This window comes from Patiria miniata, unplaced genomic scaffold (assembly GCF_015706575.1).
Source record: "Patiria miniata isolate m_02_andy unplaced genomic scaffold, ASM1570657v1 HiC_scaffold_20, whole genome shotgun sequence".
Taxonomy (NCBI): Eukaryota; Metazoa; Echinodermata; class Asteroidea; order Valvatida; family Asterinidae; genus Patiria; species Patiria miniata.
This window is the reverse complement of record NW_024037059.1, coordinates 17,905,993-18,176,614: the sequence shown is the minus strand read 5'-3', so window position 1 is coordinate 18,176,614 and position 270,622 is coordinate 17,905,993. Positions and strand designations below refer to the sequence as shown.

The 270,622-nt window shown below is 40.6% G+C and overlaps 9 protein-coding genes and 6 non-coding genes across 24 annotated transcripts; 10 read left to right on the top strand and 5 right to left on the bottom strand.

Moving 5' to 3' along the window:
* The first annotated feature begins 30,924 nt into the window (after window positions 1-30,924).
* LOC119727691 (glutamate receptor 4-like) lies at window positions 30,925-47,200 on the top strand. The gene is made up of 18 exons (XM_038199703.1): window positions 30,925-31,326; window positions 34,382-34,528; window positions 39,432-39,695; window positions 40,006-40,184; window positions 40,785-40,838; window positions 41,101-41,265; window positions 41,761-41,931; window positions 42,179-42,283; window positions 42,590-42,706; window positions 42,840-43,040; window positions 43,460-43,652; window positions 44,139-44,337; window positions 44,781-44,979; window positions 45,523-45,773; window positions 46,242-46,347; window positions 46,435-46,572; window positions 46,874-46,993; window positions 47,141-47,200. The coding sequence occupies exons 1-18, from the start codon at window positions 31,200-31,202 to the stop codon at window positions 47,198-47,200; spliced, it is 2,796 nt and encodes a 931-aa protein (XP_038055631.1). The 5' UTR covers window positions 30,925-31,199.
* Window positions 35,897-35,970, bottom strand: Trnag-ucc. The gene has a single exon. It is a non-coding gene; the product is annotated as a tRNA-Gly (tRNA).
* Trnag-ucc lies at window positions 36,176-36,247 on the bottom strand. The gene has a single exon. It is a non-coding gene; the product is annotated as a tRNA-Gly (tRNA).
* Window positions 39,188-39,259, top strand: Trnag-ucc. Its single transcript has one exon. It is a non-coding gene; the product is annotated as a tRNA-Gly (tRNA).
* A 559-nt stretch (window positions 47,201-47,759) lies between the features above and the next one.
* Trnag-ucc lies at window positions 47,760-47,831 on the top strand. The gene has a single exon. It is a non-coding gene; the product is annotated as a tRNA-Gly (tRNA).
* A 1,672-nt stretch (window positions 47,832-49,503) lies between these two features.
* On the top strand, window positions 49,504-57,573 carry LOC119727692 (gamma-aminobutyric acid receptor subunit alpha-6-like). The gene is made up of 9 exons (XM_038199704.1): window positions 49,504-49,658; window positions 50,677-50,777; window positions 51,741-51,808; window positions 52,054-52,274; window positions 52,535-52,617; window positions 53,138-53,269; window positions 54,625-54,857; window positions 55,352-55,558; window positions 56,038-57,573. The coding sequence occupies exons 1-9, from the start codon at window positions 49,573-49,575 to the stop codon at window positions 56,413-56,415; spliced, it is 1,509 nt and encodes a 502-aa protein (XP_038055632.1). The 5' UTR covers window positions 49,504-49,572; the 3' UTR covers window positions 56,416-57,573.
* Window positions 57,574-57,709: 136 nt separating this feature from the next.
* On the top strand, window positions 57,710-76,516 carry LOC119727689 (glutamate receptor 2-like). 2 transcript variants are annotated; one of them, XM_038199700.1, is made up of 20 exons: window positions 57,710-58,640; window positions 59,273-59,440; window positions 61,676-61,790; window positions 62,129-62,268; window positions 62,668-62,846; window positions 63,074-63,133; window positions 63,937-64,104; window positions 64,969-65,148; window positions 66,214-66,318; window positions 66,702-66,815; window positions 67,644-67,771; window positions 68,118-68,208; window positions 68,450-68,665; window positions 69,445-69,650; window positions 70,141-70,339; window positions 70,936-71,186; window positions 71,717-71,837; window positions 72,239-72,373; window positions 73,300-73,347; window positions 73,888-76,516. In XM_038199700.1, the coding sequence occupies exons 1-20, from the start codon at window positions 58,562-58,564 to the stop codon at window positions 73,891-73,893; spliced, it is 2,709 nt and encodes a 902-aa protein (XP_038055628.1). In that variant the 5' UTR covers window positions 57,710-58,561; the 3' UTR covers window positions 73,894-76,516. The 2 variants fall into 2 exon arrangements, with proteins under 2 accessions (XP_038055628.1, XP_038055627.1); XM_038199699.1 differs by having other exon boundaries at window positions 57,713-58,640; window positions 73,496-74,467.
* Window positions 70,438-70,509, bottom strand: Trnag-ucc. Its single transcript has one exon. It is a non-coding gene; the product is annotated as a tRNA-Gly (tRNA).
* Window positions 74,384-86,132, bottom strand: LOC119727690 (gamma-aminobutyric acid receptor subunit beta-like). The gene is made up of 6 exons (XM_038199701.1): window positions 85,915-86,132; window positions 83,834-83,916; window positions 83,055-83,192; window positions 80,517-80,669; window positions 79,663-79,955; window positions 74,384-79,370 (listed from the first exon to the last, which is right to left on the bottom strand). The coding sequence occupies exons 1-6, from the start codon at window positions 86,118-86,120 to the stop codon at window positions 78,948-78,950; spliced, it is 1,296 nt and encodes a 431-aa protein (XP_038055629.1). The 5' UTR covers window positions 86,121-86,132; the 3' UTR covers window positions 74,384-78,947.
* A 33,220-nt stretch (window positions 86,133-119,352) lies between these two features.
* Window positions 119,353-159,452, top strand: LOC119729370 (gamma-aminobutyric acid receptor subunit alpha-2-like). The gene is made up of 9 exons (XM_038201992.1): window positions 119,353-120,149; window positions 133,420-133,562; window positions 143,667-143,734; window positions 147,158-147,381; window positions 150,964-151,046; window positions 152,625-152,777; window positions 153,685-153,837; window positions 157,621-157,844; window positions 158,531-159,452. Exons 1-9 carry the CDS (start codon window positions 120,097-120,099, stop codon window positions 158,822-158,824), a joined length of 1,395 nt encoding a protein of 464 aa, XP_038057920.1. The 5' UTR covers window positions 119,353-120,096; the 3' UTR covers window positions 158,825-159,452.
* Window positions 159,453-161,092: 1,640 nt separating this feature from the next.
* LOC119727688 (kelch-like protein 5) lies at window positions 161,093-183,143 on the top strand. Of its 3 annotated transcripts, none has more exons than XM_038199696.1 (9): window positions 161,093-161,263; window positions 170,561-171,321; window positions 173,791-173,919; window positions 174,752-175,183; window positions 176,831-176,992; window positions 177,627-177,833; window positions 178,261-178,397; window positions 178,504-178,643; window positions 179,169-183,143. In XM_038199696.1, exons 2-9 carry the CDS (start codon window positions 171,012-171,014, stop codon window positions 179,392-179,394), a joined length of 1,743 nt encoding a protein of 580 aa, XP_038055624.1. In that variant the 5' UTR covers window positions 161,093-161,263; window positions 170,561-171,011; the 3' UTR covers window positions 179,395-183,143. The 3 variants fall into 3 exon arrangements, with proteins under 3 accessions (XP_038055624.1, XP_038055625.1, XP_038055626.1); XM_038199697.1 differs by lacking the exon at window positions 161,093-161,263 and adding an exon at window positions 166,372-166,487; XM_038199698.1 differs by lacking the exon at window positions 161,093-161,263 and adding an exon at window positions 166,531-166,549.
* Window positions 183,144-184,221: 1,078 nt separating this feature from the next.
* On the top strand, window positions 184,222-207,231 carry LOC119728331 (transient-receptor-potential-like protein). Its single transcript, XM_038200531.1, has 8 exons — window positions 184,222-185,114; window positions 198,081-199,206; window positions 199,724-200,057; window positions 200,870-201,347; window positions 201,710-201,908; window positions 202,600-202,818; window positions 203,513-203,682; window positions 204,030-207,231. Exons 2-8 carry the CDS (start codon window positions 198,124-198,126, stop codon window positions 204,628-204,630), a joined length of 3,084 nt encoding a protein of 1,027 aa, XP_038056459.1. The 5' UTR covers window positions 184,222-185,114; window positions 198,081-198,123; the 3' UTR covers window positions 204,631-207,231.
* An 848-nt stretch (window positions 207,232-208,079) lies between these two features.
* Window positions 208,080-251,230, top strand: LOC119727686 (C-Jun-amino-terminal kinase-interacting protein 4-like). Of its 7 annotated transcripts, none has more exons than XM_038199688.1 (29): window positions 208,080-208,585; window positions 211,663-211,783; window positions 212,127-212,197; window positions 220,850-220,932; window positions 225,685-225,953; window positions 226,362-226,479; window positions 229,282-229,358; window positions 230,260-230,349; window positions 231,285-231,323; window positions 232,887-232,910; window positions 234,625-234,682; window positions 235,120-235,272; window positions 235,481-235,654; window positions 236,350-236,409; window positions 236,658-236,834; window positions 237,482-237,695; window positions 238,417-238,575; window positions 239,855-240,032; window positions 240,474-240,641; window positions 241,657-241,863; window positions 243,009-243,210; window positions 244,071-244,151; window positions 244,415-244,482; window positions 245,318-245,466; window positions 245,982-246,153; window positions 246,861-246,974; window positions 247,854-248,030; window positions 248,967-249,104; window positions 250,172-251,230. In XM_038199688.1, exons 1-29 carry the CDS (start codon window positions 208,286-208,288, stop codon window positions 250,300-250,302), a joined length of 3,972 nt encoding a protein of 1,323 aa, XP_038055616.1. In that variant the 5' UTR covers window positions 208,080-208,285; the 3' UTR covers window positions 250,303-251,230. The 7 variants fall into 7 exon arrangements, with proteins under 7 accessions (XP_038055616.1, XP_038055617.1, XP_038055619.1 ...); XM_038199689.1 differs by having other exon boundaries at window positions 208,081-208,585; window positions 220,850-220,923; XM_038199691.1 differs by having other exon boundaries at window positions 208,081-208,585; window positions 230,329-230,349.
* LOC119729397 lies at window positions 219,233-219,366 on the bottom strand. Its single transcript, XR_005271243.1, has one exon. It is a non-coding gene; the product is annotated as a U11 spliceosomal RNA (small nuclear RNA).
* Window positions 251,231-255,665: 4,435 nt separating the features above from the next.
* Window positions 255,666-262,393, top strand: LOC119728525 (adenylate cyclase type 9-like). Its single transcript, XM_038200798.1, has 2 exons — window positions 255,666-255,927; window positions 260,821-262,393. The coding sequence occupies exon 2, from the start codon at window positions 260,879-260,881 to the stop codon at window positions 262,376-262,378; it is 1,500 nt and encodes a 499-aa protein (XP_038056726.1). The 5' UTR covers window positions 255,666-255,927; window positions 260,821-260,878; the 3' UTR covers window positions 262,379-262,393.
* Window positions 262,394-270,622: the final 8,229 nt, after the last annotated feature.

The following is a 270,622-nucleotide window of genomic DNA, read 5'->3' as shown; positions in this document are numbered from 1 at the left end:
AGGTATTGCCTGCCCCAGATACTTCTACCAATAGAAAGCAACGGCAAAAGATCCCACTGCAGCTAGGGGATCTTGCAGCGAGCCCCAGATTCAAATCTGGGAGATTTACAACTTTCGGCTCAGGAAATGAAGGATGTGGCAGGCTTTAAATCGAGGGTTTATTGGGATATCACGTTGGTGCGAGGTCAGTGCGATAAGCTATCCCGGAAGAATCGTGGCCTGATTTCACGTTCTGCGTTTTGTACCAATTGTATTTTGCTTGTTTATTGTACACTTAATTCCACAAGAACATTAAGTCGGGGCTTGTACATTGTATACAAGGTAATCTTTGAAGAAGCTTTCGTTGTATTACAGAACTAATATAATGTTAAAGTGGTAAAGAAAACGAAGAGAAATAATCGACTTTCTAGGTCACTAGATACCATTTTGACATTTTGATATTCCATCATGAAATAAGACCTGTGGACATTGGTCAGACACTGCAGCACTTATCGTCAGTAGACGTAAACCTCAGTCGTTATCCAGTGCGTGGAAAAGATCTAGCGTCTCGAAAAAAAGGACCGTCCGAAACCTGTCGGTAAGAAACTTCAGTTAATTGAGACGCTAAATTTTCGACAGTTCCTTCCTTCCTTTTCAGACTCCCCGGTGCCTTGAGCTTTTGCCGGCGATGATGCTCGTTGTCTATGCCATTATTTCTTGAAGTTTTTGAAGGAGTGCAGTTACGACGTGTCGAGAGCGTTGCTCGCTGTCAAAGTGGCTGTGCTGGTAACATAACCCTGCCGTATGACATCTCAATTGTCCTCCTGAAGTGTAGCATTTAAAAGAGTCTCGTCAAACGTTCGGCCGTTAACAGTTTGGAGAAGGTCCTTCGACAGTGTTATCTATTCTTGCCAAAACCTGAATTGATTGTAAAGAATTGTTTGACCTGCTTCCTTTTTAAAAAGCTCTTCCTATATGTGGGTTATATTGAGACTTTAGCTACACTTGCACATGATACTTTCCCACAACTTGGGCATAAAAGTTAACGATCTCATTTATTTATGTAATCATTATGCACTTGAACATTTTAAAGTTTGGTTTTCATCATTAGCCACCAAAAGATTGAATTCGGATATTGACACAAGAAAACATTTGAAGGGGAAAATTCCAACTTCTGGTTGCACTGAGAAGCATGGTGGCAGATGCGAAATGTGCAAGGTCGATCTTGTGCAATGCGAAATATGGACTCCGCTGATATTGAACACAAGGGGATTAATTTTTCCCCGCCTTGATGGCATCACGTGACCACCGAGCTCCCGGCTGTTTTATTTTGGTTGATACTGCGGAAGAAAAATATGTATTCAGTGGAATTGTCCCTTGCCTTGATTAGGCCGCTGAGATCAACGCCAGTGTTGGGGGTCTGAGACAGGCAGGCGCCAGACAACTCGGGCAGCCTGCGGACATACGGTCTAAGCCGGTCATAATGAGGTACGGACACGGCATAGCCTAGGCAGGGGAAGGATGGCGCGGAAGGAGAGGGGGTGTAATGGAGAAGCAATTTCCGTCCCACACGTCTCAATGTCAGCCGGCTACAGAGCTCCGGAGAAGGGGGCATCTTAAAGGGTACTTCTAGGAGGCAGAGGAGCAAAGACCAAGTTCTCAGACGCTCCAGTATGCATCTCCAACATAGGACTTTTCCTTTTTGCGCAGTTGTACCCCCTGGTTCAGTTTGTATCCCCGTGTATCTTGCTAGGCTAATACTATCCCTAAAACAAAATCTAGGCCGACGTTGTTCAGTACAAAAATTGGAAAGTCTAATCCGAACCGCTACATAACTATGACGATGAATGAGCCTCGTGTGTGATTGTCTCTTATGAATGCGAGTACGCCTATGCACGTGAGATGTCGGCAGATCTGGTGGAGACCCCAAGGTGAAGAAGGGATGAACACAGGAAAATATACGCTATTTGAAACAAGAATATGACCGTTTCTCGGAACAATAACTTGCCTCCTAGCGAGCAGTTTTCCTGGCATATATTTTTTTCCGGATACGATTTATGTAGCGGCCCTATACCTATACCACGCCCAACTCTACCGCTTATTATTCTCCCCTGGATGCATACCTGCATTACGGCAAAGCCCGTAGGTGCGCATTAACCTCCCTCCACTGCGGAACAAAATGCACATTGACTCCTCAATGAAAAAAATCATCCAAGGCGCTTTCTCGTTTAAAGAAAAAAAGAAAAAGCCACATGATATGAATTTCAAAAGCATGGCGGCGGCAGACGGAGGAAATTCCAGTTGTCATTCGGCATTAAACAAGCCTCGTATCCGATGACAATGATTTTGACTATAGGAAGGAATTAACACATTTTCCCCGCGGGACTAGTGTGATTTATAAGTGTCCAAAGCAAGCCATTCCCCCTTAGCAACTGATAATTTACAGTTTTAGTGGCAGCTTCCGGAAAGTAGATTTTTTTTAAAGCACCTTGGAGGAGACTTGAGATTTCGCCGAGTCTGCCGGTCCCTGGTGGAGCGTGATCAAGCTGTCTCCGGCAGCATGGTGTTTGATGCTCTGTACCCGAGGGCACAATCTGCCGTTTGCTGCCATTTACACTGCTGGTCAACACCTTGATCGGAACATTTCCGACATTAAAGTTTTGAGGGGAAAACAAGCAAATAATCCCTTCATCATGAGTTAGTATGTATTTAGTGTCGGTTATTATTGAAGACCCTTGTCCCCTCAGAAGTTTAACCTAGATAAGCCACTGCTCACAACGTCCCAAATTTCGCCTACCTATGACAAGAGCATTGATGCATCTACACTCTCGGCCCAAATGTGTTGCCTGCACCTTACCTCTTCACGTCAACTGAGGTCGCTTCATAATTGTCATGTAATTCCTCAAGAAGTCTTGGCACTTTTATGTGGTATTATTCACTGCAATGCCTTATTGTTATTGATCACCCCTTTCGAGCGGTAAGCGTGGAGCCAAACATTTGAGGATGCTGAAGTCAGGTAAACAGACCTCGTTCCTTCCTAGATATTAAAGGAAAAATCGACCAACCATAAACATCGATGGTCTGTAGTGGCCGCACGGCCCGGACTTTGGACTTCCGGCCACGCCAACTGGACCGTACTGAATTGCAATTTCATTTTTTGCGTCCTCGTTATCGAAAAATATCGACGGAACGTGTGGTAATATTGAGGTGGCGGGTGTGCAGCGATAAAAGTCAGGGCTGATAAAAAGTACAGTCACAGTCCAAAAGCTACATACTAAACAAAAACTATTCTTCAAATAACTTATAAAACACAAGTTTAGAGCCATAAAATCATAATATGAAAGTTTTCAATGTAACAATTAATTGTTGCCCTGTCGTCTAGATGATTGTTTCCATCTGCAAAGAGTAAATGAACAGGCCTCTTTGTGCCAGTTAGTCTGTGCCTGATACGACATGAAACCTTCAAAGACATATATAGCTCCAAGAATCTTCAAAAAGTAAATAGGCAAATTGTAGGGAATTATTTGCCCGGCGATCAATGGAAACAAGGCCGTAAAGAAGGACCTAACACTTGAAACTGTTAAAAGCTAGACTATAATGTGCATAACAAGGTTTAACAAAATAGTATGTGCAGGATCAATATAAAGTGGTATTCTCACATACCCGCTTTATAAAAACACATATTTGCTCGCACTTTCCATTGTTAGTAGGTGTTGGATCCTGTTAATGTTGAATGAAGGTCACATAGTCAGCACCTTAATAACGACGACATGATTAAAACAGTTGCACTGAACCTGTGCCGTTATTACATGGAAGTCACACATATTGATATCGATGTTTCTATCCTATACAAAGCGACATCAATATCCTGTGTAATTAATATCCACACAGCGCTGACACGTAGATCGTGTGATACTGTTACGTTAAGATGTTTCATTGTGTGTACCAGCCAGGGGTGTTGACTAGAACATACATGTAAGCGAATCGATCTATGAACATTCATTCTGCCGGATGATTTCAATGTGAAGCTTAAACATAGAAAGGTGAAGGTCACAGTTTCACAAAACTCATTTTTTTTTATCATTCAAACAAGATTTCAAGCCAAAAACACATGAACGAAGTAAAGATTTAAAGTGTGGTTCGAGCCTCCGCTCGAAATTTCTTCATAGACTTGTGTAAAAACAGCTTTTGTTTTCATGTGATGTTAGTGAAATTTTTGCCAGTCGACTACTGTCGTCGGAGGGCGCCCTTCCAAAAAGTCTCACAAATAAACGTCACATATGACTTAAAAACCAGAATTTCTGACATCCAGAAAATCCAAACAATTTCGTACAGTTTAGAACCAGCTGAGCCAAATTTAAAATGCGCATTGACTAAAATTCAAGTGCATTCACCCCAATATAACCCGCCCTCTAGTGTTCACCCCTGAGGCCATTGACTCCCGTTGCTAGGCAACGCCACGGTCGTCTGATGTCTTCCATTTCTATACTTTGACAGATCAATCGCGCACATTGATGAATTAAACCATTAAACACGCCAGACCTTTCATTTTTTTTATGGGTCGTTTCTTGCTCATGTATGCGAGACGTGATTGGATTATATGGCGCGTATGCAAACACGTAACACTGGAGACTTTATTTATTGACTTTATGTTAAATAATAAATCGATGGCTTGAACACAATAATGCATGTCACATTCATGTTAATAACTCACTTGCCCTTTAGAATAATTCACTTACAAAGGATAAGCAAATTCAATCAATCACAATACATTGAACCGCACCTAAACTGCCTCACGCACGCTTGCCCCTAGTGTAAAATATAGTTTGAAACCTACCACATTGCAACTTGAATTCTTTTTATTGCATGGAGTTTTGGATCAAATTAGGTTTAGCCAAAATAAACAAGCATCTTTATATCAACAGCAGCTATTACATATAACTTTTTTAAATCGACACCAAAATCAAACCCAAATCAATGTCAGAGTTTCACAACAACGCGAATGGTAAAACAAAGTTACATAGCGACTTATGAATTCCAAAATAATCTGGCAAATCCAGTGAGTAGTTTACAAAAATATGTACAGAAGAAAAAAAATGCCCGACATATAGGGAGGATCTATTGCTTTCACACCGAACTCTTAACTGTTAAATACCAAGCGGAATCCTGTATCTCACTCGTGAGATCTTCGTAAACATCACGAAACAAAAAATCGCGCCTTAATGACGAATTCCAATCATTTCACTCCACGAAACGCTAACGTTTATTATTTTTGAACTCTCTTTTTTTACGACCGCAATTTTATGACTTCCGCAGTCAAAGAGGAAGGGGCCATTTGAGAGTTCCGACACCTATTTAAATGAGATTGCGAAAGGGTCCTTAAGAAAAAGCCATAAACCGTAAACTGATCGGGCATACTCAGCCTACTGACATGTCAGTGGCATGACAGCTAGCCGCAGCCGGCTAAATGAAAAGAAATTGCTTGTTTATTTGTCTGGGCCCGAAAGGTAGCGAATTATTTATGTCTCACTAACAATTTAAAAAAAAGGCCGCTGGAGTGAACTTGAACATCGCTTAGTGGCTTACTCATAATCTGTGGCTTACTCATAAGACAACCATTGATTGGCTGACACGGTTCATGAATATTATTTAATTGACCTTGCCGTTTAGCTCCGAACTTGGTTGCAATTGTTTTACCTTTTAAGCCAAACTTTGTTTGCCTATAAATGTGTAATATTACTGATGTCGGGAGGGAGGCGACTGACACAATGTTGGTATATTTGAGGGAAAAAATTCTCTAAAATGTGCCTTGACATCAGAAAACCCTTTTGTAGAAAAACCTCTCTTATCTGGTAGCGCACTGTACTTATGTTACGTCAGTAAATTTTGCCGAATTTATAATTAAAGAAAAATATAATAAGCTAATGCTTCAACAATGTAAAATGAGAATGAGAATGGAAGATCGAAGGCTGGATTTTCTGAAAGGGGTGAAGATGGTATAAAGGTTTGAGACATGTTATTTTGAAAGCATACATTTATTCTTGATACGTTCCCTACTTTGTTTTTCATGTCGGCAGTGGAAAGACACCTACCATTCCGTTCCCGTTAAGTGATCCGCAAATTCCAAAGGGCAAAAGGGTTGAACATTATCACATAGACTGTCACATTGTTTGTCCATAAACACATTCAGTGCAACCCGAGCGACTATGTAAACATTAAAAGCGGAATTTGAAGATGGAAAAATGGAAAGCAAGCTTTTCAGCTTTTATGCGCTCAGGATAAAAATGCAATTTATTACGCCTGCCTATGTTCGTGACAAAACAATGCGTATTCTGATAGCACGCGGTAGGAGCTTGTGTATAAAATATCAAACATTGTCCATTAATGTCGTAAGTGAAAAATGCATGTTACTTTGTCTTGCTGATGTATCGAGCAGACAACAGGACGCGACGCCAAAATGCATAAAAGAACCAGCGCTGAAAATGTATATAAAAGAGTGGCTATATCAATTTGGACGCCGATTCATCGCGTGAAGTGTCTGTTGGACGCTGGGGGACTTTTGTGCACAGTCACCAGTTTCTCAAATTATCTGTTACTATGGACAACACCATTAAAATAACCTCACACTCGCATGACAGAATGTTTTTCCCATTCTTGGATCAAAAATGGCGTCCAAACTCGGTACTCCTCATGACGCAACTCTCTTAACGGCTCTGAAAGGAACGATTGTGACGCATAAGGTTCCGAGAACCTTAACTTTTCACAATGCGATTTGTATTTGATGACTTCCGCCGACATGTGTTGCGGTTTTAATTGCGTCACTAGTCAGAACTATAAAGTGTTCGTCACATTTTCACGGTCAAGAGCTGTTTCTCGTGTCTTTTTCCACCGCCAAAAGTGACCACTCCGTTCCGCCATACACGCACCTGACAGCTGACCGCCTTTAATTCACTTTGATAACTGGCGCTTCACGCCCAACCAAAACACACCAAATCGAATGGCGAAATATCTAATCTATAACGGGGCCTTATCACTAACTGTACGTCCTTGCAATGGTATATAAACATTTGCCGCGCCACAGTGCATCTTCGCCCGCTAAGACAGGCATGCGAAGCACGGAAAATCAATGTCACAAGCCCGTCATCAGCGAAAGTGAGCGCGGTCGCCAAGCCGATGTTCCGGGTTTCGTTTTCATTACCGTCCACGCGATGTTATGTTTTCAAGTGCTTCTCTGACGCTAGGTTAAGTGGGCCGATCAGCTCGCTTCGCGCGTTTAGTGTCCCGGCGCGGAGTGATATTTACCATTGATTGCATAAGACATATGACCGGAAACCGGAATTCGAAAGTCGCCAGAATATTTATTTGAGATGGATTTAGGGCAATTTCGAATTTTCAACCACCATTAAATCATCTCGAATTTAAAGTAGTTTGCGGAGTAATACGGAAGAAACGTTCACAAAGTGTTCAAAGTTATTTTTAAGGGACCGTCTCATAGGAGCTTCATTGGATATAGCTTATCTCTTAAGCTACTGTGATATACACAATTACATTCATTTAATACGTAATGTTGTGCAGTTAGCATTTATCACTCCAATTCCTCTTTACCCCCAACAAAATATTTTTAAATGGTGATTGTATTCGTGTTTATTGAATTGACATACACACTTTCTCAAACTGTTTAAGACGATCTGTTGTTAATTATCCCATATTTGTGGTGAAAGCATTTTTCAAGACATAATTTGGTATCAATAAAAATCCGTGATCTCTGTCGAGATTCTGAAATGTTCTGAGTTATGGCCCGTATACCGTGAGCGAGCTAACTTTGCGCTAGGTCTGCCCTTCCTCTTCTCACATTTCCGTTTCTCCACGGTCGCACGAGATGTGTGCGTACATCCTATCAAGGCTGGTCAGGGCTCCGGTGAAGGCACATCAGATAAACTCAATGTCAGTGCTGCTTTTCTAAACAGTTACCGCTATCGAGAAACGAAATCAAAGCCGCCATGAAAATAAAAAGATTAAATCTCACAAACACCCTCCCGTATTTTTTCTTTTCGTAACACACAATGACGACAGGGATACGAAAGTGCTGCATCGGTACCCTTTTGTGCGGGAATGTTTTTGGTGGGAGTAAAATTACACTCTGTGAAATGCTAGCCGCCGAATTCGTTTGCAAAAGCAATTTCAATGGATTGGCTGAATTCTTGGCGCAGACGAGACGAGTAGCCTTTTGAACCTTCCACGATTCGATTATATTCATTTCCTCAAAAAATTGTACGAGAAACGCAGACTTTATTGATATGGCTGAAATTTCAGACGAGAGAGTAAAATAATTTCTCGTCCAATATGAAAACCCAAACCCTTGGAGAATCGAAAGGAAAAAGAAAGAAAGAAGCACTCTTCCTCGACCACTCACCCTATTCGTTTGCAAACGGAATAAGTATCGGAAATAGAAGTATATCAGTATTCGAAATTACAAGCAGTCTGTTCGCATATAAAGGGCCCATGCAATGTAGGCCGAATGTTTATAATGCAATCCTTGAGAATGCACCTTTGTGTCCCATTTAACCACATTTTCAATTTTTGTTTTGTCATTTTCAAGGATATTTTAGTGCCTTTTTGCTTTTTATATGTAATGCAAATTTCCATATTCATGAGCAAAAGTGTGATGTCATTTCAGGCAGAAACCTGTATGTTACAGCTATTTCAGCACAAAAGGTTGCCAGAATTTTTGATATTTTGCTGTGGTGAATTTTCTTTTCTTTGGTGATTCGTTGTATTGTCAGTACATGGCAGTAAGCCAATGAGCAAACTTTTCACACAAACGTTTTCAATGAGCCAATTTTTGGGTTCACATTTTTGAACAGAAAACCCCTAAACTAAACAGTGTCTTCCTGAAACGACATCACAGCAACAGCGCATGCACTACGTTGTCCGGAAAAGCATAATTTTGTTAACTGTTTAAAGAAGTGCACTTTTCAAGAAAATAAACCAAAAAGGGATGTCCAATAGTTTTCATACATTTCAAAGGAGTAGATAGTTGCACAAAATGTGTTCCCAAGAAAAATTCCTTTCGTGAACCCTTTAAATCCATACACCTTATAACCCTAACTTTAAATCACCTTGGCAACTGTGATTATTAAAAGAAACCAAGAACACCTTTAATGTTTGTCTCATTTCAAACTGTAATAGAAAAAAGTTATCTGGTCCAATGTATTATGGTTTATTGTTTGGGTATTGTTCCATTTTATCATTTCTCACTCATGCATATCATAGAGTTTGTGATTGACAAATTTGCTGCCAATGTTAAGTTACCCACTAAATCTATATCGAACTGTGCATTTCGCCGGCTGATGTTATTTCGTTTGTCACTGCGGACCTAAAACAAGCAGACAAGAGGCTGTATAGTCTGCCAAAACAAACCGTATTCGTTTACTTTGCTGGAGTAAGGTTTGCAAACTGTAGCTTCCCTGTTTTCGCGCGCTTTTGGTGCGTAAGCGTATTGGGGCACTGACATTTTGTCCCCCCCAAAAAGAGAGGTAGGCCTAGTTTCCGGCTGGTTTCGTGCGCATTTTACCCTTGCTGCTGCTTGTATAAATTGTATGGGTACGATTATGCGGGTTTTTTTTCCATCCTTGACTATCTGTGTTTCTGTTGTAAATGCACTAAAAAAGATACTGCAAAGGCGATAGGTGGCATGACGTACAATGACTCACGTTTGCAATAATTAACCAAACAAAAAGGTGCAGTCCGTTACAATATTCCAAAATATAATTATCCACCTACGTGAAATGTATTGAATCGGATAACAATAGGCCTAGTCTTTAAGACAAAAATAAAAATGTTCACTTTTCTACATAGGTCTCCAAAATGTCTCATGAGCTGTAACTCTTCAGGTAAAAATATTCTCATAAATCGGCCGAAGGAAAGAATCGACTTGGTGCAAGCTTTAATAATCTTGCACAAAGAAATCTGTTACCGTAACACGATACACGGCACGCGATCGCTGATCAAGCCCACGCTGTGCCCTGCCCTAGTTCATATACCGCGCCAGTCTGAGGGATAGGAACGCCCCTCCCTGGGCAGTCCCAGGGTTATCGGGAGGACTGTCCACGCAGGCGGCCTCCGGGTAACCGATCCTTGATCATGGCTTTGAGGATGCCTGGTACGCATGGTGGAATAGCGGTACCCTTGTAGCTGCTTGGCCAGGGAAGAATCAAAGATTGTTTGGTGGGCCTGCATAGGATACGTTTGTCGTGCGAGAAATGATAAAACTGCCACGTCAGAACGGGAATGATATTACGTACTTTGCTGTCCAGTCTTTGTCGACTTGATTAATGGTTGATTGTGAATAGTAGACCTACTGGAATTCACATCTTGATTTTTTTTTAGGAAATACGGTATTTCAAAAAAATACGAGGATACGTGAGCGCTTGACTAGACACCATAGTGAATTTGTAAATCACTAATACGAACCTTTTATCGCATCTATGAAGGAACCAAAGCTTAGCAGCGTGGGCGTACTGCGACTCTATTAAATGCATATTTAGTGGAACCCAAATTGGACGAAGCAGCTTAAATGACATGGAAGACTGAGAAGGCATGCAACGCTAGGCAACAGGGTTGGTGTGGTGCTTTATCATTATTTTGGTCGGTACCGACAGCCCGCGCTCCATGAAAGCTCAACTAATTTGTTAAGCGATCAATAAAAGTTTCTCCGCAAAAAAGTCCATAAGGAAACATTCTTAGCGTTCATGAAATTGCACATCCGTTGTGCTGCGCCGAGCATTTTATCCAACTTATTGCCGGAAGCTGCATACTAAAGTAGACGAGGTCCTTTCTGTACGAACCAAGCAGCCGGCTCCTTCTACTCAGAGAATATTTTCTCATTACCGCGGATGATACCTCAGGGAACGCAAACTCCGCAAATAAGGAGTACACTCATCAGTGCCATGTTATGTGAAGGAAGCCCAGCACCGCCGGACAAATGCTATTATACACCCACTTGAACAGGACCGCCCTATGGGAATACTTTCAATAAACCAGTTCCCTTTCCTCTCTTTTTTTCCCCTCCAGAAATCCAGGAGGAGACGACGAACTAGTGGATTTGTTTTGTAGCTACATGGTTGTTTGTACATTCACCGCGAAGCTCGCCCGCGGAGGTTTCCCTTCGAATTCGAAAAATTCCGCCGGACGCAATCTGAAAAATAATTTCAGGATGTTTACCCCCAAATGGATTTGGAAAAATGGAAAACTGAGACCAAGTCTTGTTTGTGTAGCCTGAAGCGAACGTCATGTTCGGGCGGGGGAAAATTGAAAAATGAAACTGTAATCTTTAGTTTTAAGCAAGCTTCCAAAGCATTTAACTAAACCAATTCTGTTTATATCGCAACTCTGTCATCAGTGTTTTGACTGATCTGCTCTACCAAATCAATTTATGATGTGTTATTACCGTACTTGTCTAGACAATCTAGCCACTACGCTATTATAAAAGGCTCTCAAAAGCTACAACAGTCCAGACGTAGGATCAAACAATATTGCATTAGGGCTAAATTTACTGGAGGGTCCTTCTCCGACCGAGGGAGATGGCAGATCGATATCCATCACTCATAATACAACGTAGACCGAGACGATTCGCATTTTATTTTCAACCAAAAGCCTTACAGGCATTTCTTCATACTCGTGTCCACGAGCAAGATGCTTTACTTCATTTTAAAACCGAATTAAATATAAAATTATACAATTAAATTAATCCCGCTTGCATTTCGCTTTGGCTGTCGTGTCTCGCAGGTCATTTTAAAATAATGTAACATTTGAATTTTGAAATCGGCCAAATTAAAATGAGGATTAAGTCGAAATGTGATAGATCCTTTTATATGGCCAACCCATTGTTTACAAAACGATGAATATTGCCAATGGCTGAAATCCTTCCAATGGCTGAAATCCTTCCAACGACGCAAGCAGACCTTATTTAAACTCTTCGCACATATCCAACCAATTAGGATAATACTTAAATTTGTCCTTTAAGAACCACTTAAAATTGTTGCTGTTGTAAGGTCCCCTCCGTAGGAAAAGCAAACACTGTCATACCTCATTAGTATACAAACAAGCTCTCTATCTGAAATGTCTCATTTTTGAAAAGTTTAATGTTTTTATGTCTCGACGTATCCGCGTCGATGTTCTTTAAGTGGCCCATTAATCATAGGTTTACCTGGCGGTAGTGAGAAAGCTGGACAGGTGCTAATTAATCAAAACATTGGAGTCAAAGTCCTAATAGTATACCAGCGTGTAGAAGGCATGATGTTGTATCGGGAATTATTACGTGATTAACAAGACAAGGCAACCCTAGCGAAGCTGGTAAAAGAGTGCACAAAATTATATTGTGGTCTACTGGTCTGCACAATGAACAGCACTCTTGGCCCATTCATAGGCGTTACAGGGTAATCCTATATGATAGCACTGCCCGGCTCACAATTGACAATCAGCCAGCCAGCCAGCCAGTCAGCCAGCCAGATAGGAACAAGATGTGCACTTGGTTGGACTTCTGGGACCAACACAGAACCTCAATTTCAATGATATTGTTTAGGTTTAAAATGCAATAAGAGAATGCTCAAGAATAAAAGTTTGTCAAGCAGTATTCCGTTAGCCGTTGAATTATATACGGTATTGGGGAGTCAGGATGGCGAAGCGGTACTTTCCTCGCCTTCCACCGCTGTGACCCGGGTTCGAATCCCGCCCGGGCCAATATGTGGATTGGGTTTTCAGCCCCTACCTGATTCCGTGGGTTTTCCTCAGAATATTCCTCTGGGCTTTTCCTCTCACCTCATTGTCTTCTCTCTACAGGTTTCTTCAGGCTTTCGAACTACAATGCCTAAGGAACTTTTGAGGTTTCATTACCAGAAAGAAATAAAAGAAAAAAATTCACATGATGGCAGCCCTGAACATCTGCCAGGAAGAGACATTTTATAAAAGCGAGGAATTAGTCAAGGCAGCCGATCCATCCACTCCCTCCTGAACCAACTTACTCCTGAATGGTCAGAGGCAATCACGTTAGAGTGTCTTGCCTGATGCCCACAACGGCGGCGACCACGACGAACCTCAACCCAAGTAGCTGCAATCTGAACAGGATTTCCCTCCGCCCAAGTGCATCCCCGCTTATTTGTTTCTGCCCAATCACGCACACAGGCAGCAATTTTGTTCCCAGGGATGAAAACTGGCAAGTCGTAATCAGTTCAACAAAGAAGCTCTCGGTCTCGTTTCGTCTACGAGATTGTGTAGAAGGCCACAAGACAGAATCAGGGAGGACACCTTTTTGCGCAGTGCGGTGAATGACACACCAAAGAATTTCGTCTTATGCGAATCTGTCCTTAGCAAGGATTTCCGTCGGGGGAATTAGTCTTTCAATATACAATGCCGAGCTTTCCTTTAGGATTCCTGAGCTATACAAAAGAAAACCCATGGCTCTTGGGTCAATGCAACGGCGTGTACATTATATGCAACCTTTTTGCAAATGCACATTATCTTACAAGTTTCACTTTATATTGGTCCAATATTTCCCAGGTTGCTCACCTCGTTGAGATGACAATGCCACCACCTTTATCTTTGTATCTTCGTTTTCAGTCTTCTTTCCTTTAAGAGGAATTACAGACTGAAATCCCCGAAAATGTTATGTTTTGGTAAAACTTGGATTGTTTACTTATCTTATGTCAAAGGTCTTGAAAGGAAACCAACCTAATGTCTTACTGTTCCCGAGAAACTGAGCCACGACACAAAAAAACACATGGTTGTTTATTTCGGACGCGGTGAACATTCTGTGGCATGCGCATAGGCGTACGTCCTTCCAGCCGTGTCCATTCAATGTACAGTCCTCGTTGTATGTGTGTGTGACAAAAAATACACACAACACCAATACACAAAATGCGATGCACTGGTGACATGTGCGGCACGATTCACGACTAGCACCCAACAGCTCTCGATTTTATGAGAGTCATAAATTTGACTCGCGAAATTCGTTCTCACACGAAGAGCACGAAAATGCCCAGTTTTTATAGGATGGTTGTGCAGATGTTTAAAACCTACTTTTAAATGTTCTTTCCAATTAACATCGTTTCGTTTAAAACGCGTTTTGTAGCCCAATTGGGCGCGTCCGGACATAATATCCCTTAAGCCTTTAATCCTGAGTGACGTCTATTCATATATACATGCAGCCTTTTTAGGGTAAAACTGCCATAAATATTTTCAAAGGCAAATCTACCACCTTTTGTGTCTCCCATTAATATTCAAAACATATTTGCCTCAAATATAAAGATTTCCCCCTTACAACATCGCAAGAAGTTGACAACACGTATTCCTTACAAATACGCAGCATCAGCAAATATTTGCAACCCCGCATGTGTGTGTACACTGTCGTTCCGGTAAGGCGGTAGGTATATGACATACGATATAGATTGCGTACAGTGAATAGGGGGAACCAAACGCTATTTGCACTCGTTTCTTTACGGAGATACCTGGCAATAAATCGCACTGACACTGAACAGTTGCAATGACATTTGAGGCATCGATCAGGCTAATTAAGGTGGGGGAAACTCGACTGCCGTCAAAACCATCTCAACCTTTTCAAAATGTTATGGACAACTCTACATGTGGTAAAATCTTGAATTTTTTGTATGCTGAATTGAACGTAATAACTCTTTTCTAGCACGACGAATGTTTAATACTAAAACAAACTTTGTATGTTACAATTAACGTCACGTCTAGGCTACTTCTTTCAAGTTTCATGCTGTCTTTTGTTATGCAAATTCAAGTTCACGAACTTTTGAAATTAGTTGCAAATGTAGATGTGTTCCAAAAAAAGAAGAGATGTTATAGCCAAAGGCTGTAATATCGTTGCTTTCCGTTTCGCTTAGCAAAACGACAAGATCCTAAAACGAACCCTAAAGGTGAGGTGATTGAATCCAGCCGCCACCACGCCATCCGTTGAACCAATCAGCATAGCGATGTCGGTCAGGGAAAATCCACCCACCAATCAACGGGCGCGTTTGAAAGCCCGCGAGAGCGCGAGGCGCGCTGACGACAACGTGCAGGTGCTGGCACGCGCTAAGTATAGCGTCCGTTTTGGCATATTTATAGCGCGAACTTGTCAGCTTAAAGTCCCCGTGAGGAGAACAAGGTCTCCCTAAAGGTTGTCGTTTAAGATTCCAGCCCTGCCAAAGGGTTCATCTTCCGAAATTCATTCGACAGGTTAACGTTGTTTATGAAGGAAAAGGATTCTTCGTGGAGCTTATACCGCGAGATTCCTACACGTATTTTATCCTGCATCAAAGATGAGGCATTCGACAATGTCACAAAACGAAGGTCCGTCAACTTCTGGCGCTAGTTTCTCTTTTATTTTGATTGTTACATGAACAGGTGCTGCCGTGTGGTCTTTTGGTAAAAGATATCATCGTTGCTTAATGAATTTCTTCAAATAAATTCTCAGATGTAGGCTTTATGTTGACAATTTACAATTGCTCGTTGTGCTGCTTTCTATATCTTGGATCTCACCATATTTAATTCAGCAATGAAATTTGCCTACTTTCCACCTTCTGTAATGACGTTTGGTATATTGCAACCAATGCACCACCATTCCCACTTTAGTTTCAAGTTGATATCACATACACTGAGGGTTCTTTTTCCAATCAAAATGAAATCATTCATTCTGTTGCACCGTGCGGAGAAGTACCAGTACTTGGCACTGCGAGTACTACCCAGCCATACCAAAGTCCGCCCTACTGTAAACTGCCAACGGTAGCCCTAACACGGCAGGTCAATATCTCAGAGCAAAACACTCGAGAAAAAAACCCTCTCGAATTCCCCAACCGCATAATCATAAACGATCCGGGGGTTGATCCCCGAGCAGAATTAACCATGCATATGGTGTTGGACAGTATATTAGGTCCTTGTAATGAAGATTGTCTTTCGAGCTAGAGTTGGAACGCATAGGGGCAATACAACGGCCGGATTCTACCTCCCATCCACACAATTCTTCTTGAAATTAAAGCGAGCGCCGCGTGTCATTTTCACCTGCCTCGTAATCACATCAATTGCCCCAGCGCTGTATGTAATAAAAACACGCGTGCGCTGTCAGCAACACGCGTATCAACTTTCTGGCCAAACACAAACGGGCACGGCCGCGCTGCTCCACGCCCGACATCCTTTTCAACCTCATTCCCTGCCCCCCCCCCCCCCCCGTTTTCTGTTTTTCGTATCGCTTTTCTTAAGTGCACGAACTCTCTGTTTGCTCCGACTTTGTGGCTGATGTTCAAGATATCCTTAAACACGAGCTGTCTGCGTCTGTACGTTTAACGATGCTGATGTGCATATGAAGCAAATTAGGCCAACGTCTCCAAAATGCAACTCAGCCTTGCGCTGAAGATTCTGTCCCTATTGTCCAATTTCTTTGCCGTCGCTGAAGAGGCAGCTACGGAATTTGTTTTTCAGTATTTTTCAGAAGATGTAATTAAATTTCTCGTCATGTGTTTTTAAATTTTTTTATTCAAGGCCAGCCCTTCAGATCCATCATAACAGTGATTTTCAAATTATAACATAGCCTGCGTTTTTATGTGCACGGTGCGTGCCATTTGAAATGATTCCTTACAGGCATGCATCGAATTTACTTGGAGGGTAGGGACATTTTAGATGAAGCCTGTGACAGAACGTGAATATCTTACATTTTTCCGAGTTACTTCTGAGTTATGTTTTGCGATGAAGGTTTTAACTTTCAAGATATTTACTGAGCCTCAAGGAATATGCTCATGTTGAGGTGGGCATTGTTTTGGAACATTCATTAACCACGCCCCAAAACGCGGAATTGCATGAGGCATATTCCGTGTCTGCTTTAATTTGAACATCTATGAGGCTATCATGCTTCTTTCTATCAATGCATCGACGTTTAACAACGTGACCATTGGTCTCAGACGACAATTATTGACGATCTTCCCCTAGAATAATAAGTCGGCGCGGTGAGAATGATCAATTTACGTGACCCATGACGTTTAAGTGAGAAGAGACAACCTAATTTGTTGGGAGTTTGTTTTTTGTTCTGAACGATACGGTGCTTTCCATGTTGCTTATTTATATCTAGATTTTCCTCAAACAGCTTTAGCATAATTTATCCTGGAAATTACATCTTCGACACTGTAATTATTTTCATTGCGGATATCACGTATTTATAGCTTTTTACATTTTGGTTATGGTGAACTATTTTTCACGGTACCAATGCGTTAATCGGCATTGTGCGCGTGCATTTTATCTATCGATGTCATTTTTGTAAATGTCTAATTTCGGTTGTCAATGACTGCACGAGCTCACTTTTTTGGGGGGTGGGGGGGATCATAATCGACTCAATGACTGGTGTATTATTTTACGTTATCTACTGTGTGTAGCCTATAATGCGCACTTTTAAACTTCAAATCAGTTATCATTATCAGAATCCAACACACAAATCTCAATCTCAGCACACGTGAGGCATTTCAACACACGAGCAGTCGTCTGGATGTTTACTTTAACATTTACAGCACAAATTAGCGCTTTACTTCATTTACTCTTCAGTTTTACTCTAATTCTGACAAAAAGACATTGGTAACGTAAATGCTTATCGTTTGGTATGCTTAACCTCTAGCGCTTCCGTCTTAAGGTAAAATTGTTCTCTACTGTAGTTGGATCTTATTTTTCAATGTGCTACTTTCTCTTTTAATATGGAAAAACAACAAACAAACAAACTGCACTTGACGTCACAGCCCTATTGGCTTGTCAACGTTTCGCGCGCGGAAACAAATACCTCTCTACAGATCCATCTCTGAAAGACGTAGAGCATGCAGCTAGACGTTTGAAGGAGACACTAACATGCAATTTTCTGTTCACTATACGCAATGGGTATCTTCCGCGCTGCAGGCAGAGAAATTTGCTGATCAGCTTTTCCTTGCAGATGTCAATCTGTCATAAATGTAGGAGTTGTGCCTGTGACAGATTACTTTACAACTACCCTGTACAATAATCTTAACTTTTTTTTTCTATCTTGGAAGCTAAAAGTGACATGCTGTCTTCTTATGGCGGCCTTCGATGTGTCATTGTAGAGGAAAGGACGGCGGAAATTGCACCTCTTGGGGAAGATTGGCTCCGGGGGAAAAATTTAGAAATGACAGATTTCTACATCCGACAGAGTGTTATTCTGGGTCTCTCCCGTGCGGTCTCCTAATTGCCGTCATTCGTCTTGAGTGGCAGGCTATGCCTGTAAAATATGTACAGTTGTGTCGAGGTGAAACTCTTTACAGAGCACAGGTAGTGTACCATGAGAAGATGTTATAGGTTCGCGTTTATATTAAGGCAATAGATGTGTGCTTGGGATGTTTTAAACACTCTGCTTAAGACCGGTTGGAGTCTGGATGCTGATAATCGGCGAAGGTAATTATCAGCATCCAGAATATTTCCATCGATTTTGTTCAACAATTTCACTTCATGTTTTTCAAAACACCCCTCTAACTATACAATGGAGTGTCTAGCTCCCGAGTAAGTCGTAAACATCTCCTGTTATGGAGATTGGCGCGCGCGTCGCGAGTACTGCGCGATGTCGCGCAGAATGCAGCTGTGGCGGTCCGTTGTGAATTTAGGACTATGAAATACTGACTCACTCGTTGTATTGCGCACGCCTACGTGAGGTTTGTGAAAGTTCAACCAATAATTCGTAAAAGGCACTGGATTTCATAGGGGTCGAAATTTCATGTGACACTGGAAAAGTGTTTAAGACCAGCCAGCCGGTCTTGATCATCCGTTTAAGACTGGCCACGTGACGGGCTCTAGGAATGGGTAAACTGTCTAAGGTATTTATGAATAATGAATCTGAATCGGATATGAATGTTGCTGTTTCACTCCTCCAGTGTTGTAATCGAGTGTATACTCAAGAACGAGCATAGATAAACCTGGGTACGAGTATATCCCTGGGAATGTACAACCAGTAGGCATATATACATTCTGATATTTTGCGTACACAGGCCTATAAATTTGCTACCGACACATTGTGGCACTATATATATTGCCAAAGACGATCAGCAAACCCCTTTTACGAACTTGTTTATAATGTGTGATAGTAATGGAACATGATCGCCATTAATGATCACTGAGCACATATTCTGCGAGGCTTCTGAACACCTTCATGGTATTCTCAATGCAATAACAATTAGTGTTGTAATCGAGCCTATGATTATTCAAATTACAGCCAGAATGTTGAGGAAATTGTCTCGTGATCTAATTTTTGAAAATTGAAAGTGGCTGGTTGAGCTTCCAAACCAAAGTTTACCTGTGTATCGTTGTAGTACATGACCAGCTGATGTCCCTTGATGAAATTCTGCTTGTTGACATGCTCAATGGCCATACACGCTGCCTCCAGATCAATCTTGCCGTTTCTGGAGAAGGAGGTCCCCGATAAGGGGAACAATCCCCCAACGAAGATAATTCTGGACGAGCCATGGCCGATATAATCCCCGTTGGAATCTCTTCTGATCGAGGGAACTCCGCAGTACGTGGAGCGTCCGTCCAAGCCACGTAATGGGCTGCTTGTCTTGCAGCAATCGGTGGTATCTCCACGGGTATACAGAGGGTCTGATATTTCTCCAAGCGAAATCAAGACATTGGTGAGCGTCAAGAGTACAGTATATACGGAAATGTAAATCCAGTAGCCTCTTGTTCGAGGCATTTTAAACTTTGAAAGTCCTTATGTCCACTTGAGTTGGCAGTCCAGGCATTCGTGCCGGTGACCGGGGTCGACACGGACCAAAGCGCCTGATCCGATTAATACTGTGGCGACCAAATCACGGCGGGCGTACCTCCACGCGCCGGAACAGTAAACGCGCACGTCACGGGTGCACCATCAAAGAGCGATACTGTCACTCACTGTACCGTGTCACTCGTCGACAGAACACCTCGGCAATGCGCTAGCCTGACAGATGAATAATGTAGCTCCTTTCCTCCGGCCTATATCGCTGGCAGGAGGACTCTTCAACCGGCTGTCACCGAACTCATCAATTGCACCTGCTATCTACTGTAGACGAACTCAATGGCAACCCATGCGCGGACACGGCGCCTGGTTTGGCTGAGTTCCCGTATCTCTTTTCTGTTAGCTCCTGGGTATGGGAAACAGTGGTAGCTTGGCTTTCTTAGGGAGAAAACAATTTTTTTTTAGCCTCTTGAAGAGAAGACGAAGCTAAGATTACTGTGCAGCGCGACTTGTGTGACATTTAATTTGACGATTGAACTGGAATTGAAAGCAGAGATGTTTAGTCCTCGCTCCACACGTCGAAAAAAAACCTCTCTGACTCGTTGCCTTCAAAACCTGCCAGTTCAAAACTCGTCTGGACGCTGGTCCTTTCAGAACTGATATGTACTGAGGGGAAAACTCCCTGAATAGCGCGTCGATTTCTTGAGCCTGTCAACTCGCTACACTTGCAGCTGTACACTTGCTAGAAAGTGCAGCAGCCTTTTTTTCACTGCTTGAAGTGTTGGCTCTTTTTAATCCAGCGGGGCTGTGTCGCGCCGCCGTAGTGTACCTTCCCATTGACGATAAACCACGTCTCTAACCTCCCCCGACCTCCCTGCGATTACTTCACTGTCTCTCTCTGTCCAGCTCACTCCGTACTGTTCCCGCCAAGCCGACAATCGCACACGCACAATGAACACACCACGCCAGTGGACCGTATGCAACCTATTATAAATATATAGCGAGAGCAGTACGGTAAAAAAAAATCTATAAAATATGCACACGCACGCTGCGCACACGCCATAGACGTGAACATTGGAAGGTACGGGAATGCCTGTGGGTAATTGGTTGCAACCGAGTCAATCACTAACATTAGTTGGAGGTGTGGAGAGTCTTTTTATATTTTACAGTGACTAATCATCTTCTCGTTAATGTTTGACAACATGAGAATGTAATGCGTTAACTTGTTAATGGCCTCATTTTGTACATATTTTGATCTATATAACAGCACAGTGGAGGCGTGTTTTGCGTACCTGCATTTTTCTGTTATGCCGGAGAAAAAAATTATCGTAAAAATCCAGGCGTTATAATAGCAAACCTATTTTAAATTTAGTGCCGTGCCCTAAATAATTATCTTTGTAGGCATCTATTGTTTGCTGTTCGGAAACTGTCAGTCATTCATTAAGAATTGAATTGGTTATTTTCATTCCTTTGTGTGTTATCATGTTGATGTATCGCACTTTCACGATAGTACACGAGTGACAAGTAAAATTATCCCGTACTGTGACGTCAGCTGGATAAAATAGCAAACCAGTAATTCTAATTGCAAGTTGTTTTGGTGGCAATCAATTAACATCAAACGACAGTATCTTTAGTAGGTCAGTAGAACTGATAACGTTTCTCAGTACCTGGGTAACGAGTTAAAAACTCCAAAGCAGCATCTTTTTCAATTTAAACGATGATTTTGATCAGAATGTTTTCGAGGTTGTGTGAATTAAATATAAAAGTTTGATGAGTTGAACAAAAACTATGTAGGGAAAGATTACCGGAAAGTGTGTCAAGCCTTAAATGTATCAAAAATAAATGTTCAACCAAACACTCTCCCACAAATGGACAACTCATTTAAAAAAAAAATCGTATAATTTTCTCGTACCTGCTGTCAATCGCATTTCCGATCAAAAAGTCCGATAAAGCCTTTTATCCACCGTACCGGCTACGAAAATGGCACGAGCAACACTGCTCGCGGGCAACTACGGGTATACAGTACGCGAACACTACCGGTCCACCGCGCTGGAACCGCGCACCGGCCAACAGCTGAGTAAATTTTCCCCCGGAGTCGAGTCAGGAACACCCTGGTCAACAAGAGAAAACACGGAGAGAAAAAAAAAGAGAGGAATAAGACAGAACTGTTTGCGCCCGTTGCAGCCGTAGAATGTCCCTTAACGTCGCTGCAGCCCCCGATCCTGTGCATAATGACATTAAACTTGAGTTGCCGTAACATTTTGCGACGTGAATGCCCGGGTTTACTCGATGTGGGCCGGCATTTGCTTTCAATAAATTCCGCTCCGCTCTCGTAAGTAAGGGGATCCGTGGGGTTTCATATTCAGTTACATGCAAGGAATGATTCTGGTATTTATTCCGTTCGGTGTGTCGTGCTTTTCAAATATTCATTGATGAAAATTCACGTATGAATGTTATTACCCCCTAAAGTATTACCCCTGATCGACGGGCCATTAAAATAATTCTTGAAACTTGGTGGGTAACATGAATGTGTTCAATAATATGGAACGAAGTTTGACAAACATTTTGAGTGACCCATCCACAGCAACAACCTCGGTCTTAACCGAACTCAAAGCTAAAGGTGGAGATAGAAATATTACGGTAGAGTTCAATACCTACTCAAGAACAGCTCATTTGAGTAACTTTTTTTTTACGAATCGGACCAAACTAACAATGTCAGCCGCATGAATGACTACATTGAGAATATTTTCCAAATGAAAAATAGAAAATGATGATACCTTGGATGGAACTAGTCATGCAAAATGACAAACAATCTCTACCGGAACTTGGTTTTTTTTTTTTAACTTATCAAGGAGCAAGTCCAAGAGCGCTATGTTCCAAGTCACTGTCCCTGCCTTGGTTACGGCCTTCACTACTTCTTCGAAATGATTACTCGGCGGTCATTTTTATTTTGTTTCGCGCCACCAGCCTGCACGTGCGACAGCATTTAAAGGTCATTGCCTAATGACTTGTTTGTTACGCGCGCACGAGCACAGAGCAATGGAAAATTAACCACCGGTGCAGAACAATGGAAACACAATGGGAGATCGATATTGCCTGCAAACACCCAAGGTTCAAGCTTAACATGCAAGGTTTTTTTCTTTATCTGTGCATCCGTCGTAGACAGCACATAATTCAGGCCTTGATGATAATTTAGCATATTGTGTGGCTGTTTTGTTTTAATGCAAATTATGGCAAACAATAACATAATAATACAATTCAAAGCACGGATCAGAGGAACACAGTAATTGGGGGAAGGAAAGGCAAGAACAGAGGCAGTGGACATGACAAGGAACAAGGAATATTATTACAAAAATACGCCGCTCTTTCGAAAATAAAAGAGAATTGATCCTCTGCATATGCGCCATCTTGGTGGTACGTGCTTGTGTATATATCATGGATACCTATGGATAGTCCTTTTGAGCATGCATTGTTACGGAACTTAACATTTCGAAACCATCTCACGTTATGGCTGCTGATGTAAAAGGTCCATGATCGCACTGCAATACGCGATAGGTCTCACTGCTATTTCAAAAAGGAACCAATGACAAAGAATAAAACTGCTGCAAACTTGAAACTTACAAATAAAAAAGTAGAGGGCGTTTTTGGTTGGATACCGGCAGGAAATTTGTCTTAGGCCTTTTTTCTTTTTTTTATTAAAAAAAAAGTATTCGGTAAAAGCATTAAGGCCCTGATGTAGTACATAAAATAATCATGTACATATGAGTTATCAATTCGACTCCATCAATCCGAATATATCTTCTTTCATCCGCAATAAGTTCCAATCTTAAATTACGTCTTTCCTCCTGTAAACCCATGTAATTCCATCCCTAAGTAATAATTGTCCGGTCTGAGTGAACCCTTATCCAGGAACCAAATAATCTCATGCACCATAAGGCTGTCCCTGAGCTACTCTGGTGAGGCCGTGAGCGGTTGATGACCCCTACCTGCTCAAGCTCTATCCGTTCTATTAGATTAGAACGACCGAAGGTCTCACAATCATTGGTATAAAACAAAATCAGAATTGTAAATGCCCGGGCTCAATTAAGTCGAAAGCAAAGGTGATAATGCGATGCGGCATCCTCTTGAAAAAAAAAATGGCTAAAATATTTACTTATTCAGGGCCGGAATCTGACCATTTAGTGCATGCGTAGCTTGACGGTAACCTGAGGCACCATGTAGGGCTCAAAAAACATCTATTCAATTCATAATTCTCTGGAAAACAGACGAACAACACAAACTGAAGACAAGACCGGAAATCGGCGTTATCAGAACAACGCTATGGATTTCACAGGGATACGAAAAAGCAACCAAAAGGTAGTGAGCGTTCGACCACGACCATTCGATTCTCAACTTTTATTATGTCAATTTCATTTTTAATCTTGTTCCCTCATTAATCTTGGCTTCTGTTTTGATTCATTTTACGAATTAAGTTTTTTCATTTTATCAAATCTATTGTTGTTTATTGTAAATCAATTTGCATTTAAACAAAAATTAGATCCATGTACATGTACTAGGGCTAACAGGTGGTATTGTTCGGAAGAAAATATCGAATATCAGATCAAGAACCAAATAGGCTTTAAAAATAAAGGATATTAATTTTATGTAATCCATTATAAAATGAAGACGCAATCAGGTCGACAGTAAACCATACAATAAAAAAAAACACGATAGAATCGTCAAATATCGGTGATAATGATAAGGACGAGCTTTTTGCATGTGATGTATGTCTTTGTAACGTTCGTTTCTTTATATTTGATTTAGACAATTTAACCATCTCCATTCCCGTGCCAACGCTGAAAACATATGCTCAAAAGTGTTTTCAAAATGTTGTTCACCGTATTCAGACAATTCAGCCATCAGATCAAACAAAGGCATCGCTGATGCGTTATTGTGAACTGTATGACCTATCAAATTGTCTCTCACGCCAAAATCCGTTTCCAACCAATGGCTTGGCCAAGTATTTGTCTTTCATCAGTTCCGAAGCATTCAGCGGTCATCGACCGTTTAACCATCAGTTAATTGGCCGGTAATATTCGCCACCTCACCCTCACTCGACCTTCACTGCGGATCAGTGCTTCCGTTTCGCTTCTCCTGGTTGAGTTCTCTCCTAGATCAGACCAGTCGTAATCTTATTTAGAAAAATTAATCGTGTTACTTGGAGAAGAGGATGACAGAGACTGCATGCCTTTACACAGACCAAATATTATGCATATCCTTCGTGTCCAGTACTAGGATTTTTCTACGACCTTTATTAAATTACCTCACAATGACAAGGAAATTTACTTTATTCATTTTGAACGCCTTTTCCCAAGTTGGGGGAGGAATACACGAAAGTTAGAATGACAATTTCTTTTGATTAGCCGACCTTCAAGGTGAAAGGAAGGGCAAAAAGCATGGAGACATTGTCCAATGTCGGTGCAAAAGCTCGGATCTGAAAGTTTTCTATTTTTGTTTTTAAATCTATAAATGGATTTCTTTCTTTTTTTCACGAGTGATTTTCTGACAAAATACGAGCTGAGATATTTTCATCTTGAAACCCGCTATGGCAATGCATCAATTTAATTGTGAAGTTAATAAAATATTCCCCCTTTTATACAGTACGCAAGCTTTTCTCGTTCGATACTAGTTTTCTCATTCGATATAGAGAACAACCAACATTTCTTAAATTTTGCAACAGGCTCTCACTAGACGCATTTCACATGCATGTTTGACCTAGCCCTAATAACATTCATGCACAATAGATCGATTAATCGAGACGGAAAATAGGGCAATTTTAATGTTTGACACAGAAACACTCGCTAGGCCTTCGACCATGTTTTATTGATCAGTCCCGCGCCAAATTGACATAACCTTGAAAAATTATCGGTCTCAAGCATTCTTAATGAAATGTTCTTCGATAGTAAACATGTGAAGAAACACCTGTTTTTAGACAGTGAGTGTTACTGGAACAGATGATTCAACATGATCTGACTGGATTTTCCATTCACATGTCGCAAATTGAAAGGAATAATTTGTCCTGTTTGTACACTTCAAAACTGAGTGATTGTCATCATATAGGCCTAGACTTTCATAATGAAAGAACCGTTGAATATCCGTATACTTCTTCATGATCCTTATGAGCTTTGCTAGTGGGACACATACATGTAAGTACTGTGTTATCGGGCATTTACGTTTTCTTGTTAAAATTATTGTAATAACATTTTTTTTAAGAGGGCGCTCTAAACGAGCAGCAGTACTTGTTCTTACATCGTTTCACTCTGGGACAAATGTGCAACTAGAGGGCGCACTTTGCATATTTGGGATGGTCAGAACCTCTTGTACAGGGAATGGAATCCTTCCCGCCAAAACCCAGTATCTGAGAGACCATTGTTGGCCAAGGCAACGTATTTGAAGGCATAATAGGATCATTTGCAATTATCTCAAAATAATTAATCTAGCGAATTAATAACAAAAAGCTTATTTGGATTAAAGATCGTACTGGTACACCCCGTGAAAATTATTCCGTCTGGTTTGCTGTCACTTTATAGAGGGAAATCAAAACAAACAAAAAATAGGTGAATTCCATTGAAACTGAAGAGTTATATTTAAAACGAAATCGTGGTTTTTCTTGTCGTTTTTGCAAAGGTTGTGTAAGCTTTTTCACCGTTTTCCCGAAAGGCACAATATCCACTGAGCTGAATCTTCAAAAGATTAGGTTTTGACCATTCTTCTTTGGATTTAATTTGAGCGGTATTATTATTGAAAACGAATTGAAATGCATGAAACGCAATCTTATATGCCTTTAAATATATTCTGAGGATGGTGGAAATCGTACTTTTTTTACAAATAATTCTCACTATCTGTTCTTTTTAACCAACGCGACTTCAGAAGAGATTTTTATCTGCAAATTTCGTTTTTTGTATCTATTCCATCATGCAACATTATTATGATATGAACTCTTGTAGTCCTGAATCCTTCAATTTTGATACGAATTTGTTCATACACCCTAGGCCTATAGGAGGTTAGTGAAGGTAATCTTTAGGAAATCAGACTCCTCCTGAGTTCCTTCTTATTCCCAACTCTCTGAGTTAGAATTTATGGCGCAGTAAATTTCATCACCACAGATGCTCCTTATGTCACGTGGCATTCCTTACAAATTCAGCGGATTTTCTTTTTTCTTTCAATTGGACATCAGATGCGCATTTGTGATGTACAAGATTCCATATTACCGTCAAGGTCTTAGAACAAAATCTTAACATGATTATGGTACTACATGGAATAGGTTATATAACATTTTTATTGTGCATAACTGCATATTGATTGGAATGGAAAACTTGGCCGGAGATGTAATACATAATTCCAAAGGAATCGAGTAGCGTAAATATATCGGATTCACCATTTGTTTATTCTGTAATTGTCATCCACCACCTGCTTATACAATGCAAACCACAATACAAGCGCCGAGGTAATGAAATACCTAATATTTATTAGTCTTCCAGCCTATGTACAGAGAGAGAGAATGCTAAAGCGACATAAAGCAGCTCGTTTATTAATAGATTCGCAGTCAATTAAATTTCACCGGCGTGTCCTTATTATTATTTTTTTATCTCGGCTTCGAGACACGTGTCTGACAACAAAACACCAATATTAACATCCCACCGCCCTATTGTGGCCTCATCATCATTACGACATAATTAAAACACAACCAAGCGAAGGTAATCTTTTTTTCTTCTTTTTACATTGCTATGGTGTTGATATTAAAGGTTTTGTTTTTTTACGAGGATGCGCGGTCCGTAAGCCGGACCGGGACAATAGCTTGTCGACCTTGGCACAGACACGGCGCAGAGATGGGTCGGTGCGCGCTACGCCAATTCTTCTGCCCCCGTGTCTTTTGTCTTAGTAGATAGATATAAACAGCAGTGGGTCCCTGCAGATACTGGAGAAGCTCATCAGTTCGAGACTTCTCTGGGGAACGGTGTGGATCGGAGGTTTGTAGGATTTCCTGTGTATTTCGACATTTCAGGTAAGGTTTCGCGATGTAACTTCCTTCATTAATTAGGTTTCCTGGAATTACGCGGAAATAGACTCCAAATTTTGCTGTTTATTTTGGAATTTTCGAGAAGTAGGTTCATGTACGAGAATGTTTTAGCTTGTTAGTTTAATCTGTCTATTTATTTAGCACCTGTTCGCATGGGAAGAGGACTTATAAATTTAAAAAAAGGACGGACATTAAGAGGAATTAAACACTAACATTTTCCATGTTGTATTGATGACTACCTTAAACTCAATTAGAAAGTCGACATGTATTCAGTTTTTTTTACATTAAAACAGCATCAATAAATTGACAAATTATCTGAACATTCTTGTGCTTTGTCTTAGTAACATTCAAAACATCATTTTGACATCATTTTTCAAAAGTTTTACATGATAAAATTTCAATGATTCGTAAAATAACGCAGCAGTTCTGATACCCGGCATCCATGACAGCGCGGTCGTCATTCAAGTCAGATCCGGTGACTATCGATTGCGGGTAACATTTCGATTCCCCGCCCGCGATGCCTAAACCGCCCAACATAGCTTGTATCGAATCCTGTACAATGAACACGCAACGTTACGGGCGGCGAATTGAATGTTATCTCCGTCAATTCTAAAAACGAGAATACAAGTCTACTTTGTGTATCGATTCAAAAGCGCTTGGAAACGCCCAAATGAGCATTTTTGTAGACACTGCTATCGTACGTTGAAGATAGCACAATGCGCGATGCGATGTACCTTGATAACGCTGTGTGCTGTTGTCCGCTTATGTGCACGTAGCGCGTGCACGCCGTGCAACCCGATAAATGGACGGGTTTGTAGGCAGTGCAACCGGCCGGAACTGTGTACTAAAGTTACGGCGGTGGCGCCGGTGCACCGGGTACAGATTAGGGTGAAACTGCGGTTCACCGCCGGAATGCTCCGGCGGGGGAACAGCGGTAAGAAATGCACGTGTCACGAAAAATACCGCCCGGTTGAGGGAGAACGCTGTTTTGAGGCTTTTTGTACAAGGAAACGCTGTTACACAGGGTCTGTGTGGCTCCTGTGTTGAGTGGGTGGTACTTTTGGTAGCTTTTGGGTTCCCAGAGGGGTAGCACTTTCGAACTAATAGAGCTGTAAAGTTGGGGAATGGACTTGGAAATAAATTTCGTTGATGTTTGTGGCTTTTTTTGGGGGGGGGGGGGGGCGGGACATCCGTGAGTCTGCATTACAGATAGGCAGTATTAGACGAGAAGTAGGTAAAAGATGTTGGGGAGAGGGGTACGACCGGGTAGGGGGGATGGGGAGGTCAATGGTCTTCTGTTGATCTGTTGCAAATTAGAAGCACTAAATAGGATAGGTGGAGAACTTTGGCTCACAGAGCAAGATCTTTCTAAGTGCAAAGTTTTGTTTTTTCCCCTTAATGTCAGTTTCTTGGAAATCGCGAAGCTGTTGTTCTGCGTTTCCATAAAACAACCTATTATATATAAAGTGGCAGGCCCACAAGGAGGAGGGTCGTTGGAACAGATGGAAGAGGCCAGCTCACATCTTTAAGAGTGCTCAGTCTGCGGGTTTCGTTCTCTGCGAACATTCACGACAATCTATGTTGTTCGTTGTCGACGAAACCTGAAAATTGTGCATATCAAACTGCAAATGTCTGGGAAAGAAATTCTCTTCAAGGCAATGGACATGTTTCATCACTAGAGGGCGTCACCAACATTCGCTGAATTGGCGAGGCCTATGTGCATGCGTAATATTAATAGTGCGTCACAATCATAATATTATAATATCACAATCATAATATTAATAAAACTTAGTTAGACACGACATTTACTGCTTTAAGGTTGTGGATTGTGTTATCAAATGGGCTGCGTCACGTGACCTGTAATTTAACGATATGTTACGCGATGCGTACACTTATTTTCACGTATCACACGCGCAGCATTTTGCTAACAGTTTTGAGAGCAACTATCGTGTTAAAGTTCTATTATATCTCTGTGGTCACTGTTTGGTTGACCACGTAGTGCCACCCACCGTTGTTTTCGGTAGTTACAATAAATAGTTCGTGGGCACAATCACGTTATATTTTATAATAAGTTAGTAACTCATTTTTTCGGTTTAAATTAGCAATTAAAATTTCAATTTGTCATCTGTTCAAATTGTTCATGATTTCTTTTAGAGCACACTGTATAGCACACTGTATAGAAACATACTGTATAGAAACAGATAACGGGTCGTACATTGTTTTGTTTGGTTCCAGAGAAATAACCTAAAACGTTTTTGCATGATATTGTTGTAACAAGTGGATATTCCACAAAGCTTGCACAGCTACATCCTTTTTCTCCGGGGAAAACAGTTTCATGAAATTTGTTCCTTATCCTTTCAAGGAAAAACCTAGATCGATCAAGATCTTGCTAACAGCGAATGCATCACCTAGTAGCCGGGGGCGATCAAGCCGAACGGCCGGTCGCTCCCCGCTCCCGCCACGGTGCGAGGAGCGGGAAAGACCACGGAGAAAAAAAATAGACGAAGAGAGAAAAGTTTGCATGATTTCACCATGGCGTTGCGCCATCACAGGTGTGAGACATACGAGTCCTTCAGGTGGAAACGAGTGCTGGGTGGTAGTGTGTGAACTCACTTTATCAATGACAGCTAGCTAATCGATTATTTTTTTAAAATCGAAAACGCCTCGAAATCGACATATTATTTAATCGATTTTACTAGTACAAGTTCAAGGTGTTTTTGTAGTTAAGGATGGCAAAGTGTGTTTCAAATAAAGGATTTATGTAACCTTTAGCAATGCCTACTTCAAGCAAAACATCAAAATCAATGAATAGAGCGATTTTTAATACATTTCTTGCAATTTTAGGTAAAAAGTAGTATTTTGAATAATTGTTTTGCACATTAAAGTAAAGAGTTATGTTATTATATTTTGGAAAAGCAATTAAAGTCAATGCAGACATTTTGTTCCATCTTGACAATTGTTAAACTTTAGTTTTGAAGTTATTAGTTTTCTCGACAAACACGGGTATCGATTTTTTTTTTTGATACTGGCATCGACTCTCACCAGCTTCTTTTCCTCGACCAACTTGGCGAGCTTCTTGACGGAGTTATAACACCAAGTCTCGGGGGACGCTGCCGGATAATAACGAATCGGGCTGGCGGACCGTGAGCTCTCTTATCAGCGCGCCGAGCGTTCTCTGGCGTCTCCACGGCCATCTTTCTTGCGCCTTATTTTGCAATTCACGGGGCGAGTCTAAAACGAGCGCGATGTGAACGGAATACGGACGGGAGAAGCTCGGGGCCAGTTCAGCGCGAGGCACACAGTGGTCTTAAAAACCCGTGACTTTTAACGAAAAGATCAGGGGTTGTAAGCCCCTAGTCTCAAATTGAAAGCCTTTTTGCCGCTTGTGGAAACAGGACAGTTTTAGTGACTGGGATGGGGCCGAGTGGCGGTCTTGGCGCGGGACGACTGTCTTCATTCGTCGGTGTGGTTTGTCTGTTCGGATACTGGCAGGCGATTTGTTTGTTCACGTGCTGCGATGCTGTGCCACAAATCCCAATAGGTAACGTATCATCTTTACTCTTCAATTGTGACTATTTCTGACTTTCGACTTTTGTTTTAACAGTAACTGACATTGAACAAGTCACTGCTGTTAATACGTCGATGTCTCTATGATTAATACACTTCTGGTCTTATCGTTGCCATTTTTGGGGGTATTTTATTGGAAAAAAAATATGTAAATAAATGAATTTTCGTCTTGTTTTGCTGTATTGAATTTTTGACGCAATGATGGAAACCTTATGCATCATCTGCCAACTTCCATACAAAAGTGTGTATAATTATAAATGCACAACTTACACGTTACATTATAATGGTGCGTAATGTGTTGCAAGCATCGAGGCAACCATAAAAGAAACATTTAGATTCCTATGCATTTACTCTCATCCTCTGTGAATCTTTGTCTAACCCTGGTTTTTTTTTTTTATATATATATATAATACAGGGAAGAGGGCCACATAGTAAATTCTGTTTTATATTATTCATACTGAAGTCATTACATGACCAATTTAGTTCACATTTAGTATGTAAACTTGCTGAGTTCGTCGCTCAAAAAGATTCACGGATTCCTTTTTTTCATTTTTTTGAATTGTACGGCTTCCCCACCTGAGCAAGGACCCCCGTCCTTGGTTTAACATGTTCTTATTTTCAAGTGGACAATTAATGAATGTCTCGGTTAAGTCAAGGTCATTTTAATGAGATAAATATAAAGGCAATACGAAACACGGGACCTATCTAGTCCAGGGAATCATATGTGATATACATGTTGTAAGACGCGCTTACATTATAGTGGCGGTGTCACCGTGCAATATTTGTTGCATGTCGACTCTGCCTCAATCTCTAGCGACCAAGATACATTAATCAACATTGACCATGAGATTCGCTAAAATACACCGACACAATTTGCATATCTGCTGGATATTCAATGCCTAACATTTTAATGCAACCACAAATAGGTCAACATTCTGAATTGTGGGAGAAGCCGGAGCTGTGACATTTGAAATATGCAGTGTTTAAAACATAATACTGGCTACAACTCAGAACAGAAATTTCAGATAACATGAACAAAAAAAATGAAAACTAGGGTTGTTCGTGCGAGAGTGTCTACCCTTCATCAAGATTCTCAACATTAAGGATAATTTGCAAAAAGACACAATTCAAGCAGCGTTGAATATTATCCTTTGAACTTAAAAAAACTCGAAAATAATGCTTCAGGAAAAAATAGGAACAATGTGTTGGCTGGGAGTCGAATCTGGGTCAATTGCTTGGAAGGCAACCATTAAACGGCTGCACCGCCAACGCAATACGCAGTTTAAATACTCCCTTTGTCATAGACCAACTCTTCAGCAAATGCCTAATTAATTCAGGCTTAAAATGCCAACGACCGGGATAAGGGCGCTCAGTTCTGCCACGTTCGAGGAGTGTATGAAAGGTGTCGGACCAGCATATCCTTCAAGACTTGTCATTTCACGGACCCACTCATACCCTCCGGAAACCACCTCCAAGAGAGGAAATTGTGTAAGTTCACATCCATAAATCACAAGACAGTCCGCTTCAAAGCCGCCATCAATTTCGCATCTCACGTCACTGCCAATGAAAAATGAATGGCTGCCTTATTATTCTTTAATTGTTTCCATTAATTAGAAGCCATGCATAATTTAAGACGGCCTTATATGCCAATTCCTTCACTTCAGCGTGTTACACACGCGTGAATGCATGAAGGAGGAACTTTACTTCTCCAAACGTGAATGCGAATCCTTTATAAGGGCTAGAAGAGTGCCTATTATGTGTGTTATAGCTATGGTATCATGTGTTGATATTATGTTAGCGGAGTATTATCTGGAGGCCCGTATAGGTCTGAATCCGTGAGGAGAATGCGCTCTTCTTACACGGGGTAGGACCTCCATTAGGCTTCGTCTTAAATAATGGATGAGTGGAGGCGTCGATCCGGGGCGAAGAGCCACACAGTCGCATTGGCGGTGACTTCTCGCGTTCCTTAAAGGGACAGAGTTGATGCCTGACCTGTGATGTCATATGTAAAAAGGATTGATATAGAATCTTATTTTGATGAGCTGCTAAAAAAAAAACTGATCAATTTTGGTGTACATAAATCTGGTTTGTAAATGTTGGGATACAATTTTCGTATTTGTTGTCCAGTAAATTTTAACGATATCAAGCTTGTAATAAAAATACCAAGAGCAATCACAATCAATAGACCATCGTTTGCTCACAGTACAACTGGTATTTCTGAAATCTCAATATGGTGGATATTACACGATTAACTGTACACGATTAACTGTACATGTATAAACGAGTTTACCATATTTGTCGTGGGAATGTGGTTAATGACATCAAGATAAGTCAAAAACAAGAATGCAATTAAATTACATTGTGCACTGTAACATCTCCAGCGGCCCTTGCAAAATACCAAATCTGATATCATATTAAAAAAAAATTCGAGCAATTCCTCTTAAACAAATACGCATAAGTCTTGTTGGCTATTTATTTTGTTATACTTTAATTTATGAGCTCCAATAATTTTTTGCTTATTTCATGCTAATATAATTAACGACATGTACGTACTCCTCATTCACCTTATAATGTAATCAATTTTCTCTTGTTTAGTTCAACGTTGAGTCTTCGTCACTAGGTACTTTTAGCTACTGATCAGATGTGTTTTTCTTGACTTTGTTTTTGATTTTGTGTTGTCATCATTTTTACCTACATATTATTGAAATTTATTTTTTTGTTTGCCTTCCATGCCCATTGTTTTGTTACTTACATGTTGTTGTGTTTATAATCCAGTTGTTTGTGTTTATAATCATGTTAATCTCGGGGTCCATACCCACAAGCTTAGCTTTTTTATGGATTCCGCATCTCTATAAATTATATTATTATCTGCTCATTACCTTGTAATCATGTAAATTAAGAGATGAAATAAAGTCAAGTTCAACATGAGGAAATGAGAGAACAAATGGACCAAGAGCGTTTCTGAAGAGGAAAAAAAGTCTTTTGAAATTGGGATAAATTAAACTCTAAAATATCCTTCTCTTCTGCAGGCTCCATCTTTTCTGCGAACCCAAACGCCTCGGTCTTCGGTTTCAGGCGAGCCACCATCAACCAAAATGTACACAACAAATCCTTCCAGTTCATGGGCTTCGAGAAGTCCGTCAGCAGCGCCAATTGCTTTGAAATGGGCCAGAAAAGTGAGTTATATTGTTCCTTTTACTTGCCTGTATAAGAATCACTGCTTCAATAATGGAATGCTTAAGTATTATTACCATTTGATTTCAATACCAATGCAAGTTGCCACTCGTAATTGAATGTACCGGTACCTTGGTATGACACTTATTCCACTGCGTGCCAGTATGTCACCCACTGACTCACTGGCACGGCATTTTGCTGTGCAGGCTTTAAAATAGTGTTAATAATTGCGAATGAAGTAATCCGTTAACTTTCTTGGATGTTAGGATATTCCAAATGTGTATTGTACAGCGTGTGATAAGGGTGGCTTCTTTTGGTCGGGAAAAATAGGTAATATTTTTCTGAAAAAAAAGAATGGCTCGAAGTAGTTATTAAAATGTTAAAATCCGGGAGGGTATTAGTAGAGATTGTAATTTTGTGAGGTACCGGTCCTTCAAAAAACAAGTGGCAAAATGACGCCGGGAGGTAAGTTGCCCCCCCCCCCCCCCCCGCTTGATACGCCACTTTCTTTATTTTAGGAAAAGAAATAGTAAAACACCATGTAGTAGTTGGAGAGCCTCTCGACAAGCTTATTTTTTGCTTTTTAGGCAATCCCTCAGGCCTGCATATGGTTCAATTTAATGTCGAATGTGTTTTAATGTGTTCGTTTGATAGTTTCGTGTATAGTAACCTTTTGTAGTCATCCTTTTGATATTCGTTGTCGTGTCTAGCAATTTTTATGTAATTGAATTTTAAAATTGTCTTATATTTTTATATTTCAATTGTCTCGTGCCTGAGAAATTATTTAATAAATAATAAATAAATAAATAAATAAATGTACGTACGACATTATAATGAGCAGTATTTGAAGTTTCACTGTGCACCCTTTGCGTTCCTTTCGCTCCTTGTAATTCCAAAGTTCGTCTCATGCAAGGCCATTATTTACCCGATGTCCCCGTGGATTGTTCGCGAGGACCATCATCACTTTTTATCAACCCCCCAAGCTCCTATCAAATATTGATGGTCTAATTATTCCGCGACGAGTTTCTGCCGAGCCATGCAGGGCCTGCCTGGAAACCCCCAATGCACTGGGGCATTTGTAAGGGCTGAACATTCTTGATTGAACTCCTTCAAGACACTTCGTGCACTGCTAAAGACTATCTCCCTTAATTATCTCAGCTCGTATTTTGACTTAAGTCATTTTTAAGAAGGGGTGTTTAGCAAGGTGAGAAAACTCAATTACGCAAATCAATTAAGCGATTCCACTTGACGCGTCGTTGCAAATTTTTTTTTGAATTTTTTTTTGCTTTTATTATTGGATGATGAACGAAATAAAATCCCACATCTATTAAGATCAATGTCTTATTTCATTCGAGAAGATAAAAATGCAATGCGTTGGCCGGGAGTCGAACCCGGGTCAATTGCTTGGAAGGCAACTATTCTAACCACTATATACCACCAACGCTTGAAACTTCTTATGCCTATGTTTTTTACATTCATTTCCTATACGAATAAAAACAATTGCAAGAGATGGAGTTGATCACCCCTTCCCTAAAAGGTTGTTTAATCCTTTGGTTATTACAATTTGTGAAGTAGGTGCAATATTATTTTGTTGGAAGTAACTGTAAAAAGAAATTGAAAGTGGTATAAAAATATTCTTTTCGAAAAATTGCGTTGGCCGGGAGTCGAACCCGGGTCAATTGTTTGGAAGGCAACTATTCTAACCACTATACCACCAACGCTTTGCTATTAGATCAGCCTGAGTAAAACTCATACCTAAGCGCTACCTTGTAAAATAAATCTACGAACTTCAGTTGTATGACTATATAGCGTTCTTTAGTCTCGTACCAGTTGTTGTTCATTAAATAATTTTTTTATTAATTAATTGATTAATATTATGTATCCAGCAAGGCATCGTGAATTCAGTAGTAACAACAAGGCCAAAAGACATTCAAGGAAGAAAGTAAAGAAAAATCATTTAAAGGTGAAAGCAGGATTCTACAAAGGATCTTTTAAATCGAATTGCATTCTATTTCATGCGCATACGCAATATAATCCTGAATCGTCATGCATGACATTTCTATAGCTTGTATAAATCCTCTGGAATTATGTACGTTACTGAAACAAGTTATGATCTGTGTCTATACCTAAATTTCTCCATTCAACCCATGTGCACATTATGCTCTAGCGGTCATCAATAACTATGACAAAATATCCTGCCTGTGGACACAAGAAAGCGAATTGTGAACCTTTTTTTTTACGAAAGCTCACCAAGCTGGAGATTATCTTGCTTCCCTTTTATCTTAATCTTTCACAATTCAAACGAAATGTGAACAGAAATACCTTCTATAGTAGAAGTTACCGGTACTTCTTCCATTCTTTTCTATTTCGTCGAATTTGTAGCCCACACGTTTGAGTGACCTAGGCCTTGGGTCTGTGCGATGTCCATAAAATAAAGATTTGAAACAGGCTAAATGTATAAGCTACCAATGACAGATTCTGAATGGTTATTCCAAGTGGTAATAGGGGCTGTTTCGATGACCGTGTAGGGGTGAATTGCCACGGCTGTTAGGCGGCAGTGTTCCGACCAGCACGCGCCGAGGCATCCCACCTGCATCCTTGATCTGCGTGGCGATCAGGGAGTGCATGCTGTGGATGATGAGGTCCCTCGCTGTAACCCCCAAAGGGGGAGGCAGTGGGCGTTGATTTGGGGGCGTAGAGTGAAATGGAACCCAAGGAAAACAAAAGAAATGGACTGCGTCTTGCAGGTTTATGTTAAAGTATGATGGTTTGGTGGATTGGATACTTCAAATTATACATATTGAGGTCGACGTTGTTTTCAACTTTTCACGGATTAATTCGGATATATCTCAGTTATACAACGCAATTTCGAACAGGTAGTGTATTATATTACAAAATGTGTAAATTGAAGTGTGTATATATATAACTTGTATGCTCAACAAATTATTCTACTTTATAGGATGCTAAAAGGATAATTTGGCAAAATGTAATGTCGACAATAATTGCTCTGTTAATTGATAAGCTTGTGGTCAATGAAGTAAACATTTTTTCAAAGAGATAAGGTACGACACTGTGACTGCTCAAAGCCTTATTGTAATACATGTACACTGATCAGACTGTGTTATTTCGTTGTATCTCTAAAACTACTTTTATTTTTAGTGCACGAGTTAATGCCAAGAATCGAATATCCCATTCAAATTAGTCAGTGTGAATAAAGCGAAACAGATAATTTTCCTCGATATCCAAACGGGAAAGCATCACAGTATTTCGAAAATGAAAGCCAAAGGTCAAATATTTGTGGAGGCGTCTCCAGCCTGATTTGAATATTATACGGCAGCGGCAATGGCAATGAATACGGGCAGACTGCATGGTGAATGAGTCATGACGACGTGTTTGGAGACCATCAGTCTCATAGCCAACGAGCCGTTCGGGTGTCAAGCCTGCGCATCATCCCTCATCAACGCGCGTATAATGTGTCGACTTGATGCATTGTTATTAGTAATATCGTAGCCATCGGAGGTAATATCGGTTATTCGAGCACGACAAGGCGAGCTGGTAAAGCTGGTCCGATGTGCACATTACTCTATACGACTGTTTCACAAATGCTTTCCATGCATCTGGTTTGCACAGTAAGCCGGTGTCGTATGAAATTTGGACTCCAATGGAATCAGGTCCCTTTACCTTGTATGCATTCTAACCTCACATTTTAAATTGTCACTTGCCTAATTATCTTTACTTCAGGCATGCGCAATACAACCAAAGAGTCCAAATTTCACACTCCGCAAGCTTTAGCCCATTCATTGGCATTACGGGGTGATCCCCTACGATGAACGTTTTTTTTGTGATCCGTAACTTGAAAAGTACGTGAGTGATTTGAATAATTCTTGTACTAAAAAAAAGCTTATGAATTGGGCTTTCATGTCCCAGATTTTGAAATTGCTACATGCAGAACTTCACTAAAACAATGGTCCCGACATTTGGGTTTAGTTTTTTTTACTCACCCTGTATAGTGATTCAGAAGGGGTGTTGCCACGCCCACTACATTCATCCAAACGCTCTTAACATGAACGTGTATTAAAAAACTAGCGGTGAATAGTAACGTTACCTTGAACTGTGTGTAATGCTCGTTGCGCGGAATTACCAAAGGCATGAATAAACTGCAAGCTATTTCGGCTCAAGTTGTAGCAGTCTGCTCGAGTTGGGATACTCTCCAGCATGTAATATTTCTGTCAACACGTTTTTATCGCATGAGATATAGCATGCCTATCTGTATTCTATATCTGACATTTGCAAATGACAATTGCCCGACAATATGTCCATGAATATTCGTCATTTCGCATGTCATTTGTTATTATACATTGCGCCCATCGCTGAAGCGAATCTTGCAAGTGTGACAAATAAATATTCATTTGCCATATGCGGTATGTATGCGGTATGTATTTGCTGTGCTTAACTGTTCGTAGATGTTGTTTGAATATGAGCGAGTGCAGTGTCATAATTCTTATTTTACGTTACTAAAATATTCCAAAGACACAGTCAGATGAGAGATTGTGAAGCTAAATATGTATCAATTATTTATAATGTTATATGAACTGGAATTTGTTATTCTGGTTACTTTATTACAAGCCAAAAATGCATTTACACAGAAATTTTAAAACGAGGCGTTGGTGGTATAGTGGTTAGAATAGTTGCTTTCCAAGCAATTGACCCGGGTTCGACTCCCAGCCAACGCATTTGTTCTTTTGCATGCTCAAGAATTTTTTGTTTTTCCAAACAACTTCAATGTTTAATCTTGTTAGATTCCTTGCCTGTCGATGTTCCGTATCAAGGTCAGTATCTTTTATTGTTTGGACGACTACAAGTTCCAAAATTCCGGCTTTTTTTCCTTCTCTCACGCATGCGCAGTATGTGATCTGTTCACCAACGGCGTGCTTCTGATTGGTGCGGACGTGGAGCCGCCATTGATCACCACAACAGCGTCCTACAGCAGCACCTTCCACATGCCCATCATTATCCCGTCTCAATCCAAGCGGGACTTGGGGTTCAAGACCACCGATGCCAACACGAAGTACCTGGTATCCCTGATGCCATCGCTGGTACCCGTCCTATTCGATATCATACAGTTCCATCAGTGGAATCGATTTGCATTTATTTACGACACTGATAAAGGTAATTGCTTCTACAGCCCCACTTGAGGGCGCCTTTGACATCTAATTTCGTTGACCTCTCAATAGATATATTGTTACCAATCATACATGTTACCCAGGTCAATATTTCATGTGCGCACGGAATATACTTGTATTGGTCGTGACATTTTATTTATCAACGATGCTTCGCGAAATCTACGTCTCCATTAAAAAAAAATTGATGAAAGAGATTACCACGCCTAGTAAAGGGCATTGGGGACGAACAGAAGAAAACAACAGAATTACAACAAACTTTAATTATTCTTTTATTTTAATTTTCCACTTTTCGACAGGGCTACTTCGTCTCCATGCGCTAATGGAGATGTTGTCCTTCCGTAAATTTGACGTCGCTTTCCGTAAAGTTAACGGCAGTGAGTCCATGATTCAAAACCTCAGGGAGTTTAGAGACACGGACCGCCACCGAATCATTTGCGATACTAACGTGCAGAATACAAGGCTACTAATGGAGCAGGTGGGTTGCGTTAAATTGGGATTGATTGGGTTGAGGTGGGTTGGATTGGGCTGGGTTTGATTGGGTTGGTTGGGTTGGGTTGGGTTGGGTTGGGTTGGGTTGGGTTGAGTTGAGTTGAGTTGGGTGGGTTGGGTTGGGTTGGGTTTAGGTTGCTTGGGTTGGGATGGGTTAGGTTGGGTTGGGCTAGGTTAGGTTAGGCTAGGTAGGGATGGGTTGGGTTGGGTTATGTTATGTTATGTTGGATTGGGTTGGGTTGGGTTGGGTTATGTTGGGTTGGGTTTGATCGGGTTGGGTTGGCTTGGCTTGGGTCGGGTTAGGATGGGTTTGGTTTTAGTTGGGTTGGGATGGGTCGGGTCAAATTGAGTTGTGATGGTTGGGTTGGGATGAGTTAGTTTGGGTTGGATCAGGTTGGGTTGGTTTGGGTTGTGATGGGTTGGGTTGGGATGAGTTAGTTTGGGTTGAGTCAGGTTGGGTTTGTTTGGGTTGGGTCAGGTTGGGCTGGGTTGGGTTGGGTTGGGGTTCACTTGGGTTTCATTGGGCGTGTTTAATGTTTTGGTATTCACAAATAATTGTTTCTCATTCTTTCTTCTGTTTTTGCAGATACCACTTCTTGGCATGTTGACGTCATCATATCACTATATATTCCTTGATCTCGTAAGTAAAAGTGTCTGCATTTACATAGCCGTACTGCGTAGTTCTTGAAGAAAAAAGACCGAATTTTACTATGTGGTATCTCAATGTCTTTTTAACCGAAAAAAAAAACACTGTGTAGCTGCAGGCTGGATAAAACATATTCCCTGTTAAGTCTGTAGAAATGTAGGAAAGCAAGCCCTAGACTGAACCAACAAGAGTTAATTTGAGAGAGTGATTTAACTAAGTAGCCCCGCGAGGTTTTTTTTTCGTTTCCCTGTATCAGGACATTGATAAGGTCAATCTGGAGAAGTTTCAGCTTGGCGGCATGAACATCACTGGATTCAGCATCATCAACGAGACGTCTAGAAGATTCCAGCTGCTGAAGACGGGCCTCGAAATACTCCGAGAGCAGAATAGATCCGTGGTCAGCAAGATGGAGTTCGTCAGTGTGAGTATCGCTCGGTCCTTCCCCCTCCCCTATTATCTCCTTGTAAAGCAGAGACGGATCCAATTTCATGGTAGCTGAAAAATTGCTCAACAAATTCACATGCTCAGCATAAATAAGCTGCAAACCAGTGACAAACAATTAGACATCGCTAGAAAGTTTAGTTGGTGACTTGTGCTAAGCCAACATTACATAATTATTTTTTTAGCAAGTTCCGTGCTTGACAGCTCAGTGAAATTGCCCCCTAATATCTCAAGTATCTTGGATCGGTACTGTTCTCGTCTGCATCTAAATGCTATTGGCGCATTCGCCCTAGACTACGTTCATCACTCGCACAACATTCTTTTCTTTCTACTACACTCTTACGCCTTGGCATGAGAGATATTTAAAAGGCTCGAAGAGAAACTGGTTAACCATCAAGGTGACTTGTGTCATCACTTCAGAAACTCCTTAGCCGCCATCTTTGATGCCGATTACCCTACCAATCTTTTTTTACAGTACAGGTCAGCCTTGATGATGGACCTAGTTGACGTCATGGCCAGGACGGTGAAGATACTGATCAGGGAGAACAAACTGGTACAGTTTGAGAAACGAGGCCAGCGAAGCTGTGATGACGACCGCTTCAGACCCTGGGGCTTCGACAAGAATGTCCTGAAATTTCTCAAAACGGTATGAGAAGACGGAAGACGTTGATGGATTGATAAACAGTGAGGCCCAATCGAAACATTGATAAGAAGCGGTTAGAATTCGCAGAACTGATGCTTTTACCAGGAGCTACTAATAAAAAAACTTGGTATATTTATGTATACTTACAAAAAAAAACTAGCTGATCCAATTTTTATAGAAGATTTTATATCAAATATCTATGTGCTTTAAAGATTTGTGTGCTTATCAGCCCAATAAATTTGACTTTCAGGTGTCCTTCAATGGTGCCACAGGGCCTATATCCTTCGACAGTTTCGGTGAACGGTCCAACTACGTAGTGCGAATACTCAGTCTCTTCTCCGACGGAATGCGAGAGGTAACCGGAAAACTTTCGAAAATTTGACTATAAATTGTGATGGTCAAACTCGAATAAAGCTGTCAGCGTTTTGTCAACATGCTAAAAAGTCCATGTTGTTACTTTCTTATTCGTGATCGGGTCGATCACCATTCAATAGTAGGATATAACGCAACGTCACTTGACTTATAACTTGTGCATGACTGTCCCATGGTTTTTACGCAGTTCTTTTTTAGTGTAGCTAACCTCGAGACAATCTCACAAAAATCCAAATATCTTTTGATTTTTTTTCCAAGATAACACGGGTTTTTGCATCATTGTTGTCAGGTTGGCACTTGGCGCTCGGAGGCCAAGACTCGGCTGAAGTTCAACGCGGGCACCTTCGGCGATGGAACCGGCCGGGCAGACTTCAACAATAAAACCATCATTGTCACATCAATTCTCGTAAGTCAAAGAAAGTCAGACACCACATCTGTCTGACTTAGACGACAGTACAAAACAGTATTTTTGTTTTAATTTCAAATGTATTTGCTTTGTCTGCGGTGAGTCATCTTTCCTTCTGTCTTTGCTTCAACAGGAGCAGCCTTACCTAATGCGAAAGGAGCCCCGCCATCTCTACTCCGGTAACGATCGCTTCCAGGGCTACGCCATCGACCTCCTTGAGGAAATCGTCCAGAAGTTCCCCTTCAAGTACAAGATCCAGCTGGTCAGGGACAACACGTACGGCATCCCCGTCAACGGCACGTGGAACGGCATGGTGGGAGAGCTGGTCAGAGGAGTAAGTGAAGATCTCGGAGAAATCCAGGGGGAAATTGTGGATTGTATCGCTAGGTTGTGGTTTAACGTTTGTCCATTTGGCGCGTCATTCGTACAAAAAGTCGGGAATTATATACAAACTTGGTTTTTCAATTCGTTGTAAAATTGAATCAAGAAACATGATACCACTGTACTGGAGCAATAATGTTGTTGACATCAGCTCCATCCCTTTGGGTATTTATCCTCTAGTAATCCGATGTAGACCCAGTTTTGTCTTTTTGGAATCCCTAAAGCTTTCCACATTAATTTTTTGCCTACTTATTGCTACCTAAGAAACATGTTGATTGTAGTTTGACGACAAAGACAACTCCTTACGTTCACCTATTTTCTCTTGGCTTTTTCGATTCTACCGTACTTCCGTCTTCTTCATCCCCGCCAAAGGAGGCAGACATTGCCGTGGCACCCCTGACCATTATATCGGATCGGGAGAGAGTAATAGACTTCACCAAGCCCTTCATGAGCCTGGGTATCAGCATCATGATCAAGAAACCACAGACCACCAAGCCTGACGTCTTCTCCTTCATGCATCCCCTGTCCTATGAGATCTGGATGTGCATCGTGCTCGCCTACGCAGGTATCTTAACAAGCACTCATAATTTTAATGTAGGATTCAGAATGCAATATCTGGTACTTTTTGGAATTAAATTATCAGATTATGTTATTCTTCATTTGTGATATGGCAGTGAGACAGATTGTTCCTCAGAGAAACTCAATGCTTGAATTCACGTGTCGAAGAACAGAGACAAGCAATTTTAGGGTAATATTCATGTATATCCAAAGATGACTGAATCAGGTAGTCACTGCAGAAATAATAATAAAACCGCCTGTTTTTTAGTTCCCACTGGGCACAAATGGGGTGAAATGCAAAGAAAGTTACTCTACGTCACAACTATTGAAAAAAAAATGAACAAAAGAATTCATTGGAGCTGGGATGTGAACCTGTGACCTCCGTAGTGGGAGTCTAGCAACAAAGCTCTGGATAGCCTTAGATAGTTTCCTCAGGTATATTTGATGAAACCGAAAAAAACTCAAATGTATCTGCTGTGTTCATAATGTGTAGGCGTTAGCGTGGTACTGTTTCTGGTCAGTCGCTTCAGCCCCAAGGAGTGGTACCCAGTCGAGTATACCCGGGTACCCACAGACGAACCTAATGGCGCCATCCCGCCCAAGGAACAGACGACCAACGATTTCGGAATCACCAACAGCCTGTGGTTCTCCTTCGGCGCCCTGATGCAGCAAGGATGCGATATCTCACCCAGGTTTGGAGAATGTTTACATTTTTATTTATTCATTTTGGTAAAAAAACGGCAGTGAAGATTATGAATGATTTTCAATTTCAAAATGTGTATCCCTGCAACTTAGACGCAGCAAGCCACTTGGTAGATTGTGAAACTTAATACAGTGGCGCACCCGGGGGGGGGGGGCAGGGGGCTTGAGCCCCCCCAAGAGGTTGTCATTTTTTTTTGTCCCACGATTTTACCTTGATGATACGTATGTGGCCTATTTTCGAGTAGAATAATAGGGGTGTAAGTGGCGCCACCAACGTCAAAATAGTCCCCTCCCCCCCCCAAACCCCCCAAAATTTTGGGCAACATTTTTTGAGCACCCCCCCCCCCCCAACCAAATCCTGGGTGCGCCACTGACTTGCTATGTTTATAGACTATAACCTTTTAGGTCTTACCAAAAATTCCTAATCCTTCAGGTCCCTGTCTGGCCGGATCGTGGGCGGAGTATGGTGGTTCTTCACCCTGATCATCATCTCCTCCTACACGGCCAACCTGGCTGCCTTCTTGACGGTAGAGCGTATGGTGACCGACATCCAGTCCGCTGAAGACCTGGTGGCCAGTAAGGATGTATCGTACGGGATGGTGGCAGCTGGCTCTACAGAGGAGTTCTTTAGGGTGAGATGAATTCATGGTAACAACACTCAGTAAACAAAGACGAGATATCTAGGAGCACATCATAAAATTGGAATGGACAATGAATTAAAGATGCATGTAAAAGACGCTTGTAATACGGTTCTAGACGATTATGATATATTTCGTTTAAGAGGTAGGAGACAAGCTCAATCTTTAGAATGTTATAATAAAACTCGAAGATTCGAATATAAGTTAATTGAGACGAGAACATTACAACTGTCTAACATATAACTAAAATTGAAGCATAGCGGTTTTTTACACAAGGCATATCTGGGCTTTAACAGCAAGAAACATTATTGAATAATAAAGACTGCTGACGGATTGTCGCCCAATTAGCTTAGCGTAAATTAGTAGATAACAAGTAGTTACCTGGTAACATGCTTTTTATTATCAAAATATTCCTTGGGGTTAACAAAGTACTGTGATTATAAGCTTGATCACAAACTTGCTTCAGCTCCAAATACAGCAATCGTTATCCTCTTTATTATTGGAATCCATACTATCCTTCTTTCATTGTTCCCAAAGCAATCGAAAATCCCTCTGTACATGGACATGTGGAACTACATGAACAGCACCGAGCGGGCAGTGCTGATGACGACCAACGACCAAGGCCTGGAGAGACTGCGCCACATGAATGGCAAGTTTGCCTTCCTGATGGAGTCCACGATGAACGAGTACTTCAGCCAGCAGAAGCCGTGCGATACCTTGAAGGTGGGCCAGAACCTGGACTCCAAGAGCTACGGCATCGGTGTCTCGCGAAATCTCACGAGATTCAGGTAATCTAGTTTTTCCACTGCAAACGAATAACAATGTTGCATTCCATTTCTATGTCACTTTGAGGTAGTTTAGGCTCATCTTGGGTTTATAGTAAGTGGTTGGGATGTTGGTTTGAACTCCACTAGACGAAGCACGGGTATTTATGTCCTTGAGCTATAGACATATTGCTTCGATTGCTTAGACTTCCTTAGCAAATAAAACGATTGTTATTTGTATTTTGTAAATTTTAGATTCCCCAACGATTGCTGCAAATAAAACCCTAAAAGGCCACTCTCCAAACATCAATATGCCCAAACATTTAAAGTTAGAAGGAGTAACGTACGAAACACTTAACGAAATGCGTCATTTGCCTTACTATGACACCATGCGCCTAACTCTGCTAAGTTAAATATTACCAACATTATAAACCAACCCTCTTTTATCCCACGTTTTTAATCATCCTCCTTCTTTCCAATTGCCTGTTTCAGCGATGAGCTGACCCTCGCAATCCTGCAGCTAAGGGAGGAGGGGGTGCTAGACGCCCTCAAGAAACGATGGTGGTTCGACAAGGGCCAGTGCCACGAAGCTGACGCGGTATGTACTCCCCCATAAAAAATAGAGTTTGACTCCACCGAAGACTTTCTCAGAACTATTGAAATTTTCTGACCATTTTATTTTCAGGATTCTGGCTCTAATGCTCTGAGCCTGAGTAACGTGGCCGGCGTGTTCTACATCCTTGTCGGGGGTCTAGCCTTGGCCCTCATGTCGGCTATTATGGAGTTTTACTGGAAGTCGAGATCACAGTCCCGTAAACAAAAGGTACAGAAACTAAATTAACATGAAAAAGTAAATTTGATATCTTGATACTTATCTTTGTAAATATCAGACGTACTATTTGTCTATGGCGGATATGATTTGGTTTGTATTCTTTGGAATGGTCATTCTGAACTTTTGAGGTTTTTTTAGCTCCCTCTTCGAACAGCCATACTGTGTCTGGCTTTACAGTGAGCACTTTAATAGAACCAATGGTTCTACTTAACGTTTCAGTCATATTGTTCTGGTCGTCAACAATAGATACATTCTTACCATTATTTTGTCTCTTTCTTTATACTCCGCACAGACGAGCCTAGCTGCGGCGATGCGGGCCAAGGTACGCCTGTCTGTGACGGGCGAGAATGCCGACCTTGCTAGGCAGCTACACCCCAAGGCAAACGCATCCGTACCCAGCACTGACACAGAGGCAAGACAAATCGGCTCTCAATTTTCTTGAAGTGAAATCATTAACCAGTAAACATCACCTGAAAAAATTCACTCGTCCCTTTGTAAACTGTGTTAATTAAGGGAAATAGATACGAAATAATTTTGAATTTCATTCTGGTAATTTCAGACAACGCCAGTGGACAAGCCAAAAGTCGAACCAAAGGACGGTAGCCAGACGGAGGTGTAGAAGCCAAGATGGCAGCCCCCTGTTTCTCTGGGAGAATGTATATAGAGTCTCGCATTTCAATGTCTTTGTCAAACTCAACAAAAATCAAAACTGCACAAAGTGAAGCTGATTCTAAACAAGTGAAATAAATGCACGGTTCATTGTAACGACGAGATTCATTTAAATGCACATTTTTCTATTTTGTGAATACATTGTTAGAATAAATTGTAAATGCATGTATAATAAAGGTCATTGTCAGGAAGTCTGTCTTTATGCAATTAACTGTTCATGCAATATACATTAGTTACAACAGTTTATATGCAATACAATTGCCCGGAAATTGAATGCAGAGCGTACAAAAATTATAACGATTTATGTAAAAAATTTGAAGCACATTATGTTGTATGACTTTAAGTCTAACACGCTTACTTTAAGGTTCACCTATTTTAGTTATTTCTTGTTAGTTTATGATCCAAATAATTTAGCAAAATTTCTGGTTGAAAAAAAAAAATTCATCCAGTGAATGCAAGAAAACGGTATGAATTTCAGTTCATAAACACCATGCACCAGCGTCTATAGAGCGTTGGTGGTATAGGGGTTAGAATAGTTGCCTTCCAAGCAATTGACCCGGGTTCGACTCCCGGCCAACGCACAATGTTTTGTCATATTTGAGGACAATTTGTTACTTCTATGAATTCTCAAAAACAAAATAAATACTTGGGATATAAGCAATTTGCTTTCTAGAAGGGTTTCGTACGATATGAGAAAATGTATAATGGGATTTTTGAAAAGTGCATTTTGGGGATTTTTTTGTCTTGTGTTTTTTGTTTATTTTTGTGATCGATAAAGAACATTGATAATGAATAGAGAAAACTAACGTTTACTTTTAACATTTCGGGTGATGAAAAGTCAAGTTTCGTGTTTTAATGTAAAGAGTGTGTGCATATCGATATCCGTGTTCTGATAATCTTTGAAATTTGTCATGAAATTCCCGTATGGTATTGGGAGCCGTGTTGTATTCAATTTTTCTGTATGTGAAGGTACAGTCGAATCCGGACTCGCGGAGGCCCCCTTCCATGGCGAAAGCATCTTGCAAGCTATTGGTCAAATAATCCGCCATGAGGTGGTTGCTTCGCACAATAGCTAGCACAGTGCTTTTTCCATTAAAGGGGGCCCGAGTTGGTCTGTAAACAGCCGTCGGTTGTGCATATTTAGATGTGGTAAATCATTGTAAATATTCTGAAGCTATTCCCTGATCTAAACCAATCAAATCGCAGTATTCGACATGCTTTGGAGTGTATCAATCTATAATGTGTAAAGAAAACAAATATCAAGAGGTTTAAAAAGTAGATGTTGAACCAAAAGTTGGAGAAAATAGGATAAAACCTCAATTCAAGTTGAGAGAGATGTTGCTCCCTATTTTTCCCTATTTCACAATTTTGCAAACGTGCTTGTGTTTCGTCTCTTCTGAATTGTCTGAAAACAGTCGATGTAAAGTGTATGTCAACAATAATTTATGATCGTTGTATAGTGCATTTTTGTTTTCTGTAATTACATTTCTTTAATAATTAATTTAATTTGTAACAAAAGTTGTAACTGAGCATAACCTGCAGGTTTCCCTTTGCCAGGAAATACAGATTTCCAGCTGGCAAAGTTCCTTCCAAAATAGTTCTCCCCCCCCCTTCCCCGTGGAAAACCTTTTACTAATCTTGCGAAACATTGAAAATAAAGTTCGCAATTCCGTGTGTTCATTTTCCGCAAAGAATTGGCTATGTTTTATTGGTTAGTAAGAGTGTTTGCTTTTTAATTGCGCTCCTTTCATGGCCCTTTTTCTCATTGTCAATTCAACCACGGGATTAAAACAAAAAAGTCAATTAATTTCCTCTTCATCTCTTCTCTACATAGGGTCACATTTTGATGGGCAACCCTTTCTACGACGCGCGCTCGGCAGGCGTCGGGCATTTTGCGTTTAGATTTTTCGCAAGTGGTGTTAATAATGTTCGTAAGGCTATATGAAAAATGGCTGAAATATTCCGGGAGACGTACTTAGAAATTGCTTTCATCACACACGAAATTCAGATATAAGAAATTCCTAGGCGACATGCTTGACTACACGTGGAAAAATTTGCAGTGTCTTTTACTTTCAAGCATAAGACATACGAACAAAGTTCTTGCGTGATTACAAGAATGTTTCTTCGATTTCCTTTGTGACTTGAGATCAATAATTCGAATAGCTGGGATGTAGCGAAGACAGAATACATTCCTTCAATTCTAATATGTCCATTGTTGGAATGCTTTTTATTATCGATTTGCTCAAAGGCCTTGCCTTACAGCACACACGTTTAGCTTCCTACATAACAGTGTCAGTGAAGAATGTACTCGGGTGTGTCAAAATGGCGCGCTTTCTCTTCACTCTTGCTTTCGTCATCTGTCCTTGTGTGTTTTCCCTGTTTGCTTCAGTCATCCAAGCTGACGAAAGGTAAGACTAATTCTCCTAAAAGTCCAATAAAGTGGCATTACTCAGTCTCAACTTTACCCTTTGAAAAAATTACAGTGGTACGGCTTTCACCTTTTTATTGGTTCAAGTTAAACGCATCCCGTTACACTAGAGGCCCGTATTATCCAATAGGCACAGTAAGCACTGTGCCTTGGGCCTACGCAAAAAAATGAGGGCCTACGAAACATACCACTGTATGCCAACTGGCTTTTAGAGCTACCAGTTTGGACTGGCTTGCTTAGTACAGCTTAGGCGAGCCCTCAAATTAGAATCCCTCCCCAGACCGTTCGGGGTTGAGCCCGCCCAGTATGTTGAAGGGATTGGGATCTTGCATGGAACCGATCGGCCTGGATTAACTCCACCAGGCTTCTGCACCATGGCTCTGGCTCATCACAAAGGAACCAATTTGCGACGCGCTAATCCTCCAGTAGGCAACAATGGCTGTGATGAGCTTCATAGAAGTTGCCGCTGGTAATCCGAGCGGGCCGAATAATCCTCCAACAATGGCCAGACTTCAATTTATGTTGCCTATTGTGAAACCCTGAGTCACCAGTTTGGACCGATTGGGGCGTCACGCTTCAGTGACCGGGTGGCTTCTGGCTTCGTACCGATTGGGGTGAAAGAAATTAGCATACCGGACCCGGTACCCGAACGGTCTGTTATCTGATGGCTCGCCTTAGCATCAACATGAAATTTGTGTTTGTGCCTAGTGCAGAATAGGGCCCACGGAACACTCTGGTGCCTAGGGCCTATACGGAACACTAAATCCGGCACTGATCATTGGGTGAAGATGTCTTATTTGTTACGTAGGCTTTCCACACGATGCCAAATATAAGCGGTAGGACTACTGAGCACTAAAGCGAAAGTTTATCAAAAGAAATGCTGCAGCTTCCGTCAATACCAATGAAAACCGCTGCATACGTTTATCATCTTGGTGCTCTTGATGCATTGATTATGTTTCAAATTTAAACAACTCGTTTAAATAATATTTGTTTCTCAGTGCCAATGAGTTGACTGCATCGAGAAGGGCGGAGAATGTCTCTGCTCTTCTGGACGGTCTGTTGGAAGGCTACGATAAGAGGCTACGACCAAACTTTGGAGGTGAGACAACATAATATCAATAATTATCGGTTATTAATTCAACGTAGATTTCGAGTTGAAAGAAAACTCCTCTAGCCTACGTTCTAGCTAAGACGATTTATTGTTAATTGCAGTTTTGTCGGCATATGGGATTAAATAAGGCAAAAATATCGTGTTAATAATTAATAATTATGAGACAAGTGTAAAAGGAGTTAAATTCTAAAGTCCATGAACAGTAAATATGACCATTGTTCCTTGACATGCGCTTTTCCCGCGTTAGCACTTTTTGTCTTGTTCCCTGAAGTAACGACTGCATTAAAGTACTTATTTTGTTTATGAACGGAATCGTTACCAGACTATCAATTTAGATTGGCACCACGTGGACATGATGTATATATAGACTTCAGGAGTTCAGCTTCAGTCTACTAACAAGTTTTTATCGATTATACGGAACCCAAAAGAATCGATTCTATCCCACCCGGCAGAGGGATAAAACATGGCACAGAATAAAGACATATCGATCTTTCTCGGTACGAGTACCAATTTACCCTGAGGGCAGTATTTGCTCGAATGATAACCGAATCGATCTTCTCTCACTAATGAACGTATACAGTCAATGCATTGAGACTTAACGGTACATGAGAAAAAAAAAGTATAGAACGCCGTCCTCACTCCCCCCCCCCCCCCCCATCCGCCGACAAAAAATCCCTGGTGAACTTTGCATACAAAGTTTACATGTGTATGGAAAAACCAAAACAAATGTATCACGGTTGTATATTGTGCTTGTTTAACAAATAATTTGCTTTGTGCCTTTCTCCAAACGTTTAAAATATTTCCTTTGCATAATGCACTTTCAGTTGCGCTATGCAACACACATTCGAAAGATGTTTCATTAAAATAGGAAAATGACCACGCAACAACTTTTTGAATGACCACTTAATTACAGTATTATAATGTAATATGTTTAATTTTTAATATCTACAGGTCCTTCGGTTCCTGTAAATATCAGTATGTACGTCTACAGCGTCGGCCCAGTGACTGAGTCACAAATGGTAACTGCTTCTGTAATTTCTCTTTATATCTCGGAATGTTAATTTTCTCATTTAGCTGGCTGCTTAATTGAATAATCAGCAATGACACACATTACAAGATGCGGTTTGAAGCTTCAGTCCCCCCCCCCCTTAGTCACAGGAGGTCCCTATACGTGCTCTTAATATTTACATAGAAACATCTAAGAGGATTTGTTTAAAAAGAGCCAAGAACAACTTGTTAATTTTAAATTTCTTTTCTACTGCAGCAATACACAATAGACATGTACTTCCGCCAGCAGTGGATTGATGAGCGCCTGCGTTTCACGGGTGACGTCACCGTGCTGTCGCTCAATTCGGAGATGGTGGATCGACTCTGGGTACCAGACACGTACTTTGTCAATGAGAAGTCGGCCAAGTTCCATACCATCCTGTACAAGAACACGCTCATCCGAATCGAACAGAACGGGAACATACTGTACAGCACTAGGTGAGATTGCTAACGATAGAGGGCGTTTACAGATTGTCCTCAATAAATTGTTTTGGTCGGTATTACACCTTTAAAAGTCTAAGCTTAAACATAATGCAATATCTGGTGAGCAGTTTTTAAATAGAATTCGTGTTGACATTGTAGACACTCAAAACAAGAGCTGGGCTGATCTTCTGTTTTAATCGTTTAACATGGGTTACCATACGTGAGTCGATATGTGTTTTAGGCCTAAACTTACAATGAAAATTTTGTTTTCCTAGGTTGACTGTTACGGCCAGCTGTTACATGGATCTAGCCTTCTTTCCAATGGACAAGCAACGGTGTTCACTCACCATGGAAAGCTGTAAGTAAAAAAAAAACCTTTATTTTGGAAGTACCTATAATTCAATTCGAAAGAATGAAAGAAAAATGTTTGTGTTCTCAACATTCTTAACAATAAAATGTTTGGGAAAAACCGCCGAAAAACTTTGTGTATTGAAGGAGATTGTTAACTTTAATTAAATACAAAAATTAAATATTGGGATAGTTTTTCTTATTGTATCAACATTTAAACTTTCTTCAATCATTTGGATTCAAGTCTGTTTATACCCCCAAATGGCGTCGTTAATATATGTACAGCGCCCTCTTTCGTTAAGAAATAGCCTATTTGACATCACCGAATCTTCATCAACAGAAGATTGTCATTATCACCGTCAGCATCATGTCACCATCAAAAATCAATGCCTAAACATCCTCCCATCCTTTCCACCTCATATCACACTCATGGTTACCTCATCTCCATCTTCATCAAAACCCCATCCTCCTCAGCATCAAAACCACATCATCCACATCACACACGTTGTTGTCCTCTCTTCTCCCCACAGATGCATATAGCGACAATCAGGTCCACTACTATTGGATCCCATCCGGACCTATCTACGTCGACGAGGCCGTCACCCTGCCTCAGTTCCAATTCTTAGGAAGCAGTCAGCGGGCCAACACGGCGCAGTACTACGGTAATCACCCCTGACCATAGAGTCTGATTCGAATAAGTTATTACATAGGCCTACATGTATGTTCCGTGAGTCATTTGTGGATTCGACCTTTTTCTAACATCTGCCTTGATTAGGATTTCCGATTAAAAGAACCTCGCTATGATGACACAATGTTAAAAAAAAAAATCCTTCAACACAAATTAATACAAACCTAAATGAGGTCAAAAACAGGAGCCTGTTTAAGAGTTTCAAGTATTTGCAAGTACGATTAATCCTGGCAGAATATATCTTTTCTTTTCTATTGCCATAAACAAGTTTACACTGAACCAGATTTCCCGTCATCACCACGAAATGAACACAATTTTAAATGGAATCTAGGATAGAACAGATACATATTATTCAATGATTTTAGAAGCACGGCACGTCTACACTTGAGGGCGTCTCAGGCGCAGAGCATCAGGCGGTGGGATCGAGCCTCGGCCCCCCACGGGCTGACGCTGTGGTGTCCGCTTCACAAAGGTCCCTCGCTGTATTAATTATACATGCGGTGCATTGGAGAAATGACGCCACGATGTGGCAAAATCGTAAAGTGAATCAATTTATAATAGCGCCAGTGGACGCTATTAATTACAATTCATGCCCAACCGGATAATGCATTAGGATGCGGGTATAAAAATGAGAATCTTTTGGTCAACATTATGGTTAAGTTATTCAGTTTTTTTCAGTACAAAAATGAATGCTTGAAATTTTTAAAAGTATGCCCCAAATCGTACGCCTCAAGCTGTATACTCGTTCGCAGTTCAAATCAAACGGGCTGATTATAGTTACGAGAAAAAAAGGGTTACACGATTTCATAAAACGCGCACGCACGTGCAAGTGTCTACCCCCAAAAAAATGCCGCGTAGGCCGGCATGTTAAATAAAATATCCGATTTCGAATTTAGTTTTAATACCCTTTACATTTTAATATAAAAACGACCCGTCTAAGATACGGAGTTTTGAATTCATTTTAAAAAATTCCCTGTCAAGAGAAAAAGGCCGAAAAGACCATGATTATTTTGGAGACAAAACTTTCAAGCCGCCATCATGTTAAGGTATGATTTCTCTAAACTTGTCAATCAGTTTAAAACCTATATATACCGAGTACCCGGTACTTATTAGTTCGTTTTACTACTGAAATATTTTTTTAGAGAGTTTGTGTGCATGGTTCTGAAAAGACCTGGTTAACTCGACGTTTCGAGCAGTATACTTTGTCATCTTCATTGGTTTGTCCTCCGAGGATTGAGCCTGCAATGATCTTGAAAAAAAATCACATTTCTTGACATGACGCCACAAACTAATTGTAATCCATGTAATCCCTCCCTTCGTCCCTCGCAGTCGGGAACTATTCCCAGCTGATAGCGGACTTCTACCTGGGCCGTGAGATCTCGTACTACCTGATCAATGTCTACCTACCGGCTACCCTGATTGTCATCGTCTCCTGGGTGTCATTCTGGATCCCTCGTTCCTCCACGCCGGCCCGTACGGCTCTGGGTATCACCACGGTGCTGACTATGACCACGCTGATTGGTAATGCTGGCTCCTCTCTGCCTAAGCTATCCTACATCAAGGTGAGTAGTCGTTGGAGATCCCTAAACGAAACTCTGGATCCATTGAAAGTCTTATCGTTGATTTCATCAAGCAGCTGTATCAATTCATGGGATGTTGTCATAGAATAATAAGTGTCAAAAGATAAGTTTCATAGAATAAAGAGAAACTAAAAAGTTGAAGATAACAACAAGTGATTGTACTTTTTGGGCACCTTGATTCACAAGTGGTACGTTTTCACCCACAAGACCACAAAATGTTGTTTATAAATTAAGATTGTATATTTCAAATGAACCAGTCTCCCGATGACATCTTGGTCTTGTTCCCCGAATCAGTGACGGATAAACATATTTGCTTATGTCTCAGGTACCACGAGGTTTTTTGCTTCAACATACACGTTTGGGGATTTAATTTTCCATTATGTTCTTAATATAATTATAGCATGTCGATCCGCAACCATTCAGTTCTTCCTCTTTTGATTTGTTCACGGTCGGATTTCTATGCATTTTCTTCGCAGGCCATAGATCTCTACCTCGAAATGTGCTACTTTTTCGTCTTTGCGGCCCTGCTGGAGTTCGCCCTGGTCAGCTACTACGAGAAGCCGTCTTTCAAGGAGGCGCGTCAACGGATGAAGGAGAGGGCAGAAAACGGCAACTCGCCGGCGTCCAAGAGCTCCGGCTCACCCAGTAGTGTCTACAGCGTCGATAAAAGGAGGGATGAGATTGTGAGTATAAAAAATACACAAATAAACAAACAAACAATAACAAGCAAAACAAACAACAAAGCAATGATTGCAACTATTTTTAGAAGGTAGTTTAAGACATGCATATAGCGCCCTCACTGTATGAGGACAGGTCTGTACTCCTCTTCAATACGCATGAGTAGACCTTTTGCACTTCATTGTAACTGAATTTAAATAGCAAAAATTTATCCTCAGTGAGGGCGCTGTTTGCAAGGGGACAGTTATTTCTTACACAATTATGATACCAATATGTCCCTAATCCCATGTGTTTTGACTTGCGAAGTTTTAAATTAATTTTGTGACGGGTTCCTTTTGTGTCAGTTTGGAATTTCAAAGTTAAATTTTTAAGATTTGATACAACCAGTAGTTGGTTATGGTCAACAAAGCAAGCCACTGTTCGGGGAAAAGGTCTCTGATTTAAGTATGAAGACATTGTACCTGATACCAACTTTTCGTCTCAGGAGATAACCTTCGTCAACGAGAACGCCTTGAAGGAAGCCAACCTATCCCGTGCCGAGATGATCAACCGAGGCGGCGCCAGGCGCTGCTCCTACATCCGTGCCGCCGAGCGCGGCTCACCTCCCGCCAAGCCCAGCTCCAAGTCACCCTCCACGCCCTGGAGAGACCAACATGATATGACCAAATGCGAGGAGATGTGCGGACCAAACTGCGCCGATTTCGGTGAGGTCGGCATAGATCCGGGCAAAGTGGACATGAACTCCCGGAGGTTTTTCCCGTTGGTTTTTGTCTTGCTGAAGATCATCTACTGGGCTTACTACGTGACAGTTACAAGCGGTGGTTTAGAGGATTTGATCGCTGAGGTCGAACAGTCATCATAGCCCAAACTGGTTTTTAAATTTGGACTTACATTTTGCCGGAGCCGTAAAAACATTTGCAAAACAACGAATTCATTTTCTCCATTAATCAGGCAAACATTTTTACTCGTTTTTGTTCTGCATAATAAGTGACTCGAATCAGGAAAACAAGTCACGTAGACCGACTCCAGCTTAATGAGAGAGTCTGCTTTATTATGATTCCGAAAATTTGGTGCGAAGCTTTGTAGCAAAGGTGTGGTGAAAAGATAACCGAGTGCTGATATTTCGAATATAACTCTGTTTCCAAAGAGCAAAACAAGTAACTCATTGCCATTAAATTACATAAATCACCTTAATGTTCTCACTCACAAAAAAACAGTCAGCCGGTAACCCATGACATTTTTTGTTAATCTCTGTGTGAAGTCTTTGTCTTTTGACAGCACACACAGTGGCGGCGCTGTTTATAAGTCGCATACTAAATTTGTCTAGCGCCTACTTTCAACATACATTAAAAAAATGTAATCGTACCAGTTTGTATAATAACTAATGTTACTAATATTTCTTCTTCTTGTGTGAGTTTAAATTTTTTTATAATTAGAGTATAGATAAGCAATCAGTTTCTCAGGAAGTAGGAAAATTGAATTAGTATTTTTTGTATATAATTTGACCACATTTGAAGTCATGATTTGAGCAATGCAATAAGACATTTCGATCTTTATTGTATAGGATGAGATGCGAGTGAGATAGGAAGTATTATTATATTTTAACGATATAAGGAGTATTATAACATTTTAATTTTTGTGATTTTTATGATTAGGCTAATTAAATGGGTAGTAAATGCGAATAATATGCATATTGCTTCGGCGTCTGCATTTTGATTGCCTTTAGGTAATGCTCATTATCAGTGTCAGTGAACCGTATCGGCGCTAATGGAAGACACGGGCATGCGCTTCACACCTTTGCCTTATTTTTTTTCTCGCGCTTTTCTGCCAGCGATCGCTCCCGCCACGCGAGATTAATTTCCCGCCAAAAGATCGTCTGTCACTTATGCAAATCTGAATCCTTGTGTGAATGTAATGGTTTATTTGTCCCATTTTCGCTCTGTGATTGCGTTGTTGAATTTTTCAGTAAAGAAGATTTGTAAGTCACCGAGTCGTTAAATGAGCTTTCGAATACAGTTTTGAAGAGGGTCGCTTTTGGAAATTTATTTCTAATTCATATTACATGTCGCTGAATTCTCTTACGATTATAAACGCTTGATGATAAAACTTATTAAGAAAATATCCACATGGTTGAAACATTTCCCCAGCTTTCAAAACAATTTAAATATTCTCATCAAAATTCACTTGCTTGTGAACATGATACTTCGATGTATGTGGTAAACAGCATTATAGGCAAGACTATGAGGAAGACAGGCACCAATATTGGGAGCATAATCATCTCATCTTTTCTCGGGATATTATCAAATTAAGGAAAGTCAGAGATTTTCCTCAACGTAAAAGAGGACTAGCTTTGATTCTTCGAAGTTTTAGGTCGGCAATTCGGCCTTATTTGTCAAGAAATTACTATCTTGTGGCTGGCTTTTTGACTTTAGTCATCACCACTTCGAACTGTTTTTCCAAAATTTGGATTTTTTCTTTACAACCATCCCTTTTAGCTGCGTGATAGTCTGAACTCCCACAGGGATCCAGGTCCAATTCCGACTACGGAGCAGCGCACATCCATAACATCGCTCATCGCGTGCAGGGCGAAGGCGTTCAGGCTTGCTACATCATCGGCGTCTACAGTATCCGCTGCGCATTACTGACCAAATTACCATCTGAATAATATATGAGATGAAACCTCTCTGCCTTTCCCCTCTCTCGTTCTGTCCCATCGTGATTTGCAGACATCAAATACCAAACCTCGTGGGCCAGGCAGCGATGGTGCTTTCTCATAACCCGTAGCAGGTTGCTTAGATGATGCGGCGCGGGTCATCTGACACCAATCTTCAAAACCCCGCCAAAAGATGCTACTTCCTGGATCCATAATTTGAATTCTCGTCAATAAAACCTCAACTTCCATGTACATCCAGCTCAAAAGCTTCCTTTTGAAAAAGACCTAACGGCAGTTTGATAAGGAATCACGTAACTTTATTCGTCTACGGTAGACAGCAAGGAAGGCACTCGCTATGCGTGGAGTAATGCTACTGGTACTGCCTATTGCGGTGATATTTTCGACATGCAAGGCGGTGGAGTTTTACAGTATTGGTGAGTGAATTCACTTTAAGAACCGTTCTATTGATTTATGTTTGTTTTGGGTGGTTATTTTGAAAGTAACACATGTTTACCATGTCCAGATCTTCAGAGTCACATTGGGTTTTATTGTATTATCCGACCTGATAAAAGGCACGGCTATAGTGGGTTGAAAAAGACCACGAACTACGTTAATTTGTTAGTGAATATTTCATTATGCAGTAATTCGTGGTTATTTAAAACGATTCTGATAACAATGTTATACGTTTTACTTTATTAGTCATATAAAGAGTGGTACACAGTTTATTCACGGTCAGACGAAAAATAAATATACGTTCTGAACACAAAATTGTTCGTTAACTTACCTGTAAACGTAGTTAGGTTTAATTTTGTTGTTGTTTTATTCTTAATAGTGACTATATTCTTCATATGCGACCACAATTTCCGCCACTTAGGAAAAACCCATAAATTTGACACAATTTTAAAACATAAATCCATGTACAATATTATTTTTTTTTTAAGATACACAGTTCTGTACTGTCATCCCCCGCTCTCAGTTTTGAAGCACATGAACTCCATGTAATCTACACAAAACCTCAGCTACAAGCTAAATTCTTGTTTTATGTTGGGTTTTTCTTCTTACCTAGGTGGTATTTTCGGTGACGGGCCTCCACCTAACCCAGAACGCATGATCTTCGTCCAGTCCGCCATACGCAACAATATCCGCAGCAACTCGTCGGCGTTCCGTCCGTTCCACGCCGCAGCCCGTCTACAGCACACCAAGCTAGCGAACAATGCTGCCGTACTCCGGAAAAGTAGGTCCTCTCCTGAAAAAAAACCCCACCAATTATTAATTATAGAAATATTGTGCAACATCAACTCATTATGGCAAAGTTACACGAGGCAGTTTTCACAGGCAGTTGGAAGGCAACGAAGTACACTTGAAATTAACCTCTTAGGAAAAAAAACCAAAGTAAACTCTGTCTTTGACATTTGTGAAAATACTGATAATATTACAGGGATGAAAATTTAACCTGTCATTATTTTTTACGGACATTTTTTCAAAATAATTTTTCTAATAAATTGCCTACCATGACAAGGTCCTACGAATTTAAGAATACTGTGCTGTCATTACTTTGGTAGAGGTGTCAATTTAATTAGACCCACTAAGGTATTCAATTTATTTCCCCTGCTTTGCAGGTTGAGCGGGCAAAATACACAAGTGTAGTGTTGGTTCTAACACCCTGCTCCGGCACGACGCGTTGCCCTGTGCATGCATGTGTAATGTACGGACTTAAAGGGTGGATGATATTGGCAATACCTGGGTTGTAAAGAGTAGCCAGGGTCAAGATAAGTGAAGATAGACAGAATAATTGGAAATCTGTTCCAATTTTCGATCTGGTTGAGTATTCAATAAATGAACTTGTTTTCAAAAATTACCAGATTATTTATTATAATTAAAAAAAAACTTAAATATTTTTTCAAATCTATACTACACTGCTGGAATTCAGATGAACATTGTAAAGTCCATTGTATGTACACACTTTATGGCAGCATTTCTTCGTTTACGTGGGTGGTCAATTTACGTAGGTTCCGCTCCGGAGAACAATGTACCAGAGCCACACTTGTAAACACTAAAGGAGCTGTTGTTTTGAAACAGAATGATGGTTGAACGAAAATCGTATTCGCTCGATTTTGATTCGCTCGATTTGGGGTTTCAAAACTTTTTATCACACATTAATTGTTATTTTGTAATGAGTCTCACTGTATTACACAATCTGGTGTTAATCTGATGACCCCCATAAAGTATTTTTAAAAACGACACAATGTCACATCCTCACAAAAATTGCAAACGCAAACGTCAGATTCACAGCAGACTAAATAAATTGAGGGCGATGAAAACAATAACTGTTTTAATTACAAGAATTAATTGTCTACTTGGGAGGGTATTTCCCCCATGTAATTATTATGATACTGAAGCTCTAGTCAGCCGTGTGATGGTACAGCCTCCATTGACCTATAGCCTGGGGAAATCTAACTTTGACACCTGCATCGCAAGGCTCATCATGCAGCCCCCGGGTGAGGTGACGGCACATCTCAGCTCTGGGACACGCTGGCATCAATTACCCTCGCTATATCCACACAGCTCTATGCTCTAACCCCCAGTCATCCCTGACACGTCTGCAAGCATCTCGGAATTGTACTCAGGGACCCGAACTTTTTTCTACATAAGTGGCATCTAAGTATAGTCTTACTTGGTCCTCCCCCCCCCCCGAGCGACGTCACTTCATGGTTTATACAGCGTTTCCGCAATTTGGACACTTTACTGAGACGTACACTGGTACATTCAATAAGCAAATTCAAATGCTAATGCTGTTTTAACAAGTGAAAAATAATAGGCAATGAACCGCATGTGTCTTTGTGAAAACAATCATCGGTAATGGCTATGAGGCAATAACCAAATATACACAGTCTGGAAAAGAGGTTATGAACAGCACAAGTACAAGTACAGCACCTGCGGCCAGTGTTTTCGGAGCTGCTTATCGGAGACTGGTGCCGTGCTGGCCCTACGCACATGCTTAATCGAAACAATCAGGGAACCTAGTCACAAGCAAGGGAAATTATGTGATATCCTGGCTGGCAACCCATTTGCTGCTAAGCAAATATTCTCTCCAAGCATTTTTTTTTGGTTTGCCAAGTTCCTGGGTGATATTGTCAATTGACACGTGATCGGGAATTGACAGGGTTTTTTTTGTATTCACGCGAGAGTCTGCTGCCCTTTTCTTATAGAATTTTAGACAATTTTCCTTAGTTTAAACAAAAGTGTTTTTATTATATGATGCAAGTATCGATACTTTGCACCCTAAGGAGTCGTCAATTTAATTGGGAATCGGAGTGCTGAAACTGGAGGAGGCAAATTATGAAGTCGGGACAGATTTTCCAAAAGATAGCTTTTCTTTTATGCGACTAAAATTGGTAAGTTTTTACAAGGTTTTGCCCCATGGCGTTATCCTGGCATAACTGAAACGTTCTTGATGCTTCTTGTTCAGTGTGCGTGCTGCTGGCCTACAATGTCTCTCTCATTGTGGGCGTGGCTGACTTTGACGTCGTCAACATGGTTGCCACGACCAGCCAGAAGATACAACTCCCATTCATTACTCCAAGGTAGGCATTACCGTCCCCTCCCCCCCCCCGAAATATAACACATTTTCATGATAGGTAAGGTCAATCACATTAGCTTGGAAACCTAAAAGGAAGATCTTTGCCCAGACCATAGTCAATAATTTAAATTCATGTAGCAAAAAAGCAAGTTCATTTTTTAACACATCTTCCTTTAATCTATTAAACGTCTTTTGTTAATTTGAGCAAAATGACTCACCTTTTCAGTTTTAAAGTTGTACAAATTTCAAGTACCTGTTGTCTAGCATCAAAACTGACATAGCTCCGACGGTCAGTGGTGTAAAATCATAAAACCGACATCCTTCCCAACCTCTTGCTGACAGTTTTGCCCTGAAGGAGTCCTTCCCAGACATGGAGTTCGACTACGTGGTGTCCCTCCGGCCGTCCCTGGTCCAGCCCCTGCTAGATATGCTTGAGTATAACCGCTGGAAGCAGTTTGCCTACATCTACGACGGCAAACGAGGTTGGATAATTATGGGCCATCTCAAACCATTAAAATGTTTCTTCAAGTTTCAATGTCTCCACTAATAATTTCTTATTTACATATTAGAAAATTTACAATGCGAGTAAATGTTATCAAAGTCTTTGCCTGAAACCAATGTCGTTATTAACACCCCTTTTCCCTGCCCATGCGCAGGCACTTAAGTTAAGAGTTGAGTAACAATTTCCCCTTTTTAAGGGTCAAATACCAGTTGTGTTTTACAAGTAATTATCAAACAGTGTATAAATGTATCTGATCGAAACCATGGCGTCAGACATCTTTGACTCTTTATCAATTGCACTTTCTCTCAGTCTACAGATAAATCTCTCCTTTTTCACTGCGTTTAATTGCTCCGGAACTTATGTTGCATGTTGTTTTCAGGCATGAGACGAGCAGACACCTTTATGCAGATTTTCTCGCGCTATGACTATGACGTCATCTTCAAGCATCTACTGACGGAGGAGCCCATCACTGAAACCTTAAAGAACATGAGAGACAGTGGAAGACATCACATCATCTTCGATCTGTCCTTAGATGCATCGGAAAATGCACTAAGAAAGGTTTGACGGCTTTCCCTCAGAAGTTATTTTTCAACCAATAATCTTGTTATAACTTGAGTTCATCAAAACTCTTCGCTATTTTTTTTTCTTCCAACAATTCTGCTTTCAATATATTTTCATTTTTTTTTCAAAGCATGGTCCTAAACTAAGGTATTTTTTCAATGTAAAATGTCATAGATGGTATATTAAAAAAATAATAATAATATACATTTTGTTTTGTCCAACAGCTGCAGGCGAATGACTTGGGAATGGTGACGGCGTCATATCACTATATATTCATGGACTTGGTAAGTATGTATTTGCTGTTTCATTTTGCATGGACAACACAAGACGTTTTTAGATAATTTTGAGGATATAAATTGTCCACTCGAATTAAACAGAAATATTTTCAGTAACATCACATATAAGTTTCAATTACATATGAAAATTAATATTACTTCACGTTTAATAGCACTTTTTTTCATGTGCACTTTGTGAGTACATCTAAAGTAAAGATGTGCATGTGCATTTCTCCCCCACCAAACCCTTAAAATCATGCTTAACTGCCCAAGAGATGCCGAAGATGTATGCATGAGGGGGAAAAAGAGCAGAATATTGCAACACAGTTAAAAGTATCACACATTAATGCAGCTGGCCAGTTCATCGCATGGATGCCGTATACATTCCTGAGACATCGGCGACTGTTTTTATGCTTGGTGTGCTGTGCCCGGAATATTTAAGAAGATTTCCCCGGTTATAAAGCGCAAGCCGATTATGGTGCGACGCGGTGTGACGGGCCTCTGGGGAGTAACATGAGGGTGATTGAAGTCGCAGCATCTCCTGGAACTGCAATGTCAACACGGGATGGTTTTAATCATTATCATTATTATATGCTGGAGGGCAAAGGCTCCGATCCTACATAAGTAATTAGCCAGTAACAATTAGACTCGTTGTTTAAGATAATCAAGACGCAGTTGAATCTCTTTTAACAAAAATTGATATTTCGCTGAACCCAAAAGTTGCCCCAAGTTCTGTTTAAATCCATTTTCAAACTGGTGATATTAACATATTTCTATACTGCTATAAATATTTGATTTGAATTATTTCAAAGGACATCGGAGAGATTGACATGAATCAGTTCCAGCTAGGGGGCCTCAATCTCACTGGTTTCCGACTCCTGGACAAGGACAGCGACGCCTACCAAGACTTCATCCTGGACTGGCGTTCGTACGTCAAGAACTCTTCATACATTGAGGTGGACACCAATTACTTCCACCTGGTAAGTCTTTCAATTTTGTTTTCCCTTATCTCTGAAATTCAAGGTTGACAGATTGTACCATGGAAGCAAATGAAAATCTCAACTAAACATTAGTTTATGAATATTAAAACGAAGAACTTCTCATGCAACACAAAAAAACCGAAATATTTTGATCCACTTTTAATAGCCAGATAGGAAAGTTACGCTTTCAGAGAACAATACATGGACCGAATTCCAATAGCTTGCAAAAATCAGCAACAACAGTTATAACTTCAATATTTGGTTTTGCCCTTCACCGACGTATTTTTCTAAACACTGTATACTCAGTGTTGTCCCAAGTGATTGTGAGAAAAAAAATCACTTGGTTGGAACTCGAACCCACGACCTCATGCTTACTAGTGCAGACGTCTTACCACTCGACCACCGAGCTTGCGGCTGGCTGGTTCAAATCTGATGTAGCAGCGGGTTACCGAAACCAAACTATTCAAGATGGAATTTGCGTCGGGGTGATGTAAACTCAATATTGGGTTTTGCCCTTCACCGGTGGTCGAGTGGTAAGACGTCTGCACTAGTAAGCAGGAGGTCGTAAATTCGAGTCTCACCGAGGGATTTCTGGTCACAATCCCTTGGGACCGCACTGAGTATACAGTGTTTATACATATATGTTGGTGAAGGGCAAAACCCGATGTTGACGCTACATCACCCCGACGCAAAATTCATCTTGAATAACATCAATTGTGTCAATCTAAATGATCTTTCACATTGAAGATTAGCTGTAATGTCAATCGGTAACTTTTAAGTGTACCGCCTGAAAGCTTAAGAGTTTTATCAAATTGTAAGCTCAGAATTTGAATAATAACCAGAAACTGGTTTTACTCTCGACAGAGCAACCCGGCCATATCTGTGGACATGATGGACGTGGCTCTGGAGGCGCTGGATATGTTTCGGCTTGACTCGAGGGGCAGCGTCCGTAAGAAGGAACGAGCATTGAGCTGCAACCTGGGCACGTCGTACGCACCGGTGCCCAACCGCGATGGACCCAAACTCATCGAGATCATTAAGAAGGTATAGCCGTCCTGGTAACGAACATTTTATCAGTGTTAGTGACTCTCCAATATTTAATATCTAAGATTCTGTTTTTACTTGTCATAATACACTAACCTCTGATACTTATAATTTTCAGTTATGCCCTGCCGCGCCTCTGTTGAATTAATTCCATCATTTAAACAAGCATCCAGTTTCAAAATTGAATTTATAGCTGTTAAAGGGTTCATCGCTGAATTGTTCTTAGGAAGACATTTTGTGCAACTTTCTACACCTTTTAAAATGCATAAAAACTATTTGACATTTTGGCTAATGTTATTGAAAAGTGCACTTCTTTAAAACATTATTAAAAATGTCAATGCTTTTCCTGACAATTGAGGGCGCTGTTACTGTTATGTCATTTCAGGACAGTGTTTAGTTTAGGGGTTTTCTTTTCAAATTGTGAACCCAAAATTTGCTCATTGAAAACAGTTGTGAGAACGGTTTGCTCAATGGCCTTTTACTGACATGTATTGACACAACATTGAATCACCAAAGACAAGAAAATTTACAACAGCAAAATATCCAAAATTCTAGCAAATTTTTGTGCTAAAATAGCTGTAGCATTGAGGTTTCTGCCCGGAATGACATCACAGTTTGGCTACTGAATATGGAAATTTTCATTAGCACTAGAACAAAAAAAGGCAAAATGGCAAAACGAAAATTGAAAATACAATGTAATGTTAAATGGGACACAACGCGTAAGGTGCATTTTCAAGGATTGCATTAAAACATAACATTGCTAGGATGGGCCCTTTAAATCACAATATTATTGCCAGTACATATTATATTTTCACATAAAGCTTATCCATTTCACCCAATCGGTCATAACTATGATTATTTGAAATCTGGCCCGTACTGCTCTGGAGCGTGACCCTAGCAAGAAGAGGCGATATTCCTTTAAGATTGCAATTGCTGCTTTCGTCTATTCTCTTGAATAATGTATGAAGCCCTGACAGACGAGAAGTTTAGAAAAATTGCGAAGACAGAGCCGTTCCTTGCAATCATTATTAATCGTAGGATATTTATTTATTTTCTACCATGTAGGTGAAACTCCAGGGATTGACTGGAAACATCGAGTTCGACAGCCGGGGTGATCGCACCAACTACTCGGTGCAAATCCTTGGTTTGAGACAAACGGGTCTTGAGAAGGTGAGTGCTATTTTCTCCTCGCAAAAAAAAGAGTTAATAAGGAGTTTGAAAAAAAATATCATGAATACCATACATGAAATCTTTAATTAATGTAGCTTGTCACTACAAGTCTGAATTTTCATGGATTTTGCAATATTATGTAGAGGCACTTTCTATACATTTTCAACTATGCATCAATTCATGGATTTTGCAATATTATGCAGAGGCATTTTCTATACATTTTCAACTATGCATCAATCAATGATGCATGCAGTGCGACTTGAACAAAGTCTAGACACGAGTTGCTACTCTAACATGCATTTTAATCAGACTTCAATTATATTGTCGTTCATTTATTAATGCGCTTCGACATTTTACCCAACGACTGTTTCGTGTCCAAACAGGTCGGTACATGGAACGGTCAGAACGAGAATCGGCTCACCTTTGATACATTTACTGAGGACGAGTCTCCTGCTGACGCGATGAGTGGTCGCATTTACACTGTCACGTCCATTCTGGTGAGAAATTCGCCCAAAAAGGCAGAAAAATATTCTTGATTGAATCTGCCATATAAACCGTATGGCTTCCTTGACTCTGGATTATCTTTCCATTTGACTAATTGTTGCCTCATGTTAAGCCTTCTCACTAGTGTTGAAATCTTACTTCATGAATACATGTAGTTACGATATTCGTTGCACATGGAGCACAAACGCACTATTTTGTATTGTGCTCCACTCGCGTTCGTAGGATTATTACACCGAAATGTATTGATAGGACCAATCCCAAAAAAAGTTGTGCAAGCAGATATCCTTTAATTTCTCAAAAACTACTTAACATGAGTATTTCATCTTGATGGAGCATATTAATATACTCTTGGGTATAATTAGTGAAAATGACATTGAAGAACGTTCATGCAAACCAGAGATCTAACGGATTGTAAAAAGTCTATGGGTTTTACACCCATTCCAATGGGATTTACACAGTGATATTAGTGCATCAGATTGTCATGGGCCTTTTTACTCTCATGTAAATTAAGTTGTAAATCCCATCCATTGGTATGGGTGAAAAACACATAGCCATTTATAATCTGTTAGATCTCTGGTTTACATGAACGTATTTCTTGGCATTTTTACTGAATCTACACAAGTCAGAGTAAAATTAATATGCTCCATCAAGATGAAATACTCATGTTAAGTAGTTTTGAGAAATTAAAGGATATCTGCTTGCAGAACTTTTTGAGGACACCTTGTCATGTACACATTTTACGGCTCCGAATATGTCTTCTGTGATCCACAAGTGATACCATCAATGGAGACTTTCAAAGTATATCTATCTTTATTCAACAGAGCCCACCATTCTTGATGCTTAAGAAAGACGCAGATCAGCGTAGAGGCATCGACAAGTACGAGGGTTACTGCGTGGATTTACTGGAGGAGATAGTCAAAGTCTACAAAAGCAAACACTCCATCTTCAGGTATAGCTGGATTCTGTTTGTCGGTTGGTCGGTCTGTCATGCTATATGTGATAGGTGCGTTACTTCAAACACTTGTAAAAACTGGCAAGTTTGCTAGCTGGTTCTCCTCAAGCTGGCTCCCTGCTTTGCTGTTCAGTTAGATATAATGGTTGTTTGGTTGGTAACCTGTCTGGCAAGAGTGTATACTTTATCAACCCAACGCCATATATTCACATTTCCAAGTGTTTCAAATTATCTGTGGATATTCATTTTTAAAAATATGTTCTTTGGCCTTAAAATCGTTTTGATTGCTTGTGGGTTTTTTTGTCACAATGATTACCAAAGTATTAGTTTTTTCTCATTTCAGGTACAAAATTAAGCTGGTTGCTGACGGCGAGTATGGCGCACAGATGGAGAACGGTAAATGGAACGGGATGATCGGCGAACTCATTTACGGCGTGAGTGGATACTTTTGGCCTCCTACATTCCCCTCCTCGTTTCATTTCTGCGATTTTCATATGAAACCAATTAAGTTTATTTTACCTAGCTTCTTATGACGTCTTGATGCTCCATTTACAGAAATCGGGCTCAGCTGTTGCTATCTTTGACCACACACGACGGACGGAGCCATGTGGAGCCAGAATTATCTAAACCTAAAATTATAAGTCTCTGTAAAGCTCATGATGTTCTCATTTCCAGAAAGCGGACATAGCTGTGGCTCCTCTGACCATCAACGTGCAGCGTGAGCGGATGGTAGGTTTCACTAAACCCTTCATGAGCCTCGGGGTCAGCATCATGATCAAGAAGCCTCAAGACAACCAGCCTGGCGTCTTCACCTTCATGCAGCCCCTGGCTCCCGAGATCTGGATGAGTATTGTCTTCGCCTGCATCATTGTCAGCGTGGTGCTTTTCCAGGTTGGGATCAGTGATGAGTCCTCGTGTTTTTTGTTTCAAATATAAGGGTTTCACAATAGTGCACCACCATGCGTTGCCTCGACTAGATGGGATTCACAACATAGAGCGCCACCAAGAATTTCCCAAAGGCCACTTACTTTTCAATTGATAACGACATTATCCCACAAATTTTGTTGTGTGGATAATCTTTCCCCCTTTCGTTATTTGTGCCCAGTATCACACAAACACGGCAAGGCATCGAGAAAAAAGCACTTGCTCTCAGACATAAAGACTTATCACCTGGTGCAAAAAATCGTTTTGCAACATATAGATGATGTCATTGATGTGACGTTTGTTTACAAAATGGATTTTGTGGTCACGTGATGCAAGCGGTTCTCTATCTTCTGCACTTCATTTATATCTCTTGAAATATGAATGGTTTAAAAGTGCTGGTATGCTGTTTAATATGGGCCAAATAACATGCAAAGGGTGCTAGTTTGGTTGGACGGCGGTTGCCTAGCTATCCGCATGACGTCATCGGGGGATGGTATAATACGAAACGGGTGTCAAGTTTTTCCCATGATGCAGTACGTGTATAGCGTTTTACGACGTCGTCGGCAACTGCTCTGCATTATTATTTGCTAGTGTGGCAAAACCCGGTTAAGCAGAAAACAATGTTTCAGCATATTTGTTCAACTATAATTTCAATTTTCGAACTAATGAGAAGTAAAAGAATCACCTGAAAATATCTGAAATGAAGACATTTTTTTCACAGCACTTCCCCTTTTGTTCAATATCAGGTGAGCCGCTTCAGTCCCAAGGAGTGGCATCCCGTGGAGCACCCTCCCCCTACGCCGTCCGGTACGGGGGAGTTCAATCTCAACAAACCCGGGGAGAGGTTCGTCACGGAGGACCGCGAAGAGACGGAGAATGACTTCGGCATCTTCAACAGTTTGTGGTTCACCGTTGGGGCGCTCATGCAGCAGGGTTGCGAGCTGTGCCCGAGGTTTGTAAAACACGCCACCGACCGTTGATTATGGTAGACTTGAATCCTGAAAAATAGGAACAGAAAGAGAAAAGTCGGTGTTGGAGAAGTCGGTGTTGAAGCAGAATTCGCTTTTACCTGTCGTATCAAGCAAGTCTTTAATAAGACAAGTCATTCCATGCGCATACCTAGCGACCTGCGGTACAGTGTGGCGAGGTTTCGTACAAAGTCATGTCCGCGTGCTTCGGCTTTCATGGAAGGCTAACTTGTTTTAGATAAATCAGAAATTCCCAAATTACGATCGTTTTCTGATAGTTGTTACGTTGGGCATACGTCTGGCCTATTTATACACGCCTCTTTGGATATGGTGAACACAATAATAGGTCACTATGTTGTTTCGGTAAAATGTTATGTTCACCAGATTTTCAAAAACCAAATAGCGCCTCTATAGTTTCAACGAGAAAAATGGATGATACTTCACTGATTATTTTGCGGCTCCCTCCCCCTGCAGGTCCTTCGCAGGGCGAGTCACCGGCAGTGTCTGGTGGTTCTTCACCCTCATCCTTGTCTCATCCTACACAGCCAACCTGGCTGCCTTCCTGACAGCTAAGCGTATGGTCATGCCCATATCATCGGCTGCTGATCTGGTGGATCAGACGACTATTACTTATGGTATCTTGAAGTCGGGATCCACGGAGACGTTCCTCAAGGTTTGGAAAACAGTAAACTTCTTGTTTAAAGATTTTCTTCGTGCCCCCCCCCCCCCCAGTATGTATCGATAAAAGAACCAACCATGAAAAAAAATATTTGCGTTGGCCGGGAGTCGAACCCGGGTCAATTGCTTGGAAGGCAACTATTCTAACCACTATACCACCAACGCATTGTTATTGGAGCTTCGATGTCATCCCATACAAAGTATTAAAAAGAGGGTAATGTTGTTCCTGGGCGGAGAATTCTTTGTAACCAAAGGCATTTCAAGAATGCTACAGTAACCATTTGTAATCAGATCACTCAGACAGGAACAATTGCTTGCCATTTTTATTCTCTCTGGCTTACTATTATCAAGGACTTTTAGCAAGGCTCGTGATTCCGTTGGAAAGAATGGACTTAAGAACCTCCATTGCATACTGTATAAAACTCAAACAACGAGGTGTTCGAAGACGAGGCGGAATTAAGCAGCGGATCATCAAGGGAATTTCGAGGAGACATTCGGCTTAAACATTGGATGACTGGGTAGTTCAACCCCCCAACAGAAACAAACGCCACTTTGTTTATTTCCATTTTTATATTTCTTTGATATTCCTAGACGTCTACGGTGCCAGTCTACCGTCACATGTGGGAGTTCATGGCCAACTCGGAGGACTCGCCTTTCGCCAACACCACCGAGGAGGGCGTGGAGCGGGTGCGTAAGTCCAACGGCAAGTTCGCCTTCCTCCTAGAATCGGCCATGAACGATTACTACAGCCAGCAACCGCCCTGTAACACCGTGAGAGTGGGGAACCTGCTGGACTCCAAGAGCTACGGGATAGGGGTCAATAAGCAGCTGGTGGATGTCAGGTAGGCGGGGGGGGGGGGGGGGGGGGGGGGTGGAAGGGGTATGGAGGATCTCTGACCCCTTTCGCAGAGCGCCCTCAGCGAGGAGATATTGTTACTTACATTTTCTTGACAGTGGAAGTACGAGTGTCTATACTCATGCGCATTACAGAGGATCAAAGGCCTGCCCGCTAGCGAGGGCGTTCTTTGCAAGGGGTCTGTTGGTTGGAGATTTTAACAAAATCGGTACCAAATTGGTTTAATCAGATTGAGGAGATAAAGTGATTGTGTTAACAGAAATATTTTCTAGAAAAATTCAAAATTAAATAATTTGAGTTGTTGAAACTGCAGAAGAGTTGGAAGTTATAATTTATTGTTGGTGATGTTAGTTTGATTGCCTTTTTCCCTCCTCTGTGAATCTAATAAAAATATAAGTATTAGATGAATGGACAACATTATTAAGTTATGAAAAACACAACATTTTAATAATAAAAACTATATTCCGAAATGAGCATGATGTAGATGACAAGTTTGCTTTTTCGTTTTCTTTAAAGGGAGCTCGTAACGTTGGCAATTTTGGAGCTTCAAGAACAAGCCATCTTGACCAGGCTGGAGAAGAAATGGTGGACATCCAACAACGAATCCTGCAGAATTCCAAATATTCCTGATCACATGGTATGAACTAAGATAATTTGCTGGACCTGCTAGTCCAGGCGTCGACTCTTGGTGGCGCTCGTCGTTTTACCCCGTTCTTTAGCGCCGCCGATAGCGAAGTGTACATTTGTTGAGCCAGAGTTATGTCACCTTAAATATCATCATTTCTGGATCAAGGACCCTATGACAAAGGTAGATAGCAGAATTGTAGAAGCTTGCGTATAAACATTAACCCCTATTGAATACAAGTGTAAATTTAGGCAAGGTTATAATGACATAAGACCTACATGTAAGATATGTTCCGTATGTCAAGTGTTTTGTCAACAAAAATGACATGCAGGTTTCGTCGTGACCTTTGACCCAAGTTCTGTTGATGTGTGGTCGATATTGACCACAACATGATTTTTCATTTCTGATATTAGTCGAAGACTAGTGCTCTGAACTTGGTGACCTTGGCAGGGATCTTCTACATTCTCCTGGGCGGTCTAGCCGTGGCACTCCTGGTAGCTGGTGGCAATCTCTTCTGGAGATCCAGACATGAGATCATCGCAGCTAAGGTGTGTTGGATTGTCTCCACAGCCAAATAGTAACCAATTTCTCTTTCACATAAACTGGAAGTGTAAAGTATTGTGGGAATAACCACTTACCCTGCATGACCAAGGCTCGTACATTCCATGTGCATGCAATAAATTAATACCCAGGTAGAGTCACTGGTAACAATTTAGTGGGAACTCCAAGAAATAAGATGTCCCAGCACCCATAGGGGCAGTTTGTACAAGTGAACTGAGGTACAGTTGCCCAAGTTGGAGGAATAAATTTTTTTTCTGGCTGGCTGGTTGGTTGCAAGGATACCTTTTTGAAATTCGCACTGCATCATTGGAATGGATGACAAACAAGCAATGCAGTTTATGCACAAACCTATGGGGGTATGGGACCAGTCAAGCTTTAAAATATTTTTTCTTCATTATTTTTCCAGGATTAAGTTCCAGGACCTGTGAATGCATATGATTTTAGAAATATAATTTGCAAAATTCAGATTTTCAACTCAAGAAATAAAGATAAGAACTATTTTTTAAATTGATTTCATGTACCAGTCATTGGGCCTTATGTGATTGGTTAGTGTTGGGGGTGACAGCCTGAAGGCCCTGTGTGATTGGTCAGTGTTGGGGGTGTGAGCTTGACATCTCTAAAATAAAAAAAGGGATTCCCCGAAATGTTCTTCATTCAAATAGGATTTTACCGGTGCAAAAATGTGTGGAAATGACCATTACAAAAAAAAGATCATAAATGAGAACGAAAAAATGAAAGTAACTGGTACTCGGCCCTATAGGTTTGTGCACATATTGCCTGGTTTGTTTGACATTCAATCCCAAGATGCATTGCGAATATCAAAAAAGGTTTATAGCCGGGGGTCGGGTAAGAACAGTACAATAAAGTTGGCAACCATTTCTTTGCTAATTTTTCTTTATGATTCTAATTACAGAGTCGATACATCGAAAAACACAAGGCCCGTTCTCCTGAAAACAAAAAGGTATTTTTTTTTGCTAAAGGTGCTTGCTTTTCATTAAAATTAAATGTTTTTTGGGGGGTCTTCTAATCAAGTGCAATAGCCAGTTTCTTTGGAGTTCAGTTTAAATTCCTGCTTTGCTTGTGTTTGTTGTTTGGTTTTTGCTTTGCAGAAATTGCCCGCAAACCCTGAGGCTCAGACTAAGGGAAACGGCAGTCACACGCCTGTGTGATGGCGCCCTCATCGGCTGAATGAAAACAAAATAGAATTTTATCCAGAGGGAACAAGAGTTCACAGGCTTCCCCTGAGGTCTGCTGTGGCAAGATGTCCACAAAATAATATGCCCACATCCTCGTTATAATTGTGGTAAAATTGACATGACGAATAAAGTTGTTGTCTTATGTTTTTGAAGAGTTTGTGTCACTTTCCTTGCTGTTCAGTGTGTATCAAGACTAGTGTTGCATTACATTTACAATGGTGGTAGTATTTTCAGCCATTCTGAGCGCATCCAATGTCGAAATAAGTGTAAACTGCTGTGTTTTTGTTTAATTATTCTTTTCTCAGAATTGAAGATGGCGACATATGTCTTGCACTTTGTTCCAAGCGACTTTCTGATTGGAAACAACAGATGGCGCTATTAACTGTGTTACGAGGATGACGACATTAATTGGTTAGATGGTTTAGAAACAGCGTCACGATGCTTGGTGTTCAAACAACACCAGGTTTGAAATGATACGATTAACAATGACTTCCATGTCTGAAGACTAAAACATTGGTATCAAGTGAGGAAACCCTACCCAAAAAAGTGTAAACATTTCAATGTGTAAATTTGTCTGCCCTTCCCAGGCCGGAGGGGGCGAAAAATTCCATATACATGTAACTTTAATATTTTTAATGTAATTGACTGCTACACGGTATACGTTGTCACTATCATGTAACGTGGACCGTAACATGGTACAAAAGGTATCTGATTAATTATATTGTGATTTTAAATATTTCCATGTGTAAATTACGCAGTGTACGCCACTTATATGTATTTCTTATTCACATTTACTGTTTATTAATTGCAACGTTAATAAGTTAGACATCTTTGATGACATATAGATTGACAATATTGTCGGGACCATTTTAACTGGTTTAGAAATGCACGTATAATGTGTATGCTAAGTCCCGAAAATAAAGTGAGATTTGTGTGCGTTTTTGTTTACATTATAAACAATTTTGAAGTACGATTTTAACGTACCGCTCTGTTGGTACCGATGGTTGGTACCCATGTTTTGGTAAAGAGCCGACCTTGTAAGGTTCGTGTACACGTGCAGCAAATTCCCTTCACTCTTGGGGTGAGTTTCACGCCAACATTTTCTTGGAGTGTGGTATAGTTTTATGTCTGATATGCAATATTATATTAATGTTACATGATTAGCACAACTTCGTCTCCTATATAACCACGCAATGAATTACATTTGAACCAGTATAACTTGTGCTTTAATTTTTATATGTACCAGATTTTGCTTGTATGGAAGTAAGTAAAGAAATATCTTTATGCGGCAGCATAAATATCGCATCTGGAGCTTTGCAGATTGGGGGGGGGGGGGATGGGAATGGTGACCCCCACACTCTATTTCAAACCGTTTGCTATGAAGTCTTTCAAGTGTTTCCTAGTATAGTGTTACCTTGGTTAGCCTAAACTATAGCTGGTCTCAGATCGCCAATAAACTCTTGATTGATTCAGAATGGCTATTCACTGGTAGTCGTTTCGTGCATCCGGGATACACTATGGCGTTAGCAGGTAATCCTATACAATAGCACTGCTCGGCTGACAATCGACAGTCAGTGGGGCACAAAGAGCACTACACAGAAGCAGCAAAAACAAATTTCAGACATGTCTTTTAGAGGCCATTAAAGAATTGTTTTAAACCTTGAGCAAAATACATAATTATCGTACATAATCTGCTGTGAGCCAAATTAGGCGTAATAAAAATTTCATCCTGAAGAACACGTACATTTGAATCAGATACATGTCAAGTCTGTTTGGTCCAAATTACTGATCCAAACTGTTTGAAATAAAGACACACCGGACCACCATTTTGTACAAAATTTGTTAACCTTTATTGTAAAATAATGCTCATTCTTCCCCAACCATTTGTATGTAATTGTTAGCGTGAAGGTGTGTCTGTTGGTCTCGGCAGTTTCAGTTGGTCTGTTCGTCAGTTCGCTTTTAGTACGTCGGTTTGTTCGTCGGGAGTTCCGTCTGGCTGTCCGTGCTAATATGCATTCTGTCGTCTGTTGTGTTGCATGGTCCACGTTTTCTCCATTACGGATTTTCCAGATTCATAATTTATTCCAAATTGATCTAAGCTTTGAAAAATTTAAAGTTGTGGAACTTCGGCATTAGAAACACTGACAAGAACAAAATTCTGATCAATGCTCTGTCGGTTTTTGAGAATCGATTGTCAGGGTTGTTGATAGTCGAATATTGTACAAATTGTGCAGTTATAAACGGCCAATAACAAAAATATTTAAGTAAGTAAAGGTAGATAAAAATATCAGTATGATACGTAACTTCGAGATTTGTTATGTAGCTTTAATGATTGAGAGAATTAAATCACCTCGTCATAATTATAGAGTCAGGAATCACATCATCCGCCTGTCCGTCCTTCAGCCTGTCAAACTGTGTATGTCTGTTTCTATCTCTGTCCGTCGGTCTGTTATTCCATCAGCGTATTCGAAATGAACAATATCTCTATCGAATACAATCGTGGTGCTTTGTCGGTATGTCCGTCCGTCACCATGTCGGTTTACAGACGGTTGCATCCAGCGTTCAAATTAGGCAAAAAAGATACATGAATTGGCTTCTCAAACGAAAAACGGTTGGTTAGGGTAAATGTTTTTAGGATAAGGTTCAAGACCTAATTTGAACGCTGAGTAGCTGTGTCTGATGGATGTCTGAATTATTGAATTTTTTTATTATAATATAAAATCAAGATATAAAAAAAACTTTTATTCACAATAATATGTTTGGTTATGAATGTTTGCTCGAAAAAAATGGCGAGAAATCCCATGTTATCCGTAAAATCCTCTGGCTCATTTGTTGATCAACATTTTTTTTTAAATGCGGTCCTGTTATTCATCGCGTGTGAAAGTAATCAACGACTGTTTATTGTAATAAATGCAAATCGTATGAATACAGAGATTGTATTGAGCTATTGCTTATTTTTTTGTTTGTGTATGTTTGGGCTTTTTTGCCTTTTTTTCGAGCATGAAAAACTTACAACTTCCCTCTAGTTTATCTCAGAAGAAAATGTAAGTCTGTTGTTTACTTATTTAACAATTGTCAAAAAAGGGTGGATCTACTTGGAAAATATGCGGGGTAAATCGGGAGATTGGTTCTAGTAATCGAACACAGCTACTGTAAGCTTACAATTGATCTTTTCTTACACAATTTTTCTTTGATTTGTTATAAATCGAGTAATTATTTGTCAATTGCATGAAAAATAAAACATCCATGAGATTTGTAGCTACACATGTACACATTTTCACAAAAACATTTGTTATTCAAGCGTTTGTTGATGCATATCCCGGCCTGCCAATTATGAAAATGACAATTGCATTTATATTTTTTACAGTAATTTCTGTCACTTTTTTTCAATGTAAAATGACACGTCCCTCAATTTTTGGAAGATCGTTCAAATAATCTTCTACACGTTGAATCAAAGCCCTCTACAAGGCATAAAATGTCCGTAAGTCATCGACTAGACGTTTAACAAGAATAATACTTATTACAGTTTGAAACTGAAAAAAAGCAAACTCATTGAAGCAAAGCAAGATTACCCGTTTGGCGGAGTCATTAAAAATTAAATACTTCAACTTAAATACAGTTTAAAACAATATTGGATCGACCTTTTCAAGTTTGAAATGACCATTTTATTTTCGAAGGACGGATTTTGTTTGAAAATAAAAAATAAAGTAATATTGATGTCAGATTTGGAAACCTGAACGCAATACCGGGAATCTTGATTTATAACGATGATACTCTTTAAATTGGACATTCGAGAGAAACCATTCAAGCTTTCTAAAATGGTGTTGGAAAAGAAACAGTTTGAATATGTTGAGAACATCCTACTCCCTAATACTGCTTGTCTAACGAAAAAGGAATAAAACTGCTTATAATACAAAATTAGTGTTGATTAACATCTACCGGTGTCTGCACATTACAAACGTCAGTTCAACAGATAATACTATGTTAAAATATGAATTATGTTGAATAAATGTCCTCTTGTCATTGTCTGTACATAAAAAACGCGAAAGGGACACGATAAGAAAAATTATGTTTTTAGTTGCATAACTCTTAAAAAGAAGACCAACTTGAAATTGAGAACTTTGAATCCCAGAGTAGAATATCATACTTTTTATATATTCACTCATTTGATTCACTGTTATTTAAGTTAGTTTGTTTTAAAATTTGTTTAAAGAAAAACTGTTTGCGAAACTTGATAAGAAGTGAGACCCGAATTTTTTTTTACGATATGGAACTGAAGAAAATATAAAAATCATGCTTTTTTCTAAGTAATGCACAGGTATAAAAAAGTTCATGCCCTAATTTTCAATGCTCTAAAGACAGGTCTCAACTCCAAGATTGTGCCTTTGTTAATTCAAAACGTACAATTCCAAGTTTTTAATATGAATACTTTTGTGAAAACGTTTTCTGATAAGTTAAATATTTGACTATAACTTTGTTTTGGTAAATATTATTATTTGTTGCCATTATTTCTATTTACAATTTTTCACCATTATTTTCTTTGTATTGCGAGAATAATCGAAATTGCATTTAGACAGGCAAAAGTTTGTAGCAACCTTTCTACATCTTTTGATAGTCAAAATCTTAAAACAGGACATTGTATAGATATTTGCAAACCTAGGTTAGTAACTGTTCGCCTTGTGCTGTCGACACACAAAAAAATATCAGACACACTTTTAGAAGACAATTTACCAATTCGATTACTTTTGTAGTAGTGCAGTTTTTAAGGAAGTTGTAGTATTAGCACTTTGGCCGCCATTTTGTTTCCATTGTCTCATGCGAGTCCGAACAACTTTAAAGGAAACAAAATGGCGCAATGCTGCTTCCATACTATGTATCCACTCACATCGTACTTGAGGTGAAAATTAACCACTTATTTGATTGTATAGTTGTCAGTTGCGGTTTCTTGTCAGCACGCCCTCTCTCGACACCATGGAAAAGCAACTGAAACTCACTCATTGGAGCTTAATTGAAGATACGGTTTTGAAGAAAATGTTTTGTGAAATAAAAAAGGGGCACCACGATGTCCTCCACAGTCTTTCTCAAATCATGTTGAAACCATCTGTAGTTTCAAAGTATCTTTTTTTGTACCAAGCCCTCTTGGCATGGTGTTGATGTTCTCTCTCTCTTCAAAACACTAAAGCACCATGCATATTTGATGCGACCACCAAGCAATCCATTCGTCTGTTACCCAGACGCCACGTTCGCTCTAAAATTCTGTATGCACACAGTCAAACTCTCTCCTGATCTTAACATCAGGTGCTGTCCTGACGGTCAGTGGAAGAAAAAAAATAATGAAATGAAGCAAAGCCTTCACTGCTCATCATCACTCAGTCCACGTCTGATTGTTTTTCCACTGTTGTTGCCACAACAGATACACACTCCAGTAGACAATGTTGAAAATGATGAAAAGACTAGGGAACAGGATGCGGGCGTAGGTGTCAACAATGTTCACGTTGCGGACCGCGGGCAGACGGACGCGCATCGTCCGTCGCCGGAAGGTCGAGTTCCGTGCCCTGCCCGAGCTCCCCGGGCCGAACCAGGGAGGGGTGTGCCGGTAGTTAGTGCCGCTGGACCGCCGGCGAACCTTGCCGCCAGTGCAGGAGGGTTTCCGCACCACATGACCATCGCCTTCCAATCCGTTCAGCCTGTTCATGGGGATCTCCTCTGTCACCATGGCTTCGGTCTCATCGCCGTTGTCCGGGGCCCGCTGTGACAATCGTTGACCGATATTTGTATTGTACTGCATCTGTTGGTATATACAAAGACCATAGATTACTTGCTCAAAAACCAACGAGTTTGTAATACAGTGCCTAATAGTAATGAATTATCTGTTTAGGCCTGATCAGGCCAACTATAGTATTGGCGTCATGATCACAACCTCTTCACCACAATTTTTGGTAAATAATTGGTGCATCATCTTTGCAAATCAGGAATCATCTTCAGAGACCATTCCATGAAATCTTAAACCATACCGTATCACTACACTATCATATACCATATCCAAAAGTTGGAGAAGAAATTATTTTGCCTACACGTACCTTAACCTGCTGGTAGGTACCGTCTCGGAACCTCCTGGTCCGGAGAGTTGAGTTGTTGCCGTTGTCGCCGTCCACGTTATTGTTAGCCGTGACGCTCTTGAGGGCCTCCCGCGCCTTACGCTTGTGGTGCGACCAGTAGTTGAAGTTGACTATGGCGTACTCCAGCAGAGCCGAGAAGACGAAGCCGAAGCAGGTGACCACGTAGATGTCGATGGACTTGATGTAGGAGATCCTGGGCAGGGACTGGCGGACACTCGTACTGATCGTTGTCATAGTGAGCACCGTCGTGATGCCTGTGAAGTAGGTGAAGATAAGTGATGAAAGAGTTACCTACAGTAACACAGCGTAATTAACGTCGAGTTAATGACTTTGGTTCTTATAATAGCTATATATATGGTGTATCTGTACACTGCTCTCGAGTGTGTTATCCACCATGTATAGCCTTATGTCGTAATGAAGGCAGATGACAAGTGTCCATAGCCATGTGGATACCGGACACAGTGTCTTTAATATGAAAAGTGCATGAATCGATAATTTGGTGTGCACTAGAAGGTATACTTGGTTTTTCTTTCAGATTCTAACCCTAACCAGGAGAACAAACCTGATTTATTCTGAGATGTAGGCCTATATGACAATTTGGGCGTCTTGCATTCATTTGTGTCAGGCTTGGTTAATGTTCTGTCAAAAGTTCTCACAAGTCCTCACAAGTTCTCACATCATCAAGTCACAAGTCGAAGCTCCCCCGCTTATTGTTCATCCTCTTCTCCTAGTGACTGGTCTCGTGAAAGGATTTGTGATTTTCTTGTGACCGAGACTTGTAATGGAGACTCGACTGCACTTGTTAATATTTTTACCTAGAGCGACCCTGGCGGATGTGGCCTCGTGGTTGATCCAGAAGGACACCCAGGAGAGAATGGTCAGTAGGATGGAAGGGAGATAAGTCTGGAGGACGAAGTAGCCGATGTTTCTCTTCAGCAGGAAGCTCATGGAGAGTCTGGGATACGACCCTGCCGGACAGGGGAAAAAAGAATGAACATTTTGATTTACATCACCGAAGAGTATACATGTAGAAGACATCCGCGTACACAGACCTTAAAATGCTATCAGAAGTCGCTGTATGTTGGTTGTGATCTCTTTAAAAGAATCCACCCTGTCTCTTCATCTCTGAAAATTTCCTTGGGAATTTATGACCTACATGTCAAAGACCACAATGTTGTGACTTCATGACCTTAATGTCATCCCGGAAATGATCTGAAATATGCCATAGCCCGTTAAGATCTAAATTTCCTGAGCTGGTACGACCTGTTATGTCATACCCCTGACCGAAACATTACAACATGACACTGTATATGATCTGAATGTGCTGACCTGGTATGATGTGATACCGTAATGTCAAAACCCGTGAACCAAAGGTCTACAGCGTCCTTTGATACACAATTTCAGTTTGGAGGTCCCCTGGGTCGGAATCTTAATACCAATTTTGATCATCACACCACGATCGTCAGTCAATGCAATGACCCAGATTCAGGGCTCAAATATCAATATCTAATACATATACTTTGACTTCAGGCTGCAATCAATGGAAGTGACCTTTCAATTGATCACGACAAGTAACCAGACTTAATATTTCCATTTTCGAACCCATTTTTGGAATCCTAAATTTCACCCCATGGTGGAAACCACGAATGAAGCCTCAGGTTTTTTTTCTTGATTTTTTTTCTTGAACCTTTTCTTCACTTAACAATGACCAGGTGAGTAATGCATGCTTTTGCATTTGCATTTTTCGCCGGTTACAGGCCAAACAAAAATAAAACACAAAAATATAATTTCCATTAATCAGGTCACCATGACGTGGCCGAGTTTACCGACGTCGTACGTATTAACAACCCCGTTCGTCTTCCCTGACGAGTAAAACACGTCGCCTCAGGGTCGAGGTTTAAAAAGCACGTAGCCTAGAAATGCGAATTTAACACCGGAAAAAAAATCCCGACGACCGATCGAGTAAGGAAATGCCTTCAAACCTTTTCAGAGCTCTGAAACCTACCGGGTCTTTACCGAATCCGACCCCGAGTGCCCGCCAAATAAGACGTCCATTAACCCATCAAAATAATTACAAGTGGACACACAAAGCCCGCCACAAATACATCAATATCTCTGTCTTTAAAAACTCTATCCCCTGTAGTTCTTCTGCGATGAAAATAGGACTCAGGCAGTGCGCAGGTTCCGCTAACACCTGCTTTTTTAAGTAGGGAAGGATTCGAAAATACGGCATGCTGATCCCCACACCCCTGGCGGGCTTCTTTCTTTTTTCATTTATTCGATTGTGGATATCTTCGGCTTTTTTCTGGTCTCTTTTTTTTTGGATAGGTGTACCATAAAATTCTGTCTCAGAGGAATCTGGGCTTTGGGGCCATAGTTTGTAATTTTATATATCTTGCCGTTTATGGGCTCACTTCGGATCACTTCGAATTTTGACAGCAAAACAGGTCAGGCTTGCGAGTTGTGATTCTATCACGCGCGCTGCGGTAGTCGGCTTACTCAGTCAAAAATTCAATTACCCAACCCTACGCATGTTCCTTTGGATGACACGCTTGGGATGTAGAAATGTTTGCGCGGCACCGGTCAGATCTTCAGAGTGTTTCACACAAATTGTTAATCCAGGTAACCAGTTTTGGGATCAATAAGGTTACATTGATCAGATCATCCTTTTATGTTTGCTTCGGGGGAAACGGAGGTAGTCTAGTTTAGAGTGAGCAGTCTGGAGTTTCAAACTGGCCTTTCTGGAAAAGCCTGTTACTGTGTGTTGCTAGGGCCTGTTGTCTACATGAAGCCCACTCGTTGACTGTTTAATACTGACAAATCATTGTCAAGACATTGGCTATCTAAGGTTATTAGTTGCATACATCTTCGAAACATTTTCTTTAAGTGAACAAAATCGAAGAATCGAAAAGGAGCATGCCATTTAAAAAAAAAAATCTATCTCGTATTTCTGTCCGTCAGTTTGTGTTTGTCGCTTGATTTGAAAGTGCTATCACACTTTAAGCCACAGCCTCGTCTTTGCGATGAGGCCGTTGTTTGTCGGTTTGTCCAACCAGTTGATAAGTCGTGGTCTGCCGGTTGGCTTCGGTTGTTCTTTTTGTCTGTTTGTCAAGGTTATTGTCTTGTTCCTGCACCGGCCGGTTAGAGTCACCCGCCCGTCAGTTGTTCTGTCCTATTAACCGGCGAGTCTTGAAAAGAGGTTATGTCGGCGCAGCTAGATGTGCAGTTCCGAGTCAGAGATACATGTATATCTAAAGGGAGGTTTGTCTTGTTAGTCTGTTTCAAGTCAGCTGCGCCAAAGGAATCAGTGGTATGGTCACCTCCGGATTTTGAACTCCCGGCGGTGAACGTACCCGTGGAGAAGTTCTGTAGCCGGGATATCAGCTTCCACTCCGTGATGGTGAACTGGGCGATTTTGATGTTTTCCATGCCGACAACCGATTTCCCGCCAAACTGCCAGGAGTAGGATATTTCAGACAGGGTGTATCCGTCTGCAAGTGGAAGTGAAAACATTTAAATTGAAATCTTAGAAGAGCCGGTATAAGCTGGCTTGAACTGGTGTCATCCGGTTCAAATCGCCGGTTCTAAACTCCGGTTCCTGCATATTGGTAAAGGCCTACATGAAAGAATCAGACATCTTTCACTGATTCGGGAATTAGGGTAGATGTTAAGCGGTGGCACATCTGATATCTTTTTTGGATTGTATGTATTTCTTAAAAGATTTGGCTATTCCAGCGTTTCGAGCAGGGTTCTCTGTTTTACGCCAGGCTCAAGAACTTATTCACAATCAGATGATTTTGAAACCGGTATTTAATACCAAAAAAATGAGATGAGTTGTTGCGGTTTTCAAATTGTACTGTATTGTATTATTATTTCCAGACATCATTGCGTTTCATATTTGGGAATTCTGGCATTCATTTTGATTCCATGAAAACCACCTTACTTAGTGCAGAGTGTGTATAGTCAACCTCGTATCCAAGAAGCCACGCAATAAGAACAACGCCTTAAGACGACTAAAGCTGAGCCTTTTGGAAAACAGTGCTATCCAAATACTGGATAATTTATGCAAGTACCCAGGAACAACATAGCCGAGAGAATCTGAAGCTGAAACAGATGACCCCGATGTACTTACAACTTTCCACTTCTAAGGTGCAGTTCTGTTGATCCATCGGGTAGTGCCGCAGGTCCATCATGCAAGATGCCACTGTGGTAATCCTTCATTGGGGAAGAGGAAAAACAAACAAACAAACGGCTTAAGCATGATGAAAATATCGTGCGCGTCAAATGCGTCACTAGTTTTTAAGTCGGTTGCGGATTAGTGCGCGGGATGATGACCGGCCGAATTGTGGAAAAGGCCGGTAGCTGTTTGTTCTCTGACCATTGCTTTCAAATCGCCCAACCAATCACTAATTGGGTATGACTTGACGGGTTGCTACGTGTAACTGCGTCACTTTGCAGGCAACTGCGTCAATTTACGGTACATTAGATTCCATTCCGCAGCGTTGTTTTTTTTCCCTTGATTATTCTCCTGTTATGAATTGGGGTTCGTTAATGTTGTGCCAAACGTGTTCTTCATGCCAAACGTGTACTTCATGCTTAATTGCCGTTCATCCCAACTAAACTAGTCATGTTTGGCATTTTAATGTATTTTTAACAGTGTTAAGTTTGTAAAAAATGCTCCTTGCCAATAGCGCCCTCTGCCGTCAGTTAAATCGTTTTAGATTCTCATAACTTTTTATGTCATGCATGGGTATAGCAAGACAGTCTATGTTTATGTGGATATAGTTTTTGAGGAGACAAATAAACCCTTTTTATACAAGCTCTGTCGCGATGGCCGGGAATTGATTAGACTACACCCAAGTCTTCAATTCCACGCGTAAGTTCTGGCTTCGGTTACGTATAGGTGGCTGGTTCAAAGTCTATACTTTGCACTTCACTTTGCGACTGAGATTTATTTTCAACATCCAGTGGTAAATCGTGTGGTAAACCTTGAACGTCATCACTAAATAGTGCACACCACAAACTAGATTTTCATTCGCGATGACACCTGCTTTTCTATGGCATCATGTGCCAGTCATTTTCACTTCACCTGAACTCAAAGGATGCTTTCAGACGGTGTTTCCTGATATCGCATCGTGCGTGCATGCTGATGTATCATCTCATGCAGCAGCATAATAGCCAAGCATCGACTAGATTGCGTCTATGGGTAGGTTTCCTGTCTCCCTATTTGTGTCTGGTTCTGCCCCCTTCTGTTGGCAATCTCTCCCGGAGGCTGGGGCTTTAGTCCTCCCGTCTTCCGTGCCTGTCAGATCAGGCACCTGCCCCGGGAGGAGATGTCTTGTCTCCGCTCCTACAAGCGGAAGACTTCTCCCAAGACCCCGTGCACGCTTTCGGTCCACTAACCACCCATAGTCCCTCCGTGTTTATTCATCATACCTTTCCCATGGTCTAAGCTTTGTTGCCGTTGTACCACACAAGCCCCAGTTTTGTCGATAATTCAGCAAGGCTAATCAGCGATTGGAATAAGGTTTTCTAAGCCCCCTCCCATTTCTCGACCCGCTGCTGATCTTCGTGACTTCTGGTTTGTCGAAGCTATCGGGGAGCAGCTGTACTTTTTGCCATATGCTTCGTGTTTTTTGGAGAGCGTGGTGTTTGTGTGTGTACATTGCAGTCTGCGGGTCAATATTTGAGATTTGTTGTGGGGAGTGACCCGTGTAAGTATGCACTCGCGCCGAAAGATATCAGACCTTAATGAAACTTCCGACCAATGATTGCATTAGGCCTTGAGTAGGTCAGGCTGAAGGAGGCCGCGTTTACGGGGTCAGTTAGCCATCTTTCTCAATTCTATTGGGATGTCTGAGGTTCGGGTCTCGCCGGCCCTACAGCGTATGATTTTGAGTTCTTCATTTGATAATTTAAGGCACAATTTTAGTCCGACATTTTAGAGATTGAGACTGTCATTCCTTACAGATCTGATATTGTCAAATTGTTAGTTTATATTTTTCTTCCTTGCAGGCATGATTATTTCATCGTTTTTAAAGGAATTATGCGGACCTTCAATTTCGAGTGTAATCTGGAACCATCTTAATTCTTTTCTCGAAATATTCTAACATTGAAAAGGGAACAAAGTTTAGTGAAAAATTTGGAATAAAAGTTACAAAATGTATGTCAACACCAAAGAATTTAAGCAATTTATTATTTTTCCGTCCCCACCTCATGCCGTAAATCACGCTGCCATCGCAGTGTAGCTGCAGAAGTCTATTTTTAACGGTGACGTCATGCACGAAGGAGTTTTTGTCATTGGCCAGGTAGGTATCCGGCACCCAGATGACGTCAGCCAGCCTGCCGTCCAATGAGAGATTGCCTAGCCGGCTGTCGTACCGTAGCCGCTCGTCTTTCCAGTGTTGGCGCAGGTACATGGATATTGTGTAGTCCTGCACGCATCAGTAAAATAAGAACAACAAAAGATCTGTTTAAACTATTTCAAATTGAAATTGAAGACCTTTAAACTACTTACCAATAATTGAAGAACCTAAATATAAACAGGAAAAGTTAGATTGTCTGATCTTTTCTTAAATAAAAAGTGGGGATTACAACAGAATTTGTGTGTAAGGTTTGATGAATAAATCGTATTATTATAAACTTGTAAAGGACCTGAACAAGACATTGCAAAACTTCAAAAGGCCTTCGCCTTTCAATATCTGCTCCGTTTGTAGATCTAAGACACATGTGAATTTCTGCTAATTGAGATTTATGAAGCCGTAATGCCGGACGTTCCAAGCATGCATTGGCTCCCACAGCGGCAACACGTGCCCAGCCTGATCCAATTAGAAATCCATATGAATTTGGAAATTCCTGGGCTGACATGCAGTCTTTCGCTCTAACGAGATACAGACCTTCAACCATCATGATTGGATTCTATCTCGAGTCTATTTGAATATAGTGATAATATTTTATTTCTTTTGTAGAAAAAAATATGTAACTCGCGATAAATAGAAGCACTGGATAAAAATGGCAAAAGTGTATACATCACAACCACAGCATTAAACATTCTTCAATTTTGACTTCATATTTTACGATTCATAGAATTCAAGATATACTTCAAATTGTTTATACCAAGCCACTGTACGAAAACATTACATTCATTCTCTTACGTTAATTATTGAGAAGCACACTTAAAACCTAATCTTCTACTTGTATATTCTTTTCCTATTACATGTTTTCCGTTAGAACTTCATTTCAGTAAATGAAATCTAAAACACCTTCGCAGAAAGGAATCTTGACTTTTTTGTTTTAATGCTATAGTACCGTCCTAACAAAGTCGTCCTGTCGGTTTTTATCAACCACTTAAGGCTTCTAAGCGTACTTAGTACATTTACTTCCATCCAAAGATCATATTGTTTTTGTCTACCCCATAGATCACATCTATCTTACTTCCGCGACCGCTGAGCATTTTTCTCGGTTGATCAACCTTCGGGCACTAACTGACTTTTGAGCAATCATAAAAAGGTTAAGTTGGTGACCTGGAAAATAATCCTCAAACAAGCGCATTGGTATAAATGTCCTGGTTTTATTGCATAGTATGTCCGTTGGTCATAATCGTCGTCTCACGTGCAGACTAACTGGTGTCGTCTATTGGTGTCATGCCTCAAGGTCCTAGATTGGAATTAAAGATTGTTTATTCCAAATTTCATCAAAGTTATTATTTTCTTATCATAAACTTTTGTGGAAGATGCAAAAAGCCATGGGCTGTTTTGCGTCTGTTGAGCGGAGCTTTAAATCAGTTCGGAAAGGGCAAGGTTGAGGGGGGTATTTAATTTGTCCACTCTTGGAAAATCTCCCATGCAGAAAAAATGGTTTAGGGGTATAGATTTTTTCCAGTTATAACTTTAAGTTATAACATTACATTTAGTGGCACAAACCTACGGATTACAGTTAAAGCCAAGTTTTGATTGGACCATACTCGTAGCTTTATGACAGCATGATGAGCCAATCAAAATACTCCATTTTCTGTGTTTGTTCCTGATGTAAAATATCTCTGCAAGATAACACCCAAAATCGTGTGAGATTCGTAAACTGGTTTTGTGGCTGAATACATTAATGGAGGTCCGCCCGATAGTCCAAAGGTTTCATAGTCCGAAGGTTTATTGATCTGAAGGTTCGATAGTACTCCGAACGCACACATTTCCCATAACCGGGGGTTCATTAGTCCGAAAATGAAATAAGGTTCGTTAATCCGAGTATTTGATGCGGTAGTCCGAAGGGAATAGTCCGAAGGTTCGATAATCCGAAGGTTCATTTTGTCCGAAGGTTCGGTAGTCCGAGTTTAGAATAAGGTTAATTATTCGGAAGGTTCAATAGTCTGAAGGTTCATTAATCCGAAAGCACGCTATGACAATAATCCAAAATGCTTTCAATTCGGACATTTGAACCTTATTGTCGATTCGGACCATCGAACTTCATCTTGTTTATTGGGACTATCGAGCATTCGGATTATTTAACCTTATTCTATTTTCGGACTAATGAGCCCTTCGGACTATCGAACCTTCGGACTGTCGAACGTTTGGACTACTGAACCTTCGGACTAACGAACCTTCGGACAATCGAGTGGTCACCCATTAATGTACCAAATGCCATGCAATCCCTGAAGCTAGCTGCGGTCAACGACTTCTTTAAAAAATCACTTTCTAACATAATTTATTTGATGCTCATTTATCTCTCTTTGTTACAGGATCAAATAAGATTCAGTTGTGTGCTCTGGATCTTCCACTCTAGTTCATCATGCTAGTGGGGCACAAGCTTACAATGTCAATTAAAATGACCAAGAATCTCCCCTTTTTTCCAGACATTTCAGCATCACTTGCACACATGGCATACATTATCTTGCAACATTGAACCCTCCACCTGTCAATGTGATTAATTTCGCAATTTGTCGCATAGAAAGCAGCGAGGATCTAATGAATACATTCCCAAATTAATGAAGTCCCACCTAATGCCAACCAAAAAAAAAACCACTATGTGTACGTGTTTATCTAGCAATTGAAGCACAGATTCAATTTAATTGCGCTAGGATCCCACCGTGCGCTCGGTTATCACTTTTTCTTCCCGCCTTTCTGGTCGCGTCATTGTTGGTAACCATTCGCGCGCGGGGGAAAAAAAGAGAAGACGACGAGAATATAATCCCCGACCCATTGCCTCAAATCGCCCACTAATGGGGACGTTCACGTGTAGCAAAATCCATGAAAATTCGATTTGAGGGGCCCAGTAACTCGGCCTACCTCTTGCCGTGCCAAGAAGTGTATTACAAAGAGGGGGAGAGGGAGAGAAGATCGTCCCCTCACGCCTTGCCCCAGAATTCAATTACGGGCGGGAAAGAATCACGATCTAGAAACGATATCGGACGTGACTGACATGCAAATCAACAACGATCCCCTCCGCGATCGCCGAGTCGGGAGAATACTTGGCATCACCGAGATAAATCAAATTTCCGAGGAGATTTTCTTTTTTGGGGAGTTTTTTTTGGGTGACTGTATCGAATGTGTGAAAGATGACGGATGACCGCAAGGCTCGAGAAAATATTGTTGAATGTATTGGCTTAGCAGTGTGTTAGGTTTGTAATGACTGGAGAATATGAATTCATCACTACAGATCTGGTTTCGGATGAGTCGGTACAAGTATCATTGTAACATGACAGACGTCATAATCGGCTGGTTACACCTGTTCAACATGAACTCAAAACCCAATTTCTCTTCTATTCTATTTCTTCGAGGTAGCATTTTAGTCTTTCTCTCGCATGATGTGACTTTGTTCTCCAAAATGTACTCCTGTTGTCTGTTGATAGGTTAGGGTACAAAAGGATGATGCTTCACCTTATACCTAAAGGTTGTCGTAAATTTGTTCTAGTATTGATCCATGTACATTATTATACACAATTACATAATTCATTGCATTTTGCTCTGTATAATAAGTTTACACGACATTGTAACATTACTGTGGAAATGGCAACATTGAAATAAATGTTTATACTACTTCTCTAAACTGTAATTCTCAAGACATAATATCTCCCAGCTGGCAACTGGAGACACGACACTGTTCGTTCAACTATTCAAATGAGGACATTAGGCTCCATCATCGTTCCTTTAAGGGCGCGATATTGTGTCCATCTTAAGTCTGTGGACAAAGCATTATGACTTGGTTTCCCTTTCGAGGGCATGGTATTGTCCTCTCATCTATATATCAGAAGACATGACACTGTTCTTTGAACTATCCACGTGAGGACATAGCATTCTTCTGAGGAAATGGAATTACTCGGTCGATTGTTAAACAATCTTCTTAGGCTATGACATTGGCACTTTATATCTCTCATGCTCTCCCTGTTATTCTGAAAATTGTTTGCTGAAAGTTGCATTTCATATTTATGGAGTCCACTGACTATACTTAAAACCAAACCCTTGTGAGGACTTAAATGAATGCAGGGTCCAAACTGATTGAACCACGTGCGTCCATAATCACAACTACACGAGTACAATTACTCTTAAAACCCTCAGAGAGCCACCCGTCATAATACAATTCTAAATCAAGTAGTGAACGCCAATTTCAATCTCTAAACTTTCTGCTTGGATCATCTACAATTTAAAGTTCAAAGCGTAGATATACGTCGTTGATATAACTATTTAGTCACGAGTATTGCATGGAAAACCCTGGTGAATGCAATGCATTTAGCTCCAAATACCGCAGTTAATTTACGCATTACAGGTATTACTGTGATTACAAAGTAGTACAAAGTATAACTGAATTTCCGACTTTAATTTAAATTGATGTTTAAACGTCCTTCTCAACCAAATATTGTTCGAGTACGCTTCCGAGAATATATATCCCCGAGGAATAACCAGCTTTGGAATCGGAACACTGACCTAGCTGATTCCAATAAAAGTAATTGACCCCTGGAGGATGTGGATGGTTTATCTCTTGCTTCCATCGCCGGGAATTTTTGCTCCATTGCCGAGAGGAAAACAACACATATCTTGGGTGGGAGTCTCATCCACTTAATGATTCTGCTACCGATGTCTTGATCCGAGTTGTGCGTAAGAGCCCACAGCAGGACCGGGGAGGAACTTCTTCCCCCGGTTTGCAATGAGCAATCAGGCGTTGTTATAGCGCTGTTCAAAGCCCTATCCCCCGTTTCTTATTTCATAAAAAATACCTGTTCGTTTTATATTAAGGCGTAGTTCTGGAGGCAGATTAATGAGAAAAGTCAAGTAAAAAAGGAAATCAATGGACTTTCGTATGAAAAATTATATGGTGTCTGAAACTTGGTGCCCGGTCCTTGGGAAAACGCGAAAAGGAACTCATGGTCGCCTCTTCTTCTGACATCAAGAAAGTGATTGGTGTCTAAAACTGTTCTTGGTATAATGAAAAAAAAGTAAAACTTCACGAATTATCGCCTGGTTCAGTTGGAATTTTACCGATGAGTTGGTTTCCTTATGGTAAAATATAAAACTATGCGGCAGTGTTTGTTTTGAAAGTACACGATAGTGTTAACTTGGTGTTAAATGTCTCTCGGCAAAATGTGAAATTTATGAAGGACAATACGGACTTGGTGCCTCTAGCATGTTTTTCTTCCGTGCAGCGCACGTTTGAACACGCTATCCTTATATACGCAAAACATAAAACAGGAGTCATATAAGACAGATCCCCATCCGACTTCGTCCTTCAATTTATATTCGATCCACGTCTCTCTTGTGTCATCTCAACGAAGTATCCCTGTCACATCCAATGACACATACACCATCTTCACTTTCACGGCTCCTTGTTTCTGTTCCGTCGGATGAGACATCGGAGGCAGCAAACCAACTACAACAACCTGCAAGCAGCTTAGCGTTGAGGTGTCAGTTTCGAACCATAAGGTGTCAAATGGTATCGCCCTGTATGTTGATATTAATACCCTGAATGGAACCACATTTCCTCATCCTGTGGACGTACCCAAAATCCAGTCCAAAATTAAACCCTTGGTGAGTGACTAAAATAAAAACGAATAAATCATCGTCATATATGGGTATAAATCTTGCGCTATCGAGGGAAAGTGAAAACCCACACCTCCGGAAAATGTCTCTTCTTTTCTCCTGTTGAGCGTGTCTCCGCTCCCGTATCCTTTTCAGGACTTCCCCGAGTACTTCATCTCGCGTTCCCAATCGTACCAGAGCTGCTGTTCTTTCCTTCTCTTGGTTGTATTCTTGGAGATATCAATAATCGAAAGAAAACACTCATCTCGCCAGTAAGGTGTCTGGTTAGCCGCATTGGAGTGCCTACGACGCGTCAGGCGCAGGGGGAATGGGTTTTATTTAGATAGCTCCTTCCCAGCAACACCTCGCTTGAACTGAGACTACTCTCAGCAGGTAAATCGGATATTATGTCTGTGCACAATAGCTGGCATAATAATGTGTAATGACGAAACTATATATGCGTTTTGTTTTTCAATAGATAGACGCTCATGCAGCCGTTTTTAACATTTCAATGAAAATGCGCCATAGAAAGTATTTAAGTTTTGTGTTTGAATTGATAGACGCTCATGCAACCGTTTTAATGTAAAGCTTATTGAAAACGCACCAGAGAGATGTACGTTCACATCCTGAATCCGAATCCAACAGCGGCTGATGCATGTATCAACGTTTATTTGCACCTTGACCTGGTTTTAAATAAGCAAATCGCATCTAGTCAGTTAAATGTTTTCAAACTGTTCACCCTTCCAAACGATACCACAAGCCCTACCAAACGAGACGTATGACCTAGACTATACAAATCACAACATTCATGACGTAATTACGGACCAAAGCCTCCCTTTTAACTTCGTGCAAGACACTTCTTTATATATTTCTGAATGTTTTCATCCCTCTGTTCCAACAATACACATAATACCAAAACCCGTGCCTGACATTCCATTTTAATGAGAAATAAAAAACAAGCATAACCTGGTCGTCTCAAATTAAAATAATGCCCATTTAATTTGACACTGCCGAAGTAAAATGTGTCAGCCACTGGATCGGTTTCGAAATGCTAGCGCGCCCTCATACGACGTGTCCTGTGCATCTCTCGCGATCTTTGGAAGTTCAAGCACATAGCGTAGCCGTGCGTTTCCGCTGGCGTAGCCGAGGGCTGGTCGTGAGAGTGTCCTTACAACATTCATGTTGGCGGCAACATGAGTGTGACTTGTAAGGGCCTCTATTAATTAATCCCTTTTCTTCTTCGGGGAGCATTATTTGCAGGAACACCGAAGCTGTGCCGCGCCGCGCCGCGCTGAGGGGCAGACTTTTTGCGACTCGACGGATCGATCCGTCTCATCTAAAGGTGTCCTCTCGAAAAGAGCATCCCAGGAGAAAAAAAGATTTACTACAAGAAGTTAAAATAAGCGTAGACAGTATCAACTTGCTTTGATGCTACTCAGATGAAACTCTGACATTAAGTCTTTTAATCCCCTGGTGGATTGTTCTCATTCTATTCAAGTTTTGGGTCTAAATTTCCTCTAGATGTTTCATCTAGATATTTTCATCTAGATACTTTTTGTTTAGATAACAAACCAATACCGATGTGTTGGGCACAAGTAACTTGAAGGAACAGATATTTGCATTGATTTAATTAACATACCAAGCCCCCCCCCCCAACCGATGTAAACCCCGCCCCGGTTAATAGGCTATAACTTTTGAATGTCACAATTACTCTGGTTGCTACGTCCTCAAGTATTAACTTTAAAAAAAAGGATATATCCATGCTCACCAAGAAAATGCAATTAAGGGCTAAGAATCAAGGTTTGTAAGATCTTTAATCCCCTTCCTTCCTCGGGAAGCATTCTTTGCAGGAACACCGAAGCTGAGGGGCAGATTTCTAGCGACTCAGTGTGATGTATTCGCACTGCTTTAAATAAGTGGTCAGTATAGGCATATAGCATCATATTTGTTTTTCCTGTATATTTTATTGAATGGGGATCCCCTTTTTGAAGGTAACAGTTTATGGGGTTTTAAATGAGTAACTTGTATTTATCTGTAGTATTCCGGTTCATCTTTATGATTTGACTTAATTTGTGTAGGTTGTCGTGTATTTTAATGGAATTTTCAATAACTTGAAGTCTTATTGTTCTTATTGTAAGGCGCATTTGATCAATTTTGCCGGGAAAATGCGCGGTAGAAATTGTTATATTATTATTATTATTATCTTACTCTATCAACTAAAAAAGCAGGGATACCCCAAAGTCCAAGTTCCCTCTCCTTCAAAAAGATGCCAAATTTTGAAATCCTGAAAAATATTTTCAACCTCATTTGGTTCCCAAGAGATGGAGCGAAGAACTCATCAAAAAGACAGTTTATGTTCAGACTTGTAAACCAAGAACCTTTGGTCTATCGGCCAAGTATGACATGCGCCTAAGATTGATGGCTACCACGTTTTAAATCAAAATATATTGACTTGCTGCCTGATAACCAAATACATGATTTCACATGACACAAAGAACGCTTTTAAAGCCTTTGACTTATGCTTGCACTTTTCGTGAAGATGATGTATTCGAACTGCTCAAACCCTCTGCCCGATCAGGTGAATTTGAAGGCCCAGTTAACTGTGACCGATCAAATAATTTCAAATTCCAAACGGACATCGTGCGTTACATACTGGTCATTCTATATTCCTAACAGTCGTTGCCTAAAGCTCAAAATATGGCATAATGTGACATTATGAATCAAGATGTGCTAAACGCTGCAAGGTCTGTCTTCCTTCTATCGCGCGAGTAGCTCGACAAATATACTTGACCTTTTTTCCAAGTGCTTCTTCCTCGCGCGCTCCCGATCTTTTAAACATCAATTTTAGGAACGAGGCATTTGGTGCAGCTACACGCACGCACTGCACGTCAGGCCTGTCCAATTTAGTCACAATCAAATCACACCCAAAAAAACCCAGTTTTGGAGTAGTGTGCTTTGTCGTGCATGCATAATCATATTTGTCAACAACACGGTGTCTTTTACTGATGTGAATGGTAAAAGTATTTTTAAACGAGTCAGCGCCACGTTGACCTATCGTGTTTCTACTGCTTTCCCCCTCAGTGCATAGATTAGCACGTGGAGAATACATGCAGTATGATCAATTCATTTCATAGAAATCGATAGTCCTTCTGAGTATACAATACCCAATCTCCTCCTTCAGTAAATTTCATCTTCTCAAAGATGAGCAACAACGTCCATATTCTGCTCATTTCTCCTTGACCTTTCCGCTATTGTAAAACCCCGGTATGTTTTTCTAGTCATCACTGGGTTGTCAATTTTGTCCATTCCTTTCTTAATTCAATCATTTTGTTGTCAGGTTTTTTTCCACTGTCACTTTTTTTTCTTTCTCCTTTCACGCTTTCAGCTCATCCGCAAGTAGCGAGTGCTATCGTGGAATGAGCTACACAATGACACGGGTGTTAATTTTTCCTTGAGGGCTTGCTTCACATGTCTGTGGAAACTACTTCGCATGCATGTCGCCTGTTCAATCCATATATTTTATTAAACTGAAATTTCTGAAATATAATAATTATTCAACTCGCCTCTGGCAAATGGTCACACATTGACTACAAGTGCCAAAACTCCCAGGGAGCGCTTGAAATAAAACCCCGAAAGACCAACTGCCCCATTCTATTCGCCAGCAACATGAAATATTCACGCCATGCATGCCTGAATGTACGCTTAGCTCATATATAAAGCCCCGAAGAATTTGCACCCAATGTGCTTCCGCATTTTTATTTTAACCGAAGAGAATAATCCATATAAATAGCCAATTTTCACAAGAACGTCCTTGGAATTTGTAGGACTTTCGCCCTAAATTGAAACAAAAATTAAATTTGAAACGAGGGTAACTATCCCATTTTGAAATATTGCCTAGCAACCTCAATACATGCGGGTCAAGAACTCCAACTCATTTACTATCGAGTTCATCAGCCAAAAAAAGGCAATAGGACTAGGTTTTCATGGGAAACGAACAAACTCAGTTTCCTACAGTTTAACAGTCAAACACGTAATTTTTTTTCTAATTTGACATCATTTTAGAAAGTAATGGCATTTGAAATATGACCTCGATCTAACAAAATTTCCATTTTGTCAACCTTCTTTCCCAATCTGAATATCCTGTAATGTTTGATTTTGTGTATACAGGGTGAGTCACAAAGAAAGAGACCGAATTAGAAAAAAAACTTTAAAAAAATATATGATTCGCTCTATTTCATGAAAATAACATGGTGATAACGGACATGTTATTGACTAGTAGCTGTAAATATTTCACTTAATTTGCAAACTCTTTTCCCACCTTATGACTACTTTAATAAAAATATAAAAAAAACACAACATTCAGCTGTCCACCACTGGCCATTTACCTTTCTACGAACTGATGAATACTCATTAAATTCCTTTTTTTTATCAACGTTTTACCCTCCTCCGTGAATGAACGAAAATTGCAAAGAAAAACAGACAAAAGTCGCCATGAATATTTCAGAAAAAAAGTGGGTTTGTTCCTCATTTTCAAGACACAAAATCTGACAGTATAAAATAATGTTTCATGCTTGACTCAAATGATTAAAATCTCATCTGTATTTGAATGCCTGTGTGTAATCTGTAATTCTCACTCAGCTCAATAGCTTCCAATTGCATTCCATGGACAGCTATAAAAAAAAAAAAAAAGTTTATTTTAGTAAAACATCCATATAACTTCTGACAGCGTGGATCAGTTTCAGCAATTCTTTTTTGTTTTGTTTTTCCAGATGTGTTGAAGAACATGCTCTTTGAAGACATACGTCATTGTGTATCAAATTTGATTGCTTTTTAAGAAAAAAACCATTAATCCATGTCACTTTCTGGTTGACTCGCCCTGTACAAGCACAAAATCCACACGTGCTCCACCCTGTCCCCGTAAAGTATCGAGTATGAACAAAACCTGTGACAATGACCGCTCGGACACAAAGGGAACCGCGTGTCACACTCGGGCAATAACCCGCCGACATTTGCGGGCAAAACACATCACCAACATAACAAAAAAAAACACATCAAAAACCACCTGTCTTTTGTGGCATTTTCCAATAGACCTTTTGTGGATCGTCCACTTCATTTATCTCTGACTTTGCTCGCCAGGGGAAATGTTCAAGAAGTCGTGAGGAAAGTCTAAGCATTTTTTTGTGAGATACGCCTTGAGGGAGCTCGCTCAAGATCTCCATTTATGAATTACACAGTTCCTTGTTATGCCACTCTCTGTAAACACGTTACATTGAATGATTCCATTTCCCAATTCTCCCAAAATCACCACAATCTTGAGTCACAAACTCAGTGCGTTTTCAGGGTATCTACGATTTCAAATTTAACTACAGATGACAATAATTTGCAAAGGTATCCACCAACTTTACGACAAATCGCGGTATTTTGCCGGCAAATGGTGGCCATGAAGTGGACTCGATAATGGCAAACGCACTCATAACTCGTTGGTACGAAAAACGATAGATGCGGGAAAATACATTTAACAGAAAGTTAACACTTCGGTCTCAATCAGTGCGAGAAATTGCCTGTTTTTACGAGACTTCATTTTGAATGTATTATTGATAAAAGTTGGAGAGTTCGGTTATAAATTGGAGAGATGTACATTCCGTTACCCTTCCGTGTCCTTCCCTTGCAAGGCACCCTCAAATGAGCCCCTAACGAGGCAAAGCCAGACAGGTGCGCCTCTCAATTTAAAATTCACAAGGTACTTGGAATTGCAAGCTCGCGAAATGGGCCACCCAACCCCTCCTTGCCTGCTACATCTAATTGCTTTTCTCAAAATGAACTCAACCAAAAAAGCTTGGTACATGAATCGCTTGGTACAATTGGTACGTGTATTGTGGTTTAAAACTGGCTTGGGTTTTCTGTACTCTTCAGATTTAGTCCTATTAGAAAAGTACACGAACAAATCAGTTTGAAGAGATAAGTTATTAGCATTTTTGATGGGAATGCAATACTTATGCAATACATATGAATCAGTGTTGAAAATTGATATGGTTTTCAATCGCTCAAAACACAATAGGCATGCTGAACGTAGAAAAATGCCTTCATAGGCTAAACCATATACAAACGTTTGTTTTCAAATCCATAATTTAGTTAAAATTTGGGGGGAAATTTCACCACTGAATTGTTTTCGTTTGAATGAGACTAATTTTGAAATGTCAAAAGTAATAATATGGAATCTGTCAGGGTTGCATTCAGAATACGCCGATTGGTTCCGAGACGGGAATTTTTATTTTTTTTTGAAAATCGATGTTAATTACATCTGCCGCCGTCTATGGAACTAGCGTGGGCAGACATTGAAAAGGAATGCATTTGGAAGTTCAGCCAAGTCGAAGAATTCGTTTAGGGTTAGATAGTCAAGAATATGTATTTATTTTCTAGCAAATCCCATGTTTTGGCTTAGAGTCTTAAACATGTCTTAACATGTCTCCACATGGATTAGCAGTGGAACAAATCATATCAACATGCCAACTATTACATGTATCGGAACTGTAAAATATCTTAAAATAACAAATAAAGCAAGAAAAAAAATCTTTGAGGTGAATGGACCCGTGAAGAAAACGGACGCTTGCCCCGCGCCGGCAGCGATGTTTTGTCCTCGCGCGCGAATGATTCTGACATGATAGATTTAGCGGAGATGAAATAATGTGACAATTGCAAGGCCGACACTCTCCTTCTTCCACCTCTCTCTACATATATCTCACGCAGTGACAAGGCGAAGAAGGGCCGACCATAGTTTCGACACGGGGGGACTAAAATACATCCAAGGTGTTTGGCTTTGATTCGTCCGGCACAAGGCCGAGTGGGACGTACGGGATATCTCTTTCCAATTTCTGCGCATTTATCGAATCACTCCGTGCGTTGTTCGTTGCGATCAGTCTAGCGTGCGTTCGCTCATTTTGACGGGGCGGCATGAAATTACGCCATGTTTTAATAAAACCGCCACAACCGCTGGGATCGATTTGGTGATTGTGCAATCACAATGTTACCCGTATCAGAGATCCCTGAGATTACTTTATTGCATTTGTCATTTGGTTTGTTTTGGTTATATTTAAGGAATGAACTGTACTCGTACGTGGGGTGGATAAGATTGATTCACATTCATGTTCGGTTGCTTTGTTTAATTCAGAAAGACTGTAACATGCATCCGCCTGTCCCGCATTGGATGCAATTATGTCCGATATTTTTTAGATTGTTGTATACAGTTCTCTAATGGAATAATATCAACTAATCAATGTAACATCAAAATGGCAACTGTGGAACGGTGATCTCCGACAATATCGAAATTCAGATTTAATTGAGGTGATTCCGTTAAACCATTTCCCCGCAAAGTCCAAGTTAACCAGCCCCGTTGTGACGCGATGTGGCAATCACCGAGGATAGTTTGGTCATAAAACGTTAGTTGTAGGGACCACAAATATAAGCAGTTACCATTAAGTTTCCATTTTAATTATTTTTTGTCACAGCTAAATGAATGTTTTTTTCAAAATGTGTCTCTTAATTAAAACATTCTTAAAATCAAACACAAAAATATCGACACCTGTTTAGAAGAGAATTATGAAAGCCCGAGCTGTATAGTAATTGCTACATGCTCTAAATTGTATTTAAATGCTCTGAGGTATACATAAAGATTAATACAAAGTAACGTCTGCATGTATGCAAATTTCAAGAACGGTGCAATATCTTCAGTATATTTCATTATAGTTGGTATATACGTGCTTCTTTAAAATTTCGATTTTCTTTTTCAAACAAAATTTGAAGGAATATTATATTCTGAAACAAAAATATTTGCTTGTTAGCTTTTGCAGGCCTTTATACAGCTTTAAAAATTGATTTTAAATGGCGCGCTCCTAGGAATTGCGCACACTATTCAGAACGAATGAGGAGCGTCCCGCTCTTAATTCAAAAGTTGAAATTAATTAAAATAGAATTAATAATTCTTCCTGCCATGTCTCATTGGAAAGCTCATAACTAATGTAATGCTAGAAAATTATCAATTTAATTTGAAAATCAATTTTTCAAAGTGTCACACCCAAAAAGCACGTATACACAAACTTTAAGTTTCAGATGGTTGTAATCACTCTTGTAAGTTGTCTAGAAAATGATGCCGCATTTCATTGAGGCGTCAATGGCTTTAATACCCTAAGCCCTCCGTACTAAACACTGCTAGACTCGTGATCCTGCTATAAGTCTCAGAACTTTTGTAACCCTTCCCGCACCCTCTTCATCGGCACTCACGTGCTCCAGCAGCACATTTTCTCTTTTTTCCCGCCGCCGTGATATGCTATTTTATCACTGATGAGAAATCTTTCTTTACCCTCTCTGATATAATTTGCGAGTCACGTCCTGCGTGCCGAGCCCCGGGGTCAGCACGGAATGATTGTACACGATGCAACGTCATTACCAGTGAATGTTAACGTCGCGGCCAATCAGTGTATCTCTCTTTATATACTGGAGATACTTTCTGGCATTACACACACACCCTTCGCCTTTTTTAGTCTGATAATTACGGCGGGCTTTTCCAACATTAAAGGTTCATTCATAGCCAAAAATAGCAGACTTTATAATCTACAGAATGTGTCTGCTTTACTGCATCTTATAACCGATACATTTAGGTGCCAAATGTATTGGAAAGTTTTTTGATTTGGCATGTACATGTGGTCAGTTCTTCCACCAAGTGTATAAACATCGCTTGCAACGAGGCGCTGCATCAAAAAGTCATACCAAACCCAAAGCTGTAAGAACAAGTTATTGACAACAGATTCATCTTTGTTATCCCATAACTGCAACTGATATATCTTAGTTTATCCTCGAAGATCGATTTCTGAGGATTATTGAAGACAGCCATGTTGGTCTTGTACCACTGGGGCATGGTACGTCTTAGGGTTCGCATCTTATAAGGAACCAGACTTCTCTAGGCACGTGATTTTTTTCAAGTGCCTGGTAGCCGGCAGTAGTTTGGTAGCGGTACACGCATACGTATATTGGAACCATTTTACCGTCCTTATGGTACACTGTGCAATGAACACAACAGCCTTTTGGGTACATGGTGCACATTATCGGACAGATCACCAGTCTAATCCTCATCCAATTTGTATGTATCCGAGCACCAGGGGCGGCAGATGTCTTGAGAAATGTCGATATTGTGTTCAGACTCTTAAAAAATCACCTACAGTCATGCCTCGCCATCGCAAGGTACTCTGGAGTCCATGCGTATTCATCACCAATGGGCCTAGCATGCCGAGCGGTCGTTTATAGCAAGAAAAAAATCAGACAAACTCGAAATCAATTACAGTTCATCTTGGCTAAAATAAAAAGGAGAGGGCCGGCACTTCAAAAATTCAACCCCCTTTGCAAACGTGTTCGTCGTCAGGGGAATAACATTACCACGCAACTGGTGCGTGGTTCCGTTGGCACGGATGACTTGGCACCGGGGAGAGCCTGTGAAGCCGACCGGCGCGGTCTCGTGGCAATGGGCAGAGAGAGAGCGCGGTCCGGGCGGTACCAGACGAAAATCCATGCCAAGGCTGATCGTGTGCATGAGATAACATGGGCTTACCTGGATGACGTCAGGATGACGTCAGAAACGGGACCAGGATAAATGTTAATCAGACCTAGATTGCCCTCAACATGGATTTGCCGGTGATATATGAGACGATTTTACACTCCGGTTCATTTCACTGAATTCCCACCTGAGCATAATTCCTGAGGTCCTTAAAATGCAGAGCGCATTTTTTTGGCCGAGTTTAACCAGAGGCTATGGTTTACCCACGCCTGAGACCGAGGCTTATGCCTAGGCGAGTGTTTACGAAATGTCAAGTCTTGAAATGGATAGGAAGAAAATATTCCGCATGAAAAAAACCCGAGTACATGAAGCGAGAAGTCTGGTAAAAATCAGCAGTTAGATGATGCACTCGTTGATACATTTATGAATAATTATTTATGCCTTACTTCTCATGACAGGCGACTGTACCTGCCCTAGACGAGATTCAACGGCGTAAATCAGACACTGATATATTCCAGCTGTCACCTCGATTCAACTGTCAAATAAGTTGGTGAAAATGGTACGCAATGTTTCTCTATACCCGACAATTGGTACGAACTTACCTCAACTGTACTTTTGGTTAATCGAGTATAAGTTTGAGCAATTTTTGGCAACGATTTGCCTATGACTATGGCAGCTCAGATTTTGAACAACGTTTCAAGCAAGATTTGTCAAGGGTGTAGAAGTATCTCTTGTCCAACTTTACAGTAAATCCTGAAAGATTGTCAAGTGATAGGAACAAACATGAAATTTAAATTGCACCGTCAAAGAACAAAAATGCTGCATTTTGGTTCCACAGGAAGATTGATTTCGAGCGGAACCAGCGACGGATCAAAGTCTCGGCCATGCATAGATGGATGAGCTCTAGGATCGTAATCCGTGGTGTCGTGGTCTCGCATGGGTGTTGATTTCATATGAGAGACAGTGCATAACATCAACTTGATTTGCTTTTCAAATCATTCGTGCAAATGAAGTCGGCGATTCAAAAGGGAACAAACTGCTAAATTGGTTTTTATAATGGTTATAACAGGACCTGACGCTTCGTTCCTCTTGGATAAAAAATTCTTCAAAGATTGAAAGATCAGACCGTCTTAAATGTGATTAATTTTAATCTTCACAGGAGTAAGCAAAGCCATGTGTTCGGTTTGCTCTGGGTAACTGGAAAACTGTCCTTCAAATGACATACAAAAATATAGATTATTGAGACCATGCTTTCTGTCTTTGCTCTTTTGTTGAGGAATGTTACCGCCCGCTGCGCCCAATTTCATGAAGGTTCAAGGTATAATGTTGTCATGTTCCCATGAAAGATGTGCACACATTCTGAATGTGTTCCGTGACCTTTATCGGGAGCTATTTGTATATTTCTGTCGCTAGCCGACACGAAGCAGTGCAGGTGACTGTCTAGGGGTCGCCGTCCTTGAATGCTGGGAACCGAATCACGCGAGAAATAGCGAGAGGCGGTGAGACTTTGTGGCTGTCTCTTCCGTAGACAAAGCAAAGGGGTTAGAGTTTGAAGTCGGGCTTCGAAATAATTATCCCCTGGTAAAGGCTCATTGTAATATAAATTGACACCTTTTACTGTGAGTTGTCATTTTAAGGGCTCAATACTTCCACAAGCATTTAGCAAAACAAAGCAGAAAAACCGAAAGACATGACAGTGTAGTTTGTGAGAAAACAGGGTAAAAAAAAAAAAAATGAGGATGTCAAGCCCATATTTTTTTTTTTGCGAAAGTGTGACCGACGGATTTCACCTTTTGAAAAAGTGAAATCTATTTGTTGGGATGAAAATAGAAATGAACGCAACCAGCGAGTTCTATACCTAAGTATTGCGAGTTCTATATGAGTGTCATACACAATACATTGAATTAGCCGGTGATTGCAGCGACGCCAAATCGCGAACCTGGAAACCTGATCGGCCATAATAATGCTGACACCAACAGTTTTGGCCCAGAGCCCTACGGCCGGCTGGCTGAGATAACACCCTGACTATTTATGCACATGACGGTATGATTATGATCCTCGAAAAATTGGCGCGAACAATCCATTCAGTTCGTTGGATGGATCTTGAATATATATATTCTATCACACACTGCACTCATCTTGTTTTATTATGGACTTGTACTTTGCTAAAACGTGTTAGTTCCCCCCCCCTCCCGCCAAAAAAAAACTGTTGACAGACTTTGCCCAGTGTTCATGAAATCGTGTTTCATTATAGAAATAATTTGCTAAAACGCAGATTCGCTTCAAAGCTTTAGATGTAAACTTCAGGTTTGGGTGAGTTTTGGCAGGTTTAGACCTCCAGGTTTTATTCATAACGTTTGTCACTTTTACGGCAAACTATAAAACAGGTTTTCAGCTGTGTATGTACCCCTTAACATCGCCCCGTGTTGCAGTAATTTGCATAATGAACTAATTTACATATATCCGTGCGCAGGCTCTAGTGTTGCGTTGCAACTTCGGTCCTACTTTTTTTTGTCAGCGCGGAGCAACACGCGAAGCGAACGGCTATCAAGCCTAATTGCAAGGAGAGGATGTTAAAGTGCTCCAAATGGGTTCCAATCTAAGGGGCGTAACTCAATTAACCTTGTGTAACTGTCAGAGTGAGACCAGCGGCCTGAGAATTAGTACTGACCGTCTGCCCATGATGACAGGGCTGGACTTGAAGACGTGAGCGTCTCAAAAGGTAGCCTTAGGTAGGTGCGAAGGTGTTGAACGCATTACAACCTCTTGCATTTGCATTCGCTTGCCTCTTGCTCATTTTAACAAGAAGGCAAAGGAGAGGTCATTGCTCTATTTTTTTTTAAATCGACTTTTCTGTTGATGATTTGGATGCAACTCTATACACGGAACTAATTAAGTTCAGTTCAATCGGTATGGGGTATTTTATTCAACTAAATCTTGTTAGCAACTGCCGCGGACGAAACTGCAATGTTACGAACGACTCATGTCGACTTATGTGCCGTGGCGCGTGGGTTCGAATCCTGACGGGGAACATGGTGCTTGTGTTCTTGGGCAAGACACTTAACTACCATTGCCTCTCTCCACCCAGGAGTATAAATGGGTACCTGTGAAGATAGAGACCAAATAAGGCTGATCTCGAATTGCTGTTGAAAAATGGTCTCATTCATGACGAACAAGAATAATAATTGTAAAGCGCTTTGAAACCTTAGGTATAAAGCGCTGTATACTTAGCGCCACATTATTATTATGAAGTATCGGCAAAAGGCTGCAGGAATCAGATCTGTGACGTCAGAGTTGGTATACAGGTTTCTATTTGCTATAAGCATGTATTTAACGCCGAACCTTGATCCCTTATACACACTGAGTTTCATCAGCTTTGTCTGCATACATTTTAAAACTAGTATCTTATTTCGGTGAATCATACAAACGATTAATCGTTCACGTGTTTTCCTTGAACCAGAAAAATAAATTACAGGACAAAAAGGTGCGTGTTCCTTTTTCAATTCTTCCCGATCGATCAGCAACTGAGATTGTGCATCTGTATCTCCGAGCCTTTGGCCACAGATATGTATCTATGATATTAAGGCTATTTTTGGCAGGTTTCGGCTGGAGATGTGACATTGAGTTTGTTGTGTTTATCAAGCGATTAACTGGCGGCATCCACTCGGCCCGTCCTTCGGGGAGATAAGCCTCTTTCTCGGTCAGGCTCCATTATTTCTTCCTCTTCCTTCCTTCCTTCCTTCCCCGGACTCGAGTTGATGAGAAATGGAGGAGGCTTGTGCTGGGGTTTTATTAATAGTGACCGCATTGGATTCGGGATTTTGGTTTTGCTTCCGTAATATGGCGAGCGTTGGACCCACAGACACAAGGGTTAAGCCCTGACCATATTTCGAGGTTTTTTTTTAATAATACGATGTGCTTACAAGCATAACATAAACCACGCTGTGGCGCATTTATAGGAGTTTGGCTGCATGACACAGTTTTAAACCACAGAAACAGGGCCGGTGGATAATGTTCGACTTTATTGCAAACAAAACTGCATCATTTACTTTTTTGTTAACTTTTCTTTATTCTGAGTGATATTCTTCGCGAGATTACAACATCAACACAGCATACACTGCTCTTTATATTTCTTTGCCACTAAGAAAGATTCTGGTAGGATCGAAATGTTAGACCCTCATTTACAGACGTCTTTTGTCTTACATAGTGAAGAAATGTAATAAAATAGTGCACATTTATTTATCAAATGCAAAGTAAGTTGTAATTCAAAATGCTAAAGCAGAAGGCTTTTAACAAATGTATTTGACAACACAGAATCCCTGGTAGATGACACGTGCTCATGTCGTGATTTAAAATGGGCGCGCAAATACAATTACCACCGAGTGACTTGCACCCCGAATTTTGAAAGTGTTGTACGTCAATGTACAACACAAACAGATATCACCTGCGCGTAATATTTATAGTAGAAATGAGCTCCAAAGAAATCGATCTTAACCTACATTCCTGCCGTGTAGAACTTCAATTTAATTGAACATAATTCTTAACGATGTTTTAAGGGTATGATGAAGTTTTTTCTTGTAAGACCCCCTTGAGATGCAATTTTTAAATGAAAAGCTAATAATTGACATGATTTTCGAAAACACGTGGCCGCTTCCTATAGACCCAATTGGCCACAAGGAGGTTTGTTGACATTGCAATTTGTTCTCGTCCGCACGCGGGCGACGCGGCAGCACATTTAAAACATGGAACTGGGGATGTTGCTGACAAGGCGGCTTGTGCCCCATACGTCCTGGGGGCAGGCGACACGCCATACCGCCACGGGATGCTTGCACCAATAGTCTATCAAAATAATTATTTCCTCTTTTTGGTAGAGTGTAGGTAAACACCTGTCCTGACGTTTTGCAGCATCCACTGCGTGCCTCCGTGGGCCCTGGCTCAGTGCGAGACCCGCCAGAAATTCGGAGCACAAACAACGAGGGGGAATTTTTAATCAACTACCCGACACCAGGACTAAGTATGAAGTGGGATTTTTTGACATGGGCTAGCGGTGTTTTCTTTTCTAGGAGTGTTTGGTGGAAATGTCTGACTGGGATTACGGGGTTTCCTTTTTGTTTCGCACGGAGGTGTAGCACGCCCTGAGAGGATTGAATGTAACTCTTGGTATGGGTCGTTCCTGTTGAGTGCAATCAGGACTATGGTTTGAATCGTTCCATCCGTCCACTTCATCGAAATGCGAAGCCCTAAGAGCAACCCTTGTGGTCTATTTAAAGATTCCTGACGCATTTTGTTAGAGATCGTATAATTAGCGGGACGCGCTAAAAACTGGGCATCACTTTATTGCGCCTCCACCGTCTATGCCTTCTGTATGTGACCAATGACGTCACGAAGCTAAGATGTTAGCTCATAAAACCCTTCATGACAGACGCCACATCGTTACCAGCAGGGTACCCATGAAAAATCGCTGGCTTCTATGACAAGCTCACGTCAGCCTCATAGAACCAAGATGGCTGACCTTTCCAAGATGGCTGACCTTTATCAAATTAAAATGTACAAGTCGTTGCACTGGTATTCAGATATTCAGTATTGCAGCTCAGAACTGTTGACTTTAGGTCTCAAGTAACAAAATAAAAAATGTGACTGTCACAAATTCAAGTCCATATATCATGGCAGCTTCCTTCCATTTTTTTGAGTAATTTTACAATCCAAAGCAAAGGAGAAGGATGCTTACAATGAGTCACGATAATAAATAACATAAAAAATCCGTGTACATTTTGGCAGCTATCATTACCTAATTTACATTTGCCCTTTAAGGAAGCAGACATGGCGCCAGTGAGCAAGCTTAAGAATATTAGCCAAACATGGTTTGCTGTCTTGGTGATGCAAGACAAAAAGTCGCGGGTATCCCTGCACGTTGAGAAGGAGGAACACATGTTGAAGTCTAATTTCTGCGTTAGAGATTAAAGTTATCTTCCCGTGCCATTTTCGAGTTTATTTTCAACCGAAAAAAATGTTTCTAAATTGCTATTTTTCTAGCAGTACCAAGTTATTAACTGTGAATGTATCATCGAGCAAAAAAACAACACCCTCAAAAAAATCAATTATGGAATTACATTTAACAAATTTATAATTTTCTGCGGCCCGACAATAATTATGTTTAAGGCATATCTCCTTTTTTTTGCGTTATGGGTACAAAAGGCAAACTTACATAAAACAGGTTTTTGGAGAGTTGAAAATATCAAAAATAGAAGTAGACCTTTCCCTGTTAAATTAACTAGTACATGCAAATTGCAAATTGAAACTTTGTTAGGGGAACAAAAATCGAATATGTTGAATTATGAAGAGCACGGACAGAGCAAATTGAAGCTAATACTGTGTGTGAGCAGAAGTTCTCAAATCAATTTTTCGGTAACAAGATGAATAAATAACGCTAAATATGAATAATATTCAGTACTAATAAAAACAAATCAATCGCAGATCATTTGTTCCTGTTCCTTGCTCTATGATTTTACAAGCGAATTTCTCGTAAATGTCATAACCTTGTACCCAGTCTCTCCACAACAACCTTGTGCTCAACCTTCGTCTGTGAAACCTCACTGTGTGGTCGATCCGCATAAATATAATATACCGGAGCGCTGGCTTTCGCGAACTTTGAACTATAAAAGGGCTATATACAATTCGACAAGTTGCAACCGAGTCGGTAAAGAAAAAAGCAATGGTAATTTGTCTGTGCGTGTATTTTACGACAGCTCCCCAATATGTCACATCAATATGTCACGTACCTTTCAAAATGATAGAATTTAGTAAATTTGATTGTGTCCGAATGAACCTTCGCGAGCTCCCGAATGGTCGAGGAGTATACGGCAATAACAGACGATAAGTGGCCTCGCCCAGGCTTACAATACACAAGAAGACATTTCTGGGAATAACAATCATTGATTTCCCTGTCCTACAATGCTTTTAAAATAGCCGTTGCATCAATAAAGAGATTGACGAGGATTCATTCAATAACGATGATGTAATAAAGTAACGATTTCAAACGACGAGGATACGGCCCGAGCTTTACGTTCAATTCCATTTTTTTATCAACTTTTTCGAAATCCTATATTACTTCTGAGGCATAAACAGGCTTGCATGAATATGTTTCCAATTCTGAGGTGAAAAAAACATTACATAAATACTAGATTTATAATAATGTATAATGCTAAAAACATGTACATTTAGAACTTCCTGAATGCACTGTTGATTCTTAATTAATCACCAGCGAAATACTGCCCTCTGCGATCTTGAATATTCATGAACCAAGCTACCTTCGGGCTATCTCATGCATATTTAAATCGTACGTGCATCTATTAAACAAAGCAAAAGGTTGAATGCCGCATCATCGCCTGAAGTAATGGCGAAATGTATGAATTTTAATTAAAAGTCATTCATAAAGGCGTTGGTGGTCTAAATGCGACAGGTGTGTGAGAACATATCTACATAACAAAGGGAAGGGTCTAGATTTACACCTAACCGGTCTAAATTTAGCAATTAAATAGATTTTTTCGTTGCGATTGAAAATTCAATTAAAAGACACAATAGAGTGCCAATTTACGGTCGCTATATGGATCCAATTTAAGTGAATCTTATATTTAATATGGCCCATAGGTATATCTAATAACAACTAGGCCTATACCATACACTTGTTGGCACAGGCGCGGTATGCCATACCAACACCTCTTCTATTGGTATGCTACCTGAGAACATGACGATATCACGTCATCGTCTCTAACGGCACTCTAACCAAGTACATGTAAGTACCACTGAATTGTGTATTCTGTGAACACTTTCCTACAAAAATGGACTTCTTAAAAATAGAATTCATTTCGGTGTCACGCCCCGTTCATAACTGCGATCTTAAGAATATCTGCCCCTTCCTAAGAAAAAGTGATATCTCTTGGTAACTAAACTTAAGGTTACATTACCGTATACCCCCATGTAGCACGACCTCCAGAGCTAGAAGAGGCGTGTCCTCTACAGGTGAGGATATCATTTCAATTACAGTAATTTCGTTTCAAACTTTTCTGTGTGGCTTTTCCGCGCAGGAATCTGTGGTTATATGTCACTACTCAAATTTTCAAATATAGGAGCATTGAAACTGAAATAAATAATATTTATTAGTATTATGAAAATATTGATATGTTTTCTTCGAAAGCACTAAAATTACATCACCGGACTTTTTTCGTTATCGTCTCGAGACGGTGCACATTTTTTGGAATGTTCTATTCGGTAAAATGCCATTCTGATAATCTGTGGGTGATCGAATATTCGAGTATTCGGGATATTTAGCACAGCCTTATGAATCAGACATGAAAACTTACCATGTTAACCTCAGAAATGCTGTTGATGGATATAACCTCAATGTCAATTCCAACGTTAATGGAAGGACCTATCATGAAAATAACATTCAATGACAATAATCATTATCATGCATTTTGATATCAGGCTTCCAAGTGGTAAATATTAAATCACTGTATTGCATACTTACGGAAATGTTCCCGGATGACTATGCAATATGTTTTATTATCGCATACACATCCAGGTATTTTGTTGTATTGATATAGTATTCTGGTTGCTCTCCGATCGATTGATTAGCAAACACGCAATTCGCTGGTTCCCGCTTAAGTCAGCCTGATATAGATACATGTATTAATAAGATTGGGTGGCTTTTTTTTTCGGTGAACACAAGAATATATTGCACTTCGACTCGTGCAATAATATTGTTATAGCTCGTGTAATATTATTCTTGTATCCCACTCAAAGCCATCAAACATTAAATAATTATTGGGTTTTTTCTACTGAGTTCCATATGTCCTACTAAAAATAACATAACGCAATGTGATCAATAAATTCCGTTCAACTTACTCCATTGATGGAATTTAATGGTCCAGTATTAGATAATAGACAACTGTTGAGTTGAACTAGCAGTTTGTTTTCATTCCATTTTTCTTTGTTAAAATAGGCAAAATCCAATGTTTTGTTTAAAAAAAACCAAAAAAATATATAATTATGAATATCTGAAACGAAGATGGTTTAAGATTGGTTTTAATAGATATTTGTCTATTTTTGTTACTTTCAAAAATATGCTTAGGCCTATATTCTTTACGAATCAGTGAATGTTTTCCCTTGGTAATCGCTTCGAGTTGTATAATTAGCAATAACCTTCATTGGAAGATTAATCAGAATATTCCCAGAATCCCTCTCTTTTGACAATAAGCCCCGCCCCCTTTTCACTTTTCTTCTTTTTTACCCAATAATTTGGTTAATATTTCGCTTACTGCTTAGGAGCACATGTGATATGTGCCTATCGTTTATCAAAAATCGAATATCGAAGTGTCGATTCTGATTTGAATCAGTAGACATTATGTAGACTACAACACTCATCACCACTGTGCATTGCATGCCAATGTATCCATGTCGTACATAATCAATTCCCGTGATAACAGAAAACGATTATTCGCCAAGTGCAAAATTGATATATAAATTGCCGCCAAATTTAATCGAATCCTGGTTCCAATTAGCATATCAATGCGCACATTTGATTCGATAATGTCAAAAGGAACGTATTAGTGAAACCAACTCGACCACTGCGGCGTGGTAACATTTCAAATACAAAGGAGGATTTGGTTCTCTTGGTATCTTTTTTTGGGGGGAGTCATTCTTGTTTCGACTTACCTCCGAAGCGAGGACGCAGCCTAATGTCGTAGCCGTCCGTCATTCGCTTGATGGCGGCCGATATATTAGCAGTCATGGCGCTCTGGTACTCCATACCACTGGGTAATGAATTGACATAAATGTATGTAGGTTACTGGTACTGAGGGGCTAGTCATGAGAACACACCACATTACACGTTGCAATGTTCAGCAAGTAAAGACGGCATATGTACATGTACGGAGGCACCGGTATTTAATAAAGCATGCAGGGCGACTTGTCGTCAGTAGATAGCAGCTAACTCTATAATGCTACACGGCCTGAAAGTGGAAAGAGAAAACAATAACTCACCTGCAATTTCCAACGTCCAAGACGTGCACAAACAGCAAAAAGATACTCCATAATTCCACGATTGCCGTCACGAGTAAATGTATGCTGAGGAAGGCCATTCTTAGAGTCTGAACATGGGTAAGGAGAACTGGCTACACCATCTCATAGTCCGAGTCTGACGATCAAATCATATAGTGGGCCTATCAGGCAAATACTACACTCACACAGTACATGTAGCCGAATGGAGATTTCAGAAGCTCACCGTATGTACGTGTGCAGCACCGTCGAGCGCGTCTCGCGTGTGTTGTGGCTAATAATGAAAGTGGGGAAAAAAGAGCGGGAGATCTGGGCGGCGCAGTGCGCATGTCCGAATGAACTTCCATCAAAACTGGTCCAGATTTGTGTATTTCTTCACCGACCGTCTCTTTTACTCGTGCACTGTCTTTGGTTGAGACGAAGTAGTGCAGAGGCGAGTGGTTCTGAGTTCTTTTTTACGTCTTTGTGGAGCACACTTGACCGAGACCGATTGGTGCTTGGGTTTCGGGGCCGGGTTTCACCCATTTTCCGAACGTTGTTGTGGTTTCATTAGCAAATATGACTCCCGCCATTAGCGTGTTTTCCGGTTGGGTTGGCGCGGTAGCGTGGCCTATTCGCAAGCTGCACGGGCGAGCATGGTACATAGCCGGTAGACGGAAACCGTACCAACTCCTGTCATTTCGGGGTTTTTTAAAAATTATTTACTCCACTGTTGCACGAGCGTTTCCGGGGAACATTTTCCGTTTAAATATCTCTGTGAATCTCTGTTGTTGTTTTAGGGCGACACGAAGACAACTTCGTGTTTTCGCGAGCGGGTGGATCGAGATTATGGTTGGTCGCGCATTAATGCATCGGTTCTCTTAAAATTGATTGTTTTTTGCAGGAAACCTTCTATAAGCCCTAATTTTTGCCATAAATGATTTTGTTTTTTTTCTGTGTCTACAAAATCCCCACCCTCATTTGTTTATAAAGCTCGCCAAAAAAGATCGTGTGGTGGTTTGGTTCGGCTTAAGTGATGTTTATTCAATTTAAAATGAAAACAGGAAAGTACGCCGAGATTTTGATTAGATCCAGGCGGGATTATGTAACCTTGACATAATCTGCAGATTTGCGTTCACCATATTTATGAAATTCTGATGCCATATGCAATTGTTTAAGTAAAATCGTTTTTTTGAATGCAAACCAGCATTGCACGTACTGCACGTAAAGATGAGCTGCAATCTTGAAAGGAAAATTTCAAGGTCTACCTTGTCTTTTACCAAAAACAGAAATTTGCACAAGATAACAGCTACGTCTGTTTGAGACTACCTGGACGTATATACGACTGAAGGATAAAGAAGGATATTGAAGAATTAGTTTGAAAAGATGTTGTTGAATTAGCGACTATCGGCGTCTATAGATATATTTTTGGGTTGTTCGGATAGATGGGATTGATGGATCAATGAAAACAATCAAAAATGCGTCAGTAATGTTGCAATCAGGACAACTCATCATCGCCGTGTGACTATCGATGGAGTCATTACAATTAAACTGAATAATTGGACAGGTTCACGGGGATGAGCTCACAGATACTTGCCAGCATTTAATAGAGGTTCGTCTCTAGGGAAGATCACGGGGCCCGTGTGTTATTTCTATCATCCGCGGACTGGTTTCTCTGTGTACCTTTCCTAATTAGGAGCAAGCCAGTGATGCCATCCTCACGCGGCTGACCGTGATTCCTGACCGGGGAATAGTTAATATATTCCCCCGTGCTCATCACAATATTTACCCGCGACTGATGACGGGGCGACCACCACTATCACCGAGCGCACCAAATCAGATTAAGGGTTATATCGAGCGTTGGTGCCCATCGCTCTCTCCAGGGGGAAACGGGCCCAGTGTTGAAATTAGTGGAACTCGACTCCCGGGTGACTTAGTTGAGTGAGGACATCTTGAACCACATCCCCGTGTTTCTTTCTTAAACTGGAGTTCCAGATTTGAAGAAAGAGATCGTGAACCTGCGAGATCCAGTCACATGCGAAACAATTTTGAAACCTAGCTTGGAACTATACCTTTAACGTTAATTAGATGGGGATTGGGGACCTCATGGGTTTTTCTGTTTTCCTGCAAGGGTAGTGGCCCCATTGAGCAAAAGTATTGCTCCATATGGTAGTACATACTCACAGAGGCTCGAAATGTTGCACTCGCATCTTAAATTTAAAGCAAAGCTTTTATGGGAGGGGTGTTCGAGTGGGGTAAACATAAATTTCGAACAGGATGCCTAATACTATACCAATATGCCTAATTGGATTATCTAAGCCTTCCTCCTTTCTGTCTTCCTCGGTACTCCCTATTCCCCACTGCGTCACAAATTGTAACCCTTAACCTTACTGTTGTATTCCGAAACCTCACTGTGGCCTAAGAGTATTCATAAATATTCACTGTAGGCATAGCGTACTGAAGTGTAGTGTACCTCACTGTGCGGTAACTTTGTGCCTCAACGTCGCGCCTCACTGTCCTTTCAAAACTTATGATGCGTCCTACTTTCCCTTACTGCCCTCATGCTGCCTCAGATGTATCGAGTGCTGTACCTCAAGATACCTTGTGATGTCTAAGTAGTTTTTGTGTCTAACTGTAAGCAAACTGTGCCTTGATGAGCCTCATCGAACCTCGCTGTGGCGTCATAGCATTCTACCTCAAAGTAACCCTATGTCCATATAAGCTAATACACCTTAGAACATATCACGACTAAGGCCTTTGCTGAAGTCATTTGACAAAAAGGACATTCACCCATTTGATCATCAACCTACAAATATAAAATTTCCTCCGCTGGGGGTATCGAGACGGCCGAGTGTCTCGTATTTCGTAATAATATTCAGTGGTTCATTGTCCGGCTCTATCACTGAGTGTCGTGACAGAAATCCATGTCCTACGTAGAGGTATGTTTATGTGGGGACAATACTTGCATCTTTGATTTAGCATTGAACAGAGATGATCCTCAATCTCACTTGAAATTCAATAAATCTGATTCCGTGAAGATCGTGTCTAGTTTATAGTGTCTAGTGTCTAGTTTACAGGTCACCTTTAGATTGTGCAATATCCAGGCACCAGACTATTTTGTAGTACCTTAGCCTCGGTTTGAAACCCCCGAACCCGCAGTATGGTATAGAAACAAGATGGTTCATGAAACTAGATACATTATCAACAAGATTCAAGGAAGCAGGTGCCTAGCTAACAGACTAAAGCAACCCTGCCCCTCTCGCTCTCAAGCTCTCTCGAGACCGGGGAAAGGAGCTTCGGAGAAGCAGAAGAAGAAAATCGAATTTTGTAGGCGCACCAAGGCCGAATAGGCTCAGCACAACCGGCCCATCGGGTGCTTTATTAAAAAGAGTTATGACATTTCTCTGTACAATCCAGCCCGTGTAACTGGGGCATCGACCACTAAAATAATGACGTTGATTAGATTAGCGGGCAGCCACTGGCGGCGATGACGTGTCGCCGGTATAAAAGAATACACTCATTCCCGGGGGTGCTTGAAGTGGAGAGGGCACGGGGCAGATGTTGAGTCCCCCTTTAAGTAGGTATGGGGATTATTAAAGGGTATCTCATGCATTGATATCTCTGCGGTTAAATTAAAATGGGTATTTATATAACCTATTTGAGAAAGTTCAAAGCGCTTTGTATTCTTATTAACCCTGCTCACTGGGCCCATAAAACATGCGCTATACCATCTTAAAGGGTATATAAAGTTCCTCTGTTCGCACAGGTACCCATTTTTACTCCTGGGTGGGGAGAAGCAAGTAGTGTCTTGTCAAAGGACACACGTCAAAATGTGCGGTCCAGACTAAGTCAAGATAAACCTTAGTGATTGCACTGCGTTCAGCAAGGGTCAGTTGATGGAGTGATGCTGCATGTTGGCCCGGTGTTAGGGGGTCCGAGTCGTGAGGCTTTGAGCGGCGCGATGGCTCGACACTAGCGGGGAATTCAAAGCCTCCCGCCCGGCCCCCTAGGCCTTAAAGGTCCCGCTGCTTGCTACGCCGTTGACGTGCAAGTCACACGGCCCTCGGAGCGCGTCACCCTGGGTTTTAAAGATTTTTTGGGTTTCCTGTCGGCCTCCTGTGATTTCAAAAAAGAATTACCGCTCGAGGTCAGGTTACCATGGCAACAGTGGAGCGGGCATCACTTAGAAATGTTCGGCAGCAAATCCGAAAAGATGTAATTTGCTATGACGTACTCAGGTGTATGGGCTACTTGACCTTATAGGGAAAAGTTTCAATTGACTATTTTTCTCAAGTATTTTCTTGTGGGTTACTTGTCTCCACAATAAAATCATAAATTAGCAGGAATATTTCAAAAGCCATGTCTTTAGGAAGGTGTCAGTAAAAACCAACGTTGACTATTTTTTTTTAAATATCAATCATTCTTTAAAAACTAAAGATTTGTTTTCGCTGTTATGGTAAAAAAAAAGAAGTCTTAGCAGATAATGTGGTAAGTGTGGTATCGGCAAACTAATAGAATAAAGGCAAATATGCATTTGTTCTCAAATAGTTAAATGAGTTATGAAGCATTACCGGTTATAGACCCACATTTGTCTTTCATCACTAGTCTCGAATAACTCTGTAAGAACGACTACAACCCATCCAAAGTGTATTTGAAAACATGCACGTTAGCGGCCTGAAAAGGGTATTTCAGGAATACTTGCTTGACGCGTGCAATATAATACAGGTGAAAAACACCTGGTGTTCCCGAGTCCCACGACCCCTCCCCCTAAAAAGAAGAATCCCCCTCCAAATAAACGCAAGCAACGCCTAGCATCCTATCCTGCAGTAGTCACCTGCGTTGATACAAAGGCCCTGCGGAGCCTCCCGATATTAAAAAAAAGCCTCCTCCTCCCGCGCACCATTGTAGATGTTTTGAAAATTGATCTTCTTGAGAAAAATCCCAACGATTATAGCCCTGCCCGACGAATATGGGTTCACGACCCCGCACTATTAGGACAGGCTATTGGTTTATCTCGTGTCCCGTAAGATGATACTCGGTAAAAACGGTCGATCAATGAAGATTCCAAACTGACCGATATTGTATATCATGTTCTTTTTTCAGGACAGTTTTTTTTTATTGAACTTCCAAACTAGGCTCTTATTTCCATGTATTTTTATAGTAAAGCACTCAAATATTTGAACTGTGAACCAAGAAAACAAATTTATAAAACTCAATAGATTTGCAACACTAAATGGATTCAATTGATTTCATTGATGTGTCGGCACCAAAACTACTAGATTATGTGCTTATTTTTATCTGTACTCTTATTGTTGCACCCAAAAGCATAATTTTACAAGGACAAACATGAAAAAAATCTACATTTTGAAGTGAAAAATAGATAAAGTATAGGCCTAAACATACTTTCCTCCCAGAGTTGTTTCTTGTTTCGTACGAAAGAGTATCATTTTAAATTTGAGCATCACTTCTGGATTTTTCTCATTACCCAAGTGACTGACCAAGTCATCTAAAGTTTCGAGAAAACACAATTATTTGCCCTGTGTTGTCATTACCAGGTAACATTATGCGAGTGTATGTCCCTGTGGCGACTTTAATGACGACAGGTGCACATGTGATGAGCTGAATTAAAATCAGCCATTTGCGGAGGGGTATAGTTTCAGTCATTCCAAAAAAAAAAACCCTCAAGAAAAATATAAGAAGAAAGGAAAGAAACCGACAATTAAATTATGTCTCCCAAGACTGGTGGAATTGCTGTACTTATAAACGCCTGCTATTAAATTATGATTGCACCAAAATGTAGCCGGATCGATGACTGTGCGAGGGTATACCTTATTGTGTATTGATCGGCAGGCACAGTGCAGGAAAGAGACGGGGGGGGAGCTGGCATTTGCCGGTTTGTAGGGGTTAGGGTCGTCCGTTGTTCTAGTTTGGTTGCGTTCTCTGCATGGGCGTCGCGAGGGGGGGGGGGCCAAGGGGGCGCTCCCTCCCCCCCCCCCCCCCCCCCCCCGTAAACGAAAAAAAAAAAAACTTTAAAAAAGGAAAAAGAGGTGCGAAGCCTTATTGCTGTTAATTTGATGGGGGGGGGCAAATTCTCCGCTGCTCACGCTCGGAAAAATGATAAATTGAGAATATTATGAAAAAGTTAAGGAAGTTTGGGGAAAAATTTACTTTGCCTCCCCCCTGGAAAAATCCTGGCGACGCCCATGTTTCTCTTCCCTCCCAAAACAACGGAACTTCGGCAGCATAAGAAAGTCCTCTAAAAATGCAGTTTCAATGGGAGTTGATATCATTTTGGATTGAATTTCATAGTTATTGGTTTCAAATATCCATAAGATGGAATTTGCGTTGGATTGATGTACATTCAATATTTGGTTTTGCCCTTTATTTTTATTAGATTTTTACAAAAATTCGATAGGCTTGTGGCCAGCTGCATATTATTGATACCAGATATTATTTTCATTAAGAATTCTCACGTTTTCATATGAAACCATATTTTTGTCTATTGTCCACGAGAATTTCATTAAGTGACTCGGAAAAAGTAGTTCATTAGTATACAAATAACGAATGTTTGTGAGTGCGATGGTAAGAATAATTTCATGAGGTGACAGATTGAATGTTCTATTCCACGAGGCGAAGCCGAGTGGAATAGAACATTCAATCTGTCACCGAATGAAATTATTCTTTCCATCGCACGAACGTAAAACATTCGTTATTTGTTTTATACAACACCTGAATAAATTCTCGTCATTTGATTGGTAAATTATAAACTACAATTTATTTTGATTTTAAAGATGTTGAACTACCCCTTCACGAAAATGTTTGAACCCAACGCTGTAGCGCTGGCTCTTTGGAACAATACGCGCTACGCTGAACGCGCACATAAGCATGCATTTTGCACGCAAATACCGCGTCATGCAAGCACAAAGTGAAACGGTATAACGCATGGGTATAACGCATGGTCGCACCGTGCATTATACCGAATAATAATATGTCACGTGATCTACAATTCACCAATCAGATGACGGGGATTTATTCAGGTGTTGTATAATTTGAAATAGTCGCATGAAAAAAAGGTACAATCACTTGTTTGAATTTCATTACTAGTTCATCATTTTGGTAAGTATTAAATAGCGCAGAAACAGAATTGGTTGACAAAAACCATCGCATGTTTCTCAATACTGTTTTCAGTGCTAACGTTCTGTGGGAAGATAGTTTGTGTGTATACTGTATTACAATAATACGGACGCTACGAAATTAAGTTTAGTTTTTTTTTATATCGAATACACCTTGTTAGTTAGTCCTAAATTATACCACCTGTTTTCGTGTTTCAGTAATTCATCTACAAAATATATAAGACACTTTTTGCAACCAGTGTAACAAAACATTTTGTCCACTGTCAACGTTTTTGCTTATAACAATCAATTTTTTTCCTAGTTTTGATTTTAGCCAGCTCAAATTCCAAGATAATATTTCCCCTTTCCCCTTCTTCATCGACACTTTTCCATTTATCACATTCTTAAAACGCCGGACATAAATCCATTTATATTCAGGCTTCCTTTTACCGTGGCTGCTACCCAGAGTTGGCATAACCCCGTCCGTTCATATTTTTCTCAAGTATTAAAAAAAAATCACCATGGACAGCCATTTCAATACTGTTATTTCTGGTACTAATTACAAATACACGACATTTCTTCTGTAAAAAAATGCCACAAGGATATTCAACTGATGATGCAATTACACGAAAGCGTTTGCCCGCTAGGTCAGCGAAACAAAAATTATACGCATCGTTTAACACGTTCAAGGTTTATTGTTAACATAAATTTCCATCTCGCTTCTCCACTCATAACAGTTACCAAAAGTGTTACTGCAGGTACTGAACCACAGCTACAGCCGTATGCGGAGAGTAACAACACGTACATACCCCAAGGCCCAACCAGTGTCGGATCTACACGAATGCGAGGATACAAAAAGATCGAGCAATAAAAAGAAGTGTATGGAAATATTACAATTGACCCATGGCCAGATGTCGTCAGTACGAGCGATGGAGCGTCTTTTTCAAGAGCCTCTTCCCTCCGTGTTGCATTATTAAAACTCTTGTACCGCGCGGGAACATGTTCAACGGCTGTGGGAGAATAGTCGACGACAGAGGAAGGAACAACAAGCTCAATTCCTTTTTTTCCCCTCTGTTGGTTGCCTCTGCGCTTACAGGCGGGGAAGCATTTTGTCCATATTTTTCTCGCGTCAGTTGCGAGTGGAGGAGGCGGGACCGCGTGGATTTTATTTGATTCGCACTCCGGTGTTTACAGCGGATTTCTTCCGCTCCGAATAATCCTTTCAAACCACTTGCCTAAATGAAACCATGCCGGAACTCTTCTCCAAACAACCACGCTATTTTTTGATGAAGTAGCAATATTCTCCATGCGTGCTGTGTACGAGTATCGAACGCAGGGACTTGTATAGCAGAGCTGGCAATCCCCCAGTATGCCCTTGTGCGACTCGTGTGGTTTTCCCGCCAATATTTTTGAGGTCACGCGCAGTGACCTCGCATGAAGCGCGCCATCACACACTGGTTTGAAACCAGTCCGGTTTGTTTGCGGTAGTTGCACGCACGCGAGGACAATCCACCACGCGCCGATATCGGTACGGTGCGCTACCGACTGCCAGCCCTTCGCGTCAGGACAAGTGTAGAGGAAAAACTGCCGCATACTTAACTGCTAACGTTTGCCGAACTAGTCTGTTACCTGACTGGGAATCTTGACAGAAATCTTGAGCTGAAATCACAGATTTTCTGAGGGGAGGAAAGACGACGTTGCAATGGGGAGGTTCGTTGTAATGTGCTGCGTGTTGAATTGCCTCGTCGTCCGTTGGTAAGTGCATTCATGTTTGCTTTTTACATAACATGAGCGTTGGTTTAAGTCTTTTACTTCCAAGGAGTTTAAGTCTTTTACTTCCAAGGAGCGATACTTATTTTCTGGTGGTAAAATTAAATAATTCTTTTCAGGACAATCCGTAAGAATAATTTGCATGTCATTCATAAAGACACCATAAAAAAACATCAAAAATGTACATGCAGTCGTGCATGAATAATTGCTGACTGTTTTGTCGTGAAATTGTAATACCAAATGGTAAACTACGATCCGTACTCGTTCATTACAATGAAATAAACTCAATAAATGATGATATCAATTGCTGCGACAATCGATACTCGCCAGGCTCGTAAAATATCACACCTAGATGAAGAAGGTATCTTCTCACATGTTAATATGCAGTTCAAGTAGGCGTCGAAGTGAATTCACTACTGGCCACTCCACACCAAAGAGTGTCATGCTAGCTTCAGGGGGGTCGTACATATATTTTCTCCGAGGGATCGAGGTAGCATAATGAAATGATGTCATCCCAAGCACGCCTCAACCCAAAAGATAGCCTGTGATGATTAGCGTGTGCTGGGAATAGTTTAAGAGGAGCTAAACAAAAAAATGCCGATATGGGTTAGTCCTGCACGCCGTCAGGCCCTCAAGGGAGCGGGGAGCAAGAGCGGCCTAGTCCCGCTCCTTCAGCCGGAAACTCCGGGCCCGTCACCAGTCACACCTGCTTGTTTCGCACCGGCCCGCTGGTCCTTTTCGACAAAAAAAATCCAGTTCTGTTTTTCCCCATCCCTTTTTTTTTCTCCCTCTATTGGTGATATTCAGCTGATGGCATTTCGTCATTTTGCTTTCGGCTTCTTCCTTCCACTTCCTGCATATTTTTTGCCCCGTGTTATATCTGGGCGCTAGTGCCGCCGTTAATTAAAGCTGGCCCGTCGGTATATGCAGGGCAGAGAAAATGCCGGATTACGGTATGATATCAAGAGGGGTATTGGGCCTGACAACCTGTTTAAAATCCTTGGTGCTTGTCTGAGCTCGTAAAGAAACTGCAGTCACGGAGAAACATGATCTAGACGCCGCTGTCTGCAATTAAGTACGTGGGGGGAAAATACCAAACACGAATGGAGTACAAATCGGAACACCATTCGCAAAATAGTTTGACATTATGCTTGTCTTATATTTAGCACACCACGTAATGGCAATGAGGCAAACTTTAAGCACTTAATAACTCATAAAATTGAAGCTATCAATTATTCGTTTGCTTGAAAACAAATGCAATAAATATCTTAAGTCATGTGCATTTCCATAAAAGCACAAAATTGTTTGACGAGAACTCTGTTTCTTTGGAAGAGAACCGACAGGAATGATTTTGGTGCTAAATTATTTTGATTTTTAAAAAAAGTTTTGAATTCTGTATTAAAAGTATATGTCATGCCATTTTATATAGCGTTGTGTGCGTTTGTGGGTATTTGTCAGTTAAAATATTTGTGATGGATAGTCATGGCTCATTTACATACGGCATCATTAGCATATTCAAATGAGCACTGTTTGCGGCACATATCTTTTCAACTTGGGAAGCAACGCTTCGGTGGTGAATAGATTGTTCAAATTTTATTTAATTACAAACTATGAAGAAATGATATAGTAATATCATATTTATCAAAATATTTTGCCTTCTGTTTTTTTACTTTCACCGTGCTTTGTTCATTCTAACTCATCTTATGTAACGTCAGTGCGTGTGTGCATATTCATACTTGCAATCGGTTCGTTATTGCATCCACATCCAACGATACGTTACTTATTTGCGAGGAGTTGCAATGAATATTTCAAAAATATCAGCTTCATTTACACGGCATGTCAAGGTTGGTGGTACATGAAGAGAGATGTCCAGCTCGCCACAAATCAATATGTACGTGTGTCATATCTGGCGTAGGGTATTATCTCTTCCTGTGGGCCTGACCATGCGGAAATTTGAAAATTAAAGAGGAATTTGTCGTACTCGCTGGATTTTTTTCTGCAAAACTTATTTTAAAAAAGTCAAAATTGGTATCGAGACAACGGTTTTCAGAGGACATAAGTGTCAGGCGCGGTTCTAGTGCCTATATTTGAGGGGGAGAGGGGCTAGCACGGGTGGTTCCAGACATTTTTGCAGGGAGGCGTGCTGAAATGTAGGCCAGTTTTGTTTCTCTGGAATCTTAGGCCTCCAAAATCAATAGGTGGAGGGAGAGGGCTCGTACTATTTTCAATAGGGAGCACTGATAAAATCCTACAATCAGGCACACTATAGTACCTAATAGTGTACAAATGCACCCTTCTCACGACTATTCGGGGAGACCGTTCGATCGACTCCCTTTTAGGGGAAAATATTTAATTATAAGAGAAAAACACTTAAGAGTCGCACACATCTAGGACACGTTGCCACTTTTTTTACCGTTCTTTAATTCCTACCCTTAATTTGTTGTATGGACGTTTTAAATGACTAAGAAATACTTGTGCAAATATCTAATTTTCGTCGAAAGGTAACACCTGGTATGAAATTTTAATATTATGATATGATTTTCCATTAAAAATCGTATAATGTAGGAACTGCGCCCCAAATACACGACGCCCTCCTAAATCACCTAAACACCCAATTAGCCAATAAAAATGTCAAACCGTCTTCTTGAAATTCCTAATAGCAAGACGATATAATGTAACTGGGGCAGTGCGCATTAAAGTAGCAGTATCAAATGCTCGCTCTGGGCTACAATATTAAGTACGACAGAAAAAAACATGATCTTCTGTTATATTTGGGGTGTCGCAGACGTGCATAGTAGAAGGATTCGGCAGGTCATACTTACCCCTTTGGCATGCCATGACTGTGCTCCGGAGCCAGTCTAATTTGATTCTCTGCAATTTATTTCCCATGATGCAAGCTCGATAGTCCGGTGGCTTAGAGCTAATTTTGGGCAAGATCGTGACACGCCGGATTAAAGCACCAAATTTGGTACACTTACTCTATAGGTCCCTAGAAGATATTCTAGAGGGGGTGCCCGATTTTGGGGGCCTAGGTCAAGGTCAGGCCAAGGTCAAAGGTCACAAGGTGTACAATACTGCATATAGTTGTCGTAAATTTCCCCAAAAGTCTGAAATTTAAAGTTCTGAATTGCATAAAAGGATGTCTGGCAACTATAAGACCAACCATATCAGAAAAAAATCCATCAAAAAACCTTTGCCCAACAAAATAGTGGAGACTTCGCAATTTCCAAAAATGATGACTCAGCACTTTTTAGAAAAAAAATTAATTTCTCTTAAAATTGAAGAGAATGCACTGCACTATTACAATCTTTCCACATCGATAGCTTTGTATCATCATAAATCTCAGCAACTTACGGATTAGTTGGCTATTCTCCAGCCATTGGCTCCAGTCCAAAAAGTTAATGAGTTTGTATACCTCTTGACTAAATTTTCAAACTAGCTCTACATGTATTTTATTGTTTTCATCATTGAAAACTACTATTTGGCATAATAAGGTATGCATATTTATAGGCATTTAGGTTTAGCGACTCGCAATTTTCAAGTTTGGTCCGAAGTACACTTGAGCTTTCATGGAATGAAAAGCGCTCTTGTAAATCTTTTGCTTTGTGAATTGTGAATCAATCACACACAAGGTATAGGACATAATTTCAGCAATGGTAGGCAAACTCAATCAATGAGCACATCCGGGTGCTAATTATTATGCAAATAAGAAAAACGACTTTGACACATGTCATTACAGGTATTCAGCTCCTCCGTATACATGTACATACACTGTATAAATGTAGGTTTACGTATAGGCTACCGTGCCACCGTGAAACAATGACAAACAAAGAATAAAAATGTGATCTGGAACGACCAATACATTTTTAGAAGAAAAAACATAATAGAAAGCCAGAAACTGACCATTCACTTTTATGTCTTGTGAGTTAAAAGTGATATACGTATATACAATACATACTTATACAGACATCAGCTATTAAATCATGATTGAAATCAAACTAACGTTGTAATTATAATAATTAATAAACAATGTATAATTAATAAATCAAAGGAAGAGCGTTAATTATGCTCGCTAGTATCCAAGTGCCGTAGTAGTGATGCAAAAAAAGAACAAAGTTCCCTTTTCTATAACTTTAACATGACAGAAAGCAAACTTTCTAAAAAGTGCTGAGTCATCATTTTTGGAAATGGAATAAACTCCCCTATTTTGTTGGGCAAAGTTTTTTGGGTGGAACTTTTTCTAAAAGGTGAGGTCTTCTAATTGTCAGACATCCTTTGATACTATTCAGAATTTAAAATTTCAGACTTTTGTTGATATTTACTACAACTACATACCGTATTATACACCTTGTGACCTTTGACCTTGGTCTGACTTTGACCCAGGCAGCTAAAATCGGGCACCCCCCTCTAGAATGACTTCTTGGGACCTATGCAGTAAGTGTACCAAATTTGGCGCTTTAATCCGGCGGGTCACGATTTTTTCCTCAAGCCACCGGACTACGAGTGCTGTCCATATTTGGCGACTCTTTCACCGTAATGGTTAAAACTCTCAGCTGCGGTTTGCATGCAGAACCTTAACAAAGCAATATTGGTGTAAATGTTGTGGACTATCAGCCTATTCAAGCAAAAAAAAAAACACTGCGTTTTTTCACAACTAAAAGGTCCTTACTGAACAATTCGGGTAAAAGGTCTTGATATTTGCTAATTTGGTTGAATTGTCGAGTTAAGTACCAAACAAAAATAAAACCTTTTATTAAATCGCTAAGGGATTTTTTTTTTTAACAAATTGCATTTGACTGAAAGTTGTGTGAACTTATTTAAATAATTTTCTTTTCAGGCTTAAAATTACAGCCATATTGCTAGAAATCTGTAGACTGCTAGGATCTTTAGATCAGAGGTTTTAACCACGTCTGAGGGTAGGCGTTGTAGTATTTTGGGGCGGCGCGGTAAAACATCCGCAGATGTAAACCCAATGAAATTAATCCCATAGAACAATATAATGTTATTATTTCCGTGCGGGAATGAATTATCCACCTCATTGAGAAATGAATTATTAATTGATAACCTCTAAATGTCGTGAAGGGATTGTAGTAAATCATAGATAAACTTACGAATGGTACAATAAGTTTCAATATTGACATAAAATGGCGAATAGAGGGTATTCGTATACGCTGCACAAATCATTTCGTACTCACTTCAAAATCCATGTTTGATTCCTTGATTTAAATTGCACTTTCCTGTGAAAACATCGGGTGTTTTCTTTCATTATGTCAAGATTAATTTATCTGGTATTTTTCTTCCGATCTTTAGAAACTGTTTTTCCCCCCAAGGCTTTCAGGATTTCAGACGACTGATTAAAGCAAGAAGATTATGTCAATACGGTTTAATAAATGCGAAGCTCGTTCTCCAAATAACGAGGTTCTCTGGACAACAGGAGATTGAATATCTGGCTTCCCTTGACATTTGTAAAAAAAAAAAAAAAAAAAAAATCTTGCCTGGATTTTGTCGCTTTCATAATAGGCCATATATCTCCCTGAGCACGGCCAGGTTGTTTGTATTGCCAGAATGTCTGTATGGCTCATGTCTTTTTCGAATTCGGCTGTACCACTGGGCTAAGCAGACAAGGAGTTGCTCTTTGATCGATGCACCTTTTGGGGGATTACAAATAGCAGGACTGACAACCGTAATGAATAATGTGGTTCCTGATGATGGACTGTAGCTGTCAGCAAAACAACTCTAAAGAAACATATTGGATGAATATTAGAAAGCGGTTGAAAGAATGTACTTCGGAATGTTTCATTGATATAATCTATCTTGTTTAGGGTTGTTGTTGGTTCGGGGGGGGGGGTTAAACCACATGTATTTATACATAGTTCGCGATTTTGACGAGTGTTCTGGTTATAATTTTTTGCATACAAAACTTGTGTTTAAATTAATGAAACTATAGACTGAACTTACTTTTTTTCTCAAGCAAGGGTTGTTCTACAAAGGAATCTATATGTAGGTTGGTTTTTAGGCGCCGAGTGATAAAGTTCTCGCAGTAATTTTGGAGTGACGAAGATAGACGTACTACAATCAACCCTTTACTCTATACGGCACAGACACGCGAACGTTCTCGATTGCATCCAGCTATTGCATATTTAGTAGCAGACGATCGAGTCGTATAAATTGCAGGAATCGAATCCAAAGCAAAAAAACGTGAAGGCAATCGCGACGTCAAAACGGCATCGGTTGCTCCGAATACGAGCTGTAAGTGATTTGCTGTCGCCACCAAGGGTCGTGACAGAATAGGAAAAAAGTAGGTCGGGATGGCGAAGGAGTGATAGCATTGAAATGCGAAACGGGAGGCCAGCCAAGCCTCGCAAGGTCAGGTCCGAGAGAAAAAACGAGAATTGAATTTCTTCTATTATTATCGCGCCGGAAAAATGCGCGCGTTACCCGTGCACGGGAAATTGTCCCGAGTTTCACATAAAAACTAAATTATGCAGTTTGAAATAACTTCCTCTGCCGAGGGTCGGCGATGAACTCCAGATAATTATAGGTTTAGGAATAATGTAAAAGGAAGGAAGTGTATGAATTCATTGTTTGGGGCAATAAATGGCAGCGTTGCAAGTCCAAGGACAACTTCGTAATTTTGTGTCGTTGTGGAAACCATTCCGGCTGTTATTGTCATATTATGTGATGTTGGACGCTGAGGCAATGCGGGCCATAATTGCGTGGTACTAATTTATTTTACTGCCGCCTCTTAAACATGAAATTGATTTTTTGCTATTAACGTGAAAGTCCCGTCGTTTTCCTTATACAGATTGAAACTATTTTATAAGTTTGTATGTACAATGTTTGTCGTCAGAAGATACCTTGTAATAGCATGATTTAAAGCATCAGAAGCATGTATTTGTAATAATGATGGTTTTTTTTAGGATCTTCAGTTAAACGTGCTTTATACCATGTCTCTGGTATGCCCATCTTTAAGGCCAGAACTTATTAGAACTTAGGGTCAGCTTGCAAGTTCTTGACTTCTCGAACGCAACCTCATAGTCCAGAAGATGTTGTGGTTTAGTTTCTTAACTTTCTTGAGGTCAACCTTGAGGTCTCCTTGTAGTCTCGCAAGTTCTCGAAGTTAATCTGGTAATGTCTGGAGTTTCCCAGGAAAGTCTCGGAAGTCCTCGTTATTAGTCCCGAAAGCATCTTGCTGCAATCTCGTCGATTCTGGACGACAGCGTTTTATTGGCTCTGCACTTGCACTCTTCCTTCTCAAATGGTGTGTACTCTATTTCTGGAAGACTCATTAGGCCGAGGAGTCATCATCCGGTTGCTAAGATACCATCTCTTGGCGGGGTATCCATGTATCAGAAGCACGCAACTACCTAATCCGATACTCCGCCGACCTCCCGTGGTTCGATTTTTATCGATTTGAAAAATGTGCTGGAGACACCCTGTTCTGGTGGGTGTAGATGACATTTGTCAAGTGTTATTACGTGTGGATGTGCAATCAGTTTGAAGATCTCATTTTCGAAGGTGTTTTATGTTCTCTAGTCTGGGCTTGCTAGAAAAAAACATATCCTGGTTTAAGTGTCGGTAGCAGGCGCAGTAATACTTTATAATTCTCTTCTCTTTTTTCAGGATAAATAGTAAAGAGATTTGAAAGAAACCTTAGGTGTTACCAAACTACAGAGAGAAATAACAAGCCGAAAATGTTACATGCATGTGAATGCGTTACTTGTGAAATGCTACATGTATATATCCTGCATTGTAATATTCTGTTTCGTGCGAATGTTGTCTTGACAATGTACATGCCATCCCTGTTGCAAGGGTGTGGCCATTCTTTCGGTTGACGTTTGTGTATACCAACTATGTGGGTGTTTTCAAATAAAATCATTTTCCATCTCTACCTTGGGCTGATTTTGCCCATTCCAAATCTGTGATTTTCGATGTGATTGCTCTTGTGCATCTTTTCATCAAATTTATACTAAAGTGGTGAAACAAATTGGAGTTTCATGGGCCGTTTTGATGTTGTAGAAGTGCAACTGTACATGCGCACAATAGACCCAAAGGTCATCGCGCATGCGCTTTTCGCACTTGATACTAAGTACACATTTGCACCACTCCAAATATACTAACCATGGGTGACTGTAGTTGAGGTACGTGCCTCTCCCCGCTAAACACACCGTGTTTCCTCCTACTTTGTCACGTTGCCATGAGTTTGATGGAAGAGTCGGGTCTCCCTGATAGCTATTTAATAAAAACAAGTGAGAGAGAAGAAAAGAGAGTTGCTCGTGCCTGGGCATGTGTCATGTCTGCCGTCACGCTGACAATGTCATCAGTCAACTTAAGAAAAAAGCACCATCTTTCATCTTCAGTCTGAGAGTAAATGAAAAAAGGCACAGGGTCAAGTAGCAATATTAAATTTGGCTTCTAAATTTTATTTAAATTTTGGTTTCTCGTGTGGCTGTTTTTTTTTTCATTTTGGTATGAATATGCTGCATTAATTATTTAGTATTTTGTTTTGCATTGCATTTTCACAGTACTTTAATGTGACCAAACCTATAATTGCATGGTGAAGATAAGTAAGCGGACAGTGATAGATTTGCTGCTCGAAAAATATGATCACTGTGCATTGGGCACTCACAAGGAATCTAGTTGTAACATTATACTGACGATGGGATACTGTCGTGTGATGTTTTAAGCCGCTCATAGATTGACCTTCCGTTGTCCATCACTCATACTCATATCCAGGGATTAGCCAAAATGGCGTCTTCATCGTACCCAAAGTAATATCCTAATAATGGACTACATCTGATGCTTCCCAGATGTAGGTTAATTATTTCCCCGATATTTGTTATGCTATAATTTTGATTTTAAAATTCCCGTTTCTGGGGCTTTGACTTTCACAGCATCTTTTGTCCATTATACGCATTCATGTCTCACTGGATACTGATGAGACAATTTATCACAAAATCTGTCATATCATTTTATGTAAATTGTTAACCACTATAATAATTTAACAGCAAATTAACTTCATTCGAAATACACTTGATTTTCTTTAAAATTAAACGTTAAGAAACGTGAAACCATGCAGGCTGTCTGTTCCCGTGTATAATGAATCGATTGCACAATTTAACAAATTATACAAATATAGCCCATCCATCCAGTTGGAATAACGATTTTATATTTTCTAGAATATAATTACCCACCTCCATTCTCGCACGCAGGCTTGATTTTTGTGAAAACCTTGATTTCTTTATCAAATTATATCTTGACGCAATAACTCGGGTGTGAAAACCCAGCGCGAGTGGCTCTTTAATGTAATTGTGCCGTGTCATGACCCTACATTCGATGGACACTGGCGTCAGTCAGCCGGAAATCCAGATCGGGCAGAATTCCCAGTTGGGTCCATACATTACGGTAGTGGTTACATGCGAGAGCGATTACATGTATATGAGTTCTTAATCGGGCAGGAATTCACATGAAACATTCTTAATTGGGCCAGTATTTATAATACAGGAAAACAAAACCTATATACAATAGAAACAAAAATAGGTTATATAAGGATTAGGTTAGGTATATTGGTTTGGTTTTATCACTTTGGTTTCAGTGGTAGGTCCATATAACCCGCACGGGTTTGGTTCCGCTTGAGTGATTTTGTTTGGTTGGTTTGCGCTCACCAGTTCGAGTTCCGTTTCGTTATTAAGGCTTGGCTTAGTTCGGCTCGGCTGAGATCTGTCGGTTTGGTTCATTTCGGTTCGATGGTTTTGCTTTGGCTTGGTTTTTGTAATTGTCGTGTGGTTCGAGCAGTTCGGTTTGGTATGGTTAAATTTGATCGGTACGTTTCGGTATGGTTCGGTTCAGATCGGTTTGGCTTGATTCAAACCGTTTGGTAAGGTTTGGTTCAGTTGAAATTGATTTTTTTACTCGTTTTGGTTCGGTTTGCTTCGATCAGCTGTTCGGTTCGGTTTAGTCTGATATGAACAATTCAATTTGGTTCGGTTCGAATCGGGTAGGTTTTATTCGAACAGCTCTGCTCAGTTTTGGTTCGGTTTGGTTTGATTCCAACGCTTTGTTTCGCTTCGGTTTGTTTTCGGTTTGGCATGGTTTAGTTCAGTCAAGGTTGTCAGATTTGGTCCTAGCTGTAAATTGAACACACTCTCTTAGTTTTAAAATTTTACCAGGCCTTCTTATGTCAAAATGGAGCATAATTCACTTGTTTGACTTGCAGGGCTTGCTATTCCTTGTGGCTTAAGATCAGAAGACGTGAGTAATCTGCTCTATAATCCTCGATCAGATAACTCGCAGCACATCTCTCAGTATGGATTCTAGATTGCATTCATCACCCTCTAGTGGTCCAAATCCCATCGGGTAACGGTAGCGTCCTACTTTTACTCAAAGGATTTTGTCTAGCGTGACTGCCCCATTTATTCTTGGCCTTATGACCAATAACTCTTGAGATATGAGGACAATTTATTAAAATGACAAGAATTAGTTACGGCATATGAGTTTCTTTCCGCTAATCCTGTATTATGCAATTAGTCTTTGGTCCCAGACGAAACTCGTTTAAATGGTCATACTCAATGGGCTTTGGAGACATTAATCGTTGGAAATAATTTTGAGGCAAAACATATTATAATTTTCAAATTTCTAAATACATGTGGTATTAAAATCTGCTTTGTGCATAAGAACCTTATATCTCTTACATTTGTGAAAGTTCACTTCTCTCTGCTTGTTTTCCTTGTCAGGGAATATTTAGTGCAGTATTTCGTCCCATTTTGTATCGAAATATCGAAGTAACCCTATCGAGATATCAGGCACATTTTCTAGTGATGAATTAGACTTTAACAAATTCCTTTTGTGTTTCAAATGGCAACAAGCAACGAAGGTGAATTGTCTGCATTCGTTCACTTCAGACCTCATTAAACTTAAACTACTGACTGACCTGAAATGTTTCAAGGCATTTCCTCTGGTTACGGAGTCAGAACCGATCAATAAATAACCCTTCATTATCAATTTGCTTTTCCTTTAAGATCTTGATAATCAGCGCACCTTCTTTTTTTTTGGCCGACTTGGAAAGTAATTGATCAGATAATGTCACGAAGTTAAACTCGTTTCAATGCGGTGCGTCAACTCTCGGTGAAATGATGTCACGACCACATGTTTCGCAAGCGATTGTCCCCGTTTTTTTTACCTCTCCTCCTTCCCACGACGATGTCGTTGCACTGTGGTGGTTTGATCGACCAATTATCGCCTGATGCGCTCGAATCTAGGTGTGTTGAAGAGCACGACACCGGGGTTTCGTCCGGGGCTTGTGTTTGCCCGGCTAATGCAATCTGCGGCACCAATTTACCGCCAATTTGGGCCGAATGGGGAGTATCACAGACGGTTGTGTCGAGTGATCTATAACGGTGGCCTGGAATTCATGACTGTAGCTGGGAGTCAAGGTTCTGGCTCCGGTGAATATAATTCACGGCATTTAATGTTATTGTCTTCATCAAATGTCAGAATTCATGTTCAACACTAAAAGAAACTGTCTCACATTTCAGACTTGTAAGGTACAAGGTTCAGATTGCAGCACCCCAAAACAATGTTTAACAGAAAATTCCAATCCCAAGATATAGCACACAATGCCCAGTCCCTGCATTTTGTCACGAAGTACAACATGACTACATCTTGATAACGTTTATAAGTGGATGTAAACTTTTCCCAACATGCCCTGCGATTTAAGCAGAAATTTCGCTGCCAATGGCAATTTTCTGTACCGCAAGAAAATTGCAATATCTGAAATGGTAAGGCGGAGTTGATATAGAAGCCTGGTAAAACATACAGATATTTCTATGAAACCAGAGGTGAAGCGCTTTGGGGAGCTAGCCAATATTCCCGCTAAATATCAATCGAAACATTCACTGCCGACGCCGTGCAATGTCTGTTACCAAGGGCCTGTATGCCACGCAATCAAGCACTTTCATCAAGCGATTTCGGGCCAGAAATTGACATATCTTTTTTTTTCGTCAGCAAATCTAGGTCAAATTCTCAACGGACCTCAAACTGAAAAACCAACGAATAAAAAAAAAAAAATTTGAGCGGTGCATGTGCGGCTCAGATGGTCCGGCTAAAAATAACAAGACGTCCCTTTTTCCCGGTATAGAGTGTGGGCTTAGTTTTTCTTTAAATGGAGGTTATTGTCTTAGATGTCTGATTGACGTCACTGCTTATTGCAGCTGGGACACCGTTGGAGGTCCAATTAATTATTACCAGAACGACCTACAGTAATTACAATTCGTATAGCGCACAGCATGTGGGAATATTTGGTCAAATAGACGAGATACAGTTTTTCTGCTTCGGTAGTATCAGTGGTTGCTTCAATTGACACTAATAACAAAGCATTAGTTAGAATAATGAAGATGGGTTATAGCCTTTTTTGTATTTAATCGGTACAGTGCATATCTAACTTAATCGTGGATGAAAGATTTGGCCCGACTTAAGGGGTGATTTTGTTTTTCTCTCTCAAAAAAAAGAAAAACATGGCTTTAAATTACACGCTGTTTCATGAATATTCATGATGAAGATATTACGTCATCTAAGGTACGCATCAGTACTTTGCCTTTGTTTTCTATTAATTACGTGAATGGATTTGGCCGTTCGATATCGCATCTGGACTTCCGTACCACTGGTCATCTTATCAAAATAACAGTTTGGAATTTGAATTGATCTGTTCATGGTGACCCTGGCTAGAATCTGGACTTTTAAGGCAGATTCCTGAAGTGAACGTAATTGAGACAAGTTTTTGTTGAGGCCAAATAAAAATATATAGTTTCTCGTCCGGGTTTTTAAAAAAAACAACGGAGGCGGCCTTCTCCCCCCCCCCCCCACAGATGGCAGATTTTCTAAGATGGCGGATGAATTCTTTCATTTTCTCGACTCCTTTGATGATACTTTTATATCCAAAGGGACCGTACCCTTCTAGCAGATTTTGAACGTGTGTACATACCTATTTTTTTTGCTGGAATCAAAGAAAAAGTCAAAATATATTGAAAACTTATGATTTACAAAAAAGAGGCGGGCGGGAAAAGGAAGCAGATGGGACGATAAACTGGTTTATTTTTTTACTTTCCCTTAGGTTTGATTGCAAACTTTTGAACTTTCCTCCGTATGGTGTACAGTTAGCTTTATTTTCCCCATTTGATTAGTCTTACAGGTATAGCTCTTATTTCTTGAAACCGCAGAGTGAAGTTTCACAAAATGTTGCCTTTTTCGATCTGCCTAGTATCTTGGGTGCGTGCAGCGGTCCTGGTGGTGGGTACGAGTACAACACCAACAAGCAAGAGGAACAGGCCAGGGAGAACATCACACGTATCCTGGACCACCTGACTACCAATTACGATAAGAACCTACGCCCTGGTATCAAAGGTATAACGTCTTGTATGTGATGAATTGTGTTGGTGTAAATGAAGACTAATCAGTATTGTATACCGGTGTTGTGTTAGTGTTATTTCGGTGTAATAGTAGTCATAGTGGTGGTGTTATGTGTATTTTTTTTATTGATAAAGGTGGTAGTACTGGTTTTGACCTATACTGCATTAAGGGTTAGGGACAGAATTTTGTTGGTGTTGGCATTGGTTTGTATGTGACTGCGTGCTATTTGAAGTTATATTGATCATGGTCTTGAATATAATTTAGATTGGGTATGTGTGTTTTCACTTGGCATTGGTACTTGTGCCACTCTGGGTTATTTTGTTGTTTCGGTGTGTGTATGTTTAATTAGATGTCGATATTTCTGTTCGTGGTAATATTTTGTTGGTGTTAATTTTGGTTTTTACCCTCTGAGTTTCGTTTTCTTCACCAACAAATTAATGTCCTTCCATGTAGTGTTAGCAAACCCGATGTGTTGTATACAAGCGCTCTAAAAAAAATAACACGGCATATCATGTTCACGGCAAATTAAATACATAATTCTGTGTCACTCCGAAAATGTCCATAGAATATGTTTCAGATTATAATAATAATATCAGGCAGACAATCCGAAAATGTCAAAGGTTTTAGAAGGCAGATTGTGGCGTTTAATGTTGCAGTATCAGTAGCGGATCTAGAGGGGGCATGGGGGTCGCAACCCCCCCCCCCTTCAGCCACTGACTTATGTTGTGAAACTAATAAAATGGGCCAAAAATAATAAATAGAATGCTAATGTTCCTACATTTATTCTCAGACTGCCTTAGAATACAGAAGAAAGCATCTTAGATTTCAAAATCTCCCCGGGGCAAGCCTTCACTCAACCCCAACTTCAAAGCAGCCCCCCCCCCCCCCCCCACCGTTTTCTGAAAGCTAGATCCGTCCCTGAGTGGATCAGTCGATGTTAATAACTTACCAAAGTATCTTCTGAACGCACGAACTACGTTATGTATGTCACAGCTTGAATGATTGGATGAATCGTTCAACATGTCGCAAGGGCCTACCCTTTAATCTTAATTTTTCCTTTAATTGCAAAGCAACGCAGGCACGGCGATTGTTCAGCGCCATTGAGGTCACCCCAGTTCAGGTAATTTTCCTCTCCCCGCCCCCCCCCACGCCCTCCCCACTAAAAAGCAGTAATCCACCGCTCGAAATTGTGTCGAAAAAGAAAAAAAAGATGAAATGCCTAGAATGATTAGAAGAGAACGGTTATGACAAGGCTTGCAAATGGGTGCAAAGGGCGTTATAGGAGTTAATCGCTTTACGTTCGCTGCATGTGTAGAGGCATTTTCATCCACGATTTTCGTTTCCAAGAAGCCTACAATTTGTTGTGCTAATCAAAGCCATTTCTCCAAGTGTGCGTACTTGTTCATATCGCCTATCGCTGCGAAATTTCATGTTGACGATCAATGTCTCTCGCTTGAATATCGACCGATTTGTAATAAATGGCTCTTATTTTTGAAGGCAAATTTTTCTGCCTGCTTGGGTATAGATTGATGAATGTTAGATTTAATTCCGTGCCGCAAGACACATTTTCAAAAACCCATTAATAACGTACACTTATCAACGTGATACATTACTTATGACATTCGGGTACATTATAAAGCCACATGTCGGCAATCCAAATCGGAATAATTAATATCCATCCCAGACACATGCTGAAGTTGAGTCAACTTGAACACAGTGGCGTAACTGCCAACACGCAGCACTTATCTCTGATCGCTTAAAGCCTATTTTCGAAGCGGCTAGTGTTATTAATATCAAATTAAACACAGACTCAACACACACTCCAAGAATAGTCGATGCAGGTAAATAATTGGCAAAACGACTGTTTTCCGTTTCGACACGTGCACAAGTGTAGCAAGCAAGGCGGTGAGCAGCCCAGAACGTGCGTTGTTTCATAGGCTGTGTGGTTGATATTCACAATGCGACTGTGCGTGGTGAGCATTTTTTTTTGGCGGGATCGTTGACATTTGATCCAGCGATGGGTGATTTATTGGAAGGCACGAACCGGTTTGTCGAATTATGTCGGCCCGTGGTTTAATAAATGAAGTTTGATGTAATTCGCCTCCGCCTGTGCCCCGAAGTCCCGTGTGCGAAATCGTTTGCTCATATACGGACAGACTGCCAGCAAGCAAACAGTCGTTTATTTTGAAATAGCCCAAGCTTGGCCCCTTTCTTCATAGCGGATGCCAAGGAATTCACCGGCGGCCATTTTCGCCTGGTTTCCAGAGGGCAAGATTGTGTTTTATTGCTGTTTTCAAAACAAGGAAATCGTTACCAATCTATTTTTATCTCATTGATGTTCGAAACATTCACCGTAGAAAACGAAGAACTGTTGTTTTGTCTCCGGTGAAGAAAATGACACATGCGATTGGCGACCAATTGGTGTCCATTTTTTCTTTGATTTCAAGATGGCGGCCTCCATGGGAGACACAGCTAGGTTGTGATTGGTCCAATTGACTAGAACGACCGCAATATTCATTCAAAATACTCGGTATATTTGTAATATTCATTGGTTCAGAAATTTAATCAGTTTAGATTAAGTTTAGATTAAGTGTAAGTCTCACTGGTCTTAAATTGGATAACAATTATTATTGATCATCATTGAAAACTAAATATGCGTTGGTAAATTTTAAATTAAACCAGGTTTCTGAATAGAACTTACTTCTTTCTTCACAAAAGATTCAAGATTGATTCACACATGGTAAATTTACACACTAAAGCGTGCAGAATGTGGCAATTAAATTCCATTAAATTTGGAGTGTCAAAGAAATTATAATTAAGGTAACCATGATTTGAGTACGTCTCTAAGTGGTTGTGTTTGGAGCAAATATTTTGTATCAGCTGCAATTTTGCTTCGGCCCCCTTGAAATATGTTGTGATAACCCTTTTCTCGCAAACAATCTCTAGCTGCCTCTAAATCGCTATTTGCGCAGAGGTTTCTGGCTGACACTAGGGGGATCTCTACGTATTGGTCCTGGGTATCGATCCACCAATCCGGAATCGAGAGGCCTGCTTTTACGCAGGGCATTGTCTCCCAGTGGAACAGCGAGGATATACGGGCGCCCTGGGGGTTCCCTCGGCTAGACCGACCCGAGGACCCCAAACAACGCTCCTGCCCACGTTTTTTAATTATATCTCAGGCAGTGTTGAGATGAAATTAATTGAGACCCAGGTGAGATCTGACAAAAGCCGGGGATAATTTTATCCAAACAAGACATGGGACGATAATGATGCACATTTGAGGCTGTCTCGGTTTGTTATTTTTTATGTGAGTTGAGGGAAATGAATGTCGTGGAGACGAAGAAGAAGGGATGGAGTTGGTTGAGGATGCTGTACCGTGTTTTTGCTCGGGTGTACGGTGTTAGAAGCTGGCTCTTATCCCCGTGTGCTCAGGCCCTTGGGCGGTGGCTCTTTGCCTTATTTGGCGGTCCTCCGGTTCGTCTCGGTGTCCCGCGAGATGTAGGATTGTCGTCATCACATCCACTTGAGTGATCGTCTGATCCCGCGCCCGGCTCTCGCACCGCGTTTCACGGCTGACCGTACACCGTCCGCGTGACACGCTATGCGCACACGGTGCTCCCTTTCCGAGTTAAAAAAAAAAGGAGGAATGGTGATCCGTCCCGAAATCCAAGTTAGAGTTGATTTAGTTTGGCCCGGAGCTATGGATATTATAGCCATCTTCTGGACTTGGAGAGGATGCCAACACGCAGTGATTTATGATAAGATGACGGGCCAAGGACTGCCGCGGCCTCGCTTGCATTCTCTCTTCTGTCTTGGGCAAGACCCTAATAAATAATATCTCGGCGATCTTTCTTTTTGTCAGTTCGGCTCTTTTATCTTGCTTCCGTATTCTGTCAAATTCGTCGCAAAAGATAAAATCTAGGATAAACACTTAATTTGCAACAGATGTTGATACCGCACGGGCACGAGAACGACAAAGGTCTGTTGGAAAGCACGAAAGCCAATCGCAGATGCCTCTAAAATTTAACTCAGAATCGGAGGGACTGCACCTCTCGAGGGTGCTTGAAGTCCGGCCTTTTTTTTTTTGGAGGTGATTGAAATTTGAACGGTGTTGCTCAATGGCCATAGACCAAGTCAAGATGTTCCCGTAAGATGACTATCCGAACTATTCATCCGACAGTCTCGAGACGTGATTCGAGTTGTCAGTATTATGGCACATTCTGTATCCGAAGCAGTTTCATCCTGTCCTGCGGGAGGGCTAAAATATCCAGGCAACGTGCATATATTAGATGCTGAACGAGGAACAGGGGAGGAATTCAGCATAGCGAGTAAGTCCAAAGCCCCTTAAAAAAACAAAAGTCCCTCAACAAGCTCGACAAAAAAATTGCAAAAATCCTGCAATGGACTTCCGGGAAATACAAATCTAAACCAAACCTCATTTCGAATTCATTGCCTGTATCGGCGGGGCAGGGCACACGTTTTTTCATCATCAATCAATTTCCGGGTAGATTTTCGGAGGCTCTGCGTCAAATCTCGTGTTATCTTGGGCTCAGTGAGGAACATTAATTTCACGTGATGTCTTGCGGATTTCTGGAGGATCGATGGAGCATAACAACAAGATACATGCATTTCTCAAAGTAGAGGGTTCGCGGAATACTGAATCCTAAGTCTGAAGGGTTTTCGACCCGTACTTTATGTATGCATAAAAAGAGCAACTCATCCGTCCTTTAATTAATATCGCTATGTTTTGGCATAATTATGAAACCATGTTGGAAAACCTATTTGTTCATATTCATTCATTACGTAACTCATCAGATGTTGCAACTTAATACCTTTTTTGGTTAGGTAAGGTTAATAAAATGTCCATCTATTTCCAAGATTTCTTTAAAAAAAAAAAAAAAAGGAACCTGATGTGAGGTCTGTTGAAAGAAATGGTCAATACGTAAGTTAACTAGCACGTGCAGGTGTCTCCAGACCGCCTATGTACCAAAATGAGCCACCCCGATGTAATTACTCGTAAAGATAGTTGCCGTGATAGATTTGTTATCATGCAATTGGGCATGCGCAATATTGGATGACTGTCTGAACTTAGACTCAGTGGCTTGTCGTTACGATTTTCACTCCAGAAAAAGACACTGGTCGGACTTTTTGAGCCCAGACGTAAAAGTAAACAATTTTAAGTCTAAGTGAATTGTTGAAAGGAAGGTTGGTGTCGAGTTCAAAGGAGAAATTCTGAAATGTTAAGACCCAGAGCCCGAGACAAAAACCAATCCATAGGGGTAACCGTATAGCAGCCAGCCACTTCCCACATCGAGACCTGTTGATAAGTGCGGTACTTGAGATCGATCCTGGCCCTGAAATCGAATCAAATTCGTGGACTGAGGAGTTTTTTTTAAAGTTTGCCAAGGGAAAAGAGGGAGGAGAGATGGTACTACAGGTTTCGGGTAACTATTTGGCCAGGTTGCGATCGTGCCAGCCGGATTAAAGAGAATTACTAATGTATTCATAGGCCTGTTCCAGTTTTGACACTATCTGGTCCATCCCAACTCTTCAGATGTGACCGCCATTCAAAACTCGAACAGTCTCTGTAGAGGGGGTAAGATACGAAGCTTGGCTTTCAAACGTGGCTCGGCATTTTAGTTGGTATAACTACATGATTTCAGTCCTGGGTTTTGCCCTTCACCTGCGTATTTTTATAAACACTGTGTACTCAAGAAAAAAATCAAAACAAAAAATCAAAACAAAAATCAAGACAAAAACAAATGCGTTTCCGCAACTTTGTGGAAAAGCCAATAATGTGCGAAATTTAATGCTGTCGATTTTGTGCTGCCATACTTGGGCAGGTACTAGCTAAGAAAACATTTTAATTTAAAATGCATTTGTTACTACCGTAATTATTCAGGTAAATGACAGGGTTCAGTTGATATTTACAACATGTATCCTCATTATATGAAAACGATTGTTGGAAATCGTCTCACCATCATGGTAGCTTCAACTTCAACAACGTCCCCGGAAATAAAACTGAAAATCTGAAATTGTACTCAACCTTCCGTTTGATCTTCATAGATACGGCGGGGTTTATTTACATTTTTCTGTCTTGGCAACCAGTGCATTTTCATTCTGTAATTGAATTCGAATTATCTGCAAGATCTTGTTTTTCCTGACTGCCAGATTTTGCTTGGTAGCTAAGTACTCCGCCTGATAACGCACGAACTTCACTGGGAGGCACGCACTTGACTACTTAAAATTCGTGAATACGTTCGACGACTCTGCTTCGTGTTAACGCGCATTAAAGGCGGAGCTCGTAAGAGTGATATTCTCGGGTCAGGCCCGTCAGGGCAAATGAAAGATTATGACTTTGGGGTTGGAGTAGTCAGGGGCGGAGCTAGCTTTCAGCTGAGGGGGTGATGTGTAAGGGGTTGAGTAAAGGCGTGTCAAAGGCACGCCCTGCTAGGGGGTCCGGATCATGCCGCCCCCCCCCCCCCGAATCTTTGAAATATACGGTGCTTTCTTCTGCATTCTAAGGCAATTTGAGAATAAACTAATTTAGGAACTTTAGTATTCCATTTATTATTCTTGGCCCCATTTTCTTAGTATCATAACATTGTTCAGCGGCTGCAACACCCCCCCCCCCCCCCCCCCCTCTTGATCAGCCGCAGCCACTAGGTAGAATACAGTACTTATATGTTTTGGTTGTTTCCGGTTTTGGGGGAGTAACAGTTTCTGCTGATTGAAAAGTTATACATTGAGGATATTGCTATCATTTTTCCGATTTTACCGCAAGGAGGTAAGAATATCCACCAATCACAGGAGGTTATAAGGTTCTTTAAAATAGAAAAGATCCACTGCAAAATCATGGGTATTCGACCCCAAAGATACTTTAAACAGCCAGTATTTGTAGGATTTACGGTATATTAACTGCTGAAAAGAGTCATGGAAGTGTCCAGTAGGCATAAAAGGCATGACAGCATATTCGGTATGCTACACCAAGTGCGGGACCCATGACAGTCACGATCTCGACGGCACGTCCCGTCCCCGTGTTCACGGTCAGCGAACACGGGTGTTGTTATTTGAAGCGATCAAGTCGGCGCGCTTGTTATTGGGAGAGAAGCGCGGAAAAGAAAACAAACTCACACACGGGTTGTGAAATCTCCCCAATACTGACGTACATTACGGGAGTTCACGGAAGGTCCCGATCTCCTCGGCAATTCTAATGCTAAACTGACAGCCCATCAGAAGCATAATATTTTGATAAGTTTGAAGGCAATTTTTGTTTTTGATTGATTGCCAACTCTGGTAAACTAACTGCAATATTCCTACAAATGTACCATTAGGGAGACACGTTATCGTAATTTCTTCGATAATAGGGAGACACCGGCTTTTAGGGAGACACACAACTGTCTCCCTAATGGCACAGCCCCCTTTAGAGGCAAAATTTTAATGTCGCAATTAGGTTATATTTGTTGCTCGTGGTCTAATTAGTAAAAAATACCGAAATTCGTGGAAAAAGGACAAGGGAATATTGGGTTAGGGCACATTTAAGTTGGAAACATTTTGTGCACAAGTCTATGGGAAAGTCTCCCTAATAACCCATTCCCGGTAATTATTATTATTACAATAATCATTTATGATTTTACAAATCCGTTCTTTTTAAGTAAAACTGTTTCATGCTTGATACCTAATTGTAATGACGATAACGCCATAATTCATTCCTAGCAAGAAAATCAGATGACGACAAATATTGTATACCTCTTTTGAAACGGGGATCTCAAAATAATATAAGAATTAAGTGGCCACATCTTTGCATAGTGCAGGTACACAGTAGCGAGCAGTATGTACACATCTTGTCCGCGTCAATTGCAATAAATTGCATACATTATGTTTGGAGACAGGGAATTTATTCAATAGAGAAAAATACTCTTGTTTCCAAGCTGTCGCACGTAGTCTTTACCTAAAGCCAGCTGAGCTATCGTAGTGAGTTCCTTGAGGAGCACACAGCGCGTTACGGGAGCGTTCATTATGTTGTCAAACTGTGTAGATGTTTAACGGCAATCGTTCGTCATTCGAAGGGGACCCCTGTTGTTGGTGGGGGGTTTTTTGGGGGGGGGGGTGTTCAAATATTTCATTCGCTAGCGTTAATTTTTCCATTACTCCTCAGGATTTTCTTCCCTATGCAGATGTATTTTACCCTTTCTGTTTCTGTGAGGTCTTATTCAAATTATGTGTGACGTGAAGGATAATTGAAAGCTCGCTAAAAAAAGAGGAACATCTACTAATTTTTAATAAAGTGTGGAAGTTTCGAAATGTCCACACCTATCTAACCTCTAGTTCTTTTCTACGCCACCCCCTCTTATAAGAAGAAATCGTTACAATGCATGGTTGTCACCCCGAGTGACCCGACCAATTCCGAGATTTCGCCGCGAGAGTAAACAGGATGGTGCGGCATCCTCCCTTTAGCCTGGCAACGGAATCCCAAGGTGGATGTAACGAGAGGAGAAGGACGGAAGCACTCCAGCCCCGGTCGAGCTACCGTGTCTTGCATGGTGAATGCACGGCCAACATTTGACACCGGCCGGACTGTGGACTTATAGCCGAGGTTTCGGTGTCTGAGAACCTTGGCCAACCTTCCTGTGAGATTCTGGAGATTAAACTGAAGACCTTTCTCCGTCACTGCCTTGTCTAGGTGATTAAGTACACCTCGAAGTAAAGTTGGCGTTGCATTTTGTCAAATCGTCACAAAGTGCTTAGACGTTCGGACTTCTATTCCACTGAATCTTATTGAATGCACATTCAATTCATCATTAGTGACCCATTTAATTACTCTTTCCATTTTGGTCGTGATCATTCAGCGACCATGTTTCGAGGTTCTGATCAGCGCACCGGAAAATATTCAATCAAACATGTCTGCGATCAGTGACGTCACGCCAAATATGTCTTGCTGTCTGCTGCCACCAAGTGTTTCGAAACCCTCCAACTTCACAATAACCCTGTGGCATATCTGGTTCCACAGTTACATCACGCGTTCAGTTTTCACTATACGCCTATCAGATGTGTACGATTTGCATTTTAATGACACTATAGACGATCATCATTTCTCGCTACTAAACGAACCCGCATGCTTGGGTCCGTACGTCATGGGAACCAGACTATAGTCCCCTACTTGGAATCAATGTATCACTAAAAACGGCAGTTATGTGATAAAAGGGTCAATTATCGAGCTCCCGAATTCAACTGAAATGAGAGCCTAAAGAGGCCTTGGTACCCGTAGGCTAGGGCCAAGGTAAGCCCTTGTCCCATCGGGTAATACAGCCATATCTCTTGACCTCGGGCCAGCCAAGTTAGCCAGCCACTTCAACCCACTCGTGGCCATTTTGTCAACAAGAGAGAGAATAGAAAATTTGGTACCCTGCCCGATTAGGCTACTTTCGGTTAGATGGGCAGGGCCGTGTTTCTTGTTCAAGAGTCTGTCTTCATTACTAACTACACCCCGGTGTACCGTTAGAGTGTCTCAGAAACGCAGCATAACCTTGCGTTTCAAATGCACATTGGCAAATTCCTTTTTTTTAACTGAAAGTACTGAATGCAAAAGTTATCGTTTGGTCTTTGGTATGTGCCAAACTAGCGTTCGCATTTGCGATAATGTGGACAATGGTATGGTCTGTGTGTGTTTTCTATTGAGGCTTGTTAAAACACGAAATCATACTGAGCTGTATTCATTAATAAGCATTGTTTCTGTGGCAATTTAATTGCAATGGGTGTAAGGTTAGTGTATTTTGTTCACTTAGGTTGTTTCAAGACTTCATTTAGATTCAAGTTGGGCGAGTTCTCTGAACTGCTCTTCAGGCCCAAGGCTACCTTTCGCTCGTAATTGTCTCAGTAGCATAAGCGTATTCCTCTGAATGTGTTACTTGGTTTCCATTTTCCTTCCAGCGCTAATTGACAAGATGCTCACTTTGCCGCGTTGTATAATTAGTTTAAACCTGCTCGGGGAGATGAATCGTAATGGAAGCCAACCGTGCTAGCTACTGAAGATAGCTGGACCATTGATGAACTATCTCATACATTGTCCCTTTCTTTTATTTTGTCCTTGTACCACAGGTCCACCGATCGTTATCCAGAGCGATATCTTCGCCCTGAGCGTCGGACCAGTCGTAGAGATAGACCTGGTAAGTTTTCCCCTTAATCCCCTCCCAAGATCGCTCTGCTAATTGAGTCCTGTCCGATTGGGTTTTACCACATGTTAACGACATTTTTTCCCCTTCATTTTTCTCAATATTTTTTCACAATCCAATTTGAGGGATATCTTTGGCCGTGGACTCCTTTTATCTTTTCGCTCGGCTGATCCAATTTTCGTGCGTTGCACCGCGCGGTAATCGAATTCGACGTCATTAGCTGCTAAATCACGTGCGTTGGCCCGGCCTTTTGAGCTGTGTGGGGCTAGGGCGAGACACTGGGAGGTATGGAGCCGACTTATTTCCGGAGCAGGGACATGGTTTGAAATACAGTAAGTCTGAAATAAAGTTTGCTTGAATAGGCTGCAGCCCTCAAGGTTGAAATAAAGCTCTTTCCTCTCCCCTGGGCAATCTCATGTAAGGTGCTTGTTGGATTTGGTAAACCTATCTCCTATTTTTACATGTACAGGGCTCTAAATCAATAAAGTCTTAGATATCATCGCAAGTCTGTTATCGTAGGATATTTCCTTCCCACAGTCGTGAACCTTCCGATAAACGCTGACCTAAAGAGGAGTCGATGAAGATTCCTGTTCCAGAAAATATCATTTCCCGCCGAAATACATTTTTTCGACTCAACATGTATCCAAAGAATTTCCTTTGAAGTCGAATTCTGGACAGACCCATCAACGAAAAGAGAGACAATTCTCAATGTGGTCTTCGTCTGGCAGACGATATTGGAAGCCAGACAAGACCTCAAATGACCGGACTTCAGACACCTATAATCGCGGCGGCACTGAGTCCGCACTACGAATTAGCCACCGAGTGATAGCCATTACATGCCCCGTGCTCCTTAGCGACCTAGCCCGCTAACCGTTGCCCCGGCGCGGTCGTCCCACGGTCTTCTTTCATTCCCTAAAGCTCCCTTGACATTTATCAGCGTTTGCGACCAATTCCATCAACGGTGCAAGTCCAGTTTTCCCATTTCCGGTCCGTTCAATCTTACCTTTAATTAAAGTTCCCGGTGCGAAGAAAGGAAGCCGAAAGCAACCCACTAATATGTCTGTCGGGTGATCGAGACTGTGGCGAGCAGATTTGGGGTTAAAAGCGTCGATTTGATTAATTTTGCGACAGTAAATTTCGGTGCAGGAGCGATGAAAGCCTGAGTGACGTCAGAATCTCTTCATCCAGCAGCCTTTTTTACAACCTGCAGATGAACATTCTCTTTCACCGTCAAAATCCATTTTCTGTGCAAACAACTGTTAGGCCTACACACGAAGCGGCAACACTGATATTGAAGTCTGTAAATTCATAAAATTGATTCCGACCTTATCTCCAGTTCCCAACCAGGACTCTGACCCCAACACCTGCCCTTAACCCTTCCCGGACACAACCCCACCCTTAACACCAAAGCCCACTCCAAAAACTCAAATCCGAACGCACAATCACCCTCTCTCTTAGCCATTTTCCCATATTAGAATGAGAAACAATTCCCCAAGGGTTCAGACGGTTTAACATGAACACTTCAAAAATATTGTAAGCCCGTACTTATTTCTCAATCCCCTATAAATTATAATATCTGCACAAATCACAATAATTCCCTTTTTCTCGAATATTTAATTCTACTTCCAACGAGCTGCGTGTAAGCTTTCCTTCGAGCAAAGACCTTGGCGCGTACTTCATTCCAAACGTTCCTAGCAATGCCAAATTACTCAAGGCTGAAAGGAGTGATCGGTAACTATCCATTAAATCCGCATTCCCCTGCATCTATCACTTTTTAAACGCTACGCGAACACTTGAACAACAACGGTGCGAACCAATAAATCACAACCTGTCTTCCTAGCGACGACCCCCATGACAACCGATGAAGGGCGCCCTCTGTGTTCTAATTAGGCGAGCCGGCACTTGAGGAGCGCACTGATTGGTGAAAAAATAGTTTGGTTTCCGGGATCCTGGCCGGCCATAAACAAAGCGTTAATGACGTACATGCGGCTTATTAACAGGGTACTCTGGCGTCCGCCTCGTATGTAATCGCATAAATCGTTATTTGATTACCTTGTCAGGGTTCATCTTGCGAGTAAATGTGTTGAGTGTTTCATGAGTGCTTTCTTTCATTTGCGTACCTGGTTGCTAAATGCATGCTGGGATACCCAGCCTTTTTGTTATTTTACTTTGCATAAATTAAACATGTTTGAGGATCACACCAAGTTTATTAGCAAGCCCTTCATAGTAACGCAATTCGGTGAATTTCATCTCACCGTCTTACTGTTGTACGTTATTGGTTTCATGTGAGTTCGTATCTAATGACGATCTAGTGATCGGGATTTCAAACGCTGAGCAACACTACGAGCTAAGTTAACGTCTGCGTGAAAATCAATATGTTGCCTCCCCGGAGACCTAAGATGCCAAACGTGTATACAGGAAATTACAAGTTTGCTAGCAATTTTTGATTTACATTCTGAGGGCTTTCTAATTAGCCAGTAGGTGAGGATTACTCCTGTAACACTCTTCCTGTGTCTTAATATTAATTAGAAACCATGGGCCCCGTTTTCAAGAGGCATGGTGAATTTCTATTGAGCAATATGGCAGCTCGTCTTAGCGGGGCCTGCATCCGGCATCGCCAAATTGGAATTAAATTGCGGCCATGTATGCTAGCTAAAGCTCTTATTTGAGAAGCTATTCATGCCACTTAGGCTTGCCTATGAAGGAATTTTAAATTGGCACAGAAGCCGAGGGCCTCAGTGCTTAATTTTGTTTAGAGGATTACAAAAAAGGTCCTCAATTCATTTAACAGCTTAGCACTAATAGCCTCGCTTTCAGTTCTGTGCTAATTTGAGATTCGTCTATAGAGCTTCTTTTTCAACTGTAACGTCCAAAGGGCCAACTGGAACTAAAACGAGGCTATAAAATACATTCGCGTCGTTAACCATGCATATATCAGCTTTATGACATCCATTCAAGCTTGCCGAGGCTTGCCGAAGCCTGCCGAAGCTTACCAAAGCTTGCCGAAGCTTGCCGAAGCCTGCCGAAGCTTACCAAAGCTTGCCGAAGCTTGTCGAAGCCTGCCGAAGCTTACCAAAGTTTGCTGAAGCCTGCTGAAGCTTGCCGAAGCCTGCCGAAGCTTACCAAAGCTTGCCGAAGCTTGCCGAGGCCTGCTGAAGCTTACCAAAGTTTGCCGAAGCTTGCTGAAGCCTGCTGAAGCTTGCCGAAGCCTGCCGAAGCTTACCACAGTTTGTCGAAGCTGGCCTTTTCTTTCAAGTTGAAGGTGCAAAGCATCCTTTTGGAAAATCCTGAAACAAATAGTTCATAGGATTCGGGTAAAGAATGTCTATAAGTTTCTAGAGGTTCATTTACGAGTCGAGGAAGTTTATAGGCTACAATATGGACATTTCTTTTATTCATTCCCCCCCCCCCTTCCAGGAATTCAGCATCGATGTCTTCTTCCGTCAGCGCTGGACCGACCCCCGGCTCCAATTCAACAGTTCCTCCGTGGAGATGCTGCAGCTCAACACCATCATGCTGGAGTCTATCTGGTATCCTGACACCTACTTTTTCAACGGCAGGCGCAGCAAGCGCCACACCGTGACCACGCCCAACCGACTATTCCGCATCTCGCCCGAGGGAAAGGTCCTGTACACGCAACGGTGAGGCGGCAACTAGACTTGAAAACCAAACTGCATAGGATCTTTTTCTTATTTTAGATGCGGTGGTGGACATACACAGTATTCTTTTTGGAGGGTGCTGTTTTGGTTGGTCAAAATCTTTTGTATTTACCCAAATTCACCCTAACCACACTGGGTCCACCATACCCCACAAACTGCTGCTGACAACTGATCAACATGTTGCCGTCATTTTGTGTCATACTCATAAATTTACGATTTAAATGAGTTTTTCATTGATATTTTTTGCACAGTCTTTCGGCAAAAAGGAACGTGCAGTATTATGGAATTAGAGTCTTTTAGCGCTAAAAATCAATTTACATGCACAGAAATCTAAAGTTGGAATGAATATCCAAAGATCATGAACGCACTTGTCATATGATTTCTGGTTAACTGAACATGCAGTGTTTTGAAAGAGGCTGTCGTTCAAAATGCAATTACATGCACTATCGATCTAAAGTTGAAATCATTAAACATGGGATGATATCGTGAAAGAAAAAGGTGATGACCTGTTGTATATTTTAACGACTAATAACAGCAGATGTTGCTGTAAACAATATGTTTACCTGTACTATTGAATCGACTTGGTGTGATTGCACTATGGTTTTGTAATTGCACCAAAATTCAATTTAACTATCGTCAGAAATATGATAACCATAATGGCTATATCATAAAATCGGCATGATTCATAACTTGATCAAACCAACACATTTTCTTTGCACTTTCGTGCATCATACATGACAATTTGTTTTATAAAGATTTGATATATTTATCTTGGTCGTGGTACTTTGATGGGACTTCTTTATATATCTCAGATATTCATAATAATGTGCATTATGTTCAGAGAGTTTCACTGATTAGTGAGCGTAATGCGCGTGCTTCTGTCGATCAGGTAAGCTGTAATGGCAAGTACGTCTTTCATTCACTTCAGTTTATTGAACTTTAAAATACCTCTTATCGTGTTCCCTTCGGGCCGCGATTTGTTTCTTTACAAGTCCCAAGTTGACGATAAAATAACGGTAGAATTTCAAGAACGGAAGAGACCCAAGAAACATAAGGCGAAGCTGTCGAACAGTTCATGAAAATATCCCGCAAAAATTCACCCCGGCTATCTTACCAAAACAACATCACATACAGCAGCAGCGAAATAACATTTGACATTTTGCAAAGTGCTTTGGTGTAAATCGCTCCCTGGTGGCGATTTCAAGAATTTGGTTGGAGGCGGTGAAACCATCAATGCTGCTTCCGTTTACATCCTCCCGATTTCACTCCGTCTCAATTTGTCCAAGAACCCCTTAAGGAAGATGGCTTGCGAGGGACCTCGGCTAAATGCGAATCGTTAACAAAAGTCTCCTGTTAGGGAGAGAAAGAAAGGGGGAGAAAAAGACGGGAGAATCGCACGAAAGAGCCAACTGAGTGTAAGAAAATTAGTAACGGTGGATTCAGCATGGAGCGTGGATGGGTGCGGATGGGACGGGGGAGATGAGGCGAGTGCGCCCTGTTGACTTCAGCCGTGCACGGCACGTTGACACGCACGGGGGAAATCACTTTGGAGTCCGGGGGTCCTTCGCATAACTGCTGGCGTACTTTTATTAATCCTACCAAAGACAGTACGAAAATCTTGCTTGGGCCAGGTGGGATCAGCTCGCCAGCGCACGAACGATGTACGGTACGTTAGTAATTGCACCGTCGTGTTATACCCGGGGAGTGCCGCAACATGCAAGTCCACTTCAAATGGAGTTAAATCTCCTTGGTCTAAACTTAGCTCTCACTCATAAAAAAAACAGGCTCGGTTGAAAAATGTTTTAGCCTTATAGCCTCAACTGAGTCAGAATAGATCGAAAGAGCGGTCGGGTTTTTGACAGAGTTGTAATGACTCGAGTCAATGACTCGACTCGAGTCCGACTCGAGTCACATTTTTTGGCGACTCGACTCGACTCGAGTCCCGACGGGTAAATGACTCGACTCGACTCGAGTCGAGTGAGAGCAAATGACTCGACTCGACTCGAGTCCCTCATCAGAATGACTCGACTCGACTCGAGGAAGGCTAATAAGACTCGAGTCCCAAAATAAAAGCAAAACTTACTTGCGAAAAATATTTGCAACGACTTACGCTGCGCCGTTCGCGTTGCCAGTTTTTGTTCACGTCACGTTAATGTTCGCGAATAATGTACGTTTATATACAGCGGCAGTCTGTTTCCTTCCTCCATAATGAAACAACAAACATACACCGTGTCGCGGACTCCCACCTTGTGGTTCTATAGCATGTAATGCTAAACCCGGAACCAGACTTAAAACGCATTTCTCAATCCGTGGTTTCATCATTGGTTTCGGGCGATTTTGAAGTTCTTGGTGGAACGCTGGCTAAATTCATGTCCCGATTTCACACAAAAAAATGGATACGGACGGGCCCACCTTTAAATAATCAGAACAGTTTTGTATAATGCAATTAGGTTTTAACGTTGTCAGCGATCAGCGAACAACAAAATCTAGACCCGAAGCCAAACCAGTTATAAGACCGAAGTTTCACATCTTCTTATCTGTGACGTGAGCTAGCAATGGAAACTGTTGGTTGGGTACCATACAGCATACTTTATGTCTTTGGATTTCCGTAATAGACTGGTGCCTTGTATTCTTTCTCTCTTGTGTTTGTTGCTTTTTATTGTAATTTAGTGTTCAAATATTTGTGACTCGAATTGACTCGAGCTAAGTACTTGACTCGACTCGACTCGACTCGACCACACTCTGTGACTCGACTCGACTCGACTCGACCTTGTTGACCTAATGACTCGACTCGACTCGAGTCACTTCTTTAAAATGACTCGACTCGACTCGAGTCACAAAAATCAGTGACTCGTTACAACTCTGGTTTTTGAACCCGAACCATAAACGACAGTATTACCTCAATATTCTGAAATTGATGTTCAAAGTGCAGACGGGCAACGGCCATTTCCATCATAAATTGCGCGCGAAGATGAAAGACCACCCAATATTGTCAAGTAAATCTTGAAGTTCAAACATGCCGTTAACCCTCATCCATCATGTGGAAAGTGTAATCGAAAGTAATTTTGGTTTCATGATCCTTTTTGACGTCCCTCGCGTATTACATGCATTTCGAAAAAAGGCCAATCCCGTATACCATGTTATGTTAACTTAATAATGTGGCGCACTTCGATTCTCAGTGGTTCAATCCGGGGTTATCTTCGCGTGAGGGCGCTCTTCATAATCATATAACAGCAACTTGCAGTTGGATAAGGTGGATAAACTACACTATTTTTATCGCATTCAACCAAAAAAAAACCCAGACAAATTGTACATTATCCCCGCACTCGGAAATCGCCTTGGGGTCTGGATATTTGTGACCTTATTGTTGGAATTGGCTCTGACAAGCTAAATCTGCATGAGAATTAAAAGGCCGCGAAAGTTGCAATGTTCTTGGAACTAGAACAAATATGACATCAACTACTCGTTAGTCACTGAAAGTTCTTCTACCAAGTTTGGTTTTGGTTTGGTGTGCGTTGGCATGCTTTCTCTATAATGTAAGTATTTCTTTCTATTCATTTCCAGTTTGACCTTGAAAGCAGAGTGCATGATGAACCTGGCCAAGTACCCCATGGATGTACAAGTCTGCCCTCTACACTTCGGAAGCAGTAAGTTGGCCTCATCGTGTTCTCATCATTTCAAATCAAAAATGAACAAATTACGTGCGTCTTTCCCAGGAGATATCTATATGTTATCACTATAGCATATATTATGGCACTTACAATAGTATTGTGGCGTCAGTATATATTATAGATAGCTTTGACATTTCTATTTAAAGTATTGATGCAGGGATTAGCTGTGATGTTGTGTAATACTTGACCCTTCATGATTATGGGGAAATACTAATATACTTATGTTAAGAGTTAGGGAATAAAAAAAACCTTGTCCAAAATTTACAGATTGTTTTGGAGTTTTCCCGGAACACGTTTGAGTACTGTGTTTGTCGTGTGATAGTTTTGTGTAAATACAGATGAAATGCGTTCAAAAAGCGTTGAAGTGCACCATAAGGATTCGAATCATGAGCTTTTGATTAAAAACCAGTTCGGGAAAACAAAATAGGAAAGATAACATGTATTAAAGGTCAAATGTATTAAAGGTATAATGTACACATTTTGTTCAAACGGATCAGTTTTAGCATGTCACGCTATTATTAACGATGGTCTCGTGTTTCATAAAATAAATCCGATTTTTCTCATTTGCACATCCATGAAATTTGACATTTTGAAAAACGGCTCTCAGCGGAAAATGTTACCACTCAACCACATTCGATTCAAGGTGACAAAAACTAACCACATTCGTTACAAGGAGACAAAAACTGGAGATCGTATCACCCCTCAACCAAAGCGGTAGCACTCAACAAAATGGCTCCGGATATGGAAGTGGGCGTATGGAGGATAATCCTGTAATCCGATTATAAGCCGTATGTCCCTTTTTGGCGCGCTTTTTTTTCTTTTCTTTCCTTGGCAAAAAAAAAGAAAACGCGGGAGGTTTTTCCCGCGCGAAACGACAAGGGGGCTATTTACGCTAATGCTACACGAGGCAAGCCTAACATGTTGTTGTCACGCACGACCCCTGTCTTGTTTTTGGAGCACTTAGCACTGATTAGCAATTGGGCCGGAACCAGACTCTTCTCTCTTTTTCGTTGACACCCTAAGGCGAATGAGATTTAAAGATGTTTGTTTGCTGGGCTATATTTTGGTGTATTTTGTCATGTTATTCAACGTGTCATGAACTGTGCTTGCCCCTTTTTCCTGAAATATGGGTTAAGAACGCCTGACATCTTGCTAATAGGATATTAACTCGATTCCACAAAAGCTTTGCAAACTGTTAGTTCGTTAACCTATTTCTATACATTTGTATTAAAGCTAAACAAAACCAAACTTAATCTAATATAAAATGTATTGAAAGTAAAAACCTATCATGAAATTCATGTACATATGTGCTATTTTAGCATACGTAACTTATTACAAATGTATCTCGTATACTGAATTATGATAGATTATTATGTCTGACTATTAAAGGTCCATAATTTGCCCTTGTATAATTAGATGTAAACCCAAAATCCCATTGTGACAAAAAAATAAGTCCTACATTTGAAATGCAGGAGGTTGCGGGTTCAAACCCTGCCTAAGTCATTTTTTATCTTCTAATTTGCTCCGTGTTTTTTATTTTGCTTGCTTCCGTAGATAGTTATTCCGAGGAGGACGTGGTTTACCGCTGGCTGTACGAGCCCGAGAACGCCTCGGCCTCCATTGAGGTATCCGAAGACATCCGATTCTCCCAATTCTCGCTCAAGACGTGGAACGCCGAGAGGAGCGTCAAGGTGTCAGACCGGATTGGTGAGCACCATGCTACTCAGGTTCCTAAAACTAAATCCATGGTTTGTTTTAGGGCTTGGATTTCTGTGTTTTCACAATGTGTAAAGCATACCCATCTTGCCCATTGCGCCTTAAAAATGTTGTTTTCATCTTTGAAATGTTTGCTTTTGGGAATGTAAAGCGAATCGGTCATAAAAATTGCAAACGGTCGAGCAGACATCAAAACCCACAGCAAGGGGGAAAAAAATATTTGTACAAATCGAACATCAACACCAGTTTCTACACTTACACATGTTTATTTAGGAAAGTGCTGGAAGTGTAGGTTGGCGAGTGTTTGTTTTCACGTAGGTTTTACACTATGGAATATGCATAGGACTATAAATCACGACGTTCTATTTATGAAGAACTGGTCTTATTCCGACTATGAACATGTTACTCTACATATGCATTAAAATAATGTCTCTGGTGTACTGTAAAGGCGTGTTAAAGATGCATTCCTCGTGCTGTTTTCCAAGTTTGTACCACGAAAAATAGATTTGTTTTTCCACTTGCATTTATTTACCTTTGAATGAGACATCGAACGAAAAACACCGATATTTTAGTCATCAAATTATTTCTTTTCAAACTCCGAATTCTTTGCGGTCCGACAATAAATCGGCTCTTGCAGTGCGGGTTCATTTGTGCAGAACATGACAGCCCTTTTTCAGATAATTGCAGACGCCCAAAATCGGTAAAGGGTTGGGGTATTTCCCGTTAAAACTCGTTAAGAGATTTGAGTATTATTATTTTTTTTTAAGAGCACGGGCCACTCATCTCCAACATGATATTTTTTCACATAGTGGCCTTGAAGCTAATAAGAAAAATGGTCTTCAAAACCATATCTGCCCTTTTTTTTAATTTGGTTTGATTTGTCTTCTGTTTTTCGCAGGTAACAGGACTCAACTGACAGTGAAATTCCACCTGGCCCGTAACGCAGGGTTCTTCGTCATCTCCACCTACATTCCCTGCGTGTTGCTTGTCGTTCTCTCGTGGGTCTCCTTCTGGCTGAACAGGGAGGCCACGCCCGCTCGAGTTGCGCTGTGTAGGTGTCATAACCGGACCTCACTAACTTGGGAAAACTTCACAAGGGTTGTCAATTTGTGCTGGTCTCAGAGGGCGAACCCTGGTGTCCTCTTTGCAAGTGTACTCACTTACTGACTTACCCATGTCACTTGTTTCTGATCAATGATTTGGGACCACTTTTATGAAATTCATCCAACAAAGGTCAATTTCCATTGTAGGGATTGTACTGCCGTTAAAGCTCATAGAATTTTTTCCCTCACCAAAAGTGACTCCCCGCCTAAAATATAATCAAAGAAAGTAACTGTTACGTTCCGTCAGCGGTTTTCGAAACCTCATGAAAAATGTTTTCAGTCCTTCTGCATACCTCTTTTAATTCTTTCCCCTAAAATGATCCAAATTTAATTTTGTTATCGTCAACAGATATAGGATATTGGGTCTACTTGATGGCGATTATGATGAGTAAAAAAGATTCGCCAAAAACATCATTAACTTCCTGATATTAATTAGTAAACAGACCGCACTGTACAATCAAGATGACCCACATCAACTTTTCTCCGGTTCAGTCCTTTAAGCAAAATCATCACCCAAAAAATAGTCAAAAGTAATTAAAAGATAGCAATCAGTTATCTGCATGATCATATCATATCCATCAATTGGACCCAGTGGCCTTCAACTCCAATTCAAACTTTATATTAAAAAAACAAACAAATATGAAGACCAAAAATAAAACAAAAACCAGAGAAGAGATGAATTCCTAAGGGTCCAGCGCGCGCCAACACGGAAATGATTAAAGCAAACAAGCGACGCCGGCAGGGCCAGCGTGGTATGTGTGTGTGTGTTCCTCGGTAAATCACGCTCCACTCGGCACAGTCCACAATAATTGCAAATTAATATCATCTCTCTTACGGGCACGTGCATGACTGTAGAACCCGATTACGTCTGGCCCCCTGGCTGCAAATAATACGGTCATCACGAGATCTCTAATTGCCCCATAACGCCGAGACCACGAAAAGGCCTACAAGGGCTGGAATTGGGTGATAGAGGGTTTAGATATGACCTCATTTTGTTCTTGAAGAGCAACTTTGATGTCTTAATCCCTTTTTCAGCTGTTCCACTTAGAAAGGGAATCTTCTTGCAGGAGTTGTTTTTTACTGATCTGAGGAAAAGTAGACCACAAGAAGATCTTTGATCTCTTTTTTTTTTACCAACATCTCCTGGCCGTTATTTTTACCGTCACTTCAGAAGGAATTAAACAGGTTTGTCTTTCAACAGCATCCTCAAAAATCGATTGCAAAATGTATGGGTTTTGGTCTCGATATTCTTCTAATTGAGAGGACAACTGATAATACCCACAATTCCTGAGAATCATTGTATTTCACAAGAGGGCGCACTTCCGTACACTGTTGTAAATAATTACCAACACGTCTCCGAGTTTTCCATTTTCCAAACCTCGTATTTGACTTAAGTTTTCAGCTTTTATAACTCACTTCATGACAAAGCAATTCAAAACAATTTAGTACCATATGTGTTGCAGATAATGAAGCTGTGGTAGAAAAAAATAGGCTTAAACTGAACCAGGGCATCCTAGGTCACGAGTCAAAAGCATGAAGCTCAGTGGAGCACGAAGCCAAACCTGCAAAGAAAGCCACGTTTTCAATAAATGAAGTACATTTTGTAACTCCCTTGGGTCGACATTCTCACTTCCACAACAAAAAATACAACTGATCTTCACCGCTTCAGCGATACATTAGCCGAACGCATACCCCTCGTGACTTTGACACATTGGCTGAATTAAACGTACACAATCTCCGCGCACGGCTCGCACCTTCTCTCGCCGGTTCGTCACAGATTTTACACCCCGGGGAAGCGACGCGTTTTACCCGGTGGGTGATTCCCAAGTGAGGTAGCTACTACGCTCTTTCCCAATCACCTGCTGTAGGTAAAACAATTACATCGGTTCTTCAAGTGTACACAAGTCGCTTTTCTATTTTTCCTCTAGTCGTTGCACTTTTGTAAGCGATACGCCATCAACACGAAATCGATCGTTTTGGGAGCTAGCGGAAACTTGTCTCGGCCGCCGTAATGCGTGCTGCAATGGACCCCTCCCTTCTCCTGTAGGGGGTTATGCCGATTTTACGTTCTTAGCAAAGTCGTTGCTTAGTCGTTCGATCGCATTGTCGTTTCCTCTGCATTAAAACAGTTTGTTCCAGTGGGGGGGGGGGGGGACAGCACCTTAATTTGCGCAATTAAACGGAAGCTATTTTCGTGCAGGTGTTTTTTACACCCTTCTATTTCCATTTCAATAGGAATTCTGGGAAAATGTTCTCCACGACGTCCTGTTATTTTTATCCATGAAAGTTGATAACGACACTGGCGTTTGTGGCGAAATACGGCGGCTGACAAAGTCTAATCGAAAATTGAACCGGAAATAATTGTTCATTGGTGTCAGAATGCCTGGTTGAACAAGTTCATCACATTAAAATCTGACAATGTAAATTTCAAATGATCTTTTCTCCTACTAGGCAAAAATAGAATGTAAATGAACTATCTTTTTTCTTAGTTATCTTTCTCGCAATTTGTAACCGCTTTATAGTGTATCAGTACAGCTTATAACTATGCACACTGGACTAACAAAATGAGTTCGTGTCACGTGATAAATTACAGCGCCCTCTGTTGTATCTTGTTTAGTTTTGACATGAAAAAGTAGATATAAATAAGAAATAAGAAGTGAGGCATATTCATTTAGCTTGCTTGCAAATACTAGAAATGTCACAGCCTAGGTCTAGGAACATCATGGAATGACTCCTGTCACAAAAGAACAAATTTTTTTCAAAATTTGATCAAACATTCCTAATCTATATCATATCCTAGAGGGCGCCCTGGGGAGAGATTCACTTAACATTCGATTGGTATCAGTGAAACAGAAAATTCTTTTTATCTGCAACTAGATTTGGAAACATTCTACCCATTCTTGAAATGCAACATGCACATAACGTCCTCAGGGACACTACACACTACAGATACAGTCTCCCCGTTACCCACCGCGCTGCCACAATCGTGTACGAGGACACTGCTAAAATCTTCATGAAATTCCCGAACAAGATAATTCTTGACCAGAGGCGGTTTTACCTTGTTCCCATCAATGTTGAATATGCTTATATAGAGTTCGGTACACTTCAATGAACGGACGATATCGTTGAGACTCTAATCCAACGCGGCAGCATATGTGTTTCTGATGTCAAAAAAAAACGCATGCAGAGTGACTCGTACTAAAAGCTTCGGCCTAGGGGCGACGGCACGGTCTGTTATTCCCGTATGTCGTCCCTCTTCCGTCTTGCTAACATCGGTTACTTTTGGAGAGACTTTCCGGTGAAACACCTTCTAGCGATAATCATAATGCGAACGACAAAGCAATATAATTTAGGAATTCTTTTAAGAAAATAAAATCAGTTCACAATTTTCTCGAGGCCTTTCGTTTGGGCTAATCTTATTGACGAGCGTTGTTTTGCAATAATGAATGGGACACGTTATTTTTAAGGCAAGATAATGGAAGAAACGAAACCTAGTAAATTTTACTATGCCAAAAAAGTTAATAAATCAATGTATAAAAAACGCACCATCCTTTCTTACGTGCTTTTGTATCTCCACTTCTCCAGTATCTTCGTGACCACTATGTTTGAATTTCCTGAGAGAAATTGAACGCAAACACACTATTAAACCGGCACTTATTCAACCATTTAATACCCAAGGTGCAACATTTTACTAATTTCTCACTTTGTCAACCTCGTATCTTCGTGTCCAGGTATCATGACCCTACTGACCATCACCACCCTGGGCTGGAGTTCCCGTGCCGTCCTGCCCAAGGTCAGCTACGCCAAGGCCATAGACTGGTTCATCGTTATGTGCTTCGGCTACGTCTTCGCTGCCATGGTGGAGTATGCCGCCGTCAACTACTTCACCAAGAGACGGGCTGGCATGCTACCTGGAATGGCCGATGATGACGACGATGACATGGCACAAGCTGAGGTAGACCTCCCCCTCCCTCCTTCTTAACCCCGCCCATACCACCGTATATTCTTATCCTTTTCCTGCAAGTAAAACCGATTAGATACTCTCTAAATTCTAAAGAGTGAAAATTCACTCCATTCGAGTAAAGATTCAAGTCTAGTCCCTAATTTCACTCGTTGGAATTTAGAGAGTATCCACTTGCCGTTGTATTCGGTACCCACAATCAGTATTAATTGGAAGTTGGACTATAAAAGGACATTGTTTGATGTACCTAAATTCGGAGTTGATGTGTATGACTGCGAAAAGCAAGGCATTTGGTGCACATATAGGGTTACAATGAATTAAGTAAACGGAGCCTCAACCTGATTCGGCTTGAATTAAGATATTTCACGGTCTTTCTTGATACCCATACCGGATAATGATACGTGTACTTACTGCAGTGGAATATTTTCAATTGAAACCCAGTCTTTCTTTCATCCCAAAACCAACACCATCAGCTTCCTTACAACAACTTTTCGACATCGAGTATCCCAGGCTGCAAGTTTCCCCATTAAAAACTGAATGCTAATATTGCTGCCACCACCTACGCCAATGCGGATCCAATGTTCAAATCCTTCGTGAAGTTATTATCGACAGTTTATCATTTTCCTTGGTATTTACTTATATAATGTTTACGGTCTTCTTTCTTCCATTTCACAATTAAGGCAGAGAACGTGGAGGCCACCCTCCGCAAGAAGCGTCGCTTCACCCTCCTGAGCAGCCTGACCCGCTACAACATCAAGGTCAAGAACCCCGAAGACTCCACCAAACAGTCCTTCCTGATGGATCTACTCAGCTGCATCTGCGGCAACGCCGAGTACCGCAATGCCCGGCTGCGGCAGAGCCGGGCCTCCGGGAAGCCCTTCAACAGCGTCAGCCGGATCGACGTGGCCTCACGCGTCATCTTCCCGGTGTCCTTCATACTATCCAATGGTATCTTCTGGTTTGCCTACAACTAAGGAGCTGGCAACATTGTCTACAAATTTAACAGCTCGGTACAGAAAACATCCGAATATTTGGTTCCGAAATTGTAAAATGAACAATAAAAAGCGAACCGTTTGACATTTATAAAATTAAAGCCTTGCTAGCTTGCATCGTCCACCTTCTCAAAAACAGAATATGGTATTTTATAAGAAGGGTGTAAAATATTTCAAAATTGTTCTCATTTCAATACTGTTAAAAGTGTGTTGGTTGCTGAAGAAGTGCTGATTCTGTGAATACATTATTTAATACCAATTTAAAGTCTTATAAAATTGCGTGTTATGTAATGAAAATATCCGTGTGAGGAAATAGAAATTAAATCGATAATTAGTTATTGATAACTCACTTAAAAAACTCCGCGTATAGACCCCCCCCCCAAAAAAAAATGAATTGTACTACGGTTAGAATTTGTAGCGATTGATGAATTTATAATTGGCATAGTTTGATACAACTAATTAGAGAGTTTTCCTTAGTCTGTATATTTGTGTCAATTATTTTTTTTTTATATTTCATAATGTCTTGGGACTTCAAACGTTCAATTCTTAAATTATTTATTTATAATTGGGAGAGGCACACGCTAAATAAAATTGTGATATCCTAAGAAAATGTAGTCATAAATTTCTTTCCGTATTCAGATCTTTTTTTTTTTTTTTTTGGTTTGTTCGTAGCTCGGACCATTGAGTGTGGGTTCTCCTTCACTTTTCCTGACAAATTGCCGTCATATCCGGCTGAAATGAGACTAGTCGAGGAGCATAAATTACGCATCAGGTTCTAGCCTCCTGCTCGTGACCTTTATGAAGTGGTTCTTACGCCTTCCAAGTAAAAGAAACACATAAAACTGGCAAAGGCAGACTGATGCCACAGACTACGGTCATTAGACTCAAAACCCAACACCACCGTTCCTACACTTCAGAGTTCAAACAATTTGGTCGTTTTCGTTCAAATTCATACTCGTGAATTAGGAAGGAGGATGCTCGTCTAAATTTTAGTCTAATGATCCAATTCAAACAAAAACTGTCGTTTGAAACCATCTCTTCCCGCTTTTAACTCTGAGTAAGCCAAACGATGTACAGTTCCAGAAAGGCAGGAAAACAACGTTGCGGAAAATAACATCTAGTGCTTAAATCTACCTGCTTCACTTCACTCATTAATTATGCAGATTTCTATCATGGATAAAATAATAACCCTTTCTCGAGATCGAGAGAGTCATTACCCGGGGTTGTTTGCTTGGATTATACACCGGGTCGGCATTACTGCAATGTCAATACGGAGAAGGAAAAAAAAGTGTGCAGATCAGCCCGCGGTCTTGAAGGCCGAAACTGCGAATGTAAACATGGCGAGGTAAAAACTGTATCCAGTATGGCTGTGCACGCGCACTACTTGTTTGTTTTGAAGCTACGCGGGATGGTGATGATGTTATTTTAACCTCAAATTGGTTGCTCCATTATCGTCAATTTAAGCGGCTTAGCATTCGGTCATTTCCAGTTTCTTGTTGGGCACTCGGGCAGTCAAATGAAGATTCCGGAGTCTTTCCTGACGGTAGAGGGCGTGCCCCAGGTCAGCCTGCGTCTAAATGGATTTTGTGACACAGTAGACACAGCAAGGTCAAGATCAGGGCAAGATCTGAATGTTTTTACGAACTTGGGGGACTGCTTGCTGTTTGTTGATAGCGAAAAATCGAAAAAGCGTGGAGAATAGCGACCAAAAGGCCCAGAAAATAACAATCGTAATATTTTTTATATATAATAGAGGGCGCCATTCCATTTTGTGGCGTTACTAACTTCAGTATAGAGGGCGCCCTAGTACAATTTTTCTTTTCGCATCGATTTTAGTGGTGGCGCTATACGAAATACAAAATAAAAGTCGTAAATGTATCCTTTAAAAAGTAATTATGGTATGTAGACTCTTTTAAAATAAAGATTAAAATGTGGCCGCAAAAGGGGTAATTTTCAAAAAACAATTCATACAGAATTTACTGCATTTCAAAAATTTATGTAGAGTCTGAGTGCTGCTGGGAAGTAAAATAAATTACAGAGAAAGTATGGGTCTCCAACTCTCCTCCTCAAAGTACCCAGTGCATGTGACTTTGCTCATATTAATTTATTTCATCTATTGCTTCTGCTTATTTTTTTTCGAAATTCTATGCGACAATGGTGTGTGTAGACATTCATTTTATTCCCATATTAATACATTTTAGTCGAGCGCCCTCATTTGACCATTATTTATTCTGTAAATATTGAGGGCGCCCTAAACGAGACCATTAGATTGTGGGGTTTTCCTTGTGTGTTTTGTGAGTCATTTCCTGTCATTTATCTGTCAATTTTGTACCCACTTTGTGCATTCTTTGCTGGTCAGTAACTGTGCGACATTCATGACTGTGCCAAGATCTGATGTCTGTAAGAGAGTTCAAATATTGAGTGAGTATAAACATCCGTCTTCTCTTCCGAAAATGAAATATTTTGGGACCGGCCCACATCTGTTTTTGTCTGACTTTGCTGATTCCCAATGTTCACTTTGTGTCCACACACAGAAGTTCCTTGCTCTATGTTCCAGCTGTCTGCATTGATTCGTTTTGCCAAAGTTTTGTATGAACCTAAAGTTAAGATTGCCCATAGCAGCCATTGAAATGCAGGCTAGGTTACTTGTAGTCTGAGTAATTTGGACCCAACTTATCGCCTTGTGTAGAAACACTTGACGCACGAGATTGTACGGGTACCGGACCCAGACAGCTCCTACCATTTCACGCGTTCATGTCTCGGAGAACCAGCATACCGTGCATGACTTCAGAAATCAAAAGTTCAGCTCATGCATTTGTTGTCGTGTCAAGGTCGTTTTTTTCCCGACAAATTTCTTGGCAATGCAAGATCCTACACTCGCATGAATTTACAGAAAGCTTTGTATGCAAGTACTAGTTATAATAATTGTGAAATGTCGTGCCGTGTGACAATTTTGAGTGTATTTACACGACGATGAAGTGTGGCGCTGTTTACAACGCCAAGTTCACGGGTCTAGGTTAAAGTGGGGAAAGAATGTTGCATCCTGACGCTACTTTTTTCATCATTGCCTCAAATCACTCAATGAAGGTCAGTCATTGCAAGAGAAAAATGATGAAAAGACGTGTGAATCAGGGGCTGAAATGACTGAGAAACATTTCCCATTTTGGAAATGCACTCGACTCTCCATAGACTTTGTAAACAACAAAAGGAGTGGCATCAGGATATTTAATTCTTTCCGTAAGTGGTATTACACGTATCATACATTGAGCCAAAGTCAGCAGTTGTTGGGGAGGGGCAGACAATAGGCCTATCCTTTTAGTTTTAACTAGTGATCAATAACGTTTAGGGGAGGGGTACTCATAATAATTTTTTTTCAAAAGGTTGGGGGTTGGGGAATACCTCTATCCCCAGGCCACCCGTACCCCGCACCTACCCTGCCTTGTTTTCTATATTTCTTTACAGATAAATGTATCAGACATGTTCATGTTTAAAACTGGTTTGCTTAAATCTATATTTGGGGGCTTTTAAAACACCCTTTCCTTTATCACAAGGGAAGTATATTAGTATTCAGTTGTGAGAACTTTATTTGATGCCCAGAAAGACAGGAAATCTAAATTTCAATGGAAATGTACCAAATTGATTTTAATATTTTCCAATCCTCTTACCTCATCTTTTTGTTGAGGTAAGAGAATTTGTTCACAAAGATTTGAATACTTTTTAACACATGTTTCGAAAATATTGTTTATATTCTGACAGAATATTAAAAAGCAATGGTCCAGCAGTGATGTTGATTTAAAATTCCATTTTTAGAAAGGCTGCAAATGATGGGATGTTTGGTCTGTATATTGTATGGGGTATGTCATATCCTGATGAAATTTCTTTAAAGGTTCATGAAGTTTAGTTTCAGAAAAATTTCATTCAGATGTTTGAATTGCATTCAAATAAAATTGGTATTTTTTTATTCCTTTTCGGTGAAGTTAATTGTTACTTCAAAGTGACTGTTTAAAATTTTACTTGAGCTTTTGTAGAACTTTTTATTTCCTCTTAAGTCAATCCAAATACATGTACACACAGGAAAAGTACAGTTACGAAATCCAGGTTTCATTTGGTCTATAATATACTTTATTTGAATGCATGATTCCAATTTCTTAAGTATTGGAATTGTATTGTCTATTTTGCCCCTTAAAAATTGTCTACAGATATTTAAATATATACTGTGATATCCTTTTCCTTCCTAATGGATAGATCTGCCATTTACTTTAAAAATGTCTGACCTTGGCCCTTCTTTTCCTAAGCTTGGTCACTCTCCAATAATGTTAAAACCATCTGGTGACTGATGAGCATTTAGCCTAAAAGTCATCCCTTTCCCTCAAATCAGAAGTCAGGCACAGCATAGTCTTGTACCACACACATCGCAAGACTGCATGACTTTATATGGCCACAGCCCTATGTGGTCCAACAATGGCGGCATTGTAAATAATAAACAGTGTTGGCCTTTGATGATAACACATGTGACCTTCGGGTGCAATCATTGGGGTTGTGGGGCTAGGATGTTCTGTTTCCTGTCCCCACTTTATTAATGCTGATAGCAGTTATAAATTGGCCCTCTGTTTTGTTTCCCATTGGCCCATGATGGCCCTGTTAAGTTTTGAGGGTTTTTTAAAGTGCCATTTCCCTTCAGCTGTTAGGTTGTTTATATAAGGACAAGGCCTGATAAGGAAAGCATGGAGAATCATCATTAACTTCACAGCTCCACAGCAGAAACAAAGAAATCTGTATGCTTGAAAACTTGCTGCCTGGTGGAACATTCGCCACACTCAATCCCTTAACAAAAATTTGTTTGTCATAAAGTTACCCAATTCCCAAACTTTATTATGATGATGTGTTTCAATAAGGCATCCTGCTTCAAATCAATGTTGTCAAATTGAATTGGAACAGACATCAATTACAAAAGTCACAAGATGGGTTTGTTCTTTGATCATTTTAAAATCCAAAAGATCCAGCTCAGCATTAGGGGTGTGTGTGGGAACCGAGAACCCGACAGTTGATGTCAGGAATCGGTTCCAGATTATGGGATCGGGTACCCGTAACCAACTTTACAAATTACTTAGTAAACTTCTCAGACAATTATAAAGAAAGGTTTGGATGTCATTTGTGGGAACTTTTCAATATGAAAACCAGGCTACATGGAAAAGCAAAATGGATTTCACATTTTAAAGTGCATTTTACAGATAAGGCTCGCAGAAGTTGCCGTTTACACCGTAAACCATTCAGACAACTTCCAGGATTTGAATTTTGGGGTTGGGTTTCTAGTTTTACGGGTACCCGGGTAACCGTGGTTTAACTCAGTAGGGTACCCGGTTCCCGTAGTTTGTGACCCGTAAATGCACACCACTAAGCTGCATGGAAATTTATTTCCTCACAGACCTTTTGATATTTGCTTTTATCCTACATTGTAAATATTAGACAAAAAGAAGAAATATCTATTTGGAGATCAACCTGCAAAATGGAAAAAGTTTATAAAAATAATTGCTGAATTTCTTAACACATGAATGAAAACGCTCAAAAACCAGAAATTATGTGCCTTTAAATGCATTCGAAACATAAAATATTTAAATACTTGAATAACATTTTTAAAAGCCTTTTGTCCATTCCCTTCTGTTCAGCATTGTTCTCTGTTGTTTAACCACATCCCTGAATGAGCTGATTATATTGTTCCCCCCCCCCCAACCAATTTAGCCTGGGACTGATTTTTACCACATCTGCCTCACCAGTCTTTTATCTACAGGAAGTGCGAGATTAAAGTGACCAGATTTTTTTTAGATCTCTCGTGTCAAAAGCCCATCAGAGAGAGGTTTAACAAAGAGCTTCGTGGTTGTATTAATAAAAAGTGCATTCGCACTGCATTCACACTGACCAGGCATTGTAAGAAGTCCGCAGCTTTTGAGCTTTTACCCGAGTCGAAAAAGGACTAGCTTGTCCATCAGTGAATCATCCGACCTGAAATTCATTACTTGACTGGCAACTAGAAATGTGTTGGTTGGGTATTTAATCCTGACCTCCCCCCCCCCCCCTCTCCTTCCGATACGCACGTTTGTACGTGGGGAGAACCCTGATGGAGGTACATTGTAGGAAAGACACTAAAAATTACAAATTGTTGGCCAACAAATAATTAGTCATTGCACAACAATTTGACACTCAGTAGAAAGATTTATAATGAAAAAGACACACAAGGCTTGTAAACTCGGAATGTAATTCTATGTTAACGGCTGTAACTTCTGAGTCAATGCTTTGAGTAGAGATTTTACCAGTAGGTGGTGCTTGTTTCTTTTATTGTGCACATTTAGTTTCGTGTGGTATGTTATTGGCCACTTGGCTGTTCAATTACAAATAGCCATAGGCCCACACATAACCACACAAGAGTCATATCACCTGGGAAATAAACACACAAGGTCTGTATCCTGGAGGAACATTGTAACTTACGCCTCATCACATGGGAATTTGGCCAGAATGAGTGCTTTGTTATCAAAAGAATGAAACCGTTTGTTGAATATCTTGTGTCTAATCAGCATCAAACTCAGACTAATTGGGAAGGTTCAAATAATTGATTTCTCGTATACTTCCCAGCTTTCAAAAATTTGGACTATTTTTTTTTTTTTTCGCGGGACTGTAGTCTGCTCATCCCATTTTTCAATTAAATAGTGAAATTTGAACCGAAATGTCTGCGTTTTCAATTTAGGATACCCTTTCTTCATTTATTTAAGCCACTACAACAGTGTAAACAATTGGTTTCACCATGGTATCACATCCAATTATCACATGTGCAACATCTGATGAAGTGATGTCAACCTTGAATTTCTAAACAGATTTTTCTGTCTTTGAAGATAAGTTTTTCCATAAATTGGAGGGGAAAAAGTCATCACAAGCTGATGATACCTGGTAATATTTTTTATGCAAGTGAAAAGAGTATTATTTTCTTGTTTCTCTTTTGTAAACACACTGAGGTGAGAAGTTTAATTCCAAAGACGTTGCAAAAAAAACCTATTATGCCTTTTTTTTTCAAATAAAACCCATACATAGTGTCACTCTCCAAAAAAAAAATCAAGGTATTTAAACAATCTTTCCTTGGGCCTACAATCCCATAAAAATGAGCTACAAATTGTGACAATTTCTACCAATTTTCCTATGGTCACAGAAGGGAAATTTCCCAACAGTTTTCTTGGAATACAGCCAACAGATGACTAATCCAAAAGGACAAACCATAAACTTAAATTGTCGGCTGCAACATAATCCCCCGCGGAATGCCAGAGCACAAAGCTGTTACACACCTACTACTGCTGCATTAGGCAGTCTTTGGCAATACAAACAATAAGGGCCAGTTAAAAGGCCAACACCACAATTGACACCTCTTTTCCTGTCCCTATTCTTAAACACAAACCCCAAGTGTTTTCAGGACACAGGATACAAAGGGCTTGTATTGTGGATTGGGGGGGGGGGGGTATGGGTCCATGACCTAACCACAGGGTGGGCCATTTGGGGGTGAACTCACCCAGCTGAAATGTAGAGTGCACAGGGACCTGTGATGAGAATGATCTGAACATAATACACAGGCAGTGAGGATAGGAGCATGCACATCGAAATTTCTGTGAGTGTTCATGATACTTGTTAGTCTTATACATACCTGTGCATTTTGCATATTTGCTGAAGGTACGTTTATGCACTCTTGAGAATTTGATGAAGTTCTTATTACTTTTTTCTGTGAACATGTGTGAGCATATGCTGTGTGTTTTTGTGCAGGTAAATTTGTGGTTCATGATCATTACATGGACATGATGGAGGTAGGGATAGATTTTACTACATCAGTACATGTACCTCCATGATCGTTCTTACATGATCTCGCCCTTGAAAATTAATAATAAATAAAAATATGTTGGCTTGTTTAAAAATTTCTAAAAAAATACCAAGTAAAAGAAACATGTTCTACAGTCCTGTTCCATCTTAATTCTTATGGATAGTTTTGTTCTGGTCATTCGTTTTCCAAAATAATTCATGGAACAGCACTCGGATGCAAATAACATTTTTCTTTGAACCAAGTCAACCAACCTGCAAAAATTGAACAATTTAACACTAACTTGCTCCATTCATTTCGCTTTTGAAAAAATGCTTTTTAATTTATACGGTCAGTTTCTGCAACTTGTCCATAGTCAGAACTATGAGTCTGCTCAAGGTTGTGTCCTATGTTGTACAGATTACTGGTTTTTAATTACCCAGCGAAACCCATCTGGTCACCACAGGGTGTGGGCTGGGTCATGGGTAATGGGCTATCTAATGTCAGATTGTACCTGCATTGATACCAAATGAACTTTGCCAGGCCCATTGTTAGGCCATAGGCTGAATCCTAGAAATGTCTGTAAACTCTTCTACAGGTCTTTTTTTTCCTCCAAGTGGATCTACTTTCCATACTTGTTGCCATGGTTACATGGATTCCAATCACGGAGTAATTGCAGAATACCCCGCCACGCGAAAATTACCCCCTAAAAATAAATGGCTACGCAGTCGGAAAATGTTGCAGAAATGTCCAAAGTACATGTAGATGTCGGGAAGTGGATACGCGGATACAATATACGGGGTGGAGTTGAGCGCTGGAGGGTCTAAAGAGGGCGCTGTTTCCCTGTAATAAGAAATGCGGCTAGCAGGGATAACGTGAATTGAATGGGGAGCAGGGGTTAAATAAATCTAAGTCCAGAGTAGGTGCCAGGAAGTGGATACGCGGATACAGGGATACGGGGTGGACTTTATTTTTAGCGGAGCAAAATATTTTTGAGAACGAGGCATCCATATCCATGTTGGAAAATACCGAAGGCAGAGACAACGTGAGTTGAAAGTAGGTGCCGGGAAGTGGATACGGGGATACGGGGTGGACTTTAGCGGACGCGCATGCATGTGATTTTGGTTGAATTGAGCATCCAAGCGTGACTCCGTATCCGCGTATCCGGATACGAGGTGGGATAGGTGAGTGGCGGGGTATTCTGCAATTGCGCCCCAATCACTCCTTGTACACCACTGACACAGGTACCATAATTTTGCAGGATGCTTGAAACTATTATGCACTTACAGTCAAGTAAGGTACATGTATTTTGTTATAATTTAATAGATTTGTTTTTTGATGGTTGCAAATGTTTTAAATTCCCTTTAAGTCCTATCCCAGAATTAACAGAGCATTTCCAACTTGCTCCTTGTCTGGGCTGCCTATAATTGACAGCAACAACAAAATCATCTCACTGCTTGACCCAGCACCATGTGCTTAAAATACATGTAGTCTCCATCCCAGGGATAGGTTAACTAGACAGCCAGGTTCATGGTAGGCCAAGGCCGGACGAAGACAGGCTTGGGGGTGGGGAAGCAGAAGAAAAAAATCTGAGTTGCAAGATGCGACAAACTTGTGGCTTGGAATCATGAGTGCCATCCTCAAAATTCTTGAGGGAAGCGGTAATGGGTTTTTGGAATACTTTGGGTTTGGGGGTCTGTCTGTTTATGGAAAGATATTTTATTACCAGTGCCAGTTATTTTAATGGCATTAACAAATCGTGATGGGATTTCTATGAGAACCCTTCACATGGTGATTTTTTTTCTTTTTTGAAAATAATGTAAATCTGGTGTTTTTGCATGAGAGCCATTATAAGAAGCTTCATTAATTTATTAAAAATTAGGTGGTGGTTGTCGAAATGAAGTACAAAAACCAGCACTGGAAAGTGCTCGTTTTAAGTTTGATGTTGTATAAAAACTTGGATAAGAGAGTTTTCACTATGTGATGGGTTTTCTTGTTTACAAGTCTCTTCCCAATATTTCAGAAGCAGATACGCGGGCTTTATATTGTAGGGCCCCTCTTTAGTTTTGATCAAATCAGAGTGAAAGGTGTTTTTTTATCATTGCAACCTAAAGCAGACTTCTCTTATTTCTAATGACATCATTTTTAGTAATTTTGAACGTTTTCTTGCGGTAGAAAATGAGATTGTCTCATGCGTTGTACGGTTGGTGCCATGGGAATCAATGTGGTTTTCCGTGTTCATGGTACATTGCGGGGATTGCCATTTGTATTTTCGTGTTGCTCTTTGTCGTTTGCATCGTTGCTTTACCCCAAAACTTCCCTCAAAAATTAAAAACCTGCCCTCTATCCTAAGGCATACCAGCTGGTTTGTAATGTCGCTAAATAAATTGGCAAGCCCAATAACCTAAAAGTGGGGGTTTTTTTCCCCTTATTTTATAGGAAACTGGGCCCTACTCTAAACAATTGCCAAATGTTCTACATGTAGGAACAGTCCCAGGGATAGATTTATAAGAAATTGTTTTTTACTCCAGAGGAGAAATTCCATTGTCGGTAGTAAAGAAATTTAAAAATATCACCGAAAGCAAGGGTTTTCATTCCGCTAGCCAACATTTTTATTCAAGCATGTAGAAGTTTCCTACGATATTATGCCGTGCATATATGCCGAAGCTCTAAACAGGTATATTATCAGGGATAACGATCGGCAAGAATGCCAGCGGCAAATGAACCTGTGTGATGCGTCGTCCTAGGATTCATTAATTAAAACAGAGACATGCCGTGGCATGTTCAGTATGGGATGGGTAGTGTCATAATAGTGACTGTGTAATGAACATCCGTCATTCGACAAATCTGAACACGTACGCGCTTGTAATAGGCGTATTTTTAAATGAATGTATACAGGCTTGTATGCATGATGCATGACGCATGCTTGTATGCAGATTTATGTGTATGTACGTAGTGTAAATTGTGTGCAAACTATGACTAAACAAACAAACACATGATGTCTAGCTTGTACATGTGTGTACATGTCTCATGTACATGTATGTCTGTGCACAAAGTGTGAGAGAGTTCAGATACACGTATTGATTCATGGTAAAAAAACAATAACAATTTCGGCCCGAACTTCATGAAGATGTCTTTAAATTGTTTAAGTGTTAAGAAAAAAAGCAAATATAAGCTGAAAATCATTTCAGCTTGAAATTTTGCTTTTGCTGACCATTTCTTTCATGTAATTTATCCAGGGTTTTTTAGGTCGTGGGTTCGAGTCCCACTTGAGTAAGCGTGTGAATTGTTTCTCCCATGCCCTCAGACTATGAGTATACATTGTTCATAAAATACGTTGGCGAAGGGCAAGACCTGATATCTCCCAATGCAGATTTTAAATAAAAAGTGAGGATTTTTTTGCTGTTTAGTACTTTACTGTAATAAATACAAGTATCCATGACATATTTATTTCCTTTTTTTTTCACTAAGAATTCAAGTGATTACCCCTCTTATTAATAAAGTTGGTTCATGTAATGTTAATGCCTTAATGAGTCAGCCACAACAAAAATGTGGCATTCAGATCAGAAATTCTTCGCTTAATGATCCTTGGCTTTAATCTCATCAGTGATGTTATGATGATGAATTTCTGACATGTTTATGTAATCATCAAGAGAATCTGTGCTTGTGATAGCAGACGCTGGGCCTAGCAGACGGATATAACAATCAATCATATAAGATGAGCATCAGCATTCATCACTAATAGATTTCATTTCACTCCCCTGAAACCCTGGAAAGGCTACACTTTTATGCTGGTCCTCGATCAAGCGTGTTTACATTGAGAAAGAATGGACTTATTTTGCATTCACGGTCCTGTTGTTTTCATGACTGTTTATTTTGTTCACTCGCAGATTGTGGCGTGATGCACTGCACAGCCCAACATCAGGGCAAAGATTGCCGTGACTGGGAGCAATGTACAATTGTACATCGTCACATCTGGACGCCAGTGTAAGAGGAGACTGCTCACGTATCTTGGGATGAGTTGAACGAGGAGGTCGTCAATCGTTATGACTGCTCGTCCAAACTCGGATCGAAAGCAATACATCATCAGGAGTGGTTACTGTTACACAAGACTTCAAAATTGATGTCCTGAGTATGTCAAGTGAAGAAAGGGGATTCAATGAAGAAACACCACTGCCAAATGTGATAGACATCCCTTCGTCATGTTTCTGAACCAGATGTATCTTTGAAAGTCTTGGGCGTATTCATGGACAAAAATCGTAATGTTTCTGAATCCTAGTCGCAGGTGACGTATCTTTTCAAACTCTGACAGAGTATCTTTTCAAACTCTGAAAACTTGCCATGATGATGGACTTCGACGAGTTAGACGTCGGCTGCAACGCGGACTTCACCCTCCACCGCGCCAACGAGCACTACAGCAGCCAGGCGCTGCGGCTGATGCATGACTTGCGCCAGTCGCGCAAGCTCTGCGACATCCGCTTGCGCGTCGCGGGGCAGGAGATACTGGGTCACCGGGTCGTGCTGGCCGCGTTCAGCCCGTACTTCTACGCCATGTTCACCGGGGATATGTTGGAGGCTAGCCAATCAGAGGTGGTCATGAAACAGGTGGATCCCAGATCAGTGGAGCTGCTTGTGGAGTATGCATACACAGGTAGAAATGTTACATTGTATTAAAATGTTATGTCATTGTATTACAATATTACATACATTGTTATACATTGTATTTAATCCCTGGTGAATAAAACCATGCAGCGCTGTGGAGATGGTTTTGGGCTGTACAGAGATAAAAAATTGAACTTCACTGGATTTTCATTTTTGACAATGATTCCAATATTTCTGTTTTCATCGAATACTTGGATATGTGAACAAAGGTACAGAAAGCTTCACACTATCGCCATAGAAACCTATGATTCAGATCCCCAAATAGAAAATGAGAAAAGACAAGTTTGTTATTAAAAGGTCATTTTTCTCGTTTGATCTCTCCCTATTTCCTTTCCAAGTATTTGATGTAAATTTACAGCATTCATACATGTACATTTGGTACAAATGAATATTCATATTTTGATATTTGGCACAACCAAAAAATGACTGATTTTGCTAATTGTTAACACAAAAATAACAGAGGGTGCCATAGTTTCAGGCCCAAGAGAAACCTCCAATAAACAACATAATTCTTGGGGACGTTTTTTAATGAAACCATTAATATGCATGCAAACGCTTGGCAGTGTACAGCCAGTGTATAGGGACCCATCAGGCGTGAAGCCTTCACGCTTGTCGAATGTCTTCATCAATGAAGGGTTCTTCATGTGCAGCCAAGTGACTGAGCATGGAAAGGGTCACTATCCCGCTCAGCAGGATTGTCCCTCCATGACATAGTTTGCTTATTTTGGGCTTCCATTTTAAAGGGAATACACATCATTTGCTTTTGCTGTAATTTTCAGAAATGGATGGAATTGGGGGGTTGGAAATATATAGCAAATATAGTTACACTGACTTTTTTGAGGTTTTGGGTTCGAAAATGCTATAAAAACCAAGAAAAACAATCATTTTCCTGTAGTCTGGTTCCCTGACTCCATATAAGAAGAAACAGAGCAGTTTACATACATTGGGGAATTGTAAGGTCAGGGAACCAGTCTAGCTGGCTTGTACCCGTTCATAGGTGTGTAATCGATTGCAAACAAGTGCGATGGTCAATTGGGGCCAGTATTTGAAAAAAAGCCAATTTTTTTCCAACGCTGGTCGGCCGACAATTTGATACAAAAATACCACTTTTCTTGAAAATGACAGTATACCAGGTGCCATGATTTTACAGGATGCTTTACACTGTCATTCACTAACAGTCTAGCAAGGTATTTCAAAATGATTTGGTAGTTTTATTTTTTGATGTTTGCAAATGTTGTATTTTCCCTTTAATACTAGATTGTATTTTTGGTTGTGATTTTATCAACGCTTGCGGTACAGACAAGAACTCCTTTTCTGTTTTTTGTTTTTTGTTTTTTTTGCTTGTTGTTTTTGTTTTGTTTTTTAATTGGGAGAAATATATGAATGTAATAAGCAACAATTGATTAACAATACAAGAATTCATATTAATGTACCCTTGAGACATTTTTTCGTCATAAGTTTTAACTTGGGGAGACACCAGACACGAGGGAGACATTTCAATGTCTCCCTCGTGTCACAACAGCTATTTAGAGGAAATATTATATTAGAGAAAAAATAGGCTAGATCAATTGCTTGTTGTCCAAAGCATAAATGTACCAAAATGTGCGGGGTAGGATAGGGACAATTGTGGTTAGGGATCATTAAAGTTGAAAAAAAAAACTTGTGCACAAACCTATGGGAATGTCCCCCTAAGGCCAAAAAAAAAAGTCTCCGGTTTCTGGTATGGAGCTTGCCAAAAAAGTGGTGCGGCGACGCGGCTTTTTTTTTTTTTTTACCTGATTTTTTTTGCTTCAAATGCAGGCTGATGACTGCAAATGGTGCCCGACTAAACTTAGTGCAAATATATGGGAGTCCAGAGAGGCCACATAAAGCTTATTCTCGACCATAACCCAATCTAAAAACATGTTAAAATTGTGCAGCAGCAGGATTCCAGTCAAACCAGTGAGTTAGGCGGTTTTGAGACATCATCTTTCATTGAAAAAAAAAACTTGTTCATTTTGCCGACGCGCATGGCTACGGCGACACGCGCGCATACCAGAAACCGGAGACTTTTTTTTTTTGGCCCAAGACACCATTTCCCGTAATTATAATTATCACTATTATTTCATGTTGCTCATGTTCTGTAAAGAATTTCGTTCATTTTATATAGATTTATTTTGGGAAAAGTCTGTTAGAATGTGGAAATATTTGCAGGATAGGGAAGGATCTGCTTGCTCATCGCCGTCTTTGTCATCACTATCTTCATGCTAATAATCATGCTACATCCCTAGTGTATGTACCGTTACTCATTATGATCCTCATCGTAATCATCATCACATTTTTTTTTACATCTGCTTCTTATTTCCCATCCTCATCCCAAACATTTTTTCAATCATCTTTCCCCGTCTCGCATTTCCTCCTCCGTCCTCCTGCTCGTCTCATCCATTCTTACCCTCGCTTCATCTTTATTCCTCCCTAGGGATCTTGGAGATCCACATAGACACGGTTCAGTCCCTCCTGGACACGGCCGCCATGCTGCAGCTCACCGACGTACAGAAGGCGTGCTCTGAGTTCCTCAAGAGACAACTGCACCCTGCTAACTGCCTAGGTGAGGATTGGTATGCCAGTCTATGTCAGCACTTCACATGTATTTCACGTCTTTGTTTTAAGGATATGCAGAGTCCACCTTGGGCAAATATCGATTACTTGTGGGAATTTTAAGCAAACCTCTTATGTTTACTAATAGAAAATGAGATCTAACGATCGATGTAAAAATGTGTGGAGGTGTCCGTTAACAAATACCTACAGTATTTCAACAAATTGCAGGTGAACGCCACGCAGCTTTTATAGATAACTGCTGTTTTAAATCACAGAGAAGCATGATCTTGTGTGAAGAAATATTATGTTAGGAAGATATGAATTTAAATGTTTGATTTGTGAAGGGAAAATCCATTTTTGAGTAAAAGGCATTTAATTTTTTTTCCAATCAAATCAAATTATGATTCTCTTAAAGTGCATGTTAGTGTCTTTTATTGTATTCTTATTTCAGTTCCACAGGATGAAGTAACTCTTTAAAAAAAATTTTATTCTTTCACGTTGTTGACCCATGGTCAGTCTAACAACTCATTGGTTGCACTACGAAGTGAGATATCATGTGCACAAAGTCCAGTGACGATCCATCAATTCGTGGTGCACCCGACGAACTGTACTAGATAGTATGACCAAAAGATTTTTACTGCAACAAATTCCCTTATTCTTAAGGCATTTCATCACAGTTCTAATGTAAAATTAAAACTTTGATTGAAATTGTACTACAACTTTGGAATAATGAATCAGTTTCTGTGTGGTTTGTTGATCTCATTGTGTAAGGGCCCGTCTAATTTCAGGAATTTGAATTCATAGCCCAAAAACTTATTCTTTGATGTGGCCACTAATTTCAGGGATCCGCAACTTCGCCGACGCCCACACCTGCACGGACCTAGTGGAAGCCTCGGGCAAATTTGCCGAGCGTCACTTCACCGAAGTCGCCAACGAGGAGGAATTCCTTCAACTCCCCAAACCCCAGCTGGCTGAGTTGCTCCAATGCGAGGACCTGAACGTCCGGAGCGAGGAAGAGGTCTACAAAGCCATCATGCGCTGGGTCTACCACGACAAGGAGGCGCGGCGCGGGGAGATCGCAGAGCTACTGCGCTCCATCCGCATGCCGCTCTTATCCCCGCGATTCTTGGTGGACACGGTGGAAGCGGAGGAACTGATCAAGCAGGACATCAAGTGCAGGGATCTGCTGGACGAGGCCAAGAACTACCACATGTTGCCGGACCGACGGACGCGGATGCAGCAAGAGAGGATTAAACCGCGGAGATCTACAGTGGGTGAGTGGTTGCCGCGGGGAGGGGCAGGGTCTTGTGGTTAGGGTCCAGGGTTAGGTCCTGTTGGTCTGGCTTTAGATAGGGCCATGGTCCAGTTGTCATGGCTGAGTTCTACTCATATCCTGTATATAAGACTTGAATGTTGGCTACAACCAAACTGTAAAATAAGACAGTGAACAAACTAATTTTTATAAGTGGGTCATTCTATAAATTTGAAACAACGCAATGATCTTTGGAACTTGCCATTCAAGTATCGTTAAGAATGACTTTAAACAAGTATCTTTTTAATTAATGTCTAAAGATGTAGAATAAAAAAATCCAGACACCTTTTTTGCCTTATATTTTCAGGAAATAAATTAAAATGTTGCAGATCTACCTTGAAGCCATCAGCTGCACATACCGTACCTTTTAGTTTTAATATCACAATGTGGAAATAGCGCACACTACTATATTTAAGCCTTTCTCTTTTTTGAAAAGAAAGTACTCTAACCGAAACTTTGATTCTGGATCCGCCCTTGACTTGATAATGACCTTTTTTGGTTGTCCCTATTCATTCCCCGTGTCGCCTCCTGAAACTCGCTGAATTGCACTCATCCCCACGAATGGAACTTTTTGAGTTTACAAATGGTTAATATCAGTTTCTGTCTGCAAAGTACAAAGAGTCCACGTTTGAAAGAAACAAAAATTATATTCTGTGCATAAATCTTCAAAACTCTATATATAGCCATGATTTTTTTTATCAAAGAAAGTCAAAAGCTTGTTTTTCACAAAACACATCCTGGTAGGCAATTGTCATGTTGTTTACTCAGTTCGTTTACCTCATCAGCTGGGACGGCACAAGTACTTTTCTCTCACTGTTTATTTGGCCCGAGGGAGTCGCAATCGGCTCGTGTCGTTTTTTGCCGTCCGAACAAACACAGAGAGACGGGGTTGTCATGGCAACCATTGTATCGGATGGACATTGTTCAGCAAAACTTGTGCGCCACGTTACAATCGGTTTCGATCTCAGTGTCCCTAACTAACGTCATAAATCTTGTTTTTCCCGCTTTGGTATCTATTAGCTTTATCAGCTTAATATAGAAATACTTAACAATAAGTAGTTTTATGCACATTTGTTCATGTCATGTTGGAACTCAAGTTGTACATGCACATACATGTACAATTGTACATAATGTAAGCATACAATGTAACCCTATGGCAAATTTTTCGCTGCTTGTCTTTTAATGAATTTGTTGTATGTTTTCCATACAATTAAATCGAAGGCTGGTTCAATATTTGCCATAGTTGAAACGTATTTAATTTCTGTGAATGCACAGCGCCGAAACTTGACTTCACATCACAAATTTGCAATCACATTCATCTTCGCTTTAACACTTATGAACTGGCCTTCAGTCTCAAGTGTACATACTCATCACAACTAGCACAACTTTAGTTTTGGCAGTTCACATGTAACATTGCATTGAACTTTATCTAGGTTTGAATTGAAATCAGAAATCAATAAAAAAAAAGTTCCCTTAAGCGAGTATGTCTCATCCTCAAGCTTATTACATAATGACAGGAATTGTAACACAGTAACACTACCCTCAACATTTACCCAAATTGCACCAAAGTTTTTATACTGACACGGCAATATTTCCTTGTGATTTGCAGGTTCTATCTATTGCATTGGAGGAATGGATAGCACTGGTCATTCACTGAGTAGCGTTGAGCGCTACAACCTGAGTAACGGCCGAGTCAGCATTGAGGCTAGCATGAACTCACCACGGAGTGGGGTGGGCGTGGCTGTACTGGAGGGCAAGCTGTATGCCGTAGGTGGGTGGAGAAACATAAACATTGGGCTCCTTTTACCTTGTGCCTTGCAGATCCTTCAAATTCCACCCGGAGGTTTGGAGGATTTCGCAGGACTGAGAAAGGTGGAGACTTTTAACTTAACGTATTAATTAACACATATAACCAGAAGTACAAAGGACGTGTCTTTAGATTCCCGCAAAATGGTGGATTTTGGAGGATTTGGTCTGGTTATCTACCCACAGTGCAAATAGAGTTTAGCTGAATGTTTCCTCTGCTGAGTCCGACAGTGGCTAGTTTCAGTTGAAGTTGTTAAAATACTTTCTCCGACCAACTGTTGGATTATATTGGCTTTTGGAGGAAACGTACTTTGCTGTTGTTGACTTCTGTTGGATTCGGTTGGATTCTGGAGAGTGCCTTGTCAAAATCTGAAAGCCACTGAGGTTTTCCAAGAACTGACTCAAGTCATGAATGATTCAATAAAAAAAAATAGTTTATTTATATTCTGTTTCGGAGCCAGTGACGGATTTTGAACTCGCATTCTTTTGCCAAGCCTCGAGATTTTCAGTGTGGCTCTGCAGTACTGTCCTTTCCGAATCTCTCCAGCATTCCCTGTAATTCTTTTTTTTCTCCCAAACACTCGTCCCTTTTCTTACAGGAGGCTACGATGGAAGCCAATACATGAACACTGTGGAGTGTCTGGACCCGGCCACGCGACGCTGGCATCGCATGGCCTCCATGCTCCACATCCGACGCTACCACTCTGTCGTCGCTCATGATAGGCAACTGTACGCCGTCGGGGGATATGACGGCTCTACCGTGCTGGACTCGGTGGAAGCGTACGACCCACGAACAAACCGATGGTGTAAGTAGAGAAACAGTCAGGGTATTTTTTTATCGCAGGTTTCATTTTCTCTGTATCCCATTTTGCTTGCTATGGTGTAGGAATTTATTTGTGCGTACAATTTGCAAAATTCCGGGAAAAGATAATAATGAAATGTGTTTGAATTAAAGATGAAATATTTAATAATATATTTTCAAAGCATTGATGACTAAGCATATACTACCACCTGGTAATTATTGACACAAATGTATGCTCTTAGGCAGAGAAGGGCAGATAAATGTAAAGTGGCTTGCTCACGGACACAAAAAAAATTATTTCATTATTTATTAAACAAATTGTAATTCTTCTTTCGCATAATTTCAAATTTCATTAATGTCAAGTGCTTACTTGTTAAAATTCCACATTAGCACCTATGTTCTTAAATACACATTTTTCTGGTCTTTTACAGGGAGAGTAGGTAGTCTGGAGACCAAACGCAGGCACATAGGCGTGGCAGCCATGGGCGATTATTTATACGCAGTAGGGGGAAGCGACGGCACGTCGTACCTAAACAGCATGGAAAAGTACGACCCCAGGTTAAATCAGGTTAGTGAAGACATCAAACAAAAACAGCCCATCCTCAGAAGCCCTTAAATCTCCCCTTAAATAACAATAGAATAACCAACACTTGAACTCTGTTCCCTTGCCGTAGTGGATTCCAGTGGACAGCATGCATTCCAGGAGAGGGGGTGTTGGAGTGGCAGCTCTCGGAGGGAGGCTGTATGCCATGGGAGGCTATGACGGACAGTCCAACCTGAACACGCTGGAGAGGTACTACCCAGAGGAAGATAGGTAAGACCCAAGAAATGGCAGTTGTAAAGAAAATCCTCACAAATCCCCAGAGGTACTCACACTTCCTCATACATATTAGTTCTGACTTGTCCTCACAAGTCCTTCGATCTCGAATAGAGTTATAGGCTTTTCAAATAAATTGTAACAAAGGCCTTCCTTTAAAATTGACTTGTGATTTGACTTGTGATAGACTTCACAGTAAGTCTAGACAATTATCTTGTTTATCAGTGACTTTTGATACCGTAAATGCTTTGTATGATTGGATAGTAAATATCAAATATAGCTTGGTCCCCTTTATAACAATTGTTAGGTTGACTTTAGAATTTTAAAGTGTTCACGGCCAAATATGTATTTTGGAAATCAAAAATGCAAAAGTAAGATTTGCTTATTCAACTAGTTTGGGTTTTAAAATGGGGTGACATCCGGCCAATTTCAAAGAACAAGTCGAGAAAACACCAATATTTGGAAAAGCGCAGGTTTTGAAAATTTTCCAGTCACAATCATTGTATCTTTATTTTTGTTCAGGTGGACGTTCCTAGCCCCAATGGCTCAGTGCCGGTCAGGTCATGGATGCGTGGTAGTCGGTGACCTCATGTATGCCGTGGGAGGCCATGACGGAGTCCAATACCTGAACACCGTGGAAGTCTTTGACACGCAACTCGGCGAGTGGCACAGCCAGGGGCCTATGGGGACGTGTAGGGCTGTGGCTGGGCTGGCAGTCCTCAATAACATTCCCTGTACCAACGTCTAACCCAGGCCCTGGGTCCTGCCTGCCTTATCTTGTGGGATCTGATTGGATGGCGTTTCTGAAACTGTTGAGGACAAATCAGAACAACTGAGGACATGTATGATCATTACCGAGCATGCCGTCCTCGGTAACATTCCCGGTATCAAAATCCAACGCAGGTCCTGCTTGCGGGATCCGTTTGGATTGTAATTTGCCATATGCTGTGGAAGTCTTTTCACAATGCTGGCTGGAGCTCATTAGAACTAGTGGTGACAAGTGAGGACGTGTAGAGTCATGGCAAGGCTTGACGTCCCCACTAACGTTCCTCGATCCAACGTCTTAGCAGGTGTTATGGTCCTGCCATCTAGTGGGGTCCAAGTGGTTTGTAGCCTACTGAACATAGGGAGAGTCTTTGCTGCTTCCAAGCAGTGTCTTGCCAAGAGCCCTTCTGAATGAGTGTGGAGGAGTGAGGACCTGTGCATTCATGGTTAAGGTTTGAGTCCTCAATCAACATGCTCTGATCAATTGGATCCAGTTGAAGTGAAGTCTTCCAGACGCCGTTAAGGTCTTTGGCATCCAGTTAATTCTACCCAGTGCCCACGGAAACAGGCACTGAGAAGTGAGGCCATTCAAGTACCTGATGATGCTTGATGATACCCTCGGCAATTTACCAACGTCTTGCCATGATCTCCGGACCCACAAATATTCTCAGGTCGGACCAGATCTGGGTAGGACCTACTGAGATTGCATAGTCATGTGCACCACAAGACTGATAGAAGCAGCTGGCACTGCTTTGGGGACATTCGGAAGTATCGGATAGATCCATGCTTGGACAGAGAGTGAGAAAGTCTTTGACATATAGCTTCTCAGAGGTTTATGAGGACATGCAGGACCTCAAACATTTACTGATGCAAGATCTAGGAAACAGCTTCAGGCCACACTAATTTGTCCCAATTTGGAACATTGTGGAGACGTGGGATCGGCTAGACGGGCGCTCCTCGGAAGACCTTGACATCTGGCCCACTGGTTGACAAGTGGGACCTTCCTATTAATAAAGTGTGCTTTCATTAAATTTATTTATTCCAGATTGCGAACTACGTGCTAAAGGAGCCACAGGCTCTGTGTACATAATGACTTGCGTAGCGTAAAGAGCGAGCTTAGTTAGGTCCATTATCATGCTGGCTGCGATAAGCAGGCACCTGCTTACAAAATGGCCGTGTTCAACTCAACTGGCTGCGGCTGGGACTAACACACACATCGATGGAAAGTGGTTGTAGCCACAAGCCAGTGGCTTCCATAGGCGCACGTGTTATTTCCAGCCGCAGCCACAACTTTCAGGCACAGCCATAGATTAGTCACTGTGGGATGGCGTCAAATACTTCGCAGCTCTGTAACACAGTATACAAACATTGCAGGGAACGTATGGCAGGCAGGACCTGAACCATAGACTTTCTTTTTACAAGTGAGGTGTTCTGGTCACTTTACCAAACCACAGTTGTGACGAACCCCTACTTACTACTTCCTGCTATCTTTATTTTAGACCCTGTGTACACTAGCTGTGTGTAGATTATCGAACGTGCAGCACTATTCTCCGCTACCTGTATCACACACAGTCTATTTTTACTAAATGCCAATCAACTCAGGATTCATAGTTAGCTGCCATTTTCCAACTCAACAAAAACACCTTCAGCTGATTTTTTTTTTCTTCTAAAAATCCGTCGTCCTTGAACAGCAATAAATTCCAAAATGTACTTTGCAGAGATTCATCCATTTGCTTTCTGTGCGATATAAACTAGCCACGTCTGGATTTAGGAATTCACAGGCTGTGGCTACAGTTTTTGCCCTTTATCTACTGCCGTAGCCATAGCCATAGTCTTCAATGCCAGATTTGGATTTCTGTCATAGAAAAAAGGAATGTACATGTACATGGTATATGTGCAGGTGTAAGGAACATCATTTAACAATCACTCAACAGTATCCAAGTTTTCTTCAGTGTCTAAGAGACAACAGAGCTTTGAATTATAACAGATGCATGTTTGAAATACTGTCCTTTTTTTTTACAAGTATTCAGAACTGGCAAATCTGTATCAAAAGAGGGCGCTATTTATATGGACTATTAACAGCTTCAGCTCCATATGAATTTAATAGTGTTCAGGTGGATTTGCTCAAAAGAACACATACACCTGACAACCTATCCATGTGTTGTCAACAGAGGGCGTTATGGTCAAACTTTGTTTTGTTTTTAATTCTTTTTTATTAGATTCATTGCGATTCCATGGTGCTTCAATAAATGGCGATATATTTATACATGTAAATAGGTTTAGGTTGTAGCTCAGATTCAGGATTAGAAATAGAGGCCTATGTCTTAAACATTTGCTAACACATACGCAGAGCATTGTATTTCCCGGGAAGATTGCATTAAGCCTTAATCTCTTCAAATTTGGGGGGGGGGGATAGATTTTTCCCATTAGATGTATGTTTAAAGATCTAGGACTTCAGAGAATTTGTGTCATGAAAAAAAAAGTTCGGGAGTTAAGAAAGTTGGAAAATAACCCGGGATTCTTATTCATGATCTATCAGAATTATCTAATGAGCCATTGAGTCTTTCAAGTGTGTTGAATTATTTGTGTTTTTGTCCTTGCGTCAAGTTGGATCATATTGTGGCCAGGACCCATATAAATAGCTATCCAGACTTGAAGCCTTGGTCACATTTACTGATACTCGAACAGATATTTTTGCGATAGGGCGCCCTCTTCCGACTCAGATGGATTAAATTAGTTGTACGGGATGCAGTTTCAAGTAATTCATCGGTGTATTAGCGAGACTGTAAACTTAACATTGTGTTTTTCGAGTTAATTACATGTAGATTGAAATAGTGCACAAATTTTACTTGTACATAAAAGAAGATAATTATTTACATAAATTAGCATAAATTAACCACAGATCCCACCGTAGTCGTGTGGAGTGCATGTCATCAGCATATAAGTATTCAGCGTGATTGCTTCCATATCCATGCGCAGTCCATCATCAAGTGTCCTTATTTTCTTCTGCGCATGCGGCTGCGATTTGGCGTCTATGAATAATTCATTGATAAGATTTATAATTCATGTAAAACAGTTGTGTCGTTTCAACCTTTATAACCGACTGGTTCGGGTCGTTGAGTTAAAGACGTTGTCTTTTGTGCTATCTTACACAGTTTGCCAACAACGGCTTGGTAGTTCAGTTCAACATAATTATTAGCATATAAGGCAAAAAAAACCACGATTTGACCAAAATAGGAAGTTACTAAAGTACTCGCAGAAATAATGTTGGGCTTCGGCTGTATTCTTAGCCTTACCTCATATAAATTTGGTGCACCCAGGACTAATAATGTCATTATAATCATCGATAATACGTGATATTGTGAATGTTTAGTGTGTTTTTATCCATCGATTTGTATCGGTTTTGTTATACAATTCGACACCAGTCGAATTGTTGACCAACGCACACTTCCAAGTTAACATCAATTTTAAGTTTCAAATCCCAATGCCAGATGTGAAATTAATGCGTTTCCAATGCTAATGTGTTCATTTTTGTAACATTGTTATTTTATACTGTATTTTCCTTGTCCACAAAAGCGCTTTCATTGTTTTGCCGGGGTTTTTTTTTAATTTGATTGCGATCAGCTAAAGCATAAACGACTTTAGAAGCTTAGTTACTGCATAATTATGTTTACTGACTAAAAATAACTTCATCATTATATCCAAGCGATAATAAACGAAAGCCAAATAAGGTTCACTTTGTCATCGTGTTTAGGTTCATTTTTGTCTTTTTTGTTTGCAGTGTTTTGTATTGTGTTTGAACATGTACTGAATGATTTATTATTTTTTACTGTGTTTATTTTAAACTAATGTTTTGTGGAAAAAAACCTGTTACGTGCAGCTGCACGCAGAACAGTAAAACGTTTTAAAAAAAATCCGAGTAATTAGTTGCTCTAAAAACCTTTACAACTGTGCTTCTTCATTTGAGAATGAAAAAGGTTTTGCTGTAATCTGTTATTTCGTACCCTATCGAATACAAAAATGGAACTATTTTTAGAATGTATTCCGATTTCAACTTGGATTTGTTTCCAAAGTTTTATCTCTAAATATGCCCCAGCTGCAATTGGTTAGTCATCAGATACGATTCAAATACATTCCCCTTTCAACTGACAGCTTATCCTAAACATCTGGTTGTTTGTTTCTTTCTTTCTTTTCAAAGCGGTATTTTTTGGGGTTTGACTTCGGAATAACTTAATCGCCATCACCAGCCGAATGCCGTAAATTGTCCAATTCAGCCCCACGCAAATGATCGTCATAATGACGCATTATACTCCGGGTCCCTGTTAAGTCATCCTTGATCGCTCGTTCTTGGCCTTCTGTTACTTCAAATTCTCCCTCTTTCTCACTCTCATCTGATATACACTCTATAACCATATTATAACATCATTAGCCATGCGCGGCCCCATCGCGGCGTTGCCATGGCAACGCTCCTCCACAGATGTCCGCGTATTCATTTCTGCTCCGTGAATCTCGTATCTCCATCTTCACTGCTCTTGTTCGCCGTGTGCGTGTGTGTGCTCGTGTGTATGTCAACCGAAAGCAGTCGTGAAAGGCCGCGAGTCGATGAGACGGCGAACGAATTAATGACGGGAGATGCAAGTCATTTCGCGTTGAGGAAAACACGTGGATGTTGTCAGACGCGCATTGGAGAGACACGGGGAGGTTATGGTGTGCATCTTTTCCGAGTGTGGAGCCGAGACTGTACACGGGATTCGTGAAAGCACAGACTTCAAATCCATCTGTACGGACAGTTTTGCAGGTTTTTTTCCAGTGAACATTTGCATGGATTGACCTTAACGTCATCGTCAAAAATCTCGGTATTATTGAGATGTATAACGAACAAGGTTCAAGATTCTCTACCTCATCAATATTATTAACTTTATGACAAGCGTGATTGAGAAAAAAAAATAAGCCTCATTTCTTTTAGATTCATCGGGCTTGTGGATGGCTATAAAAATGCTCTGCATATTTTGTCAAAATCTCCGGAATTTATTTCTGAGTTTTATGAACAATGAGCGTGTCTGCACCGCACCGGGTTCTAAGTAGCCGCCATCTTGAAGGCAGTTTCCTCCCAATTATCGTCGGGATATCTTCTTTAGAATTCGCCGAGGCCGCATCCATACAAACGGTGAACGCTAAACGGACGCGACTAGCACCTGTCTTAATTGCCTTCAGTACAGAAAAAAAGGGAGGCCCATTAACGACTGCGTTCACGTCGCGATGTGACGCCCCTAAACAGCGCTGCGATTTGGTTGACCGTAGATTGCGCGGGGAGTAGAACAGGTGGTAATGGTGTTGTGAAACAGCATTCCAACAACGCCTGCTCGTTCCAAAGGAGAAAAAAGAATCCCTCTTTGCTAAAAACACTTGGATTTTAAGCCAAGGAGGTAATCTTGATACAGCTTCTCTGTCAGTATCGCGGAGCTGTTTTTATTTTATCTCGGATACCTTCAGAAGAGTGTGAGGCTTTGAGATTGTGCGATAACGTTGGAAAGCGAAGATGATGCTACGGGGTTGAAAATAAATTGCGCCATTCGGTACAGTGTGGCCTGAGTGGATTGGGCTCACGTTGTTGACGATTGGAACGGAGGAATGTTTTGCTGTCTCGGTTAGTTGTAGTGTACGCCATTCTACCTGCGTGAACATTATGTGACACCTGTTTTGGTAAGTACGAGCCGATGACAATTCATCTATTCTGGGTTCTATATCATGAGATGGATTTGGTTTTTAATGGCGAACAGACAGTAACGATCTTGCTTCCTTTCGTGAGGTATACCAAGTGGAGGTTGGTGGGTATATACATAAAACACGATAGCTAGGCCTGATGTACAATGTACAAAGTCCACGCTTGAGACTTGAGACGTTTATTACGATGACCGGTGCATTTCTCGCAATTGTCGATTCTAAACCTTCTTTTGACAAACATTCCCTCCTCTCGAATCTGTAAATGCCATGTCTCGCCAGTATGATGAGCTGATTAGAGTCTTTACCTGCATACATGCTCACCCAGCTTTTATGTGTTTTCTTGTCTCATTCAACCAAAGATGTTTTTGTGTATTTATGAAATTGTTTGGTTGGTCGTTGGTGTAAGAAAAAAGGAAAGAATGTTTTCATTTATTTCATTTATTTCATTTTTCGGGATACAGTTGTTACAAAAAACAATGACATTAAATACACAAAAACACACATGAATATTTTAGACAAAAAATACACAAAACAATATTTTACAGCTCCCGCTGGATTACCCCAAAAACATGGTTTCTGTCGAGGGGCTCTCCCGACTGATTAAATAGGGCACACTAAAAATAATGTCAATAAATTATAACTATGTAAAACCTTAAGAAATAAAACAATATTAATAAAACAAGTCCTTAATGAATAAAACAAAACACCGTTGCAACCTGACGCCACTTTTTTCTTCATTATATCATCTCAAAAAAGGTCAGTCATTGCAAACATGGGGTAAAATGCTGCAACCTGACGCCACTTCAGCGGTTGTGTACAAAGTCTATGGACAGTCAAGAAAATTGTCTGAAGTATTTCCTAACAAAATTGGAAATGTTTCTCAGTCCCAGATTCATGTCTTATCTTCATTTTTGCAATGACTGACCTTCATTGAGATGATATACGAAGGAAAACGTGGCGTCAGGTTGAACATTATTTCCCAAATATGTTGAAAAGATATCTGGGACTGAGAAATTGTTTTCCAATTTTGTTAGGAAATTTTGTTCAAAAATTGTCTTGACTCTCCATAGACACAACCGCTGAAGTGGCGTCTGGATACTACATTCTTTCCAAAAAGAGTTAAATTGAAAACGCTGAAAATAAGAGCAGGGTATTTACTAGAAAACAATAAAACTAAAACAGAGAAATGAATTACTTCGGATTCGTATTAAAAAAAAAAAAAAAAATTCTTCGGGTCTTATCAGCAAATGTCATCATCATTATCATCTTCCTATACACTATACAGAAACCTCGCACGTTGGCTGAAGTGCAAACAAGCCAGTGCACACATAACCCAAGACATAAACTGGTAAATATTATGCAAGTTAAAACAAAAACATTTTGTACGTCATGAAAATATGAAGCTTTTCAAGGAAACTGCTTTCTATTGTTGCTTATATAAAGTGTGTTTTTCGGTGAAAATTCATATTAAATAACCGAATTAAGCCGAAATAGTAACGATTATCTCCCTAAACGCAATTCTCATCTACAAGTGCACCTTCATTGCTCTATTTGAATTGACGAAATTTATTATGAAACAAAAAAATATTCAGCCCGCGCACAAATTGAAAGTGTATCTTAATTGCTGTTACCATGGGGACGCCATGTGTCATGGCCTACGGCCATGGGCATCTAACAAAACATCAAACCTCCCATCACCCAGGGGAGTTTAGACAACCCCTCCCCGGGGAAGAAGGAAATCGAAGTCAGGTCGAAACAAAAACATGGGACTGGCGTAACTCAATTTTCAGGGCGACTGAACGACGCGTTCCAAACGAATGTATTTTCATTTTCATCTGCTTTCGAACGCAATCTGAAATAATGTCTTCCAAATTTGTTTCTTCAACTGGCTTCGATTGAATTGCTGAAATGAGTTTTTGCCCGAATTGCCCGTGATGTATTTTATTATTGACGTAAATGGATGAGTTGTCCAAGGCGATTTGTAGTTTTTACGTTAATGGTAGGATATTGAATGTCATGCGGGGTCCATCATCATCGATGTTATGGACCTTTCTTACTAATAAATTCATAAATATTCACGCATGCGCATAAATGGGCCTGGCGACAAGAGCCGAAAGCATTCGGGTCATTTTCTCGCAATGTTCTCGTGATTCAGCCACGGTGAAGCCCGCCGCGATTCAGCACAGCGATTCGGCCCGAAATATGGTGGATGGGTACCCCGAAGCACACGGTTATTTTTCTTTCACCCGTGCGATAAGGAGCCCTGCTTATTTCCTTCACCCTTGTGCACGGGACGAAATTACTTTTTAAAGTTTTTATTCTGTGCCCCCCCCCCCAAAAAAAGGCCACACTTAGGCCAGAAAGTATTGCCTATGACGATTTTAGTGACTTTTTTAAAGAAAAAAGCGACAAATACTGTACGAATTGAGAGAAAATGACCCGAATTTTTGGATCCCTGTACATTTTCAATGGACCGCTTTCGGTTCTTGCTGCCAGACCCATTTTTATATTTAAATATGAATTTATTAGTAGAACACCCATTACTCTAGCAAATGTTGCTACGGTAACGGGTCCGCAATAATTGGGAAATAATGCCAGGATATATCAACTTCATTGCAACCAAGTCTTTTTGCATAGTTAACACTTTCTTGTTTACTAGTTGCCATTTTAGACTTAGTTATGATTTGGGTGTAAATGCACCTGTTTGTTTCTCACTCACTACTGGTACTGTTAAATCTCAATGTGAGAGTGCTGGAGGTACCGGTAATCAATCTTGCCCATGAACACATAATACAAGAAGTAGCTGAAATTCTGCACCAGTTAAATAAAAAACAAAATCCTCATCAATAGTGCATATTTGTATACCGGTGGATGTTTGCGCGATTGTGGTAAAGGTCCTGCTGATGGACGCGGTGCTGCATCTACAAAATGTATAACTACACTCAAAACCTTATGACCAGCTTTCACAATTCTATAGATATACTAACCCGAGGCGCATTATATGTATGTTTTTGTTCTGTTTCCAAAATGTTCCCATTAGACCGTGTTCTTACCGTAAGGCAACATCCCTTCTAATTGAATGAGAAGTGTCAACATTCCTGTTGCAGTTACCGGGAACTAACCAACCGCAGATAGTTTGGAAAATGATTTGATTTGTAAATTACATTTTCAATTTGTGAATTTATATGTAGGACTGCAGAGGCGCATAGGCCTATTTTTTGCTCGTTTTATGTCGTTTATGAGAGGAGGATTGTGCAGTCGGATCACGAATGCCTGCTCAGTGCTCACGAACCGATATTATTAAATGCAAGAACTTCAAACAAACATGAGTGGGGTGAAAATAACTTAAAACATTCGCACCGAGTAAGCACAAATGAGCAGTGGACCAGTCAGACGCAGTGCAAATAACCTGAATTTTGGCTGGTATCCGGTTTTGGCTGAGCTGAAAACTCGTCTCTGCTTACTCGTGTTTTCACCGTCATGAAACTGCCTTAGGCCGTAGCAGCTGAAATGTGCATGCGCTCCCCTAGCTCCGGAGACAAAACAGCTGCATTTTCCAAGAAATGAATCCGTCATTTTCACATTTTGTCGTGACAAAATCCTTTAAGTAGAAATTGGGTTGGGGGGTCCTCCGATCGCAATTCGTCAATATCAACATACGCAATATAGAGTTCTAAGATTACATTTTACAATTTGTTTTTTTTTAGGGGGCATCTGAAAAATATGCCTGTCGGCTCACAGTGTGTTATCTGCTGCTAGTTACATATTCCGAAGACGTCATTTGTTTGTATAACATTCAACATCTTTCAGCAATGTGTAATTCAAGACGGCGATTTATCGCTTGTAATGCAAGACGTGCAGACGGGTCCCCTGATATGGCGACATGCCTCCGAGTGCCATTATCGAAGATATCATCAAAGGAGCAGTCTCTGCCACTCTGCATGGCTGTCAGATGATTAGTCTTTTTTTCGAGCCGCATTATCTTTGCCCATCATTCTTAAAGGGTTTAAAGTCACTGTGTTCACCCTGTGCGCCATTATGTGAGCCACGAGAGAAGGTCAAATGAAACATCATGATCTTTTCGAAGTTGTCAGAAACTTATGAAATTTTCATGTCAGTCAAAAATAACTTTAAAACTTAAAGCTATTTAAAACTTAAAGCCCTAATTCGGTGCATATGTGACTATCGCTATCTCATTGTTTGGCCTATAGGCAGTGGCGTCGCCAAGGGGGGGCAGGGGGGGGGCACGTGCCCCCCTGGAAAACCTAGTGCCCCCCCCCCCGAGTGCCCCCCCCCCCCCCATCTGAGATTTGGGTTGGTAAAAAAATATATATATTTTTGTTATATTCAACTCCCATCATCTGAGTTGGTTAAATAGCAATTTCTGGAGATATCTTCAGATCGAATTTAGCATCAAATGTGGCACCATTTTGCATCTAGCCCATCCTCCCCTTAGACCCCTCCCCCAGGACGGCGATCCGTATCCACCTAAGTGCCCCCCATCAAATGCTGGTGCCCCCCCCCCCCCCTGTGCCCCCCAGACTGAAAAGTCTGGTGACGCCACTGCCTATAGGTTGGAAAAGATCTTGCTGATTTCAGCTTTTTAGTGTTCTTTGTGTCGAAAAAAGGCTGTGAATAACATAACAGATCGATATAACTGTCCCTACCATTGCTACAACGAGAGTCCTTTGAGGCGCTTGGTGGCAGCAAACACACCGGTCCTTTTCTATTGTTTACGTCATTTTGAACATGCGCACATTGGCTTAAAGTTAAACGTGACGTAAACAATTGAAAAGGACCGGTTTGTTTGCTGCCACCAACGTCTCAAAAGTCTCCCATTGTCTACGATGTCTGCGACGTCCCAAAATCGTTGTAACAATTTACCGATTCACGGTGTTAGCATCCCAAACTATTGTGACGTCACGATAAACTATTACACTGTTTTACGAGTTCCAATAATAAAAGTGGTTATTTGATGGGTACAATGGAATTATAATCCTTGTGAAGAAGTGTGGTTCAGGGGTCAACGTGTCAGTAACTGAATAAATCCGCACAACTGATGAAAGAAGGCAGACTCGAATTAAGACTATTTACATATATACCCCACCCTTTTTTCCGTCTCCAGAGGAAAACATGCCATTCTCTCCTCTAGAAAAGTAAAATGTCAGACTTGATCTCCAGCATGCCCATGCAGCCCCTGGGCAGAATCTCATAGGAAGTGATGCGTGAAGTTAACAAGGCACACTAGAGATGGCAACGACCGCGTTTTTATCTGTTCGGAGCGCAAAACCACTTTGATGTCCCCAATTGACCAACGAGTTTCGAATGTGCATTAAGTAATGTACTCGATGTTGCAACGGCTGTTTTAGCGGTATAATTTATTGGACTCATTATGTAGGCACTATTGTAAAAGCCAGTTCCAATGTTCGTTGAAAGTTGCCTCGCGTTTCGCCATAACGGCAGAATCCTCCATAATTTAATGTCCTTTTGTTCGGCGCAGGCAATTTGCAGTCGCTCGTGTCTCGTTCATTTTTTTATATCCAATAAATCCAAATTGAATTTATATCCGTTATTCGTATCTGAAATGAGGAGCACTCGAACTTGCCTGTGTGAAAATGACAAAGTCATGCGAGGCCTATGTGCCTTTGGAGGGACAAAAATCGACATAGCCTAGTAATACCAGACAAAATTGGTTGGGTTTTGTCAAATCATGAAAAAAAATTCCTGTCAAATTGCTTCGTCGGTGTTTTTTACATTTTCAGTTGACTAGCAAAAGAGTATGCAAGCTTTCACAGAGTGCACAAAACTCTATTCAATCATTCGCCTATATATGAAGTCTTGTCATGTATCTGGTCTGCACAATGGGCCAGATTTAGCCCATTTTTTGGCGTACCGGGGTAGTCCTATATGACAGCACTGCCCAGCTCACAAGTGCTCGTTGATGAGTCTGTGAATGAGATAGGTAACCAGAGGACGCTATAGTTGATACCAGGATGATAGGCCTACAAGTATTGTGTCATTCATTCCACTGCATGTTTGGTACAATGATAACATCCTGGCTTCAGATCAGTGTTGTGTGAACAGCAGTTATTTTAGAACAAAATGAACCAAATACAAAATAAAAAATAAACTACCTTTCTATCTATTAATAAATGCACGATTTTTGTTTTATGTCATATAAACAAAAAATGAATGGTGCGATTTTACGCAGACACGTTACAAGCCCTCATCTCCACGCACGGCTTATTTTATTTGACCGACAGTTCTTTTCTTCTGAACTTGCCTTTATCAACCTTCTGCCAGTGCAACCGACCAATCAGACGCCAAGAAAATGACGTCATTCTGGTAATGACGGAAGGTCAACTTCCGCCCACGCCGCTTTATGTCAGTGCAATTTCTTGGTATATAAAATACAGTCGCCTATAACGCACATGTAATGCAGTACTATGTTTTATGGGTGTGGTCCAACACTGATTATATATATCCGCCTGTACAGTCATTTTTTCCCTGGAATATTTCATCACATTTTGGCATGTTTGGCACAGATCTACGAATTCAAAAAAATACAAATAATAGTTTGTTCGATGCGATTCGTGTTTACATTATACATTAATCAACGTTGATATAAAGAGGTTCGTCTAAAAGCGGGTCATTTTCAGGTGCGTGGGTGTGGAGATCGATCACGGCAAGATAACAATAACCAACAGGTTTTTCCATTGGATTTCTCGAAAACAACAAACTCGTTCTCAGGTGCGACTTACACCTGTTGATAAAATTGAAGATCGAGCATCTATTGTCAAAAACTTCGTTGGGTTATTATGTGGACATAACAATATTCAATAATATGAGAAAAACGTTAAAACGAGGTTTCAGTTGTTGTTTTGTGAGAAAAAATAATGAATTACTAAAAATCGGTGAAAACGACCCGTGCGAGATGGAAGGGACTTCAATTTTAATGATATTTTGGCCGGGTATACGTGTTGGACAATATTCAATAAGGTTTTCATCAAAGATTGTCCGAAAATGTTACAGCACATCGATTTTAGTCTTCCTTCAGGCCACCAGACAATACCGCCCGCTTTATGTGTACGCATCACGGACTAGTCTTGATTAGGCAGAATTGATTTATGTCTGGAGCAAAGGCCAGGATTCTCCGATTTCAATTAAACGCGGAGCTGCGGATGTAGAAGAGGTCGTTGAGCAATTTTCCGTGAACCCCCCCCCCCCCCCCCCCCCCAGCCAACTCGCCAAATTGCGTTCTGGGTATTGTTTGTTTACTCCCCCGTCTGTTTATTTGTATGTTTGTCTTTCTGTCTGTGTGCTTGTAATTCTCTGCGTAATACGTATTCCTTCAAAAGCACATACAGGGTGAGTAAAAAAAAAACGAAACCCAAATGTCGGGACAATTGTTTTATTGAAGTTCTGCATGTAGCACTTTCAAAATATTGAATATGAAAGCACAATTCATAAGCTTTCTTTTAGTACAAGAATCATTCAAATCACTCACGTACTTTTCAAGTTTAAATTTTAAACACAACCACCGTTTCAAAGTTCTGTCCACGGATCACACAAAAGGTGTGCGTTCTTGCAGCAAACCGAAAACAATTCATAGAATACACATCCCTATGTGATTTGTTTTCGTTTTGCTGAAAGAACACTTACCTTTTTGTGATTCGTGGACAGAACTTTAAAACGGTGGTTGTGTTTAAAAGTCCGTAACTTGAAAAGTACATAAGTGATTTGAATGATTCTTGTACTAAAAGAAAGCTTATGAATGGAGCTTTTATATCATAAATTTTAAAAGTGCTACATGCAGAACTTCAATAAAACAATGGTCCCGATAGTTGGGTTTCGGGGGTTTTTTTACTCACCCTGTACATATAGGCTCAGTTGCATTTATCCCACAAGTAACCTACCGAATTATTGTCAAAACGCTTGGATTAAAGATCGTACTGGTACCACACACCCCCTGAAAACATCCGGCCTGGCTTGCTGTCATTTAGAAGAAATCAAGAAATGGAGGTGATTTTAAACGATCAGTCAATTGATTGATATCTGAAGAAATAGAATTGAGTTCTATCGATGAATTCGTGTTTCGTGATCAAAAGGTTGTGCATGGTTTTTCACTGTTTTCTCAAAAAGTGTACTATCCGCTGAGCTGAAACTTCAACAGGTTAGGTGTTTAAAGTTCTTCTTTGGAATTTGAGCGGTGTTATTATTGGCAACGAACACAATGCATGAAATGCAAATGATACTTTATGCCTTTAAATTTAGAGAGAAAAAATAATGAATTTGTATCTACACAAGTTATTAATGATTCTGCCTATCTATTTCTGGTGAAAATCTGTTTTCTTCTGTGAGATTGTGTGAACGTCGTGTTATGAAGGTGTTGCACTGGGCATTGTAATTATCCAGTTAAACAGAGTCAAATTATTGGTGTGTGCGATTCCTGGCAATCGATATGACTTTTCTTTTTAATTTCCTATCAAAAAGAACTGTCAATGCTCATCCATCCTTTTGTCCATTCGAAAAGAGAATTGGTTTCACTTGCTCACAGACGTTGAATTCAAGGCAAGGTCCTACAGTCGTGACTTTTTTTTAATGAAAATGGCCCACGACCACAAGGAATAGAAATGACTCTCTGTGTCGGCAGCACTGAGTCGTTCAAACCAAATCAGACTTTATTTGATATTTCCGATTGTACAATTATTGTATAGAAGGTTTTTCAATGAAACACTACGCCTCTGCAAGACGGGCGATGCCATGTAAGACTGTACAGTTACAGAATTTGGTGTTGTGCTATTAATTTCACAAACAATATAAGGTATATCAAGTAGGATGAATTGCGATTTTCTTGCTTTTTTATTGAGCCTGACGTTATTCGATTCTGTTGATGAATCTTTCTACGTTTACGTTTTCGTGGCGTTATGTTTGTCGAGATTTGTTGAGCATAAATTCATTTTTAAAAATAAATTTCCAGGAGTGTGATTCGAAAACTTGATGAACTGCCGCGAAATGTTAAATTTGCTGATTTGCTTTTTAGGTTCAGGCAAAACTACATCAGCTTTTCTGTTTACAAAGAAAAGTTTCCGAATCGGGAAAAAAATACATTCATGAGTCCATCTGGAAATAAGAAAAGAAAAAGAAACACGGATATATCCATTCATTAGTCCGAATTGAAAGATAGGGCTATTCAGAACGACTGCTTGTATATGTTACATGGCGTAAGAAATTACGGTTAAGTCTTCTGAAATTAAATGAACACGATAAATGTGCACCGAGCTAACTGCAAGTGACAGACTATATTTAATGAGCACTTCATGTCGAGACCAAACACAATGCTACTTCGGTAATTTTCCATTGCACAGTGTCCTTCATGCCGTCATTTGTTAAAGCGCACATTTCGTAGAATTCTCCTTCGTCGAAAGCTCCATTGCCCGTGTGTAGGCCTAATCAGCTTATTGCTGCGAGTTCGTGCGAAGTTCGGGGTCGAGGTTGGTGGTTCAGTCATCTCGCCCTTCGACATTTTCCTTGACTGCAGTTTAGTGCGCGGTGCAATGGTAAGGCCGCACAACCTTGATCTCAGCCCTACATCTGACGAGTGCACCACGCCAGAATACTGTACATTTGTAGCGAGTGATTTTTCTTGTCCAGTGAGATAAAACCTAGCTTCTGTTGCTAGGTTGGTCTTCAAAAACCGTACAGTTGATATTTTTTCTAATGTCCTCTTCGTAGGGCCTATTGATTGACTGTCAGTTAATTGTAATCCGGGCAGTACTATCGTATATGATTACTCGTATCGCCAATGAATGGGCTGAATCTGGCTTGTATGGTAAAGATGCATGAAAAGACTTCCGGTGAAAAACTCTATGGTAATTCATTACTGTTGGAGGTAAGACGCCCCTATTTGTCTATCCTGAAAAATAAAGTCCAACTTTGTTGTGTCTGGCAAAAGTTCTCTCTCTTTCGATGGTGCGTTTTCCATACTTTCGTTCGTTCCTTGACGTCTTTCCCAATGATGTTTTACAGATGGTGTTAAAAAAAAATCGTTACTCCTTCGTTCGTGTACCTGTATAAAATGTATGTTATCAGCAACCATACGATGCTCGAAAAGGACATTCAGCCTCCACATCTATACGAAAGCAACTCCTGTAGCTGTTTTTCACAAAAACACGATTGCCGTTGTTGATATTTACATGAACTACTGCATGAGTGATTCGGTAAGTAAACTGAGAAAAGAACTAGCCTATCTCTTGATCACATTATTTCAATTCTCGCGAGTAGATCTCCATCGACGTCACGCACGTGGCAAGCTAGTACAGCGTCTAGACTCGTGTCATGTCTCCAAGAATTCCCTAAAGGTGCAAACTGAAGATCCTAACGAGTTTTTCACGATTTATGTCAAAATTTTGTTGACACGAGAGCTACGTATTTTGCAGGCAAATACTCGACCACATGATGTTGTTTCAGTGTGGTTTGTATCAGTAATTAGAGTGATACATTTTATCCCCGGGAAAACCTCTCATCAAAATAAAGACTATAAAATGAACTCAATTCCCTCCAAGTCCTGCAAAATATTTGCATAGGCCTATCACCATGACACTATAGATCACCACTATCTTCACCATCATCACCATACTAGACACCACTCTCAGTGTCCATCAAACCTCTTGTTTATGGAAGGCAAAGGATGAACATAATCTTTTTCTAGTCTCATATAGAAATGTTTCGTCAGCAAAATACCAATCGGTTTTTTACGGTGGCTAAATTGTATCTATTGCAATGGATATCCTTTCATTATTGCTACATCAATACGGAATTCAGTTTTGCATTTTTTGTCTTCGTTATTACAAGAAGAGAGAGACATAATCTTTTATTCTATGGAGTCTGTTCTTCCCCCTCGTCACTTCGTCCATGTCCTCCATCAACTTAACTCCATCGATCGATAGACGGAGTTCAGTTTACGGTAAGCTACACGCAGGCATACCGTGTGTACAGACTAGCCGTGGAGCGTCATTTAAACACGGGAACGACTATCACAAAATTATCATAAAATATACAACCCGGGAGTAGAGCATCCTTTCGCATGATACATTGTACATGTAGGCCTATTGATGTAAACTGCTTGTTGTTTTACTTTTTTATTTTGGTATATCTGGAGGAATATTAGTTTTTGTGATTGGAGTAGGAAGGGGAGGACTTCAAAGCAGGTTCGCTTTCAATGTTGAGGATTGTCGTTAGATCACAAATTTCACGGAAATTGCATCATCACCATGGAAACTGTTCTGGTTCATGAACCGTGTGATCCTTTTATTTATCCGCGTGTAGTTGATGTACCACTTGACAACAATTTTGCTTGTCAGTATGGGAGGAAACCCTCATTTGTTGTTACCGATAAGATAATCCGATTCAATTCAATTCTATATCGTTCAGTAAAGGACAACTGTTAAAACAGCTCAAAATGTCGACAGCTCAAATGTAGGAGCAGAAGTTGCAGATCAGAAAAGAGTCTAGCTAAACGTTTCGAGGAGTGTGTTGTGGTCGTTTTCATCAAAATAGGAATATTTTTTTTAATTTCAGGTATTACAACGCCATCCCCAACGTTATTTTAATTTCGTTATTAAAGGGAAAATGTAATTTAATAAATATTTTGCAATCGACTGTATTTTGTGTCATTATATCTCATGTACAGAATAGCATTTCATGTTTGGGTTGAAAAACTTTCTCAATTTTCGAAAGAATTATTGTGTGAATAAAACTGTATTTTGATGAGGCCTAGTCAAAAACGCTACACCCCAATTCATGCATGACTAACATCCTCAACTCCGGTGTGGGTGCGATATGGACAGTACTTGAACCTTGTCCGTATGCAAGTACCACCGCCCAAGTGGTATCGAAATAAAGAAGAAAATGTAACCGAAACACTAACGACAAAATTATGCGAAGGGGTCCGGAAACCCGCGTTTACCGCGCTGCTCTCTCGCGTTCTCCCGGTCTTTTGCGGGCTGTAGCCGGCCCATCTGCGCGGCAAGGCCTCGCTCGTTTATCACCGACCTCCGCGACGCCTTATTACAGGATGCAGACTAAAAATGCACCGAAATGCCAAGGGCACTTCAAAATAAAGAGGAAAAAAATAATACATTTCCGTGATATTAATCAGATAGCCTTTGAATTTGTTCAAGTAAGTATTATACAACAGCCTTGGCCGTATATGGATAGGCAATGTTTTGATTGGAATACCACTTAATAAAGAAGCGCATTTGAAAGTAACGGCACAGCGTTTAATGTCGTAGTGAGTGACGTTTCACTTTTCAAATTAATATCTGTTTGAGGGGTGCTCTGAATTTCATATCTAGCACGGTTCATGAGACTATTTTTTCAAGCAAAGGGGGGGGGTCTGAAGTGGTTTCCCTCTGGCAATCTGAGTATTGATTCTCATCAAATATCAGTTGATGTCGCCAGACTTGGCAAGCTGCAGATGAAGATATAATGAGGCTGGGAGCTCAATGATGGCTGTATGACGCGCTCGCGCCATTGGAGAGAGCCTGGTCGAAGATGACTTTAGGCATGAGCGATCGATGAGCTCTCAATGGGCATATTGCCTGCGTATTTTGTTTCTTGTTTGTTGATTTGTGTAATGTTAATTTGTTATGATGTTTGTTTGTCTTTTGTCTTGGCTGTAACTCTGATGCTTTGTCTATATACCTGTCTTGTTGTATGTCAGTGTCTCCTGTTCAACGCCTGTCAGGCTGTCCGTTGGGCCATAGGGCTGTCTGTCTGGGTGCCGTTGAGTCTCGTCGATGTTTTCCTCGGATTTAGTAAACTAAAGTCTGACCGAACTGTGCATGTACACCACTGTCTGAAATTCACACGACAGCACGATGCTCTAATTTCATTGTTGTCACATTAAACAAAATATATACTTTTGACATCTTTTCTGCGTAGATTGGACAAGAAAATTTGCAAAGAGTTGTGAAATCTCATCACAATGAGGTCCTCAAGAAGCCCGACGCCCGTTCCCCCAAATCTCCACCCACCCCCTCCCTACCCTGTCAAAGATGGCGCCATTCCTGGTGGTGGAGGGTTCAAACCCTCCATGCATGGACAGACCAATCTGGGCTTCACCCTAGACTCCCACCACCCCGTCCTCACCGTGGCAGACGTGGATCGAACCGCGTCTCTCATCTCGGGTGTCAGCAGCATTCCCCTTCAGCTCTTCAGCGAGGGGAACCGACTGACGGCCAAGGAGTGGCAGTTCCTGGAGGCAGCGGAGCGAGGAGACAAGGCTACCGTGGAACGATGCCTCCTGACCCCGAACCCCGTCAACGTCAACGTGACCAACATCCTGGGCCGCAGTGCCTTACAGATGGTCGTTGACAACGAGAATGTGGAGATAGTGGAGCTCCTTCTCAAGCAGGACAAAGTCGAGATCGGAGACGCCCTACTGTATGCCATCCGCGAAGGGGTCTACAAGATGGTGGAGATGATGGTCAACCATCCCAGCATCACCCGTAATATGCTCGGGGAAGGTTGGAGCAGCACCCACTTCAAGAAGGGCCAGGAGAGCTCAGACTACTCCTATGACATCTCGCCAGTCATCCTTGCCGCCCACTGCAACCAGTTTGAGATCCTGCAGCTGCTGCTTACTCGGGGAGCTACCATCTCCAAGCCCCATCCTTGCATCTGCAAGTGCGACACCTGCACGGAGAAGCAGCTTGAGGATAGCCTCCGCTACTCTCTTCACCGCATCAACACCTTCAAGGCGCTAGCCAGCCCGGCCTGGATCTCTCTGACCAGCAGCGACCCGATCCTATCCGCCTTCAAGCTGAGCTGGGAGCTCCAGCACCTTGCCATGCGAGAGAACGAGTTCAAGGATATCTACATGCAGCTGAACGAGCAGACCAAGAGCTTTACCGTGGATCTGCTAGAGCAGTGCCGTAGCTCTGAGGAGGTGAACGCCGTGTTGAACAAGGAGAGCGAATCGGATGACGAGGTCTTAGACGAAGACTTGAATGGTGGGAGACTGTCCCTGGCCAGGCTTCGCCTTGCACTCAAGTATGAGCAAAAGCAGGTGAGGTACTGGGATCTTTTGAAGATGGTGTACTAGGTTCCGTTAAAATAGGAACTAAGTTACTTTGAAGATGGTACTAGGTTCCGTTAATAATGTACTAGGTTCCTTTGAAGGAACTAAGTTCCTTTCAATAAGGTACTAAATTTCTTTCAAGTTCTTTTCAACTAAGTTCCTTTCAAGAAGGTACTCAATTTCGTTAAATAATGTACCATGGGTTACTTTAAAGAAACTATAAGTTCCTTTGAAGAAGGTACTAGGTTCCAATCCTTTGCAAAAATTTTCTTAAGCACCTTAGTTCTTTCAATAATGATATCTCGAGTTGGTCACATAAGGAAGAGTATTAATAATTATAATGCTCCATTGTATAAGTGCCAGAGCTTCAAAACTAAGCTCAATCCTTGTAGCTATTGTTTTCAGGACTTCTTGTCCCCTTGAAGGTCTTAGGAAGAACAGTCGAACACGGAAAAGGTCCTAGTTTCACAGTATTTTGTTCGCAACTTTGATTCCCGGTTTCCAGTTTGTGGCCCACCCGAACACCCAGCAGGTCCTGTCGTCCATCTGGTACGAGGGCCTACCGGGATGGCGCGGCAGCAACGTCTTCGTTAAGTTCCTGCTCTGCATCGCCGTCATGATCATGATGCCCATCGACGCCTTGGTCTACCTGTTCTTTCCCAAGACGCGCATGGGTCAGATGATGCGCTCGCCCTTCATGAAGTTCATGCACCACAGCTCCTCCTTCGTCATTTTCCTGGCGCTGCTGGTGCTGCTGTCGGCTAAGGTGGCCGGGTCCAACCAGAACCGGGGCCGGCCGCCTGACGTGGTCGAGTCACTCATCTTCGTCTGGGTGATAGGTGGGTATTACTGACCCCGTGCGTTGATAAACCCATCCATTAAGCCACACCCATTGGTATTTTTGGCCAATCACAGCCGTTCTTATAATGTCCAACATGGGTGCACGCGCGCATGACGTGGGCAGCTGTAGATGACACTGTGTGCCCTATATTATAGAAGAGCCAATGGACATTTGCGCGTATAATGAACACATGGCACGAACACTTTTCAACCGTATTTCCACAATCCGTTGACCTCCGTACATTAAACTGTCAAAAATTTTATATAAAGATTTGTGACAGAAACAACATTATCTCTATTAGATGGAGAATAACTATGTCACACAACCCCACGGCGTCTGCGCTGAGCGCGAGAAGAACATACATTATCGTTGTGGCCAAAGTGCCAGACAGCAGAAACCAAACTGCTTCGAAAATGAACTTGCTATAACGCCGGAAGTATCTATGGCCAGTATAACACACCTCATTATTCTGTCGATAACCATAATAATTGCTGAACCAAACTAATCTGCTAATTTTTTTTGAGCTTTTGACCCCAAACAGCTCTATTGGGACCCCGTGGCCAAGTGGGTTGTTTGGAATCTTGAAAATCTTTGGAAAATAATTCAGTAAGAGGAAATTAAATCGGGGAAGGGGTTGATGACAGAATATGAGAACAATGCAAAGGACATTGTCACAAACGGATTCACTACAGACCTACGCATGTAGGAATTATTTTGAATTTTATTTATTCAGATTACCGTTCACTGAATCCTACACGTTTAAATTTTTTTCCAACACGAATTTTTGCCTGGTAAATGTTCGTTATCCAGGCATGATATGGGGTGAATGCAAACAGCTCTGGGAGGAGGGACTCAAGGCCTACATCCGCCAATGGTGGAACTGGTTGGACTTCATCATGCTGACTCTCTACCTGTGCACGTTCAGTCTGCGCATCACGGCAATGATCCAGGCCGCCATAGAGCCGGGATACGGCAAGGTATTACGCGCGGAATGGCCGTCCGAGGACCCTACCCTCATCTCTGAGTGCCTGTTCGCCATGGCCAACGTCTTCAGCTTCGCCCGCATCATCTACCTGTTCCAGGCCAACCCTTATCTGGGACCCTTGCAGATCTCCCTGGGATGCATGCTGATCGACATCGCCAAGTTCTTCTTCATCTTCTTTCTCGTGCTTCTGTCCTTCGCGTGCGGGATGAACCAGCTGTACTGGTACTACGGCGATAACGGCGAAAACCAATCATGCAACGCGACCGCGGGCGATGCGGTTCAGACGTGCAATGACTTTTCACAGTGAGTTTTATTTAGCTTTACTTATAAGGAGCCGAAATTCAAAATCCAAACCCACCCATACCGTCCTTGCAAATGTAAGTCTTCTTAAAATCTTACGAATCCCAAAAGTTTGAACTGATGCACGAAAACTCACGATCATGAGCACCTAATTGACACATTGCAGTGTCTTCACTTTGCGGTCTGGTGCGTTAGTTTAGCTCATGACCTTGTGGTTAGTTCTACAGATCGTGAGTTCAAGCTTCCTGAACCTGTGCCCTTGGGAAAGACACTTTACTTATTGTTTCTCCCCAACGAGGACAAAAACTCACTGTGAATACAACAGTGTCTCAAGCCTCTAAAATAAATTTTGTTTTATTTGGCAGGATGTCGCAGTCCTTTCTGAACCTGCTGTGGGCACTCTTCGGCCTGACGAGTAAGGACGCGGTCAAGTTGACGCATTGGAAGCACCGCTCAGTCGAGACAGTCGGCGAGCTGCTGCTGTTGACCTATCACATCATCGCTATCATCGTCTTGCTCAACATGCTCATTGCCATGATGAGTAACTCGTTCCAAACCATCCAGGTAATACTCTGGTGGTGGGGGGGGGGGGGGGGGGGGAGAGAGAAACAAAACCTGCTTTATATACTGACCGGATTTACCTGAAAATATACAAATCATAAAAGTAACGGCCTGACGTTCCAATCGCAGCAGGATCTTTCTCAAAGGCTCTGAAAAATAGATTCCGAATGCCAAGGCCAGGCCCAATGTATAAGACATGGTTGCCAATGGTTGCTAGAGTGAATTTTTGTGTCCATGAATTTATAATAAATTTAAAGTGGGTCCAATTAGAATCGTAAGTGTGGTTGACTTTTCCACCTCATTTTACCACACGGTTTATACACGGTTCAACCAGGTTTTACACGACACGTCAACCACGGTGAACCAAACAGGATTTAGTCTGGAACGCACCGTTTGTAAACTTATCGGATTGCACCACATCTTTGTCTGTTAACCAAAAACCGGTTATGACCAGCAGCAGATTCTGACCAAAACGGTACTTACTTTTGGGTTTTTTAGGGTGGCCTTTCCAAAAGTCTCACAGGTTTTTAGATCTTAGTGTGTGTCCCTCCCACGTCCCCTGTTTCGATTCGGATTCGGTCTGACTGACGATTAAAGTCTCAATTTTTCCCATGGTTTTTTTTATCTAATTTTTTTTTGGGAGGGGAGACTAATTTATCTCTGGTTTCCACTGAATACTCTTTTATCTTATCAGGATCATGCCGACAGAGAGTGGAAATTTGCCCGTTCCAAGCTCTGGATGAGTTACTTTGACGAGGGTTCCACATTACCCCCGCCCTTCAATCTCATCATCAGTCCCAAGTCCATCTATTACTTCATCTCCGGGATGCGGCGAATGCTGTGTGGATACCGACGGTCACTCAAGACCAACTACAAACCGCGGAAGAGGCGCTCACTAGATGGAACCATACGGGTAAAATGATCATCCGGAAAGAACAATTATAGAGAGCTGTTTTTTCCATGTCCAAAACTTTAGGATGAACTTATTGTTATTCAGAACAAACGAGAGTATTAATTCTTGGTTGTGCATGCTTCTTTGCCTTTTCTTAACGTTTGGGGTTTTTAAATGAAATTTGAAAGTAAATGAAAGAATAAAAATTAAACTAAGGGAATAAATCTTTTTTTTGCAAATAGAACGTTCGTATCCAAACTTGTAGTTAGAACTTCTATGCGAAGGCGGTGTCATATTGAAATTTGGACTCCTATGAAATCTGGTCTCATATAATGTATGACGTGGCCTGTCATCACATGTCCTAATTATCTTCACTAAGTTTAGGCATGCGCATGCGCAATACAACCAAGGAGTCAGTATTTCAGAGAGTCTAAATTTCACACTACACCGGAACTCAACTCCAAAAAAATTGCCCACAAAATTGTTCCAGAAACTCTGCTTTGAAAAGGGGCAGAAATATTTATTTTTTTCTTTTCGTGTGAGCCCCAAGGCCTGGAACAAAAACACAACTTAGAATTCGAGCTGGAGTGGAAAACACATTCTCCGTTTGCGTTGTGTATTATAATGTAACTCCATGGTTGTCTGGTAGTCTTGATTGCTCGGTTTGTTCGTTCAATTTTTGATCGCCTCTTCGTCTTTCCCCTTTTCTCACCAGGTGGGTGACGGGAACCTCGGGGCCAAAGCCCAGACGGCAGAGACGCGCTACCAGGACGTGATGAAACGACTGGTCAGCCGCTACATCCAGATGACCAAGGCCAACCGCAAGGCTGACGGAGTCAACGAGGATGACCTCAACGAAATCAAACAGGACATCTCAAGTCTCAGGTATACGCCGGTTCGAATCCCACCAGACCCACATTGTGGATCAGAAAATACTGCTTAGAAAATTTATTGAGATGTTAAACGAAAAGTAGATGAGAACCAGTTAAACAGCAATATGCATTGCATGTACTTTTAACTAATAACCTCTTTTTTTCTGAGTAAATATTATCTTCTCCTTGCAGATTTCTGTTTAATTATGCAGCTCCCGTGATAATGGCCCCAGGTGTCTATTTTTTTTAAATTACTTTCTGTCAATTAAAAAAAAAAAAATTTGTTTTGGTTTCTTTTCATTACTTTTCCTTTTTGTCAATGTGTTGTGTTCTAAATGACGGGTTGTTCTCTTCTTTCAGATATGAGCTTCGTGAAGACCGCAAGCGAGAAGAGGCCCGCGAGCACGCCAACATGAAGAGCATCAAGCAAGAGATCATCAACATCGTGACCAGTACGAGCACCGCATTGCCCTCCTCTCGCACCCCTGCCTGCCCGCCTCGTACGAGCAGCCGGGCTAGCACCGTCAGCCAGCGAGACAGTAGCGTGGATAGTGCCTCCTCGTCCACCAACCATCCCCACCATCGCGAGGTCCACGCCCCTGCCCCTCAGTATCCCACCAGCCCCATGCGCCTCACCGTGTGCGCCTCGCCCGGAGATAAGGACACTCCAGCCGCACTGAGCGGCAAGGAGGTGACACGGCGCGACCTGGAGAGACTCAAGATGGAGATCGTGGACTCGCTCAAGGATGAGCTGCATTTCTGCATCCAGGGGCTCATCCTGAGCCAGACGCCGCCTCCTCCCGTCCCACCTCCACCTTCGGTGGTCCCGGACTCGGCCGAGGAGGCACAGGAAGAAGATCCCGGAATCGCCCCCGGTGCGCCCCCGTCAGGACAGTACTTTACCTTCCCACCGGCACTTCTTGGGGAAGACCACAGCCGCCATGGGTACACCCATCTCTGAACTCCAGACCTGCCAAACCAAAACACTCCAACAAAAATAGGCTTGACTAGTACAGCTGAACCCAAAAGTCTTAGTTAAGGACATCATTTATACTCAGTGACTCAGTCAGTCAGTCAGTTAGTGACTCAACCAGTCAGAGACTCAATCAGTCGGGTCCAGCCAAAACACTGAGGATATGGCTTTTAGACCACGATGTGTTCGACAGGCTGTTTAAAATTGGTTGAGTTTAGGCTACGACCTCTCATTAAAACAAATTTAGGCCTTATGAATAAATATTTTGGCCTTATAAAGTTGTTGACGGGTTTCCGAGCAACTCTCAAGGGCCAAAGTTTGAAGTAAGGTCGGTAGAAAAATGCTTAGTAGATTGATTCACTAAACACAGCCGAGCTTGGATTTGAGCAGGGATACAAAGACCATCATAGATCGTGAAAAAGGTTTATGTTGCTGAGGAATGTGTGATTTGATTTTCGTGCGTGTGTGCTTATCTAATATGGGTGAACGAACATGTATAGGAGCCCTGCGATATGGGCCCTTGTGAGTTAAACCACGGACCATAAACCTCAAGAGGTTTGTAATATAGCCAGCTAAAGATAAGTGTTTTACTAGCATAACCTAACCATATTTATATAAACTGCTTAATATTTAAAAAGTTTAAGAAATTATTATGCGTCTTTAAGGACTACTACAATTTACAACCGTCACAAAAAGTAAAAATTCGGAAAGGCTGAGAATTTATATTTTCAACTTGCTATAGCTAAAAAAAATATATATATACAGGGGTAAATACGTCCATTATTATTAATATTTTCCCCTTAAAGATTTATCGTAATTGTTGCTCGTGATCCAGTCGGCTGTCTGGATCTATTTAGATTAGAATTATTCTATAAAAAATGATATATTTACATCTTGAAGAAGACAATTCCTTTGCGGAGATGCTGTTTCAGTGATGTTGCAGCAAATCAGTATGTGCTTTGTGAGACGAAATTATTTCCTTATTCATTTTTGGAAGCTGTTCCCGATTTTTGGAAGGTTTTGATTTTTTTAGTAGGTCACAAAAATGTTGTATGCAAGGATGTGAATCGAAAATAGACTGTAATTTTCTGCGCTACGTTGATGTGGGTTTACCCTAAAGTACTACGGTTATTTTCACAACGATTTTTCCATCGCTCACGTTTTTGTAATTTTCGATTTTGTATATTTAAGCACTGCCGAATTTCGTCTCGGACCAAATTTGGTTGACGACTATAGCCATTTAGATTTACTGTGAGTGTGAGCATAATAACAATGCCCCACAATGTTCCCGTTGTATAATGGTCACAAGGTACCGACCAATCAGGGCAAGCAATCGATCACCGAGGCCCCCTTCAATGGCGAAAGCATCGTGCTAGCTATTGTTCAGAAAATGTGTCACGGAGCAGTATAGCGTTACACAGTAGCTTGCACAACGGTATCTCCATTGATGGGGGCCTCCTGCGTTACAGTGATCACGCGCCAGGATTCTTCCAAATCAACAAGTTTTATGGGGAGTGCCCCTTCCGGAGCTGGGCGCGTTTTTGCTGACGTAACCAACAAACTTGTCTCTCATTGGTCAAGCGTTCGATACCCGAATGTTTCAGGGTCCAATCACAAAACTGTTTAGTGCAAGGCCGGAAAGCTAGGGGTACCTTGGCGGGGCGTGGCCAGGGATAGTGTCGGTTCACGGAATCGGTATCTTTAACCCAATACAAATAACTACACTGAAAAAAACGAAAATACTATAATGTAAAATAATGTAAATAATAAAATGGGATTATATTTGAACTATGTAAACGAAATACAAATATTATCTATATACCCAGCGAAAACACTGCATATATATTTATATATCATTGTGTTACGGTAGTACTCCCTGTGAAGTATTTTTCCTCATGCAGTATCGTGCATTCATCATCAGTACTAATATAAAATTTATTGTTTATTAAAAAAAAAAATGGTTGTAATTATTACAATGATTATGAACAATGCATTTGTCATAATCATTGTAAGGCACTGTATTCTCGGCTATACTCTTATTAAGCAGCTATGCATAATGTGAATTGTATGATTGTTATGTTGGTGTGTAACATTTGAATCTATTGATAATGCTTTGTGTTAATGATGCATTAATTAATTTATGATCTCGATTTATTTATGAATAGTTGATGTAGTTTATTGATATCAATGGCACTTTAATGTCTGTTCTCATTACACAAAAATGAAAACAAAACAAGACAGCAAACTTAACATTTGCAAAGTGGCGACAATAATAATAAACAACGAATTGTCCCGCATGATGGCGCTCTTCACCCTTGTTCAAAGTATGTAAGTATGATATTGGTATACCGCTTTCGTTAACTTCTGTCTATGTGCAACATTTTTTTCATGGACAAAACTGAATTTTCTTTCTTCTCACCCATTGTACATGTTTTCTTTTCTGCCCTTTCTGTGCTATCCATTTATTTTGTATAACTTCGTAAAGTACATTTTGTGCATTAAAAAATATAGAAAAATCCTTCAATTTCTTAATACGTGATGGTATTTGTCATTTTGCAAACTCTCGATATAAAATAAAAGCATTAAAAAGCGACTTTGTTTTTGCCTCATCAACTTTTGTTTATACTTTAAAAAAATATTTGTGTCCGTTACATTAAGATAGCGCCCCCACCGGGGCGCAATCAAAAGGAGGGCGCACTTCTGTACGACTGTCCAAAATAAATGAGCAATATTAAACCTCAGTTTAGTGGCGTAACTGCGGGGGGGGGGGGCGTGCTCACAGCAGATGCCTGGCCCCCGGGGCCAACCCCCACCCCCCCCACCCACCCCAACCCCAACCCCCATTCAAATTCTTGAATTCAACAAAGATATGTTTCATTTGCCTTCAGTTCCCCCTTCCCCTGTCCCCCCCCCCCCGAAAAAAAAGTTGTGCACCCCTAGGTTCCCCATAAGACCCCCTTACGGCACTGCCTCAACTTCCCAAAAGATGGAAATTAAAACTCTCAAATGTGATTAAACTGCAATAAACATGGGTTAAAACCATTCATCTTTCCATTTCCGTTAGTTAAAATTATAGGTGCTATCGATGATTTTAGGTGATAGGCCTATGTCATTTCAAAACACTGACAAGTACGTGTGAATGAAATGAAATTTGAAAGTGACTATTTTTTTGAGGGGGGACCTCCACTGAATAGCTAAACGGATCGATTTTCACACTTGTTCGAAAAAAGTCGTGAAAATGCTTGTATCTTCTTTAGTTTGTCCACATGGTTTGTCCAACTCCCTTTTCCGTTTCCACACCCCGCCCTCTATTTACTTGCCCCTCCCCTTCCGGCCGTAAGCCCCTCCTATCACCACATTCGTGGAATCAAATGCACGACGCACGTATCATCACATGATTTCGATGGTAACCCGACGTACGTATCTTATCGCGCAAACGTAATAGCCAATAGCCGGGCACCAGGGAGCATGTAGTGTTGATAGCGCAGGAAGGTGTGTTACGATTTAGCAATTTTGACACCAGATTTTTGCTCGAATTTCACCTAAAACTAACCTTGCAGCGAGATCGAGTGGGAGACCTAGATACCTTGAGGTAGTATCACAATTTTGGTACCCGTTGGCGGGTTGAAAATCCTGCCTAACCATGTTGGAAGACGAGATCGTGTACGGCACCGCTGACGACGGGGACGTCAGCGTGATGTCGGAGCGGGTGCAGGCATTGGCGTCCAGCATCTACCGGGAGTTTGAGCGGATGATCAAGTGCTACGACGAGAACGTGGTCAAGGAGCTCATGCCGCTCGTCGTCAGCGTCTTGGAGAACTTGGACAGCACGGTGGGCGACAATAAGAAGTTCGATGTGGAAGTGGAGCTGTTGAAGGATGACAATGAACAGCTGATCACGCAATACGACAGGGAAAAACAACTCCGTAAACAAGCTGACCAGGTTTGTTGAAATGTGGGCCATCATCTTCGCCATGGTCATGCATGGTGTTTATTATGTCATGTTTTTTGTAATGTAGGTCTGTGTGTTTTTAAAGTAAACAACAAAACATGATTTCGTATTCTTTTATAACAATTGTAATCATGATTACACAGGGGGCATGGCGTAAATTTAGGCTCAGTAACTGTGGCACTAGACAACTGAACTCCCTTTTTTCATGTTTTTCAAATTTTGTCTTTGGTCGGTCGTACCATGTTGTAGTGCCCTAGCGAATAGTGGGTCTACAATGAAAAATCTGTATTTTCACAAACATCCATCCAGCTCAATAATACTGATTTCAAATTGTGGGCCCGCTATTGGCTGGGGCGCTAGTACTCGACTGACCAAAGTCAAAGACAACATTCTAAAAAAGGGAGTTTAACTTAGCGCCCAAGTTACTGGGTCTAGCGTAAATTGGGTTCAAGTTTTGGGTACTGCTACTCGGCAGTAGGCCTACGTTGTTTTTTTTTGTGTAACGAGAAGCTCATTTTTGCCTTCCTCCAAAATTGTTGAGGGGAGGTGCAAAACATGGATGCAAAGGCCTTCCCCCCCCCTTTTTTTTTTCCCTTTTTCTTTCATTTTGCCTCTTTCATCGTTTCCTATTGGATATTGGAGAACATAAGTTCACCCTATTAATAATAATCGGCAACCAGCCCATATAACATAAGAAATTAAGAAGATTACTTTATAACAAAAAACCTTTAATATGACCATTGAAAGCTGACCATAGACTTTGTACACAACCAAAGAAGTGGCTTCTGGATACTACATTCTTTCCATAATTTACTTGACTGCATTTTGAAATTGATTTAAAATGACTGTACATGTATGTATACAAGTGTGGCCCTGCAGTTCCACACTTGGGCCACAATACAGTCCAGGCTGTACAGGTGGCAGAATGAAGTTTTGTGAGACAACAAAGCCACTGCGGTTCTGTTTTTATGATTATGATTTCTCTTGACCAACATTGGGGAGTCAGGTTGGCATAGCGGTACTCGCCTCGCCTTCCACCGCTGTGACCCGGGTTCGAATCCCGCCCGGGCCAATCTGTGGATTGGGTTTTCAGTCCCTACCTGACTCGGTGGGTTTTCCGTTGAACATTCGTTTGGGCTTTTCCTCCCACCTCTAAAACTGTAAGTTCTTCTCATTGTCTACTCTCTACAGATTTCTTCAGGCTTGCGAGCTACAGTGCCTAGGGCACTTTTGAGGAATCCTCAGTTTCATTGCCAAAAAAAATAATATTAATAATAATTGCCCGCTGCCCTTAATTTTGCATGTCATGAACAATCCGACATTGCCGAGACTAATAATAGTTTGCACAGCCCACAAAAACATTTTTGGGAAACACATTGTGGTAAGAAAAGGGATTTTCCACAGGCCTCAAAATAGTTCAGCATGCTGGTGCTGTTTTTGCCTGCGGGCAAAATACAACAGGAAATACCCATTGAGAAGGTCACAGTTCATGACTGGGTCAGCATCATGATGACTGTACAGTCTGTATTGAAATACCTGGATTTTTTTATCATTACACCAAATTCTGCAACCCCGCAAAAAAAAACTCCTCAACTTTGAAAGAACTCTTCAAAAACAGAAACTGTTGAGCCATGAAATGGTTCATTGACCGTGATAAGAAAATAATAGCCCATCCTTTCATAGAATCCACTGCAAAATCGAGACTGAAACCTTTCCATATTTTTACAGCAAATTGTGTCCATTTTATTGACATAAGCTTTCTAGATCAGGAAACATTTACAATACATACAAATGTGTCAAACTACATTTATACGCCTGAAATACACACAGTACCTCTATTTGTTCTGTTAAATTTACATGTATGTACTTGGTAAGTTTGTAACACTATCTTTTCAAAACAAATTTTTGTCTTTTTTGTTTTGTTTTGAGTTGGGGAGTTTCCAGAATTCTGACTTCAGGAAAACAATTTATGAGTCTTTTTAAACCATAACCCAACATGTATTTATAGGAAATTTACCATTCCGCATTCTAAGATTGCAAAATACTGAAGTAGGCTACTCACCGGGAAAGGTCACTGTATTTTGAAGAAGAAAAATCAATGCTGGGCTGAGGTTTACCTTTCATGAATGCAGAACTTTGCCTATCGTTCATGTACCGGTACTGTGCGCTGTATATAAGAACGAAACATAACTCCTTTCCATTGATTTGTGGCTTGCGTAAACTTGGAAGCTTTCAATCACTCGTCATCAAATTTTAATTTAATTTTATTTTGCATTTTTATATTTTTGTAAACCTAATTCAAATTGCTACATATAACTCACTTTACATTTGAAGAAATGCTAAGTAAAATCTTAAAATCCTGGTGAAATATGTATTCTGTCATAAGATTGGTTGTGTATTCTACTAAGATTGCAACAGAATTCTGATATTTCTGCATGCTTGTCTATGCAGAATTTCAACGAAATTTATAAATAAAAAGCCGTTCAAGGTCCCATGAGCCAAACTCTTGAATACTAACAGAAAATAGTTTAGTCATCGTTTATACAACGACCATGCATTCAAACAACAAATCGAAGACTTGAGATTTTGGGGGAAAAAATCATGTGTTAGAATGCCAGTACTTTTGTGAATATGTAAATATTGACATTTTTAAAAGGGTTCTTGCGGTTACCATGGTAGTTTTTAAGGGGTGTATATGGTTAAATGTCAGAGGCAAATGTAATGAATGCTAAGTTTTGTTGGGATTTGGGAAGTAAATATATGATTTTGACAAGTTGTAAAAAAAATGTTAAAAAAGTATTAACTTTAAAAAAAAGGTTCTTGTGGTTACCATGGTATTTTTTTTTATTGGTGTATATAAGTGTGGCTAAATGTCAGGCAATTGAACTTATTTAAGGAAGGAAATATGCATGATTTTGACAAGTTTAAAATAGATGTTCAAACAACTTCAATGAAGATTTCAACTTTTTTTAGTTTGTGAACGTGTCTCTGCAAATGACCTCGGTTTTGTATTGCCCATCACAATTTTGTCTCAATTTTCATGGTCTGTTTTACTTTCTAATTCACAGAAATTCCTGGAGTATGAGGACGCCAACGATCAAGAAAGGAGGGCATTGCAGGCTCGTGTGGAGAACCTGGAATTGGCCCAGAAACAAATGACGCTAAAAGTCAAGAATTACACTGACCAAGGTATGAAAACAACGATCCATATTAGCAGACCCGTTGGGGTGTTTGGGGGGGGGGGGGGTAGGGGGAACTACATGTACAAGATTTCTGAACATTCAAAGATTAAATGTCTGCTTAGATTCTCCCTGGTTAATCCTTGCTACCACGAAATCAATCAAATCTTCCCAAAAGTATCTCAGTTTTTTAGCTGGATTCAGACCTGCTGAATTTGTCCCTTTTTTGTTGTTTACTTACATGGTGCATCATTCTTCGTCATGATTAAATTTTGGCAGAGTCATGAAGGTTTCTGCTATATTTTATTTTGTGTAAATTGTAATTATTTTGTTTTGGGGTATTTTTTTGGTAGTGGCTCGGCATGAGTACAGGGAATCAGAGATGAAACAGGAATACATGATACTACAGAAGAGACATAACGAGGTAAGATTACTCCTCCTGGTTCCACCTCCATTGCCCTAACAGCTTTAACCCCCCCCCCCCCCAGCTCCCCCCCCCCCCCCCCCCCCCCCCCCCCCCGGACAGCGGTATCCCAACCCAGTACAACTCTACCCCCCCCCCCCAGTACAGCCCTACTCCACCCCCTGTACAACCCTATTTTACCCCCAGTACAACCCTACCCAACCCAGTACAACCTTATCCCACCCCTAGTACAATCCCATCCCCCTCTCCCACAAGCAGGTTGCCTCTCCCCCATCCTACTCCCATTGCCCTACCTAATCCTGAATCAACCAAAGCGTAACATTTTTAAAGGGAATGTACAACATTTGCTTTTGACGCAATTTTCAGAAAACAAATGGATTCGGAGATTAGTATGTTATAGCAAAAATTGTTACACTGACTTGTTTCACGTTTTGGGTTTGTAGATGCTGGGAATAACCAAGAAAACCAATCATGTTCTTGTAGTCTGGTTCCCTGACCCCACTTAAGATGAAATGGGGCAATTTATAGACTTTGGGGAATTGTGAGGTCAAAGAATCAGTCTAGCAGGCTTGTACCCCTTCACAGGTGTGTAATCAATTGCAAAGAAAATGCAGAATAACTAAATATGAAAAAGAAGGAGCAATTTTAAATAAAACAAACCCACAGTTTTTTCAAATGCTGGTCGGCCGACCAGCGTTGGAAAAATAATACAGTTTTTCTTGAAAATGTCAGTGCACCAGGAGCCACGTTTTTACAGGATGCTTTTAGACTGTCGTTCCCTAACAATCCAGTAAGGTATTTCGTGATAATTTGATCATTTCGTTTTTTGATGTTTGCAAATGTTGTATCTTCCCTTTAAGTTACATGCACATGTACTTACCTGTCATGCACGTGTATCAATCTGTAATGGCTTTTAATCCCGTGTCGCTACTAATGGAATCAGGTTTCATACGTATTCCGTACGAGAATGTTAATTTAGACCATTCCTGAAAGCTACCAGGAGTGGCATCGTCTCGATTCAGAGCAGTAATTAAGTTGTGTCAGTAGTGCAGTGCGTTATAACATGGATTGTTACTTCAGGACTTAGGCCATTGTTTGTGTGTGGGAAATACATACATGCATTTTTTATGTGGCTGTATAAATTTGCATACCGTTACAGCTTGGCCAGCAGAGTACAGGAAAATTAATATTGTCATTCGGATTTGAACTACCACATGGTGTTTTATATCAATCCATGACTAAGTTATCCACAGCTGATATCATTTTTTTTTCGAGGAGGGGGGGGGGAATATTGTTATCAAAATTTGCCCTGATATTTTTTTTTAACAAAAACACTAATACATAATATACAGGTACCCGTAGGCTGCCTGTGGTGTGACGCTCCTATTACTTACAATGAACAAGTTTAAGAACAAATAATTCGCAGTCAAAATTCACTTAAAATGCCATAAATTAATGCAATTGACATAAATGCTACAGTGTCCTAAATAAATCCAAAACTGCATGTAATCTGCTGCCAGCTTGGCCCGGCGTTTTATTGATTTCATTTTCATTGATTGATCTGCCAAGCAGAGGTTGGATAATTTTCACCTGAAATTCACATTTCTTATACAACCAAGAATGTTTTGTTTCGGTTTTTCGTTTGGAATTTTTTTCAGGTTATTGGTTTTTCTTATTGCAAATTATTTTATCTATCTAGGGTTTAAGTATTTTTCAAATCCTTTATATCGTAGGCAGCTGTACTATTTGTATAGATATCAAAACACATACACAGGCCTATGTGTGCATACGTACACACGTACGTTGTACTATGCGTACTTAAACTGCAGCGTGGTTGAACAATGCAAACTAAAAGTGTCATGATCCCTGCATTGGCAATTAGTTATTTACCAACATTCCATTCCAATGATAAACCAGTTATATTTATGGCCCGTTTACACGTGATTAGTAGTGCATGCAGTCTGCTAGTAAACCTGTCATTTATTCAGAAGAGAAGCTGTACGAGTACACATAACGGTATACTGCTATGTGTACATGTACATGTGTTGTTTTCTGCTGTTTTCTTGGCATTTCAAGAATATATTTTGAATTAAAACATGTCTGATTATTTTTTTCAATATTTTAAATTATTGTTGCTGTATTTTGAATAAAAAAATTACTGAACATTTTTAATTACTGTTTTTAATAGAGCAATGATGAAATTGAAATCTTGTGAAATGTAAAAACAAATCTTAAACACCATATAATCATAGGGGTTTATAGATAACTTCATCATGAATTGCAAAAATACAATTACACTGTAAATTAAGTTCCAGGTACAGTGCACTGTACATGTATTGTTCTATTTACAGACAAAAGTTTTGAATTTGTTTATTTTTAAGATATTTTTTAAAGATGACGTGTAGTTCAGTTTCAGTGATAGATGTCACTCGTTCTAGTTATTCCCAACTCCTGTTCCCCAGTTATTCTGCGATCATGCTGTAAACTTGAATATAAATATCTAACCATAATTGAGTTATAATATCATCCAGACTGGCATTTCAAAATAAACTTGACCTGTGCCACTTCCCTTACGTCTTCGTCAGTGATGTCTCACGCTGTGCGGCAAATGATCTGCCCTCAAGGAGCTTGGTTTCTCTATCCCATTAAAGGGGCACGTCATTCCAATTGCTCCTGTAATGTCCTTACAAAGATAAAAAGAAGGGAACAATAGGTCCCCCTAATGGTACACTTTGTATACATTTGTGTGATACAACTTTGGAGATATGGGGAAAATGGCCTTGGCCTAAATACAATTGTCCATTAGAGCTGCAATACATTATGCATGTTATGCAAAGAGGCCGCTACGCCAATTTTTAGTCTGGCGCTATGGAAACTGCAGTTGATAGTGTGCAAACACACATAGTGAAACAAGGTATGACATGTTACCTATAGATGGATTAAAGGCATAAATGTTTCCAAAAGTCTAAACCTTATGTTTCCTATAGAAGCACACTGACTTGTTTTATACCGGTTTATATAAATAATGTTTGTTTAAAGGGAATCAAATCAGAGTTTATATGGAAATCTCATTAAAAAAAAAACCCTGTAAAATCACACAAGTTGAAGATGCTGTTAAACGTTAAATCACAATATAGATCCCTCAAATTTGTACATAAAACAGTTCTAAGAATAGTTTTTCATTTCCCTAAGTTTCTAAATTCTAGTCAAAAGGGGATGTTTCCCTTTAATGTCATGGCATGTACGTGTACTATATATTCCCTTAAATGTCACATGTACATGTACATGTACTTCACACCTTACATGTATGTGTGTACATGTATATCATTATTGCACAATGGCATGGTCAATAAGAGAACTAGAGCCTCATCAAACCCACAGATCACTCGTCAGGTTTCAGCAATATGGCCACCGTCATCACCCCACGGCATTAGTTCCTGGTCTGAATTAAAAAAACAATCTTTTCCTGAGGACATTTTTATAGAGACTCCAGTTAATCAGTTGCGGCCGTAGGTTTTTTTTCCCACTCGCAAACACATAAATCTTAGAAGAAGTTGGTCATTCAGTAGAGTCATTAAGTTGAGGAAAAATGAAAATTACCCATACGCGCTTGGAGAAATGGTGCAGGCTTCTACTGTACAGTACATACATGTATTATGAAGTTTTTACTGCCTTTTTACAGCGGTTGGAAAGACAAACTTGTAAACCCTTTTCACGTTTTTTGTTGAAAATATTTTTTCTTTTTAATTTAAGTGGCCTCCAATTTCAAAGGCAAGTACCCAATAATTTGAATTTTGTATCTTTGGCTAAGAATGTTTTCTTTTCATTCTAAAACTATATTGCTACATGCGCATAAACATGATGAGCATGAATTTTGGTAATGAAACATAGCCTTTACAACACCCCTTGAGGAATTCACAATTATTGAAATTTTCAGCCTGAAACATTCTGAAACACTAATGAAAGAAAAGTCCCCCTTTTTTTAAAAGCCAGTTCTCAAACTAAACAGTTATTTTGTAAACAATTTATTTACCCAACCAACTTTCCAGTCTGGAACTGCAGCTGTACATATGTACATGTAATTATAAATTTTCAAATTTCAAATCTTTGCAAAAATGTGGAATTTTTCATGTTTCAGATCCTGGGCCCATTATGTAGTGTACTATCCACACACATGACGTGTTACGTGGACAAGTGCGTTTCGTTTTTCTTCTTTTATTTGATTACTACGTTTTCTCTGTAATTCTCTGTTCGTCTCCAACAACGGAATTTGAGCTTGTGTTCCTTGTCTTTATTGAATAAGACTCTGCTCGGTAGAAATGCGAGAATTATTGGATTTTACAGCTCATACAATGTGTACATTGTGCTATGGGTAAACATGTACAGACAGTACAGTGTACAGGTACGTGTACTAAATTTCCATTAATACGAAAGCCGCAGGGTTTTTAAGCTGAATACAGATTAGCGTAATTTAAAGGGAATATATTTACATCATTGGCTTTTGCTGTCATTTTCAGAAATGAACTATTTGAGGGGTTAGTATAATAGATCAAATATTGTTACACTGACAGCGTTTGAAGTTTTGTGTTCGAAAATGCTGGAAAAACCAAGAAAAACAAAACTGTTCAAGTAGTCTGGTTCCCTGACTCCACTAAAAATAAAATGGATCAATTTACAGATGCCCGAAAATTGTAAGGTAAGGGTACCAGTCTGTAGCTGGCCTGCACCCGTTCATGAACATGTAACCAATAGCAAACAAAATTTGGACTGAATTAATGGTAAATTTGGAGCAGTAGTTGAAAAATAGTTAGGTTTTTCCAACGGTGTTCGGCCGACCACTGCTGGAAATTTTTACAAATATACCATTTTCTTGAAAATGACTTCACACCAGGTGCCATAATTTTACAGGATGCTTTAGACTGTCATTTACCAACATCCTATTAAGGTATTTCGTAAAAGCTTGGTAGTTTTATTTTTCGATGTTTGCAAATGTTGTATATTCCCTTTAAAGATGTCCATACATACACATGTGCATGTATGTGTATGTATTTAAAATACGTAATGGGCACACATGCATTTAAATTTACATGAAATCATACATCTACCTGTACATTATGAATATCTCTACTCGCCACTCAATCTACATTTTGTATTATCATTACATACGTGTATGAATTGACAGTTAATGCAGAATGACGTCCCTTAGTCTACATGTAAACTTGTCACACCGGTGTCACTAGAGGGCCATGGTGTACACAAATGAGTGCAAGTTGACGTCAACTGTTGTGGGCTAGTTCAAGGTGTTATTAAACCACATAAGAGACATATTATCCATTCAAATATGAATCTTCAAAGACAATATTTATCCTTACTATAATTCCAGGAATCTGTGTGTGTGTGTCTGTCTGTCTGTCTGTCTGTACGTTGATTATCTCCAGAACCGGGCACCGTATGAAGTTTAAAATCGGTGGGTGTATTGCTCGGGACCCCAGAATGTGCAGTGCCAAGTTTGAAGTTGTTTGGATGATCGGTTCTCGAAAAAGCTGCAAAAAAACAGCATTTTCTGTGGAAAACGCGGCAATATTAAAGCCTAGACCACCACGCACTGTCGTCCTTTTCAATTGTTTACGTTATGTTTGAGCTAAAGCTCGCATGCTCAATATGACACAACAATGGAAAAAGGACGAGCACACGCATTGTAGGGCGATACCATTGTCCAGTATGGGTAAATAGCACTGCATACCATGTTTCCGTATGTACGCATGTACATGAGTGGCTGCACGGGCACAGCATTTTGCAGTCGACTGATGAGCAACCATCACTGTAGGGCGATACCATTGTCCAGTATGGGTAAATATCAGTGTCAGAGACGTGTACAAAGTGTGTGTTTAACCTGTGAGTGTGCGTTCAACCTGTGCAAACAACTCAATGAATCGGGTGCATTGTTTGTATGAGCAGTCCTCATGCCCCTTCCGAACAGGCACATTTTCAACGGGCCCTGCACTGGTTTTTTAAAAATCAGCATTACACACTTCAAAATAAAAAGTTGGTTTTTTTTAATATACCGGTACTGTGTCATGGTTCTCGATTGCTAAAAGCCTATCAATTTTTTTAAAAGTCCCAAATTACATAAATCACACAAAATGGCATGTACCGGTATTGCACAATGTTACTATCCTAGTCGTACATGTTTTTATTAGTCAGTAAGAACAGCCCCACAATGAAACCAGCTTGTCAGACAAATTTATGCACAAAGGAACATGATATTAAGATATGTCATGTAGGAGTTGGACTTTGACAACTTATCAAGCTCACGCCATCTTTTGCAACATGCATGATGGGGCTGTACTTGCCAACTATCGCTATCGGAGTAACATGATACAATTGAAACAACGTGCTCCGATTTTACAATCAGGTATCCATACGTCAAGTGTTGTCTTGGGAATAATTTTAGTTACGTTCAAGCACTGTTTTGCATTATTTTCTATTTTCTGATCAAACCCCTCTGTCTTTAATTACACTCACATTAATTTTTCATCTTATATCCGACGGTACAACCAAATAAAATCAGAAAAATTAACAACTGCAGAACGCCTTTCGGATGAGATCAAAAATACACCTGCCTGTATCATTTCCTGGCAATATCTTGGCAGCTGTGATTTTTGAAATTGGCAAGAGCTATCCAATAATGAAACCAGTTTGCTAGATATTTAATTTTATGAATAAGTGGTATTTGATGAAGGAAAGTAATTTTTCTAAAAAATTGTTAATGCTGAAACATATGCCAAAACTTTGCATTTTTTGCACAAGAATTTAAAATTGCCATGCCATGTTTTTGAGGAGAATATTTCTTTTTGCTTCTGAAGGAGACTTGTTAAGACTCAAATTTAAGGCTGTTAATAAAATTTGATTAAAAAATATTTCTTGGTGTTGCTTTGAACCTTCCACGTCTGTCAAGAGAAACAATTATTTTGAGTGTTTGGCCAAAGACCATTGTCTTTAGTCATTAATTAGTTCTATTCTTTCATTGTTTATTAGGGCGCCAGTGCAAATGACAACCGACAGCCACAGTTTCCAAATATTATGTTTCCGAAATCTCTTGCTGGCGATTCCGCACAAGCAACCAATGACTGGCAGCTCATGTGCCATAAGAGGCAAAAACCCTTTTTAACCAAGAAATGGATATCCAATGATCCGACTTTCAACACGCTCTCAAAAAGTCACAGGTTTGCAACAAAGATTTGTTCTTCATCACAAAATCAAGACAAATTTGAAATTTCCATGTTCTTTATCAAACAAACTATGAAATTCCCTACTTCAAAACACCCATTTTGCAAAGGTACTGTCATCAGTGGTGGAGTATTGTCTTAAAGTCATTGTGAGCAAACCTACTTAGTGTACTGTGCTGTCTGCACTTTGCACCTCATGAATATTCATGATGTGCGCTGGAGCTTACATTCTCTGTGCACATGCCCTCTGGATTACTGTGTGTGGCATTCAGAATCATACATGTAGGTGTTCAATGCAATGGTGTAAGCACAAAAGATAGAGGTGCCTGAAAAGTGTGGCTATACTTTCCTGTGCTTGAAACTTGTTCTTAAAATCTCTATTGCATAATTGCCTGTCAATCATGCTCTCATTAATCCTACATGTAAATGTACAGACACAGATCCAAACTGTTGAAGGCATACATGTACATGTACATGTATGCACATGTATTTTTTTTTTTACTTTACATAAAACTAAAGCAAAATGTTCCACAAACTTGTTGAAATGAAAACAATATTCCTGATGTTTTCCACAGTCCAAGCAGTATTAGTGGTATTGGTTTATTTCACATACACACCCCTGTACATGTATATGGTCACAAGAGAGCAGGTTGATTGAGATTTGTTGTTTTTAGAACTCAGGTTTTGTGATTCAGCTGTCATTAATATTCATGATCAGAGAACTGAACTCTGAATACTAAAGCACTGAACAAACAGCTGGAAAGCTTGACCCCTTCTTGCACTGTGAAAGATGCATTTCTGTCATGGATTTTCTCAGCAACCGTGGAACCTTTAAGAGGATTTTTATTGTACTTTTAATTATTTATTTTAATGTATTTTTTCATAAACTACACTTGCACTGTATTTTTTTATTCAAGACAGGTGTTGTAAAAATCTTTCCTTTTAAATGAATTATGTATAAATTCAAAAAAATCAGAGGGCCTAACAATTTGTATACAATCAGTTTGGAGCAGTTTTATTCATTTCCATGATGTTCAATGTACATGTATACAAATTGTACTTTGGACATGCTAATTAAAATCAATTAGCATATTTGATGCAAAGGCTTTAGCCTCAGCCCCTCTTGTCACTGCCCCTTGCCCCTCCCCATGCCCCTCCTCTTCACCTCCCCCATGCCCCTCCCATTCCCCTGCCATGCCATTCTTATGATACAACGATACATAAGAAGGCTGTTTTGACTTACATTGTAAACGACATTTTATTTTAAAGTTTTTGGAAATCTTGTTCGTGTGTATCATGTCAGCCACCATTAATTTTTCAAAATGTGTTTTTATTAAAGTGACTTTACTATTGAACCCTCCTCCCCTTATTTTCAAATGATTGTCAATTTTTTTTAATTTCTTTTTATGATTGTCGTTTGTAGGTCCTACAGAAGTACATGGAGCATGTTGAGAGGCTCAAGATGGCAGGCCAGACCGATTCAGTTGGCAGTCCCAGGTTATTCAGGTGAGTTTATATAGGGCTTCCACTGTGTCAACGTTGTATTGGCCTTGTGCACACCTCATAGAGGGCGCTATTTATGTGATAATTGGGGACGTACAAGTAATACCGAATTATTATCCTTTTTGAAATTAGTAAGATGTTGAGGAATACAAAGTTTTAACTTTAGCTATTATAATTTGTTCAATACCCACATGGTCTTTGAAACCATGAACTTGAAGTGTACCGTTATTCTTTTCTTTGGTGATTCGTTGTTGTGTCAGTACATGGCAGTAAGCCAATGAGCAAACCTTTCTCACAGATATTTTCAATATATAGCAAACATGAGGGTTCACAATTTGAACAGAAAACCCCTAAACTGAACAGTGTCTTTCTGATATGACATCACAGCAACAACGCCCTCAGCTGTCCAGAAAAGCATGGAGAATTTTTAAATGTTTAAAGGAGTGCACTTTTCAATAAAAATTAACCAAAAAGGGATGTCGATTATTTTTCACAAAATGTGTTCCTAAGAAAAATCACTTCATGGACCCTTTAATTGTGACAAGTTTTTTCTTACTTAAAGAACTGAACCCTTTTTTCAGAACAATTTTAAAATAAAAAGTGAAACAGCATATTGTTGAACAGCAAGTACTCCTGCTAGATGATGATGAAAATCTTTCATCCACAAACGACGATCTCATGATTAATTTAAACACCATCGTCAAATGTCACTAAAGGCCAAACACTTATAAGAAAACCATGTGTGAATTTGAGTCAAAACAGCACTTCATTTTTTTCCCAGTACATGTACATGTATGTGCAGTCCATGTGCAGCCAGCATATATTATTGGATATATTGAAGCATCGTTGCTCTTCTCTGCACTGACCTGAATGAGTCATGATATTTTTTCTGTCCTTGATCCCGTGGCGTGCATATGATGAAATTTGACTTTGCAGGTACGCGTACAAATGTACCGGTACATGTACTGCACATACGTTACAATAGGCATGCACACGCAAATACAGTTCAAGTATTGCTTGGAAGGGGATGGAATCAAAAGGATTTGAAGGACGACATACAGTTTTCCAATTTGTCAAAGTCACGTTGGTCTTTCTGTAAACGTGGGGTCACCTTTTTCCTGTCCCTGTTAGGCCGAGTAAAAAAGATAAGCAGTTTCTTGTCTGGCCTTTTTTTTTTAAATGAAGGAGGCGGCCCTTTTTATGGCAGATGGATTCTTCAATTTTCTCGACTATTTTGCTGATACAAAATTGTGTCTAAAGGAGCCATAATCCTTTCTACATAGCTACAATTTTGTTGGAAACCATAGAAATACAGGATATTGAGGATATAGGTGCAAAATATACTGCAAATGTATGAATTTAAAAAAAAAATTAAAAGTGAGGCGTCAGGAAAAAAGGAAGCGGGCGGGGACAAAAAACTGGTTTATTTTTGTAACAATATTGTAACTTCTAGATGCACTCCGTAATGTCTATTCCACTTAGTGTGATAATGTAAAGCACACTACGGTACCTACCCAACAGATGAGAATAGCTTGAACGGTAAAATTAGAAAGTTCTGAGGTAACAGGGACAGGAACAAATGTCACACTTCGACCATATATAGAATGGCCCACATGGGTAAAGCCAGTGCAGCATAGTGTTCGTTGAAAAGTTATCAAGTTTTTACAGTTTCTTTAATTTTTAATTTTTTTAATTAATTTTTTTGAGGGGTGAAATTTATTTGGCTTAGAAATTCAAAAAAGAAAAGTTTCGTTTAATATCAACATTTTCAGTACGAAAAATATTCGGCAACGTGTACTCTATGGGCAAGTTACTAAAAAAAAAATTGAACAAAAATACTTCTTCCTTTTTATGTGTGTGTTTAGTGAGAATTGACAGTAAAGTCATGCCTGATCAAATCAGAAATGACAAATTAAATTTACATGTACTTTGTGCAATTTTACGATACATACCGGTATCCTAATGGCTTCCACATGATGCCATAACGATATGAGAAATGATGATACAGTTGGTACGGATCAATAAATTTTCCTCCCATGGCAATTTTGTTACCAAACAATTTTTGTGTAAAGCGATACAGTGTGTGGACCAGTACTAGACAATAAGCGAATTTAAACATGACGTTTTTCTGTTAAAACTTGCTGTCTCCTGTAAGCACATATGAAATACATGTAATTGGAACAAAGTGGTCGTTGTAACATTATGTAAGTCATTAATGTACCAAAAGTTAAAGAATAACCTGGGATTGATGAAGCATGTGCAATATGTGTGCTGTTCTGCAGTTATGGACGATTATCTCAACTCTAAAAAATATACTGTCCACATTTGTAGAACCCAGAAAAGAACTCAATGAAATAAGTGCCGATGTTGTGTACTCTCATGCATGGATCTACATGTAATGAGACATGTTATGTTATGTCATAGATTGTGTAATTGGTGCAATGTAAATGCCTGATTGATGGATGGATTATTGAGTGATTAATGTCTTCTAAAGGTGTCAGAAGTGGGATGGAGAATTTAAAGACACATATTGATGTAGGTACATAGGCTATAGGTTTATTTCATGAATGGTTTTAAAGTGACTGATTGCTTGATTGAATGGTTAATGTTGGTGTCAGAAGTGGGATGAGACATTTTTGATACCGGTACATGTTGCAATATACACAGTTATCTCTGGAGTTGCTTACTGGGATGATTGCTTCCAAACTAGTGTCAGAAGTGGGATTAACCATTTTGACACTTGCAGTTTGCATTTATCTCCAATCTTACGATTGTTTACAATGTAAAATGGAATGATTGCCTGTTTGATTGCTAAATTGATTGATTGGCTAGTGCCTAAAAATTGGTGTCAGAAGTGGGATCTGTATTGAGACATGACTTGCCTGTGAGTGCAAACTCTGATGATAACCCATGATTGTTCTTGTTGTTTTCCCCTCCCATTTCCCTCTCTTTTCTCTCTGCAGATTTTTCTTCCCTTTCTGCATTGTGTTTACAGTTTTTTAGGCGGTTGGCTTTGTTTCATTAGCTTGTGCTAATGCCGCCCAGCTTTTGCAAAAAAATCAAAACCAAAATCGAGGCTAAGTTGAAATTTACAAATCATTTACTCAGTGTTTTGTCCGCACATGTGGTGGTTGGATTCTTTCTTTCACACTGTGTAGCATTTTTCATTTCAATCAAAATTGAAATATTCCCCTTTTCATTAGTTGAGTTGCAAATTTGATGACAGCATTGACAGAATTTTCGGTCATATTGTGAGTACAAAAGCGTATGGAAAAAAGTTTTGGTGTTCCCAAATTTTATTAGTGGCAAAGTTGAAAGTGATTTGAATTCTTTCCTTTGACATGTTTGAAAAGTAGGCTTACAGCTAAGGAAAAGTTCAAAAGGGAAATATTTTACTTTGAAAACAGCTCTAGAGAAAGAAACTCTGTCCAACGTTTCTGTAAAGTACATGTTTAGTAGCATACCACAAGCAATATTGTCATTTCATCTTTAAAGGTGCACTCGCAAAGCTTCTAACACCCTTTTTTTCTTCGCTTAGTGTCCAGTACCATTTCTTTAATACATGTAACTTCATCTGTAATAACAAATAAAGGGTGATTCATTTAAGATTTCACTTCATACCTATACCATTATATTTATTTTAATTTCACCATATTTGTTTGTTTATTTTGACCCAAACGGGCTAAACGGCTGTAATTTATTTCAACATGAAGTATACTTCTGCATTGCAACTTCATGTTTTTTCATTGGAACTTTTAAGCAATTACAACTGTACAGGATAACACTGCTAACATGACTAGCACCAGGGGTCGATTTAGAAAATAAAAATTACATGCACAACTGAGATTTTGTAGACCACTAAGTAAGCACAGTCAAATTTAACTTCATTAATCTGCTGTTAATTTTTATGAAATGATGCATATAAATAACCTGAGTTATTTCTGGAATGTTCACGTGTGTGCCTTTTACTTTTTAAGTTGCATGCGTACCTTAAAACAAGTTTTTCAGGTTCCATCTTGCATGTCACTTAGCCATACTTCTGAAGTGCATTTTCAAATAATGACACGCAGAAAGCCTAGATCTCTATTGGCTAGGGGCTCGGTGCAAACAAGAGAGGGCGTTTTTTCACCAATTCTGATAGCCCAGTGTATGGGACACATAGCGTGTGCGCACTGGTTCGTGTGCGTATAGCGCGAAATATGCACGACAAATTTTATTCCAAATATGCAAGTGACTTTGCATGAGCGTCAGGCGTCGTCAGCAATGCGTTCAAATGCCTTTTCCAGCGGTCTCCCCCAACTCTCCCTTTCTTACCTGATGAGGGGGTACTTGTGCACGGAGCCCATATAAGTCATGCTACGAAATTGGTGTCCAAGAGTGATTATGAATAGCAACGTAGCTACAGGTCTACCCAAGATGTTATCTCTTTGCATGGAGCCATTCACCTTCTTGTTTTGGCAAACATTCTCTTCAGCAAGTACTAGTTAACTACATGTGTATCCTGCATGCACCAACAGTCACTTAACCACCTCGTAATTCCATCCCACGAAACTTCAGGGTCATTTTCATTTCTTACAACTTTCTGTTTCTCTTCTACTTTCCTCAGCGTAAATGTGTTTCTCGCATGCACCTACCGTATCGGTACACCTAGTAACGACTCAGTACGTAACATGCACGATTTGCACGATATTTCTTCGTACTGTTTGGACGCGTCTATTTAACCGGTTTCCTGTCATTTCTCCCATTCTCTCGCAGGTTAAACCTCAACCGTCCCCACTCCCCGATTCTCATGGAGGGGGATGTGAGCGGGGTCACAAACGAAACCGAAACGGCACACTCCCTGAACTCTCCCAGCGCACAGCAGAGGAACTTTGTCCCCAACGAGCAAGCCAATAACTCGGACCTCCACCATGAGATCATGACCTCGCCCGACCGGGAGATTCTCGACGGGAAAAAATCGAAGAAGACGCCGCAGAAGACAATTGAGACGCAGGCGGGCGTGGATACCAGCAACGCTGCCACAGGTAATGGTTGTAAGGTCAAAGGTCAGGTCAAAGGTTAGAAGTCATCAGAATTTACATGTACATGAAGACTTGGTTAATCTTTGTACTACTGCTAGTGGCCTTAAGGGGAATTTTACAAATTTGATTTGACTCCAGATTTACATGTACATGCATTTCCTAAGCAAAACTTTCTGCTGAGAACCTCATTGAAATTAGGCCATTGTTACCTTTGCAATTGACCAATAGCATGGCCCTGCCCTATAATTAGTTGGCCAATCACAGCCATGTTTTATGTCATACATATTCATGTACACAGTGGGCGGGGCTTAATGATCAGGCTATTAACTATGTCCTTTTTTTATCAGGTAAACGTTAATTCTAGTTTCTTTTACCATGTAAAAAAAACATTTTTGGTCTTTCTTTTTTCAGTCACAAGTCCACAGCAGGATAATCGTACGATGAATCCTGAGCTAGCTGCCATTGTCGACAGCACACCAGAGCTGAATGACAAGAGGGCAAAGAGAATTAACATAGCCGGCAGTCAAGGGTAAATATCGCATCAATGTGCCGAAAACTTCAAAGTGTGTCTATCTTTAAAAAGAAAACGCTAGGGGCCTCATTTTATTGAGCTTCCTTTAACTCATGTTGTATTATTTTTTTCCGAAAGAATCTTGAAAAGCATACAGTACTTGGGCAAGGCAGTTTTGGGCGGTGTGGGGACCGATTGGTTAAAGTTTTGCTGTAGCTGAAAAACAGAAACTGTTAAACCCCCCCCCCCCTTGTGTGCCCCTCCCATTTCGTGTGTGGTCCCCCCCCCCCCCCCTCAGAATTTGGGGAGGACAATAATTTATTTTTTAATACTTATGCCATTGAGTACCCCCCCCAGTCCTGAAAAAGAGTAACCCCTCCCCCCCCCCCCCCCCCACCAGTGCCGTTTGCAGACTGTACTCGGGTTACACCTTTGACTGTTACTCGGCAAATAATATGTGGAAAGCAGAACACGGCTTAGAACTCGCAATAGAACTTTGTCATGCTGCTACCATTTCAGTCATGTTCCCTGTATCCAGTAACAGTACTGAATGATAATGTTTTTTTTGTGCAAAAAGGAACCAGACTATTTTTTCCATCCAGCCTCGCTTTGGTTACATTGTTGAATAGGAATAAATCAAGATGGCCGCAACATGATAATGGTCTATTACTAGGCTTGGACGGTATTTCGGTATTACCGGATAGTCAAGGTTTTTTTTAATAACCGACTTACACCGACTAATGATTCATGAATACCGAAACACCGGTGAACTCGGTATGGAATTTCAATACCGCGGTAATCCTCCTTAGTGTTCAGAATCTTCGCAAAAGCCTTTCAAACAGAAAGACAAGCAACCTCTTTGACATGTTTGATTTCATTCTTTGTGGTTTCAGGCATCCAGTTTCATGTCCGCATTGTCAATTACCGTTGACAGATTGAACACAATTGTCAAGCTCGACTAGAAAACCTGATACTTCGGCAGCTGCAATACCACAAAGGCCTTTGAAGTTCTGCTAACGCCGCGGTGTTTGTGGTTTTCTTTGTGTGTAAAGTGTCTCCGCTGAAAGTTCAAACAATGTTTTACACGTGGGAATCTTTTGACGGTCGTGATAAAAACTGGTCGTCTTATCATCATGCGTAATTTTTGCCACAACATAGTTCCCAAGAATATTAGCAACAAGAAAAAAAACCGTGTCAATCTTGGTTATATGACCGCCAAAATTTGCAGGCTTCAGTCTAGTGCTATGTGCGTGCGAGATGCACGTGCAAAGGGAAGGGACGTCTGGATTCACATGCGATGCTGAGCCGTCCGATCCGGGGAAAATGAGAAAAAAAAATATTTCAAGGAAAGCGCAATATCAAAGCCATCATGATGTCTCATCATGGGCCTTGGGAATAAATGTACAATCAAGCAGTGTCGGCACCGACGCCCAAAAGGAGAAAAAATCTGGACTCGTCTGAATATACGATGCAGCGAGTGTGAACCGTCCGGGAAAATTAAGAAAAGAACATATTCCAACGAATGATTTCTCATCGTGGGTAAAAACTCTTGTACGATCTGGAAGCGTACACTTTAGTGTTTACGAAATTCCCCACGTCATGTGCGTGGCCGTACATGCCAGTGCATGATACGCATACACGTGGTCCCACACTGGTTCCGCACAGAGAGTTGGAACACGTGCTTTTCCCCACCCACTCGCCTTTTTTGGAAGGTTTTACCGAGACGATGGTGAGATGAAAAATGGTCAAACACCCTTTTAAAAGAATCTGATTGGCCATCTAAATCCACGCTCGGAACAATTTTTTCATTCATGTTTTGGTTTGATTGGTCCGTTAGTTATTCATCGCCTGAATATGCCGAGTCGTCCAGATAAAAATCCTGAAAAGAAAATACTCCAAAAGAAAGCGTAATACAAGAGCCATGATTTCTCACCGTGGGAAAACCCCCCGTAATGCCCGCACGATCACACTTAAAGCTACGCCCGTCCTGCTGGGCCCACAAGCACAATTGCACGTGCTTTTTCCCACGCACTGTGTAGATCAAGCTGATTGGCCATCTAAAACGGCGCTCGAAACATTTTCCATTCATGTTTTGGAATGATTGGTCCGTTCGTTATGAAGGTCGCGGCACCGACAACTTCATATTTCAGCGTCCACAATTGCGCATGCGTAACATTGTGATGTTTACTATTATCAATCACGGAACGATCACGTGAGAAGGAGTACGATATTTTTTATAGGAGTCCGGTTTTCACATGACACCGGCGAAGCACGTAAGGAGTCGCTGGTGGCCGGCATAAATTGCATGAGCCTTTTGAATCACTCACAATGGACACCAACTGAAAAGCATACGTTCGCTAGGATCTGGGGATCGTCGCGTGGTCGGCCTCTGGCGCTGGCATCGGTCGACGATCTGCATTATTTTTTAGTGGACCTTGTCAAGTCAGTGACTTACAAATTCGAAAATGCAATACCACAAAAAGTAAGCTTCCCGTGTTTATAATCTGTTACAATGATATATTGTTTTTACAAACAAATGGACTGATAATGAAACCAAGACACTTTTAGTGTAGGAGATTTGCGGCGTGAAGCATTTGCGTGATTTATGCTGCGCCGGCGGCTTATCAACTCGGCACATGGTGCCTGGTGGTTAGTTATTTTTTCTTCTGATAATGACGTAACTAATACCCCACTTAACATAATACCGCGGTTTTAGTGAATACCGCGTTTTTTTTGTCACGGTATACCACGGTATAGTAAATGCAATACCGTCCCAAGCCTATCTATTACAGAATTCTCCATTTTCATTCTTGGTTACAGGGAGAGTTACTCTACAATTTTTGACGAGCTGGATCCATCGTTGATTACGGAGATGGACGAAGGAGCAAGCATTACAGGTAACACCAAGACTCCGTCGCACATATCCGATTCATTTCACACTGAAATCTTACACGAGGAACCAGCATTCAACCCTGAGTTTCGTAAAAGAGAGAACCTGATTTCCGAAGAGTTGATTCAAGTGTTCAGGGATGAAACGTCATTATTTGCATTGTGTGCATCGTTTCAAAGAATCCAATTGCATTTTGGATGACTTGATCTTTCTGTTTTTCCTTTTTCCTGTTCGTAACCTGTTCATATTCTTTTACTGATTGATCATACTAATTGTCACTTTCACTTTTCGCTTACTAATTCTAATGGAAACGATACTTGATATCTACCATTTTCAACCGTTGTTGAATAAATGTGAAAAACAAGGTTATATGTGTTTACATAAATAAATAAGTATAAAGCACTCAGTTTATTGGCCAAAACATTTCAAAATGGCAGCCATCTTGAAGTAAAGTTTGTCTACTTGTGTGGTATTCAAATGCAACGTTTTTAGGAAAACTTTTTCTCAACTCTGAAATTGTTTTGTCTTCGCATCAAATTCTTACTCAATGGTCAGTAGACTAGCTTGCCCCCTAGTCAAAGCCTTTGCCCAATCAGTGAAAAGGAAACAAGACAAGATGGCTGCCAGACAAGCCTCAGTGGAGTTACTTGGCTACGGCTTGAAATTACACACGAGTCTATGTGAAGTGGCTGCAGCCGCTACCATAGACCCAGGTGTAATTTCAAGCCGTCGCCAAGTAATTCGGACACGGCCTATGAATTGGGTATTTAGTGGCTGTGGCTTTAAGATTTTTTGTTGATTAACTCCAGTGAATACATGTATACCTGTTTCAGACATAGCCATAGTTAATATTTGCCATTTCCATTGTCTGAATGTCTTGGTTGTTGGTTGTCTAACCCTGCATATAGCCGTTGAAGACTATCTGCTCACACAATTCAAACTCTCTACTGATTCCATGCATGCCTTTCAAAACGCAGTGGATCCATCAGAGTTCTCGGGTATGTATACTAACACAACTAATGATACTCATATAATTGGAAATGTAATAACAGCTAAGGCCAAGTTCGCGCAAGGACTATAGTTGACCAATGGTTAACTAACGTTTGCCCGAACTCTGTCTAGTCGACGGTGGTTGACTACACTAGTCGACTATTTGGAACCAGCCTACTGGGGCTGGTTGCATCGCTGGTAACCAATAGCCGTGCGCATTCATAACGCTAGCAGAGAGCCAGGATCCAGAAGTTTTGCGATGACATTTTGACCAGCCTTTGACTGGAGACGTTCGCACGTTGCTATCAGTGCGCAGGCGTACGGTACGTCACAAATCAACCACTAGTCGACTAATGGTCCTTGCCCGAACTTGGCCTAACATATTGGACATTTTTACTGTCTACTGCCCTCTAGTGTCCAAAGTTTGCCATGGCTGTAATTTTTTTGAGGGGGGGTTTATACATTTTTTGTACTTTTTGTGGGATTAAGTTGCGTTTTTAACTTCCTTTATTTGTTGTTTGAATGTACTGTAATTGTACAGTTTTGTCTGGATAATACAACATCAAACATAGCCATCAATTTCGGACATTTCTTGAAATTTTCTTAGTTTGTAATCTGAGATATTTGAACTTTTTTTAGTGCATGACACTGAAGTGATCTCAAAAGTGAATGTGAAAATATTGTGGAACTATGTAAGGAACTGGGAACCAATTTGAAATCAAAATCTTTCTCATGTTTGATTTTTGTTATTTCTGTAACAAAAATTTGTGGGTTTGTTTTGCAACATTTCGTTTAGTTTCAATATAATTTGTTTTGTTGTACATGTAACATAGTTCTCACAAAATCCAACACATTTTCAGTTCTTGTAAAAATTACTCCATATATGTCCTTTCTTTTCATTTTTGTTGTTGTATTTTTTTAAATCCTATTTTACCACATGAAGATGATAGTGAGGAAAGTGATGTATCCTATGGTTTTGATGGTAATTCCCTCTTCTGTCTGTTCTTGCTTTTAACCCTGATGTTTTCATGCACTCCCTGTTGGGTTCTGGGTTCTGTCACTCGGACTTTTCATTTGAGATGGTTTTGGGTCTGAAACCTTCCTAATTTTGTTTTGAAACCTTTCTTTCTGTGGAGCTTGAAGGGGTCAGCATGTAAAATGTATTATCGGTTCAATATTGCGTGCGAGTATACTCCAGAGGAGGTTTCTGCAGTGTACTGGAAGATGATGATATTTTGGTGGTCCTCAGGGGAAATTTGAAGAGAAAAAATTGAAAAAAATAATTCCATCTTGAATGAATGTTCCTCGATTATTGCTTGGAAAGAAATTAATTCAATGTGGGTGTTTTGCTTTTTGCTCATTTTAACGTTAACAGTGGCCTTTCTGTGCGGCGGACAAAAAAGGAGGGTGCTATTTCAAATGAGTAGTTTGGGTGAATAGAAAAGATTTTACCCACTCAAAATAATGTCGTCCTGTCATGTCCGCCAAACATGTATCTAAAAAAAAAAGCTAATGCCTGTCACATTGCTAATGATATATGATGAGGTGATTATAGATGTGACTTGCCTGGTCACATATTTTATTGCTGGATTGCCCATGAAGATAGCATGATTTGGACCTTGTCGGTAGCGGGTCTGGTAAAAAGGTGGTTGGGTTTTAAAATATGTGTCTGAATTTTTTCAGACATACATTTGTACGTGTATTTCAGTCGGTGTTTCCTACATTTTAAAAGGACTCCTCAGGGTTTTAACAATTTCTTTGACAAATTGTCAAAATGTTACTGGGTGGTATTCTTAATCACTTCACAAGGTTCTAAACACAACTGATCTGCAGTACATGAAGTATCGGTAATTTGGGACTTTTTTTCCTGAATTGGTTAGGCACAGTGCAAGCATGGTAATGCATGGAACAACATGCACACACGGTGCATACACATTGCACAGTAGTCGGTAAACTTGGACTGTTTCACATTCCGCATGTGCTCTTTGCATGATTGCACTGTGGTGGAAGGGGGGTTGATTGAAAAGTATGGTTTGCATTTAACAGGATGAAAGACCACATTTTTGAAGACATTAGCACAACGTTTTTGTAGTAATTATCTTTGAGAAATTTAGGCAATCTTGAACTTCAGATAGAACTGCCTAGCTCACAATTGACTGTGAGTCAGTCGGTCAGTCAGTTAGTGAGGAACACTAGTCTGGCCCCTCTGGGACCAGCACACACGAAAATGGGCTTGGAGATGGGTGGGTACCAGACTTCACTATGTAGTGTCACTCAGCAGTGCTAAGCCGCGTCCGAATTGCTGGGCTACGGCTAGAATTAACACACAAGTCTATGGTAGTGGCTGCAGCCACTTCGCATAGACTCGTGTGTAATATCTAGCCGTAGCCAAGTAATTCAGACTCGCCCTACTTGGATGAAACTTGAATGACGAATGAATTCACTTTTTTTAAAAATCTAACCATGCATTTTGCTGTGCTCTTTCTCTCCCCACTCGCCCGTTTCCACCTTTAACCGCCGCATCATCCTCTATATATATTAACAGTCATGTCGCCAGATAATTTCTACGGTAAGACCTCGGAGGAACGCCGATGCGTTCAAGTGTCTTGTGTTTGTGGACAGTGCATGCTGTGAATTTAACAAAAACTTAACACCACAAAATCGGCCTCGACTCGAAGAATTAAAAAAGTAGAATTTGCAACAACAACAAATATTGCTTAAATATATGTGTGGATATGTGCAGTACAGTGTACATTCATAGATGAACTGACTAGCTTAGATGAACTGACTAGCTTCCTATCAACTTGTTTTCATTCCTTTTTTCATTTTGGTGTATTTTCGTCATTTCCTTTTGGAATAAATGTGAAAGAAACAGTAACCGCAAAGAAATCTAGAACTCGGTAACAAAAGGCAACAGGAAATATCAACTACAGTCCAACACCCATGATCATAAAAGTTCATCAAATATTCCCGAATAGTCCATGTTTAATTTCGTTAAACAAACAGAATTCTGCCTTCATAAAAAAACCAACTTTAATTATTCGTACAGGAAAGAAACAATTATACTCACTCCAAGTGAAACAAATTTTTTTTTCTGCTTTATTTTCATTTGATCAACCCATTTCCTTAAAAAAAAAAAATTATTTCTAAAACCACAACTCATGGCATTTCCAGTTCCGAACAGAAACAGCAAAGGAGTGTTTTGACTGAAAATATTTTGCAAGCAGAACCCATGATTTTGAAGGGGAAAAAAGAGAAACACACATTGAGCAGTAGGAAGCATTAGCATTGTGGTCCTCTGTGTTAGGTCAGGCCACTTTACATGTAAAACGAAAATAATGCAGTCCAAATATTTATTGATCCTACTCTGTATGTACATTTCTGTATGTAGTTCTTCCGTACAAGTGCTTTCCTGTCCACATTAAAGTGAATGTGTGACCATATACACTGCAATGTGCATCATGTATAACTATAAGTAGTCAAATGGATATCTGTTTTAATTCTGATGGTCAGTGGAGGAGTGTTACCTTGTAAATGTTCTATATTTTGAACTACAGTGTACATGTACGTAGCCAGTTTGTGTGTGTGCGTGAGTTTGTCTTACAGTCACTATGTGGACATGTGAACAAAAGATGTCCACATAATGCAGGTTATGTTGACGTTATGTGGACTAAGCCGTGTCCACATAACGTTTCGCCCTCTCTGGAAAACGCGTTTAGAGGCTTTTTCGGGTTAGGGTTATCCGTCGCATAATGAAGAGAAACAGCCTAGAAAATCAAAAAACAAATTTGGGGTTGAAAGAGTTTTCACAGTTTAAGTAAAGTTATTTTTTGTACTGAGTTTTCTTAACTACACGAAAACAAAGGAATGTCCACATAGCGTATGTAAAACAAACATGGGTGTGTGTATGTGTGTTTTATAAGCCAAAACAATGTCGGTGAAATCCTGTGATTCTGTTTGCAAAGTTTTTGCAACTGTCTTGTATCTATTTGTGATTTGAGAACATTCTAACCAGAGAGAGCAATATGTAAGTAATTTTGCCAGTGCTGGTAGAATTTTAAATGAACCCGTAGGCAAACATTTGTTTTTCCCTGTCCATATTAATTACGCTTTACTTTGTTTTTCTCGTGAGATGACTTTCATTCAACCCCATCATGTGCTAGTGAACCTCCTGGACCCCTATTTATTTGTACAGCTTGTTGTGTCATGATTTGAATAATTTGCAATCGAGGTTTGCTCTACAGCAGCTGAGATTCATGCAAATATTGGTTTGGTTTGTCTAGGTATGGGGAAGGAAGTGGAAAACATCCTGTTGGAAAACTCCGAGCTCCGGGCAACAAAGTGAGTCTCCTGATGAACTCTGACATCATTAGTAAACATTATTCGGGGTTCATAATTATTCATAACATTAGTAAACATTATGCAGCTTCATGGTTATTATTCATATTCAAGAGACAGGCCCACTATTCGAAGGATGCAAGTTCATTGCAGGATACTCTTCAGTAGCCAAATGTACTCCTGAATGGAGAGAAGCAAGTGGGAGTAAAGTATCTTTCCCAAGGACACAACATGATGGCAAGCGGGTGGATTTGAACCCCTGACTCTCTGATCATGAGTCCTAAACCCTAACCCCACTCCCGGTCAATCAGAAAACAGTCGGGGAGTGAAAACCCAGTCCACATGATTGCCTGGGTGGGATTGGAACCCCAGTCACAGAGTTGGAAGGTGAGGAATGCATCCCTGAATCCAATAATTTATTTCTGATTTTTTTTTTTTAGGAATGCTCTGAACGTAGTCAAGGATGACTTGATTGCTACGGTGGACGAGCTCAAGTCTGAGATAGAAGTCCAGCGCCAGGAGATTAATGGTGTCAAGACCACCAAAGGAAGACTGAGTCTGCGAATCACTGAGCTGGAAGAGGAAATCAAGAAGTAAGTCCAATAAGACTGTAAAGGGAGGATCCCTTTGGGTATGTCGAAGGGACTGGGGACTTGTTGCGAACTCAAGTTATTACTCAGACTTGCTCTTATTTATGTGGAGATATTAAAAACATTCATGCTGAATGTCGAGACGACATCATAGATTATCGCTGGCTGGTCTAAATCTGTTTTGCTGTTTTGTTATTTATGTGTACCTCAGACTGAGAGAGGAGAATGACAAAGTCGCCGCTGTGGACGAGGACGAGGGGGTGCCCATGGCTCAGCGGAAACGCTTCACCCGCGTCGAGATGGCCAGAGTCCTGATGGAGAGGAATCAATACAAGGAACGATTGATGGAACTACAGGAGGCAGTACGGTGGACGGAAATGATCAGGTAGGGATGTGAACCTCGCCCTACCTCATACACCACCTCCGTGAAACCGATCCCTGAACTCCTTCCTCCCCCTTCCTTTTCTTTGCCCACCCTGCCGCCACACCCAACTAGAGGTACGAAAGACAGCACGGTGTACTGAAAATGAGATAGGGTTGTAAAACCAACCCCAACACCCGCTCCTCTCCACTAAACTAGCCTCCCCTTTTGTCCCCCTCCCCCCCTTTTGTCCCCCCTCCCCCCCCCCTTTTGTCCCCCCTCCCCTCCCCCTTCTTTGGCCTACAGAAGTAGGACATCATATGTGATGCGATCAAGCTAAATGAGTCGTTTGTCGCCCCCGGTTAGTTTTTTTTTTATTACAGATTTGAATAGAGCACAATCTCAGCATTACTGCTGTGAAAACCGCATGCTGATACCATCTTTAGTTAAAAAATTATGGAAGTCAGAACACCAAGGGATGTGATGAAGTGATGTGATGAAGCGGCCCTATTTTGGCTTGTATCTCCAAATGAAAATTCCCGACAAACGACTCATGTAGCTTGATCGCATCACATATTTTTGTGCCCCTGTGGGTGTGTTTCTTTATTGTTCAGGACGCTCCATTCTTTGAGCCTTTGGAAAGCTAGCCCCAAAATCTTTTACTTGCAAGAATTTAATAGTATCAAAAAATATACCTTTTGTGGTTAAATTCTTTGCAGAGCTTCCAGGGAGCACCCATCCTTTGAAGGCAAGAAGAACAAGTCGACAATCTGGAAGTTGTAAGTCTTGATATTTCATTTGATGTGTTGTTGTTTATTTATAAGCTACAAACCCTGGTATAACATGCAACGACAATTTGGAAATCATTAAAAATATTTTTCTGCAATTCAAAACTTTTGATTTTTCATTGCGGATGATTTTCAATCCCATATTATAACATGCAGTCACAAATTAGGAATCATTACAAAAACCTTTCAGCAATTCAGTCATCTGATTTTTCATTGCCAATTGTTTTTCCTTTCCCCAGTTTCAGCAACCTGTTCAGCACTACCCCGGCGGCTCCACAGAGAAGACCCAGCCCCCATCACGGCAACATCCGCTACAACGCCCCGACGTCCAGCGTCACTCCGTCCGGCAAACAGCGCAGCCAGACCATCGCCTCCCTGGACAACAGAACACGGGCATTCGAGTTCCTTGAGGACGGGTGAGTGTTAAACCTCGAATACTTAAACCACAAACCGCTGTATAAACGCTCAGTGCATGAACAAACGAGGGCGCTAAACAAGAAAAGAGTTGCCTAACAAGAAGTGAAGGGACCCAGTAATTCACTTGTTCATAATTTGTGCAATATTATAATGCCAAATTCATAAGCGGCATTGTCTTCTTCCAGTTGTTGTTGTTGTTGTTGTTGTTGTTTGTTTTTTCGCTTCCCCTGTCCTGTTTGGCAAATCTGCACAAGCGTCAGCTTCTTGCAATTGCCTCCATGCCTTCTGTTATATATTACTATATTCATTTATTAATATTTCCTTTGTATCACATTTTTTGAAAATATGAAAATAAATGCTCCATTGAGCTGAACTGGAGTTGTTTTAATTAAATCAGCCACAGTGCTCTTTCAAAATGTAGTCTAAGTATTTTTCTTAAACATACATCACTGTTCCGGCTTGTCTCTTGCATCTCATGAACAAAGTGACAATAACAAATTAGGATATTGCCGACACAAAGCTGGGAATTTCAATCTGTAGAACATCTTGCCACATTCTGGTGGTCAGAGGTCCAAATCCCACTCAAGTCAGTTTCTTTGTTCGTTGTTCATTGTTACATCAAAAATATTGCCGCATCGTCCCACAGTGACCCACGGAGCAACAAGGACAAACGAGAGCAGTATAAGAAAGTCAAGGCCCATGTACGGCAGGACGACGGCCGAGTGCAAGCCTACGGATGGAGCCTGCCGGCTAAGCTGCCTAGCCCACCCAAGGGCCCTGCTCAACAGACAGGGAGCCTGTTAGGGGTACCTGTCCCGGTGTTCTGTCGACCACTGACAGAGAAAGAACCAGGAACAAAGGTTAGTGGAAGAGGTCCGTTTGGGCTACATGTGAGAGGGGCTCCTTAAGACATTTCCTATCCTCTTCTGTAATGTAAGATTAATGTTAGAGTCAGCCTACCTAAAGCCGTTCTCAGGTCGACCTGTGATTTGCTTGCGCTGCGAAGGAACCGTCGGCATCAAGCATGCTCAGGTCACAAAATTGAGAAATCGTGACATTATCGTGGAACAAGCGGCATCTCAAACACAGAATGATCACGACCATGCTAACGTCACCCACGACGTGATGACAATTCACAATAACATTAGATGATCCAGATACGCACATGACATCATTACTTCACACAGGGCGACTGTGATTGATTCTTACCTGTCAGAAACACGTTCTGGAGCGGGGCAGAAGTTGAAATTTTTCTTCTTTGCGACTGTTAATTTTCTTTAGCCTCCACTGATGCTGTTTGTCTTAATGTCGTCGCAGTTACGCTAAGGTCACACAAAAATTAAATTGGCAACTGATATGTTCCTGAAAGTCGTAGCTCAGACGCAGCTTGATCCTTGAAAAGTCAGTCGCTGACAGTTCTGTGTCATCGCAAGGTTGATCTGTGGGTGGCTTAAGGATCCAACTTTGGGAAACCTGGGGCTAATTTGTAATTTGGTTTGATTTCCTCTTCTACTAGGCAAGGTTGCAACCAGTTTGTGAGACTTGATCGTTGAAACCTTTTTCTTTTTCCTATTATCCCAGATCTGGTGTGCAGCAGGGGTGAATCTGACAGGCGGTCGTACCAGGGACGGTGGTTCCATAGTTGGGGCCAGTGTGTTCTACTCCAACAGTGCCCCGGACCAGCCAATCAGGAAGGAGAGATCGGACTCGGAGCTGAACAGACTGGATGACGAAATCACAGTGAGTCAAGATCCATTTACAATAAGAAATTAATATCATATATAATTCTAAGTTGAACAAAAGCCATTAGGCTCATGTCTGAATGTAATTCGGGTGATTCACAATGAAGTGCGCCACCAAGAGTTTGCTATAGAGAGTTCATTTTTCCCAGTGCATTGTGGGAGACGGTCGACAAGTTCGCAGTGCAGGACATTTGAAATTGTTCGATTTTCTGGTCAGTAGTTTCGTAAGCGTATGATTTGAGTATATGTTTGCCCATTTCTTTTCTTTTTATCAATATGGTGTTTTTTGTAAGGCGGCAGAACGCTATGCCCCAATCTATAACAAATTAGCTCAAGTTGTGTAATGACACTCTTTCAAATGGGCTATGTTTTGTCGACCGTAAACTTCAATAATGGACTCTCCATGGCAAACTCGTGGTGGCGCACTGCACTGTGAATTGCTCAAATTATCCAAGTTGTCATTATATTCATTCCAATTTCAAGTTGCCATTTATACTTGCCAAAAGATTTCAGACATTGAGCTTTCATTTTCACTTCAAATTCTTTAAAAAAAACACTCCCTACACTTTCAGTGGTCAAAAATTGGAGTGTCCTGGCCTAGTGGAGTGTCATGGCCTAGCGGTTAAGAACACCGGACTCATGCTCTGGTGTTTCAGAGGCAACAGTGGCGTGGATTCGAGCCCAGGCAGACACTTGTGCCCTTAAGCAAGGCACTTAACCATTATGCATCGTCCTTCGGATGGGACGTAAAGCCGTAGGTCCCGAGTGTTCCATAATACACGTTAACCCTTACTCTCTGAGGGTAGTTTACTGCATGTCAGTTGGTTATGCCAATGCCCTCCAGCTGCAGTTATTTGGCAGATAACAAGTCTTAGCAGTGAAGGCTCCAATTGGCAGGAGTTGGAGGCCCTGGAGGGTGCCTGATACTGACCAGCTGGGGGCACTCACTTTGTTATCAGAGGACTCTCATTGTTCTCTGTGGCATGTATTGGAGTGCCTGTCCAGTTACCCTTGAAATGACATGGCAGATATTGGAGGGCCATGCAAAAAACATAGGAGATTTTCTTGAGGCACACATTGGCATGCGTTGGAGGGTCTAGTAGGGTAAGGGTTAAAGAACCCAATACACTTATCGCTAAGAGAAGGGTTCGCCCCGGTGTTTCTGGGAGCGCGATTATCTTCAGCCATGAAGTCTGCACTTGTAAGGAAGAAAAAATGCTCCGAAGTCTTTTATTTTCTTTTATTTATTTTTTTTTTTATATTTTTTTGTTTCCCAGCAACAACAGAAAGCGATCTGCGACAGCAAGAAGAGCCAGCTGTCCTCCCTAGTCTGGATATGCTCCACAACCAAAGACATGAGTAAAGTGACGGTGATCGACGCCAATCAGCCCCAGGTCCTGCTGGACGCTTTCCCTGTCAAGAACCCACACATTCTCTGCATTGCTAGTGTCCCAGGTACAAAAAAGCCTCAATATTTTTTTTCGTCATTTATTTGAATAAGAAAACCAAGCAATCCTAAAAGAAAAAGTTCCCAAAGCTCAACAGGGCAAAGAAATCTTTGGAGAGAAGACAATGAAGAATTCACAAGAATTTGCGCTTCTTACTCTAGATGACATCTTGTCAAGGGTTTTTAAAAATTTATTTTAGGTCATTTGTTGAATTTTTTTCAAAAATTTGCTTTTTTTTGTAAACAAAATTACTAAAAATGGGTTCTTAATGATTAATCAGATTGCAACAAATTGTTAAGCCTCCTAGATATTTTCTTTCAAAAGCTGAATCCAGTACTATATTTTTTTTATTATTTATTTTCCATCTGCTAATCTCAATAAGTTTAGACGTTCAGTCATGAGAGAGTCTGAGCGTTGAAGATCTGATTTATTGTCTTTTTGTAAACAGGAGCGATGGAGAGTGACTATCCTTCCGAGGACATAGAAGCGGCCGATGACACGGCGTCTGTCAACTCGGTCACTAGTAACGGCAGCGACAGCGGTTTCGGTAACATCACATTGGTGACAGTCAGTGTTCCCGTCACGCCCAGGAGCGCAACGCCGTCATCTGAAAAGGGTAAAAAATTTCTTGAAGCTTTTTATCCCCCTGGCTTTCAAGCCAGACAGGGGGATATTGCTTTGATTGACTTGTGATTGTCTTGTGATGACTTGTGATTGTCTTGTGATGACTTGTGATTGTCTTGTGATGACTTGTGATTACTAGTGATTGACTCCAGATGACTAGTGATTGGCTCCAGATGACTTGAGATAACTTACATGTATGATGACTGATGATAACCTTTGATTGTCTTGTGATTGTCTTGTGATTGACTTGTGATGACTTGTGATTGTCTTGTGATGACTTGTGATTGTCTTGTGATGACTTGTGATTGTCTTGTGATGACTTGTGATTGACTCCTGATGACTTGAGATGATTACATGTGTGGTGACTGATGATAACCTTTGATTGACTTGTGATTGTCTTGTGATGATTTGTGATGACTTGTGATGACTAGTGATTGACTCCAGATGACTTGAGATGACTTACATGTATGATGACTGATGATAACCTTTGATTGACTTGTGATTGTCTTGTGATTGACTTGTGATGACTTGTGATTGTCTTGTGATTGTCTTGTGATGACTTGTGATTGTCCTGTGATGACTTGTGATTGACTCCTGATGACTTGAGATGATTACATGTGTGGTGACTGATGATAACCTTTGATTGACTTGTGATTGTCTTGTGATTTTCTTGTGATTGACTTGTGATGACTTGTGATGACTTGTGATGACTAGTGATTGACTCCAGATGACTTGAGATGACTTACATGCATGATGACTGATGATAACCTTTGATTGACTTGTGATTGTCTTGTGATGACTTGTGATTGTCTTGTGATGATTTGTGATGACTTGTGATGACTAGTGATTGACTCCAGATGACTTGAGATGACTTACATGTATGATGACTGATGATAACCTTTGATTGACTTGTGATTGATTTGTTATAACATGTGTTGTCTTATGACAGATGTTTGATTGACTGGTGATTAACGATGACTATTAAGAACTCTGTATACATTCAACAGGCGATGGCACCCATGGAGAGGAAGGCACTGAATTCAAAGCGGAGGTCAGCGATGCCAAGTTCTCCAACATCTCCTCGGTTGAGGACGCGGAACAATCTATCACCAAGGCAGCCACCACGGCCCCCTCAGCAGACACCGTCGGCATGGAGGGACTCGTCAGAGACGAACACTTCGGCCGAGGAAACTCTACCTCGAGCACAGAGTCAGGTACTTCAAAAGACTTGTGTTCAAGGCCCGAGACGTTAAATCCTGGTTCCTGGTACCAAATCCGAGTCTAAGCCTGAGAACCCCCTCCCAAAGAAAAAAACTTAATGAAGACAATACTGAACACCAGATCATCAAATATGTATTTTGAGTTGCACTGAATTTTAGTCTAAATGAGTCATACAACTATTGTGCTGTAAAATATCCTGGTCAGTCTGTTCAAGTGTCGGGGAATGAATTACCCATTTCGACACATGCCATATACAGTATGCTTTCCTTGACCAAAAATGTTTGTGGTCTAGGGATATTTCTCCTAAAACTTTATACTAATCTCAAGGAAAAAGCCCCACTTAGTTTGTAGATTCCTACAGCAGTTTATTAAATATACGGCCTCTCAACCCAGTTTTATTCATAATTTATAAAACTATAACACTTTGAGACCAGAACAATTTTGTAGATAGAAAAGTATTGTACAAACAAATTTAGAAGGAACAAAACATGATGACTAAATTGTATAGGTTTTCTCGGCTATTTTAAAATGTTTATCATTCGAATTCACCGTTTCTAATATTTAAATTCGTCGATTAATATCGATTTAGTGCACTTCCAATGTTTATTTTCGTCTTTTTATCAGACAATTTCAAATTCAGTTCAAACGAATGCAAACAACGAATGCACGTTTTCGTCCTGGAGTATTCAATTTCGTCTCGTTTATGCCAAACCTTGTTATTCAGAAATCAAATTCGTCTAATTGATTTATATGAGACAAATTCTATCTCTGAATTCTGTCACTCGGCAACAGCTTAGACAAATTTGATCTGTAATGATGAATATTCTCGACCCGGTGACTAAAGAGGGTGACCAAACTTTGAAATTGAATGGTAAATGACTAAATTGGTTTCGTTAAAAGCATGTGAAATTTTCCTCGGACGAAATTTAATGTTAGAGTTGGTGAATTTGAATAAAAAATGTTTTAAAATATCCGGGAAAACCTATATTAAGTTTCTTTCAAGTCTCAAAGTGCCCAAGCAACACACACACGATATGTTATCGGCTACAAATCATTCATAGCTATTAAAAATCTATAAATAAAATGTATGGCATATGATTCTTAGGATAATGATGCTATAAATCATATTGTATTTCAGAGCATTCAGGTGACCCCCTGGGCGTGACCAACGACCCCATCCCGTTGGAGATACTGAGGCACCGGTCAAGCACAGCTGGGGCCAGCGATCTCTTGAAGGACGGCCTGTCAGCCGCGCCGACTGAAAACGACGTCATGCATGAAGAGTTTGAGAAGATGACGAGCATCAAGCCGACGATGTGGATGGGAGGACAGGACGGATGGTATGTGGGGGTCTGTCACTATGTGTGGCACAGTGTCTATGCCACTGTGTGCTTAAAGGGAGTATACAACATTTGCAAACATCGAAAAATAAAACTACCAAGTTTTTACGAAATACCTTACTAGGATGTTGGTAAATGAAAGTCTAAAGCATCCTGTAAAATTATGGCACCTGGTGTGAAGTCATTTTCAAGAAAATGGTAGTTTTGTATACATTTCCAACAGTGGTCGGCCGACCACCGTTGGAAAAAACTTAACTATTTTTCAACTACTGCTCCAAATTTACCATTTTTTTTTCAGTCCAAATTTTGTTTGCTATTGGTTACATGTTCATGAACGGGTGCAGGCCAGCAAGACTGGTTCCCGTACCTTACAATTTTCCGGCATCTATAAATTGATCCATTTTATCTTTAGTGGAGTCAGGGAACCAGAGTAATTAAACATTTTTGTTTTTCTTGGTTTTTCCAGCAGTTTCGAACACAAAACTTCAAACATGTCAGTGTAACAATATTTGATCTATTATACTAACCCCACAAATAATTCATTTCTGAAAATTACAGCAAAATCCAATGACGTACATTCCTTTTAAGAGTTGTGTTAGCCCAGGGGTGTAGGATGGATGGTATGTGGGGGTTTGTCACCCAGTGTAGCTCTGTGTGTGTGTCATGGTGTGCTTAACATGGTGTCTTACGAGGGTGTGGGATGGATGTTTGTTACCATATCTGTCGTGGGCTGTGTGAGTATGTGGTTCTTGTGTGTGTCTAGCCAGCAGTGTGGCTAGGAGCTCTGTATGCTGTGGTATATTACCCCATGTTGCATTCTGTAATTCTTGTCCCACTTTTTGTTTTTTTCTTTAATCCAGTCTGTACGTACATTCGGCCGTCTCTCAGTGGAGGAGGTGTCTACACTCAATCAAACTCAAGGACTCAATCTTATCAATTGTGTAAGTATATCACAATTTTCAAAATTTTTGTCAAACCATCTGTCAAAATTGCCTTTCGCAGCCTGGAAGTTTTTGTTTTTGTTATTTGGAACCTTGAAATTTTTGGTTCGATTGGTGATATAACGCAGAGAGCAGGCAATTCATTTTGTGAGAGCACTGGTATAGGACGGTGGAGTTGCCGGGTTGAAATCCTGCTTCATTCACTTGGCTTTGCTCAACTATAAATTGAAGATTTGTACTTTCTATGTTTTTGTCGTTTCTAGGCACACCAAGGGCCGTGTTCTTGCAGCGCTGGCCAACGGCACGATAGCAGTCTTCCACAGATCAACAGGTCAGTAAGGTCAAACAGTTGTGTTTGCTGCCCTCTATTGAATTTGGACAGTGCCATATGTTTGAAATATTAGTCCTGAAATATCAATAAATCATGTGTGCTGCCCTCTGTAGGATAATAGTTGAATAGTTTCCAATATGGTAAGTATGCAGAAAGGTAACCTTTGAGTAACGGAAAACAGGAAAATTGCTAGTGCCCCTGAAAATAGATCCAACCAACATAGATCCTGATATCTTGGTATTTCCCAAAGGTCTACAAATGATCGAAGAGATGCGTGCCCTGTGTTTTTAAAAAAAGATTTTTTTTTTTTCTCCCTACAAATTTTCAATTTGTATGTTTTGTTTTAATGAAAAAAATTAAACTGTACTGCTGTTCTGATTTTGGGCTAGTGCTGATATTAAAATCCGGATTTTTTAAAATTCAGTTTGAATTCTGTTATCCGGTTTGAATTTTGCAAACCAGATACTCGAAACCATTCCCAAAAAATTAAAAAAATTTGTGACACAAGTTAAAAATACATCTGGAATGTTCCCCAAATTGTAACTGCATTCACCCATCATCGGTGCTGTGCTCTTGTGTTCAGGAATAGTCGACCCATTGAACTGATTTGAGAGTTCCCTCCCATTTCTGATAAAATTACTGTTTTTGTAAAGTCCCAGCTATCATGACTTCCCAAACTACCCATCCAGTATGGAGGACAAACTGACCGACAGTTCCCTCCCAGATATTCATGACATCCAAGGCCCAACTCAAAATAGCACGAGGAATACATTTTTAATCGCTCTGTTTTCTTTCTTTAACTTGAAAAACAATCATTTGCTGTTTCTCACCATAGACGGTCAATGGGACGTGAACAACTATCACCTACTGGACTTGGGTCGTCCTCAATACTCCATACGATGCATGGTCCTTGTGTATGACAGGATCTGGTGTGGTCTCAGGAACAAAGTGCACGTCATACACCCACAGACGCTCAAAGTCGAGGTAAAATCAATCTTCAAATATCATAATTGAAAAAAAAATATCGGCCGCTAACAAGAAAGTTACTTTTTGAGAATTGTTTTTGTGCAGTGTAATTTCTAATGTTATTTCGTGGCATTGAGGTCATACCAGAGAAGTTTTTTGGTTGTTATCTCTTTTGATATTAAGCCCACTCGAGTCTCGTTTGCATAAAAGATGATCAACGTCAGTGTGGTCAAGTTTGTTCGTATGGATGTCAATTGCAAATGCCAATGCCTGCTTACCAGTATTCAGAAGTCAGTGTTCCAAATCGGACGTCAATGCCAGTTAGAACATACTAGGACATCCTAAACAAAATAGTTGTCAAGTAGTTAAGACTTCTGCACTGGAAAATTGGAGGTACTTAGTGTGACCCCCACCATGGCAATGCTGCCAGATTTTCTCACAGGTTATCCTTCTGAGTCAAAGGCTAAAAGTCCTTAATCAAAATTGTCTCAAAGTAACGTATGTTTTCTTTGATTTATTTTCTATCTTGACAGCGATCGTTTGACGCTCACCCTCGTAAGGAGAGCCAGGTCCGACAGCTAGCCTGGCAAGGCGACGGAGTGTGGGTGTCCATCAGACTAGACAGCACACTGCGTCTGTATCATGCACATACCTACCAACACCTCCAAGATGTGGATGTTGATCCTTATGTCAGCAAAATGCTGGGTGAGTCAAGTTGAGGTTTGCAGAACATAAATGTGACCTCTCGCCACAAAATGAGCTTATGGAAATTGCCATTTTGCAGTACAGTGGGGCAAAGCCAAAATGTGAAGGGTCAGTTGATTTTTTGTTTTGAGGTGACCCTTAATCTGTAAGTCCTTTACTACCTTTCTCCATTTTTTTGTACTGTCAAACGCATTTAAAACCTATTTCATCTAGTATTGTTGACTGGACTGTGCATTCACTGTAACACAACTGCAAGATTTTTAAATGTCTTTTTCTCAAGAATTGGTTTTACCACTTCAAGTAAGTTGGTGGTCTCTATTTCCGTTACTGAGCTCAGCACCCCTTAATGTTGTATACCATTGAAACGCTCTTGTTCTGCAGAATCCAGATATATCAATATCACCGTTTTTAAAAATTCAGACTTTAAGCTCATTTTGTAATGACAAGTCACAAATGTGCTTGTGCGTCGCTTGAAACCAAACTCTCGAAGCACTTCACAATTAGTACCCTGTTCATCAGGTCATAAGACCATTTTCTGCATAAGCTCGAGATCTGGTCAATCTTGCTTTGCCCTCACAGGTACCCACTTATATTCCTGGGTTTAGAGAGGCAACTGTGGTAAAGTGTCTTGCCCAAGAACACAAGCATGAAGATAATGATTGACATCAATATGAATTGTTGACAGTGTATTTGTCTTTGGTTTTCAGGCACGGGAAAGCTGGGTTTCTCCTTTGTACGCACCACTGCCCTGATGATAGCCTGCAACCGGCTATGGGTGGGTACCGGCAACGGTGTCATCATCTCCATACCGCTAACAGAAAGTAAGTTGGTTCATAAACTCAACTGCTCTGTCTTTATGTTTGTTAATTTGTATGTGTCACAGAATTTTGCTGAAATTATTCTGTACTCAGAAGTATAACTGACAGAGGTTTGTGAGATACCCAATTTGGTGGCTTGTGCATGGGTGGCTTATGCGTAAAGCGCTCGCCTCTCACCACTGTGGTCCCTGGTTCGAATTCCATCCACGGACCACACATGCCATATGTGAGTAGAGTTGTGCATAGGTTCTCTCCTGTGCCACTAGGGTTTTTCTCCGGGCCTTCCTTTCGATCTCAGGCTGTGTTCCGTGGTCATATATGGGCTGATGTGGCAGGCTGCCTTTGGCTCGACCACGTTGTAGCCGCGTCCTTCGCGATTCAGCTTCTCAGCTGCCAGTAAGGATGATTAGCTTCCCAAATATATAACACATGTCAACCAAAGGGTTTTTGACGGCATGGTACATTATAACCTCTCATTGGGCCAATGAAATTATTCTAAACAGCTCCTGGGAGAGTATACAGCCCAATAATGCCCTATAGGCCCAAACAGCTAAAATCAAACACTCGACCATTTCTGCCCTCACAGGTACCCATTTACTCCTGTGTGGGGATGTGGGGAAAGGTTATGAGCAGCGAGAACAGTTCTCTGATAACTGATGGGGCTACCCTGGTTCAATAAGACAAACTAATTAAATAAGACGAAAAGGTGGCAAAGTGTCTTGCCCAAAGACACAAGCACCACAACCCCAGGCTGGACTCGAACCCACAACCTGCAGGACTCCCCTTAAGATCATGAGTTCTACAGCACTCCAATCAGTTTAAAATCTAAGTCATGATTTATACAATGTTTGTAAATCGATAATCCTTTCTCCCGTCACCCAGCGACTAAGCCTACTCCAACAGGCGGCAGTCGGCCAGGCGGTGTAATCAGGGTCTACTCAGACAGCAAGACAGACAATGTCCGGCCCGGTAACGTCATACCGTTCTGCAGCATCACGCAGGCCCAACTGTCCTTCCACGGGCACAGGGATGCCGTCAAATTCTTTGTGGCCATACCGGGTAAGAAATCACCTCCTCTTCTCCACCAAAAATACTTACTCACTCAATTTGATGAATCGTGAAATATAAACATTCAATTTTATTACAAGTTAACTGTACCGTGCTCAGCAAACACTGAGTGCTCATCAGGACCACGAAGCTATTCCCAGGTTTTGAAAAATGGTTTATTTACAAGTGCATTTTAAAGGTAATGTATATTATTTGCAAACATTAAAAAATGAAACTACCAAATTATTATAAAATAGCTTTGACTGTAAGTGAATAATAGCCTCAAGAAATCTGGGAAATCATGGCACCTGGTTTGCCGTCATTTTCAAGGAAAATGGAATTTTGTATTATTTTCCATCAATGGTTTGGCTGAACCATTGGTGGGAAGAAAACTGCTTTTTTTCAAATACTGCCGCCAATTGACCAAATTTTAATAGTGCACATTTGGTTTGTGATATGTTACATATCTGTGAACGGGTACAAGCTAGCTAGTCTGGTTCCCTGACCTGATAATTCCCTGACGCCCATAAATTGTTCCATTTCGTCTGAAACATCGGGTCAGGGAACCAGACTGCAAGAACGTGAAGTCTTGTTCCATAGTTGTGGAAACATACACTCGTCTGTACGAGGTATTTGTGGGGACCAAAAATGCTGTGGGTACAGCAGAAAGTCTCCATCACTCGGTCCTTATTTGCCTAACAAAACAAAAGTTCCCCATAACTTGGTGTAGGCCAGGGCAGCATTTTTCCTTGTGTAATCCGGCATCCATGAACACAAAACTGTGAAGAGGTCAGAGGAACAATATTTGCTATGAAACACAAACCCCCAAATCCGTCCTTTTCTGGATATTAGAGCAAAAGCAATTGTTGTATATTACCTTGAATGTACTTTTAATTTCACTAACATGTTTTAGAAAGTAAAATATTCAAGAATCTTCTTGTTCGGCAGGCACAGCAGGTGGCATGACCACATCCAACTCCAGTTCTGCGTTGGACGTCGCCCAGAGCAAGACCGCCATGGATAAAGGAGCAATCAAGAACATGTTGGTCATGAGTGGAGGGGAGGGATACATCGACTTCAGAGCAGGTCAGTCGCAAGAGATTCCCTGTAACGACCTTTCAGGCCTACCAATCAAACAGTGTGCATTGACCAATCAGGTCATCACTTTTGATCATGTGACTAGAGTCACTCGTTCAAACTCAGTCACAAGCACTGTGAGATATGCACAAAAAAAGGTGGGCAGGTCTTATGTCGAAATCCAGAATGGTCCAGTATCAGTCGTGAATATGTGGGAACGTCGTACATTGCCTTACCTAGTTCCCAGTTCTTTGTTCTTCAAACGAAATGGTTGATCAGTCTGAAGTACTGAAACGGAAACATTTAGCAGCCGACAAAAAATTTGTATACAAATGAACAGATGTTTTCATCCACTGACATAACGCTGCTTGTTCCACTTTTTGCTGTCTTTACACCTACACCATCAGTGGAGAAAATGAAAGTGAAAGGTGACTTTAAGTTCAATACCATTTTTTTCCAGCACCCATTGTCAGCTGAGTATCTATCAATTGAAACACTACAGGTGTGTGAACATTAAATTCAAAGTTTGAATGTACTGAGCATCACTGACTTAGCAAATACCTTAAATGTGGGTGTTGTCTCTTGAAACACTGTTTCACTGCTTCAGACTACCAGTAGCAACCCAGGAACACGGAAAAGGAAAAATTGGACGTCCAACATAGGGCCAGTTAGGGCCCGTCTCAGTTCATATCCGGGACAATTTCCGGACAAGTTGCTGGTAGAATCATTCACTTTGTCCGGAAAAAGCTCTGCATTTGTCCTGGACGTTTTCCGGGGATATTTTCATTAGCAACTGCTTGACTCACCAATACTGATAACTTCATTGCAGGAAGATTACAGGGAAGTTGTTTGAAATCGTGCAACCTATACTCGATACAATGTCTGCAACTTGTCCGGAGCTCGTCCCAGATACGAGTTGAAATGGGCCCTTCGCTTAGTTAGTTGAGTGTTCATAGAGGGTTCCAGCGGTCGCGGGTTCAAATCCCGCTCCAGTCACATCTCTCCGCTCGACTCAAAATTAAACATGGTTTCTTCTTGAAGTGTTGACTCATTCTTGGTTTTGGTTTTATCTGTAGGTGACGGAGACGATGAGGATGAAAGCACAGCCAGCAACAACTACGGCGATGATCTGACCAACTCGTCCCGCGCCGCTCGGAACGAGAGGAGTCACCTGATCGTCTGGCAGGTCTCGGGGGTCGCAGAGTAAAGCCACGCCCACCCCGCACACCCCAGAAAAAATGGGCGGAGCTAAGGACAGCTCAAACCGTGACAACAAGAAAGGCCAGTTGAAGAACAGTGATGATTTACAGCAAAGACCGCCCTCAACCGCTGATGCACGGAGCTGATGAAACTAAGTTGATAAGTTTCGCATCTTAAAAAATTGAAGAATTTGTGGGATAAAATGAAATCATTCCCTAACAATCACTATTTTGCAAGTCGAGCTAAGGGCATGCTTACGTAACTGCAAGTTTGTTGAGTGTTATAGTGATTCAGCAGTAAAGCTAGTCTGTTTCAAGCAGCATGTGAAGCCTTGTCTGAAGAAGTGCCATGCTGCCTTGGGAAAAGACTAGGCATCTACCTGTCGTTATGTCCTCCCCTGTCTGTCCGTCAGCCCATTTGCCTATCTATCTCTGTCCATGTTAGTGGCCAGTATGTCTGTGCTCATGTTGTTAAAAAAAAACATGTTCTGTTAGTTTCAAAATTTGATGTTTTAAACTAGAATCTTGCCTGCATGCTGCTACCAATGCCTGTACATAGTGCAGTCTCTGTAAATATGACCATGTGACAATGTTTTAGTCTGCAAATTGATTTCTCCACAAATTTGGTTTTTTTTTATGATTGATGAAAATCAGTATTAACTGCCAGGTGTCTGAAAATTAAAGTTTAATCCTACAAGTAACATTGACACTATTTGAATGGAAAGGTGACATTTTCTGGATAAAACATGTACATTTTAAAGTAGGACCAATACATGCTTCTTGTCACTAGCTTCAACTTCAACTACTAAGTGGGCAGACTAAATTTTAAAAAAAAAAGAGGAAAACGGAGGTAAACAGTAGTTAAGGGCGCGTAGAAACATTTGCCATTTCCTGCAAACGTACATCTACCAATTTAACAAGAAAATCCTTGCTCAAGTGAAGACAGGACTAAATCAGTCCGCCTAAAATGGTATCAATCGGAAGAAAACAATCATTGGAGGTGGTTAAAGAAAATGTGCCCTTGGGCACATTTCTTCTTTTTTTATGTGCATTAGCACATACAGTTACGAGAACGTAAAAAATGAACATATGTTTTCTCCATTTTCTCAAAATGTAGAGTATCCACTGAGCTAAAATTCAACACGTTAGTTAAGATTTTCAGCAATTGTTTTGCTTCAAACGAAAAAAAAAATAATGCACAAAAAGGAAATGGTCGTACGTACCTTTAAAACATGCTTATTTGTACTAACTGCTACTTTAGTGTAAAGATCCACTAGACATAGATCTGGTCCAGTTAGCCACACCCCCTTGATATTTTGACCAATCCCTGCTGTGGTTGGAACAGTTAGCCCCGCCCCCATAATGTTTCGACCAATCACTACTGTGGTTGGAACATACAGATTAGACATTCGAGAGGCACATGAGCTGTTGCCAGCTTGAGTAACTGTGTGAGCTTAATGGATCTACATATATGTACATGTATTAAAACGGTCACTTTTGTCAGTCTACTGTAAACAACAGTGGATTTAAAACTTGTAGGCTGTAGCACGAATAAGGTTCACTACAGGGTGAGTAAAAAAAAAACGAAACCCAAATGTCGGGACCATTGTTTTAGTGAAGTTCTGCATGCAGCACTTTAAAAATCTAGGATATGAAAGCCCAATTCATAAGCTTTCTTTTAGTACAAGAATCATTCAAATCACTTATGTACTTTTCAAGTTACGGAACTTTAAACACAACCGCTGTTTTAAGGTTCTGTCCACGGATCACAAAAAAGTTAGGTGTTCTTTAAGTAAAATGAAAACAAATCACATAAGGATGTGTGTGAATTGTTTTTGTTTTGCTGAAAGAACGCGCCCTTTTTTTGTGATCCGTGGACAGAACTTTAAAATGGTGGTTGTGTTTAAAAGTCTGTAACTTGAAAAGTACATGAATGATTTGAATGATTCTTGTACTAGAAGAAAGCTCATGAATTGGGCTTTCATATCCTAGATTTTGAAAGTGCTACATGCAGGATTTCACTAAAACAATGGTCCGACATTTGGGTTTCGTTTTTTTTTTTGGGTCACCCTGTACTTTTAATCATACTATAGTTCAACGATTGCTCCATGTTTAAAGCCAAAGAATTTCTCAAGAAACTCAACGCTCTTGGCTAAGTTACATGGACTGCACTGACCACCTGTCAGACTTACAGGTTTTGAGGTGTTGGGTTACCAGCCACCTGCGCAACATAACCCCTGTGAGCAAAGTACCAGTCAGATGTCAAGGCGCCAGCTAAAATGGAACGTCTTCCCCCTCGTCCATTACGTCAAATGTGAAATTGATACGTAATCTGAGCCAACGTTTGACTTTCCATCAACCACAGATTTAATAATGACAGTAGACTGACGTTGAGGCCTTGCCCAATCAGAGAAGTAGTAGAAGTCATGTGACACGGTCTGGTTACAAGTGTCATTCGCCACAGTTATATGTGGGAAAAGGTCAGCAGTCTGGTACCAGGCTGTTGTTCAATGAGCCATTTGCATGATTTGCCCCGTAGTCTAGTGAGCATACTAACTTAGGTACATATATATTGATTTAGCCACGGTACTTAATAAACTATTTTTCTGTTTTGTTCTGATTTTCTTTTTCCTACAGTTTATCTAATCTAAACCGGAGAATCAGAGTTAAGTGTTAAACAAACAAAAACAAAACCTTGCTGTAGGCCAAAGATGATGAAAAACAGTAAAATTGAAAGGATGCTTTATTATATGACAGCGAGTTTTCCGTTTCCCCCTCTTTAAAGTAGTAAATATGTCATAATCACCAATGCATATTATTATAGAAACTACCTTAAATTTATAAGCAGTTTATTAATATTGTACATGTAGATACAGATTATTATCCTGTTTTTATTTAAAACGTGTCCGTGGGAATCAATTTTGTATGAAATATGAAACTTGTGCAATGATATTATTATAAAATATGTTTGAAAAAGGAATGGGCTAGGTGACCAAGAAGCGACTCAATGCAGTGAACTGAAGCTTAAATTGGTTCAACGATTGGTCCGTTTTTTTCTTTTTAAATTCAAGTATTTAAGTCACATATCAAGGACCCCTATTAATTTTTTTCATTTTTTATTTGGGCAGAAGTCTATCTCATGATATATCTGTGATGTGTGTTCATGCGTAACTGTTAAAAGTTATCAAAAACAAAACAAAAAACAAACAAAGTGACAATGAAATACAGGCGTTTTCATTGTACCTTGCCTTTGGAAGTATTTTGCGTTCTGCTCTGCTTAATGATTCGAAATGGGATTGTCAGAATTTCGAAGTAAATTAGTACTGTTAATTGTTGAGCTCAATTTTCCCTTGGAAAGTGCATTTGAAACAAAGTAAAATCAGCGAAAATGTGTCTGTTGTCTGTGGTAAGGAACTTTGTCATTCTGAAACAAATCAGAAAGTTAACAATATCGATGTTGTTAAGATTAGACTGTTGAATTTGAATTAAAAAATTGTGAATACATTTTTTATTTATTTTTTATTATTTCGTGGTTAACGGATTTGAGTTGTAAATTGTAACTACTAACGCAAAGTATTGCATTTAAATGCTGTATATATATCTGGCTTGAAAATATTAATTTGAGAAAAAAAATAGAGGTGTTTTAAAATTGTCCCGAGACTAATTTTCTTTTGACTTATACTTTTGCTAGATAGACTAATTCATTCTTATTTCTAATCTATATAGTTTTAAACCGGTTTATTAGTGAATTCTTAAGATTTTTATTAGCGTAGGGGTTAATTTCTTAAACTTGTAAGCATGATGAGAAATCTGGCTTAGTATGTTTCACTGATTACTAGTCAAAATTCTCCTAAAGTACATAACGGTTTGCTGAACGTCAGCTAATTTTCCTGCTAACCAGATATACATGCTCAGCATAATTTTCAACATTGCACTTAATGACCCCTAGCTGTTAGTAACCCTTTTAATTTGAGTGGCTTGTTTTCATTCATGTGTTATTGAATAAACAACGAGCATTTAACTGTAATTTACATGTTTTATTCCAGTGACATTTTTTTTGGCAGTATTTATTTTTTCGTGTTTTTTTTTTTTTAAAGAAGAGAGGGTTTAAATCGTCCTGCTAGATTTCTTAACACCCCCCTCCCATAGTCTGAGTATCACCCGTTATCCACGGAGCCCTGTCTCCGATATAGACTACCCCTCCCCCCCCCCCCTCCCACGGAAAAAAATTGAAAAGTAAAACATGACGAGATATAAAACATGAACAAAATAAAAGTTTATTCTCAACTCTTTTAAAGCCTCCATGTCCCAAAGCAATTTACCAGAGCGTCTATTTTATGGCCCATATTATAATTCTATACCCGCCATTTAACAGGAGTAATTTATTTGAAATTTGAACAATAATCGCAATAGTCGGAGCAGGTAGGGCACAGTGGAGCGAGTGGGCGTCTGTCATGTAGTCAGTCAGGAGTCTTCAATTTGTTGGCGTCTCTCTCTCAGACTGTCTTCCATCGCTGAACGTTTTTTTTCTCTCTAGGGGACGGAGGCGACCAGTGGGGGCCGAATTATGGAGCTCTTTTCCAGGGTCATTTGGAGGCCACAAAGTATCACATAATGGAAGGGAAAGCATCCTTTGCGCAAGTGTGTTATGCCTAAGGATGATTTGAACTTAGACAATAAAATTACTATTTTTCAAATGATTAGAAACTGATAGTTTGATAGTTGAAATATAGCCTGAAAAAGATGGAAATCAAAAACGGGGGATTGACATTTCGACTTTGGCACTAGCTCAAAAGCCAAAAAGCTTAGTAATACGGAAGCTTTCATATAATTAAACATTATTTTAAACACTAAACCTTAAAAAAAATAATAATGGAGCTAAACGAATTGTTCTGAGATCACAGATTTGTGAGCGAAAAATTGTGAACAAAAAATTGCACCCTTTCCCCCGCCCCGGCATGATGTCTTGAAATAAGACCTTGAAATAAGTAGTTTTAAATAGACGCTTTCCCGGGCCAACAAATGGAAGAAGCAGCAATACAACAGTGAAGGCTCCTAGTTTTTAAAAAGCCACAAATCAAATGATTGAACATGCAGATTTTTAGATCTTATTTCCGTTTACGGCAATAAAAAAGTTCTTTTTTGTAGTTGTCCAGTATAATTGCTCAGTGCTAGCTCCGGATCCGGCATCTAACAATAATTTTTCATGATGCCCCGAATCGTCAAAGTTATAAATAAATCGTTTGGGCTACTCCCGTTATCCTATTATAGCCCAAGTGGGCGTGAAGATTGAACGTCAACGGGAGAGCCACCGTGTGGAGCACAATCACGCGCTTTCTAGAGGCCAAAACGCCCTCTCTATGCGAAGAAGATAGAACTGCCAGCTAGCCAACCAACAACACGCGTACACCGTCCGTGCAGAACGGCCCACAATCACGGGGTTGCTAGACTAGGTTCTGGGCACGAAATGCAACTTTTATCCCGTTCAGACCAGGAGGTTTAGTCGGCCGGAGCTACAGGGAGCAAAATGCATCCTCACGGGACTCTAGCTGACATGCCAGTGGATGCCTACGACCGCTGCATCATCAAGGGTTTAGCGTGTGGTCCAGGAAGGCGGCACTACTGAAGTGAAGGTATGGGTATGGGACCGGCTGTACACTTTTTAGGCCCCACCACACGACGAAGCGACACACCGACCTTTTTTTTGTCGACATTGGACTCGAACTCTGGCGACCTGGTCGTGTGTAGGTGGTGACCGAGTTTCACAATGCTTATTGCGGGTTTGGGCTGGGCTATGTCGTGTTTATTTGCCAATGACAAACCACAAACGAAGGATCTTTTTAACATGTTGAAATGTGAATCTGAGTTTTATTATGGCTAAGTTGTGTTGCTTGCTTTACATATGATGTATGGTTTATCTTTAATTTTTACTCAGTTATTTTTAGCGTGCTGCATCATACCATTAACCCTGCATGATTTTACTAATACTAGGAACCATACCCATCCTGGCAAATTCTAACACCACATGGGAAACCGCACATATTTCTGACTTTGATTCTGGAGGTGTGCCAACCCCAAAAGACTGTCAGTTTAGGGGTACTGTACCCATCCTGACAGATTCCAACAACATGCCGTTGGGTTTGATGGGTTGAGTTCTAATGCCTATTTTACCGACCATGGAGTTTTCACCGTGTTTAGAATGACAGAAATGTAGCCTAACAACATTTGTGCATACATGAATATCACCACCAGATGATCACGCTTAAACACATTTTTTCCAGCTGGTAAGAATTTGTATATATATGTACGGTATGTATTCATGATAGAATTGTAACGACTAATGTAACAATTTGAACCAAAATGAGTATGATCATTGATGAGCAGAAATCTTGTCACGCTATTTATAGAAGGGAAAGAATTCCATACCCAGGTGGCCATCACTTGACACCCTGTGCACAAACCCTATGAGACTGGTCTGAAAAATTCCTGAATAAATGCTTCAATATTTTCCCTGCTAAATTTGACTTTTTAGGACATGCTATCGCTTTCTGATGATTGAAGGGTCATTGCAGGGAAAAATTAATGATGGCCATCTGTGGAATTGTTTCCCCATATACATGTATGCTACAAACTACTGCATTTTGTATTTGGGTGTGATACCAATACTAAAAAATACTACAAAAGAAGTGATATGCCCACTAAAATATGCTAGTACTACTACATGTAGTACAGTTAGGCCTACATGTACTACATTTAGTTTAAAAATTTCAGAAAAGTTTCACCGATGAATTTGATCTATTTTTCCTGATTTGTTTCTATGAATACTTGATGGCATTGGCTGTAACTGGCACAGCATTGTCTGACTTTGTACTGACATTCGGCTGAGAATGCAATTAAAAGCCCACACAGTAGAGTAGGAATAGGGGTGAAGTACTTTTTCCCTTTATTTTGTGACACATCCGCAACAACTGCGTGGGGGATTTTCCCAACAATTGCCCTTTGAGAGGATAAGTTTATGATAGCTTGTAACTTGAGTGTCAATTCACTCATCCAATTTATTGTCCCTTCACAATGCATGGAAAAAAATATGACTTTCAGGAAATAATTTAATTTTTTACATTTTTCAATCACTGAAATCAATGTACCATGCAATGCTCTTTCATCCATTTTTTTTTCATACAGATGTATTGTCACTTTCAATAAGTTCAATTCCACGTAAAAATATTTGCAAAATTGATCATTCACCCTTTGTGAAGTTTATCAAAAATATGAATTCTGTTTTGGAATAAGTTGTTCACAGAAAAACCTGGCTTGCAAGCCTTACATATGTACCGGTATCTCCCAATCAATAAAAAAAAAATGGTTGCTTAAAGCGATAGCAGAAACGGAATTTATTTTCAGACAGGCATAAAAATCCTATTTTAGAGAAAACTTTGAATGTCACTTAAAAAAGTGTACCGGTATGGCCAATTTCAGAATTCTTCATCGCTAATTGGAATACATTCAATTACATGTAAGGCCAAGTAAAAAAAAAACATGTTTCTCGTCCGGGTTTTTGAAAAAAAGGAGGAAGCGGGGCTTTTTTTTTTTTGTTTTTTATTTGTTTCAAGATGGCCGTCATTTAAAAATTTCCTGCAACCGTTGGTGTTTCCACTGTTCAAAGACACTTTTAAAATGAAAGATAAGTTGGACAAGAGAACTGAACATATTTACAGTGTCATTTAGACTTGTATTGGTCTACAATTTATTTTCCGATGAATTTGTGGACTTTTTCGGTGTTTTTTTTACTGCATTTTTCAAAAATAAAAAATAATAAAAAAATCCAGGCGGCCTCCAAAAAGGAAGCGGGCGGGGACAAGAAACATGTTGTTTTTTTTACTTCGCCTAATGCATTTACTTAAATTATGTGATTGGAACTATGATTCAATGTTAAAGGGGCTATGCCATACCTACCGGTAGTCCGTGGCTGAACTGCAGCCATAGAGCTACAATGTATGCACACATCTTTCAAATGGAGTGTAGTCTCTGTACATAACCTTTAATGATTAGCTGGTAATTTACACTGGTATGTTTGTTTTTCTTTCCCTACCTGTATGTACGTTTAAGAAATCAACTGATTAAATAATCATCGCAGCTAAGGAGAATAAACATATTAAAGTGAATAATAAACAATCGGATGAATACATTCAGTGACTGGTTTACTGATAAGCTTGAGGTACGCATACTGAACGGGTACCGGGGGAATGCCATTTTTAGATTATTTAAATTGTTCTTCGACCATGCACACACAAATTGTCACCACCATGCACACACAATTTTTTACCGTTCCCTCCACTCATGGCCGCACCCAGCTCGACTTATGCTGTGACTGCGTGATGGAATGAGGTGTTACTTACAATGTATTGCCCTCGTAAGTTTTGTAATTTACGACAGCAGCAGATAACGGTCAGCTTGTTTAATTCAGAATTTATTTATAAATGATACCGAGGGCGGCGGCTTTAGGCCTCTAGACGTCTTGACAGCACAGGCTCGCCAGGGCTGATGAGTGATGGAAGTTGGCCTGTCGACTGCAGCTGGCTTAAAATGTGGTGGGGACAGCTTCAGGCCTTTGAAACAGATAGAACAAAAAAATAGTAAATTTTGTTGTTGAAATTTGAGCTAAACCTTAAAGATTTGCCACAAAGGAGACAGTTTTGAATTATGGAAGTTTGGTCGGCAGAAACCATCACTGATTAAGTAGCTTGTCGGATTACTACTATTGAGCTTCAACCCCATACACAGAGCATGTTTGCGGCTCTAAGAGGTGAACGATTACATTACCCCTGTGTGGATATTCCAAGGGACCCGACGAAATGTCAGAACTGACATCAACAACTGCAGTCAAGGCTGGGCCGCTCGGACTGGATTGTGAAATGAGGACAATTCCAAATAGCCGCAATGCTATTGGGACATTCCCGGTCTGGTGACATTTGCACAAGTCCTCCGCCGTCATTTTACACTGCAGTGCAAAATGCCAACAATTGGAATTGGATTATCGAGTCGGCGATCAAAAACGCTTGATGCTTGCACAACCAAAATTGTGTGGTGCTGAAACTGATGCCATTAACCCTAACGTACCTAAATCCATCAAAATCCACCCCCCTGTTTCGGGGGATTTCGGCGGATTCAGGATACCTCCATATTGAACAAACTGGGGGATTTTGATGGACTTGGGATTCGAAACCTAGCGGAACTGGCGGATTTTGATGGATTCAGGATACCTCCATTTTGAGCTATTGGGCGACTTTGATGGATTCAGGATCTCAACAGTTTAACTCTTTTGCAATGTTTGTGGTCAAGTAAATACTGCTGGCACTAGCCCTGCCAAGTCTGTCACATACTGTACAAACATGTACACACATGTACTGGGTGGACTTGCATGGAGGGTCACGTGCTGGAGGAAAGATACAAATAATCAGATAATGCGCGAAAACGTGACGAACGCAATGCCGTTCACGCGCAAAGAACACCATGTGCATCGCTAATAATTATGTGTGCGCATCGCGTAAATACTCGGTGCGCATTTCTTGCTTTGCGCGTGTTGAGCTAGGTCACGTGCTGGAGGAAAGATACATTTAGCTCCATTACTTTACGTTAATTTGTTGCGCGTCTATGAGAGACAGCCAAAATGGCGGAGATTTATCGCACAGTGACTGGGCGCGTGCGGACGCGCTGCCGATCCAGTCTTTTCATTCTATAGCTATGGTTTACGGGCTGAAACATGCGCTAATGTCTTTCACACAAATTTTGTGCGCGAGACGTATTCACTTCGGTACTGATCCATGCTGGGGTCGCCATGCATTGGTGTATTTTGATGGATCATATGCAACAACACACATCACAATTTTCATGCGAGCATGGTATCCTGAATCCGTCAAAATCCACCAGAAATTTAGGTGATGGATTTTGAAGACTCTATGGAAAAACATGCTGTATTTTTTTTAATGCCACCATGGTATCCTGAATCTGCCAGAATCCATCAAGACTTTTGCTGGTGGATTCTGGCGGATTCAGGATACCTCCAGAATCTACACTGGGGGATTCTGATGGATTCAGGATACCAGCATTTTTTGCATGACAAAATTGGTGGCTTTTGGCGGATTCAGGATACTTTCTAGTAAAAGAGCCCCAGGAGTTAGGGTTAATGGACATCTCCCGCTTAAGAGTGTTCTTTTGCCTTCTGTTTCTTTTTCCTTGTAAAGCTCGTCTACCCTTTCCCTTCCTGATCATTCAACATCCACCGGGGGTTTGTAATATTTTGCACAATTGACAAAGGTAGAGCCATGGGGTAAGATACCCTTTGAAAGTTACAAAATGTGCTACATGTATTTGCTTCCTGCATTGGAAAGAATTGAGCTGGATTCATAAAAGTACTTCTAAAAATGCTGAGGGATTTAGGGTTAACTACATATAATTGTTGTGTATGTTTGCTTTACAATGCGTGGCTGTTTATATTTTAACTTGACTTCATTTTAATTTCTCCACAGTCTCCAGATGGTTCTGAAATGAATCTGCACAGCTAAATTGAACTAAAAAAACTTCATCATGGCCGGCAACGCGAGCGACATTGAAGTCCATTTCAACCCCAACGCTGACGAAACCCCAGTGGAGGTGACCCTGCGGCGGCGCAGCTCCGAGAACAGCCGCAGCAAGACCCGGACCCTGTGCCCTAAGCTCTTTGAGCGGGCCTCGGGCAGCTGGTGGAACCCCAAGTTTGACTCCAGCATCATCGAGGAGCAGTTCCAGTACAACTCCTTCTCCCAGATCCGCCGGCGATTCCGCTATGCCCTTTGCTACATCCTGGCTGCCTGCGTGGTCTGGCTGATCTATCTCCCAGTTCAGACCACTTACACTGTCAGCAGACAGGGTGATGAACTTTGCTTTGAGGATGGCAGCCGCGCGACATGGATCATGTTTGAGTTAGCCGTAGCCTGTCTCCTAGTCCTCTGCATCATCCTTCTGGTCTTCACTGTCTCTCATCACTACAAGAGCCACTTCCAGAAGATCTCCGGTGTGCTATGTCTTAGTCTTTGCGGACTTACTCTCCTCACCTTTGCTTCACATAGCTCATCCAGTAACAGTTACCCTATGAGCAGTGTGGCCACATTTGCCGTGTGCATTGAGACGATTCTCATGATGTACACCATGTTCCCCATGCCCTACCTGTACACCGTCATCCCCATGTTGATGTTTTCCGTGGCCTATGAACTGCTCTACTTCCTGTACGTGGACCCAGCAAACGCAAATCGGAGCATCACTGGCGAGGTCTTCACAAAACTCTGCCTTCATATCTGCGTGCACCTGATGGGTACCCACGTCTTCTTCATGTCCCAGGTGCGCTCCCGCAACACCTTCATGAAGATTGGGCAAGCGGTCAGCGCCCGCCATCAACACCAGAGTGAGAAGCAGCTCAAAGAGACCACCATCCACTCCCTGATGCCTGACTCCATCGCCCAAAAGCTTCTCGATGAGAAAGGCGAACGCAACGATGGAATCTTCCGACCTTTCTACATGGACCTCATGGAAGACGTCAGCATCCTCTTCGCCGACATCGCAGGCTTCACCCGCATGAGTGCCAACAAGAGTGCCGATACTCTTGTAGGCCTTCTCAACAACCTCTTTGGGAGGTTTGACATCCTTTGCTTAGATCACAATTGCGAGAAGATCTGCACTCTTGGCGATTGCTACTACTGTGTCTCGGGCTGCCCCGAGCCCCGTCCAGACCATGCCGAATGCTGCGTCGACATGGGCCTGAGCATGATAGAGGCCATCAAGGACTTCTGCCAGGACACTGGTGAAAAGGTCAACATGCGTGTCGGTGTCCACACCGGCAAAGTTCTCTGTGGCATCATCGGCAAGAGCCGCTACAAGTTTGATGTCTGGTCCAACGACGTGACCATGGCCAATAAGATGGAAGCGTCTGGCATCCCGGGCAAGGTGCACGTCTCAGCAGTGACTGCCGAGTTCCTAGGCGACAAGTACATCATGGAAGAGAGTAGACAAGATCGTCAGACTGTATTTCTTGGTAAGTTGTCCATTCTATAGATGCTTTTTATTTGTTCCGTTAGTTGTTTTTTCTTTTCTGGTTTCGTTGTCTCACATGAAAGGAAAGGGAGAAAGAGGTTTTGTGTGTTTATTCCATTCAAAAGAAAGTCTTTGTGTTGTTCATTTTGCAGTCTTGAACTGTGTGGCATGACTGCAGTGTTCTTTGCCTAATTTTGTGTTCTCTGCGAATATTTTAATCCCATATTTTTTTCTGAGGTGTTGTCAGTCGACTCCCAGCTCCAGGTACCGGTAGTCTCCAAAACGTCTGTAGTACCATTAACATTTTGTAAACTGTAGTACTCGAAAACAGGTACATGTATGCAAACCAATCTTTCAGTTTTGCAGGTACATGTACAAGTGACAAATTTCTTTCCTTTTTGCCACTTGTATCTGTTTCTTTGTTTGCATTCTCCTCGTCCTAAAACTAATTGACCTCCATTTAAGAATTAAAAGCAGGAAGCAGGCCTACATGTTTGACTGTAGGCCAACATCCCTCGGGGACTTGTGAAGTGGCTGCAAAATCCAATTGACCCGATGTGGATGGATACATGTGTTTGCATCAAAGTTTACAGAAAAAGAATTGGGAATTACCGTAGACCAAGAAAAATATAAGACATTGCTACCTGTAGATGTTAATGGGCTCCATAGGCAAGTACCCCCTCAACGGTAAGAAAGGGAGAGTTGGGGGAGACCACTTGGAGGAACATTCAAAGGCATTGCAGATGGCGCCTGACGCTGGCTCGAACACGCTATGGCTCCATGCACATTTAGAATACATACAAAATTAGTATGGGCATGCGATATGTCCCATCCACTGGGGGGGGGGGGGGGAACCGCCATCTTCTTGTTCGTTCATGGGGCCAATAGTTTTCCAAAAAGCCATAAATTGAATTCATTGCAGACTGACTGATTCCATAACAGAATGGTTTCTGTCAAGTTGACTCTCACAAAAAACATGCACACCGTATTATTATTAAAGCCCACGGATTCATGCAAACATTGGGCTTCTTTTGATATATTAAATATGCACAATAAAAAAAAGATACTATGGAAGCCTTCAAATTGCGTAGACGATAACTTCAAATTGCAATTGTGAAACTGTAACTGCAGCATAATCCAGAAACCATACTGAGAGCGAAGAATGCAATTGAAAGTGTTCATCCAGGTCCTATCAATATTGGCACGTCCTAAAAATAGAATGAAATGGCTGGTAGAGTAATTACTGGCAGAGAGTGATAAAAAAAAAATTCTAAAAATAGATGGGACTGTGATCTGTAACAGGAAGACATGTAAGTGTATACTATGTACCAGTACATGCGCATGCACTAATATTCTCTGGTATGAATGCCAAAGTCAGCAGTCAGCAGTTGGAATGCACATTACATATTCTGTGTAATAATGTACTTCAAGCAAACTTGAATCCTCGATCCTGATTGGTCGATCCATGCCAATAACAGTGTGATATCCCATACAACCGTGGTCCATGTTCTTGTACCGTACCACCACGAGTTTCGCGCAATTCTAAGATGCGCAGACTTTTCCAAGATGCGCATGCTACCGCTGCTCAAAGCAACATCTCTCCTTACATGTACATGTACCATGTATTTGTACCTGGTCTGTCGTTGTGCCAGCAATTGGAAAATGTCTCAAATTTACACTTACCGGTATGCCATGTGAGGGCAAATTTACATGTAAATTACATGTATATCATACTCTACAGATAAGATACATGCACAGTGCATTGCCATTCACGTACCGATATTTGAACAGTATGCAAAATTACACTCCACTTTGTACATGTACTTGATGTTTATTGCTTAAAACTGTACAGTACAGTAGGCAATATTTGATACATCATTGCATTGACACTGACAGTCACACACGAGTACATCATTACATGATGCCATGTTGTCTATCGTACATGGATGGACATGTTCAAGTACTTAGCGTATGTAAGCGCCAAAAACTAGTGATAAGCATACAGAATGCATGCAGGTATTTGTGAACGTTGTACTTTGATCTAACAAGTAACATTGGTCCAATTGCAGGGTCATATACATGTATCATGAGTTTTGAATGAGACTTTTTGTGGATGGGTACATATCCAAATTACATGTACAAGTGCATCACACATTGGAAGTTGATGAGTCATGTGCAGAGTACAGTGGCTCACTCCCTGCATACACAGATTGAGAATCACAGCGTCAAACGTTGCAGAGAGGATTTGATTCCAATGAACAGGAACATTTGCACCGAGGCGTTGGCCGATCCCTTCTGCTTATGGCCAGACATGACATTCCATCTTGCTGATGTTGGGTACACATTGAAAAAGATGAAATTACAGAACCTCTCATCCTATTTAAAATCAATAATACAAAGATCATCCCCAGTGCCCTGTTTGTTAGAATGATTGTCTGCGGCACGCGCAGTTCAATTCGCGAAAGATATTATTCCCACCTTGGCCAAAATAAATATTGCTTAGCATCAACTGTGCTGAAAGAAAATCACAGTCCATCTCGTGCATAACACAATTGGATTTTTCCAGGGGGAAAAAAAACAAACACTTTTCAAATCTTTTTTGTCTTCCCTTTCTGTTTGGCCCATTTTTAATTGTAGGGGACACAACGTGTCGGCCGGGACACGAGCTCACTATTTTTACTTTGATCCGATGCTTCGTTGGATCGGCATTGTCGCCAATCGGAGCCGTCAATACGTTATTGGACGCCATTATTATTTCCCCAATGCAATATTTCTTTGGACGGACAATATGCGCCGGTAATGTCAACTGCAACAAGAGCTGCCGCTATGTGTGAAGCACGCTGACATTTAACGGATCACGTTATTTTGGGAGAAAGACCGTATTGATTCCTTAACAGTTACATTAGATTGCTCTCTCTCTCAAATCTTTTTGCCGCCCATTCCGAGGGTATTGAATTATGGACGACTTTGAAAAAAAGGGAGCTAGCACAGAAAAGATTCCAAAGAATCCGATTAAACAGCCGAAGGGCTGGGATGTTCACTCGATTTGGAACATTGCTAATTTGATAGCAGATGTGCATTCACTCTCTCACCCGTTTCAAAATGGGCTTGCGTCTGGCCTGTTGTTTAGTATCTGTCTTTACGTTCTTGTTGCGGTATCGTATGAAATCCCTCATGAAGTTCTTTTGGTTTTTCTTGAAATGATGAATTATTTTAAGGTTGCCCGCTTTGAAATTTTTAGGCCATAAGAATGTATTTCAAAAATGTAGTAAAAATGGCATTTCGCAATGTTTTTATTTTGAGACCCACGCACAAGTTGCCGCCGAGTTTTATTTCATTAGACAGCAAATGATTTAAACACAAAGTTAAAGCACTTACAGGAGATATATTTTGATGATAATCTGACGCATTTTCGATACTTTCGATATGATTCCTCAATATCGAAAATTTCGATATTTTGATATGATTAAAAAATTTGCTATCGATCGGCGATATCGATATCAAAATAGTATCGAATAATCGAGTAATATCGATATGTCGACTGTGCTTAAATGTAATATCTTGGAAATGTACAAAAATCTGATAATCCGAAAATTTCGATATTTTGATATTAAAAAATTGCTATTGGCGATATCGATATCAAAATAGTATCGAATAATCAAGTAATATCGATATATTGACGGTGCTTAAATGGAATATCTTGGAAATGTACAAAAATCTGATAATCCGTCATAATTTACATAATAATTTACAAAGTACAAATTCTTATGGCCCTAGAAGTCGTTATGTACATGTTAGACTTGGATACATTTATACATGTACATGTATACATGCTTACTGATAAACATGTACCGGTTCACGTGTATAAGTACCGGTAAGTTCAAAGGTAATTTACTATTTGTTTCGAATGCAGGAGATAATGTCTTTGCATGCATGCAGAGTGAATTGCAATTATTGCTCAGAAAACATGTTGGTTTCTTACAGATCAGAAAAGCCAATACATAAATGGCTTAATGCCGCACAAACGCTACACTGCCAAAGACGTGTTGCGTTGACATTTAAAAATCCATTTTCCGAAGACGGGTCCGGGACGATCGGAAATGCAACGGCGGCCGGGGCCCCACTCTGTGAATATTGATGGGATGGAAAAACCTGGGCATGTGAAAGTGAAGCGGAAAGCCCGTGGAGTACGGTTCCCTAGCGGTTTGAATCCGGTGGTCTGTCTGGGAGGGGGGGGGGGGGAGTGAAAGAGAGAAAGAAGGAACTAACGAATTGATAATGAGAGGTTTGGTACCGGTACATGTAATGTAAAGCTAATTTTCTGGGAGGGGGAGTGGCTTGACAGCTTTAGAGTGGGAGGCAGCTACATATTAATTGTATGAGATGTTTCGTGGACAGTTGGTTGATTTGTCAACTTTATTTTTATATCTATGGATATTTTTCTAAAAAGAAAATTGTTAGTAATGAGATGAAACACACAGTGTGTGACTGATAGTAGTGATATCATGTACATATACATGTACACCTGTATTTATGTGCAGCATGTATTGTTCTTGTATCATAAGCATGTCATTCAATAAATGTGGCTAGTCCACTTTTTTCTCACATAAATGATTAATTCTCATGCACTCCTTAACCCTAACGTACCTGAATCCATCAAAATCCACACCCTGTTTCGGGGGATTTCGGTGGATTCAGGATACCTCCATATTGCCCAAACTGGGGGATTTTGCTGGATTCAGGATTGTAAGCCTACCGGTACTACAGGATTTTGATGGATTCAGGATACCTCCATATTGAGCTGTTGGGGGACTTTGGCGGATTCAGGATCTCAACAGATTTACTCCCGCCTAACTGGTGGATTCTGATGGACTCACTGGCCACCAACATTTTTTTGCATGGCAAAATTGATGGATTTTGGCAGATTCAGGATACTTTCTAGTAAAAGAGCCCAAGGGGTTAGGGTTAATGCATTCGTCCTCCAAGAGTGGTTATGAATGGCAAACTACATACCGGCCCTATCCAACAAATAAAATATCATTTGAAGTCATTCTCAAATGATACTGACATACATACATACTATGTACCAAGGTAACATGGACAGAAAAAATTGTCACACTTTGGAACTGTCATTTATAGAATGACCAGTGGATGCAAATTGTATGCAAAAAGAAGGAAACTCACTTTTGACAGAAATTTTAACCTACTAACACTGTTTTTTTAAAATAATGTAGTGAAGTATACAATATGTTTATAGCGCTTCAATCATACATGATGAAAATACCGGTATCTTTAAAAAAAAAAATAGTGATTTTATGCTAATTTGAATACAAGTCACCAAAATCACTGTTGTCGTGTGTACCTGTAAGTCTAGTTTACCGGAAGTGTTTTTGTCTTCAAATCAAACTCCGGAGCTCATCAAGCGCATGGAATAAAGCCGTCCGTGGACAAACAGGTTTGGCACATTACATTTTTAAACTACATCTCAAAGACAAAATATGCTTTTGCGATCATGTTTTCGTCACTTATATACGTTTAAAGATCAATATTTTAATACCGTTAAATTGAAATTATGAAATATGCTCAACAAGTAGGTGAAAATTGCTGTCAAAAGTGGGTTTCCTTCTTTGTGGACCACCTTGTAGATGTACTGCATGAGTACATGGCTTACTAAAAACATGTACAAAAATTGCTGTCTGGTTGGTTGCCATTTTATTTCACCAGTGCCTTTATCGTTCTGGGTAATAATGATCAATTGCCCGTACAAAGACTTGGGACAGCAAGTCATGCAGTAATATGCATAAAACTGCATGTTTTGGGCCAGAAAACAAAACAAAAAAATACGCACCATGCGGCTGTTTATGGTCTGTGTGTCTGGGTTTTCATAATGAAATTTTTTATTATGAAAAAAGAAAAGAGGAGTAATTATTTTTTGGTTTTTTTGGAAAGGTTTTTTTTTTTTAAATTGACTTAATTTTAATCTATTCGGTTAATTTAAAAGCTTCTCTGTACGGCCTCCATTATAATACTTCGTATTAACCCAATTCCAATATATCAAGGCACGATGGCGCTCCGTATAATCCCGTCATTAAGGGCCCAAACCCTACCCTGCTCCCTCCACACAGTAAAGGTCAGTCCGCACATTAACAGAGGCAGAACGATCATCTTCATGTCATCCCGCGTCGGGCACAATCGCTGTTTGAAGCATCCGTATTACACGCCCCGTACATGTTTACATTGACGTGATTGCTACACTGTTTTTTCCCCTTCAGTTTTAACTTAGACGTGTCATGTACTGTGTACATTTGGAGAATCTGTGCTTATAAGTACTGGTACATTAGCTCGTGAACACAAATGTATACAAGTACACATGTAAATGTATACATGTGTACATCTGTGGTGATTAGTATGTTCTACGTGTTGAAGTGAAAGCATTTACATGTACATGTACATAATTTGGAATTCATCGCAAGCCTAATATTTTAAGCGTACGGACATTGCAAAGTTGTATTCACAAGTATACCATGTATACATGTATTTTTTTCCCAAGAAAGCAAAACTTCACATGCATGTTCACATCACACAGACCTACATTTGTAATGTCAGGAGCTTACACTTCATGTACATGTACGTGTATGTATGTACAAAAGTACATAGCATGTGATTTATCCAAATAACTACTTTTCATCCGATTAAAGTCAAGTTACTTGTAAAACCAAAAATAAAAATGTGATTTATTAAAGTTACTATTCTTTCATCAGAATAAAGTCAAATTACATGTAAACCCCTCAAAAAAAAATTTAAAAAAAAATACACCACCGTGGAATTTGTTACGGAAAGTTTCATTACTATAGCTGTTTTCCCTTCCCGTAACCATCAACATTTTTTATATGTACTTCAAAATTATCCACGGTGGCACTTCCATCCAAAAAAAGCAATAAAATCTCCTCGTCTCTGTGCAAGACCGTAAATTCTAATACATGTTCCAGCGAGTGTCCAAAACAAAATTGTCTTCGCTGTCTCGATAAGAAATGAGCAGCGAAGCATGTAATGCCCGTAAAGATGTTCGCACGCCCCCGCTTCTATATTTTCTACCTTTTTTAGCCCTAACTAAATATAATTAATTTATCAGAATGGTTGAAAGCAGTGATAAAAATAAACACGCGGTTCAATATGTTTGCAGACGCTTGGGAAGAGATGGACGTTATTGCATCTGGAGTGGGCACAGTCGAGCAGGAGTCGGGAAAACAGGACAATTTTGACGTTGAAAACGGACCTGACCAACCTGCTTAGCGGAGCTATATTTGTTTAGACAGCAGTCCACGTGTCTTTATTACGTTAGAGAAATTTATTAAAAGGAAAATTTAAAAAGAGCGTCCCATATTCATTTGATTTTATTAATTTGATTTCAGTTGAAATGAATTGTTAGGCCCTAGTCCTACATATAGCTCCCCCCCCCCCATTTTTAGACAATTCTTGTACAGACTTTAAGGTGTAAATATTCCCAAAATGAAATTGGGGTGAAACGGTGCTCTGAAAAATATATTTCAGAAGGGCATGAGTATGTCACACATCTTGACTGATTATCATTTTCCCAAATCTCAAAACATTTTGTTTTAATAAATAACTTTGATCAGACTCAAAATCAAGTCAAAATATATATTTCACACATCTTAGCATAAATATAGAAAAAAAAAAATTTCCCCCAACTTTTTTTTTTAATGAAATGACTCGGTTGAAATATTGAATCAAATATAATAGTCTGCTGCCAGCCAGAAAGAAATTTAAGAACTTTAAGTCCAAAAATAACAATGAAATTATATATTTAAATGAATTTATCGGGAACAAAATTAAATTTACAATTGAAGCTATTGCCATGCCACTGACAGCGCTGTGAAAAATGCAGGAAAAGGACTTTTATGCAATTTGACAAAAAATGCAGGGAAAAAAGGACTTGCAAATTTGACCGCCACCTCGCAACTCAGGCGAACGTTAATTTGCATGAGCGCTGCTTCCTATTACATTTGATTCATCAAATTTCATCCAATCAATCTGTGAAACTGTCTCCTGCATTTCAGATGAATTGTCAATTTGCAACAAAATTGAATTCCCGCCCCCCCCCTTCTCTTTCAGCTTTCAAAGGGAAAATTTGCCCATAAATAGGACCCCCCAAAAAATCGTAAATATTCATCATAGCAACAAAAATTGGCAGAAATTGGCTGAAAAGCCTGCGCTAGGTCAGAATATTGGAGGCAACAAATTACA

Coding starts and splice junctions, on each gene's coding strand:
- LOC119727691 (XM_038199703.1), top strand. CDS start 31,200: ATGGGGCCGAGTGGCGGTCTTGGCGCGGGACGACTGTCTTCATTCGTC. Junction 31,327..34,381: donor TGTGCCACAAATCCCAATAG/GTAACGTATCAT, acceptor TCTCTTCTGCAG/GCTCCATCTTTTCTGCGAAC. Junction 44,980..45,522: donor CTACAGAGGAGTTCTTTAGG/GTGAGATGAATT, acceptor TTGTTCCCAAAG/CAATCGAAAATCCCTCTGTA.
- LOC119727692 (XM_038199704.1), top strand. CDS start 49,573: ATGGCGCGCTTTCTCTTCACTCTTGCTTTCGTCATCTGTCCTTGTGTG. Junction 51,809..52,053: donor CAGTGACTGAGTCACAAATG/GTAACTGCTTCT, acceptor TTTCTACTGCAG/CAATACACAATAGACATGTA. Junction 55,559..56,037: donor ATAAAAGGAGGGATGAGATT/GTGAGTATAAAA, acceptor TTTTCGTCTCAG/GAGATAACCTTCGTCAACGA.
- LOC119727689 (XM_038199699.1), top strand. CDS start 58,562: ATGCGTGGAGTAATGCTACTGGTACTGCCTATTGCGGTGATATTTTCG. Junction 62,269..62,667: donor CATCTACGACGGCAAACGAG/GTTGGATAATTA, acceptor TGTTGTTTTCAG/GCATGAGACGAGCAGACACC. Junction 67,772..68,117: donor AGCAAACACTCCATCTTCAG/GTATAGCTGGAT, acceptor TTCTCATTTCAG/GTACAAAATTAAGCTGGTTG.
- LOC119727690 (XM_038199701.1), bottom strand. CDS start 86,120: ATGTACCTGCGCCAACACTGGAAAGACGAGCGGCTACGGTACGACAGC. Junction 83,917..85,914: donor AGCGTGATTTACGGCATGAG/GTGGGGACGGAA, acceptor TCCCCAATGAAG/GATTACCACAGTGGCATCTT. Junction 83,193..83,833: donor CACCTTAGAAGTGGAAAGTT/GTAAGTACATCG, acceptor TTCCACTTGCAG/ACGGATACACCCTGTCTGAA.
- LOC119729370 (XM_038201992.1), top strand. CDS start 120,097: ATGGGGAGGTTCGTTGTAATGTGCTGCGTGTTGAATTGCCTCGTCGTC. Junction 133,563..143,666: donor CCTACGCCCTGGTATCAAAG/GTATAACGTCTT, acceptor CTTGTACCACAG/GTCCACCGATCGTTATCCAG. Junction 147,382..150,963: donor AAGGTCCTGTACACGCAACG/GTGAGGCGGCAA, acceptor ATTCATTTCCAG/TTTGACCTTGAAAGCAGAGT.
- LOC119727688 (XM_038199696.1), top strand. CDS start 171,012: ATGATGATGGACTTCGACGAGTTAGACGTCGGCTGCAACGCGGACTTC. Junction 173,920..174,751: donor GCACCCTGCTAACTGCCTAG/GTGAGGATTGGT, acceptor CACTAATTTCAG/GGATCCGCAACTTCGCCGAC. Junction 176,993..177,626: donor GGGCAAGCTGTATGCCGTAG/GTGGGTGGAGAA, acceptor CTTTTCTTACAG/GAGGCTACGATGGAAGCCAA.
- LOC119728331 (XM_038200531.1), top strand. CDS start 198,124: ATGAGGTCCTCAAGAAGCCCGACGCCCGTTCCCCCAAATCTCCACCCA. Junction 200,058..200,869: donor CATCTTCGTCTGGGTGATAG/GTGGGTATTACT, acceptor TTCGTTATCCAG/GCATGATATGGGGTGAATGC. Junction 202,819..203,512: donor CACTAGATGGAACCATACGG/GTAAAATGATCA, acceptor TTTTCTCACCAG/GTGGGTGACGGGAACCTCGG.
- LOC119727686 (XM_038199688.1), top strand. CDS start 208,286: ATGTTGGAAGACGAGATCGTGTACGGCACCGCTGACGACGGGGACGTC. Junction 225,954..226,361: donor TACCAGCAACGCTGCCACAG/GTAATGGTTGTA, acceptor TTCTTTTTTCAG/TCACAAGTCCACAGCAGGAT. Junction 249,105..250,171: donor ATACATCGACTTCAGAGCAG/GTCAGTCGCAAG, acceptor TTTTATCTGTAG/GTGACGGAGACGATGAGGAT.
- LOC119728525 (XM_038200798.1), top strand. CDS start 260,879: ATGGCCGGCAACGCGAGCGACATTGAAGTCCATTTCAACCCCAACGCT.